We start from the raw sequence: 252,163 nt of genomic DNA, 5'->3' as shown, positions 1-252,163 counted from the left end.
CACGTCCACTAAAGTAGACGATGTATGTTCAAACTTTGAAATGTGTATGGGAGCAGCATACAAATTCTAGTCATCACATATATTATGTGATGACTATAAAATGCAAAAATATTGCTGTCAAATATTTTCACACTTGTACCTGCCAAAATCTTTATATTTGTTCACTTGGACTTTTACTTGTTAATTTATCATAACCACATAAAAACACTGGTGTGATTCATAATCTTAATAGTAAAAAAATTATTCACAGTGCCAAACAAAAATGACATTAATGATACACTCACCTAATTATAACAACCTATCACTACAACGAAGGAACAGAAAAATAAAGATTGTTCACAAAATAATATATTTTTAGTATTCCAGATGTCTGATGTTTTACTTTCTTCTGTCTTTAAGCTTTAGGAAATCATATCCTGCTTCACAAAATAAACAGTCGGACATGGAAAATTGAAACAATCTTTATTATAATACGTTTTTGCTAAGTAGTCGTAACTTTCAGTGACTGCTGTCAAATTATTTTAAAGAACAAAAATATGACAGTAATTATATAAATTTTACTTAAAATGTGGCCACTGATGTATATTGTTAACTTTATTGGTGAGATGTTTAAAATCATTTTCCCCACAAAACTGTTACTTTAAAATTTTGAAAATGGAAAACAGGTGAAATGCAAAGTATCTATCTTTTACCAGCCATGTTTTTTCTTTGGAAAGGAGGTAGATAGATCAATCCAAGTCGATGTTGAACTTGTGCTTCAACGTAGCCAGAAAGAGTAGTGTCCCAACATTCTTCAGTTTACTGTATAATAGACTTGACCCTGGACATTTCCTTTCATCTTAGCGAGACAGTTTTTATTGAAATTACTTTGGGAAGGTATTCATTAGACTTTCTAAATGGCATCACCAAAATTCCAGACCTCAACCCATTTTAGATAATTAAAGAACAGTCGACAAATCTCCAGGCAGAATTAGGCCTAGATCTTTGTTGATGGCTACAGAAAGTGTAATCACTTTAATTCAAATGAAAGGGGCTGCATGCCTAAACGTGAGAATGAATGTGATTGGGAGAAAATCCACAATTAATTCAATCTTGTGCAACTTGTTTTTGTCATTAAAACTCTCCCAACTTCTTTACTTCAGCATCATTCCATCTCGTTAAGAGCCAAATGTTAATATGATACTCAGGTTGGTGACACATGCATGCAAATCTTATTTGAAAATGGATTACGACACCACCTTTGCAACAAATCCAGCTACACTGAGCACCTCAGGACGATGGATTTCACCCAGAATTGGAAGGTGATTGCTTCACGCTGTATTTTGCTCTTTCGTGAATCAACATCTCGAAGATGTGCGGAACAACGTAAGGGCTATAAAACAGATGAATGCATGAGCCCGTGCAACAGGGAATCAGCTGCATGCTTGCGTGCCACTTGTCCTTCGTTGCGTGTTATCCTCAGACTTTCTGGGCACACGTAAGCGTAGGTGTGTGTCTGTCACCTGAAGCCTTGGAGTCAGAAAGTCTCCGTCTCCTAAAGGTTAGGCTGTAAACATGACGAGATTTATGACTTCTGCTGCCACGTGTTCATTTTTTGGCACTTGTTTCTGTTGTTCATGCCACATTTGAATGTTTGTGTGTGTGTGTGGAAGGAAAGGAGGTTGCCAAAAGAAAAAAAAAGTGTTAACAGATATATACAGCATTTTCCTAAACCTGTTTAGCAATAAAAGACAAACTATGACAAAAGATGGACAGATAGGCAGATAAATATGTGAACAGTAATAATAAGTAGTCATCCCTTTACTCACCACTTTGTGCCACTGAACATGATTGAAAGTACGTGGCGTCACTCCACAGCTGTGGCTCATCATCATGACATCTCTTTGGATGTTTAGCTGCTGACTTGTTTCCTTTAGCTATAAATTTGTGGAAACAATTCGGTGAGTTGTCTGTGGCTACACACTCATGTCTCCTACAAATTAGACAAACAGCGTAGGAAACTCTACAAAGAGTCGCACTTTAATGATAGCTGATAACAGATGTCTTCTGCTGTCTGGATCAAGTGGAAAACAACCGCTGTCATTCCTCAGACACCGTGCCAGCTTAGGGTGTGTAAGGCATCTTGTCTAGTCCTCAAGGGGAAAAAATTGTTTTCTCTTTCAGGAAAACAATTTCTCACCTTTTTACTATCTATTTTGTATTCTGCCTATATGATATTCAAATGCCATGCTAGTCTGCATTAAGATAAAGATTAGCAGGATAAATCCGATGTTATTGTGAATAAATTCAACCCTGAGCCTTCTTGCCTCCTTAAAATGTTGACGCCATGAGTCGACAAACTGGTTCACTATAAAACTCCTGCTTAATGTGGAGAGTTGCAAAAATTTTAACGCCTACCGTCCCTCCCAGTTGCGTAACAATGATTAATCATATCACATTTTGATTTATGTCAGGCATGTACGCTGACAGTCATTTATACAGCTCATCCTGCATTGGATCATATTTTTTGCTTACATTTCTGCACCGTTATATCGTATTTACAAGTACAGTGCTGCAACATGCTTTTACATACAGCAGTTTTTGTGTCAGGAAAGGGTACGCTGAATGTTTTGGTGTTCATTTGGCATTTACAATTGATTACAGGATACTTTGCAAAATATTAAAAAGAATGAATGTAACTTTTTTATGTTTGCATACCCCTTAAACCTTTTTTCACATTTTGTCATATTACCACTAATATATTTGCCCTTATTATTGGGATTTTTATTTGATTTGCGAATACACAATAGCAAATAACTATGAAATAGAAGTGACAGCTGTAAGTTTTTTCTTCCAGATGCACATATGCAAGCTCAGATTTTTCCCATTCCTCTTTGTGAGATAGCTCAAGCTCAGTTTGACTGGATTGACGGCATCTGTGAACAGCAATTTACAAATCCTGTCACAGATTCTCAATTTATTAAAGTCTGAACTTTGACTGGGTCATTCCATCACAGTAGCATTCTTTGATCTAAACATCTCTATTGCAATTCTGGTTGTTTTATGGTAACTGATTTGTCCAAATGGGAAGTTATGCCCCAGTCTTAGCTATTTAGCGACCTCTAACAAGTTTTCTGCCAGGTTTGCTTTCTATTTCTATTAAACTTTGTTTTTTTAATAATGACTTTTTTCTTGTCATTCTTCCATTTCTTTTTTGTGGATGAGAGTCAACAAGAAAGACACAATTGAAAACAACCCAGTTTGGACTTTACTACAAGGCTAGAGGATACGTGACTGGGGTGGAAGTTCACTTTCCAGCACGACAACGACCCTAAACACACTTCAAGCGATGCAATGGAATGGGTTAGTTCAAAGCAGATTTGTGTGTTTAAAGGATTAGTCCAAATGTAAGTCACATTGAGAGTCTAAAGCCAAATACTGTGCAGACTAGCATCAACACTTGAGTAGGGGACTGCACTTCTCGGATGCCACTAATCAAAGTGAATCTTTAATGACACCACTTTGATCCACACGAAACTCAAACATGAGTTACATTCCGAACTGACCGGTTTAGATTTAAATTAATCTCAAAATCCTCGTTATCAGCGCCAAGTTGTGTCCTAAAGTTACGCTAACGTCGACATTTTACTGCTCTGCCTCTGTCTGACATTAACTGTGACTCCTGAATGGCCTGTAATTACAAGTCCGGCTGTTCACAACGAGCCTTCAAAGAAACACCGTGAACTGGCAGAATGTACAGAATGTGTCTGCTGGCGACACATTGCTGAGTTATTCACTCCCATCCACTCATTCATCTGCAGAGCTGTGTGCCTCCATGTCCGTTCCTTATCAGCAACTTCCAGGTCAAATAGTTTCCTTTTACTCCTTTATGCACAGATGCAAATTGTCACTTAAGGCATGACAGAAGCATTAAGGGAGAGGGACCAGAGAACCTGTGGTCCACCTGATGACACTGAGAGGTCAGAGGTCACGAGGGAGGATGGAAAAAAGGTACTATGGGACAGGTTGCGGGGGGAAGGACCTTGAACTGGAAGTGAACTGTGATTTAACTCGTCGTCTCAGCTTTAGCTTAAACAGCTTGAAATGTGAGAATTACAGAGCACAATGCCTATTCTTTGAGTAACACTTAGCTACGTTTCTTGCATGAAGTCCACTATAGGTTCAGGATTTTTAAGCACACAACCAAACTCAGAGATCTAAGATCTGAACTCAAAGACACAGAACTAAGATGAACCAAAGGACTGGTAAAGAGGACGGGACCCCTGCTGCGCTGCTCTCAGACTGCGAGCAAGTATGTGTTCAAACAGTCTCTTTGAAGCTAAATGCGAAATGATTAAGTCCGCTTAGAAGTCTGCATGGATCTATTATGTGTGTTGCCCCAGTGCGTGCATGTACCTCTTTGAAGATGGTACTCTTATATGAAGCAGAGGAAGACCTTTACTGCCAGCACTAAGTGGAGGGTGCAGCACACTATAAAGATCCAAGATAACTATATAAGTGTGTGTATGTGACCATGGGAGCGCATAGTTCAGGCAAGACAAGACACAACTTGCAGACCTGGTAAAGCTGACGCCAGCCTCTTGTTTTTGGCTGTCTGTGTATGTCAATGACAGCCCCAGAGGCGTGTGTGTGTGTGTGTGGTTAGCCAGGGAAAGAAACGTTTTATGTTTGACGGGAACCATAAAAAACAGAAGGAGAAGGGGGGAAAAAAAAAAACAGCAACCATGAAATCATCTCAGAAACCACCTGAACCTGCCTGGTCTCAGAGAGTGTGCCCGAATTTACATGTTAGTCAGAGGAAAGACAGAGAGCTTCAAAGAGACTAGAGGATGCGTACTGACCAAATGCATTTTAATGCCCTCAACCAACCTGCGCTGTTTGACAATCCTGCAAAGTTAGGTTTGTGTATTCGTCCGTTCAGACACTTGGTTGTCACATGCACATAAAAAAGAAGTGCCTGTTTTCAGCTCAGTCTCGGGGTGTTTTGCATTTCTTTGTGGAATAAATTAACAATTTGTTGCTCTGGCAATTAGCATAAAAATGCAAGAGGATTCTTTCCAGTCAATTTAACATCAGCTTTTCTTAACCCCCTCACCTCCTCCGCGCCCCCATCCGCTTAATTTTAGGACAGGCATTGTGGAGAGGTGAAGCGCATTGAGAGGGAGGAACAGCTGTTAACAAGGGACATAGCATAAACTCCACATTTAAATGACAGAATGCATGTCGAAGAAATTACTTTAACTTTTTGTTCCCTCCTGTAGCTGATGATAATGTTGCTCCACCTGAACTATACAGGATTTTGTATTAAACCAGATGAGTTTAATAGTAGTTAATTTAGTAATAATGAAGGGATTTGTGTTGCTTCTTTTTGGTATTTTCTCCCATTCTTCAACAGTCCAGAGTGTGAGTTAATTTTTGCAGAGAAAGAGTTCAGTTCACTTTAGAGATTCTCGGTGGAACATAAATCAAGACTCATCACCAGCCAGTTCAAAAGTGTTTTTTTTTTTTTTTTTAACTCAGCCTTCAAGTCTAAAATTGATGGTTGTTTTTTTTTCTAACTTCAGCTGTACTTTCATAAATTCTGATGATAAATGAATCCAAGAGTTTTCTTATTTTTTTTAGATTTCATTTAATGAACTCTAAACATTCTCAAAGAGCTTTACTTCGAGAAATACACGTTTAAAGCTTTTAAAAAACCCTATAAGATTTTACTGCAGGTAAATTGGATACCATGCAATCGGTTGCAGCTCAAGCATTAAGAAATAGTGACAGAATTGTGCTTAAAAGCTTTCAATTGTCATCTAAAATGTGTCAACATGTCTATCAAATTTTGAGCCCTGGCAAATAATCATAAATTTTCAATAAGTAGGCTTGAAAAGTTACTGTGAGAAGTACGTGGCTGCCATTATACTGCCTACTGAAGTTTATGCAAGTAACAGCATATCCAGTTACTTAATGGGAAGAATTGCTTACTTGAATTTTTCTACATACGTTGTCACAAAATTTTGAAAACTTATTTTACTTACTTTATTTATTTTAAAATCACAACAAAATTGAGTTTTCCGTTGCTGATTATCAGCACAAACAGATGGCCCGACGCAAGACCGGTACACACACACCAACAGGTGAACCTGTTGGTTCGTCGAGGCGGCACTCATCAGACGCACCGAGTCCATTCATCAGTTCTGAAAGTGAAAAATGACGCCTGGAAGTGTACGATTATTCTCCTGGGTTTCTGGGCATCAATCAGTGGACACACCTACATTAAGCGCGGAGAAGACACAAAACCCTGAAAAATGAACACCAGTAAATTAATCTCGCCTTCTGAAAGCTGTGTGTGTGTGTGTGAAGTCAAGCAGGCGTGTGTGGGGAGAGCAGTGTAGAGATCACGGTCAGAGCAGGATTTAATCAAGGGGAAAGAGACAGTACAAGTTACCTAGAATGTGGGTTTAGAGCAACTTGTCTTCGGTGGTTGGAGTTGAACAACAGTGCAGGTTAAAGTATTAAGAAAAACTTCAAACGTTTATAGAAACTGCAGGCAATAAATGTATGACGGCACCAGTTTATCTCCTTATCTGTCTCAGTCCTCCTCTTTGTCTTCTCTTCGCTTTATTTGTTTTTTGTACAGCAAGTCGTCCAAGCTTTGAAGAAACATGGCAAAACTACGGCCAATGATGTTCTGTCTTTGAACGTGAATTTTAAAAGTTGATGTTTGCCAGTTGGCAATTGTCTTTAAGTTACTGGCAGAATTTTGATTCGTTCTTCATAGTACTTCTCTTTCTCCTCTCAGATGTGATCATATTAGAGGAAACAATAACTTAACTTAGAGGAAACAATAACTCTTTATCAGTTAGGCAACTGAGGTAATGTACAAAAGGATGTGGCGTTATTAAATAAAAACAACTGTTCAATAATAAGTCCCATGCTCACTAAGATCAACCTCATATTGTAAGCAGCTTTTGGTGAAAATGCTCTTAGAAAAGACACAGCTCTGAACCTCAAATGTGTATGTGTTTGCGTGTTGGGGTGTATGTGTGTGTGGCAGAAACTGAATGAGAGCTTTTCATCCACTCCACTTACTAATCACAGTCTCATTCTCTCCGGCCCCGCATAATTCTACCCCCCGCCTTGATAAATCTCGCTCCTCACTCCTCCTCTTCCTCTCCGTCTGAGGGCAGAGACAGCAGATGTGTTGGCAGCTTAAATGACCTCTGTGATGTATGACTTAACAAACCAAGAGCATCCATCAACACCACACCAAAGCGTGTGCTGGTGTGTTGGGGGGATAAAAGTGCCACTGCTGTTGAAATGCAGTTTGAATTCACATCCAGCCCCAAATTTGCAGAGGTTTTTAACTCTGCGCTTTTTCCTCTTTTTATATGATTGGCTGCGTCTGCTGGTACACAGGTGGATGTGCTGCATACATGAATGTGAATGAAGCGGTTCGGCAGGGTGATTGAACTGGCCTACCGCCTTCATAGACGAATAAGAAATGTGCTAAACGACCCCTGCATGTGTGTGCCGTGAGCAGAAACTTTCTCAGATTGAGAGCAAAATATGAGCAAATAAATGCGCTCCTGCAATTAACACCATGAACTTATAAGACAAAATGTTATACAGAGATTCATTTGATTTCAAACTAAATGGGAATCTCATGGTTCGATCTGAGCAACGACTGCGACAGTCGTCTATCAGCCCTTTCCTGACCGTAGGCGGACAAGCCCTCGCAGAGCCGTAATTACAGGAAGCAAAGGAGGAGCTGCTTCAGGCACATCCTGGCACAAGCATCACCTGGATGACTTCCCTCAACTCTTAAACCAGATCAATTTGTTTTAAGTCTTACAAGTTTATGGGAACGAAAAGACAAATTAGATAAACAGGAGGCACCTCTTAAAACTTGTTTTCACACCCAACGGTTGTCACAAGAAGTCTGAACAGATTCTGTTCAGACTCCTGGAAGTTTTTCAACATTTCGTCATGTTTTAATGTGATTCCTACAAAGAGTGTTGCATTCTTGCAAAGTGGAGAGAATCTGATACGTGGATGTAGAACGTGTGCAGAGCATTTGTATTCAGCCTGTCTATCTGAGTTTTGCTGTGATTACAGATGCAAGTCTTCATTCCTCTGAAAACAGAGATTGAAATGTTTGTCTTTGTAAAAAAATCCTATATGTTCTTGCTCCTTGTGGGGTTATGGGAGGAATGGTGCCTAACTCCAGTAGCCACTAGATCGGCGGTAGTTTAAACTCTGAACATGTCACTAGTTCCTACACAGGGCAACACAGAAAGAAAAGATAAGCAACTGCAATCAAAAGTGCTCGGTTACCCTAACAGGCATGTTTTCAGGTGGAACCTGGAGTGTTTGGAGAAAACCCACAGAAGCAACTGGAGAAAACTTGGAAACTTCTCCCAGTAATTCATCAGTGGAAAGCATCCGTTAAGAGCAATATTCCAGTCTTGCCACAAATCCTATTTTAGGTCTGGACTTTGACCGGGCCAATCAGAATTGACTCTGATATACCAGGCTCTAAATTTGCTGCAATTTTTGACCTTCCTGACCAACTCATTTAGATTTTCTTTTAGGATCGTCGTGTGTTTAGATCTATTTCTCCGTCAATGTTGACCAGCTTCCCTGAAGAAAAGCATCTCCACAGCTTCTACCAATGCTATATGTCTTCTGAAACATATAAGGTATTGTAAATAAAGTTAAATATCAAAGGTTATCTGACAGCAGCCCTTTTTCTACTTATTTGCTGCGTGGCAGCCTGAAAATTTTTGTTTTTGTGACCGTTGTTCTATTTCTTTCTTTCTCCATTCACAGAACTGAGCTGTGGATCTCTGCAGAGTTAGCCTGGGTCCTTTGTGTGCTTCAGTGATTAATGTCTTTATTGCATGGCCTGTCAGTTTAGGTAAAAGGCATTGTCTCAGGAGGTTTACAGTTGTGGTATTTTAGGACTGCAGAACATACCACATGTCCAAAGCTTTGAGTATTCCTTTATCAGCTAAGCCTGCTTCTAAACAACTTGACTCCTGACCTGTCAGCTGTGTTCCTTGGTCTTCATGATGCTGTTTGTCCTCTAATTTTCTCTAACGTACCTCCGAGCCGCTCAGACAGCTGAACTTTGTTTACTAATTAGCCAACTTCTGAAAGCAATCAGTTCCCCTGGACTTTTATTAAGAGCGTCGGAGGAAAAGAGAATGAATGCCTCCCATTTTGAATTCTGATTCGCTGCTATGCGTTGGTGTAGAACATAAAATGCCAACGCAATATACCGAGGTTGGGTTTCTAATGGGACAACGTGGAAACAGGGTATGACTACTTCTGCAAGGTACTGTATTGCCCTCTTTCTTTTTTTCTTTCTCAAACACGGACAGATTGGCCAAACACCTGGCCACCCTGAATATTTTTATGTCAGGTTTAGCAGATTGTCTTTTGACTCTTCTAATTCTCCTGCTAATTGTCTCAGCGGGACAGCCGATCACGGTAGCTGCAGAAAGCACCCCAAGGGACTGGGACAGTAGGGGGGGAGCAGCAAGAGGAAATAAAATACTTCACCCACCCCTCTCCCTGAGAAGTGCCAGATCTTTATTTCACTCTATTCTCTCTGTTCTTTCTGTCTCAGCGCCCACAAAGTGATTGGAAAGCTCCCAACAATCTTTTTTTGTCGACGTTCGATGGCGCGTGATAATGTGGTCATTATCATCGCCAAAAGGAACAGGTTGAGGCTTTGGACAGGGTTTCATTGGGTGCCCTTTAAGCGCACACATGCCCAGTCTCACACACACTTTCAGTGTGGGAAAAGAATGCCTCTAAAAGAGAGGGACAGCTGTTGGGCTTGCGTGTGAGGATAGCGATCAGGTTAAAGGGAGGATGGCCTACTGTAAAGTCCACCTGTGCACACAGCCGTGCCTCAGGCCGCGAAGGACAGCAGATGCCAGTCATTTTGTTAGAATAATGGACCTTGTTGAAATGACTTTAAAATATTTTTCAAAATCTCTTATTTTCAATTTTACATTTTCAGCCATGATCTGTTGCATTCTGATAGCTAGATTGAATAGATTGTAAAATCTGCCGTAAATGTTCAGAATATTATGGAAACATGCCTGCGAAGACCCAACTTACTGCGTTGTGTGCAGTACTGTGCAACTTTACACTGCTTTTAAAATCTCTAAGCCCTGGGGTGCTGTGGTGGCGCAGGGGCAAAGCATGACCCACGTTGAGGCCTTAGTCCTTGTAGCGGTGGTCGTAGGTTCGATTCCCGGCCTGGCGATGTTTGCCGCATGTCTTCCCCCTCTCTGATTACCCTGTCAAACTACTTTCAAATAAAGGCCACTAGAGCCAACAAAACCTTTAAAAAAATAAAATGTTTAAGCCCTCTTTTTTATGGATTAGGACTTTTTGTGCAAGTCCTAGTGGTTCTCTAAAATTTCACCACCTTGTCATTGTTGTTCTGTTAGGATTTTAAGATAGCGTACTGTGTAGAGTGGGCATAAACATAGAAAAATGGAAGCATGGAGTCAAGTGTTAACAGTGCCACTAAGGACGTCCCAGTGGAGGCATGAACTTCCTCTATAAATTTGCAGAAGATGGGCCCATTGTGATCACAAACAGACAGACATTGTAAGAAATAACACTCAGATAGGATGCGGTGTATAAACAGCGCTCTGCTGCACGGGTCAGCAACAGACAAATGATGGACTGGGTCTTGGGTTCGTTGGTTCTGCAGCATGGAGCAATCCATCAATATGTGTTGTGACTTTGCTGGTATTGATAAGCCGAGCACTTGTGCGGTTTTCTTTTGACAGTCCAGTAAACATGCATGTGTGCTTGATGAATATTAGGGTATAAATGTAAAGAGAGCAGCCAAGACCAGCGTGTGGTCCGACATGCTGGAGGGAGTGTCTGGCCAGATGCAGCTAGGTCCGACAAGTTCTAGAGCTGGTTTTGTGATTTTTATGGTGAACTCAAATAGGCCCAATTCTGTTCTGAAACTCTGCTAATGCTTTTTGTTTTTGAATTTGAATTAGTGGTCTTCATCTGAGCCCCATTCCTTGGCAGCAAAGGAAAAAAGTAGACATCTGTACAGTAGCATTATTGCTTCTACATAGCTGCAAACATTAAATTATATTATCATTTGTTGAACTTTTTTTTTTACCATTTTTTGATAATTGTTAAATAATATTTTTCAGATTTACTCTTGGACTCTACAACATGTAAGCTTTCTGGTCATGGGAGTGGTTTGGTACTTTAGATATACAGTAATTGACATATTCACAGTATATGAGACCAGCTGACTTCACTGATTTCCCAGGGTTTTTTGGAGCTAGATTTTAGTCAACTGTGCTCAGTTTAAGAATGGGATTTCCCATTTATTCATTCACACTCAAGAGGTGAGATGAAATCCTCAGACTAGTTGAGCTTTAGAAAAGCACAGTAAGGGTTGTGGTTTAAAAGACATTTGTTTGGTGTTAAAAGAGATGAAATTGCGGAGGTAGTGGTGGTGTCCTTCCTTCCCGCCCCCAGGGCAGGCTGGAAACGCCCCAGGGACAGGATGGGCACAGCATCTCATTTATCAGCCTCTTCTTCTGCATGGCCTCACATCCGGGAAAAAAAAAAGAAAAGTATAAGCCTAAAGGTTTTAGCGTTCTCTGACAAAGCCAGTCTACTCGGAAAAAAACACACACACACACACACACACACACACACACACACACACACACAAAGAATCATTTAAGATTTAGAAAGTGTCTTAAAACATACAGATGTACATAATGGATTTCAAAAGTTTACAGACCTCTGTGGAAACCAGGTTTTTTTTTTAATTCAAGAAAAGAATATGCACTAAAAACATCTAAACACTTTTCCACCTCTAATGTGACAAATAATCTGCATGATTCAAATGAAAAGCAAATATCACGGGAAATAATATAATAAATAACAGCGGTATATTATCTACAGTGGTCATTTAAATTTCTTCACTTTGAGTTTAAAGAATGCTGATAAAATATTACATTTTCCTTAAAGGGTATTTACTGCGATATAGCTTTATAAGTCCCAAAATCCACATCTGGTTGGTTGATCAGCTTGTGACGTCCCCCCAATCCCACCTGAGGAAAGATGAAAGCGAAACTTTTAATAAAGCTTACAACTTCTACAAGCTTAACGAATATTATGAAGGTTCATTGCTGTTTCACAAAACTCGTCCTACTTCGTTTTACTAGTAAATTGTTCATTTATTCTCAGAATTATTGTTTTGCATTCATTTTTTACTCAGTTAAATCAATTAGAAATAAACCATAAATTGTTAAACAAAACCAATTATTCCGTATAATAAATTGCATCATTGATTACATTTCATTATCGATGAAATCTCAATCTATTTCCCTTTATTGTAGACATTAATTCATGTCATTTCAAAAAATGCTTTCTTAATCCCAGAGGGAAATTAAGACGCACAATGCCGTTTTTTCTAATCTGATATCTTTTATGGAAAATTTATATACATGTCAAAACAAAATAAAATTGGCCAACTGCCATAAATATATATTTATAAACATTGTCTTCAAGCTTTATGCGCTGGACTTTTTGTCTTCAAATACCTATGATTATTTTTAAAAGCTGTTGAAGTGAACTCGCTCGCAAGAGCTGACTCTGTCGGATTGATGATGACATCGAGCCTGTTAGCGCGCAGTTTGGAGACGGCTCGCGCTGCTCTCTGATTGGCCCGGGAGTTCCCAAAGGCACTTCAAAGGCGCAAAGGATCTACAACTGGTAAAGGGAACGGAGACGAAACCTCAGACTGATTGGATCCAGTCAGGGCACACACACACACACACACACACCCACACACTCAGAGACAAACACATTGATCCCCGTCAAAGGAAGGCATCACCGCTCAGTTTATGGCTGCACTGTTAGGCGTAAGTTCGGTGTATTTGCAGAAAAAAAACTGTTTTTTTTATTTTTTATTTCTAAATCTTTTATGTAGCATTTAGTACTTGGTGTAACTTAGTGATTTTTTAAAAATATTGTTCAGTGTTAGGGAACATTTTATTCGTATCCAAATCTGACCCCCTTTCTTTGTTGATTTAAGTGTCAAAACTCACTTTAACCTGTTGCAATTAAAAATATGTCACAAAAAACTGTTTACATTTTCAGGCAGTGAAGACCATCAAACTTTAACCATAAAGGTTGTTTTGCTGTTTCCCCCCCCCCCCTCTTACTCCAGGAAGAACCAAGGCTGGGCAGCACCCCGCTGGCAATGCTGGCCGCCACCTGCAGTAGAATCGGGGACCCGACCCCTTCCTGCTCCCCTGCTGTGTCAGATGGAGTCCCGGCATTCGCCAAAGGGTTTCATCCCTGGAGAAAGACTTTCCAGGCCAACAGCAGCGCGATCGCAGTTTCCTCTGGGATCCCCAGGAATAATGGTGCAGGACTGACATCAGAGGCCTCCAGCGCCTTCTCAGTGACACTTCCAAGCTCTTCTTCAGGGAGTGATTTTTCGCTGTACCACAGCGCCGTGTCACCCTATGATTACGATGTTTCTGACTCCGCGTCCGCTCAGCGCCCGATGTTCATGCCAAAATTTCCCCCCTCGGTGGAAGGCATAGCAGGGATTTACCAGAGGATGAATCCTTACGATTCCTGGAGAAAGCCAGCTGGAGAGGTCAGCAACGGGCCTGCGGTATGGTGGGACACGGGCACCAGCTGGGTGGACTCGCAGAACTCAGCCGGGTTACAGTGCGCCTTGAGCGGCTACAGTAACGACTACAGCCCCGCCTTCAGCACCGGTGCGTCTCAGCACCTGATCCCCGGCGCGCAGCACATGTTTGACGGCTTCCGGCCACCTGCCTACACGGAGTCTACGAGCGCACGACCACCACCTCCTCCTCCTTCGACGGGGACCCCTGCTGTTCCTCTACCCAGCCCCTCCCGGTCCTCGTCGCGCAAATACGCTGGTAGAGCTACCTGCGACTGTCCAAACTGTCAGGAGGCAGAGAGCCTCGGTCAGGGGGGTTCGAGTCCACGGCGGAGGGGCGTGCACAGCTGTCACATCCCGGGCTGTGGAAAAGTTTACGGCAAAACCTCCCACCTGAAGGCGCACCTGCGCTGGCACACCGGGGAGCGGCCGTTTGTCTGCAACTGGCTCTTCTGCGGGAAACGCTTCACGCGCTCGGACGAGCTCCAGCGACACGTGCGCACGCACACCGGCGAGAAGCGCTTCGAGTGCAACATGTGCCAGAAGCGCTTCATGCGCTCCGACCATCTCAGCAAACACTTGAGGACGCACAGTTCTGAGGGCTCCGAGGGCTGCGTGGACCCGGGGCCCCAGAACGGGAGCGGCGACACCGACAGAGGCGCCTCTTGCCCGGGAGAATCACCGGGCCTGGAAAAGGGAGGCCAGCGCGATAAGCTCGAGAGACCGGCGGAAAAACAGTCACAACGAGTAGGAATTTGATGACAGCAGGGCTGAAACGGGTTTTCTGTGGACACTGAAAGACTGAACTAGCACTTTATGGTTAACTTCAGTTGTGAAGTGTGTGAACACTGTTTCCTTACCTCATCTGATCGTCGCAGCCTTAAAAGAAATGTTTTCTTCAGTTTCTTGGTCACGTTTGATACATGCGCCTAAATTATTCCACGTGCTTTTCACATTCAATAATTCTTTTGAATCATCCTGATGCATCTGACAAGTACGCACGTATTTAAGTTTATGTTCTTAAATATCTTACTTTGCAAAACTAAATTGTTATAATTTATCATTGCTTGTACCTGGTGTTAAATTAATAAAACAGGAGAAATTTGCAAGATTTATTATGTCGAACTGTTTATCGTATTATTAATATGTTCAGAATGGTATAGTCAATATAATTGAATTATGGAAAGGCACGCTTTTTATGTATTCTTAAGGCAATTTAAAGTGCATCATTGGGGAAAAAATGAAGAAAAAAGTTTAGAAAAACTTTTTAGGTATAAAATAAATCTAAGGAATAATGATATAATAATAAGACATGATAATCAAAACTGATCAAATGAATAGACGACATTTTCTAATTAGTTAAAGTAATGTTTTCAATCCAAACATTTCTGGACATCACCGTTTTTCAGTTCCAGAAGTGAACTGAAAAACTGTGGAGGTTTTTTTTTGTTTTGTTGTTTTTTTTTGTTCCAGAAGTGAGAACCATAAAAAACTCTTAATATTGCTTCGTCTTGTTTAGCTCTGGTCTTGGGAACACTGAGTAAGCAGGTTGAATGGGATCATCCCTAAGTAGCTCTAAGACGCATTTCGACACAATTTCATTAAGTACCTTACAGATTATTGACATCATCTATAATCTATCTGTGTCTTAGATATTCTGTGTCTTATTATGGCACAGAAAAAAATAGTTTTTTTCCTGTGGACACAATGAGTTAAAGACTGATGTGATTCATAATGCGACTCGTTTTGCTGGTGTTTGCCAGGAACAGTACTGTCAATGAGATTATTATTATTATTGTTTATTACCAAAAAATAATATGCCAAATTCGTGTATGTTATTTTTGTGCCAATGACACACATTTAATCGGAGATTGCAGCAGGCTGAAATCTGAGCACCTGCATTCATGCCATGCAGTTTTTAGTCCCAGCTGAGACAAATGTCACAAATTCTGGGACAATAAAAGTAATTTTATGTAGTTCTAGAATATTCGGATCTATCCACTACATGACAATTACAACAAACAGTTTCTGTGACTGTTTCTTTTCTCATTAGTTTAGGCATGTGAACAATGTAGTACTACTTCATAACTTGAGGTCAGGCAGGGTTGTGTTGCAACCTCTTCAACCCAACGAGCAATAAAACTTGTTTAGAACTGGCAATGTTACATTACCTTTTGAAAAAATAAAAAGATATCTGCTTTCTTTTTCTTTTTATAGAATTCTCCTGTAAGACAGCTGTTGTAAGTTTTTAAAATACAATTTCACTTCCAGTTTTGGACTTTAAAATAAAGAACAACATGAAATTTTAGAAATAAGAGGAAGGATGCATTTCCGTTAATGAGACGTTGCTATTCATGGGAAGTGATGTAAAACATAAATGCACAGTTTTTAGCCCATAATCACACACACACACACATACACGCACACCTCCACGCACGCATGCATACATAAAAATATTACTGGTACTTTTAGTAGCATTCTGTTGTGGACATTCAATGCAATTTTTCCACCAATAAAAAGCAAACACCTGCGCCTAAAATCAAAATTTTAAAATAGTTTTTTAGACATTTTTAAGAACCACTTGAGCCACAGCTCACAAACCACTAAACTAGATGGAGCATGTCGATATTGCATAGAAGTGGTCTTACAACGGCACCACGAGGAACCCCACATGCCATATTTTTGTTCAGATTTATAAAAGACAAAATTATCGAAAAGTAGCAGAAGTTCTCTCCCACGTTTCTGCTCTCTCTGTGTCATCAGTTGTGTAAAATGCAGAGTTGGCATCCTCTAATAGTTTCTGATACATCAGTGTTCAGATGCCATTCAAAGTCTGGATGGCAAGACATATTGTTCTCCATAATTTGAACTATGGTTACCTTGCAGATCTTGAAAAGAAATATTAATAATAATATGCCATGCAGTTTTTATTCAGATCTTTTGCTTCATAAAGACTGTAAAATGATTCCACTTGTGTCCTGCACCTCTCACAAAGAATTTGAACAAGTTAATTCAACAGACATGTTTTATTTTGAAAAACAAATAGAATTACTCATTTTTGCATTTTTCTTTTTTTTTTTTTGCAGTAATCAAACACCTACTTCAACCAAAACTTCATTGGATTTGGATGCTAACATTAAAATCAAAAGATGGTCATTATTATTATATTTTACATTCAGATATTTAAATGGTAAAGACTTACTTATATAAGGCTACGTTGTTTCATACACATACAATAACTCAAGTAATAACTAAACAAAATCTTGCACATTTTATTGTGGTAAAAACAGTCACAGACAATAACTTACAACAAATCTACCAACAAAAAGTGCTGTTTTCATGTAAAAACTCAGTACCATATTAGATGAGATTATTAATAATGCTACTTATTGCTGAAACCTTCCGCAGTTCACTTAAAAAACTACAATATCTGTCTTATTGTGCAGCACTATTATGAGTTATAAATCTCCTGATCTCCTATAACTTGATCAAAAATAAATAGTTAATAGTGTTTTAAACTTTCAGAAAAAGTAAAACAGTGCAAAAAAACTACTTGAAAAATTAGAAATTTGAGTAGGATTGAGCAAAAGCAAAAGTCTCAGGAAATCTCTACTAGTGCATAAAGTTTACATAGATTCCACTGCTGTCCTCATTGTCATCTGAGCCCATTCGTACCTTAAAGCCTCAAGTTGTCCAGAGGCTTTGGAAAATAAATCTTCAGCAAGAGCAGGAAAGTATGGCTGTGATGTAGAGCTCACGTGCTCAAGTGTCCGATATTACATCGCTATAAATAACCTTTTTGTTTTGTGATCACACATATTTTAAATATAAATCTCAGTCATTCTTGTTCCAGTGTTGGGGTGCATTTGTTACATCAGCTTTGAACGCACAAAGACGACCTCTAATGCCCAAAGTTCACAGCTCTCCTGTCCCAGAGTGCCCACAGTTTTCAGTAGTATAATGCAGCTTTCTAGTGCAAATCTATCCTGTAAAGAGCAGGTCAACACACAGAACAAAATTAATCATCCATTACATATGACTAAAAAAGGGTTAGTAAAAGCGAACAGTCATTGGTAGAACAGTTAATGCAGCTGAGGTCGATTGTGTTTTTAGAGAGGTTGTAGTACATGGAGTTGACCACATGGGGGCAGACAAAGACAGTGAGACGGTGGAGGCGGAATGTTGCCTCCTAAAACAAATATCAACTTCAAACATGTAGTGTTACATTTTAAAATCATAAATAGAAAGCCCAAACGCAACCAGAGGCACAACACACACAGACACTCTCTCTCACTCATCCATATGATAGATAAGTTGCACTGCATATCTAAGAAAAGAGGAACCTTCACAATACCTCTTTACCCTGTGGCCTCTTTATGCTGCAGAGGAAGAAGAGGTGGGCGACTTTCTTTCATCTTGATTCAAAAGATACTGGCCACTGTAGTCAAAAAGTCTCCCATGGTTTGGCTAGTTCATTTCAAAGAGTCTAATTCCATTGAGGTTTTGGGGTCAAGTTCAGCATCACCTTGTACTTCAAATACAGATTTCTTGATGTCTGGGAGTGTAGGGAGCAGAAAAGAAGTTTCTAGTCCAGTTCTTCTTTCTGTCTTTGACGCATTCCTTCAGACTTCAACATTTGTGCCCTGCTTAGAACTACCAGTGATCATCAAAAGGCATCTTGGGAACCTGTATGTGCATCTCCACGGGTTGGTCAGGCGGACAGTCCCTCCTGTAGGTCACTGTTTTCTCATTGGTTGTAGGAAAATATGAGCGATCCTGGCAGATGACAGAAACACACAGTTAGCAAAAGTCCCACATTCCAGCAAACAATCAGTGCCTTTTAGAGGTATTGGTAAACCTTAAACATTTTCATTTCGTTACGGTACAACCACAACCTTCAGTATCGTGAAATGGAAATAACAGAATAGTGTTTTTGTATTTAACTCCCTTTTATAGATGCACCATATACAGCCTGAGCATCATATTAATGTCTCTACCAGCTTTAATCATCAAGATATCGAGATTTGCTTTGACCGTTCTGTTGTACAAAACTGTTCCTGGTCAGTCAGATTGAATGAAGGTCATCTATAAACATCAGTTCTACCACAAATGGACCTCAACTGAGCCATTCCAGCATAAAGATTTACTAAAATCTGAACTTTTTAATTATATGTATTATATTGCATATAGAATACTAAGAGATAACTACCTGGTAAAAATATACAGTTGTAGTCAAATATTTCAACACACCCCATTAGAAAACAGAACCTGTTTTTTTCTCACTGATTTTAAGTCAGACTATAGCTTTCATTTTTTAGGTCTGACAGGATTGCAAAAACATACTTGGTATTTGGTAGAATAGCTTTTTAAACTGAATGGCTTGGGTCAAATACTTTGGGTATTTTTCTATAAACTTCTCACAATAGTTGGAATGTTGCCCCATTCCTCATGTCAGAAGTGGTACAGCAGAGTCAAGTTTGTAGACCGCTATGTTCACACAAATCCTTCAACAAATATAAAGATCAGGGATTTGTGATGACAATTCTAAAACTGAGTTTCTCTTAAGATGCTTTGTAATTCATTTGGCAGTATGCTTGTCCTCTTTGAAGACATATCTGTGCCCACGTTTTCACTTCCTGGCTGATGTCTTGAGATTTTGCTTTAACAATTCCACCAAATGTCATTTCTTCATGATGCTTTCTATCAGTGTTGTACTGCTCTCAAAAAGTTATGCAAAATGGAGAAAATAATGAAACCACCTTTTTAACTTCCTGTTTGAAGCTTTTGCTGTCTGAGTTTCAGAGGCTTTGTCGTATGTTTTTTTAATAACAAAAACATGAGATGTAGATTCTCTGTCTACTCAACAGCAGCCTCATTGAAGTGGACTTGAGCAACTTTCAGAATATCAATTTTCTGTACTATAAAATATCGAAGTGACTAAATCTTAACACACCATCAGTGCTGTGAATTAAACTCCCCTTGAGAGCAACTAAACATTAAAATAACAAATTGAGGTTTCAAATATTACCAAAACAAGTATATGCATTAAAGGGCCAAAGCAGAGAGTTCCATTAAACTGTTTTGCAGTTTTGTTATGAGGTATAAACATGATGATTCAAATCTCCCTTGAGCCAGGCTGAGCAATTTTAGCCCATACATCCTGACAACACATCTCTTCTGCATCTCCATATTTCTTCAAACCCTTGCTCCTCAAAGGTGCTGTATGTCAGTGTAGGGTCAAAAATCTGGGAACTTTAGATGTGGAGCAGGGAGTTGGGAGGAAATGTTAAAAACAGCTGTGCCCCACAGAGCAGACTCAAATTTCTCAGTCTTCAGCAGAGAAAAACTCGTTAACATACATTTTCTCTGGATTGAAGGACTCCCTTACGCCTCTCAGGACTCAAGAGACATAGGGCTTCCCCTCAATTAAAATCCTGCGGTGCTCATGAGATGACAGTTGAGGACTAACCTTTCCAGAGCAATGGTAGCCTAAATCTGCACCAGCGCCCCCTCGTGGCATGACTCTCCTCTGCAGCAGCAACCGTGACAGGGCCACCACCACGAGCCCACACAGCACCGTCAGGGCGCACACACACAGGAAAGTTCCCACCAACCGCCCGCTGCTGACTCGCTCTGTGGAGGGACACGCCAGCACATCAACATTCAAATGGCTTCACTGTAAAGATCTAGCACTAGCAAAAAGATGGAAATGAAATGCATTCCTCATTGGCCTATAAATGCTTACAGTATAGACATACTTACAATTTCTGAAAATGAATCTCACTGAGTTTGATCTTTTAATAGTGTACTTTTTTTCCATGATTATTTGATGAACTTTACAACCAAGAATAGTGTGCACATGGTTAAATTACTGCTGGATTTTTTCACTGATCCAAAAAGGATTGGATTAACTCCCCAACTAATACTTGGTTAAATGTCCCTTTCCAAGTTGAAGAGAAAACAAACACTTTTTGTACCCACCAACAAGTATCTGAAATCATTCTGGAATAATTCTGGATATTTTTATCCAGAATATTCCAGTTTATGATAGGTTTGAGCCTTAGTGACTTCTGGGCTGTTGCCAAACCTCCGGTCAACTTTAACACGGTGTTCAGCTGGAAAACGATCCCAAATACACACCAAAGCTAGTTTTTGAATAGAAAAAGCAAAATGCAACTCTAAGTAACAGTACTGGAATAGTTCAGACCTAACTGCTTTTCCAAATGTATGGACAATGAGAAATGGTGAGGGGTTTTTCCAAAACTTTCTTGGGGGGGCATTTATCCAAATATTAGAGGCATACATTTGAGCCTGCACATATACTTTTAAACTTGTTTGGATAAAGAAAGACCTCTGAAATTTAAACTTGTAAAGGACTAGTTGCTTTTAAAACTCATTGAAAATGAACCCCAAACCAATATGACATTCAAACTATTGAGACTTCAGACAGCATTGTGCTTTGTGGCTACATAACTTGTTTGATTCATAATATCTATAAGGTTAGAAATTCCTCATTATACTTCTGAGAAAAGCTATATTTGAAAATAGCTTCAGTTCTCAAATGCTTTACAACCTCGTTGCTCCATAACAACTACAAGTGATTAGTCCAAGAGTGATTAAATATCAACTTGTTAAATTTTCCTCTTCCTCTTCAGTGCTTTAAAAAGTTCATGCCTTTTATCCCAAAGAAGACACTATTTCTGAACCACTTTCTATTCCAGACTTTTCCATAAAACCTTTTAAATGCTTAGCTCAGCAGACCCAAAGCATCATCTACCACCACCATACTAGACAGCTGGTTCTGTGTTCTTAGCTGTGAAAGTCTAACAAATAAGGAACACAAAAGGCCTTGTATTCCACTGTTTCTGATTATCTAGAGCAGAAGTTAAAACTGAGTCTGCTAGGCAAAAGCATAATTTTTATAAGCGAGTGTGAAAAAGTATCAGAAGAATTGCATTATATTGATCTTATCCTGATAAGATGCAACATAAATATCCCAGAGCACATCTATTCATACATATGTGCATCTGGATCATACATTTTATGAAGACAAATGAATAATTTGCATTTAAATTAGTACATTTTTGTGAGCTTTCAAATAACTGAAATAAATCCTAAAGGGATACACTAAACACACCCATATACAACTAAAACCACACACACACACATGCGCGCCCACGCCCACACACACATAGTGCTCAGTCAGAGGCAGCTGTGCCAGTGGTGCTTTGCTGAACATTTAGCTGGCTGTGTGTCTGCTGGGGAGCATGTGCGGATGACGAGCTGATCGCTCCAAACAAAGAGTCCAAAGAGCGCTCTGACATTTTGTAACTGTGTTTCCATAGAGACCTGGTTCCTGCTGCACCCGGGGAGCAGTGGGTGTGAACGGGAAGAAAGTGTCCCGTCGGGCTGGGGAAAAAGAGGGGGACGGGGAGGGGGCGCACAATGAACAGTCCTGTTCCAAAAATTTGGAAGGCGGGGATGACCTGTAACACTTGGATGTGCAACATCGTGTGAGCACGCACACCGGCACAGATTAGGTGAGTGTTTGTGCATGAGAAACTAACAAAGTGAGCTGGAAACTGAAAGAAAATGTAAAATACAGCTGTAGCACTGACAGCCGGCCTGCTGACTCCAATCCACCAGGGTGTACTGAAGCAGCCGTGGTAGCAACGGAAGTGACCTCGCAGGAAAGCATGTGTGTGTGTGTTTACATTGTTCTGGTCTTTTGCTAATGTGAAGCTGAGCCTGACCGGAGTGCGAGTTGATCTGAAACCGACACTGACAGCTGTCATTTCCGAGCAAATTCAAATCTCAGACATGTTAAAGATTCAGACCAAGAACAAGCCTGAAGTCAATTTGAAAGTCTTGGTATATAAAAATGCTGCTAGTAACTTAGAAAAAGACAACAGTTGTGAAAAACTAAATAAACAATAGATTTCACTATCTTGATAATACTGGAGATACTGGTAATAGCTCCTCTTTAGCAAATGTAGCTTAACTTAGCATTCATTCATTTTAAAAATTCAGTACCTCGTGTTACATGAGGTACTAAATAAAGATAGTTGGGATACATTAAAGTGTCCCAAAGAGATATTTTAATAATCCCTTAAAGAAGATGATTTTAAGGCAAGAATGATTAATTCTTAATGGAACGAAAAACCATGCCAATGGAAATTATTGAGCTTGTTTTAATTTATCATTAATTGATTTACTGATTATTGTGACAAGCCTTTGCATGATAAATGGAGTCATGATTGGTGATGATCTTTAATTATCACCTTGGGATCATTAACATATTTTTGAATTGAATTGAATCCAAATGTAATTCAGAGTTGCAAATGGTAAATCTGAAATTATCTAGGTCACGCTGCACCAAAGCGAGCCCCAAATTATCATTCTTCCACCACCGTGCTTGGCAGCTGATGTCACACATTTGTGCTGAGATGATGCGATGTGTTTAGGCTAAACTTAGCACTCTGTGTTGAGGAGAAACATCTCTAATTTGGTGTTGTCCATGTAAAGAACTGGTGTAGAAGCAAATGGAAAACCTAAACTGTGTGGCTGGTTGTTTTCTTCTGTAAAACCTCTCAAACATCTGTACAGTTTTGGATTTCATGTCCAATCTGCAGCAGGGAGACTCCGACACGCAGCTCTTTTGTAACGTCTATTTCCATTCCACTGTTCGACTTCTGGATGAACTCGTATGGCTATCCACCTCTGGAAAGACTGGCAGCTGCCTTGAATGTTTTTCACTTGGGAGAGATATTTTTCATTGTAGAAAGATAGATTCTACATTATTTTCCAAATTGCGATAAAATCCTTCCGAGTGTGAAGGGCAGCCAGAGTTGCTCTAGTAAGACTGTGCCTAGATTGCCTCTAGGATTGCGCTGCTCATGGTGGGAGGCTCTGTGACGTTAGTTTTGATTCGTTCTCTTCATAAACCTTTGTTCGTAAATTTTTCTGTCCCGAGGCATTGTGTTTTGAAGAGCTATTCCCTCCGGATTTGGGTCATGTTGCAGGAAGGATGTTTGCTCTCGCTTTTTCTATTTTAGGGAAAGTTGGTATAACGAATAACCGTGGCAACAAGGTATTGTTGCCACAGTTACGCCTATAAAAACCTTACTTATTAAATCTGCAGCAGAACTCTTTCTTCTGTGTCCAAATAAACAATGATTGATTTTGGTTTGGTTTGGAAAATCGATACAAAGAATTATACTTTTTCTCACCAGCATTATCTTCAATTCAATTCCAGCATGATAGCTTATTCTTAGTCACAGATCTTTTTTTGTTTATGGTCCATGTATGTCCAGAAGCTTTGTGCAAATTTTGTGACTATCTTTCAATAGCTCTAGATGCACTACCGTATCTGTTGTTGTTTCTAACATCAAGAGGAAGGTCAGTTAGATAGGAAATCTTTTGAAATGTGTGCACACAAAACAATGCTGCTCTATCCAGGTCAAACCCAGAACATCGTCCCACTGAGCTGTGTGTTCAGAAAAGCCAATAAGCACAACAACACGTGAGGTGAACACTAAATAGCTTGAAGTCCATGAAGTCCTCAGAGTTTTAGGATTGTTCTGCTGACACTGTAACTTGAAACTGCAGCGCTCTAGCTTACAAAAAAAACATGTCCTAATGTGTACAGAGTAACAACTACCCAATCCACATGTATCTGAGTTTTGTCATAACTTTGCAACACAATTATTGTGTGGCACTAACTTCTTCTTTTAGCCCATCTTAGGTTATTGTAGCTATTTATAGAAATATGAGGGGAAATTATAAGTTCTTTGCTGTGCTGAGCTGCACCTTTAAATAAAACCATGGGTCCTGATCTCAACTTAAAATATGTTCATTTTTGTTAGCATGTAGGCATTAAACATTTCTTCACAATCCAAGTTTCTACTTGTTGTACCTGAAAAATCTGCTTTGGAGCCGATATGAAGAGAGCAGGTGGTGTTGCATAGCTCTGCCTCTTTTTGGGAGAGACCTTGAGAATGATGGCAGTCCACATTCTTACTAAGAGAAAGAAAAACAAACAGACAAAACAAATGACCAAGTCAATGCTAAAACTGTTTGAAAAAAAATGCTACAAGAGTTTATTTTGTGCATTTAGGATTTAAGTAGTAATTGACTAAATACCAGGAGGATTTTCGGATGACTTGGCAGGTAGGACATCTCTCACAGAAGTCTCCAGATCGTTGGGGATCAGTACACACACACTTGCCACACACACACTCTCCACAGCCACTGCAAAGCAAGCCGTCTGCAGATTGACAGCTGGTTTTGGAGGTGGGACAGCTGCAACTGTCACCTGTCCAGCCGACCTCGCACACACAATCGCCTGACACACACACACCTCGGCCTGAAATTGAAAAAAAAAGAGTCTCAATAAGAACTCAGAGGCCTTAAAGGAGGAGTGCCTCGTCTTAAAGTATTTGTGATTCAGCTGGAAATGAAATGAAATGTTTTTCAACCTTACCTCCACACAGCTGTCCCTTCTCATATGGGCAGGAGAAGTCATCCATTTCACAGTATTTCCCGTATACCGTCCCAAGCCTGCTTTGCTCACACACACATTTTCCGCACTCGCACACTCCCCTGCCGCTGCAGTTCACATTTGACCCATCTGCTTTGCAATTTCTATTTGGATCTGAGCTCGAGTCTTTCATATGTCCGTGATCTGGCCTCTGCTCTTGACTGACACCGTGGTGGCTTCCCCTGCAGGGTGACTGGTCGTTGCCATCACAATGACCTGTTGGTCCACATTTGCACTGACATTTAGAGCGGATACTGATGACAGTGGACTCATTGTAGCCCACCGGATGCACCAACATCCTCACATCTTCATCTTCACCATCATCAGTACAGGAGTGTTGGCCAACGGTGATGTTAAAGTAGACCTGCAGGAAAAAGTAACATCCCACAATTTACTATTTGCTGGCTCAACACCTTCTGAATGACGTTTAAGTGTCTGATTGCTCACTAATGAAGTTATGTATGTTTTTCAATATTCTAAAAGGCAGAAGCAATATAGAGCTTGGCAGTACTTTAAGAGAGGCATCATAAACGAAGGTCTGTGCGCCCTGTCAGTTTACTTACAAACCGCAGAACAGGAGAAGAAGCATAGATTGATCTGGGGGCTGCTGATGATTCAGAGGATACATGAAAAATGACTAAGGGTTTCTAAAGGTTGAAAGCTCACACAAACCAAATCTATAAACAACACGCAGACAGGACTGCGTCAGCAAAATGAGAAGAATAGCATGTGCAACAAATAAACTAAATTGTGAATGCTGCTTCTGCACCTAATTTTAGCATGTCTGAAAAGCAGGTGCAAACTGGCAAGCAAAAATATCTGTGCTCACTGTGGCAAGAGAGAGGCTGAAATGCAATGACAGGGGGCTTTACTTGTTAATTATTTGGAGCATTAAAAGAACAGTATATTAAAATAATAAAATATAGATTTAAAATATCCTTTAGAAAAGCAGACATTGAGCTGTGGGGTCATACCAAATAATTTCACTTTTATGGCAGCCCACTGTTTTATGTCTTGATGCTCTGAAGGAGCAGAAAAGCTGATGCAGATTATATTTTATAAGCTGCGTGTTCCACAAATAGTGTGGGCAAAAGATGTCTGCATGGGACAGATTAATGCTGCTGGATATTCTTTAGGCAATACATCAGTGCTAACACCTGCACCACTGTGCAGCCCACACTAGATACAACACAAGTGATAAAACTGTGACATATAAAAATATGACGATATGATGCTATATGCTATGATATGATGTGACACCATATTATATAGGTGTAATACAACACAATTCTGGACAACATAACAACATATAATACATAACGAGGCATTTGGGGACTTCCAACTTTAATATCTTTGTGAATAAAGTTGTTTTGTTGAATGATATATTGGATAAACATCTTAGCACTCCGATTGTGAACATGTTGAATGTTGTCTGCTGACGCTTATTTGAACGTATACACCAATTCAGTTTCACTGTAAGCCTGGAATAATTATGTAATGAAACGGAAATTCTCAAATTATTTTGTTTTTTAAAGTCTACAATCAGGTATAATGTTCAGTTAACAAATAAGCTAATATAAAAGCTGATTTGGGACAGCACAAAACTTTCCCTTGCTGATTTTGGCTGAAGACAATTCTGAATACAGGATGTTTAGCACAGTGTACAACTAATGCTTCACTGACTGGAAGTCTTTAATAAAATCCAACTACAGTAACAGTAAGACTCAGAATAATTATACTGCTGTTGACTATACATAAAGATTTGAATCTACAGTCAACCTCTCTTGATTTTTATCAACCTTCTGGTAAATGTCGGTACTTTCCATAATACAGTGTAATCCGCCCATGGATGAAAATGCTGGGCATTAATTTGTGCACAAAGGAGTAATTATGTGGCAGTGAGTAAGCACCTCAGTGTTAGACAGAGAACACCAAATCTTTTGGTGGGAACAAATCTTAGGGAGCAAGTAGAAGAACAGAAGATTTCTCAGTGGATATAAAAAAATTTTTTTTTTTTCTTCTGACAGTAGCATTCAAAACTACTGCAGCAAGAAGCTACTGTAGTAGAGTACTGAAAGGAGCTTTCTGAGTTGGAACTGGTAACCAGAGGAGTCTGTTTCTAAATAAATAAATGCTCTACCTGCCAACATTAATGCTCTCATATTGAGCAAGGTATGGGTTATGAAAAGTAAAGGTCATGGAATCACATGGGAATGTTTTCCTGTTAAATACATACTATAATCCGCTCAATTCGGATTATTTACCAAATCTCTTCTGTCGCGTAAAGCTCTCAGTGATGTGTTTGTATGTGCCAAAGTAATCCGATATGTCTCCTGCACTCTCCGGATGCCTCTTTTTAGAATTTCTTTCTTTAATTACACAATAATGGCTTGTTTTTTTGTGTTTACCGTCTGGCCTGGCTGCACCCCTGAGCAGCTCTGGTCCTTGGCGGTGGATCCGCGGGGACAAAGAGGAGAAACAGACACCCAGTACCTGCTGACTGCCTTGTCCTCCACTGACACTGACACCGCCACCTCAGACAACAGTTTCTGTGGAGAACAAAAAACAGATGAACCGGCAGCATTAGGTTAAGGTCCTAAGTTCAACAATCAAAGTTAATTTGATGATTTAAATCAAGGTTAAGATAGAAGAAACAAACTGTGAAAGCTTCCTTATTTCTTTTTATTTTTTCCTTCCTTGCTTTCCGTCTCATTAAAAGACTTCTGAGGACAAGGAGGTGGGGCTAAAAATAGCATCTTTGTGTCTGTCCGAGATTAGGACACATGGTTTCTGTAGGGATCTGATAGCTTTTATAATGGAAGCTTCTGTTCAGGCATCGCTGCTTGTGTGTGTGTGTGTGGGTGCGTGTAGGTGTGTGTGTGTGCCTGAATGCATCACAGAACACCCAGATCTGTGGATTCGACAGATTCTCGGAGCAAACAATGCCCTGCTTTGCCGCAGGCGAGCTTATAGCCCGGAGGCTACTGGCAGTTGAACCTCCTAGTCTCACACACACAAATAGACTCTCACTCACACACACGCACACCCCATCAACCATGTTTTAACCATGTTTTAACCATGTCTTCTTCTTATGTCTTTTTATTTTATTTTCTGTTTCATCTGCCCAGACAAAACCACAAACTTCTCCCTTTATCGGATTTCCCAAGTTCTGAAATGTGAATAGATGAAAAAAATACAGGCATTACAAAAGCTTTTCTAATGTGAAGCTCTTGCTCTTCTCGATGGCACTTGCATCTTCCTTTGATGAATGAAAGAAGAAAGGGATTTTTAAAGAGAAACCACAGGTGGATGATTTTACCTTGTACGCATCTACCACCAGATCTATAAGGTTCGGTGCCTGAAAGAGGCCCAACTTTCCCAGGATTGCTCCAGGCAGCAGCTTCACCAACTCCTAAAGAAGGAAACATAGCTGGATGTCATTTCTTATCCAAATCAGAAAAGGTGCTTCATTATGCATACATGCAATTTTTTCTTAAGTTTCTGTATCAAAATAAAAACAAGTAAATGGTATTGATTCATTAATTACCTCATACCACTGGTACTGCATCTTCTCCACAGCAAAGATGGGGTAGATATGGTTTTCAAGCAGCTTGTCAGACAGTAGACCTAAACTGGGATGGTCCTGTGAAGGAGATGTTTGCATGGAGTTTACCCGTGATCCTGGTGAAGCAAAGCGTAATCAAATATTCAGATTTACAGATTTGCAGATTTAAAAAAATGACGTTCCCACCATCTTTGTGCTTCCAGTGTAAACGTTGTTGTCCAGGTGACACCGGCCGTCGTGCGGAGTTACGATCCCCGCCAGCTTGCTGTCCAGGGCGAGGTGGGACGGCTGATCTGTCATCAGGAGCAAGAGGCGCTTTGCCTCTGGCCGCCAACCAACAGCACGCTGCCATAGAACAAGAAAAAGAGGTCCTATTTAGTCACACCACCAGAATTAAAGAACTCTTTGGAGGAAATCTCTGCATTGGATGTGAGATAACTCATATACATGATTGTATGGGGGCTATGACACACTGCACCACAACTTTTTTTGTTGGAAATGTGATTGCTTTATGACAAATACCACCACAAATCTACGTCAACTCTGTTTCTGGAAAGCCGTTTCAAAATTTCCCCCATTGTTAAAAACTCTTAAATCACTCCTTATCGATACAGTCACAGCAACTGATGTGGAAAACTCTGCAGGCTTCTTATTTTAAGGATTTACAAGTGCGGTCGAGGAAAGAAATGCATATTGAAGCAGTTTATTCATCTGAACTGCATTAGTTTCCTCGATGATCGGGCCTCGCTGCAATGCCAAATTTAAGCAAAAGCAGCAGAAATTCCCCCCTTTATCAGTCAGAGTGGCTCCTTCTTCATGTCTGTGAATCATCAGAGACAGTGTGAGAAAATGGGACCATGTGTGCACGTTTGTGTATTTAGGGAAACTCACTGAGTTTATAGTATGCATGATGTAATGGAGAGTCTATTTCTGAACGTGACCACCACCGAGGTGACTGAAATCTTGCCTTCTGCTGCTCCTATTCACATGATGTGACTCAAAGCCCCCCTGCAGTCGTTTTGTGAGCCTCGGTGACTGTGTGCAGTGGTGTCATTACTTAAACGGGATTCCTGCAGCAACACGCAGCGCTGAGTCAGAATGCTCCCAATTGTTCCAGCACAAATGCCACTCTCAGCGTCAGACGGGTGGCTCAATGCGTCATTCACCTGGCAGACAGCGGCCTGCAGCATGGCGTCCAGTCCTCCCTCCGGCGTGTCCACGTTCGCGGAGATGCGCTGGCGCTTCATCACTCGCGTGAACTCGCTGATGTTGCCGGTCATGCTGAGGACGTGGTGGAAACCGTGGGCTGGACGACAGCGGATGTGGTAATCACTGGCAAAAAAAAAAACAAAAACAACAAAAAAACCCCCAATGAGACAAGTTTTTATTTACAACTTTTAGGAACACAGTGTCCATCAATAAAACCTAATTAGTGAATTAAAACAGGGACATTGGATCTAACATCTATATGATTTGATTTGGTTAGTTTGAATATGATTTTGTTAAGATTATCAGTAAAACTATTCATAATTTGGAGGTTTCTTTTCTAGTAAAGTGCCTTGACATGACATTTTTAATTTGACATTTACTTGTGAACATAATAAAATATTTAATTTATTTGAACTCAATCAAAGAATTGAGTTCATTAGGAGAATTTGGCCTCTTTCACAAACACTTTATGCTTTTCCCACTGAACAAATGTACTCAAATTAAGACGTGCTTTTTCAAAATATTTCAGAGAGAGATTACGCTACTGCATTAAAAAAATATTTATCTATATTTTGAGCACCTCTAGATTTGGTGCAAGGAATTAATAGCTGGATACCTTGCATGACTCTCCTTTTATCATAAAAATATGATTGCTATGTGGGATAATGAGGTAAATTTTGAAGTGAGACATTACTATATAAGACAAATGACACATTCTCCTCTGTACCTGCACGGGTTGTCGATTTTGGAGGGATGGACACTCATGAAAGGGGAGACAGGTTTGTCGACGAATGAGCCAAAACCTAGCCAAAGGTCTGAGGTGTGTTGCGTCATCCGGAGGGACAGTGCGACGCCCACTGTCTTGAGCTGCAGGTCAGAAAAGACGAAGGAAAAGAGCGTAAGCGAATAAGGAAGGAGATATTATTGGATATTAGAGAAAAATGAAGTAGACAAGCGGAAGGAAAAGCTTGAACAGGAAGTAGAACAATATTTTTTCCCCTAGTTCCTCTTTTTTATTTTTCAGGGAATTTGTGTAAACTCAGTTTTGAAATCAAATTTTAGTGATGAATCACTTTTTTCCCACACAAGGGCAGCGATAAAACAACGACTGACAGTCAGCCAAGCCTACATGATCAAGGTTTTCCTGCATGGAGGCTGATACATCCACCAGGTAGTAGAGATCTACAGGATAGCGCTCCAGTTGTTTCACGGCGACAACAAAACTGGCCTCTGAACCTGGACACACACAGACACGCAACAAACGGTGAGAAAACCGTGAAGTGACTTCGGTTTAAATGAGACACAAAATCCCGAGTTTCAGCTTGTGCACCTGGCCGGAGGGTGATGCTGATTTCCCGTGGGGACACTTGTGTGCTGTTCAGCGTGGCATCGACCTCCACTTTGACGTCCGACCGCTCCATGAACTCAGGCCTGCAACCTCTCCTGCGAAGGTTGTCCGGCAGATCGCAGCGACGGCTCTGCTCAGCCCCGTGCAGATAGTCCTAGGTGTCAAATGTGTGAAAAGATTTTTAAAAGTTTCAGTTTTTATCCAGTATGACTATTCAATGTGTAAATATTACATTTGCTGATGGAGAACAAGCTAAGCCAAAAAGCAAAGATCTTTCAGAACAACGAACGCCTTGTTATCTCTTCTAATGAGCAGGACTGTGTTGCTGCAGAAATTTATGTTTGGGTTTCGCTAGTGGATCTAACATAATCCATGACAATGGATACATACAAAGATGGAAGACTGGACTGACAGAACCACGTCCAGTATTAGTGGGGCTAATCTGACTAAGCGGGAGTAAAAGCCGTCATAGTGAGGTGGAACAGTTTTCATTTTCTTTGTCAGTCTTTCCTCAGTTTCACTCCTCGCCCGTTCATAGTAGTAGTGGCACATGAACACACCGTTAACAGGATGTGGTTTCACTTCACCTTTGGTGTTTGCAAGGTGCGTTGGTGATGGAAAACTGAAACCACTTTCCCTATCACTTACCTTAGTTTCATTTTCTATTTTGAGCAGTTTCATTCTGTTTGTATTGATTTGAGACAGAGAGACTAGACATGAAAACCACAGACCTTGCATTATTTAAGCCCTTAAATTTCCCCTCTTGAAGTACTGCCAGTTAATATGTAATCTCTCATGTCTCCATAAAGATATAACAATTATTTAAGCTTTTGAAAAAAAAAAAAATAAGGTGAGAGACCACCTAAACACTGAGTAAAAAGGTTAATTGTTAGTTGTCTTGACTGCACAGCCCAACAGTGTCACGACTCGTAGCTTTGGAACGAGTTACTAATATTTCGTACTTGCTGACTGAGGCATGGAAATGCAGTACAGTGGCAGCACAGTTGTAAAACCTCACTGCTGTGTGTGTGTGTGTGTTCCCAGTGAGTTATTAACCTCCCATGGGTCTGATTTCAAGCGTGTGACGAGACCAACAAGATTGTGCAGGCGTGTAGTGGAGCAGCTTAATTACTGGGGGATTTCTACTAATGCAAGACAGAAAAAACCACCGGAGCGAAGCGTCTGCCAGTCTACAACAGGAGTTGAGACTCTTTCTAGCTTCATGACCATGAGCTGAACCTGAAAGCCAGACTCGCTTCTGTTTATTTTTAGCTATCACTGACCAGCTCTTTAACACCTAGACGTTTCTGACGGACTTCCTGGGACTTTCCTCTCTGGGCTAGGGTTGTAACTGCCTATGTAAACACAAATTTGGATTTACATAAAAGCCGCTAACGCTTTGTTTTTAGTGCTTGTCTGAGCGTGGCTGTGTGAGCTTGTAAGAGGTTTTGGAGGTGATGTTTGAAGGCACTCGGCCCAACAACATGCATTCAGAAGAAATTTGGCATGGGAGCGTCCAAACACACACTTGCTGACATTATACTTCTACTGTGATGTCACTGCACGTGTGTGTGTGTGTGTGGCAACTGGTGTGGCACTGGGAGGCTTTGGAATTTCTCAAAGCTGATCCAGGGGTGGGCTCTTTACAAGAAAGACAAGACAGGGAGACAGAAAAAGACAGATAGAGACAAACAGAGGGGGAGATGCGGCGATATGCGTGAGCACGGAGACTAAACACACGGACAGAGTGTGGCTCCGTCTCGGAGAAAATGTTCACACAGAGGCTGACGCGCTCACACAGGTCACACAACGCAGACCGCTTTGGGCTCAAACATACACATTATATTCTCATTTGCGAATGCCACGAAAGCTTTGGTGCGTGTCATCTGAAGGAATGCTGCTGAAAGGCTGCCACGTTCCCACTGTTTGCTTTATTTCTGTTTTGTCTGTTACGGACAAGAGCACACACACACACACTTGTGTACACATTCCCACCTCCTGGAAACACCAAGCACATTGTGGTCCACGTTGTAGGCAATCTGCGCAAGAGGTGATGCTGGGCGACCAACACGCTCTGGCTCCTGCGGATAGACGGAAACAAAAAGGAGCAGGGAAGAATGTGCGATTAGCATATGAAGGAAACGTGTGAGTCAATACTCATTAGTCATGCGGCGAAATCTGTGCAGACGTGAAGGATCTCATATCCACTCATGATGAGGGAAGAACCACTCGGCATCTCGCGCCGAGCCATTCAGCACAAATTAGCAAGTGTACAGCAGTGTGGGAACAGGTGCCGGAGTTGTTGGAGTGGTTCCCACACACTCACACAAAGTAACTTTAGACAGTAGTTTTAAGAAAACAAGAAAGAAAGGAAAAAGAAAGAAAACAGGCATGTTGGAATAGAAAGTGATGAAAGGCCCATCATTCACCTTGTCATTCCTGTAGTGGGGTTAATGATGTATTAGAGTAATTTACCGACTAAAATCCAATTTCCCAGAGCCATTTATGTTAGTTACAGAGCCGTAATGTGGGACAGAGAAAGAATGTTGGTTCCAAGCATCACTAGCAGACCCATTAACAGGCTCTGACCCAATTAGGCACTTTGACCGCAATTAAACCCCCTTCAATGATTTAACTGTTCATCCAAAATGATGGATGGCGAAGCGAAGCAGATCAGGCTTTTCCAGGCTGATACATTTCTTTAAAATCTAATCTGAAAGTTGCTTTTATTTTATTTTAACAACTATAACGACCTAAATTTCTGGCAGACTTTTGTTTGCCACCTCAAGCCGATGTGATTGTTGCAGCTGAGAGTTTGGGGATTTCCGCTCAGGTGCCCGTGAGCAGGCGAAATAAGTCTATTGAGGCCAAGCGATTTTGTCTCATAACAGTCCATTTTTTGTAACACAAATCTGACCCACCCATTTTTTTTTTTCTACGTATGTCCAGGTGTTTTTTTTTTCCTATTAGGGTGTGGATTTTGACCTGGTCAGCTCCCACAGTCAGAACTGAAATAAACTGTACTAAACTTTGACAAGACACTGTCCCTGTTCAGTTTGAGCATCCAGCAGTGTACCTGTCACCTATTTTGAAGTATTTTTGACACTTAAACCAGTACATTTAATTTATTTAGACAGACTTGGCCCACTCCACTCAGAAATGAACAGTAATTGCTGGAGTTTCTCATCCTATTTGCTGCCATTATCTTTATGTCCTCTCGCAGCTGTTTTTCTTTTCACAGAAGATTTTCTCTTATCACATCTCTGTAGAGTCATTGAAGGGGCAAAAGCTTCCATTAACTATGTTGACCATATATAGTACTTCTGCCTCTGCTTTACTCTGGTTATCTGTGTTTTTCTCCAGTATATAAAGCTTCTGATGGAACTAATGTGAACGGCATTTATGTCCTCTCTTTCTGTTCAACATAGACACAACACAGAATTGGTACTGCTGAACGTTTGTCTTTTACTGTGTCTGTTGTCTCCACTCAACACCCAGTCACCCAGTCACTCAGTCACTCAGTCAGGGCAGAAGGCTGCTGATTTTGAGTCTGACTCTGCAGGATGTTTCTTCCCTTTAAAAGGAGCTTCTTCCTTTCCACTGTCACCACATGCTTGCTCAGCAGTAAAGGAGTCCAGTGGCGACTCGGTTGGGTTTTTACTTCGATTCAACTTGATTGTGATTGCAGCAGCTTAATTTTTGCTAACTTGCACTCCTTCTTTACACATTTTAAGGGTTCTCTGTTTAATTCAGATTTTTTTTTTCTATTTCATATTTTTGCTATATTTCAGTATTAAGTTTGTATGTTCTGTTTCAGATTCCCGTGGACAACTTTTCACCAAATGACATTATTTAAGCAACTGAATCTGATTATACTGGACAATATTTAAGATCACATAGCCCTGTATGTAACTGGAAATGAACTTGACTCTGAGATTGCACTATCTGTATTGGTAAGAACTTAACTTAGGCTACCTAGAAATGAGAAATAGTGTAAAGCACCTTTAGCTTGTATCTGTTGACATACAAAATTGAATGGAATTGAATTAAAATGTGTTTAATTCACATCTTTAAGAAATGTGAACGTGTTATCACTCCCCTACAGAGATGACAGACTGCGTCCAGACTTGATGCTGTGCAGTGACTGTTTGAGACGGCAGCACTAATTGCTGTGATATTATGTAATTGGCTCTTAATGAGCCTCGACTCACCGCCGCTGGAGGCTTCTGCGCAGACGACGAACGCCACGCAGCAGAGCAGGAGGACACGCAAAGGACGGCTGCGTTGCCAGGAAGTCATCCTTCACACTCCGGGACGCCCGAGACGCGAGAGCCTGAACTGCTACTGGAGGTGGAGGTGGGGGCGGACCTGGTGACACTGAGCTCTGTGCGTCCGCCGCCGCGCCAACAATAGCCGGGACTGCCAGAGCGAGCCGCGGGACATTGTCTTTCACACACTAACCTTCTAATCCCGGAAAGGTATTCCCAAACCCCGACTCAGATGAGCTTACAAGCGCCCTCCCCCCTCGGACCACGGCAGAAAGGTGGACTGCGGCGACAGCTGCGGCTCAGGTCCCTCCATCTATTTTCCAGGTGTTGCTGTCGCGTCTGTCTCTCGGCTGCCCGGTGGAAGTCTCAGTCCGCAGCGGGGGTGCAGGAGCGGGGGCCCCCGGGGGACAAGCACAACGAAGGAGCCGCTTCGTTCAGCTCAGCCCGCGCACTCCGACGCTGCTGACTGAAAACATCACGCACTAAAATCCAGGAGAACGAGCGCGTTTTAACCACTGCACTGACTGCCGATGGCATGGCAACGCGTTTATTCCGAGAGGGGAGGGAGCAGAGAGAGAGAGAGAGGGGAGGGAGAGATAGGCGATAAAGTGGTTTCTACGAGGAGTTGTGATGTGGTGCATTCCAGAGTGAACCGTGGCCTTGGACTGAACGGTGGTGTTTATGCTACTTCTTAGGGGAGCCATTTAGCAGCACTGAGAGCTCCTGTGTTGGAGGTAGAGCCTAAAGCCTGGTGGGTGGATGAATGATGGAGGATGTAGCCAGAGCTCTTGCAGTGGGGTTCACAACCTGGAGTTCCAGGCAGAAGAGGTGGGGGTCTGTGTCTATTGTGCGGGGATTCCAATGATTCCAACCTCTCCTCTTCAGCTCAGCTCCAGCCAAATACTCGCTGAAACAACACAGCATTTGGAGGCAGAGCAAAACAGACAAGAGGACAATAGCTTGTCCGCCTCGTGGTATTATCGTGCTCCACTCTTTTATAAGTATGCCCAACAAAACAGGCACAGCCAGCCCTAGACATAAGCAAGCTAATCATTACCTTAGCCACCCTGTCCCAAAACCAGTAGGGGTCTTCCGAGAGCACAAGAAATGACTCAGGAGTCAGGTCTACAAATGTACATTTTCACAAAAGTGATACAATAAGCGATTGTGTGTTTATATTTAAAATGTCATGCATGCAAGCAGGATGTAAAGACTTTTTTTTTTCTGAGTAAAACATTTGCAAGGCGTCTGGTTCCAGACCACAATCTCCACTGGAAACATATATTCACCACCAAGGGAAATTTGTCCTGTTGTTGTATTTTCTTGTTTTTCCTGCAATTCTTGTTATTGTCTGGGAGTCACAACTCACCAGTTGTCTAAATAACTGGGGAAAAGCACAAAACTTTAAATACCACAGTATTTGTTCATAACTCATGCAGTCTGGAAGAGTTGGGCATTGTTTTAGACATGGAAAGCCCTAATGACAAATTTAAGCAACAATTTTTCAAAACTGAGGTCTTAAAAAATAGCAAAGACTAGGAAAAGTTGTTCACATGTTTTGAAGTAAAACATTGTACAAATTAAAGTTGGGAAAATAAACAGGAACAGCCCACTGAAGTCAGAACTGAAGATGGAAAAGGGTTGTTTCTCACCAACCCCAATCTCCAAATTCAATATGGCCGACAGCAGCAGTGGCAAACCCTGAGTTTGCTCTTATGGGAGTTTGTATCTCGTTCATGTGGCTGACAACCTGTCCAGGAAGTACCTCTGCTCTTTCCACATGACCCCTGGAAATAGAAACGAGACCCTCCCAATAATACAAGCACAAGTGTCTATACACAATTGTCCCTAAGTGTGTAGATGCTTTTACTATCGGGTTGTAAAATGCTATTAGCTTGTATGGCTAATTGCAAATATTATGTCCATTGAGTACAAATAAAGGCAAAGATTAGAACATAGTTACTGTAAGTTGTGTCTGATGGTGTTCACACATCTATTTTTTTTTATTTCATTCTATACTGGTGAATTCTTGAAATATTCTATACTGCCGAACAACTTTGAATAGTATCTCTTAGAAGCAAATATCAGTGGGCTTGATCTCCTCTGTTTTTTGGCTATTTGGGATCATTTCTCTTGGGTAGAGCTACTTAATTTGCTTCACATTTACCCCTCAGCCTTTATCTACCATGTTTGACCCCATCTGCCCCTCAGGAGTCTGGAGCAGAGCCTAATACGCCTCTCCTCTCAATTATTCATTTGGCAAATGAGGATTACTTGGTTGGGGGAGAGCTGAACACCTCCCAGTCCACGGTCCTACCAATCACTCTCAATTATGATAATGAAGAAAACACACAGCACACTGTTTTCCGAGTGTGTGAAAGATCCCTGTGAAATCCACAGACTGTCTTTATCCGGATTCCAGACCAGGTTTTGTCCTCTTCTGGATGACGGGAGAGGCAGGGGGTGGAGGGGGTGGAGGGCTCTGGAGGGCAAAATATGGATGCATTCTCTGCTGTGCAAACTTGATAATGGACTCTAGTGTAAACAGATCCCTACCTCTGTCAATGCTGGTCAGTATCAGCATCCTAATGACAGCCGATGTAAACCTGACACAAAACACTCCTCCATTGTAATCACTCCTCTCCCCCTCGTCCTCACCTCTTTTCACTCTGCCCTCCTTGTGTTTGTCTTAGCTGTTGGCCTGACTTTCCATCACGCTGGTCTGGTTTCATCGCTTTCCAACCACACATTCAAATATACACCCATACAAAAATATACATGTGCACCACAGTAGTTCTTACCCACTTTTCAACCAAACACCTGCCCGATTTTCCTGCTCTCCCTCCCCCAAACCTCTCCTCAAAGTTCCCTCCTCTCAGTGGTTTTCAAGAGTCTCAACCTCTCTTTGGATTCTCATTCTTTGGCTAAACTGATGTGGGGACAAAGCAGGGGTCAGAGGTGAAACATGACCTTAATGGGGATTCCCAAACACAGATGCAATCTAGGAGCTGCAAGCACACACAGTGACTTTAACATTTAACAATTGTTTTGTATAAATATAATTTTAAAGACGGGCATTTTCACTGTGATTCCGTTACAGACGCAGCAATCTTAGTTTCCCTGCTGTGGCAAATGTCAATATGTGTTATAAAGTACCGGTAGTTTGAAATCCCCTTTGAAAATCAAAATATCATCTCCCTCCCACTCTTTACCACGAAGCCTATTTTTTTCAGTCTAGGTTTGTGTCACCTGAGGGGGAGAACCTCAAATGGCATTCTTCTGCATGTCAGAGATTTCCGTCGGTGGAAACCGAACGCAGAACTGAAATCTTTAAACGTAACAAGTCAGCCCCATTAGCTCATCTGAGCCTTTTTTTTTTTTTTTTTTTTTTTTACTGAGTCCACCGTTTTTCTTAACATGAGTGAATAATTACATAAGCTTGATCTTGGATACTTAACTCATTTCAACATATCCAACAGGATTCAATCCTTTTTTCCTACTTTGAATCAAAGCCAATATGACGTGCTTTTAATGTCAACAAAGGTTGTTTGTTATCCAGTCAATGCAGATAGATTAGGATAAAGAAGTGTGCTTTATATCGTTACTTTGTGTCATTTATCAACATTTTGTCATTTCCATCATTGTGGAGATTGGAGAATTTGGAAAATGGTTGAATTTGCCATTTCATTTCTTCTGTCGACTAACATCAAGAAAAGCCAAAAACAGATGTCTCCTCATTTCATGCATTTAAATACACAATGTACATGCTCTCAAATAGATATGTGCCATAGCTATGTATGTAGGTAGATACCAACCAAATCAAATCCTAAAAATAGGTTGTAGCTGCAACTTTGATTTAGTTTCATGCGGCAAAGTTTCCAGTAGAAATTCAGACTTCATACACGTTCCTGCCAAGTTTCAGATAGGAGGCTTAGAAAATCAGATTGATCTGATAAATGATTTCCAGCACCCAAGCCAAAAGTGCCTATTTAATAATCACATAATGAATGTGGTATGCACTTATAGTTCATTTCAATTTCACTTCAGTTTATATATTCATAGCCAATTCACAACAAATATGGTCTCAAGGCACTTCATACAAACTATCTTTTTAATTCTACCGTACGTACAATCTAACGGATGTCAAGCATTATAGTAAGCGCAGTTAATTATTCAAAGTAGTTTCAATAGTTTCCATCTAAGTAAATTCTTGATTTTAAAACAAAATGTGCTTATAAGCTGCAAAATTTTAAGTTTCATCATTTGTTTTCAATAGTAAAATGTTTGATGGGGAAGTTAACAAAATGCAAGTTGAGGTGCCCGTATTTTTCTAAATGAAAGCAACTTATGTGCAACCATTTGGCAATTTGCTGAAGTCATTACATTGCTGCAATAACTCAGTGTCCTTGTATTTGCCTGCGTGGCTTGCTGCCCTGCAGTACCTGCTGCTTTCCTCAAAACACAATTGCTTTGTTTCTATGTTTTGGTTTGAAGAATATTTTTAGTTCATTCTTCACTCGTCATGTGGTGCCCTCGTCATCACTATGTCCGTTTTGGGATCATGCAGATGCAACAATTTCCATATAAAATTTATAATATCTGCTGACCCTTCCTTTTGGATGCTGCATCTGCAAAACATAAACACGATTCGAACAAATGTTCTCACTGAAACATGATGCATTATAAACAACATCTCAGAGAGTATACACAATACCCTTTACGTTAACTGACATGTCTAGTAAAGATGTAGAAATATACACCTAAACTGAGCTGATCATATACAAAAAAATGATGTCAAAAGTGTGTTTGTTGCACTGAGAAGTAGAATCAAGTTGAAAATGTCCCACAGTTGTAAATTGTGTATTGAAATTTCCGATAAACGTCAGTTCAAAAAGTATTAATACAAGCTGACGCTCTGATAAAGAACAGAAAATACAAAAATAAAAAAATCCCCCTGTGAACTCAGCGGTAGCGTTTGCATGAGAATTTATTTTTACTTGAACTATTGAAAGCAACCCCAACCACAGTGACTTGTGACTGCTGTTTTAGCGACAATAGATAAAACCAGTTCCTGTCCCTTTTTTTTCACTTTCATCAATAGTTTATGGCATGTTGATTTTTTTGACAGCAACATGAGGTTTCAATTACAAGAATTCGAACATACGACGAGTCGCCAGGGAATTAACCTACTATTATTGTCAGCTGAAGTCTAAAAATAAACTGAAACACAACTGAGTCAACTTCTCTTCCTCATTTTTTAATGTTATTAGCAAATCACTATTGAATATGAATTACCCTAACAGAGATTTGATTTGAAGTTCAATTTTGTAATTCCACAAGGTCACAATTTTTAAAAAAAAACTTCTTTTTTTTTGACAAAGCCAGGAATGCTTGTCGTTTCAACATCAAAAATTTCCTTTGAGGTCTGATGCCTGAAATCACACACTTAAGAAAACATTGTTTTGCTGTTTCCTGGACATAACCTAGGAAACCCCGCGGTTCAGACAATGACAACGTTGCAGTTAAGATGACCATCCGTGGCAGTGTGGTGGAAAGAAATATGCACAGCAGTTTAAACACACCTACCCTTATCCCAACCACCAGCATGACTGCCAGCACATAAGTTACCCTCTAAGACCACAGTGAGCCATGTTTTTTTATCTCTTTCCCTCATAAAATGTAGCTCCAGTCATCAGTAACACAGAATCTCCAGACTGAACGCTATGAGGATTTTTATTGTTAGGTGTCACATGCATTTTATTATAACCTTTTACATTGATTATACATAGAAATGTCATATAGTCTCGAGACAAATATTGCTTACATAGTATTGTGCAATTGGTTTTGTCCTTTTCCTATGAGAATACAAAAAATATTTCACTAACTAAATAAATACTTTCATTCCTATCCTACACCAAAGAGGGCAATGGCTTGAGGCCAGACACACCTTTAAAGGCTTTGTTGCTAAGTCACTGTTCGCTAAATTACATTTCAGCCAACTTAAATAACACCTAAATCAGATAAATATGATAGAGATTAGAAGCGTTACAGGAGTTTCGTTGTGTATAATTTGGTCTGCAAGGTGACACGGTTGTTTTCATTATTCTTAGACTTAGACTTAGACTGACTTTATTATCATTTTGCATGCACAGGGTGTATACAGAACGAAATTTCGTTGCATACGGCTCAGGACAGTGTTTTGAGGTTCCAATGTTGTGAGGTTACTCCAGAATAAAATAAAATACAGTATAAAATATGAATATAAATATGAATATAAAATATAAAGTGCAGGACTGACAGTAAAATGGAAGTTACTTAGCTATGTATATGTGCAAGGTATGAAGTGGAGACCAGTTTTTGAGTGCAGTCCAGTTAAGAGTTCAGTAGTCTGATGGCAAGTGGGAAAAAGCTGTTTCAGAACCTGGTGGACCTGCACCGGATGCTGCGGAACCTCTTTCCAGAGGGCAGCAAGGAGAACAGTCCATGGTGGGGGTGTGAGGGGTCACTAACGATGTTTCGGCCTCGGGACACGCAGAGCATGAGTGTGTTTTCTCCTGGTACTATGACTTCCTCATCATGCTGTATGCATCAAATATAGCTTTAATGAGAAATTTAACTTTGCAATTTGACAGCTTGAAATTGGCCCCTGGCTCTTTAAGAAGCTCCTATTTTGTCAGCGCATCATCACAACAATGCCTTTCCCTGATGTCGTTTTCTTAGGACTGGGAAGCAGTTTATATGATGAGCTCAGCAGATGCACAGTTCCACCAGATGTTTGCTAATTGCTGCTGCCACTAGTCTGGAGGAGCTGTATGAGGAAGGTGATTGGGAGGGGAGCTCTGTGAGGAGGAAGCTCGGCTTAGAGACTGCAGCTAAAAGGAGGAGTTGCGTGTGTTATGTTCGAGTAAGCGTCTAGGCACCTCCCACTGGAGATCAAAGGATTTCTCAAAAATGCATGAAAGAATCAAAACAACAGTCCAGGTATGATTTTGATGAAGGAATAACATTATAGCATTACATAAAGCTCATAAAAGTCAATGTGAACCCTCCTGTTATGGTGCAGGTCAAATTGATCCTTTTTAAAGTTTACATTTTTTTAAAAAATAGTTGGTAGTATTTTTTTTGCATGAAACTTTTTCTATTTGTCTTAATATGTGCACTCTACATATTAATTGAAAATGGCTCATTTTACACATTTGCAACCCCCCCTTGTGTCAACATTTTACATAGATACTGTTCGGGTCAATTTGACCCAGCAGTCAAGTTAAAGGGTAAAGAAGACAAAAAAAAAAAAGTCCAATTCTACATGTTTCCTTTCAGCTATGAACCATATTTCAACACACACACCCCAACACACACACCACACGCCTACACGCCTGCACACATGTACACACACAAGCCCACTTTCTCACTATTCTCTTGACTTCACTAGAAAACTGTGAGAAAGCAGGTGTTCATACAACGTTTGACGTTCCTGTGGACAAACTCCACCCACACTGAGTGGACACTCTGCAAAAGTGGGGGAAAACATAAATACTCTCTGCATGACTCACTTGTCTTGATTTTAATCAGCGAATCAATTTGACCCTGAACAGTATGTGTGTCTCAAGGTCAATTATAAAGATCACCCCTTAAAAAAAAATGTAAAATGTAATATAAAAGTTTTTTGTTTTTTACAAAAGATCAATTTCAAGGAAATTATAGATTTTTTGTTTGTAGGTTTTTTTAGTGGGAAAAAATGAGTAAATGAGTAACTTGTCGTTATTGATCCTTTATATGTGAAAAATAAATAAACATCATTGCACAAATATTGATTGAAATGGTTAGCATTGGAGTTAGCAATCATATAGAAAAATGTTTTGGAGGAATTTTTTGGTTTCTGACACTATTGCATGATTAAACACTCCTCAGGTCAAATTGACCCAGGAACCTTATTGCTGTACATCAGGAACAAACATAACAGGAGGGTTAAATAACTCCCCCATGTACCCTTTAAAAATATCCCTTTAAACAACTTCAAATTGTTTTTTTTTTTTTTAGTGAGTAACGTAGGAGCATCTGCCACTGACTGCTCCTGTTATCTTTTGAAATGACCTAATTGTTTGCCCTTGGCAAACATAGTGAAAGTGAAAGCGGAAAGCTGTGATATATATCTGTTGTCCTCATTGTTCTGTTTTCCCCCCCTGGAGATGGAGAGTCCCTGATTTTCTCTTTTTTTTCCTTCTGTCCTCCTTCATCCGCTGTGCACTGTATCGTATTGCTGTTATTCTGTGTAGGGCATCAGAGCAGATGCCTGGCTCAACTCCAAGCTTCACTTTGAGAAAGAAAAGGAGAGTAAAGGAGTGAGGTCACCAGTCTGAAGGACTCTTTAGTCATCGTGTCTATGTATACCCAGGGGAATAACACAGCCTGGATTCCAGGGCTGCGGCAGGGGAAGGTAGAAATGATGTGCTATCCTGCGGTTGTGTGTGCCGTGCAGACCACACTGAAACACCATAACTCAAAGGTTCCTCTGAATTTCTTTCCAGGTTATATTTCCCTGATGCAACTGTGTACTCGTACAGTCCCTGAGCTGACCATGTAGTCATAGGGAAACTGGACCCTTTTTCTAGGTAATACCCCAGCTGAGTCATTGAAGTAGATCATCAGCTAGAAAGGTAGCAGGTGACTTTTGGCACAAAGAACTATTAGACAAGTACAAAATTAAGGAAACTTTCAATTTTTGATTGAAACTGAAACGAAAGAATGACCATTCAAAGGCTTCTCGTCCCTTATGCTTCTCCTTGTTAAAATCACAAATGCAAAGTAATATTTAAATGAAAAGGGGAAGAAAAGTGAAATACATTTATAACACTTTCAATTAATAGAAGTATGGAAAGTGTATTAATCTACCATATATCAATATTTTTACCACTTTTTGATGTAAATACTGCTATTTTTGAGGTAAGTTTCTACCTGTTTTGCTCACAGAGATTCAAATATCTGCCATTTTTTTCTTAGCGAAAAAGCTCTTGCTAGCAGTTGTAAATATCTTCCAAGGCACTTAGGCTTAGATTCACATGGATGTGTCGAATGCTCTACTTTTGCTTTCCATAACCTACAAATCTTAAAGAATTTGTGCAAAAAAACACTTTGAGCACAAAACAAAAAGCTGCTGCTGTTATTTAAATGGAATAGAGTTAAGCATAGAAGATTGTTAACCAAACTGTACAGAAATGTTGCGTAAAAGAGAAGATTGCATCCCTTGAATAGCAGAGAAGATGAAAAGAAAGTTGGAGATTAAGGGAAAATTCCAACAAATTATCATTTTCTGCATCACTCTTCTGCAGGTTCCCTCCCTCCTTCTTGGTAAGAAATAAGAGATAAGACCTGTGGTCACTGACCGGTACCAAGGACACTCAGTACTGTAAACAATGAGCAGAAAATTTGGAAAGATAAGAAAAGTCATGCAGTGCTTAAAAGGAGCAAGGCAAAGATAAACAGGCTGAAACATTGTTATACTGTACACTGATGAAGATATTTAAGAGCCTGACTTGATAGCTGAAAAATATCAGTCTGAACATAGGTTTGTGATTCAGATGTATGCTCCAAAATCATACATAGAAAAAAATAAATAAAAATAAAACAAGATACCACTTTGTGATCAAGAAATGGCATTTGGCTCCTTTTCATGGTAACTTTATTGATTTATTTGATCCAAGATATTCAAAACAGCTTTCCGTTTTTCATCCAAACCTAAAGTCTGTTACCGATACTCTCATTGGAAAGGTTGGTAGTTTTACTTTATACTTTGAAACATAAATTATGCTCTGCAGGATGCGGTGCAAACAAATGGGGGCAAAAATGGGCCTCAGAAAACTGGCCTGGTCAGTTTTTGAGTAGAAATGGATTCCTGGAAAAGGTGAGTTTTCACAAACAGAAACTAAATCTAAGCTTACGAGGGAAAACGCTGAGTAAATGATTTACTTATTTACTGAAACAGCAGCCAGTGGCAGAAGTCCCACAGAAATGATACAATAATATAATACTGAATGGTTGGATGGTCTAGTTGATACTTTATTTTTTTGTCGAGGGATGATAAGAAAAACATAGCAAATCATACATTATATTATATTATATTATATTACATTACATTATGTTCCCTAAATGTATGAAAGGCTGATTAAATACGTAAGAATACACACAATATTTTTAAGAAATAGTCATACAGTTGTGGAAAAAAGGAAAGTTTCAAATAATTGAAAATACATGACTGAAATAAATGGAGAAACTCGTATGGAAAGGCTGGAAGTTCACCTCGTGATGCAACAGCTTGTGAAACTACATTAGCAGCAGTAACGTTCATCGGTTGCTTTCTGTAGGTCTTTATGAACCTCTCATGTTGTGGTGGAATGTTAGCCCACTCTTCTTTCCAGAGTTGCTTCATCCCATTGATGATTTTCAGACAGTCATCTCTGCAAAGTTCTCTTGAAATCCAACTCTAGCATTTCAATCAGGCTGAGGTCTAGACTGAGTTGCTGGAATCGGCAACTTCAAAACCAGCACGCTGTCATATCCTTTGTTTAATATGGGTGGTTACTCTGGCTAACCACCCATATAAAACCACCCCAGATTTGTGTGTGTGTATTGTTCACACACACACACAAATCTGACCTGTCACACACATTTAACTGCCTTGAATGAGACCCCTCAAATGCCCGCAACCCACAGCCTCTTATGTTGCGCTGTTGGAGTGCTTCGTTCAAAGGAAGTGTTGTCTGAAGGCCTGCCTGTCATAGTATTCCTTAAGCAAACAACACAATGTTCATTTACAAACTAAGACAACATTTTAATATACTTTGAGACCAGTTAGCTTCCAATATTTTTAATGTGTTTAACTCTGAATGTGACTTAAATTTTTTATTCAATAGAGTGCTTGCACATTTTAAACCATGAATATGAAATAGTTTCAGTCAGATGCTTCTGATTAGCCTATCAGGCCCTCATGACGTCTCCTTCTCCAAAAGGCGCCAGCTCCTGAGTTCACGTGTGTGTGAAACTCACACAAAGAGAAACAGAGCAAAACAGCCAACAAAAACTTTACCTCTTTGGTACAGAGCAAGCCTGATCAACTCATCAGACCTGGTTAAAAATGAATGCTTTGCTTGCATCGTACACTTTGCTGTATTCATCTAATTTTTGTTAAAAGCTCTTTTTTGTGTTTTCTCCTCACCTTCAATATTGCCAGAATCCCTCAGTGACTTTTTTTGAGTGTTTTTGTCTTCATCTGCCACTCAATCCACATTAGAGTAACCAGATTACGTCCAACAAACATTACTGGAAACAGCAGGCTTTCCAATATGGCTGACCTTTTCTGTTAAAATAACAGCAGACATGTTGAGATCCATCAATCCATCCATCCATCCATCCATCCATCCTGCACCTACTTATTTTTATAGGGTTGTGTTTTATAAGTCCTTATTTCCTCCAATCCCCCATGAAAGAAGGGGATGAATTTTTTTTTTGTTTAAAAAAAAGTTGTGATTTTCTTGTTTTATTTAAAAAAAATTACATTTTAGAAAATAAAAAAAATGATATTAGAGAAAAAGAAACAAACAAATAGATTCATCATTAGGAATAATTTTATATTACTATGTGTCCAGCAACTATAAAAACTTCCCCACTGGCCTCTGAGCTGCTGTAAAACTGCAACTTTGTTTGATTTTGGTTCCAACTTGCAGTGAAACCGGGAACACAAGGCTTCTGTTCTTGCGCAAACACATCAGAGGAAGACCAAAAAAAACAAAAAAAACTTTGATCTATCCTTCTAAAAACAATGAAGAAAAAATGTGGGGAACGAATTCAGTTCCTTTGTTTTCATTTTTCTTTTTTAAATCTATGACTCATAATTTTGTAAGCCATCAAGGTGGTGTGAATCAAAAGGTGAATCTTATGACTGGAAGCGCTGGGATTGAGAAGGGAGTGTGATGCTTCTTGTATGTGATCGAATAACAAACCTGCTTTGAGTTGCATTTCCCAGTTGCCTGACTTCGCTGAATCCCAGTGAAAGTGAGTTGCTCTAAGAATTTCAGAGGGAGTGTTGTTCAATAAACAGAGTGGTAGGCCTGCAGTGTCAGTATGAAACTCGGCCTTTGATGCTGCATGGCTGGACCTGAGGAAATCATCTTCTGTATGTGTCTGTTGACACAGCCTCTCTCAGAATCACAGACACACATGCACACCCCCACACACCCCTACACACACACAGCTGTTATGGTAGACTTTGGACTCAGGTCTTCTGAGAAAACAGGTAGTTTCCTTCCTGGGTGAAGCAGTTTTCAGTCATTCAGTGACCCGCTCTTGTGGTAGGTACTCAGCCCGGAGGTTGGGGTGGAGAATGGAAACATCAAAGTCAACTATTCACCCTTATAATGGACATGCAGAATCTCAGGTTGACCAAAAAGAGCTTCCTCTCAACTTTCTATGCCCCATAAAAATGAAAAAAAAAAACCCCAAAAAAACCCTGGACTTAATTTTCAGCTTTAGCATTCAAAACTAAAAAAGGATTTTAAAGTTTGTACAGAGCGCTTGCCTGTATGCATAAATCAGTACAAAAAAAAAGAAATAAAAAGAAAAACAGAGAAATTCCTGATGCACTGAAATGAACATTTTGATGTGTGTCAGTCCTGCAGAAAGTCTAACAAGAGATACTTATAACTAATCATATTTTTGAGTTCAAATGTCTTAAATTTGAGGAGTTACTGCTTTTCTGTTTCACATTTAATATAACGCTTTGTTTTGACGTAAAGACATGAGCGATCGCCGTAAAGTTTCCAGAGTTCTTCTAATCCAGAGACCAGCAGAAAGAGCTTAACGCATTTTGGCTTGAACGTGAAGATTTTTCCAACTGGTGTGCTTAAATAGAATAGAAATAATTTCACTGAACAGGAACATTAACACGATAATCATTTAAACGTAGCTACGATGAAATTGTACTTTTAATGACTGATTGTTTTAAACAAATTGTCATACACATTTTGTTCCAGGATCTCAATTAAACTGCTAAAAGCCAGGTTGTAAATGCTACTAGATGACTCATCAAAGTGCTTCCTGAAGCATGGCGTCATGGTCTCTGAATTCTTCATTCAAAAAGGGAAGCAAGAATAAATGTACAAGAAAAGTACATGTTTCAACTGCGGTTTATCTTTCAGAAAACTTTGTGGGCAAACTATTACTATGTAGTAATTCAGTTCAAGTGAACTGAACCTAGAACTAGTGCTTATCTCTGGAGGGTTAGCGCCACATCTTTCCTTGTAAATGGGAACATGTGGGTTTGTTGAATAAAAAAAACCCCCACAATACTTTGTCCTATATTTATTAGTCTAACACAAACAATGACGTAATAAAATGTCACAGGCAATGTTTATATTTACGTTTCCTGATAATTTGGCTTCTTAATTTGTGTGAAATTTCCACTGAAAAGTCCAGTTTGTCTTAGTAGACAAAGTCACAGTGAACTGTGTAACAGCGCCGTCTAGTGGTGGCGTTCTGCAAAACATCACCTGAAGTGTGAGAACAGTGAGAGCAATTTAGATTTTTCCTGCTTGCGTCTATTTCATGTTTTTGAGAGTTTTCTCAGTTTCGACAGGTTCACCAGAAAATCCGGTAGCTCTTTTCTTATTTCTGCTGAGTAGAAGTAAATTTGTTCAACTTTATTTGTGGGTGTTGAAGGTGTTCCAAAGCTTCGCCGCACACCCCATCTTTTACTGACTAAACTAAATGTGCCTCAGGTGTCTAGAATAGTAATTGTGTGTATAATATAGAGGGCAGTCCAATTTGCTGCTCTTAGTCACTCATCAGTGGAAGCCAAGTGGAAGACAGGCAGCCTGAGGTTTCAGGGTACAGCCTCCTTCCAAAGGGGGAACGAGGAGGAAGATCCAATTTCACTGTGGCTGAAGAAAAAAAAAGAGGTCACCAACTCTGCAGTGGGACTCTCACTTACTCCTCAGGCATACTGTACTTGCATATGTGCATCTTTTGCTTTTTAATGCATGCATGCAGTGTGTGCGGTCCCCGCTGTGAAGTGTTTAATAGTTTATAAGAGCGTTGTTTACTTGGCAGGGCTCCTGCCTGCACAGCAGTTACTGCTCAAATGCTGAGAGACACAAGTTAGGAATAACAGGAAATAGATCCAGAGAATAGTTTTGCCACCGGTCGACTCAAAGGCCGACATTAGAAGAGCTTTTTTTCTTTATCTTTTAGTTTGGAAGAGATATGTGAAAAGAAAATCTTGCTGTGTTTATCAGATATACGTATTTCTGTGATCTGCTTAGAAAACAGAACTTTGTCATAGTTGATTATATTCATAGTAAATAACATCGCAGTCATTTGTCAACTTTGCCAGAAATCTTTGAAACCAGACGTTTACATAAATTACCTTTTGTCTTGCTGCTTGACATTAAATTAAACAAAATATTTTCTGTTTTCGAAAAAAAAAAATCATGAATATTAGTTCTATTACTAAATATGTGACATGATGTTTTAGTTTTTTTTTTTTTTAAAGTAGTTTACATACTTTCAAACCTGATGTAAGTGAATTAGGTTTGTAGGCCATGTTGCTTCAAATCCCTTTTTAAACTCTGTCCACATTTGTTTTTGTGTTTTTTTACTGAACCAAGATCAGAACGTCACAAAGGCATCTCCAAAACATTGACATTGTCGTCATTAAGTCACTTGATAGGTTAGTTGATGATATAATTATGATTCATTTCCATTTGGAACACCCATTTCTGCCCAATTTTTAATTTTCCAGTTGATATATCGAGTGGTTGCATCAATATTTCCACATAATGTTCTTTCCTCTTAATTTCATCTATTCGGACAACCCACGGCATGATGCTGCCACCTCCGCACTCTACAGTTGAAATGACTTTGCTAGTCATTGTGACCAAACATCTTCATTTTAGTTTAGTTCACAGGACATGTTTTTAGATCTTTGTCCATGAGTGGGCGCTACCTTTTTTTAATATAAAGCTTTAGATTAGTGGCTTCTTCTTTGCTGACTGGTCCACAATTCTCCTCCTGGTATCCTGATTTTACACTTGGTAACTTTAGAGGTTTCCATGATGTCACTAAAAGAAGCATTGTGTGTGGATCTTCTGAAACTGGAGAAAGAAATGAAAAATGGATCTCAAAATTGTCTTTTTTCTAGAGATAAATGTGTTAATTTGGTAGCTAGAAAGGATAAATAATTTATTAATCCTAACTGACCTAAGCAGTTCAGTCTTTTATACGATCTATGCAAATATCCGGATTCATCTCTATAAGTTCGCACTCCAAAAAGAGCCTCTATCTTTAATATCTTCAAAATGATCTCCCTGAGAGATGAGATATTTTTGTGAAGAGCTTCAGTCTGCCAGCCTCCCGGTGTGGACATGCAGGACGAGGTGGGAGACGTGGCCTCGCTGCACCCTGGGTGGATGGATGTTTGCGTATGTTCTCCGTAGTGATGGATAATGCACGAATGACTGCTGCGAAATTCAGACGCGATGATGTAACTGTGACAAAACAATCACCTCCCTGACAGGTGCGCGTGGTCACTTGAGGACAAGAAACACAGAAACAAAGAGTTGATGATGAAAATGATGCAAACGGGATGTTTGAAATACCCAGGAGATGCAGCATGAACTGCAACATAAATAAATAGTGAAGTCACACTACATGCACAAATCACTTAGTAGGAGATTATATCTGCATAAAACTCTCAACCTTGTGCAGCAATGGCTGGTAGTTTGCAACCAAGTGACAGCTGATGAGACTTTCTAGCTGCTATTTCTGGCTATATTATGTTTCTCTGTGCAGCTGGAGGGAATCTTTCTGTGTAAATAATGTCTCCATGGGTCATGTTGGAGGAAACACTTCCCAAGTTGTTTGTGGATTTCCACAACACTCCCAAGACGACTGATTACAAGAAACAGAGCAAAACAACACGGACCTGTAAACACGTAGAACATTTCAATTTTATTAAAGAATTATCACCCATGTTTCTGAGTACTATTTACCACTTTGTAAATAGTACAAAGCCATTCATTAAAGCTAAGCTCTCAATTTATTTCCATAGACAGACATGTTTCACTTTGATTTCTGTGAGAAAACAACTTCAGACGTTCTAGTAATGCTGGGAGTGCAGCATTTCACTCAGCTCATGAGATGAGACGAGATGACGCGGCTGGGAACGCAGAAGAAGACAAAGCGAGAATCAAGCAATATTTCTTGTGAAACCTTTGGCAAATTTTTTGGATTCTCACAAGTGTTACATATCAAAAGCTGTGCATAAAACAAACCATAGTAAATATGAAACCTTGAATTACAGGCAAATTTTGATCTTTCAATTGGTTAGCCACTTGCTGCATTGTCACGGTGCTAACATGTTGTACGTAGTTTTTCTGTCTGTCTACTAAAGTATTCATTGTTTTCCAACTAACTCTAAATCAGGGATGTCAAACTCCAGTCCTCAAGGGCTGGTGATGCAAACGGCCCAGTCCTGCAACTCTGCTGCACCACACCTGAATAGAATAATTAGGTCATTAAGGCTCTGGAGAACTGATCTACACAAGAAGGAGGTAATTAAGCCATTTCATTCCGGTGTTTTGTACCTGTGGCACATTTAAAAACTGCAGGACAGCGGCCCTTGAGGACTGGAGTTTGAGACCCCTGCTTGAAAGGGAGAATTTACAGCAAAATCACTTTGTACTTTTCCTTTTATCTATTCCATCTTTGCCTGTAGCACATTGTACCTCCAGCTGTATAATATTTTTTTTCATCTTACAGTCAAACCTGGAGAAATATGAAAAGAGACAATAATGATAAAATACAAGTCTACTTTAAAGACAGCCTTTTATAATCATGCTTTACATTCTCATGATTCATAAGCGATTCAAAGCATCCTCCTGTTGACTTTTAATGCTTCCGCACCTCAACTTATTAGCCAGGAACACTGCTCTTCAGGACAGAACACCTACAAAGTGTAGCTGCATCATTATTCTCCACCTTTGACTCGTCTGACTGCTAACAAGCACCATTTCTCTCTGACTCATGAGCTAATTAGCAAGAGTTGGTGATGAAAGACGCAGTCAGGAACTGCTGGAATTGACCCAGCGGTCAGTCGGCGCTGCGACCACCCACAGATATATAAATACATTTGCTGCTGTAATCCTGTGGGATCTAAGCCTTTTGATGCACGCCTGACATTTGAATGAAAGAAAAAAAATCTCTTCTTTCATTTTCTCCTTTAAAGCGCTCCAATTTTCAGCACTGTTTAAAAGCAACTTCATAAAAATCCCCAAAGTGCTAAGTAGTGCTCTCCTTTTATTGCTTGATATAAAGCAAATAACCTCATATATTTTTGACCAAATCCCTCATATTCATCCAATTAATGTAGAAGTTTTATACTGGGTACTTCCTACCGACTAACATGTAGGCCACTGCTTAAGATAGGCCCTTAAATTCTTGTCAGACTTCGACTCATCCATCTCATCTGTCCTGGTTTTCCTGGTGTAATGTGAGCAATGCAGCATCTTTGGTGATGCAGCAGAAGAAACTTTATACTGTTGAAATGTCTGAATATGGTCCCCAAAGACTAATCCACAGCAGCTGAATGAGGAGAAAGAAACAGAGTTGGGAATATTCACAATGCTTTCTGAGCTTCTGTAAATAAACCCCTTTATTTCCAAAATGTTTGGGTTATAAATATATCTTCCAAAAAGAAAGGAAATCCATAGAACTGCAGTAATAAACAGGCAGGTAAATAGAAGGTGTAATGTCTAAAGAAGGTCTGTGTTTTGATTCTTTTTTTGTATTTCTAAATTGAGGTTATCTTACCCATAATTACCTCCTGCTGAAAAACAGAGTGCCTGTGGGATGCCTTTCATGCTCTTTTTTCACTGACTGAGAAACGGTTTCTTTTGGGGAGACTGGGGATGAAGCCAGTACCCATGTGTAGAAATGGTTGACGTAGGTGTTGTTTCCATCCCAAGTCCAAGTGCATAACTCATCTCATGTCCTGGCACTAACGACGTCTCCTTCAGGTGGAAGAACTGCACGTTCTAATGCCCCACCTCAGTGTTTCTGCACCAGCACACAGACATGTCAGGCGGAATGAGAAACTGCTTTGCTTGCACCCTGTAACAGGAAATGACTGCTATACCCAATGCTTTGTGACAAAGTGTGACAGGTGATTTAAAACTTGTGGCACACCATGGACTAAGTGAAGGGTTTCTAAAGACCAACGGTCTGCCCACATTTTCACTTAGAGACACAAAAACTCACTAATTAGAGACTTTACAGAGACAGTGGCTTCACCTTTTCGCAGGAAAGACTCAGTCCTTCGACCCGCCTCACCACTAAGGCATTAATTAAGGGATTCCTGAGCGTGATCTTTGAATGACACCATCCCGTTGCCTGGAAGTGCTGTCAGCAGCTGACAGAGCTGCAGAGATGCATGGACTCTGCCTTCAGAGAGGAGGTGAAAGGATAGCAGGGCTGAGGCACGATGACAGCTGGTGTATGTTGGAACACAGAGAAGGCAGTCTGCAATGGGAAAATGCATTTTTCATATGAAACATTTGCATTTCATTTCATGTTTGTTGAGCTCAGAGCGAATAGTCTGGACAGACTCTTCCACCTGAACTGAGCATCTGTGCAGCTCCTCTAGAGCCGCTTTTCTACTGCTCTGATTAAAGGGCTAGTTTTATGTACTTTCCGATTTATAGCACAATCAAGTAACTATCTTTCCATTAGTTGTTTTTTTAAAAAAGTACATGCTTGTATAAATCAAACATATTTTTAAAAATATTTTTAGGCGACTTTGTTTAAGCTAGCACAACATAAGCAGAGCTGCAGCTTCAAATTGAAGAACGTTGTCTCACACAGTAATCATGGTGGTGGCAGCATCATGCTATAGATCTGTTTAGCTGCCAGTAGTGCTAGCTAGTGCATTGCACAAGGTGAGTACAAAAACTAAGAAGGGCTGTTTCCAACTTCTCCAACTTCGTCTCAAAAAAACTGAAAAAAAAGTAAGAAGTTGTTTATATTTTCTCTCTTCTCTGTCCAGGATCCGGAGGACGTAACGCCTTACAAAGGTTCCACAGGAGGCCGTGTTGGTCTTCAGGTTTAATGGTAAAATGTATTTTATCAGTTGCATGGCATTGTTTAATTTTGTTCTATTCATATTTAATTAATATGTTCAGTTTTTGAATATTTAGCATGTGGCCGACCCCTGAAACTCAGTCCTTCTGGAGCAGAGATGAGTGAAGACTGCCTGTTTGCCTGTTGATGGTGACTGTGGCTGACAGCTGCTGATGGAAGGCTGGACATGCCTTCCTTGTTCCTCAGGGATGTGGCATGAGGGGGTAAATGAAGTACTTTGTGTTTTCACCAACCTCGGCCTAAGTTGCCACCTGCTTTTCAGAGGAACCTATCCACCACAGGCCGCCTTGTCCCATCTAATTAAATTGATGATTTATGTTCCAAAGCCATCCTTTGCCAGGATTCTGCCAGGATCCATACTGTATCAAAGTTGTAAATCTGTGGACAGACTTTACAAACAGTCCAAAAATTCTCCAGACTTTGCATCTTTAGATTTAAGACTCCTGTCAAAACTTCTCGTCTATTTTTGGGCTCGTTTTTTTTTTTTTAATGTCGCAAAGAAGCAAGATTCTCATTTTTTACGTTGTACTGCAGAATGAGGTGGTGATTTTCACACATGATTTTACACCTGCTTTTTTGCATCTCGTGGAAACTCCAGGCAAATACTGCATGTTTACAAAGCATCATAGAAACACGGTGTGAAGATGAAACAAAACTGAATAAAAGGTAGCTCTTCCTTTTGAGCCCCTGAGAAGGAATTGAATTTAGGACCGGGCGATTTTGCAAGAGCCCACAAAGCAGACATGTATTGATTGATTGCGTAACCTTTTTTTCTCATCTCCTGCTTCTCTTTCTTCTCTTCAGCCTCTTATTCTTCCTCATCATTGTCCTCAGTAGTTCACTCATTCATTCAAAAGGGTCTTTTCTTTGCTTGGTGCCGGCACTAAGTGTCATGTTCAAGTTAAATTCAAGTTTCTTGTACGTTTTGATGAAAAAGTGCAAGGCGACATAAGTTCTGATCAGTTGTGCCTGTTTGCTGCGTGATTATTGCTGAATGTGCATTCTGTGTGCTGACAGCTGGAGCGCCTGACTGCATCCACTCGAGCCATCTGGTGCTGGACAGAAAAAAGGTGTTCATCCATGATATGGAGTTTATGCCATCAGGACATTCAAATTATTATTTGATCATTTGGTCTCCAGACACACACATTTGACCAGTGCCATGCTCATTATGAGCCTGCAGTCGTGCATGTCTGTATAAATTGTGACTCACATGAAAAGTGTATAGAAGATGACATCGCTGAGGGGCATATATCGGCCTCTGGAGATATCGTCAGCCCCGGCATCTTCTGATATCTCTTCTTTCAACTCACTTAGCTGATTAGGAGCTTATAAAGCTTATCTATTTCAACTCTGCTGCTGCTGCTGCTGCTTTGGGCCAACACGAAAGATCAGATTGAAGAGGCAGAGCTGGTTCTGGGAACGATGAGAGCATCAGACCTGGCAGGGTCACAGTGTCTCTGAAGAAAGCATCCGGCTTTCTTGCTGAACCTGCTCATAAAGCTTCTTCCTCTCATAAGTATTTAAAACCAATTCCCAAAGACGAATTGGTCAACTCATTTTTGTTTCTTGTTTCTTTTTTATTTTTTGTCATTTATTTGTTTTACTAAATAAATGTTGGGAATTTCTGCAAAATGAAGTGTTTAAAATGACTAATCCTTGTTTTACAATCTACAAAAATGCCATTTAAATGCCTAAGACTGTTCTGACCAATGGGACGTCCCACTGTCGGACCAAGTAATCCAGAAATCCTCACATAGGGGGATACTCCTAATCTGTGTAGGTCAGATTACAATCTGACACAGAAAATAGTTTCAGAGTAGCAGAAAGAGTAATCTGAATCTCATCTAGTACAATTTTCCTCTTATGTATTTGCAGTGTTTTCATCTCTAATCCTTGTGTATGAACAACGTTTAATAATTCCATCTTTTTAGGCACAATTTCCTCACAAATCTTTGTCTTAATAGCTCAGGGTTATTAGAACAACTTCGCAGAAAGTTCACAGGAACATAATGTCCCTACATTTTTCTCACATGATCCATGCGATTGTAATGTAACCCAAGAACTGCAGGCGTCTCCGCTTCTCTCCGCTGCTGACTGGGCAGAGTGGCGGCCGAGGCAGATGTGACTGCAGCAGGAGGGAGGATGTTGTTCCTTCATCAAAACTCAGCCAAGTTGGCAGCGTCGAAAGAACACTGCATTCTGCATTAAAAGTAAAGAGTTACTTTTAAATTTATATCCTATAGAGTAGTTTTTGTCCTCAACAATATTATTTTTAGATTTATAAAAGCATTAGAAATACAGTGCCTGATTTGGGAGCGTTTTGTATAAATTGATGCATAATTTGAAGGGTTTTCTTTCCTGTACCTACTCCATGTGGGGCATGACTTTGAGTCATCTATTATAAAACGTATGTGTGTCTTTTTTCAGTACCTGTTAACTACTTTAACAATGAACTTTAACCTTCAGAAGTTTTGCCAGCCAACTAAATTTACTCCAAGAGAGAATTGACGACTCAGAAAAGAATCCAGAACAAAATCAGGACTCACAATCACTCAGTTAAATTCACTTTCACTTGTTCTTATTCTCTCCATAAGAGAATTATGAGCTAAATAGCCAGTGTTGATCAAAACTCTGAAACCTGTTGGCAGGTTTCTGATCTGTTTTACTTCTTTGTGACAACTTGTTGTAAATAATAAAACCATTAATTTTGCTCTCTACAGATTTCAGAAGGAGAATATCCAACCATGGGGTTGATTCCTTAACTTTAAGCACACTTTGGCTTTGCATTAGGACCAAGATTCAAAATTCACCAATAGTATACCTCAAAGTGGCTTAAGGTTAAGGTTTTGGAGTGGCCTAGTCAAAGTAGTGACTTAAATCAAGTTGAAATGACATGTGTCATAAGCCGATATTAATTTTCAAAAACCTTCCACTGCGGCTGAATTAAAATTATTTCGCAAACAGGAGTGTGCCATAATATCAACACAACTCATGGAAAAGACTCTTTGCCAGTTCATGCAAATCTTAGAAGATCGTTGTTGCTGTCAGTGATTGCATAATCATTTAAAAAGACTGGAGCCAAATTACTCATACAGTACATATGTCACAGTGTTGGCTTTCTCTTTCTAATAAAATAAATCATTATTTAATAACTGCATTTTGTATTTACTGCATTTACTTTCTTTTGAAGTTGAAACGTGAGGATCAGAAATGTTTAAGTATGAAAAAGAAAAGAAAAAGATGACGAAGGAGAAGAAATATAAAATGTAACAAATAGTCATGCATAGTTACAAAGTTTTTCCTGTAACTGTGTTCAAAAGAGCAAGAGTGTTCCCTCCATCGTATTATAAACAGCCAAGCATTACTTCTACATGCTATCATCTGAAATTTCTCTTTCTCTGCAAAACAGTCAATTTTGTTTACATCAAAGCTTCTCCTTTTGTCAGAAAAGTGCTTTCGCAAACACTAATCTGCTTTGAAAATCAGTGCTGAGGTCAATTGGAATTTATTTTTGCTAGTGCTGTCAAGGGTTGTGTATTATATTTCTCCAAAGAAAAACAAAATATGAAATACGGCTCTGAAATCATTCACTTCCTTTATTTAACTAAATACAACCCCAAACAAACAAGGACATCTGGATGTGCATGAAAGGCAAAATGGCTAAGAGAAACATTGGGATATTTATGACTTCATAACCAGATGAAGATCTGAATGAGCTCATGGATTAGGTCACCCACGCAAAAAGATTAACACTGACGGCCTCAACACAACAGCCCATAACAGGAAATACAGCTAAGATCAGGATCTATTACTTTTTACAACAAATCACAGATGAGAGGGTAGAGATGGAACAATGAGTGGATTGATGGAAGCAAAGAGAAAACTCTAGAGATTCTGCAAGTCTGCAATTGATTCGAAGCTGCACGTCACAGGCGGCATCTTATTCCAGCCAGCAGCAAGTTACTGTGGGAGCTGCTGCAATAAATCAAACTCTTGACAAACAAGACAGAATGTTTATGCCAAATTTAGGACGTCACAAAAGGATTTATTTTAATTTATGATTGATTTGTATTCCTTAGGCAACCATGGGAACATCTGCACACAGGAACTCCAACAAAAGACACCTAATCAACTTAGACATGAGCTCCTAATCATTTAGTTAAAATGACTAGTCATTTTAAAATGACTAGTCAAAACTTGTTTTGGTTTTTTTTTAAATGTTTTTTCTTTTTACATCATAATCTGTCTTTAAGATTTTTGTGGATTATAGGGAACTCAGTCCCACAACCATTTCCTTAAAATGTTCCATAAGACTAAATCATATTTAAACAACCTCTGTGTTACTTTTCTTCAAAGGAAAACAAAAGAACTTGCGTAAACTGCTGAGCTGTGCACAAGCCACCTTAAAGTGTACTCCAATCTGAAGCTTATTCACCAGTGATATAACGTGTTTTATGTTTTGCTATGCTCTTTTATATTCACCTTAGGTAACTCCTGCAGCACTAAAATAAACATATAAAAAAAACAAGACAGACAACATGACAACACTTTTCATTTGAAAGATTTAACTGAAAAGTTTAAGTGTTTTAACAAAGAACTCCACTGTTTTAATTCCCTTCTGCATGGGGAAACTTTCCATCTTTCCTCATCTTAAAAATCAACGCTGCTTAGTTAATCCCCTGCAGTAGTTTACCAGTAGTTTCTGAAAGCTGAATACACCTGATTATATACCTGATTTGGACTCCTTGTTATCCCTCTGTGCTTATCTAAGAAATGCAGGCACCCCATTTGTGTTTGGTTATGGAGAGACAGGATGCACAGTGCTGATACAGGGTGGTGCAGTGGTCACTTTCCTCAGCAGACTATAACTCACCGTGATCATAAAAGATCAGTGTGAGTCGATCTTTTGTTGTTCCACTGTTTGTTGTCCTACAGTGAAAAACATGCATTTTTTTACACACAAATCTAAAATCTAGCTCAACTCAGAAGCAATATTCTTACAATAAAGTAAGACTATATTATGATAGCTTTTTCCTGTGTGTTATCAATGTGTTATCATTGATTGGTTTGCACACTCCCTTGAACACACACAATCAGTTGCTTTATTCACAAGTTTCACGGTTTATTACCAGGGTCTGAACTTTGAGGAAAAGAAGATGTGCTTATTGCGAGTTTAAATTAACATAAAAATGTTAAATGAAATAAGGGAATATTTGGACTTTTATGAAACATGTGAGGAGCTATAGTATGTTCAAACCAATTCATCAAGAGAAAATAAAAAAATATGCTTCTAAACAAAACCCTACAAACATAAATTTCCTGAAATATAAAAATATTGACTAACTACGAGTTAAATGTGATCATACCTTTTCAGTGAACAGAAAATTCTGTTTTAAACCACAAAATCACGTCACTTGTTCATGACACGACAATAAAGTTTCAAAACTTATTTAACTTGAATAGTTTCTCGGTGAAGTTTCCAAAAAGAATATGAAAAAAATAAAATAAAATTATTGGTTTGGTTCTCAATGAGCCAGAGACTGAGATCTTTTAAATCTTGTTTGCGGTCCTGCTTTGTGTTCACCTGTGAAAACAGAAATAGTCCATGTCTCGTGTGTCGATGTCCGTGCGCGCGCGCGTTCTTGTGCGCGCGTGCTTGCGGCGGCTCTTTGGTACCTTGGACAGCGCTCGGCGCCACAGACACATCTGTGAAAAGGGAGGGGGGCGCTTCCACCGACCGTCTGGTATTTGCGCGCACATTTTACTCAGAGGATGTCTCTTCTTTTTTTGAATAGTTTTTGAGAGTTCAACCACTTCTCCTTCACAAGTTCCTTTTATGACTTTTCGGACCGATATTAGCGGCTAAGCCCTCGCCTTCCCGCTGGATACGCAACGAGCGGAGCCACGCCGCCTTTGGAACGCCGAGAAGCGGGATCCCCTCTCGCCGTGAGCTCGCCTCCTCCCGTCGGAGCTGGAGAGATGCCCGGGGGAGGATGTGCTCCAGCCGCAAGATCCTGTGGAGTCTGCTCCTGCTCTCCTTGGTGGAAGTGGGCCTGGGTGTGGCGAGCATCGTCTTGGGAGCGGTGGGCATCATTTGGGTGCGTGGGGAGCACCCGCCTCAGCAGGGCGACGCGTCGCCGGTGTGGAGTGGACTCTGTGTACGTGAACTGCTGCCTTCACTTTTTTCTGTTGTTTACTTCCAGAGTGGATAAGTGCACGCGCCCGCGGGAAGCGTGAAGGGTTGAGAGTTCCAACTATTTGCCTTTCTAGAAAAAGACATATTAACATAACATTTTTTTTGCTCAAATTTGAAAGCAAATTTAAAAATGTGGCATCTAACTGTTTAAACAGAAAGGCTTTTAATAGCTCACTGGCTTTATTGTAAATATTATAGATGCTGCCTGGATGTGGTTAAATGCTAAAACTTTAAACTTGCAAACACTAAAATGAAACAGAAAGAAGCAGAAAATAATGATAAACTTATATAAATAAAAAAAGAATTAATTATGTAACATGTAATATGTATGTAATAATGCTGTTCTTAGCGTTATTTTAAAAAGAAGGAGAAAGAAATGTATATGCTATTTGACCATACTGTCAAAGATGCACTCCCTCAACCATTTAGCCTCCTTCTCTGAAGCTAAAGATTGGTTTTATTAATTCATGCTTGACTTGGTCCTCAACGCTTCAGAGGGTCAAAGCTTTTACAGCCAATCATGCTCCCAGGCTTCTGGGAACGTCTCCTCTTGTTACTCGCATTACCCTCAGCATCACTGCTTTGATGCCACTGCTGGTCTGTAAAAAGTTTCATTTCAGACAAACTCCCAGAAGTTTACAGACAGACAGTTTACAGACGACACTGCTCCAGCTAAGGAAACATCGCCTATCTATCAATTGCTAAGCCTGACAGTTAAAATGAGTGTGTTTGTTTTATCAGGACAACTCAGGCTGGAGATTCTAATAGTCTACTAAGGCATAACTTGTTGTTATGAATCAGAAAAGTAAGAAGAAAAATATAACTAATGATTGAATGCTTGCAGGCAGGGTCGTCAGTGTGCATACCTCTGCAACACTTTGCATGATGGACATGTTGTGCAATGTGACACATGTGTTCAAGAGCTACCGCTATCTGGTGAGTCAGTCATCCTGGAGATTGATTGATTGATTGATTTGACTGAAAAAAATGGTTGATTAGCCAGGATTTTAGGGGATGATTCTTGCTGAAACCCCATCATTCTCCACCTGAACAGGCCTCCCTGTGTATAAAATCCTTAAAATAAATGGTTGTTATGGAGACTGGATTGCCCAAAGATGTCACTCTTTGCTGTACCTCTCTAACGGTGAGCCTTTGGAGATTTTCTTTACCCCCTTTTACCATCATTTCCCTCATTGTGCATGGTCGCAGGATAAACTTGGAGTCCCATCAAGCTTTGTTTGGCAAAGTTCCATGAGTTTCTAATTACTGCGCTGACCGTAGCTTTTGGTGAGCAGACACTTTCTTTTAATTGTTTTCCAGCTAATGTAGATCCGCGCACATTTGCTTTATTTGAAGGTTGGTGTTTCCTTTTGTTCTTGTTGTACCCATTTTGGAGAGCAGGCCAAAATGTCAAGTCATATCTATTCTCCAGGACAACAGGAGAATACTGATTACAAAATTAGTATCCTTAGACATTGTTGACAAAGTTAAGTTGCAGAGATGAATCTGTTGAATTCATTTGATAGAAATAGTTTAAAATGCCAGATGGTGTGGCACCATTTGATTAGTGGATGTGTATTTTCCTTATAAAATAGTTGTTCTCCTTTTACAGACTGGCTTTACATATTATGGAATTGTAACACTCCATCCATACAGTTATTGTTGTCCATTTAAGGCCTCAAGGTTCTGGAGCGAAACACAGAGACATCCATCTCCTTGGCAACACTCCCCAGCTCATTGTATGGTTTAGATGTTCCCTAGGCAGAAGGAATCCAATGGGATAAACTCTTCCTGCACATTTTTGGGACTGAAAATGAAGGGTGGACTTTACTTTGGAAAACCTCCCAAGGGAGGCCCCTATGAGGGATGCTGAACAGATACCAAAACCACCTCAGCTTACTTCCACCTGGATGATGATCCAACTTCACCTCTATTCATCTGCTTGTATCCAAGATCTTGCTCTTTTGGCCGTAGATGGGACAGTGAATAAAGAGCTTAGCTTTATTGCTCTGCTGTTTTTTTCATTACAATAACTCGGAGCAGGGCTCAACTTACTGCAGGCAAATCGCTAATCTTTGTATCCATCTCCTGCACTATCCTGCCACCGCTTGAGAGAAAGACACTAAGATACTTGACCTCTTCAACATCCACTCACCAGGCTCCTGCTGGGGGGCTTTCCATCAGGTCTCTAAATGTTTCCATTCTTTGAAGAGCAAACTAAATCCGAAAATATTCCTCAGAAGAATACCAGTTTTGCAATGTACAGACCCCAGATCTATAGGAGGAAATTTCATGTATTTATTTCTATCTTTGCAAAGATACTTGCGAAACAAAGGAATAGTCAGGCTACTTTGGAGAAATACAGCATGTGAGAAACTCATAAAGTGACTTGGGATTATTACAAAAAGTTGCATGACACACACAGAAAGAGCCTAATAAAGAAAAATAATAATAAGATTGCTTTGTAGATATTCTTTTGCAAAACAGTAAATTCCAGAGGAAGTAAAAGAAGAGGGTGTGACTATCGGAAATATTGAAGTTTAATGACAAATCTTCAGAGTTAGCTGAAAGTAGGGCAATTCTTTTGAGTTTGCATATTTTCAATAAAATCTTTTAAACAGGGACTCCAACCGAACTTGATACAGAAAATAATAGTTGACAAAGGAGAGAGCTCACATATTCTCACTACTCCTTCCAGCAAAACAAATACAGCACACAGCTTGCTGAGCTGTCTCTTTGTGAGCTTGTTCTGCCAGCATAATGCACCCTGCAGTTTACTCTAAATTTCTTACATCCAAGACAAATGTGGCTTTCTGCCACGGCACATTGTTTTAGGAGAAACAAAATACATGCGAGTAAAGAGAGGGATCTCCTTTCCTGTTTCCAGGATTTGGGGGAAAGGAGTAAAAACCACAAAATGTCACAAAGAGTAATTTTACACATGCAGAGCTTGATACAAGTTTTAGTGGTGTTAATTAAGATTTTGCTTCTTCTTCCCCCCCCCCAGTTTCTGCTCTGTGGGATGTGCGGAGTGCTGTGTGCTTGGAAGAGGACAGGTCTTATTGTAAGTGCTGTAAAGTTGTCCCACAAAGACCCATTAACTTCTTTTTCTTTTTTTCCTGCCCTCTAGATTGTGACCTAAATATGACAAAAGCTTTTTCTTGTTCCAACACAAGACAAACCTCATCAAAAGGCCACGCAAGCTGTAGGTTATGCACAATGTGCATGTGCAGCAGAAACCAGTCAGTTTGAGTAGCTCTTCTTCAAAACTTATTTCAAAACCCACAGTTATTATTTGTGGAATGCCGCTGATTTAATTTGCACAACAGGCCACGTGGATGTGTGATTTCTGAAGGGAATTCCTGGCGTCAACCAGGTTTGACCCCTGAGACCTCAATGTCAGATGAAATCCCGTCCAGTAAAATAAACACTGGGATCTCTGGCAATTCTGACTCGCACACACTGAATTGTTCGGATCCCCAACATGTCAATTAATTTCTCATTCTGATGGACAGCTCCTGAAAATAGCCCGCTGAACATGTGCCAGGGATGCACATGTTTCTTTTTACTCCATTCCTCTGGGAACAGACAACCCTCTTCCTTCAATGTTGAAAAACTTGTCATATGAATCTGAAAAACTCACAAATCCGGACAAGACATGCACTCAGAAGGTTTTCAGTTGGTTTAAGATGGAGGCCTTTTGAAGCTCTGTGGGGAAGGATTTATAGATTCATTGCACTCATAAAATAGTTCTCTTAATTTTAAGTTGCATCTCCCTCTTCATAATTAGATAAGGCTCATATATATTAATATATGCATTCAATAAATTTAAAAGTTATTGAAAAGCTAAATTAAGTAACTAAATTCACTGACATATTGATAAAATACACACAAACTGATGCTGTCAAGTCATTATTTCTGTTAATTATGATAGAATAATAAGAACAATAATTAAAAACAAAACATTTTTAGCACAGAAGTCTGGGTGCTAAATGAAAAGTATATTTGATACCAACTTAACGGTTGTTATCTACAAAAATGTGTGTTTAATTTGACAAACAAAGCTCATCAAAACAAATTTTAAAATTTATTGAATTTATTTTGTATATACCTGTATTTAAAGCACACAGAATGTTACCAAAGAGACTTTAAAAAACACACACAGAGAGTGTTCTGATATCTGAGGAAATCAGAGGAGGCAAGCAGTCACCTCTCTTCTCTTCCTGTCACTCTTTCAACCTTTTTTTTTTTACAGCCAGTGTGTCTCCAAGTCCTTGTGCTCCTCTTTGACTCCGTCTCCTGCAGGCAATGCAATAATGATGGATCAATGTCAGTCCGATCTGCTGTAACTGAGACATCCCCTGTCTGTCCTGAGCTTTTGTCTTTCTCTTCATATCTCTCCTGTTCCTCGCTCCAATATGTCTTTCTGCCTCCCCTATTATGTCACACCGTTGCTGTCAATTCAGTGTCCCCGCTCCCTCTGTCTTCCCCTTTTCATCTTCCTCCATTACTCCCTCCCTCCCTTTCCCTGCCTGTGGGGTGATGATTGCATTAGCTCGGTTTGGCTCCGGACCCCTGCCAGCCGATTTCCACACTTCTCCGGGTAATGACTGAAATCCGAGATGCCCTTTTGCATGCTGTTAAAGGCACTAACGGCATCTGTACCGGGAGCAATGAGACAATACCTGCAGTGCAGAAGCAAAACACAAACACACACACACGCACACATGCATTCTAAATCAATGGAAAGTATGATTGCATGAGTGTGTTGTTCTGAAAGCGGAGTAATGGAGATGCAATCATTTCCCAGTTGGAGTCTTTTGGGAAAATATTAATCTCAAATGGGATTGAAGTTTTGCTTTGGCCTATCAAAGTTCAAACTGGGTTCTTCCGTATGAAGTGATTGATATGACAATACTCAAAATGAAATCCAACCAACAAACATCAAGCCCCCTCATCCACAAACACAGCTAGCAAGTGATGTAAGCATATTCACAAGCTATGAAATATGTCTGCAAGATACAATCTGCTGTGATAGAAATCCAATTTTCCAATGAGAAATGGCAATTATTTTGTCTGATTTGCATCACTCATCACCATAGCCATTGTCTAATATGGGAAAATAATTCAGATCAAAGCTCCTTTAGTGATCGTACTGCTCATATGATATCAATTAATTGACATGAAAATGAATCATTATGTGTCTCTGCATTTTCCAGATGATCCTCTTCTCAGCATGCTGCATCTGCGGCTTGATCGCCGGGATTCTCAACTTCCAGTTTGTTCGGGCGCTGAACAAACGGCCAAACTCATTGCAGTCGATCCACCTGGCTGCCATGACACTGGCTTGTCTGGGTAAATAAACAGAAACCACAAGACACAACATGCCATGATGCAATGGAAGGCAACTGGCAAAGAGTTGTTAAAGTCTGCAACAATAGACGTGTGCATGACGGTAAACTGGTGGGGGGTATCGCACAAGAAAATGAAGTGCCCTCATTTATTGGAATCTGTGGTTCCAATAAATGAACCACTGATTCATATATATATTTATAAATCAACCATACACATTTAAACCCCCTAGCATCATAGCTTGCATTGTGTACAGCACTCAAAGACACACCGAAGTCTCTTAGAAAAAAACGGTTGAAGCTGTCAGACGAGTGGATTTGCTGAAACTTCGGAGCAAGTTGTTTATTTCCTCCTTTCGTCCATGGAGAGAAAATGACTGAAGAAGTGAGGAGGAGAAGGAAGAAGGGAAAAGAAAGAAGGCCAAATTAAATGTGACGACTTATTTCAAGCTGCAGCCCTCCCAGATAATCCATTCTGCAGAGGTCTTCAGGGAGAAAAGCAGCGGCATCACAGAGACCCCTCTGTGATTTACAAAGTTGTGTAAATGGATTTAAGTGAAGTCATCTGTTTATTGCAGTAACCTTAATGTCAACTGCTATTTTTAACAAATTTATGTTGTGGTGATTGTAGAGCACTTTAGGAAATAACTGTTGGCTGTCAAAACATTGTGGAATCCCCTGTTTCTAAGAAGTCAAATGCGTATATTTTTTCTATAGCATTTCACAAGAGTGGAGCCCTAAACGTTTCCAGAGTCCTCGGTGTTCTCTGATGCACTCTTTTCTTCAGATGTCTATCAACATCTCACATCTTGACTTGGTCATATTTGTCCACTCTACCATGCAAACACTCTCAAATCTCTCAGATTGTGAGGACATCTCCTATCCACAGCACGCCTTGTGTGACCCCAGAGATTTCATTGTGGCTTTTGTGCACTCTTCTCCTGACTGGTACCTTTCTAAATGTATTAGTTTAAGATTGTGCAATCAATCAATCAAGTTTATTTGTATGTGACATTTCAGCAACAAGGCAGTTCAAAGTGTTTTACATCATAATCCAGGTAGAGGGTTATCTGAAGACCTTCTACCTGCAGATATTGAATATCTGGATGTCATTAGCAAAATTATAAAAGAAGAGTCCATAGCATCAGAGGATGTGAGAATATAGTTGATAAAAATGAGTGGACCAGAACACCATGGTACAGGTGGCATCAAAATACTCAAAGTGTAATGACCTTTAAATTGTGTCATAAAAATAGCCCCACAGCATCATTGATCCTCTACTGTAATAATAAGTATATAATTATACTTATACTTATATCAGACCCACTTATAGTGTTTCGAGACAAAAAGTCTAAAAAAGCTTTTGTAGACTGTAACATTAAGTTAAAGTCCACAAATTTCCCTGGCATCTGTCTACTTGTGTCGTCTTAACTAGACTAGCTCTGCATCTTAAATTCTGACTAACACTCTGCATCCTGAGCAAATATGGAAAGTGTCTTCACACTTGCAAGTCCAGGAAATCACATGCCCACTCTGAACCTAGGATTAACTTTAAAAAAGACACAGTGGTGCATTGTCGCAGACATTTTTCACCTCATTATGTGTGACTTCCATACAATGTATTGTTGAATATATTCTCATTTCTTATTTTCCTTCAAGAGGAAAAGTAAAAATACAGGGGTTATCAGAGCTTGAAGAAATGTTCTACTGGGAATTGTGAATTTATTCTAGAACCATCCTGTCTTTTCCAGGGATCTCAACCTGTACCTTATCCACATGGCTTACCTGTCGACTGGCCAGCTCTGAGCAGCAGAGGATGTTCATGGAGAGGGAGCACTCGCTGCACCATTCTCATGAGATGACCGAGAAGGTAAGACTAGACTACTGAAGGAAGACAAACATAATGCCTTTAAAGGGTAAGACAAAACATCTTTGGGATAAGTGTCAAATTTGCCTATGTATGTCCTTTTCAGGAGGTCCTTGACAACTCCAGCAATGGCATTCCTCAGGTCTCCTACAACGGACACACTTCAGCGTCACCTTGACGATTTCACACACACCAAAACAAAGACGGTTACTGCAATATTATCTGTGGGACAGAAGGTTCAGCTTGCGGCTCACTCAACATATCCCACTGTTCTGTCCTGAATGCACAAAGCGGACCAGGACTCTCACCTTGGTAACCTTTACTACTGTCAGAGAGAGAAACGGAGCATTAGGACAGCTGTCGTGCTTCTGAATTATTATGTAGACACTGGTTCAAAAATCCTCAGCTCAAACCAAAACAAGGATGCTGAACTTTTGTTTGGATGACAGCTCAGGTGAACATCTTTGTGACCTCTCTCTTAACGTTAATGAGCAGGCAGGGTGGATTTTTCCCTTGAAACAATGAGCACAAAGTTAGCATGTGGCTGATCTATATGTATCGAAGAGCTATTGCAATTTCAGTTTCACTGTCTTAACTCAATCTCTCTGTCTAGTAACTAGTTTAATGAATGCAGTCTGAGATAGTCAACAGTAAACTGTATTTTTGTCTGATGATGGAATGCTTTGACATGATAACACAGCAACTGTACTGTACTATATAACAATGCTTGTATAATAAATTGTTATTTTTATAATGCTTCTTATAAAGTTACATTAAATAAAGTATGGCTAGCCTATGATGAAGGATGGCTTTGATCATTTTCATTGTTATTTATTATTGCAGCAGTGTTGGAATGACTAATCCAGTTGTTTTGACTATGTAGATTTTTTCTTTTTGCATTTTTGGTTTTTGCCTTTTAAAACTTTTATGGATGCAGTTTTTGCCTACTTTTTTTTCTTTTGTTTGAGTCATAAACACTGACCTTAACTGAGAAGAGTCAGGCCTGCAGTGCATTGCATTTTCTTGTGGATTCTTTAGAAACCTGCTGATGACTTTGTTTCTGACCAGTTCCTGAAAACCTTTAGGTTGGATGAGGATGTGTTGTTGTCTCACAGACATCTGGATATCTTTTGGATATTGTTTTCCTCCTTTATTGTACTTAGTAAGGCAAATGCCTTTAGTAAGGTATTTGTTTTATTTTATACATTGAATTCAATTTTTGAATGTAACAAAGAGAAAATCTGTATATGCTCAAATTACTTAACAAGGGTATCTAGTTTCTGGAGTTACTATGTTGATTTTACAGAGTCGGCTCGTAGCACAAAAGCAGTGCAGAAACCTAAACTACTCTGCATTTTCTGTGACCGACAGCTTATAAGCACTGTGGGAATATTTCAACTGGATAAATTGTTGCTGCCAATGACGTCTAAGTTGGCATCTGATTTACAGCTTCACATTGGTGCTTAGTTAAATGGTTATTTGAAACTTCATTGAGTCTGGACTGTATTTGATCATCTGTAGTTCAATAACTAGACTAATAATACTTTAACTGAATTATGGAACTGATCAGACTTTGTTTAAAATAAAGTTGGACTTGATGAAAACTTTAATATATCAGTGAAAACACAAACGAGAACCTTTCTGACGCCTTTTAGAAATTTGGACCAACGTAGAGTTAGATATAAATGGAAACCAGGATAGAGTGTAGTATTCTAGACTTGTTACTGATTCTTCAAAATGCAGTTGGGGGTTGAAAAACAACTATTCTATTTTAAAAACAAAGGATTAAGGTACTTTTTCAATAAGAAGTTTTCAATAAAATCATGTCTCACTCTTGTAAACCCAGTACTGTTTCATCTATGAAGCTAAATAAATTCCCACACATGTAACTGTTGATATCTTGGAAGATTCTGAATCTTTCCATATTTTATCATGCTGCAATCAACTTTAAAGTATATTTTTGGGAAGGAATAGTGACTATTCATAAAAAACAGTTTTCAACTTTTGAGGGGCGAAAATTTAAAAAATCTGAAAAGTGTGGAAAGCATTTATCTTCCCTTGTCCTTCCCCCAGAGGTGTCTCCAAATGAAACCCGGTGCATACAGTTGAGTGAATGATTACAAAATTCTGAAATGTGAAAAAGTTAAAAGCTCACAAATGGTTTCTTAAACAGTGTCACAGCAAATAATGTAAGTATTTATTTTTTATGAAAATTGCTGTAACTACCAAAGACCCAGTTGAAAAAGTAACCTTCCTGCATGTCTGGCTTTGGCACGGTTCGTGCCTTCCACAGCAGATATAAACTCAACAAATAAAGTAAATTTGGTTTACAGCTGCTGTAAAACCTGCCTTGAGGAAATGCTTCACAAAGCAAGATGGGAAACAGCAGCACACACACACACACCACTTCAACCTGTTGTGAAGACATTCAATTGCTCTAATAACATCATGCTGCTCAGTACTTAATTATGAATCTTTGAAGGTGTGTGTCAAGAGGTGTGTGTGTGTGTGTGTGTGTGTGTGGTTGTGTGTGCACAGCTGCTTGTGTTAACCGCTTCCTCCAGAAGCTGCTGGGGCCTCTCGCTGTTTCGGAAATCACGTCACCATTCGTCACTGTGACAACAGACAGGAGCTGGGCCCCTGACAGCACCAGATCTGCAGTCAGTATGTGTGACAAAGAGAGAGAAACGCTGAATCATGCGACCTCCTGCGGTGCTGCCCTGTCAGAAAACCGTAACACTAGATCTGTGTGCGCCCAAGTGTCAGGATATTTTTCAACCCATGAGTCTGCATGGGTCTCAATGTAAGTAAGCATGCAAGGGTGCACTAGTTGCACTATCTGACACCCCAGGTCACCCTAATGATCTTATTGTGAAGGTGATATGGAATCAATGAGCATTCAATCTGCTAGCACAAGTTGAGGATTACATAATGAAGGGCATGGTGTAGCTGCAACTAAATGAACAATGATACTTTTGGGTTGGTAGCCTGTTTAGTTTCTTTAGATGTTGCTACAAAATAATCCATTGGACCTTATAAATGGCTTCATTTACAAAACTGATTAAAAATAAAAAATAAAAAAACATGTTAATGCCTTATTGCATCAGAAGTGAGGTGTTTTCCAAGCTTCAAATTGAGCCGATTGCATCGCAAGATTTATTTATTTTTTGCAAATTTTTCCAACTATATCCTTAGACAGAATCCTAACTTTGTAAATTTATGGTGTGCATATGAGTTAATACTTTGTAGAACCACCTTTTGATGCAAATCTTTTGGGGTATGTCCTTGCTCAGCACTAGCAACACCTAGGCTCACTTGTTTGTATTTGTGTCAGTTTCTAACACGATTAAATATGTTGCTATTCTTTCCAAAATAACAAATGTTTTTGATTTATCTTGAATGCATTTCAGTTGTATCAGATAGAAAAGCTGGTTGCCATCAAATGTCAGACCTGTTTTACTGTACAAAAAGGTTGCATGATTGATTTTATTAAATCAAGACTGGATCTGGCATCAAACAAGATCTGGATCAGGCCACTTCACTGGAATGGGAGCCAGTGTTTGTATTTAGCCATTTGGATTATGTGAAAGTTTTAATAATCATGTTTCATTTCCCTTCGACTTTAAAATTATCTGCTACTTTCCTAGTCTATAACATAAAAATCCCAATTAAATACTTTGAAATTGTTGCCATGCAGAAAATCCTCAGGGCGAGAATACTTTTGCATGGCACTGAACAGTTCTGCTGCTTTATTTTATTCCAAAGTTACTGTATTAGATTAACTGGGGCAACATGTAGCTATTTCCATATGTTAGTTGAAAGCTTGAGAAGAAATACAAAAATAAATTAAATCAATAGCAGATGACAGTCATTCAAGAGACCAGATTTGTGCATTTATTAAATGTATTGTTTTGTGTTGACATGCATGTTTGACTGATCGATTTATTGTCATCTATGACAATAAATGTTTGATTTACTTCCTCTTTTGATTTCCCGTTATCCAAAGCTGTCATTCCACATCCTGGCCAACAGGGGGAAACCGCAAATTAAATAACTATTTTATTGACGAAACATTCTTAGCGGAAGTTCGTACTTGTTTGTCTTCCGGTTTACAAGAGGCATGGCGAACTTGGACCATGCCGAAGACGACCGAAACCACGTGAAAATGCCCGGCGAACTACCCGCTGCCGGCTCGCCGGTCAACCCGAATCATGGGTCCCGTGCGCCGGGTGGAACTGCGGGCACCATCCCCTCATTCGCCGCCGCCTCGGAGCTGCTGTCTGCTCCGTACTCCTGCCTGGTGCTGAACACGCACCGCAGGCACGTAGCGCTGCCTCCCGTCTATCTGAACAAGAAAAGGACGGGGATACAGGAGGAGCTGGACGCCGAGCTGCTCAAGTTTTCCCAGAGGTAGGATGGTTTCTGCGGGTTTCTGCTGCCTGTGGATTTTGTTCATTTTATTTATTTATTCTTGGGTGAATATCAGACCGGAGGTTCGCTGTCAAAGTTGGGGAAGGAATTTTCAGGGATGCAAATGAAGGAAAGTAAAGCACATTTTTATGTATAAAAACTTGAGATCGTTCATCCAGATGGATATTTATAGGCATTTATATCTGAAATAGTTTGATTTGATTAGGAAGTTCCCATTTTCTAATATTACATGACGTAAAAAATTTTTGTCACATCTTGTTTTTCAGAAGTTTTGGATATAAAAATATCTTACAAAGACGTTTTCTTTCTCAGATCTTTATTTGCACGACTAGACTTTTGTGCAAGTTCACAATGAAGGAAGGCCAATAAAGAGTTGGTTTTTCAGAGTTCTGTATAATTCAAGAACACGAAAGGAAAGTTGAGTGGAAGGAAAATGTGCAATAGGAAACGGTTTACAAGCAACAGAGCGTCACATTTTCTCAGACCGACTTTTTATTAGCTGTGAGTCACTTCCATCGATATTATATGACATATTCTGTACATAATAAATCTATAGATTAGTTTCCTATGACGTTGTAAATAGATGAGCTGGACCTGATGCTATTGCATCTTAGCATAAAGTGCTGTCCTTGAGTATGATGTAATTTTCTTAAATGTATCAGAGTTGAATATGTGGTATAGCGCAGCAAACTGTTCATATTCTGCTCGATGATTAAACTCTATTAGCGTCACGAACACAGTTTGTCATCACACATATCTCTTCCAGTCTCCATGGAGTTCCTTTAGCATATGACAACATCCGGATCGTGACCCAACATGGAGACATTTACGACGACAGCGGCTACATCCACATGAACATTGAGGCCAACTTTATTGTGTTCCAGCCCAAAAAAGGACAGAAACTCTTGGTAAGGCAGATGCTATTTTCAGAGAACCTTTTATTCAGCTAACAATGTCTTTTTGCATTTTTACATAACGCAGTGTGTCGTAGTTTTGAGAAATTGAACTAACCGGCTTTAAGTTGGTAAATAGCACCAGCGACATGTTGGAAAAACAACAGTTTGTTTACCTCTAACTGATATTAAAAGCACTTCGTTCCAACAGGAACACGATTGCTTTGCCTATGTCTCTCTAAATAATGTCTAGCTAATATGCACCAAGTTTAACTAAATGGTTCACTAACTCCATGACAATTAATATTTTCTCTGCCTTCGCAGGGAAAGGTGAATAAACTTGGAGTAAGTCACGTGGGCTGCCTCGTACATGGCTGCTTCAATGCCAGCATCCCCAAACCAAATCTAGTCTCCGTGGAAACCTGGAGGGACAGCGGGCCGAGGATCGGGACGGAGCTGGAGTTCAAGGTGACGACGCTGGATGCCGACACCGCAGGGGTGCTGCTGATCAGGGGACAGCTGGACAGAACCAGGTATGGGAGGGAGTGTCTGCGCCGATCGGGTTTTAACCTGAGTTGATGTTCATGGCGCAGTTCTGACCCTGGAACGACGCAACGTTCAAATTTATTTATATATATATATATATACAGTATATATATATATATATATATATATATATATATATATATATATATATATACAGTATTTATATATTATATATATAAACATGTAGTAAATGTAAATGTTACTTTCACTGAAAATTAGAGGATATGTGTTACTAATGTTGACCTTTTTAGTTATAAAATATCCGGTCACTCTTTACTGAAAAAGTAAAAAGAATAAATAAATTCTGCAAGAAATGTAATACTGAAAATAAATGTTAGTTATTGCGTATGGAAGGTTTATATGGGCTTAATATTTTCTCACCTTATTTTTTGGAATTTATCGTAGTAATAAAATTGACACTAAAAGTACTTAAGAGTTTGTTTTATTTTCTTTGAATCAATAAATCTAAGCAGTGTTTATGCTGGGTCTTACATGCATTCTTAAATATGCCATATTTTGCAAATATGCCTTAGACTGCGTGTATGCCATTTCACTACAAATGTTTTGAACGTTTCATACCCGTATGAGAGCTATAGTACAAAAACAGCAAACTCGCAACCATAGTGTCTGTATTTGTTGTTTTTGGTGCCAATCCCTATTGTATGTATGTGATCAAATAAGAAAAATATAGCTACATCCTTTAAAACATTTTTAAGAAATAATGTTTATCAAGTAATATTTAGCAAACTATTCTGCGGTTTAACTGCGGTATCTGGCCTGTAGTGCAGCAGCACGGCCATGGTGAAAAGTAGAAAATCCTGCGATGGAAACACTCAAGTAAAAGTTATTCTGCAGGTTTGGCCCTCCATTGTGTTGTTACACTCTTGTGACTGATATGTTTTCATTTTTGTGCATCACAGGGTGCAGGAGCTGATGGCTATGAGCGAGAACTTGGAGTCAAACGTTCCTGCTGGCCAGGAAGAGCTGCAGGAAGCAGAGCCGGCCCCGGAGCCGACCCACGACGGCACGCCCAAGAAGAAAAAGAAAAAGAAGAAGGAGAAGGAAAGAATCAAAGAGGAGGAGACAGAGGAACAGATAACAAAGACACCACCCGGTCTGAACGGATCCACGGAGCAGACAAACAGTTCGGACACTCCAGAGAAGAAAAAGAAAAAGGAGAAACACATGAAAGAAGAGGAGGAGCAGATGGAGGTTTCAGCCATTGAGAACCATCGTGGCTTCGGTGACAAACTGAGCAAGAAAAGGAAGCTTGAAAGTTTAACAGATGCACAATCAGGGGACGATGTAACCCAAAAAAAATCCAAGAAGAAGAAGAAAAAGAGTGACATTTAGTAGTAAATTGCAGACTCCAGAGGTGACTTTAACATGAACTCTATTTTTAAACGTTTAAATTAAGTCCTGCAGAAAAAAAAAGATCAATGGTGTCTCTTCTCAGTGGTTTGTAGTTCCACTACATTGCCTGATGGTGGAGCAAAACCACCACAGATGAACACACTGGCAGGCAACAATCGGGGTGAAAACTTCTCAATTCTGACATGAAAGTCAACTCATTTTCCTCCTGTGCCTTTTTAAGACTTCTTCCTTACAGACAGACTGCTTTGACGAAAGCTCCACTAAAAATGAGTGCTTTTAAGGATCATGCTTACAATCCATGCAGCACAGTCACAGTGAAGCCAGAGAATGCTTTTCTCTAGAGCGTGTTTTTATCTTGAGAGAGAACTGCAGAAATTTAAAATAAATATCTGATTCTCATACCACATGTCTCCTGTATTCTTGCTTTTAGCCGGATTATGGATAGGTTTGGGTTAAAATGAAATAATTTCCAGTCATGTCTGTTTTGATCTGGCACCTCAAATTTAGAAACCTACATTTATGCATAAATACTTCTTTTCCTGTGTTTTTGTAGCTTAAGCTGCTTTTTTTTTTTTTTTTGCTAAGCTGCCGGTGTTGGTTGATGAAGCGTCGACAGAAAGATCCCTGTGTTTTCTTTACCCTGCCTCCACACACTCGGATCTCCCTGCCTTTCAGTGGGAAGCCTAATTAGCTGTGAGGTGCTAAGAGTTAGGGAGCTTATCGGAAGCTGCCTAAAAGAGGAAAGATAAGGAGCTTCAAATAAGTCGGCTCATCTTCTCTTATCACACGTGACGGTAGATTTCTGTGAAGAACTTCAGGTTGGAGGTTTTCATTAACATTTAGGTCTATTTTTTAATTCCAGAGATGAGAGATTAGATATATTTGCATGAAATAATCTAAAGTTGTAAGTTTTTTTTTCCTTCTGTCTTGCTGCTTTGCAAAATCACATTTTATAAGGTACCGATGAACAGGTTGTGTGTTTATATATTGACATTTTATGGAAAATATACAAGGTGGGGCGAACTCTTCCCAGGTTCCCCCCAGTCAAAATATCTTCCCATTTAAACATTTAGTGCATGATAGCCAGCTAATGTTTTAACCTGATGATTGCACCTGTAAAAACTTTCTGTACCCCCTGAATTTTCTCACATTAAAGCCACGAGATTTATTGTTTGTTGCTGGGATTTTATATGATGGAAGGAAATAAAGTGGTACATAATTGTGACGTGGAAGGCAAATGATACGTAGGTTGCAACATTTTCGTTTCAAATACAACTCTGAAAAGTGTTTCTCCGGTGATATTTGGTGTGTGAGAAATTTATTCTCACACACCAATTTTTTTATAACTTGCAACGTGTTCAGATGTAGGTCCGGACTTTGACTGGGCCATTCAAACACAAGAATGTGTTTTAATCTCTGTTTAACATTGATCTACTGGAGGACGAGTCTCCACCCTAGTTTTGGGTCGATTTGCAGTATCGAACAAGTTTTCCTTCATCTGCCTAACAATCTTTTCTGAGCTGCAAAAGTATTGGGATGTCAACCTCACATGCAGTCACTGGTAGGTGTATTGCTGTATCCATCGCGCATGGACATTCAATTTTTACAATAAGAAGTATTTAAAGTGTTTTCTGCATTTACTCAGACCAAAAGCTACAAGATTATCATTAACCACACTGTTTTGTTCTTGTCGTGTTTTTTACTTCAGTCACTGTTTGTGAGGGGTGGAGGAGTTGTAGAAGTAGTCAGATTTTCTGTTTCTGGAGTCATCCAGATGACATTTTCCACTGCCTGCAACTTGACACGGAACTGAGTACCTGCCTTTTCCTTTCCCTCAGAGTCATCTCTCAGAAGACTGGGAATAATTAAAGACATAAGATCTGTGTGTCATGGGAAATACACTATCGTTCTTACGCAGTTTTTTTCTCTCTCTCTCAGCGCTTCAAATAGTAGCAGGTGACTTTCTCTGCAGGAACCAAAGCAAATGTGGTAAGAAACTGACATTCCCTAAAACTCCCATCATCCCTGGTTTGACCCTCACCTCTGAATCTAAAGTCCATTTTAATAGATTGAGGTTAAATTTAAGAGTAGTAAAGTTTATCACCTGCACACACTAAAATTATGGTTTTATAAGATATTTCTAATGCTGCAAAATGTCAAAAACGGTTAAATCCCTAAGGGGTAAAACAGAAGTTTTGGGAAATCCTGAACGGTTGTTATTTGTTTTGTAAAGGTTCCCAAGAGAAAGCCTTTACTCTGAAACGTCTGCATGCCACAAGATTTCTACAGCTATGCACTTTGAAGATGTGAGAACAAATTTCGGGATGTTTGGCCAGAATACACATGACTACGTTCTGTGAGCACGACCCAGCATTTAAGCCCCAAAACATAAAAACTGTCAAACTGTCAAGCAAGGTGACAGAGCTCTGATGGCATGGGATCGTTTTTCCACCGCAGAACCAGGGTACGTTACAGTCTTTGAGTCAATCAGAAATTCATCAGTATACCACGGTGACATGGAAGTTAAATTCGAGGGTCTGACAGCTGAGGATTGGGTCATGGAAATGGATATTGATCGAGAGCAGAATGACTAAAGTGGAAAGAATTAAAGCACTGTAGTTACCTAAAGTCAAGAGCGCTACCCGATGAAACTGATGGGAAGAAGAGAGGGCCAAAACATCTGCCGGAATAATCTGAAAGAATGGAGAGATCACAGAAAAGACAATCTTTCACTAAAGTTGGCTGACAAGTCCCTGGTTATGTTTGTTTTTTTCTTCGATTTTCCCGCAGACTGCGTCTGCACTTTGGTTAAGTTTGTTGTTTAATTCATTAAAACACAAATAATTCACATTATGTGCTCTTTAGTAAAACCTTTTTAAAGAGGGTGTGTTTTCCCAATACTCAGTCTTTTCTTTTTACCGTCTAAGTCGGTAAGAAGCAGTGTTAAACATGCACTACTTTTACAAAACAAAGTAGAAAGGAACATGTTGATGTTTTGATCTCAGACATTTACCTTCACTAAATAAAATATGTACAGTGTCCAAAGTCTATGGGTCAAATGTCTCATGTTGTTTTGGAATAGAAAATGTGTTTTAATCCTGTTCCTAGCAACAAGAATACAGACCTCTGTCAAAACCCTTGTGGTATTTATCAAAGTGTAATGTTGGGAAGAAGTTTTTGAGGATAAGAAATGATCACTACATATTTGTGGCCCTACTTAAAACAAAATATACATGAAAGCAAAGACACATGGCTAATGAAAGACAACGCAAAACCGTGCATTATACCTGACATTCTCCATTTAAGAAGATATAATTTTGTCATTGAACATATCCTAGAAATTACAAAAAGTGTCCGTCTGTATTTGTATTTATTAGTCAAAGTCCAGACCTAAGTCTAATTGTGGCAAGATCTGAAAACTGCTGTTCACAGATGCTCTCAGTCCAGTTCTGTTGAGCTAAAGTTATTTTGTAAAGAAACATTTCAAGAGTTTCAATTCATATCCATCCATGTGTCATTTACTTCCACTTTAGAGCTATGCAAATTTTTTTTATTGTTCTATAACACAAAATCCAAATATGAAATGTTAAAGTTTGTGGCTGTAATGTCAGAAACATGAAAAGTTAGTGCTGAATGAGTCATTTTGTAAGGGAATTAAAGCGTTGTTGGGCTTTATTTCTTATTTTCTGCCTTATTTTGAGCAGCTAATCTGGCTAGCGGAAAGTAGATGATCAGCTAATCAGGTTCTGTCTATTAAAACATCAACACACTCTCTCAGCAGTCACCTAATAGCAGTGTGTTTGCCAAAAGTTTACATTCACTTGAGCCAGACCTTTTTCATGCTGTCCTCTTTTTATTGCTTCCCAACCAGTCCAGACCATGAGTTAATAGGAATGTACTTGTTGAGTTTGGCACCAATTTAACTGCTTCAGCAAAGGCTGGAAATGAGCACAAATCAAAAGTTAATGAAGATTTATTACCATCTGAAAAAGACATCAGTTACAAGTCATAAAGCTGTTTTAAGGGAGACTTATTGAGGGAGTGGTGTATGTTCCAGTTAAGGCCCTTTGATGATTCATAGATCATCTGATTGTCAGAAACTGTTATCGGTGTGTCCTGACTGCCTTCACACCGGGCAAAACAAAATAAAATTTCAACCTATAGACCTTAACGAATGTCTTTTTTAATTTTTTTTTTTTTATTGGAACATTAAAGTGATCTTTAACTCTAATTTGTCCCTTCATAACCTCCCTCTGGTGTTATCACTCATTCATCCAACCAGAACTTGCAGCCTGCACCCTTTCTTGCACCTGTACCTCCTCCCTCATTGCTCTCCCATTCATCTTGTCGTCCCTCCTATCACTCCCTCATGCTCACTGGCCGCCCTCTCTCCTGTCCTGCTTTCTCTCTCCCTCTTTGTCTCCTCCTCCCGCTTGTCTCCCTGATTTATAGGAGGCAGTGTGCAGTTCACACACATTCCACGTCTGACACCCAATTCGCCCCGCCACTCCCCCGCCCCTCTCTCATAGCTGTGCGTGGCCATTTATCTTTGTGATTCTCTGATGAAGAGAAGAAGAAGAAGAAGAAGAAGAAGAAGGAGGAGGAGGAGGGTCAGAGAAATGAGACGATAGCAGTAGTGTTTGGTTGAGCCCCGATAGGAGCAGTATCTGGTGTGTGTCTGTGTGTGAGCTGTAGTGTGTGTGTGTGTCTTGGTTGGCTGTGGGTCTCTATCTCCTGTGTCAAAGTTTCCAGGCCTGGCGGCAGCTTCTACATGAAGGGGTCGGTGGAGTCTTTATGGAGAACAAACGACGGCCTGACGCAATTCTCCTGGTCCAGGACTCACACGTTCAACAGCCCACGGCACACATTTACTGGCTCACTAGCTTATTCACTCATGCAGACACATCCACAACCCGCAGTCTACAAATCCCCAACCTTACACACCCGTGATGGCCAAGCCTAATTAGTTATGTGGTCGGTGCGCCGCTCTGTCCCAGAGCCCCAAATGGCAGCAGGTCATAAAACCTTAAGTGTTTCACCAGTCAGAGTGGTGCAACCGTTGCCACATTCACTCTCAACATGACTCGGGTAGAGCTCTTTTCTGTCAGAGTCCGTCCTTTGAAGATCGACAGTCAGCTGTGAAATCCTCAGAAAGGTTCTGCTTTGCATTTCTGCTTTTTTTTCATTAAAGGTGGGCAGACACACAGAGCCACAGAGACCATTGTCTGTAAATGCAGCTTTATGTTTGGTTTAATGGGTGGATAGCATTTAACAGTCCCGCTCCTGCGAGTCCTAGCAAAAAAAACAAAACAGATCTTGTATTATCCAGGGAACAACTTGAGTTACTTCATTTCAGTGTTTCATATCCCTTCAACTTCACTTTTTGTCATGTTGCAACCCACGAACTCCAGCAGACTGCATTTGGGATTTCATTTTTAGACAAGACAAAGTGGCGCAAAATTGTTAAGCGGATGGAAAATGAAACAAATATGTCTCGACTTTCCTTTTTCTTTTTTTGGGGGGGGAGGGGGGGTTGCAAATAAAAATTTGAAAGGTGTTCAAATCCGTGCTGTTTCTGTGAGTCGTTAGGGGTTAGTGTCTGTCAGATTTACACATCTAGATACTGGTGGTGCAAAATATCTCAAGTTCAGATTTCAAGTCAGTTTTCAAATTTTCCCACAAAATCTTGGACATTTCAGGGCTGAACGTGTGCTTACGGCTGTGATGATGAACCTCCGTTGCAGTCTCGGATTTTCTGCAGCCACCAATAGATTCCAGGGTTGCTAACCGTCACGTCACACTAGTCGTTCTCTCATCCAAGTCACCTGAGTTGTCAATCTCTGGACGTAGCAGGTGGCCTCGTCTTGGTAGGTTATGCCATGTGCTTAATAATTGGATGATTTAACAGTAGTGCCTTGTTAGGTGCTTAAACTCTAGGATTTTGCTTAATAATAACCCTGATTTAAACGTCTCCACAACTTTAAACCCTCCGTTGGTCTTCATGATGCTGTTCACCTTCACAAATGTTCTCTAACAAATTGCAACTGTAGAGTACTAATGTTAAATTACACAGAAGTGGCTTTTATTTACTTTAGGATTATTTTCACTAAATTTTATTTAGCAAAAACTCCAGCAAAGCAGTGTGTCAACAATAAGTCGACTAAGGTGGCAGAAGAAGAAAAAAGATGGAAAGATGGTGGAAGAAAGATGTTTTTGGGGGACAGTGAAGGATCTGATAATAATATTTAGTACCAACTCACATAAACATATTTCTGGATTTTCAACCATAATGTGCCGTTGCTGCGCTCTATCTGTTTCCTAGTGGTTTCCATGGCAACCCCACAACATTAGTCAACGACTAGTGACATGGAGTCTTTTCAGCAGAATATGCAGCTGAGTGGTGATCTAAACCGAGAGGAGATGATGGGAAAGAAAAGACTAGTGAACAGAAAAATGAGTACGGGAAAAAGATGCGGAAGAAAATAAATGACGGTGTAACAAGTGACTTTAAATCAAATGAGGATCTAAACTCATTAAAATGCTTAAAGAGCTGCACACATATCCGGGAGTGTAAAAACTAAAGGAAAAAAACTAATATCTAACTCCAAAAGAAACCTAGAAATAATCACAACACAAATAAATCAAAATACAAAAAAAGAGTATGAATCATAATAGAGGCAACCAATAATATAAAACAACAGGTAAATAAATAAATAAATAAAATAAGACAAGAAGAACTGCAGGTGACAAATTAAGTCAAATTGTGTTTTTCAAAAGACAAAGTACACCTTAAAATTAGAAGTAAGTATAAAGTTTGCAGGAGCACTGAATGTAAGAGTACATTCTTTTTATTATGTCTGTCTGTGAGATTGTTTTGCTGTGCCTGCCCTGCCTGGCCAGGCGTGTTAGATTAATAAACCTCACTATAATGAGGAGGTAGACTGTCTAGACTGCGTTCAAAATAAACTAGAACTCCTACACCCAAACAATGTGGAAATATGCCAAAGAAAAGACAGAGTTTTTTTAAAAAAAAACAGAAACATTCATCCTTTTAATCTTAATTATTTGTATCTTATTAACATCAACAGAGAAAAAGCCTAATGATTAAAGTGTTAATCTAAGGAGCATGCTTAATGACTGGAGGATAACTGCATTGATTTATTCTGGAACAACAACCTAATGTAAAAATATATATTTTTTTGTCACTCCCTAAACCGTTTGCCTTTAAATTAAGTGCAAAGCAGAAAGAATGCAGAGCAAATATGAGGTTAGAGGGGTTAAAAAGAAGAACACACACATTTTGTCATCAGACCTGCTGCTACAGCCTCCCAAAACCACAGGAAAATAAATAAGCCAAAAGGGAGGAATGAAAACTTCTGGGACTGGAAAAAGTTAGCTCACATCCAGTCACGTAACTTTGCAGAACAATACCCGGGACGCAGTTGAATATTTTACTCTAATATTTTCTGAAGACCTTGTCAAACCACAGGGCAGAGCTAAAGGTGCAGGAGAAAGATGAAAGGAAATGTGGGTGGCCAGTTCTGCCGCTGATGATGTGTAACCTACATTAGAGCTGAAATCTGGAAAAGAACTTATTAAGCAATAGACATGAAAATGAAATAAGCGCCCTAAGTCACTGAATGATTCACTGACTTTGCAGAAATCCCACTTTGATTTACTACAAGCCACAAGCAGTAAAATTTAAAATGAACAGGAAAAACTCAGATCTGTCTTCAGTGAATTTAACACTGCTTTCACTGAGGGCAAAAGTGAGCTCTCGTAACAAGTTGACTCCATCACATTATATTTAGAGTCTAGTCCAAAATAAAAAAATAAATATGTTATATTTTTCTTACATGGCCAAAACTGAGGTACAGTATTAATTATCAACCCAATCCAAAGGGGTTTCACCCATCTCTGGATTTGCATAAAAGTATCCATCCAATCTGCTGGTAACTGGAAACTTGCACAACTATTTTAGCTGCTGTTACATGATAAATCTGTTCATACCAATGTGCAGATTCAGTTATTAATATGTCCGGTCTTTTTACCCTTTCTCTGTGGGTCAGTTGGCTGATTGTTTACTTGAGTGGTTGGTTGGTTTTCGTGTCATTATGTCGTTTTTAACGAGTGAATTTCAAGATCTTGAGTGCAAACAAAAAAGTTTAAAAGAACAAATCTGAATAGATTTTGTAAAACACATAAAAATGATTAATAAAATCACCCAATCAGATATTTTCTATGCAAATTTCTGGCAAATGTATTGCTGTGCAGAGTATTGTACATCCTTGCTCCATAGGTTGACTCCTTAAAGCTAAATATCAGCACAGGATCAGATAGATGAGTCTGATTTGCAAAAGCATTTTGGTTTGTTTTTGATGAACTCTTGAATATCCTATCAGGCCTCGTTCTGTTATTTACATAAGAGATGTAATTAATACTGTTAAAATGGAAACAAGTTCATTTCATATCACAGCAGGCCTCAAAAGGACCAATACTCCTTGTCAACAGTCATTTACAGCTCCTTTAACCTGAGATGTTTCAGCCATTTTAGATTAACTGGAAGCAATAAACTCAGCTGCCAGTCTCCGATGTGAAAAGAAAATAAATAAATCCCCTCTGTCCTTGCTGTATGGTACTCTCTAAAGCTTTATAAACAGATAAAAAATAACCACCTTTCTAACTGTTATCGCCACATCACATAAACAACGAAATTTGCTCGGAAAACTTCACACCCACACGCAAACATAAAGTGCACATTTATTTAACATGGATCTGGTGCTTTGGTTCGTCAAGCTGTAAAAAACGTCAGAAATCCCACTGAGAAGGTAAACATTCTGCTGTTTATGCAAGAACTGTTAATGCTTCTTCTTTATGCGCTCCATATTTCAGAGCTTGTTTGTTTTTAAGTGCTACCAGTGTCATGTTGAGCAAAGAAAATCCCTGTCCATGTGGAAAACATGTGGTATCTAAGTTATATCTCTGCAAAGGGAAAAATAACCATAAAAAATAACAGACTGTCACTTAGATACTTATGCGCAGAATAAAAGGACCAAAACACAGTAAAACGTGATGAAGGCGTGCTCATATTGCCTTTATCGCCGTCATAAGTCTCCAGCCGAATTCAGAGACTGACGGAGAATGTAACTCCCTGCAAATATTGAATTTTTCACTTTGGAAGTAAAGATAGTAAGTAGAGGTGGAAGAAACACAGTTTTTTGGGGAGGGTTTTTTCCTTCAAAACAAACCCGGGGATTACTCAGACCAAAGGAAGGCCAGAGGTGGGTGTAAAGTGGGTGGGGGCGTCTGCTTAGAGTCAACGAAAAAGGTGCTGACACCATTATGGTTGGGTAAAGGAGCCACGTGGTGACATTTCAAGTGACACTGGGCTGAAAGAAATGTTTATTTAAAAAATGGAGAACCGAAGGCATGCAGCGGTTTTGCGAACGGGTGGGTGTATCTGTGCATGTGGTGGGGCGGGAGAATCTCAAAGAGGGGGTTAAGAAGATATATGATGTGGTATTGGAGTGTGTCCAAGTCATGAGTCCTATGTTTCACATGGCCACCCAGCTGTGTAAACATCCAATAACAGGCCACTGGCAAAAGAGTCCCACCAATCAGAGAAAGAGAGAGAGAGAGAGACAGAGAAATGTAGCATTGGACAAGAGGGACCATGAGTCAGCTTTGGGGTCCAGAAAAAGCAAGAAGGATAGAGGAGTAATTCAGAGTGACACAATGAAGGAGAAGCAGACAGGTCAGGAGTTAAACACATCTTCTCCACTCCCTTTGTCCAACTTTGACTCCGTTCTCTTTAGATTCCAGATCTAAGTCAGCCTTAATGTTACGAAAGGGTCGCCAACTTGTTTCTAAGTTCAAATGTAAGTACTGTGCAAGTGTAAACACTTGCAAATAACTGTGTACTTACAGTACCAAGTGTGGTCTTGTGTTCCTAATTTGAAGGTGTGGAGAACGTGCAGAGAGCAAGTAATCAAAATGAGATGAGGAAAAGTTTGGAAGCATGGCGAGAGAAGCAGAGAGAGAGAGAGATTAGGATTCGGGATCAAGCACAAGGAAAAAAGGAAGAAGCAACCAGAGGGGAGCGTCTCCAGTGTGATTTACGTTGGAGGTGGTCGACACAATTTGGCAGTACTCTGACAGGAAACTGAGCGTAGAGCCAGAGGAGGAGTAGAGCGAGACAGATTTACATTGTGAGAACAGCTCTGGCTGCTCTGCAGCAGCTCATCGGACACGCACTGCTCTCTGGTGATCTCTATATTCAAAACCTTCAGTTTCTTCTGGGCAAATCGAGTGCACTTTATGTAACAAGCATTTAGGATTTTTGTTGGGGGTTTTTTTCTGCCTCAGTTGTGTGTTAAGATTTAGATTCCCTAAATACCACAAAATACCTTATTTTGTAGGCTGAAAACTCATGTTTGCCGGATGCTAGTTGTTTTTTGGGGGTTTTTTTTGTTTTGTTCTGTTTTTGTTTTTCAAACTGAGCTCAAGCTTTTGTGTTCACATTGTTTTCCTCTGATATCGCTGAAATACAATCCTTTACCACCAGTTGCCTAGATGGTAAATGCACTCCAATCCTGTGTGTAATTTAATCTCATTTTACATCCAGCTGTCCTATAAAACCCTCTGCTGTTTGTTGGATAACATAAGCGAACCAACAGCGTCAAGTTGAGCAAGAAACACATGAAACAGGTCAGGGATGACATTTTTCATTTTTCTCCCACTTCACAATTTTGCCCTACATTGTGCTAGTCGCTTACATTAAATCACTAAAAAAAAAAAACTAAAATACACAGTAGATTGTGGCTGTAATGTGATAAAATATGAAAACATTCAAGCCCAAGAAGAAAGAACACTTTGTTTTGCAAGGCGCTGTGCAGCCTTTAAAAAAATTACAAATTAATATCGAGACTGTTTTACCTGTGTTGTCAGCATATTTGGATGGTTTCCTCAACTTATTGTAAAAACATAAGATAATGAATTCCATGAATTAAAACCTCTTAAGGGCATTCTATTTATAATGAATTTGTACATATCGCATGCACAGGGTTTTCTTTCAACACTGTCACAAGACAACCATCATTAATTTTAATCTGTACTGCCAGTAAGTAGTAAGAGAGCAGCGCAGGAAATGAACCATTCTGAGTGTCTGTGTTTAGGTATGTCCTGACTAAAACTGGGATAAACCCCGGTAGGTATGTGGGTGTGTGTGTGTGTGTGTGTGTCCCTGTGTCTCTGTTTGCATGCCTCTTTTGGAGTTTTACTCCCTATTTAAGACCAATATTTGCTAAGCAGCCCCAGGGTGAGATTACCTCATATTCTACGGGCCAGCTGTGCTTTCACAGCGTCTCCACAACAACCGACGGAATGTCCCGTCATGAGTATCTGTCTGCCAGGAAAATACACAAAACGAAAGTGAGACGAAGGTATAAAGTCAGAGCGACGTGGAGGAGATGCGCGTTCAAAATCAAAAGAAACGGGAAATCATAAAATGATGCAGACTCGCGTTCTTTTTTTAATTATTTTTCTGTATGTGGATATCTGCTGTGTGTAAGTGGAGAACTGTCACAACGTTACACCACATTTCAGTGCAATATTTTGGTTCCGGTTGGCAGTAAAATGAAGAAGAAAAAAAGCTGGTTGCTCGGTTACAGTTGAAGAAAACAAGTGCAGTTCCTGATCAGCCATCTTATTTGTTGTTTATTAATAAAGTGCAAAGTGTGTTTTCTGTCTCCATGGAGTAAAACACACCGTGAAATCATCAACAAAAGGGCAACAAAAGTTTTTAACTGTAACATTAGGTTGAGGTTTGCCAAATAACTAAATGGTTGTTTTCTCACACAAACATCGATCTTATCTTACAAATCAGCACATATTCCCCTGTTTTTGAGCACCTGCGATATCAAGGTGATGTGATGCTGCACATCACCTTGAACACATCGTCCTCTCTGTGAAACAAGGTGGCGGCTTCATCATGCTGTGGGATTATTTGCTTCAGAACGAAGCTGATCAGAGTCGATAGGACGATGGATGGAGACTACAAACAAACCGGATGAAAACGAGTTGGTAGGTAAAATGTGGCAAACTGAAAAAAGTTTAAGCGGTATGACTCTTTTGTGAGACCCATCCCCAAAATCATACTGAAAAGCAGTTGGCCATTCATGAATCAGCAACTAGAGTTTTGTAGCTTCTAATAGCCATCTCCCTGATTAGGAAACATTGAATTGAAAGAAACGTAACAATGATCCCTACTCAAAAAATAGTCACTTTAAACATGTGGACAATTTGTCTGTACTTGAACATGTAAAACACAGCAAGTGGAAAGTAAATAAACTCATTGCCCAAACTGATTGTTTGAGTGTGAAAAAATTAAGACAAAGAGGAATTTCTTTGCCGTATTGAAGCTCCCAGTGATTCTCTCAGCAGTTCCTGCAGTGTGGACTCTTTCTTGCCATGGGAACGGACAGCTATTTGCTTTGATTTGCAACAGAAAAGCTTTTGACTGTCAGAGAATGTTCTGTTTGGTCTTCTCCTGGCCAGTTTAAGTGTTAAAAGTGTCATTATTTAGCAGCCGAGGCCCAGAGAAGAGAGCAAACAAGAGTCTGTGACCTTCTGTCAAGAGCCTCCGTTCTTCAGAAGCTCATTTAGTGCCTCTGGGGTGGGGAGAACAACGCATCAATTGGGGGAACCCTCCAGCTTTCCTCTAAAAGGCCTTACTAAGAGGAGAAATACAGTCCATTGAAAAGCAGAGGTGGCATGAAAGATGTGGCGCTGTGAAGAGGTGTGGGTGACTTATTAAAACCGCAGGAAAAAGGTACTTGGACTTCAGCCAAAGAGGATCTAACCTCGTGGAGAGCTGACAGGATATGTAGAAACTTGGATGCACTTGTCGTGGTTTGGTGATCGCTTGGAGTCTGATTTTTTTTCCCCCTTTTAACTGAACAGGAGACAAACAAAAGAGACATCCCTTTCGCTCTGCCAGCTGCATGCAGACTTGATCATGGACATTCACGACTCCGTGTTAATAAACTTTGTCAGTGACATCAACCTGATCGGGTTCACCCAGAAGTGCGCTTTAGGATCAGAGGAGGTGGACATCTCGCCGTACTGTCCGAACAACCAGACGCGGCTGAGCGGCTCTTCCTGCAGCAGTTCTCCGCCTGGCGAAGGGCGCACGGAGCTTACGGCGAGCTTTTCACCGAGGTGCTGCAGCCGCGGGCACAGCAGGTCCAAACGGAGGAGGATCATCACCGGAGTCCAGCGGCAGGCGGCCAACGTGCGGGAGAGAAAGCGGATGTTCAGCCTGAACGAGGCGTTTGATGAGCTGAGGAGAAAAGTTCCCACCTTCGCGTACGAGAAGAGGCTGTCTCGGATCGAAACGCTGCGTCTGGCTATTGTCTACATCTCCTTCATGATGGACCTGCTGGAGAACACCTGAGACAGAGTTATGTGTTTTTCCCCCTCCGTATAGACTAAATATAAGTTGCTACTGGAAAAAAAAGGAATAAACAGCTGCACAGTTAAGTAATAGGAAACGTATGTGTTTTTCTTTTGCGATAAGCGCTTAATTCTTATTATTAGATAACCATAATTGGATTTGGGGTTGTTCATTATCTACACCATCACCAACCACAGCACTCAGTGTGTGAGTGTTGTATCAGGCCTGAAAGGGGATTTAGTCACTCGTGTTTTACTTGACCCTTCAGTTATTCGCTTAATGAATCGAGCAATTGAAAGGAAATAACAGAAGCAGTGAAAAATTCGGTTTTATTTGAGTACTGTCTTTCAATATAATCTGGAAGGAATGGTTGATTTAATTGGTTGTATTTTTTATTGATAGTTATAAATGAAGGCAAATTAATTTATAACTCACAAGATTACCATGGACGTCCAAGAATCTACACCAAAGAATGTACTTTTATTATTATTATTATTATTATTATTATTATTATTATTATTATTATTATTATTTACTGATTAAGCCTCAGATATGTGGACTCCATAGGATAAATTAATGGCGAGCCATATTAAGTTGTGAATATTAAAATAAAACTTTAGTATTACGTTTAAACCCATATTTGTTAATTTGTTTAAAACCGAAACCATTCGAAAAGGTCTAAAAGCATTTTACATTATTTTAAACTCTGTAAAACTTTGGAGAAAACTTTGAAATACCAGTTAAAAGTCCTGCACTCATGAGAGCCCCCTGCTGGCCTGGAGTCACTACGCATGGTCTCCACGATTAATCCTTGCAGTGTCGCCATTGGCTACGAAGCAGGGTCAACTTTGATTGATTTTCTGTCCATCACAGGGCAACAAAGAGACACATAACCACGCAAACACAGAGTAATGTAGAGAAACACCACTCAACCTACAGTAAATCAACCTATAATCGTCATGTTTTTCTTTTCCTTTTCCTTTTATTACTTTTGGGAGAAAGCCGGAGTACCCAAAGAGAACCGTGCACCATCCTCTCTCTTCCCACCTCCCACCCTCCAAAATGATGTTCCTTACAAAATTCTACCTTTTTGTTTGTTCCTTGAAAAAAAAAACAAGCAAACAAACTCCCCTCCTTTGCTTACAATGAGATGAACAGCTCAATGTTTGCTTGTGAAAACTCCTGATCAGAACTTCAAAAGGGTTGACGCTAAAAATCGTAATGCGTGTTTCAGCACCTTGGAGAGTTACGCAACCAGACGTCTCACCTGGCCTCTGCAGAGCAGGTGAGCTACTGACGTTTTTTTTGTTTTTTACTGACGATGTGGTGATTAATTTGACGATTTGGTTTGTAAAGGGAAAAGATTCATATTTTTTAACCCAATCAAGAGTTAAGCAGCAAGTCTAATCGCAAAGGCCTCAATCGGAGCCTGTCTCTGTCAATTTACACCCCCGAGACCAAGATGATCACCCAGCTTCACGCAGTGAATCTCGGATTTGGCTTTCAAATCTTTTGCATTTTCAAGATTATTTACTGATAAGATTCACAAACAACTACCCCCCCCCCCCCCCCCCCCCCCCTCCGCCCCCCATCCAGCCAGCAAAAGAAAAAGTAACTGCTGCGTCTTTATTCATTCTATTTTTTTTTTATTATTATTATTATTTTATCCATAAATAACATTGTTCTATTAGTAGAGACTTTTGCTCACTGGTCAAGTACGTTCACGACCGCTCTTGTCCTCCCTCCCATTCCACCTTTACCACATATTTGCGTTTCGCTCCAGTCCCATATACGCGCCCCGCTGCGCGCAGCGTTCCGCCCCTAAGAGCACCCTTGGACAGGACGGATCTTCCTTTAAACCTGAGCTGCTGTGCCGCGATTCCCTGCGGGGAAGTCGGGCCCATTTAAGTGCATACCTCAACGCGGGGCAGCTGACGGAAAAATAAACACGTCGGTCTGCTTATAGGAGCAAAGACCTCCTGCTGGGACAACCTCCTGTGTTTCAGTGGCCTGATGTTTTTTAACCACCGCTGTTCCCTTCTGAGGCGTCTAAACCTGGCAGCTCACCGAGACTTTTGTCTGTTTTCTGTTTGTTTTGAATGGGAAAGAAGAAAAGGGGATGACACTTTCAACGTCAGGATCTCTGGATCTCTATTTGGAAAATAGAAGCTCTGAGAGAGTCCGTATTGCCATGAATGAAGTGAAAACTCACATTTGTGTTAACTTAAAGAAAACCAAAACACAATGACTAATGAAGAATATTTTAGTTCATTTACATCTGTAAATTTATTAAATGCACAATGTGTAAACCAATAAGTAAAAACAGAATTCTTTATATATTAAAATTATTTGTAAATATTTTAGTTATTCATTTCATAATTAGACTTTTATAATAATAATATGATAGCCAATAATAGGTCATTATTATTATTATTATTATTATTATTATTTCTTTTAGTATGCTATTTCAGTATCACTACGTCTTGTGAACCAGACCGTGCACCTGAATTGCAGACCAATCACCTTGTTTAAAGAAGTTAGCCCCGCCCACTGACTTTACAGGGTGAAGCGAAAAGAAATTAATTCAGAATGTGCTACAAAGCGGGGATACGAAATAAGTAAATAAATACGGATTATTTACACATTCTTCTAAGATGCAGCCAGTAAATATTATAGTTAAATATTTCTACATTTCATTATGTACAATTTAGACAATGCTGAAATTTAGATAATTAAATAAATATCAAATGAATTTATTTCCTTTTGTTATTTAGAATTTATTTAGTAAGCTAATTGTTTTGAACTGGGGCACTTTTGCTCCTAAATGTCATTTCAAAATATTTTGACATGATCAACAACTTCATTCATTAGAATTTAAAAAGTGAAATATGTAGTCTTATCACACTAATATACTTTAAGTCTTTATTTCTGGTTAATTTTGATAATTGCAGCTTGAAGCTTATTAAAACACATAACACAATTCAGTTTATAACAAAACCAGAATACTACATAAGGCCAAGAAAGCAAACAGATTTTGTTATAAGGTAAAGGTCTGTTTTCAAGTAAATTACTGGAAAGCTTAGTGGAAGGAAAATGTGTCCAAAGGCGATAGGGACAACTGCAGCCTTGAAACGAATGTGAATCCAAGTCCATTAAAGAGATTCGGGAAGATTCACAGGGCATACGCTGCAATGGGAACTTCTATAGCATTTCATGCTTCCCTTTGTATGGAGATACAGATTTCCTTTTCCAGCAGCAATTGCCAGCAATGTGCTCACAAAAGTGTACGTGCTTTTAATGACAATGGTACCAGTGTGCTTCATTACAGCAAAATGGCCTCTCCTAAACCCCGTAAAGAATCTGTGGGATATGGCGAAGAGGAAGATGAGAGAAGCCAGACCCAACAACGCAGACCTGCTAAAGGCCGCTGCTAAAGCAACCTGTGGATGAAAAATGAACAATATGGATGGGTGGGGGCCTTCTAACTCAAAGGAATTCCACTTATTTTGTTAGCTTTGTGCAACACTGAAAGAAAAAAAGACGAAGATCTCCACATAGCTAGTGTTTGCAAAAGATGCATGCTTTAATAACGTTGCCCCACCACATCCTCCCACTTCTGTGTGGAGAAGCTTTCGTGTTTTAAGGAGTTTTCCCTAAGTCTCCTTGTCCCGCAGTATTATATTACACCCCTCCTCTCCCAATCAGAGAGTCCTCCCCAAAATCCTCCTGCCCTCTCCTCGCTATAAGAGCCTGGGGTCGTCCCGGCCTGGCAGATACCTCTCCCTCTTTGTGGCGCACCACATTTCATAATTCAGATCTAAAACCATTGCAGGCCAAACGCCTTAATATAGCTGTCCTGTTTGTTGATATTTGTGACAGTTACTTGGGTCAGGGGTCAAAACTGTACCATATCCGAAAAAGGAATAATACTAAAAAAAAAAAATAAAAAAAAGTCCGTCTGAAAAGACGATGCGGGAAGACGACTCCTCCCCGATGGACAGCGCTGGGAACAGCGAGGAGGAGAGTGACCGTCAGTTGCCACGGAGAGGGGCAAGAAAGCGGCGGGCAGCGCGCCGGAGCACGGACGAGGAGGAGGATGAGGAGGGAGGCGTAGAGAGCTCCATCCGTGGCAAGAAAAAGTGCAGGAAGATCTGCGACGACGGAGGAAGCGGCGGCAGCGAGGCCAGTAGCAGCAGCCCCGCGCGCTCCTTCGACGACCTGCAGACGCAGCGTGTGATGGCCAACATCCGCGAGCGACAACGGACGCAGTCGTTGAACGAAGCGTTCACGTCGTTACGTAAAATTATCCCCACCCTCCCGTCTGACAAGCTCAGCAAGATCCAGACGCTGAAGCTGGCGGCCCGCTATATTGACTTTCTGTGCCAGGTTCTCCAGAGTGACGAGCTGGACGCGCGAGGGACCAATTGCAGCTACGTGGCGCACGAGCGCTTGAGCTACGCATTCTCAGTTTGGAGGATGGGGGGCGCATGGTCCTTGTCGACCACTTCCCACTAACTGGACCTGGGATGTCTGTGATGAGGCATCAGGGTAAGCTGGGACACTTTAGCATTCCACACTGCTGGGTCACAATGTGTCAAATGGAACCTGGGCTTATTTCCAGTCCGATGTCTGTATGGCACCTACTTAAACACTTATGGGGTTGCATAACGTCGAAGTCTGCGAAACGGCCAACTGGCAGCTAGTGCTGAAGCCTCATTTGAACAGCAAAATACGATGTTACGTGCATTTTATTGAAAACCAGTTAAAATAAATGTATATTGACCTGCAAAAAGGCTTTAGAGACTTATTGCTAATTAACTATATACAAATCTTACATAATGTCATCTGTTCAATTTATTTGAATGCATCTCATACCAGGTTTTATAGTTTAATGACTACTGAAAATCTTGGATCAGTTAGTGCAAAGCATTGCCCTTCCAATAATGTTTTGCAAAGACCTCATTGCAAATGTCCATTTGCTGACATGGATTATCAGTGCAATAAGTGCAAGTCACTTTTTTAAAAAAGACAATGCAGAGCTTTTCTCAGTCAAAAAAATCCCTAAATTTTATCCCTAAAGCATTCCATATCAGTGCAGGTAAAAAGTATTTTTACCTGCAACAAAATCTTTAGGAATACGTCACTCACCAGGTTTCTTTCTTTAAAGACTGAACAGAAACCACCTTTGGCTTAAAATCTCAAGATGTCATCCACGTACCATGTAAAATCAATGTTTGATTACAGATATTTTGTTTTCCTGATACACAATTTATATTTCTTTCTTTTACAGACTGAAGAACGAGTGACTCAGGCCGGAGACAGCCAAGGCCCAGGATCTGTTGCTTTGCTTCAGGCCTCTGAGGAAAGCAGCCCCTTTTACTTTTCCCTTTGTGTGGATTGTAATGTTTGCAAGGGGAGCACTTGGACTGCCAGGACGGATATGAAGAAAGAGAGAGACCACTGCGACTATGAATGTTGTAAAAACAAAACAAGCCCCTGACGAACTGCTCTGTTTTGAAACATGAGAGAGAAAAAAAATGACTCCACATTCCGTGACAGTTTTTTAAGAAAAAAAAAGAAGTATTTTGTATTTATTTTTGTACGCAGGTATGAAATTTCTTTTATCCCCTTTCTCCAATAAAGCTTATTTATTTTCAGGTTATCAAACAGTGTTGAATGGATAACCCATTTTCACCCCTGTTGTAAATATTTGATGATACGTCAAATAAAGATAATAATAGGCAATCTTTCATCTCTTTTGGCTGTTTTGTTAGTTCGTTCAAGCGTTTGTGAGCCTAAATAAACTGAACAATGGCAGGGCTTCCACTTCAAGGTCTTCTGGAATGATTTTAAGGTTTATGTCAACATTATTTTCATTGGTTGTTGATGAAACCCAAGGGAACTAAAGCAGAGTGGAGGGGGCAAAAGAAAACATCTCACACTGCTGGCATATTCAGCAGTGATTTCATGAGCTCGGGGATCTGGGAAAGCCATAATTATCTAGTGGTCTGTTTGAACGTGGGGAATTCAGAACCATGGAAGGCATACATGATATTCCCAGATGTCCTCCAAGCCAGCATTGGGGGAGGTAGCTGCAGGTGCTACAGCAGCTAGCTCTCAAGATTTTTGCCCCCCCCCAAAAAAACATGCTCTGGTTAATAAAGCAAATTGAAAATGTCTTTGTAAATGTATTCATGAGCAATTTCCACTAAAATAAACTAGAATTTAACAGCATATAAAGAATCGGGTAGAATCTTTAACAGTTTGCAGAGGTGTTATGAAATCTTTGTAATCCTTCATGGAATTTTATAAAATTTTGTTGAACTAAGACAAACTACAGCACAAAATGGGGTAAATGTAATGATTCTCATAAAAAAACTAAACAAAGCAAAATCATCTGCTCATGTAGCAAGTATATGAAACTGTAAGATATATACAGTATATATATACATCCAACAAGAAAAGGTTTTAAAAAGTACATATTGTATTTAGGTTGTATTTACAGTTTTGGATCCTTTGACTTTTCCCCAAAAGAATCCTCAAGGTAGTTACTTCACATAAAAACTTCAAGTAGGATTAGGCAAGAGGGCTACAGTAACTCTGATGTGAATGCTGTGAAAATCTACTTCTCTACATGGTTGTTAGGAGATGATTATCGAAGCGTTATTGTGTTTTTGCGCCACAGCTTGCGTGCAGAAGGTAAAGCCATCAGCTCTGACCCTGAAGCCCCCGCTGACCGATAGGGGGGAATCGATTCCCACCCTTAGATTACCGTGGCTGTGTTATCTTAAACTTGAGGCTGTTGCTCTGACACAGAGGAATGTCACCTCTAAGGCTTCCAAACACGCACACAAACACATACAGGTTATAAACACAAAGAGGGAGATTTCTCACGCCTATGAAATGGGGAAATACATTCCACGCCGAGAAGGAGAGACAGCAAAAAGAGGGGGTCCGGCAACCCGGCTCCTGCCCTCTTTGATGTTTGAAAGTAATGGCTTGACCGCTTGTTATCAGTGTGAAGGCATCTGGCTCTCCAGTTTTAAGTGTGCTATGATTTATATACTCTTTGATGACTGACACAAACTCACGCACACTCTCTCCCACTCATTAATCACTGCTTTATATCGCCTCACGTTTGGATTTGCAGTCCCTAAACTGATTCAAACCAAAGGCACAGGCCTCTGTGTGTGACACACTGGCCGAAAGATAAATTACACTCTAAAAACAGGCCTGGGTTCAAGTGTGTTTGGCTGTTTAAACACTCCAGCAGAAGTCTACCTGTCTCTCTTTGCTTTTACCAGCGCCGTTTCTCTCCAGTGTCTCTGTGAAGGTCCCCATTATGGAACAACAAGCCCTGGTTTACATTAACCCTCAACACCACAAAACGACCAAGGGGGGAAGGAAGTCAGATTGAGACGGACAGAGGGAGAAACAGAGTTGATTTGGAAGTCTGGTTTCCATTAGAGCTAATTATCTGTGTTTCATCTCAACCTAAAGAGTTAGCGTGTGCATATACATGAACATGTTTATGTGTGTACTGCATATAGTTTTCACGTACAGCTGAAGCAGAGGTACTCGTGTACCCAGCCAGTCTTTGGGGCACATTGCTTAACTCCTCTATTAATATGAGTAGCTGTGGAATAAATCGGTGAAAAATGGTTGGAAGAGCACAGAATGTCTTTGCTTCAGAGCCAGACGTTCAGATTCATTACTGATCATTTCCACAGTCTTTATCTTGAAATTTTGTATGAACGTTTTTGAATAACGACGTTTATTTTTACATTTACTTGTCTCATGTAATGTGATTTGGAACAGTGCCCTGCAAAGGTGTACATACCAGTGATAACTGTGGAGGAGCCAGAGAGATCCACTGTTCAGATGGGATGTGCAATCAGCAAATCTGACCTTCATAGAGCAGGAAGAAGAAAGCCATAAAAAGCCAGGTTTACCGATTGCCAGAAATTGCAGATGTGAAAGACAGTGCCCCTGATAGATGTGACCAAAGCTGAACCATTTCCTTTCAAACCACTATTTGTGGAAAAAAAAATAACCCTGGACATACCATCTGAACAGTGACACAGTGGTGGCAGCATCACAATGTGGTAGCAGTCAGAACTGCATTTGGATTAGGGAAACTTTGCAAATAACCCAAAGTAAATTGTAGTGTTCCTATGACCCTTATGAACCAAGACATGTCAATGGATATTCATAGACACTTTCACACTAGTCCCATTCAATAAATAAGAATATTATTGAGAAGTTAATTTATTTCAGAAACTTTATCACTAAGTGAAACATAGTGATAGATAATTACAGACAAACTGGTGTTTTAAAGCCTCTATTTCTGTTAATTATGGTAATTTTCTGCTAGCAGTTAATGAAAACATGACATTTAAAACCAATACAAAATTTGTTTTTTTAATACAGAAACATAGCCTCAATGAAAAGTATGTTTAAAATGTTCAAAGCATACTTTTCATCTGACAAATGAGCCTCATTGGAATGAATATTCTAATTGATTGAATATGACTAGAGTTAAAGTCAGAATTACTGATAGTCTGGGGTTATAGTGATTTAGTAGTGTTGTTGCAAAAGCATGAGTGGGAGTGAGGAAAAAACAACTTGGCTGCTGAAATTATTATTGAGCAAAACTACCATGGGGCTAGAGGTTCATACCACCCAAGTGTGATGATGGATTGAGGATTTTCATAACTGTCAAAAGCAGCAAAGGGAAAAAAAATACTAAGAATACCTCTACTTCTTTCTGTGAAGAATAGCAGCATCCAGGTTAAAGGACCTGATTAAAGGACAAGTGGGAAGTGTCACTCTAGAAAAGCACATTTTACAACTCACTATCCAGGGAAAGGTCTGTGTTAAAACAATGCCAGAATGGAAAGACTATAGCAATGATATTACTCAAGCAACTGTCATCCAACAAGGGTCATAAAATCATTTCTAAAGAATTTAAAGTTATTTTGCTGCGAGAATGCTTAGACATAAGTGTAAAACATTAAAGACAATTACCAAGCTTGAAGCTTTCCAGTCTTCACAAGAAAATATCAATACAAGGTCCTCAAAGATACTGGAATGAAGGACAGAGTTCAATCTGACTCTACAGAACTCAATCAGCAGGTTAAATGGCAGGCTGCTTGTTGGTGCTAATAGCACCCATCAGTCTTGACACTAGATATGACTGGCATGGAAGGTATTCATGACACAACATCATAAGTATGCAACTCTGCATCACCATTGGAAACAACAAAACCTCAGTGTCCTTTCGACAGGTTGGATGAAACTACATCTTGCAGTGCTCGGTGAAAACAAAATGCTGTGCCTGGCAGAAACAGATGGTCTCCACTATCTGTCAAGCACGTTGGGGAAGGGATAGTTTTGGGCTTGTTTTGCATATACAGTACTGGATCTTGTGGTTATAAAGTTGACCATAAAATCCTCTATCAACCACAGAACTATGAAATCAAATATCAGGCCATCAATCCTGACTTTTCTTGCTGTGTCTTTGTGACACAGCAATAAGTCCACACCAGAATGACTGGCAGGAAGTAAGGCTTGACCAAGTCAAAGTCCAGATCTCAATCTAACTAAAACACTGCTGTGGAAATTGTCTCCAAAAGGCGCGGCAGTCTGAACCATCAAGTAAAGCATCAAGTTGTTGTTGCTGCAAGCTACTAAAAATGGGGCGTACTTTCTTTTTCCTAACTCTAAGTAAATTATTTCTAAATTGCCTAAATCGCCAATCAACACAATTGTCAAACAAGCTGTGCCAGAGACTGATCTGTGGTAATAATTCATCAATTAATTTTCTTTGCGTGAGGTTTAAAATTTAGCTTTTTTGTTTTTTTTGTAATTAACAATTCCATTTTTTTTTTCTCAGTGTAACTTGTCTAAATTTGTTTTTGCAACCTATTTGTAATTAAGACCAAAATGCATCTAAAAACGGTCAGAATGAATAATGGGGCTATTGCCGACAGAGGAAGTGAGGGTAACCTCCCAGTTGGCCCAGCTGTCTATCAACCGGAGGAGTAGCAGCTCACACACATACCCTAAGGTCGGTGCCAACAGCACCCATCAGTCTTGACCTGTGACCTTTCAAACTCCCCTGCATGGAATGAAGTGACCCCCAGCTGGACCACAAGCCTTTATGCTCACTCCCAGAAAATTCACACTCAGTCTGCTGAAACTCAACAATCCACAGGCAAAGCGTCAGGAGAACAGACAAAACTGGCAAAGACGATGGAAAGGACCGGGCCAGCGAAGCGATGAGAAAAAGAAGAGAATCTAAGAAAGATGGGAACAAACTCATAAGAATCCTTTGAGCTTCTCCTGCCCACGGCTGTTTATCTTGCAGATTGAGTTAAACAGAAGACCTTTATGACTCTCCACATACCAGACAATATCGCAGCAGCCTCGCTTTACAAACATAAACATGGAGCGCTCTATCAAAGACCAGCACGGCTCAATCAAACACATGGGCTCTTTCTCCTAACTTAATTTACTGCTCCCCTCACAAAGTGCCCTTATTGAATTTAAGCTTTCAGAACGTTTAATTTTGGGACCTTTTAGGAGGTCTGTTGATTAAGGTTAAAGAGGTTTTTCTGTGTTTATCTTGTAAAACCACAGTGGCTTCTTATCATGGACAGATCTACAGACTATTGCTATGAAAAAGACCTCAGGTCACACACAGAATGACATCTGAGAGAGGACATTGTTCGCCTCAACGTAGGCTGTAGGATAGGGTGAGGAATGTGTGGGGAAATTCATGCTTCCTCGTGTGAAAGATTGCTAAGAGCAGCTTTGATTCGTCCGATACAGGTTCACACACACACACACGTACAGTTGCATCATTCTGGGATTATATAAGTGTTTTCGAGCCTCTCTCTGTTGAAAGCAATAAGAAGAGCGCAGCCGTAGTTTATTGGCGTTCCGGGGGCCCCTGTCATGCGTGAGTATGCACGAACACACACATCAGGGCGGAGAGAGGGACGTCTTGGCAGCAGAGAGACTCCAGCCTCGGTGTTGGTCCAAGGGGAGCTGAGCTGGAAGAGAAAATAGACATTAAAAATGTACAGTCTTCACTCTGGTGTTAAATGTGGGGTGGTCTCTTTCTCTCTCTCTTTCTCTCTCTCTCCTTTTCCGTCTCCACCTTCTTTCCCTCTATCTCCTTGCTCCCTCTCTCTTTACTTTGAGGTGGTCTTTCTACCTCTCCCTTGATCCAGCGTTCCCATCTTAAATCAACCCCCTTTCTCTGTCTTCTCTCATTTTATCACATAATCTTCCAAGCTCACTTCCTTCTCTGCTTCAAACTCCATTTTTTTTCCCCCTTTCTTTAGCTTTTCCAAAATGCTCTTTGTGTCTTTTACGTACCTTGCGCCGCTCTTGAAAAGTTTGTGCAAGCACACATAACAGGGGGAAAACCACAGCGAGACAAAGAGAACGATGTCGGGACTGTAAGAAAACAAAGTCTTGCTGATGCGGTGGTAATTGCCAGGCAGCATTTTTCTAGCCAGTTGTGCTCTGAATCAGTGTGTGGGTGTTTTCTTTCTTTCTTTTTTTCTTGGTTTTCTTTTTGACTTTGCAAAAGGTTTAATATTAGAACATGATATGTGCTGCTCTGGCTGGTGTTTTTCTGTCTGCGTGGCTCTCTAAAGGTGTTGGTTGTGTGATTTTATAGGGCCGGTGTTTGGTGTCATTTGAACCTTTCGTGTGTTTTTTCAGCTCTTGTAAAACTGGCCTAAATGCCCCATAATTCTCCTCTCCCTCTGGGTGCCTGGTTAAGATTAGTGCCAACTTCCCAAGTTTCTCATACAAACATGCACACACACTTGCACACATGTAAACAGTGATTTGAGCCGTTGTCTTGGCATTCTTACAGCAAATGTAAAGTAGAACTACCTTGTAAAAAAAAAAAAAAAAAAAGGCAAAAGGTCCTGGAACCAAAAGAACATATTGTAAAAAAAAAAAAAAAAAAAAAAAAAAAAAAAAAAAGATGAGTGGTAGAAACAGGAAACTCTTTCAAAACCAAAGTTCAGACAGAGCCTGGATTATGAACTTTTGTTGATAACAGAGTAAATGGTCCTTTTGGTCTTTGGTTCCAAGCACACATCATTCATTTTGCGTAATAAAAAGAAACTCGACTCCTTACAATATTTATACATCCATGCAAAAGTATCTAGAACTTTTTGACAATTTGACACTTTACAACAGAAAACCTTTTTTTATAGGTTTTAAGGTTAGAGAAAATTAGAATACTGGCAAATATTGATATACTGTAGACATAGAAAATTGAGTGGAAGAAAAAAAAACAATTTATTTGGAAATAAATAGCTTTGAGTCTGCAGGAAGACTATAGAAGCACAGAATCCACATTGCATGAAGACCAGTATGATGTGTCCACAGTCAGTGATGATTTGGGGTGTCATGTTATCTGCTAGTCCTTGTCCACTGTATTTTCTGAAGTCCACATACAACACAGCCATCTACCAGGAACATTTGCTTCCTTCAATCTTTGATGATCTGAGCAGATGAGACATACATATTGCAATCCTGTTATTATTTAACAGGAAAGTTTATTCTTCCTCTGTGGGCCCATAAACCTACTCTATGCCACTAAAGCTACAGGAGCACCCCTAGCGGCTGGACATGGAATAGCGCAGAAAACCTGACATAAAACTATAGGATTCATTAAGCAGGAAAAATAATGTTAGGGTGCCTATTTTCTCTCTTTGTACATTTTCGGTGTTTTAATTTGCTTCTAACTTAACTTGTTTTCCACTCTTCTAGATTTTGTTGATAGGCTTCATGGACATACTGATTTCATTTTCCAGCAGGACTTGGCACTTCTCCACACTGCCGAAGGTACCAAAAATCTGCTTGATGCAGTGATGCCAAGGAAGGCCCAACAAAGTATTAAGTATAGAAATATATAGTCAAATTTTCTGAAGCACTGAATTATGGGTTTTGTCTGTAAGCTATGATACTTAAAATTACAAAACATAAAGGCTTGGGAATGTGTGCGCTAATGGATGAATGTAGTATGGCAGTGGTTCCCAAAGTGTGGGGCGCACCCCCTAGGGGGGGCACAGTGCCATTGCAGGGGAGCCGCAGAAGCGGTATGGATGAATGAAAAAAAAAATCAGTTACACAAAAGTGTTTCACTGTAAAGATGGTTTGTAGTTTGTTTTGTTGCAACCTGAAGTGTGAAATTAACTTCAGTGGAGTTTGAAAACAAAATATGTTTATGTCTGGTTTAACCGTAGGTGTGCCCAGTTGCTTTTTTTTTTCTTTTTTGGGGGGGATTTTATTGTAATAGGGGGCCCAAAAAATCTTTGGGAACCATTGTGATATGGGGTCCTCAGGACTTGGTAAAGTGCTATACAAGTACAGAGTATTTACAATGCTTTTCCAGCTAGTATTTAAACCTTCAAATGTTTATAAGGCTTTTTTTTATTTATTTAAAGTTCACACATGCATTCCGACTTCTTCAGAACCCAGATTGTATGTCTGCAAGTGTTTGTTTCTTTCTAAACAGCCTCCAGGAGTGATGGCATAGTAAAAAAGGCAGGCGCCAGGATTACATCAAGCCAAGAGAGTGTGCAGTGTGTGTTCTTGTTATAAAGGGGGAGAAAGAGAGAGAGAGAGAGAGAGAGAGAGAGAGCGAGAGAAAACATGCATCCAAGAGAGTTATAAATAGTGGATCATCTGGAGTACATTAGAGGTACAGTTTTTTAAGTGAACAGGTCCGCTACCTGCAGCCACAGAAACCTCAGAACAGACACCACAGAGCCCCAAGCTGGACACACACACATGCACATGCTCACCCCCACACACACTCCCACCCCCACACACACGCAGACACAAAGCAATGTTCAAGAAATAAAGCATTACAAATCAAAGCAAAGCAAAGCACAAAACATATGTGGACTAAAATCAGAGGAGGGAAGCTTTACTCAACATCAAAACTTCAGAACTTCATGGTTCACTTTGAAAAGATGGGAAAGCATAATGACTGAGCCAGATTCTTCCTGAACCCACATACATGATCCACACCTGCACAAATTAATGCATGAACCCCCTTTCTTTCCTCAGAAAAGTAGAAGTGCATAAATTATGTCATTCAACTTTTATGACACAGAGAACGCATGAAAGGATCCTTTAAAAGTCTCTGGCATTATTATTTTCATCTATAATGCCCCTCATGTATAGTTATTTAGTTGTTTATTTACTGTCAATACATGTTTTCAGAAATCTTTACATCCAGCTCTGTTCATTTTTCCCCCCCCCCAACATCCTGCTTTTCTTACCTACCATAACCTTTGCACAAATCCAAGGTCCCTAAAATCATGAATTGCGGCAGGAAGTGGACCCTCTCCTCCTCCCCCCTTGTAGCAGATTACACTCACACACAGTGAAACCTGAGCTACAGGAAGTGGGCCTGCGCTGCATCATGTCAGGAGACACAAATTATTCACTGTTTCATTTTTCTCTTCCAATACATTTTCTTCCTCCCTTGTCCTTTTTCCTTCATTTATTGTTTGGATTTCAAGCCCTTAAGAGAGGAATGATTGGGAGAGATAGAATGCTTCTCTACCTGCGTTATCTCAAAAAATGAGCTGCATTTAAGCTTTAAGAAAATGAAATGAAACGAGCAGTCGCTGTGGTTGAACAGGCCCCCAAATTCCGGGAAATATTCGCTCCCAGAAGACCTGAGGTATTCCTGCTCTCAGTATCCATGCAACACATCCATGGAATTTCCCAAACGGACATAAAGCAGGTTTATTTGAGGTATTTTTGCCATATCTCTGAATGGTTGAGTCATTTTAATGAACAGATAATGATGTAATGGGTTCCGAGAAAAGAGTTGCTTTGAGTTAGAGTTAGACAAAAAATAGGACAGAACTATTAAATTTTATTTTTATTTTTTTTTCAACAAAGTCCTGTTTATGGATGCATGCGCTGTTTGCAAAGGAGGAATGCAATAAACGACAAGATTTTTGGTTTGTGATGCATCCATGAAATTTGCAGCTCTGTTTCTTAATATAAATTGTGACTTCTGTTAATAAAACAAATATATGAGATCAACCCCTTCAGTTATTTGGACAGTGATTTCCTCAAATGTAGATTAGTGATAGCAACATCTCCTGATACAGCTCAGTAGAGCAAAGCAGTGAACAGAGTACAATCTTACAGGTGAAGCTTCCATGTGAACTTCAGACATTTTCAAGACAAAATCCCATTTGCCCACTAAATTACATCTTTTTTTTTTACCTTTGCGTCTGAATCTTATAATACAAGTTGGGATTTATGTATGAGACCTTAGTGCACCCCTGTGATGCAATTTTTCAAGTCTTGTATCTGTGCTCGTGTTTTTTTGGTGATGTAACTGCAGATGGTATCCAACAGCTTCGGTCTGCCAGACAGTGTTTACTGGGTGATTCAGGATACATCTTCCGTGCCCAAGCAAAATTCCTGATCAAATTCCCAACTAAATGTTGGACTTGCTAAACAACAAATCCCATAAAGATCTACTTTAAAAAGATTTTAACAAAGCCAAGTTGCTTGGGAGTAAAATACAAAGGGAATACTCAAGAACTAAGCACATTTATTAGCTGTTGTTGAAAATAAGGTGCACCATTCTAGTTCAGAGGATAAAAAATGTTGTAACTACATATCCAGACTCTAAATGGGAATATGTTTTTTTTAATGTGAAACTGTACAACTCACCTGTAAATGAAGTTTAAAAAAAAGTATTGTTTTTCCAGTAAGTGTTGTTCTCTTGTGTCTAGTTCATGTACAATTTTGGTTTTTATCTCTTTGAAACACGCATATAACATTCCCAGATCGCTAGATTGAAGATTGATAATTAGAACATAGCTTCCAAAACATACTTAAGTAGTTTCCACTTCACTTTACTCTAAAGACATTATGCTCAATGTCAAACATAGTGGTGACAGCATCATACAGAGAAAGGAAAGTTTATTATTTCTATGGTATATTTCAGAACAAGTTACGGCAAGTAAAAATTTCACTATATAGTGTCAGAACAACAACTTGTTTGGACTCTAATTGCACCCTTTCATTTAGATTTTCTAAATTAAAACCTATTGCTCAGTTTCTACATTTGGAATGATTCCTGCACGACATGTTCCCTCCCTCTTGGAAGCAACACCCTCAGGCCCTTCCAAGTACTTTCCAGCAATGCAACCACAATAAATCTGGTTTACAAATATCATTTCTTTGAGCTATTCATCAACCTCTGTATATGAAACACAACCTACTAGAAAAAAAAATAGGATGTACTGTTTAGCCATTTATTTACTGAACCCATTTACGCAGTATGTTGTTTCAGCTTTGTGCTTGTGTGGCAGGCACTGACAAAAGGCTACATTGGAAATAAGAACTGATTCGTAAAAGATTACAAATTTATGTTTTTACAAATATTTAAATCCACAGTTCTTTGTGCTTACAGATAGTTTGATCCAGAATATCTCACATGCACCATAAAAAAAAAACTGTATGCCTTTATATTTTCCACAGCTGGAGATTATGTGTCAGAAAGTGTCCTCACTTTCAATCCAGCCAGGAATGAGTGACTGTGAGGATTCAGCCCAGGTCAAATGGGTGAGGCGCTGTGTTAAACAAGGTTTGAAAGAGTAGTGACCAAGCACACTTTTTCCCTGGGGCAAGTGGTCAGAAGAAAACTAGGGGCTCTCGCACACAAGCACACTCTCATCCTCATGCACACATTCTCAAAATACACAATAGATTTCTGGAAAAAAAAAAAAAAACATCTTCCTTGATCACACCCGTGGGCTACTTGGCTCCCTCGCCCAACCTAGTGACCCTTGTAACTGTGGTGATTAAATATTAGGAGCCCTCATCTGCAAACATTTAGCCAGTGCCACCCCTAATCTGCCTTGTGTCACCATCATGTCACAGAAGACTCAACAGGAACACACGCAGCCAAGAAACTGGGCATCCATATGGCGCTAACTAATGTACAAATATAAAGACACAAGAAATTTTGCATGATAGAAAATGTCAATCAGAACCTGACACGTGAGGCACGTCTTTTAAACAAAAAGGCTTCTGCGAATTTCCATCTGTGTGCTAATATCAGCTTGTTGTAATGATAGATTGTCAGATGTACACACTTTGATATTTGGTTAAATATTCTGCAGCACTTCAGATCTAACGGAAAGCCCACTTGGCGTTGTGCTGCTGCAAAAATGCACTATGCTAAGTTCTCAGTATTGTTTTTTTTGTTAAGGAGTTGTCACTCCTTTTAGGTGTCCAACCCCAACCCCAAAATCTTTGGAGCTATATCATCCATTTCCTTGGTCATTAAATTAACCATTGGCCGTCACCTTCCACCTCCTGACCTCTGAACTATGACACACCGGTTCTCTTCCTCCAGGCCCAACTGTTGCCTCAGGTCACTTATAGTCTCCTAAAGCAGAGCAACAGATGATGTCACTTATTGAAAATATTCACATCTCCTAAAATTAAAAATGGACTTAAACATGTTGAGCTGTTCACATCTACTGGCAAATGTGGTGCTTGATGGTGAGTTCTGCACAAGAAAATGCATTTAGGCAGGTCAAATAGAAACCAGTGAATTCTTGCATGGAACATTGTTACAACTCAACTCAGTGCTGCACAACTGCTCCTCACTCAACTGCTGCATATTAAAATAGTTTAAAGTTTAGGAAAACAAAACAACCTTTTGGATTTTTGTTCAGAGAGGTTCTTCTGTCATCTAGAACAACAAAGAGACGTTCAGAAATAGAAAATACACTGAATTAACTACTTTTTAATCTGCAGGTTGAGTAACGAACTGGCAAGGTAAAAGTAGTTTGACTTGCTCATCAGTGGATCAAATAAGTACATTTTCTGCATTTACAACTGTGTATGCAAGTAGTTCAAAGTCTAAACTTACATTTTTAATAAAACAAATTACTTTTTTAAAATACAGTTTGCTTTATTACGTTGAGTTTTGTGGTTGGAGTTTAGGAAAATATTGTTGCTGTTAAAAAAAAGACTGTTGCTGCATTGAAATATGTGCCGACTATGTGCTGTTTGTGGACACTGTCCCCGAGTGGTTAAAATACAGCACTGCACGTTTGGAGGGATGAGTTTCACTAGGACTTGTTTTCAGAACTGCCACAAAAACTAATTATTGAAAACTTTTGAAAATGTTTAGGAGTGTTAAATATTGGGCTGATGTATTTTTCTTTTCGTTTTTATTGATGCTGTTTCAAAAGCAAGTCTGACATAAAGCATCTATAAGCTCTCAGACAGATTAATCAGAGAGTTTATTTTCTTTTCTTTGTTCCAGCATTCTGAAAAGTCCAAATACTTGATCTAGATTTACAGAAACAAAAGCCACAACCAGCTCATCACATGCCTTTCCCCTCATAAATCATAAAACGTGGGAGTAAAGTCTACTCTTTATATCTTGGTTGTGTGTCTTATGTGAATGAGAGTTTGATTCTGTTAGGATAAAGTGAAGTAATGCAAGATCCAAGAAACATGAGAGATGAGCGACTCTTTCATTTGTGTGAATCTGGACATTGAACGAATGGACAGCTTTTTGTGTGCACTGCGCTCTATTGTCCATGCAGGAGGCAGAGGGCTTATATTTCTTCAGTTGCTGCAGTGTGGCTTGGCTCAGACTCTGTCAGCTATAAAACAGGTACAAATGCCAAAAACAACATTATTTATCTCTGTTGCAGCTATCAATATTTTTCAAAGGTCCTTTTCTTCACCTCTTTACGTCAAGTTTCTGTTCATTCTTGTACGAGAGGCAGTTTAAAGTGTAGCTCAGCTTCAAGAAGGCCCTCCAGGACAATAGATTATGTATTAAGATCAGGTTTGTGTTGCATTCCCTGGTGAACCAAATAATCCAACTGGAAATTTTTAGTTTGTTCTGTCAGAAGAATTATAGGAGATTTAAAGCTTTTTGTCAGTTTTGTTAAATTGTATATAAAGAGAAAAATTTGCTTTGTTTTCAGGGTTTAGTTGAATCTAAAATACTTTGGTAAAGTGGCTGAAAAACAAATCCAGAACCTCACTTCTATATCACCGTGCTGACATATGATGTTTGATGCTATGTTTGATTTTAGGTGGGATCTGCAGATCCTGTCTTTGTTGTTTTATTTCTAGAGCTAGTCCATAATCTGATGGATTTTTTGGTGCAAAAATACAAATCTATAAAAATAGGTCTTAATAGTGGCTTTCCTGTTTTAGAAATGTATCTATGTAAATAAGTAATGACAGGGGGGGCGGGGGGGGTTGGCTACTTTGGGAAAAAAAATACATTAAAAACTGCAATTGGCTAAAGTTCCAGTGAGTCCAAAACCAAATTCTGCTCGGTTTGTAAGACCATTGCCGGCTCTGAAAGCCGTCTGGTTTATAGTATTTATTATCAATTAACCTGAAGTTCCACCATAATAATTTTTAAACAAACACAAAACAATCTTTTTTTCAGAGTGCATAAATTATAGTTTATGAGTAATGAGAAAATCATTCTTTGGGAAGTTGGCCTCATTGGATTAATGAGCCCTTCTCTATGTATTTTAAGAAAAAAAACACAACCAAAAAAACAAACAAACATAAAAACACTTATGACAATGACTTTTTACACCTAAGTCTGGGTCAAAAGTTGTTTATTTTAAAAGGTGCATTTTTGAAGTGATACAAGACAACATTTATATTATATTTACATTTCATTGTAAAATGGGCGCAGTAACAATAGGTATTTACTTTGTTCATCTTTTAATCAAAAATATACCAGTTTGAGAATTACTAGATGGTGAAATTACTTCAACATACACTATTGCAATAATGTTTTCTTCTTGTTATATGAACATTGTATACATAAACAAATTATGATGCACTAAAATTAGAGCAAAACAAATTCCTACACAAAGTAGGTGCATGTAAGCAAATATATAAGCCTTAAAAAGATAACTGCGTATGAGTCAGAGGGCCGAGCGCAAATCTTAGTACAAATCCCTTAGATTGTTTTAGTTATTGTTTGACTCTATGCGTACAGAACTTGCCAAACAGTATATAGATTTGAATTATTCCTACAATGAAACAATGTATTTCTGTTATCAAGTCTAACTTCATAAGTAGTGTTGTTTTCTATTTAGGTCAGTCATGATTAGCGATGCTTTCTGCGTCATCGTCTTCTAGCCAATGGCGCAGCGACGTCCTGAGACGACGCTCCAAAGACGTAAACCTTGCCAACATGGCGACGCTCCGAAGAGAGTACAGAGGTTTGGAGTAACGACCGCTTTCTAGCTGCGAAAAATAACCTCAACGCCGGCTAATACGATGTGGTGGGGTTAGCCGGAGCCACGACGCGCACAGCTTTTTTAAAGAACATGTTTGCAGAGGTAAGGTGGCGCCGGTGAAACTAGGGCGTGTGTCGTTACGGTAGTTTGTTTTTAAGCGGTGTATATGGCTGGTTAGCTCGGAGCGGCTAGCGCCTCGGCGTCAGTCCCCCCGCAGGTAAACACAGAGCCCGGACAGACATAGAGAGGACGGCACGCTGGGCTTCCAGGGAGGCTGTCAGCTATAAGTGGTTGTCAACCACGGATTACACAAATAACACTGCGATAATACAAAAGGCTTAAGATATCCGTCCTGTCAACACTGCGCTGGAATTAGATGGACACAGGCATTGTCGGTAATATGCGTTTAGATTATGTTTAAGGTCCTTCTTCAGCAAATGTCTACGTTTCTGCAGCTGACACAGGTGAGCTAGGCGTTAGCAGTGTTGCAGTTCTTGGGAAGCTAATAAGAAAGTCAGTTTGTTGCTGAACAAACTATAATACATATGTAGTCGGGAAATAATTGTTGTTCGTTTATCTTGGGGGGGAATGCTTGCATCATTGGAATCCATTAAAATGTATTTATTAGTCATAAACAAATGGCCTAAAACAGAGAATGTCTTGAAATGTTTCAAGTGACTTGAGTGAGTTGTTGTTCAGTAAGTGTCGAGATTTTCTGCCTGACGTGTAATTACATGTGTTTTGCTGCAATTCTCACATGATCCGCACACGTTCTTTATCAGGGAGATACCAGGAAAAACAAAACACTCAGGTTATGGCATGTGCAGATATTCAAACCAATTCAGTCCTTTCTGTATCTGTATGAATAAGTTAGGTGTTAAACTTTTATCTCCAAGGCTTAGATGTTGCAGACATAGTTTTGTCAGTGGCTTTTTACAGCTGGCTAAACCTCATTAAGCCGTCTTAATCAAAAGCTTGCTCGACATTGAGGCCAGTTTGCTGTCACATCAGGCCTACTTTTCAAATGGCAGGCCTGCTTTTCTCCTAATTTAAGGTTGGGTAGCCTGCTAGACAAGCTGGACACTTCCAAGGAGGAAAAGGCCTGATCAGACCTGTTTTTATGTATTCACAAGAGTGGCTGTGCCATGCAGAAGTTAAATGTGGGTGATGTGTTTAGGCAAGGGTGAGATTTTCACGGTATAAGCTTAAGAAGTAAATAATCAGACATTTAGATTTAAATGTGTAACATAATCAAAATTTTTTAGTTGCTTTTTTTCTTGTTTGTTGTAGCTTGCCAAATAAACTTTTTAAAAAGCACAATAAGACATAGTAAGTTTAATGTCAGTAATATGCGTTTTGGTTTCCCATCCATCCACAATTTTTTGCAACTGAAAATCTATTTCAGATAACCCAAATTGTCTCTCTTATAAGTCAGCGAAAAAACAGTAGCCTTCTTTCAGCCAGCTGACCGGCAGCAACAAGTGGTAGAGAAATAGCTCTTTGCTCTACGTTTACTTTATGTGGCCTGTCATTAGATAGACTTTAAACTACAGCAGCAAGATGATGGAAACTTTTTACAATTTTGAGACATTAACTTTTAAAAATGTAATGCCTCTTACCATATGCCAAAATAAAACTTGTCACTTGGCAAGGACATGTCAGATAAGTGCTTACAATTTGTGTCATTATGCAATTATTTTTATCTAACACATAAAAGCTATAATTTCCCGACAGCTGCTGTAACTAATTCATTATTGCAGTTATAATAAAATTATTTGTAATATTTATTTGAACAAAGCAAAAATGTAGAATTAACAACCATTACTTTTTGTAATAATTTGCAAATAAATGTTCTTGTTGTGCAGACTGCCATCGATTTTTGAAAAACATCACGGGAACCAGATAGAACAAAATGGACATGAAATATAGTTCAGAAAATATCTCGCTTTCTGTCTGTAATGCATTTACAAGTATTGGTTAAAAAAAAAGTCCTTTCTATATAAGGAAAGAAAATGTGCATTTCTCTTATTTAATATACATTAAATAATTTAATGTACATACACACTCATAAAAGTGTACAAGCCACTTTTATGAGGTATATACAATTAATTTGTAATTGTTGATGTTTCTCAGCTCAAGTTAAGAAAAGATTGTGGATTAAGTATGGGGAATCTACCAGTTTTTATCGCTGAAATAAAAGCTTAACTGAAAATGTGTTGCTTAGACTGACACTAAAGCTTTGATGTAGACCTTAATAAGCTGTCACATCTGACTCATTGACAGCTTCCACCTAAACCACTAAAACCACATAACTTATAACATTTAAAGCGTTGTGAAACTTTATCAAAAATCCTAACAAAATATTTTGCATTAGTGTACTGATGGTCTGAAAGTTCTCATTTTGAGGCCCCGCGGCAAACAATGGGGTCACATAATTTATTTAAGATGTGTGTTGGTGCCACAGTGTTGTGTTTGAAGAGTTTAATGATGCTGTGAGCTTTATGAGTTTGTCTCTCCTCTGTGGTCTCTTAAAGACCCCAAACTGCCTGCTGAGGCACATAATAATTATAAAAAAACATAAATAACACCATCTTCTCTATATTTATTTATTTACATTATACCTTGGCCTAACATATTATTCCCTTACAGAAGTGCGTAACCGGTATATCTATCATTCTTGTCTTTAGAATCTCCTCCCTCATGCTGAAAGCTGTGCCGTGGGATTTCTTTTGGTCCAGACAGTTGTCAGTCTGTAACTGATGTTGTTCATTACATTGATTTATTGAGCTGCAGAACAAGAACCTGCTCCAACTAGTTTGTTTATGTGTTTTTATTTATTTAGTACATTTTCTTTCAGCTGCCTCCTGCTACTGATTGTCAACCAGACAAATGTTTGAATTCTTTTATGGCCATCCTTGCAGGTTGCTCATTTAGTTTTTAAAACCAAGTTCAGTGATATGTTTCAATGGCTAATGCGAATTGTTATTTTTTTTTACCTTCAAAAGAACCCATGCTTTTTAATTTTAAGTTAGAGCTGGATAGGAACATCTATTTGTTGTACTAGTTGTTAGCATGTCATGTTCTTGGACTGTATTCAATAATTTCACTTTCAAAGCCGCACGCATCTGTCTACCTGGATAAATTTTTGGAGTAAAGCCAGTCTGAGTCCTGCTTTTCCTGAGGCTCTGTCATTTCTATTCTTATTCAGCGACTTAGTTGTGAAACATTTGAGGATCTGAAGATACATCTTTTGATGCACCTTCTGTTCGAGTGTGTGAGAACATTGTCTGCAATTGAGTGCTGAAGTTTATCCGTAGGTCTACCTCTGTTATAGCTTCTTAAAGCTGATTACAACTTCAACTGTTCTTGAAAGTCTTCTACTGCTTTTAGGAGTGTGGTGATTATTCTAGAACCCTGTTTGTGATTTAAGACACAAATGTTGGACATGAAACACTAGCTCCTTCAGTCTCTGCTTTGACTTATCGCAAAGGTGTTGTATTGGGTTGAGGTCAGGACTTTGTGCAAAGTTAGAAGCATTAAGTTGCCCTTAATGTTTTGCTATGGTGACATATTGAATTCCTTTTTCTGCACCTAGTAGGGTGAGTCCAACTCCTTAAAAACTGACCTACACCATAATCCTCTCTGCATCAAACTTTGCACATGACATAATAGTCAGTTAAGTGCCAAATCTCGACTCATCCAATTGATTACCAGACATGCTTAATTACCCCAGTGCAGACAACTCCACCTCACTAGTGCACTGGCAACATGCTTTCCACCACTGAATCCTACACTTCAGTGATGTAAGGCTTGAATGGAGACCCATACTTGGCCATTGATGCCCATTTTATGAAGCTCTGATTGGAGCATCATGGGATGCAATTTCAAACTGGTTACCATAAAAACATTGCTCTATTCACATCCAGTTAGGTAGAATCCATATCGAAATTCAGTTCATATAATTCAAATACAATTGGACCATATCACAGGATTCAAATGTAAACCATAAAAATGCCTATGAGGATAAAAACATGGCTCCGGTCGCCTCAAGAGAAGCAATTCTGTGGGAGATGAAAGTGGCATTCAGTGATGAATCACAGATCTACTTTTGGCGAGGAGAGGAGATGAGTTGGGGACTTTTTTTTGGCGCAGGATGAATAACACACGCAAAAAACTGGTTGAAGGAAACATTTCCAAACTCACTGATGAAGATGGGTGTTTCTTCTCCAGTAATAGCAGTCGTTGCATCAGTTGCATTTGCGTGAGTGTTGAAATAATTTTAAAAGAATAGTATGTAATTATAAAAAAATAAGTACATTTTCAGGGGTCAAATCGATTTTGCCAAAGATTAGAGTTTGTTCTACAGAAAAGATGCTTCACCTAAATGACAAGACCAGTAAACAGTCTGGACATCGACCTGTTTAAAGATTTGTGGTGGAAATTGAATAGACACTACTAGTCTATGGCAATATTCTGTGTTGCGTAGCAGATATGTCAACAGCTACATGAGAGAATTGGAACCTGACTGACAAAGATTATTGTTAAATGTTTGGAAAGTTCAAGGTATTGTTAAAAAAACATCTTTAAGAGAAAACGCGTACTGATATTATGTCATACATTTATTAGTTCTATACTTTTTCCTTTAATTTATTTTAAAAATACGTCACATTTTTCCAGTGTATTATATAATGAGCTGTTAAGCATGTCTAGAGTTTCATATATTTTGCCTGATGCTATACTGTTTTGTTTTTTTTCTGGTCACTTTCAGATGATGAAATACCCTGCTGGAGATTATTAGCTGGCCTGTACAGAAAAAAAGACTTTTAAAGCTGAATAACTTAGTTAGATTTTATCAAAGCTGTTGCAAGTAAAAGTATTACAGCCCCACAGTTTAGTCATAAATGTGTTGTTCCTTTGCAATATGAGGAAATCATCTACTGTTCATGTTCAACTAAGTTTTTCACGTTGCAGATTGACAAGACATTTACAGCTAAATGGAACATTTTCAAAAAGAGTTAAACATTTAAAAAGTTATCAGTTATTTGTAAAACAATTTTCAGTTTTCGTGTCAGCAGGATCGTAAAACTGTCTTGTTTTCTTTTAGAAATACACCATCATTTGGTGATTCTTTCTTTTTTTTTTCTTTTGAGACTATGACATGTTGTGAGGGTCATTTTTGGGTCACACCAACATAAGTGTGACAGTCACCCTGTCACACTTCGTCCTCTTGAGCACTACCTGAAGCTTTTCCACAGGCAGAGTTTGGTGACCTAAGACAACCTTTAACCCAATCACTGGTCAGAGTTACAGCTATTTGTAGACTCACACGAGTCGCATAAATAGAAATCCGCCATAAAATAGACAGTCTTTTACGTGTATCTATTTATGTACAAATATAAATGGATGAATATAAATATATTATATAAATATATAAGTAATCCTATCAAGTAGTCCTGAGATAGTAATTAGAGCATTGGAATTCCAATAATTAGTTAATTTAAATTGTTAAATTACCACATGGTATTCATTTGCAAATGGCTGTTTTGCTTTATTCTTTTTAAATTTGTAGTTATAGAAAATTACAATATTCATGACATTATGATATAAGTTAATGTAATTTTGATTTAATTATATAATGAGAATTTTTTGCAGTTATTATGAGAAACTTTGTTCATACTGCATATCTACTGCCTGTCTCCAATGAAATATTCTGTCGCTTTTGTGTGTGTGTGTGTGTGTGTGTGTGTGTGTGCGTGTTTTTAAACATGGGTTGCGTTAGGATTTTGCCTGATATTGTGTTTTGTGTGTGTGTGTGTATCCTGATGGGCCCTGGGTGTTAATCTCTGGAACAGGTGCTTCATGTTTAAAACCTTGTGTAAGCTTTAATGACTCAGGAGTGTCAGCTACCATCTCTGCCGTCAGAGTCCACCCTCCTCCCTCAGTCTCGTCTCTCAACACTACTGACGTTTCAGTGTTGATCAAAGCCACAGAGCTGATTTCTATTTGATTTTATAATTTTAAAAAAAAGTGCAGAGGAAAACATGGCCAACATGTACTCAGTGTCAAGTCAATCATTTTAAATAGCACCTTTAGTTGCAATTTGAACAGAAAGTCTTTTGGGGGTTGTCTCTATCACTTTTGCACATTTATGCCTCTTCTTTATTTTTTCTAAATAATTCAAGCACAGTCAGATATGATGGAGAGCATTTGTAAATATCAATTATCAAGCTGTGCCACAAAAATTGTATCAGTTATGTCGGGAATTTGACTGGGCCATTCCAACACATGAATCTGCTTTGATTTCACACATTCTATTATTATTTTTGTAAAACAATGCTCACATCCATATACAGAAGGAGGAAAACAGATGCTACTTTGTTGGAGAAACCCCCTAAAAATCTGGCAAACATCACCATATTTGGTCTAAGCATTTCTTTGGAATGTTGTTCACAGATAATTTGCTAGCGCTAGCTGGCTTCCTCGTGTTCTGAAAACCTTCTTATTAAGGTTTTGTTAGCTTCCCACAACGCTGTGGCTCTATCTGCAAAGAATCAGTCGTCAGCTTTGCTGTTTCAGGTTAATGTGGCCAACATTTGATTTAAAGGTCTTTTTATGAAAAGGAACAGCAGATAATTGTGCTTGACTTTTTTGAATAACATTTTTCTGTATTATTTGAAGCAGACTCTCTGAATTTGGCTTCTGATTGGCTATTCAGAAAAATCCATATGATCATGTATTTAAATAAGAGAAGAGTGCCACACCAACCTCCCTCCAAGATGACTTATATTACAACTACAGTATTTCCTTTTTGTAGGTACTCATTGACATTGTTGGAGGACAAAACCTACCTTGTCATATCAGTGTGATATATGGATTGGTTGTGGATTGTTTTCTTTATCAGCATCCCCAAAAGTTGTGTCACTCTGTGTTCATTCTTGTCAAGTTTGTTGAAAATATGCCAAAATGTTGGGCTGCTGATGGTTGTTGGAACATTATAAAGTCGTGTGAATATACGAACTAGTCAGCATCTGTCACATCTGATGATAAAGCAGCATCTTTCTGCTTCCTGCATCAATTCCGGTTTTTGCTCAAACATTCTAATACTTGAAGATTAAAACAATCGGTCCTGTTATCTGTAGTATAAATATTATGTAGAAAGAAGCACAGAATGTAGTTGACACAGGAACAATCAGTGGCGTATCGCTGTGCTGTTTTATTTAGTCTAATTATAATAAATGACGATGAACAATAATCATTCTCAGTGGATTCCTGTTAGATTTGTAGCGATAAAGGACAGAGTTGAAGAGCTTGCTTTTAGTACCACTTCCTGTTGGCTTATGTGTCGGTTTACAAAAAATTTCAGATTAAGATACTGAACTTTGAAAATATAGATCAGTACAGAAAGTGCTGCTAAACATCTACTAAACATTCATCTCACATAATACTCTGTTACAACATATCATTGTACGGTGCTCGGTCCTCTCCACCTTCTCTTTGTTGTGGCCCATACGTGTACTGCTGCACCTCCCCATGTGTTCATACGGCAGTAATAGATTTCTCTCCGGTCTGACTTGGAGAAAATCAATGCTGTTCTTCTCCTCTTAAAACTTTATGGCAGAAAGCCCTTTGGGTGGAAGTGTTTACAGCTGTTTTTTTTCCCACTTTGCCGCTACCCCTGTTGGTGATCATAAGCACTTGTTTATCTATTTCTGTGTCCTTCTCAAATGGTTGTTTACTTGCTCTTAAACTAATATTATAGCTAGCATCAAAATATTTTTCTTTGCTACAAAATAACGCAAGATATTGAAAAGAGGTTCATAGTATTTAGATGAGGCCTTTGAATGTAGAGATGTGACTTTTTTGCCCAAATAAATTGCACACATAGACATAGTTGACTCTAATTTTATGGCTATTGCCTATTCAATCACTTTGACCAATGGATCCATAAAGAACAATTATGTAAAAGTGAAGTCTGAATCAATGGTTGCTTTTTCTTTCATAGACTGCTGAAGCCCTTAATGCTACATATCTCATGTCTGAAAGGCCTTTTGTTTTATAAAGGGACTTGGCATCCAGCTGAAATGTGGATTTCAGGCTTGCTTAACCTCCTTGACCACTCCCAGAAGGGAAGTATTATTGTGGATGTGCTGCTTGGACAAGAGAGAAATATTTTTATTTTATACTTGTAGTTTTCCCTTTCCATTGAGGTTCATCTTACAAGTTCATTTGTTTTTTTTCTAAATGGCGCCAACAGTGTGGCTAACAATGTGGGGTAGCTTGCTCATGTCTTCATTTCAGGACCCTGCGCTCTGTTTAAGATGATCAAAGTTTGTTGCAAGTTATAAATGCTTCAAATACTTGTTACTTGAGACATAATTGTAATGTTTTTGGTCAGTCTTATTTCTCTTCCCAGCTTTGTTCTTTGTGACTTTGACTTGTGATGCAGCCAGTAGTCTTAATGAGTTTAAACACAAAGTTTTGACTCATCTCATTTTTATTCCAGTCTTTTTGTACAAAACAAAAGAAATTTATGTCCAAAATTGTTGAATTTCCAGTAAAATATCTTGACTTGGGTGCTGTGGTGGTGCTGGGACAAAGCACGATCCACGTATTGAGTCCTTAGTCCTCGTGGCAGTGGCAGGTTTGATTCCGGGCCTGGCAACATTTACTGATGTCTTCCCCCTCTCTGATTTTCCTGTTTCCTGTCAAACTACTTTCAAATAAAGGCCACCTTAGCCAACAAAACCTCTAATAAAAAAAACAAATATCTTGACATCCAGCAGCACTCTCTTCTGTTAATTTATGTTGTGAAATTTATTATATGCTTAGTAAATACATTCCAATCCAGATCACCCTGTTTTTAAAGAATGTAGTATTCCTTCAGGATGGAGATATGTTCAGCCATAGTGCATAGCAGCAATTTATCTGGCCCGTGGTTCTAAATGTGACACAGTTGGCAGCTTATATTATGTGTGTCATTCGACGGGCCATAGCTGACTTCCAGAACAATGGGTCAGTGGCCTGAGGAAGCTGCGTGTACTCCTGTAGGGTCCATCAGCCTAGCTTCTTATCTAGAAAATGTAGGTCAGATGAAGATCATCGCCACTGATCGTCATGTTGGGCAGTGACTTCACACTCAGACAGAGAGAGAAAGTCTCTGCAGGTTAAAATTTTACAGGTATTTTACGTTCCGGCGAGTCAACGCGAGTCCAAGCAAGTGTCCGTCCTTTAGGTCACAGGATAAAGGATATATAACAATATCCTGTGATCACGTGTTTCCCAAGGTTAGCTTAACAAAAAAAAAGCAGCTATGTTTACTGGTGTCAAAGTTTTGTTTCATGTGCTAGGTACTCCAACAATCCCAAGGAGTGATATCCTTGAGCAAGTGGAAAAGATATTGGTTAAAAACCAGAACTTTGTTTCCTGGAATGACAATAACAGGAAAACCATTGGAAGTCACACACCTAATCACATGTTGTTGTTTTTTTGTTGTTGTTGTTGTTTTGTTTTTTTGTCTGCTGCTCCCTAACAGTACAAACAATACAAATTCTCATACACAGTAAATAGAAATATAAACTTTTTATCACCTTTTTCTTGATAAGTTTAAATATTTGTTGAGGTGTTCAGAAAGTGTCTGCAGCTTACTTTGATTCCAATCAAACAAGAGAGGACTTGTCTGCTCGAAAACCGTCTCGTTTTAATAAACAGAACAAGGTCAGCGATCATATCATCCAGGAGACAGATTGAAATATGTTGACATCACATGTTTTGAGATTTTCCACTAAATTAGAAAAGATGGAAATCAATTCTAAACATTACATAGCATTTGTGTGAAACAAATACTATGCCTAAGAAAGTATGCATGAATGAGTCATCAGTTATTGAAGGAAATTGAGTAAAAGTCACATTTTCCTTCCACAGAAAAAACAACTTAAGCAATTATGTTGGGTCATATGATTGTTGAAGATATAACTTCAAAACTCTTCCTCTATAAGCACAATACTTCAAAACAATGTTTGGTGTCAGTCAATTCCTTCAGCGAGTCATGATTGGTTTGAATGTTCACTATTTTATATGAAGCTGTGAAGACTGGATTAAACAGGGGTGTCCAGAATGTGATTGGAAACAGCCTGATTTAGTTTCTTGCCTATTTAAGCACAAGCAAGTGGAACGTATTAATATTTTTTGTTCCTTTCTGTCTTCTAGGCCAGTCTGTCCATCTGGGGATGGGGGGGTCTTGGAGTTGTGCTGTTCTTTGTAACCTTTGGACCTTTTGCCATATTCTACCTGGCCTTCTATATATTTTGCTTCATTGGAGGGTGAGTTACGTGACCTGAATTCTGCTTTTAAACTTGGCAGAAAGTCTCCCTAACATGTTTTTCTTTGTTTTTGTTTTTCTTGCCTTTGTTGATTTCTGTTTTTCAGTGGCTTTGCAGTCACTTTGCTTTATGGAAAGATAAACTCAGAGAAACACCTGGAAAAATGCGAACACTCTTATTTGCCACCCACACAAATTGGTATACCCAAGGTAAGAACATACCATAAACACACCCGAAAGCATATTTTAACCTCTCCTGAACAAACACATCAATCACTCATTAATCAAATTGTTTTGCTGATAAGGCAAGGCTGGCCACTTACTTCCTCTCACCTCTCTCGTTTTGGCTTGCTGACTCTTTCAGACACTGGATGACATGAAACTGGAGGTAAAGCCAATAAAGATTGACAGGAGACTGACTGGATCCAGTTTCATTGATGAGCCACTACAACAGGTGTGTTGTATTCTTTCTTTGTAATTCCAGCACCACATCCTGTTAATTTGGCACCTGTGTTTGTTTTGTTTCCTCTTTATGCTTTTTCGCGATAACGATAATGAAATCCATAACTGTGAGAGCGACAATAGACTGAGGAGTCGTACGGACGGATGATAAACGCCACAGGGCGTTGTTGGGGAAAGCTTTCACACCGTTGTTTAAATCAAATCTGAACTTGTTTAAAGGCCTCGGGAGAAGGGGCGTGGCCATCAAACAATGTCAAAGAAAAAATGATCTTTATTGTTATTTGTCTTTCAGTAATATTTAAGCTAGTATTCTGAAGCCGTGAGGTCAACACTTGGCCTTTTCCATCTTTGTGCTTTGAAAGGAGTGTTGAATTTAACTAAGAACTGGACTAAGTGAGCACACCCTTACAAATACTGAACCACGAACAGGCGGGGGGTCCATTGTCTCGTCTTGATGAGCAAAGTGAGCAGTTTGTTTAAAAAACCTAAGCAGGAAATGTTGCCTATCTAACTTCAAAATAAGAGTCTCAAACACGCACAAGAGGATTTCAGGATGAAATCACACTGCTTCTTATTTGTGACATAACAATCTCTTACGCTTTACCAGACGAAGTCTAATAAAAGTATATGTGTAAAACTAATGATAAGAACAACAAACTAAATTAGTTGAATTCATAACTAATAGTGATGCAGCTGCAGCCTGATGAGATAGCTTACATTAGATGAGCATTCATTTGATTTTGGGGACAAAAAGGTTTACATGAATATGCAAACTGCAGAAAGATCCAAAGTTGGGATTTAACTCAGGATGTTCTTGCTTTTTTTTAAATCATTGTTAGCATCTTATTCAGTATATTAGGAAAAGAGCTGATCCTATTAAAACATGATGAAAAGGGGAAGTGGAGCATTCAGTTTTGTTTCACTAAAGCAATTAGTAACATGTGCCTCCAGCAAAAAGTAGTGACCGTTGCACTGCTGACGCATTTTCAGTCTGCTGGTGATTACCTTTGTAAATATAGCAGTGCAGATGGGAAAACTGAACTAAGCAGTTTCTGTTTGGTCATTTTCTCACTTTTCGTTTTTGTATACTGTCGTGTGGTTGTAATACTTGGATTTTGGAAACAAAATTACAGCATGTTGTCCTCAGTCTGTCTCTGACAAGTGCAGACACAGCAGTTAGTGATGGTCAGATGACAATGACTGGACTATCAATGTATCGCTGGGCCCTCCTCCTCCTCGCCCCTGGGAATGCATGCCTGGCAATTTCAGCTGCATGTGAACCTTGAGTTAAATGCAGCCAACTGCATGCATGTAAATGCAGTTATCTATTTTGTGTTGCTTGCTTTTTTTTTTTATAAAGCGCACTTTCTGTGAGAAATCCCACCCTCTCTGTGCTTCAAAGAGTTGTTAAGTTGGCCATAATTACCAAGTTGTCTAGTCAATCTGCTTAATACCTTTTTAGTTTATGTAAGAGTCTTCTAAAGATAGCATAAACAGAATTAATATATAAATGAATGGTATTGGTATCTGTGTGCACCTCTTGAATCCTCCATTTTTTATTTATTTTTTGTATGTTTTGTAGGTGATCCAGTTTGCGCTGAGAGACTATATCCAGTACTGGTATTACACTCTGAGTGAAGATGAGTCCTTTTTGCTGGAGATCAGACAAACTCTACAGAATGCCCTCATCCAGTTCTCCACGCGGTATATGGCGCACGTTTGCTGTCTTTCTTAAGGCTGTATTTAAAAATGGTATTTAACATACCTGTGTGTTTTGTATCTGAAGGTCCAAAGAGGTGGACTGGCAGCCTTACTTCACCACCCGCCTGGTGGACGACTTCGCCACCCATTTACGTGTCTTTAGAAAAGCCCAGGATCGCCTCGCCGACAGAGAGGACAAGCAGAGTACGGACACACAATCATACCGACTTCCTGTTTTACTCATTTACTGTGTCTACAGTGGCCTGCCAAATGTATTCACACCCTTTTAACCTTTCCCTTTTTCAAAACTTTATACATAATTGGGAAGTAGAAAGAAAATGGGCTTTTATTTCTCAATAAATACAAATCTGAAAAGTGTTTCTTCTATTTGATGCAAGTGATCGTCAGTTTTTAAGTGAAGCTACAGATTCTCGATTTGATTTTGTTATGGACTTTGACTAGATCATTCTAATGCACCAATGCAATACATATGCAAGGCACTGTTAATATAAGAAGAATCCAAGAGGTGAATTTAGTGGTTAGTAATAAGAGGAACCTCTTCACAGGAGACATAACGGATGAGCTGGTTGACTCATTTTTTGAGGCTGAAGTGGAGATGGAAAGAAAAATTTGTAGAGACGTAGTTTGCACATCCCACCGCGATGAAGAAGGTAAGCGAACTTAAGCCAAACTCTCTCTGAAGGAGTTTTGTCACTGATTATGAATCAATTTCAGGGTTTAATGGCTTTATTTAACATTTTGTGTGTGTGTGTGTGTGTACGTTTTCAGGTTTTCTTCGAGACTTGTGTGAGTTGCTTCTGTATTTGTTACTACCTCCTGGAGATTTCCACAACAAAAGCATGAGATACTTCCTGAGGGTGAGTTTACACGTGGATGTTATCTAGTCTTAAATGCAAATTGAAGAGAAGAAAGGCAAAATTGTAGTCACAGATCGAATCAGCAACTTGTGCTGGTCATGCTGAATAAGGTGTGATTCTACAATGTCTGTGCGGTGGCATTTTTGTAGTGTCATTTCCTGATTATTCAAGAAAATCCTCTCTTATTTAGGAGGTGCTAGCATACGGAGTGCTACTTCCTCTGATCAATCAACTGAGTGACCCGGACTATATTAACCAGTTTGTCATCTGGATGGTGAGCACACAAACCAAGACACAATCTGAAAACCAGTTTAATTTAGTGCTTCAATCGGAATAAATCCCTTGATGTAAAATTTCTGCTTCTAGATTCGGGACTCAAGCTGCAACTATGAAGCCTTCATGAACATCTTGAAGTTGACAGACAAGCCGGCCGAGCTGGAAGCTGTTAAAGACAAGGTGCTGGAGGAGCTGCTGTATCTCCGCTCACTGGACACAGCTGGAGATGGTGGGTTCTCAAGAGACTCCTGATTAACTCGTTACACCAATTAAGCGAACAAATGAATAAAAATAATGTTGGCTAAGTTACATCGGTTGCTTGGTTCTTCTGTTTCTTCCTCTTTAGACATCAATGTGATCAAAAACCAGATTAACAGTCTTCTGTTTGTGAAGAAGGTGTGTGAGACCAGGATCCAGAGACTACAGTCCGGAAAGGTGGGAAACTGCATCACAGATTCATCTACATCCAGTACTTTGCAAAAGTGTTCACACCCCTTAAATATTTGCGCATATTTTCACATTACAACTGCAAACATCAGTGGAAAGTATGTAATTCTGAAGTGGGAGAAAAATTAACATCCATTAGTCATGCTTTCAACAAATCTGGCTATGATAGAAGTCAGAAGATGTCAGAATTTGCAGCTTGCCACAAGCTTTGCCTGGAACACAGCAAGCCTGTAGTAGAAGCTGCTTCAATCAAAGTAGACCAAAGTTGAACTTTTTACTCAAAACTACCACTACACTTCATCCTAAAGTTAGGGATGGGAATTTATTGTATTGTTTACCATTTATCGTGATAAATTTCTTGTCATGAAAAGAATTTTTATTTATGGTTGTCACCATAAATTCCAAGTAATGTTTGTATTTTTGGAGTTGTCAGTTTTACCATTTTCTCCACTGTTTGTTCAATGAAAACATCAATAAATATAAGTACATTTCATAATATGAGTATATGCAGCCAATGTGTGCAGGTTAGTGGTGCAAGTCACACTTATTCATTTGACTGGTGTCTCAATGAGGATATTACAAATGGGAATGTTTTTCAAGAGTAGTACCGTATTTTTCGGAATATAAGCCGCTACTTTTTTCCCACGCTTTGAACCATGCGGCTTGTGGTCCGGTTCAGCTTTTCTGTGGATTTCTGTGGATTTTCTTTAACTTAGCAGGAAGTGAATCGTTGGAAGTCAAAATTAGGAATCACAAAAGAAAGCGCTAGTTTTCATTTAGAACAAGCGCATGCTAGCAGCAGGCACGACGGAGAAATGTTTTCAAACTCATACCCCCTCATCATGGAAACAACAGGAAGAAGTTTATATGATGCAGTTTTTAAGTTGAAGGCTATCGATTTGGTAGCACAGATCGATAGCCGCTGCACGTAAGCTCGGCACGAACGAATCCATGGTTCGGCGTTGGAGAGGCCGAATCAACGGCGTCCTTAATAGCAGATTTATTAAGGACGCAGCCTTCTGTGGAAAACTGAGAGCGGCGGAGATATCAGCGGTTTATAGCCCGGTGCAGTTTATATATGTACTTTTCCAGTTTGTGGGTGCAGCTTATAGTGAGGTGCTCTCTATAGTCCGGAAAATACGGTATTTATGTTTGCGAGGCTACACAACAGAAATAGTTCTTATTGTCACCTTTATCGTTATCACAATAACACCAAAAATATTGTGATAAAACTTTAAGTCCAAGTCGCCCAGCCCTAACCTGAACACATACTATACCCAGAGTGAAACACGGGGAGGCAGGTTCATGTTATAGTGATGTTTTTCTTCAGCTAAATACAAGGCAATCTGCTGAAAAAACAGCATTTTTATTCTACTTCATAGTAACACACTACTTTGTGTCTATCAAATTAAGTTTCTGTAAAATTCATTAAGGTTTGTGGTTGTAATGTGACAATGTGAATAACTTAAGAGTATGAAATAACGTTTTGCTGTTGTATTTTGGTCTCTATGTACTGTAGTGTGCGTCATCAGTTTTGCTCATCCTGTCTCTCTCTCATGTAGGAGGTCGATGCCTTGAAGCTGGCAGCCAGTTTTGGCAAGCTGTGCGTTATCCCACTGGATCACATCCTCGTCCACAACATAGCGCTGCAGTTCTTCATGGGTAACTGCATCACTCGGTCGCTAATGTTCACTGTGGTTAATCCAGAACACTTCTGATAATCATCCTTATAATCCTTGATTTATCCCAGTTTTTAATGTCGTAAGTCCAGCCTGCTCCCTCCTGACCTCACCACAGACGTTAAGAGCTTACACCGCTTACAGATCAGATTACGATCACATGTCCATGTGTGCAGGGAGTCGAGCCAAGTCTCATTAGATCTCGTTTGGAGCAGAGCCACAGACCAAAACACGGCAGCTTAAATGTGTTGCTGTGGTACTCATGTTCAGGCACTATTGTAATTGAAGATCAATCGCAGAACCGCGCCATTCAGACAAAGCTATACCCGTCCTTTCACGCAGACTTCATGCAGGCAGCGGGGGCTCAGGCGGAGCTGTTCTTTTGGCTCACTGTGGAGGGATACAGGGTGACGGCTCAGCAGCAGCTGGAGGCGATGCAGAGCTGGCAGAAAGATGGCAAGAAGCAGCCGGGGGCCACCAAGGGCCTGCTGAAGGCGGCTGCACTGGGGGTCTATGAGCAGTACCTTTCTGACAAGGTAGGAAGTACATGCATATTTCATGCATGTTTTTGCCACGTCAAGCATTTTCTATGGGCTTCATCTAAAAAATAGAAAGAGGAACACATTTTGAACTCATTGTTCTGATTTTAATAAAACATAATGTGCTCCAACAGGCGTCTCCCAGGGTACAGGTGGACAAGGAGTTGGTAACAAATCTGGGAGAGAAGCTGCAGAAAGAAGACCCCACGCCTGAAATATTTGATGAAGTTCAGAGAAAAGTACTGAAGTGTTGCATCTTATTTCCACAGGCTGGCTTTTACAACCGTCTTCCACCTGCTAACATTTTGTCGACCACGCCACAGGTCTATGAAATGATGCTACGTGATGAGCGCTTCTACCCGTCCTTCAAGCAGAGTCCCCTGTACGTCCGCATGCTGGCAGAGCTGGACATGCTGAAAGAGCCAAGTTACAGAGGATCTGATGATGGTGATGGAGAGTCCTTCAACGGCTCGCCTACAGGAAGCCTAAACCTGGTAAGAAGCATGATTCCCCTTCTGTTTGGGTTTCATTTTAATTGGTAATGTTAGAGGTTAAATAAATTTTGAATTAGATAGTCCAAAAATGAAAAAAATTAAGGAAAAATATTTGACTCTGTGCTTTTGTTTTATCCATGTGATTTTTCAGTTATTCATTCATAGTTGAGATACATCAATAAGGTTGTAATTATTAACAAAAAACAAATGTTAATATCCTTTTCAATGGAATATTCTGTGACAAACAAAGTGAACTGATCTGACAGCTGAGAAGGGAAATCACACTTTTATTGTACACAATAAGGTTGTCCACATTTAGTCTTAAATTCGTGTATCTAAAATTAAGGGATTAAAATGTCTTCAATTAACTTAATGCAATTTGGCCTTTAATATGTTAATCACAGGTCTTAAATTTTGTCTTAACAGGAGTATTTAATCTCATATTCTATGTAATATGTTTTGCGGCACTTTTCTGTTAGGCTAAAGTTTGAGTCACACTCCGATATTTTCATTGCGTTTTTGTCTGAGACTCTAGACAGTTGAAGTAACTCAATGCTAACATACTCTTGGTAGCTAGCCAGCTTTTTTTGCATCTATCCTGGGTAAGTGCAACTAGCACATTTTTGATTTAGGCTTTAAATTTAATTCATAATGGTCGTTGGAAGTCTTAAATTTGAGTTGATGAAACTTGCAGGAAACTCTATTGTATGCATCATCGCCCATTAAAAAGAGTGACAACCAAATCCAGATGTTTAATTTATTTAAGAATCACTCAATAGATGTGCTCTATTTTATTGCTGTAGTTGATAGAGATGAACATGGAGTTTTGTTTTTGTTGGTTTGTTGCTCTGGTAGTTTATAATGACTTGTGTATGATTTCAGTCACTGGATGACCTCAACAACTCCTGCCATGATGAATTCCTGCAGCTACATGCCTTCATATCTGACACGGGTATGTCCGCTAACTTCTCGTAATGCAGCTTTGTTGTTCTTGGAGTTGATGTTACTTTGTAGCAGTTTTGGAAATATGCATTTTCGACGATTGAGGAATAAAACTTGCGTGTGGATGTTTTCAGATGCATCTTATCTTTCATGCAGAATGATGTGTGACTGTCCAGTTGAACCCTCTAAGCTCCTTCTAGTTTCTTCCTGCATTTTCTCTAAACATTTCACCTCCAAGTTCTGTTCTTCTCCATGTTTATCTCACTTTATGCTGTGCCAGTATTCTTTATTTCTCTCATTCCATTACCTTCAATGGTTTTTTTTTTGTTCTTCCCCTTTTTCCTTCCTTCTCTCTCCATTACTTTTTCTCCACACATTTTTCTCTTCTTTCTTTCGCCTGCTTTCCTCTCCCACTTTTTACACCTTTTTTTTGCCCACTACTTTCTCTTCCTTTCATCAACCCTGCCTTCATCTTCCAACTCCTCTTATTTGGGATGTTTTCCCGGACGGAGTAGCTGATTCTTTTCTTCCTGGCTTCTGGGGTGCCGCAGGGGTTTGCAACGATCATGGTAAGACCTACGCACTTTACGCCATCACCGTGATAAGACGCAACCCAGACGGCAGCGAGGACTCCTGGAAGACATACCGCCGCTACTCAGACTTCCATGACTTCCATATGAGAATAACAGAGCAGGTGATTAAAATGGATCACTGCAGTGTTTCAAATGTTCAACTGCAACCTTTAAACTTTTTATTTTCTTTACACAAATGTGGTGACTGGTGTTTTAGTTTGAGAACCTGACGTCGATCCTCAAGCTTCCAGGAAAGAAAACCTTCAACAATATGGACAGAGACTTCTTGGAGAAGAGAAAAAAAGACCTCAATGCTTATCTTCAGGTAATTATTAGGGGTCCTGTGCCGCTTGGAAAAGTCTGGAAATAGAGGATCATATTTTCCAGATGTGTCTAAGTATGAAAAAAAAAATAAGAGTATGAAAAAGTGTTTCTTATTCCTCATTTTAAATTTTTGTTCATACTATTTCCTTTCCTTTTTTGTTCCAGGCCTCAGGTTCTTTCTTCTGTTCTACATCTGTCCTTTCCTTCCCTCTATCCTTCCCTCCTTGTATCGTACTTCCCTCATACCTCAATTTGTTCCTCATGTTCTTCCCTCCATTTTTTTCTTCTTGTGACCTCCCTTCTTTCCATATCTACTTCCTACTCATCCAACCAAATTTAGAAAAATTTGACACTTTTATTTTAAAAATATATAGGAACTCTGAATTGCGGACTATGTCAGTACTCTTTAGTTTCTATTTATATTGTCGTGTGTAAAGGGGTGTTTCTGTGTGTGTGTTTCAGTTACTGCTAAACGCAGAGCTGGTGAAGGCCTGTCCAACTTTGATTCCCTACGTCTATGACTTCCTAGAAAACAAGGCCTACAGCAAGGGCAAAGGAGAGTTTGCACGAAAGGTCTCTAGAATTTTTCACATGAAAATGATTTCTTCTGTGTTATTTAATCTCAAAAACATTGTGCATTGTCTGGCTCTCTAACACTAAATGTAAGGGTTGTGTTTTTGGTGATTCGTCTTCAGATAGACACATTTGTGAATCCTTTGCGGAGCTCCATGAGGAACATGTCCAATGCAGTGAAATCCCTGCCAGACAGCCTGGCTGAGGGAATGAATAAAGTCTCTGACAACATGGGCCGCATGTCAGAAAGACTTGGTCAGGACATCAAACAGAACATATTTAAGGTCAGTAAGACGCTTATTAAGTAAAATATATCATCTGTTCTTATTTTTTAAGTTTCCAAAGGTGTTAAATTTGTTTTAAAAAAGGAAGGAATATAAGCAAAAGGGAGTGATTTCTAAGACAGTAGTTAACTTCCTTTTCCTGTGGTGAGCCTAGTCTGCCTGTATTTTACCACTAGTGACAAAAACTATCCTTCAAAACCCTGGAAAACTGGCAACTTTTGGGTATGTTTTGACTCCTGCTCCTGTTCTGACCAGTATTGTTACTGTGAAGTGTGCTTATTTTCTCTCCAAAAGTCTATTGCTAGAATGACTCTATGTTACTCGTACCTAACTGCCTTATCTGTAATCTAGCTGTAAAAAACATTATTTTGAGGACAACACCACTGAAACTCTGTAATTCCGTCCACTGTTGGTTTTCTCACAATGTCACTTAGTTTTCTAACCTTAGCCTTTTTTTTCTTTTTAAAGGTGCCTCCACTTCTTCCAAAATCTGACATCGACCCAGAACACTGTCGAGTCTCTGCTCAGCTGGACGACAATGTGAGTCTACAGCTGCTCCGTTTCTATTTGACCCTGGGTTTTTTTTGTGTTTTTTTTTTTTAAAGATTTCAGTTAAAACAGTAAGAGCTTTCCCTCGCCTGTCCAGGTGGACGATAACATCCCTCTGCGAGTCATGCTGCTCCTAATGGACGAGGTGTTTGATCTCAAAGAGAAAAACCAGTGGCTGCGCAGGAACATTAAGAACCTGCTGCAGCAGCTCATCAGAGCCACTTACGGCGACACGATCAACAGGTCAGAGATTCGCCCAACCTTCAAAGAAATTATAAGACATAATCAACTCCCTAAAGAGTCCAATTGTAACACCTTTTCTTTTGTTTGTGAAGGAAAATTGTGGATCATGTCGACTATATGACCTCTCCAGAACAGGTGGCGGAATATGTGAAAAAGTTCAGGTAGCCATTTTATTCCTGATTTGTCCGATTTTCTTTAAGAGGAATTTTGGGTAACTGAGTGTTTCCCTACCTGCTCAGGGATTCCTACTGGCCTAATGGGATTCTAGCCGAGACCCCACCGCGCCGGGACAAGTGCATCCGCATGAGGACGCGAGTCGCTGCCAAGACCAGCCTGCTTGGCATCATGCCAGGTGAACACTACAAATCAATTTTCACACTCTTCTGATTTCCTCTTCACATATAGTACCTTGTAAAAAAAATATATATATATATTAACACCCTAGTGTCAAGCCTCTACCGTCTACCTTTGGGTCTCAGCCCACCGCTGACGACCACAGCGTATCTCTCTTTTTGCCCTCAGACGAGCTGAAGCACATCATCGGAGCGGACACCACCAGGAAGGGCATCCTCCGCGTCTTCGACATGTTTCAGTACCAGCCCATGAACCGGCGCCTAGTCTACGTGTTCCTGGAGGGCTTCCTGGAGACCATGTTCCCCCAGTACAAATTCCCCGAGCTGTTCGTCAAGCTGCACTCCCGTTCGCCGCGCATTCAAAGATACAGCCAGAAACTCCAGTGCTCCACGCTGAAGAGGTGACAGGAAAGCACGGGCGGCGTTGGGACACGGGCCGGCGACAGACGCGCAGAGACTCCAGAGCCGGAAGTGAGGGTGTGTGTGCGTGAGTGAGTGAGTGTGTGGTGAGGAAGGGAGGTGTTACGCGTGTGATCGCTATACTTCACCTGCCCTCACACACTCCTATCGTGGGGGGAAAACACTCCTGATCGTTTCCGCTGACACGGAAACCGATGAATGAGCAGCTCTGAAAGACACGTTCTAACACAAATTATATCATTTGCACCAAGAGGCTGAACATGACAGTCTTCTCTTTTAGTTTCTATATCTTTTTCTTGGTTTTTGGGTTTTTGTTTTTTCGGACTTTTTACTTTTGTTAAGCTTTACGTTAGCCAGCCAATGCTGCTTTCTTGTGGTTTAGACGAGCAGATTATAAAATACTGCGATGTTTTTAGACTACAGGACTTAATAGTGCAGACCCACACCTTGCCTTACTTTCCTGCTTCAGTCCTCTTATGTTGTGGAGCCACAGAGCTGTAATCATGCATACCACCACGCAGTCGACACATGAGCTGCAGAAGCACATATTCTTGTTTCCACTCCAGCCAAGCAAATGTCAGAAGCACTGGGTTAAACGGGCGCAGTCCTGCAAATGTGAGCGAACAAGAAAGAGTCGGAACGTTTTGCTCGCTTTTTTTTTTTCCCCCCTGCCATTAGTTTTCCTTCTCTCCACGGATGGGCCACATCCCCTTTAATGCAACTGTCATAGCCTGTGACAACCAAAGCTCATGCTGTTTGTTTGTGTGTGTGTGTGTGTGTGTGTGTGTGTGTGTGTGCTCGCTTCTTACTGCTGATCATGCAAAGAAAGAAACCTTTAACAAGCTAAAAGGTGAGGGGAATATATGTTCCGGTCGGCGTAGGTTTCTGCGTAAGTGTGTGTGTGTTGAGCTGAAAGACGCACCGTCTTCAGTCAGAAACTGTGCCAGTGTGAGCGAGTGAACCAGCCTTAAATCCATAAATATATATATATACACACACAGTGTATACTGACCAAGAGATGCACGGCAGAGGGAGCTCTCCGTCACGTGATAGGACTTTATGAGAAAATCAAAAGGAGAGACGGAGATATTATCACTTTTCTTCTGAGAGAAAAAAAAAAAATCTTTTGATTTGGTGCAATATATTTTTGTGTAATGCATGTGCATTTTGATTCACGGTGTACTGAAAATGGTCATTCGTAATCTTTTTATTAGGAGAAATCATCAAGACGTCGTCTTAACCCCGACAACTTAACATTCCGTTGTTGTAAAATGTTTATTTTACAGACTTGTTTTATAAGTCTGAGGTTTTTGTTTTGTTTTTTTAAGTGTGCAGAATATGTCCACATATCCCATGCTCGCTATCACAGAGTATCTGCCGTGGGTATCGATAAAGTTAGTAATCAGTGATCGATCAGCTCCTGCACTACAGCTAGTTCAGAGGTGGTCTCGAACTGCTTCTTTTTAACCTCCTAAATGGTGTTTCATGCGTACAAGACTGTCATGCTGAGCGCAGAGATCTTCTGACCCGACTGCCTCCACTGCCTGTTTTGTGTGAAGCCCCTCCCGCCAACCCGCTAAAATCAGGTCCAGCAAAATCACAGAAGAGACTGTGGCCAATAGAATCATTGCTAATTAGCACTCACTGTAGCAACTGTGGAAGACCGGGCAAGCCCCAGTGGACTCTGATTGGCTGGAGCAAGAAGGATGTGAGGCGTTTCTTCAAGGGAGGGGGATGTCACCTTTAGCTTTCTGCTCAACTCTCCATGCAGGAAGTGTTTTTTTTTTTTAACCCACAGCATATATGAATCTATGATACAGAAAATGAGTGCATATCTGTGTACATTATGTGTTAATAGTGTGCCTAAATGTACTGTCAACTCTATTTTCATATTTTTCTTTATCCAAGAAGAAAAGAAAAAAATCCATCGGAACGTCATGATCATTTTACGTGACTCAAAAGCGCTTTGGGATTTTAGGGAGTGTTTTGGCATCGTACTCAAAAACTTCTCTTGGTGAGCGCTTGTGCTCAGATCAGTATAACACTAATAAGAGGTAACTCAGACTAAAGGAGCCATATTTCCTTTTGTCTTCAGTGTGTTTACTTTCATTTGTAAAATGCTGCGGACGCTGTGCATCGGGTGTGTCGCATAGTTCTTTATGAAACATAAGAAATCCCATGTTGAATTAAAAGTAGTGCTTTATGGGGTATCTGAACATTTAATTAACGGATCATCTGGGGGGAAAAAAGCATTGAATCTTATCACCAATGCTTTCTTTGGAGTAGTTTGAGCAGTTAAATGCCCACCCTCAGGAGAGACTCAGATTCCCTGCATTATACTATAAGGAGTATGCTTTCAGATTTTAATAATAAATACATTAATAGCTGATTTAGTCTTATTTTGCTGTCCAGTTGGTGGCGCAATAAGAACAAACGGCAAACGTTCTCCCAACAGATTAGCTTTTTCTTCCCATATTAGGAACATGTCGATGTTAAATGTCCTGGTCTCAAATGAATCAGTATCTACTAATCAGTGATGCCACAATGCACAACATGTTTGGGGGTCAAAAAGTACCACATGTCACTGCAAAAACATTATACAATCAGTGAAGATTGGGAGTGGGTGTATTATGATGCGGGGCAAGTAATTGAAGGAAGGATGAATGCAGAATCGCAAGCATTTTTGATCTGGAGTAATGGAGATGGCCGTTTCCGTAAGGCCGTTAAGCCAAACAGCCAAGAAAACAAGGTTCCAAGAAAAATGAAATGCAACCAAAAAATTTATATCCAGTGTGGAAGAAATTAGCAATGAAACTAATCCACATGATTAGTTTTTTCATACTGAAGATGTTTTAGAGAGTTCATCACCAACAGAGGCTTTCATATCAAGCTTTAAACACATTTTAATAAGCATTTAAAAGCACTTGTTCTCTTACATTTCATTTCGTTAGACAATTTATGGACAGCTGTGGTTTGATTTCTTTGCATGGACTGAATGGATTTTTACCAACATCTATTGCGAATCCTGTCAATATTGCCTTTGGAAATACAGCTATTTAGAGAATATTTTATGTCTAATGCTGTATTTATGTCAGTTTTAGTACAGTAAACTCTGCATTTACTTCTTGTGTCACCAACTGAGATTCAAAACTGCATTCTCTCGATAGAGGACAAGACCAATCATTGTTCTGGCAGTATCTTGTCTTGCTCTATTTGTTGTCGAGATGACCACACAGCTATCATCACAGCTGTATGTCGAATGCAAAGCTCCCGTACAGTGACTATTTACATAGCCAAAAAATATATATATAAATCAATGATGGAAGACATTCCAGTCAGCAATCTGCTTCAAGTGTCTCTCTGCTGTTGCTCGGGACCAGGCCCTTCATGACCACATGTGAGTTTTGTCCCGTTAAAATGTGCAGCTCGTCATTCACGTGGTCTTCCTATGCGACTTTCCAACCGGATCGGTGATGATGACTGCTCCCCAAGCAGCCAGACCTGTCAGGGCGACAGTAGAACATTTGAGGCTTTCAGATTGTATCGGGTAAAAACAAGGCGTAAGCGACGTTAAGACTTACTTGCAGCGAATGTGAGCTGTGCCACCGTCCCCATGGAGGTAGGAGCTCCCTGCTTCATCACCCTCCTAGCTGCGTTGAACACATACGCCGCAGACAGAATCAGACCCCCTCCTGAGACGGCCCTGCAGCCCCAGCAGTCCTTAAAAGCCTGGAGGGACTTCGACGGAGCGGCGGTGGCCTCGGGAGCATTTGACATTGTAAGTGCAGGGCAGCTTGTTCGCTAATGCTGACGGCTAAAGGCGATTAGAACCAAACTGATGCATCTGAAATAAGATCGGCTTCTAGTTCCGGCTCAATTAGAACGCCACAATTAAGGATTCAATTTGTTAAGTTTGCAGGAAGTCTTCTCAGCATGGAAAGGTCGAGTCTTCTTCTTCTTCTTGTTTTTTTTTTATGGCGGTTGGCAAACAACTTTTAGGTGCATTACCGCCACCTTCTAGACTGGAGTATGGATCAGATGTAAAGTCACTATAATCTTCCCATAATACCTGTTCTCCTTAGAAAATTAAAAATACTATTAAAAACTACGTCCCCCGATGATCTTTGAAGCAAACTTCTAATATCTAATTTATTTTTATTCCTATTTAAATTTCTAATTAACTCCTCCCTTTCTCGATCATACTTACTACATTCTAAAAAAAAATGTTGTATTGTTTCTAATTTCCCACAATAACTACAGAAACCTGTATCATGTTTATTAATTATTTTAAGAGTACTGTTTAAACCTGTATGTCCAAACCTTAATCTAGATATAATATCTTCTTCTTTTTTATTCCTGCTACATTTCCTAAATTCTCCAACTTTTCTTTGGATGCTATAATAAAATCTGGCATTGCTTCCTTTATCCCACTGTTCCTGCCATTTATCCTTAATATACATTTTACTAATATTTTTTACCTCATTTTTACTCTTTTTAATATTTAAATCAACAATACACTTTTTTGCTGCATTCTTAGCAAAACTATCTGCCAGCTCATTCCCTATTACTCCAATGTGAGCAGGAACCCAAACTAATTTGACCAGAGATCCATAACTTTTAATCCTAAACATTAAATGATTAATATCAACTATCATATCTTGCCTTGATTCTGAATTTTGTTCTACAATACTTACTAATGCACTACTTGAATCTGAACAGATTACAACCGCTCTCTCTCTTGTTTCCTCAACCCATTCTAGAGCCATTAAAATAGCCATTAGTTCACCTGTGTATACTGTCAATTTGTCTGTTATTCTTTTATTTCTCATAATATCTAATTCCGGAATTATAAAAGCTATTCCTATATTATTATTTGACATTTTAGAAGCATCTGTATATATTTGTATATATTCCGCATATTCATTTCCAATATAATTTTCCACCTCTTTCTTTTCTAATTGTGAAAGGTCGAGTCGGTCAATTGTTTCCGGGATAATAAGGGGTTGTATTTTGCTTCCGCTCTAGTTATTTTCAAAATAAAAGCATTATTTAACTACCCGTGTAGATGTTTTTATGTAGAAAAGGGCTGTGTTAATCCAAAACGTTTGGGGAACCCCCCGCTATTTTGAGCTTAATTGAAAGATAAGGTCTCAGCAAAAGGATTTGGATTACTTTTCTTAAAGATGCTTAAATTAAAAAAAAAAAAAAAAATATATATATATATATATATATATATATATATATATATATGTATCAAATTATTCAGCAATTATTCAGCATTTTCAACATTTTCCTCTATTTACGCCATTGTTTAGTTTGTATTAATAAACACCTGAGTGAAGTTGCCCCCCCACCTTCTTCAATCAGACAAAATTGGTGTCAAGCGTTGTGCTATGTTTGTGCAGCAAAAATTGTTTGTGCTGCTTTGGCTTTGAAGATATTAATGAAAGGTTAAAGGTCAAAGATCAACCAGCCCCCCTACTTTAGTGAAATCAGACAAAATTGGTGTCAAACGTTTTGCACAAACCAGCACAAAGGTATTTGAGTTAATTGACAACCATTTCGTCTGATTTGAGGAAGGTGGGGGGGGGGGGCTGGTTGACCTTTGATGACCTCTAGAAACATTTCTTTATATCTTTAAAATGATAGAAGCACAAACGTTGCTGCACAAACCAGAAAGTAAGCTTGAAACTTTTGTAAAACATGAATTTATTTTATACATTTCTTAAAGTTCAACCGAAGACTATTTCGTTTTGTTTGTTTTCAAAAGAACATTTTAACGCCAAATCTGAGAGTTTAAATCACTTTTAGATAACTTTTATTTTAAAGTGGCTTAAAAATAAAAAGAAACATGAAAACATAAAGCAAAATCTTAGTCAAGGTAAAAAAAAAAAAAACACAAAAATTGGCATTCAGAATAAGCCAAGCTCTCTTTAGCAAACAAAAGTAATGTTGACTCAGCTGTGCTGACTTTGGACTACTGAACCCGAAGAAGCGCACGACGTTCATTTCTGTAGAACAAGGGAAAATGCTGGCTGTCGTTCTGCTCCTCTTTTGTCTCGGTGAGACTGAGTCCGCTGGGGACTCTTACATGGCTGCTGTGTACGAGCACAGAGTCATCCTGAACCCGAACCCTAGGGTCCCCGTGACCCGTCGCGAAGCCCTGATCCACATGCAGAAGAACCTGGACATCTACGAAGAGCAGGCTGCTAAAGCTGCACAGCAGGTAGGCTGCTGGACTGGGAAGGCTGAAGTAGATGCCCCTGATTATAGCTGTTGAATAAAGTCAACTGCTTGAAGAAAAAGAAAAATGGCATTATCAATGTTATCAATCATTGGCAAAATCATTCTTGTTGACCACTTCAACTTTTTATCACCTTCCGTTCAGACATTTCAATTTATTTTACTGAGATTTATGCGATAGAGACCAACACAAAGTAGTAAAAAAGTGTAAAGTGGAAGAATATCAAACTAATCAATCAATCAATCAAATTTTATTTGTATAGCACATTTCAGCAGCAAGGCATTTCAAAGTGCTTTCACTAAAAATATATATATCAGCAAATTAATATCTGAAAACCGTGATTTAATTTCATTATAAACTGTTCAATGAAGTCATCAGAAGAATAACATTTTGGAGAAATTTCAAGCTGATTTAGATTCTAAAACATTATGCCAGGCTTTGGATATCTTTCTCGCATCGGAAGGAAGGAAAGACGGAAGTAGCGAAAGAAAGAGAAGATCAGTGTTCAGACTGAATTCCATTAATATTTAGGTGAAAGAAGGAGAGTTGATGCAATCCACTTCCTTTACTCGATCCATTTTTTAAAAAGGATAAACTCATTGTTCTTTAGTTCACAAGTTGTTTCTTTCTCTGCTCTCTCAGGGAGTCCAGATACTTGTGTTTCCAGAAGATGGTATTCACGGTTTTAACTTCACCCGTTCATCCATTTCCGGATACTTGGAAACCATTCCTGACCCTCAGGAGGAGAGCTGGAACCCCTGCACCGAGCCTGACAAATACAACAACACTGAGGTTAAAAAATAGATATTTGTCTGACTCTTTTATAATTTTGACACTTTTATGGTTATGTGTTTACACCAATAACTTTACTTGGACCAAAGGGGCATTTATATCAAGTTTATGAGTTTCTTCTAGGTACTCCAGCGACTGAGCTGCATGGCCCGTCGCAACAACCTCTACCTGGTGGCAAACATGCCTGATCTGCAACCCTGTCCCTTGAAGACAGCCCCGTCCACATGCCCCCCTGATGGACACTGGCAGTTCAACACCAATGTGGCTTTCAAGTACTGGGCAAACCTTGAATACAAAAATGATCAAGTACACAAATGCATTGTGGAAGTTAATGCAAACTTATCATTATTCCCTTCCACACAGTTCTGATGGTCTGCTGGTGGCACGTTACCATAAATATAACCTCTTTTTTGAAGAATCCTTTGACACGCCTCCAAAGCTTGAACTCATCACATTTGATACACCCTTTGCTGGAAAGTTTGGTCTCATCATCTGCTTTGACATCCTGTTCCACGATCCCACAGTAGCCCTGGTGAAAATGGTAGGAAACTTCATCCACACAGACCTGTCCAACTGAGCCAACTCTCTCTTTACTTGTCCTTTTGTTTCTTTTCCAGGGTGTGCGTCAGCTGATTTTCCCCACAGCGTGGATGAATGAGCTCCCCCTTTTGGACTCGATCCAATTTCACAGGGCCCTCAGTCTTGGGGCCAATGTTACGGTTCTGTCTTCAAACCTTCGTAAAGACCAGCTCAGAATGACAGGGAGTGGTATCTACACCCCATTTTCTGCTACCTTCCACCACGCCGTGAAGGGAGACCCAGAGGAGGGCCGACTGCTTGTGGCCACAGTCCCGGTCTTGGGTCCAGTTGGGATGAACGATGTGAATGAATCAATGTCACCTGTGCCTGCAGAGTCTGATTACTGCCACACAGATCGCTGTGCTGATTCCCCTTCACCTGCTTCCTCTGACCCCACCTTCATAGGAACCATGATGCATGACCCATTTAAATTTGTCCTCATAAAGGAGGCAGAAGGCAATCTCACAGTGTGTGATGGTAAATTCTGCTGCCACCTTCAGTACAAGTGGACGGCACATGACGAAAGGAAGGAACTGTATGCATTGGGAGCATTTGCAGGAACGCACACCGTTGATGGACGATACGCCTTGCAGGTAGGCATTAGAATATCACCACAATCTTGCATGTATAGCGTAGAATCACAACACAGACACCCACACACGCCCCCACACACACACGCCCACACACAAAGTCTGGGATATTTGACTTTTGGTGAAATAAGTAGAAATCTTATTAACTTTATGCTTCAACATTATATTATTTAAGCAAAAGCAAGGAATGGTGATTTCCTCATCTCAACTTATTCAATAAAATTTCTACATCTGCATATGGGTACCTATGTCACAACAAAAATGTTTCTCAATAAGTTGGTGGCCATAATTTCTTAATGTGATGTACCAAGAGTTTAGTAGCATTCATCAACCAGTTCCAAAGGGCACTATTCACAAAGGTCGTCCGTGTGATGTGCCCAATGGACATACACCTGTCTGCCTTTCTGTGATTCTTCCAGTATCTCTGTTACAACTTGCTGATTACACTCGGTGACACTCTCATCTCAGTGCCCACTTATATCTGAGAGCATTCTGTTTGAAGCCTTGCATTGGCAAGGTACCGGTACTCTTGATCCGTTTTCCGGTGCCGTCTTGGTCTCATGATGTCTTAATGTGAATAGCATGATGGAGAAAACTGGTTAAACACAAATTCAGATAGAACCAGGAAAGTTATTGCTCAATTTGTGGATCTGTTGTAAATTTTATTGTGACTGATCATTTTGAAGATTATGTCTTATGGCTAATGAAAACCCAATTTTCATCTTCCTGAACATTTGAATATGGTCAGTATGAAATTATTTTTAATGCAGCAGCACAGGCCTACTGTTCATGTATATTGCACAGTACTGTATATACCCAGTACTTGGTCATGGCTCTGTCGGCATGGAGTCCATCTCCACATGGCTCTGCCGAGGTGTTATGGAAGCACAGGTTGCTTTGATGGCAGACTTTAGTTTGTCTACGTTTCTTGCTGATTCTCATCTTCATAATACTCCATAGATTCTCTGTGGGGTTTAGGGTCACGTGAGCTTGCTGGGCAATCAAGCACAATCATACCATGGTTATTAAAGTAGATATTGGTAATTTAGGCGGTGTGGACAGGTGCAAAGTCCTGCTGGAAAATTACACCAGAATCTAGAGAGAGAAGTGACTTTGAACTTGATAAAGAACAGTGGATCGGCACCATCAGATGGCATGGCTCTTCAAATTGTTATTACTGTAAAAATTGATATTAGACCTTAGGCAACACAGATCTTGTTCCTTTTGGACATTGATATTCAAATGGAATGTTAAATTTACTTTACTTTCCAACTGAAGACTTTGTACCACAGAATGACAATCCAGTATTTATTCTTATTAGTACAGGTAAGACACATTTAACGTTGACTCTAGTTTAGGTGTGGCTTAACACAAGAACTGTGTTAACATAACCCTCCCAAAGGCCACACTTATCCTTGTTGTTTGACCACCTTCTCAACCACAGTTTTCCTTCCACTCAACATTCTATTGATACTCTTGGATTCAACAATCTGTCCACTTCCTCATGGAAGTTTTGGGTAACTGAAACTGAGTGGCTGTGAATCAAAATTGTGGGTTTAATTTCACTGTTGAAAACAATAATCAAGATTAACAAATCTATACTTTGGAAATACAGTATGTCACTCTGCGTAAAATTAACCCATCAAATACGAGTTACATTTATCGAGTTAAATTGCTAAATAAACAATTTCACTGAAGTCCAGCTGCATTTACCTCTCTTCCATACAGGTATGTGCAGTAGTCCGCTGTGCAGGACTGGAGGCCAGCTCATGTGGGCAGAAAGTGGAGGAGGCGGAGTCTAAGATGGACTTCCTGTTGGAGGCAACTTTCCAGACAGATTACGTGTACCCTTCAGTTCTGGTGAGCCGCATGGCGCTGGAGCAACCTGATAAGCTGGAGAAAGCAACAGGTGGGAGATTGGCCATGAAACACTCCAACCTGAGCAGAGGCCTGATCACTGCCTGTCTGTACGGACGAATGTACCAGCTGGATAATGAATGATCTGCTGTGGAATACCAGAGAGATACGTCTATTGAGTTCTGATTGAGATTATGGATGACAGACCTCACATCTTGTGATGTACAAACTAAATAAAACAAATCTTTTTATTCATCTGTTACTTAATTCATTTTACAAACAATACACCGAACAGCATCCAACCTGTCTGAACTTTGCATATTTCTCAAAAGGCAATATTTAGTCATGTCTTTATATCTCTCTCTCACACACACACCCCAACATGCATCCACACACTGTCTCCAGTACAGAATACAAACATGAAGCAGTTACATCATTGCAGGATTCAAGGGTTCGTTCAGCTCGTCGGTCAACAGACGTTCTGAATCGTGTGTACAGTAACGAGGTCCGACATCCACCTGGTGTCAGAATCAGCTCAAAGATTTAGTCTAGACTTAAAAATAAATATGAAAAAAAAAAAAATCAATACCAATGTCATCCTCCTGGGAAAGGTGGCTGCCCAACGCAGCATTATTAATGTTCATGAGTAACGGTCGTTAGTGTCTACCATGATACCTCAAAGAACCAAGTTAAAAAAAACAAACAAACTGAAGTACAGTCAGCTGGTCCCATAAGGTTCTCCCTCCATTCCCTCTGAGCTTCGCTTGATGCTCATTTGGAGGAACAACCTTTCAAAAGGGTTAAAAATCCACATACAGTACAGGCTTAACTCATTAAAAAAGGAAATAGTGGTGTTAAGTTTTAAAAGATACTGGTCATCTTACTGACCATACAGTGCTTTCATAGAAGTGTAGTGTTTATGCTCCAGCCCCGCATTGGTATGCACCTCAGGGAACAAAAGTACAGAGCCTTGCAAAAGTATTCATACCACTTGAGCTTTTTCACGTTTTGTCATCTTACAGCGACAGACTTCTAAGCAATGCAAATGACGATTTTATGCAATTTAGCGACAAAAGGTAGTGAATAATTATAAAGTAGAAGGAAGCGCAGAAAGCATTTGACGTCAGCTACATTTATAGAATCATAGTGGAGAGGTTGAACACAAGGTTAGGTTATAAACAGTTACTCCAGTTTCTGCAGGGAGGTGAACTCCACAGTTGAGATCAATATTTAACATGTTGGCAAAACATTATAGAAAACAAAGCTGTGGAAAGCGTGAATGGACTGGATGTAGGGTTTAGCACATAGCAGGAAAATGCCCCTAAACACAGTCAGAGCTGCCATTTAATGTTTTAGATCAAAGTGGATTTATTTTGAAGTTTAGATTCAAGTCAAACTGAAACTCTGTAGCAAGACTTCTAAGAATGATCTTCACAGACGCTCTCCATCCAATCTGATAGAGGTTGCATTATTTCACATAAAATCCCAATAAAATAAACTGAAGTTTGTTGCTGTAACGCAGGGGTCACCAACACGGTGCCCGCGGGCCCCCGGTCGCCCGAGTGGACCTTGTCAGTCGCCCGCAGAGCAAGTTCTAAAAATAGCCATTGTCATTAGGGAGCACTGCCAACGAAATTATTTAATTTAATGTTTTTACATTGAATTAATAACATTTGTTTATATTAGAATTTTTTTTTAAAGCAAATTACAAAAAAATGTTAAAATTAATTGCTTTATGCATAATTTTTTCTCCTATGGTTAAAGTTCAGAACTGCGCAGACGCCTGCAGGATTTTATCGGAGGGCAGTCGTTTGGATCCCAGCAGAGATTTTTACAGCGTCGGTTCTGGCGGGTCGTCGGTTTCTGAGCTTCTTTGATGTTTCCCGAACTGGAGAGCAGATGGTCACCTGTCGGCTGACATCTGCTGCTCTTCCTGAGCGTCGAGCTAAGAAAAAACAATTTAATCTAGTGGAAACGTTCCCCAAAAGAGTAGAAATTAAGCAAACATTGTTGCTTCACCTTCTCCTCCTTTGGACGTCTGACACCACCTGAACCTGGGAATCAACATCCTCCTCTTTCCGTGGATCTCACGGGTCGGCTTCGGTTCCATGTCTTTATTATTTAGCATCGTTTGTGTAAAACGAAAAAAAGGGTGCGCTGCTTTAGTGGTTTAGGTTTGTGCGACGCCACATGATGAGCGTTGGAGAGGTGGTGGTGCTCTTGCAGGTCAGGTGCAGTGATACTTTTGTACGTACCTTCCAATCTGTCAGACAGTTTTTTTTCCGACATCTGCTGGTGTCAGCCAGCTGGTGACCTGTCAGCTTTTAAGTTTGTGAAACCACAAAAAAAGCTAATAAACCGGCGACTCGCCAGAACTGCAAACTATAAAAAGTTCAGGTGGGATCTTAGAACTATGGGAGATTCAAACTCCACTCATCATTTTTAGCTCACAGAAAAAGCAAACTGACCAATCAGATTTAAGCTTTCGCGTGCCCTTTGACCCCCACAGACTCACAATGATGTGCGCTATATACAAGATGTTTTGGCACAAAATAACTTTTTCTTCTCTCCACAATTTTGTTAATAGTAAAGAGGGTTGGATAATAAAAAAAATACAATAACGTTTCTTTTTTTTATTTAAAGGAAAATCTGTACAGCTGCACCAATCCAGACTCTTCAGTCACTTGTGGGCAATTTAGAATCACACAGAAAATCTCCAAAAGGGAATCAAACTGAAAACTCTGAACTAAGAATTTCTGATCACATAACAGCAATTAACCATAGCTGCATGGTAAATTATTACTGCTAACTATTGTCAGTAGTCCCTAACATTAATATGATCAGGCAGCATGCAATCATATGTATGTGCCTATATACTCTAATGATAATGGCTGAGCCAAGAAAATTTATGTCTGTATCAAACAAGTAGCCCTTCGTGTTACTCTGTACCAGTGAAGTAGCTCCCAGTCTCAAAAAGGTTGGTGACCCCTGCTGTAACGTGACAAGGTCTGAAAAACATCAATGGGTAGGAATGCAATTGCAAGGCACTATATGTGGTTTGTATAAAAGGCTATTTTTAAAATTATTTAAAGGAAGCTTACCCCAAAAATCACCTGCTCTACTTTCCCCATCTTTCAGTCAGTTATCTATTAAGGCTCCTGAGTGGTTGGCTAGCCTGCCAGGATCGTGAGGCCGTCTCCAAAAGTCCTCAGTAGGTCTCAGAGTCCGAGTCGTTCAGTTCGTCGTCCGCGGAAACGGAGGACAGCGGCCTCTCTGGCCTGCAGTATGAGGCGTGGTCGGGTCTCAGAGACGGTGGAGTATCGAACGCAACTCCTTTGGAGATGTGGTTTGAGGTCGGGTGGTGGTTGATCACCGTCTGGGTGAGAGACAAAGCGGGAATGGCGGCGATCGTCACCATGGGGGAGGTGGGCATCATCGAGTTGAGGATGAGGGCCAAGCAGTCGGCTACGTCGCGATTCGGAGCGCAGGCCAAAGCTGGGGTGTAACCTGGGAACATAGCGGGAGAAAGAATATTTAACACATTGCTGTTGTAGTTGGTGAAATCACCGAGATGGATGCTGACCGTTCTCATCCACCGCCAAAACGCTGGCTCCTTTTCCCAGCAGCTCCTGGACCACCACCGTTAGCCCCATCCTGGCTGCTACGTGCAGCGGCCTGTAAGAAGAAGACGGTTCAAATGTGTCCAGTTGGAGCTCAGCCGTGTCCAGCTTTTGCAAACTACATACGTCTGGAGAGCAGCATTGGTGCAGTTGATCAAGTTCCTGTCGCTGATTTTCTCGAGGATCAACAATGCACTAGTTTCATGACCCTGAGAAGAACAGAAAACAACAAAGCGCTTGTCAAAACTGATCACATCTGCAAAACAACCGAAAAGTCTCTACTGGAGTTAGATACAGCTCCCTCTTTAAGATTTAGCACGGAACCTGACTGAGTTTAGCATCTTTAAGTCAACACAGATGTGCAGCTGCAGTAACGCATGCAATCCTTCAAAAATATGCAGCGCAAACTACAAGCAGCTGTTCATGTTCCTTCTCTTGTTTTTCAGTAGCTCTACTTGTGTGCAGGAAAAATAAATAAATCACCACCGCTAGATGGAAGCCTGAAACTGGTTCAAATAGAGGCTTTCAACCATCCTCTAACTAAATAAAATGTGTCGAGAGCTGCAAAAATCTTCATTCGCTTTTAAATAAGAAAGGTACCTACTGTATCAAATGCATTTTGTTTGTTTTCTGGTTGAATTAAAGATCCATTTTCAGGTGTTAAAACAACAACAAAAAAAAGAATCAAACATGTTCCTTCATGGAATTTGTTATATTCACGGAACGCAAGAAAAATAAAAGTCTGCATTTTGCAGGCTAGCCATAAAAACAAGAAAATGACTTTTAAGGCAAAGGCTCTTACTTTGCTACAAGCAAGATGCAGAGCAGTGTTCCTGGCTACATCCTGCAGGGACAAATCTGTTTTCCCACTGCTCACCAGAACCTCTGCAAAACACGAAAAAGGGATTATTACACGTGACCCCAACATTTCCAACATCACAGATTGGAGATAAAAACAGTACAAATGAACCAAAGAGGACAGTTTCAAATTATTTTTATTTGAAATGACTTATTATGGATATTAATAATGTCTTGTGATAGTACTCTAAATGGCAGGAAGTAAATTGAAATATAACAAAATTTGAGTTTTTTGAGAATTTTCTCAAACATACCCGATACACCTGATTGGTCTGAAAACAAAACAAATTTAACAAAAAAAAAAATCTTCCTATTTAAATAACTGATGTATAAAATATAAAACCACCTTTACTTCAATTACACCGATCAGTAACTCACCGAGTCATTAGGAATAATAAGTATTCATTACATTGAACAAATTGGTAAATGAGCTTTCTGCTCAAATAAAATGCTTAAACACAATTTAAATATTCACTTGACTTTCTGTAAGGGGTAGTGGCTCCTAAATGTATATTACAGCATTATAACAACACTGTGCAAATAAAATATCAAACACTTTCCAAAACTTGAATACACCTCGTTGAAACTCAAGCCTTTTCAACGATTTCAAGCACCCGTACAATCAGTGAGCGCGCTCACCCACAGCGTTGGTCTGTCCGTTCAGAGCTGCCATCATCAGCGGTGTTTTGTGTGCGAGCGTGTCGACAGCGTTAGCCTTAGCTCCGTGGCTCAGGAGAAGAGAAATGCACTCCACGTGATCAGAAAACGCAGCAGCATGGAGGGGGGTTCTGCAATACCAGAGGTTCATATTAAAGTTCGAGTTCAATCTAAATTAATAATAAAAGGTGCACTTTCCATCATTTCCTACCTTCCCTTGGAGTCCGTGGTGTTGACGATGTTTGCACCCAGGCAGTCGATTAGCATCTCGGCCACGCCCTCGTTATCGTTCATTCTGAAACAGGAAAAGTGTCATACCTTTAGACATCACCTCCATACACACACATCAGCATTTAGGAGGACAAAAAGTCTTACACAGCACAGTGCAGCGGGCTGAAGGAGTTTCCCTTGATCTTCCTGAACGCCTCATGATCTAACAAAACCTCCACACATGCATCGTAACCTGCAAGACAGTAGGAACGGCAGAACATAAATGCTCTGTGGGAAGTTCACGCAGAACAGAGACCCAGGCATGTTGAATTCCTGTACCGTTATAGCAGGCCCAGTGTAACGGCGTGTAGCCCTGGTTGTCTGTGAGGTGAGTGAGGGAGGGGGGCGTGGTCTGCAGGAGAGTTCCCAGGACTCCCACGTGGCCACAAGCTGAAGCCAGGTGCAGCGGGGTGCGGCCCCGGATGTCCTTCACACACACGCTGGCCCCTCGCTGGAGGAGGCCCTCCACACACTCATCCTGGCCTGTGGCAGCCTGTGAAACATGGGGGGAAAAAAAGGCAAAATCTTCCATTATATTACAGATATAACACTTAATACAGCTGAATAGTCAATGAGACGAGAACCGAGGCAAAAAAAATAAATTGTTACCAAGAACGGGTTTTTTTGCAATTGTTTTAGTTCACTTGAAATAAGACTAAACTCACAAGTAACTTTTCAACAACAAAAAAAAACAAACATATGAGCTTGTTTTAAGTCAATAATTCTGTAATATTGATGAAAAAGTACTGGTTCCACTAGCAGATTATTTCACTTATAAGACAATTTTCCCACGGTGAAGGTGAAATAAGCCGCCAGTGCAACTTGCACGTTTTCCTCAGGATTAAGGAATTATTGACTTAAAACAAGTTCATATTTCTTCCTGAAAAGTTACTTATAAGTAAGTTTTGTCTCATTTCAAGTGTGCCAAGATATTCAAACTACAAATTAGAACAAAAATACTTGGTAACATTTTGTGCTTTTGCAGTGAAAAATAAAATTTAAAAAAATCCATATTGAGGGGTTTAGAAGATGATTGTTAAAATTTTAAACATTTTTATGAATATATTATTTATTTTTGGTTCAACAAACAGGTTTAAACTTTAATAAAGAAAAGTGCACAGCTGTAAAGTGGAAGAAAAAGTTGAAATTTCTGCTAGTATGAATAAATTTGCAACAGCCCCATCAGACATAAAGTTAACTGTTTGGACACATAATAAAGACCGCAACAAAGCTACACAAAAAAACCCATTTTGTAACAGACGTGAAATCTTTCTGCCATCTACCTCTGTCTATTAAAGCACCGTACAATTAGAGTCACAGCATTAGTTTGATCGTCTCACCCCGCGGTGCAGGGCTGTCCGACCCCAACGGTCCTGGGTTTCTACACAGGCTCCTTGATTGAGCAGAGAGTACACACACTCTGTGTGTCCGTTCAGCACTGCCAACATCAGGGGAGTCCTGTGGGGAAATAATCCGTAACTCACTCGTTTATTCTCATCTCCAGACCACATCTGTGGACAAATCAGTCTTAAAAAAATAAATAAATAAAAATCCAGCCAAAGTCATTTGTTCTCTCTGTGGACACACTCACTGTTTGTTGTTGTCTTGTGCATCCACATTGATGTGTTGATTGTTGCTACTCAGAAGCAGGTGCAGGCACTCTGGGTGGCCATTCATAGCTGCAGACAGAAACAGGCAAGTTTTATTTATTTTTCTGCAAAGAAAAACAACTTTAAAAGCTAGAAAAATATAACCACTTCATTTGATGTAAAGATTAATGATGTTACCTGTAGCATGTAAGGCTGTCTTCTTATATATATAGTCGCGGGTCATGGGGGAGGCTCCGTGATGGAGCAGCAGGGACACGCATTCCTGGTGGCCCCTGGAGCAGGCTAAACTTAGCGGGGTGCGTCCGTCCGGGCTGCGCACGTCCATGTCCAGCAGGGATACCAGGAGAACGTCCAACGCCCCGCAGTGTCCGTGGTAAGCCTGATTAAATGAAAAGTAAACACCGACAGATCCAGTTGGCTTTGGCGCACGAAAAAGGCAACTGAAATCCTGGATGCTTAAAGTCAGAAAAAAGCCTCTCTTAAATCTTCAAACTAACCGCCAGATGGAGTGGACTTAGGGGGGCCTGACTATCTGAGTCCCTCAGGATGTCGGTTCCTGAGGTCTCCATTAACTGAAACACACACACACAAAAAGAAAACGATTTACGTATCAAAGAAGTGACGTGTCATTGGCTCAATAAGCCAGTGAGCTCTCTTCTTACCACATCAAGTGGTCTCACACTTGCGATCTAAAGGAAATAAAAATAAAAACAATTATAAATATGCACCTGATCTTGAAAATACTTGCACTGACTGCGGGATCTGTGCTCACCAGTTCCAGACAGAGTGTGCGGCCGTAGGCAGAGGCGTAGTGCACTGCGTTGTAACCCTGTCTGTCCTTCACGCCTGGATCTGCATCGTTCCTCAACAGGTACTCCACACATCTAGGAAAGCCCAAACAGTGTGTTTTTATTTTTATTTTTTGATTAAAATACTTTGAAGTATATGCGAATGGGTCGCAATAAACACAAAGACAAACTTACTTTCCCTCCGTGTCGGCAGCCGCCGCGTAGTGCAAAGGGCTGCAGCTGTTCTGATCCAGATCGTTAACACTGGCCCCAGAGCCCACCAGAGCAAACACACACTGGTAGTTACAGTTGGCCGATGAGTAGTGTAGCGGAGCCCTGCGAGGGTTGGAAAAATTTAAAATCAACACCAGTTACAACCAGTGACAGCTTTGCAATATAGATATTGTTTCTCTAGAAATGATAATGATGCTTAAATTTAGGACTGAAACAATTAATCGAATTAATCGGGATGAAAAAATCTTCAACTAATTTAGTAATGGATTAATCAGTGACTGGAGTTGTTTTTTCATATACAATGCATAGTTTGCTAGAAACATTCAAGCGTTCACTAAAGGAATGCTTGATTGTTCCATTTTAGACAAAAAAATGTTTATCGTGTTATCATTTGTTTATTTTCATCTTTTAATGCATTTCTAAAACTGTACAAAAAGGCTTAAATAAAAAATATGTAGAATATGCCAATATTTTTTATCAGATTGTCAGAATAATCAATGACTAAAATAATCATTAGTTGCAGCCCTACTTGAATTTACCTGCCAAAGTTGTCCTTCCTGTTGAAGTCAGCTCCTGTGTTCAACAGCAGGTTCAGACACTCCAGGTTTCTGTTTGAAAAGACGATGATTAAAACTGACAGCAGTGAACAAATGACTCCCAACGCACCAAATTCAAAGACATACAATTTTAATGCACACAAAAAAAATACATGAACAGGGAAAAAAAACCCAAAACACAGTAAGCAGGAATACTCACCCTCCGGCTGCAGCCGCATGCAGACAGGTCCTACCAAAGTCATCGGGGGTGTCTATGACAAATCCTGTACAAAATATGCAGTTGGCATCAATTTGGATGTCAAGCAGGTGATTCCGCTGGCAGGAGACGGTGTGAGCGAGACTTGTACCTGAGGACAGCAGCTTCCTGCAGCAATCGGAGAAGCCGCTGAGAGCTGCCAGGTGTAGCGGTAACATCCCGTGAATGCCTCTCCTGAAATAAGAAAAAACAAGTTCTTGCAGGCAAATGTCGCATGTCTAAAACAAAAATCTAATTGTGGGGAAGCACACAGATGGCTAAATGTCAGCATAACTGACTTGGCAGTGCTGGCTCCATCTTTGATGAGCGACGTGATGATGAGCTCATGGCCGTAGCGGGCTGCGATGTGAAGGGCAGTGTTCCTGCTTCTGTCTTCACAGTCGATCTCAGCTCCTACGAACACACCAACAGAAAAGACTCAGATATGCACAAATTACAAACCCCCCCCCCAAAAACTAATATCCAGATAAATTTTAATCTTTAAACAAAACAAAGCTCACTCACCATTTTGAATGAGGGCCTGGGAGCAGGAGAAGCGCCCATGTGTAGCTGCCATGTGTAGAGGAGTCTTACCATCCTTACTCTGGACAGACGAGATGTTTACAAGAACTAAGTTACTGTGACTAGTTCTTTGAACAAATATGAAGAAAACTGGATGTCTGGTAGACAACAAACACACACACACACACACACACACCCAAACACAAGGAATGCCTGGGCAGCTTTCTGCCTCGGGCAGCCATTCCTCCCCTCCAACTTGCCATATGGCCGTGCATCTTGAGGCTGTTGAAACACTGGTATCAGTTTCCATCACTGCTACCAGAGTGTTAAGCAAACTGTCATTTCAGCTCTCTGCTCAACACTGAGCAGAACAGACATCATCAGCTCAGTGCCTTGCAAAAATAGGAAAACATTCTCATTTGGTCACATTACAGCAACAAACTTCAAGGGATTTTATTGGGATTTTCAGTGACAGACCAACACAAGGCAGCACATTATTCTGAAATGGATGGTTAAGGGTTTGCAACATTTGCACATGTAGGGTCAGAGATTCTTTGCGCAAAAGCCTAAACTCAGTCAGATTGGACAGAGAGTTGATATGGATAGTAATATTTAGGTCTTGCCACAGATTCTCAGTTGGCTTGACCATTTTTCCTTATGAATATGCTTCAATACAAAGCATGCCCTGGCTGTATGTTTAGCGTCACTGTCATTGTGCACAGTCAGTTGTTCTACGACACAAAGCAGAAACTACACAGAACGCTGCATTTTGCTTGCATGCAAACACAGCTTACTGCATGCAAGCCACACAGCTCAGTTTAGCTTACCTTCTGGGGTGTAGGACTATTAAAAAATAAAATAAATAAAAAGCATATTTTGTAACAATTTTGCTCTACTTTGTGTTGGTCAATCACACAGATGAAAAAAATATATATTTAAGTTTGTAATTGTAAGGTGACAAAATGCACACAAGGCACTTTAAGAGCTGAAGACGCTCTTAAGAAGATACATTTGTACTTAACAGCTCACCCAAACAATATTTGCATAAACCTGCTTCAGATAAATAAGCGTAAACACAGCGTCCCGGTCAAACGTGTGTGTTTAAGCATTTGTAAGAAAGTGCATCTAAATATCGACAAACCTTCAAGTTGATGCATGCTCCGTGGGCCAGCAGCAGCTCCTGGCACAGCGCACCTTGGCGTGAAGACGAAGCGAAGTGAAGTGCAGAAAAGCCTCTCTCGTTTACCTGGAGTAATGTAGCGAAATAATTAAGGGAAACGAGCCGAACGACCCAGCAGCTTCTCTCGGAGTCGTTCGCACTCACTTGATTTACGCTCGCTCCTTCCTCGATGAGCTCGCCAACCACCACGTCCTGTCCGTTGTAGCAGGCCAAATGGAGCGGTGTGTTGCCATAGGCATTAACCTCGTTCACCTAAGCAGAGAACAATCTTGTTTAAAAAACAAAACAACAATACTATTTTAAAGCGCATGTAGTGTAAATCCTTTTCAATTTCACTAATCTGAGTAAGAAACTAACTTTACATAAGGGTTTATGCAGGTTTCACCAACTAAAATGTAAGGATTTTTAAGACTATTATAAAACCTAGAAATGCACAAAAGAAAATTGCATATTTTATATATCAGTGGTATTAAGGTTTTTTTTTTTTTGCACAGAATGCATGTGGCATCGTATTAGTTGGGAACAGAAGTGAGCCAATGGTGAAGACAAATGTCGTACAGCCAACTGCCGATAAATTTACACTTACCCACGATAGATGCAAAAAAGCTAGCTAACTAGCTAGCAAGGGTATATTAGCGGCTAGTTAGTGGTAGCCTAACGTCTGCGTGCGACTCAAAACATTTGCTGACGAGAAAACTCTGCGTGAAAAATTACACAGAATACAGGGGAACAAAATTTAAGACCTGTGATTAATGTATTTAAGGCCAACTTAGATTTCCTAATGGATTTAAGACATTTTAAGGTTTTAATCTTAGATACATGAATTTATAACTTTAAATATGCGCAGACAACTTGTGAATGAATGAACGACATGCAATCATGTGCACTGACATGGACACCCAGGCTCAGCAGGTAGTGCACTGTGCTGCTCATGCCACTGGAGGCGGCTGCATGAAGCGGCGTGTAAGCTTTCTTGTCCTTACAGTCGACCTCAGCTCCACTGGCCACCAGCAACTTAACAACCTCCAGGTGACCTGATAAAGACAATTAGGGCACAGATGAATTGAATAAACAAAAGTCATCTGTTTGTAAATGGACCAGATCATTTTTCTATAGTCTCACCCATGTAGGCTGCCCAGTGGATGGCTCTCCTGTCCTTCTTGTCAAACGCATTAATGTTGGCTCCTCTGGAGAGCAGCAGGTTCACCATCTAACAAAATTTTTTTTTTTTTTTTCAATTTAAAAAATGTTCATGTGCAGGCCCCATTTTAGGAAAGAGAAGAAGTGTTGTGCATTGCAATTCAAACAGTTTGTATATAGTGGTTCTTTAAAGCAAATATGAATCCTTTTTTCATCGGATCAATGTGTTTGTTTCTAACGAATTAAGACAAGTAGGAAGGGAAAAATATGACAATATAGTCATGGACTGCATTCTTAAAGATTTGTCAATCAGCAGCTTGATAGGCAAACACGTTTATTTGATGCTCTGGTACAGCTGGGTGTAAGAGCAGAAAGCTTTAGTTCTTTTCACAAAAAGAGATCCAGAAATGTAATTTCAAGATGAATTATGCAGAAAGGAAGCCATATAATCAACTACAAAGGTCGTCCCAGATGGACTGAAAGACAGTAAACCCTTGTTCTGTGGTCATATGAGTCCACATGTCCATTAGTCTGTATGAGAAAAAACTGTCATGTGGTCTTCTTGCAGAACTGCCACAGTTAGAAAGAGTTTAATTTAAAAGGAAGGTTGATATAAAGCAGCAATATCTTGTGATTCACCCAACTGGTTTTATTGTTTTTGACATACAGTAAAGTCAGTGAGTCAGAAGGAACCCGATTATTTGAGTGTCTGTCAAAAAGAGGTTCAAACAACTTAATTATTTGTTACATTTCAGAAACAAATGCAGAAAAAGAAAAAGGCTTTTGCATTCTCATCCATCTGCATCAAAGTTACCAACCTCTACATGGCCACTGAAGGCAGCGTGGTGCAGCGCAGTGCGTCCTGCACGGTCCGATACATTGACGTTGCTCAGCAGTGGCACCAGAGCTTCGGCACAGCGGACCGCCTTGTTGCTGGCTGCTACGTGAAGCGGCGTCTGCCAGTTCTTGTCCCGAGCGTTTACGTCTGCGCTGTGCTTCAGCAGCACCGTCACCGCATCCTGCACACAATGGGAGTCACAGGTCAGGGCTGGGCAGACTGAGGGTCCGCTGGGTAACACTCTAAGAAAATGTTTGGAGGTGGCCGTGTCACACTTTGAAAATTCTTTGCTATTTTTAGCGGCCTTTCATGCTTAGAATAGGACAAAGAAAGTGAAAGAATACGAGAGGGATACGTTAGTGTGGGAACTCTGCCCAGGACCAAGAACAATGAGTAGAGAAATTCTTATGGTTTCTCAGTAAGCTTATGTCTAAATAGCTAGATTGAATTTAACAGCTAGTGAAAGTATCTTATATCAGTAGGGAGATGGTCACTTAAAAATGACCATCTCCCTATGGTCTCAGGTTTCTCAGGTTTTGTGGGGTTCTTCTCCATGAAAAAGTAAATTAACCACAATTCAGATGTCACTGCTTGTCACAAAATTACGTTTAACCAAAACATACATGAGAAAGTGTGTTTGTGTAACATGTTACCTCGCTACAAGAAGCCACAGCTCGGTGTAGAGGAGTCAACCACTTGTTATCTTTGGCATTAACCCTGGCTCCTTAAATAAGAGAACAGATTAAAGTCAAGAAAAAAAGAAACAAAATATTTTACTAGCCTCACGTTTATGTTCATTTAATTAGAAAAACAAAATGACTTCAGAGAAATTGAGTCTACAAACACAGCTCACATGGCTTCTAGGCAGAGAGAGCCAGCGGTACCTGGAAGGCAAAGCTTCTCAGATGATTCTTTTTGGCACAGCTTGAGGGTTAAAATAGGTCTAAAGCTGCACCTGTTACTGGCTTTTCATATCATTGAGAAACACTCCACACACACACACACACACACACACACCAACGCTAACGCAATCACTCTATCCCTGCTCCTGTGATACGCAGCCGCACCTCGTTATGTCCGACACATATCATGTGATTGATAACTACTAGCAGGAAATGTCATCTGTAGCGATGGGACAGCTGGTGATGACCGTGAATAAGAAAACAGGGTGAAACTTATGTGAATGAATGAGATTAAAATTCTTTAGGAAGCTGGGAAAAAAAATGACTAATTCAATTTGATAAACTACAGCTTTATGGTAATTTTTTTTTACTTATCTAGCTTTTCAATTCAATCATTAGCATTTTACTCATTGAAGTGTGTCTTGTAAAGACAAACTCAGCATTTCCTTTAAGAACTGATTTTAGTTACTTTCACCAAAACAAGCAAACTAACTTAACTTTCCACTATACAGAATTCAGCAAATATGTGGACAATGATCTGATTAAATCAAACTAACAATTACCCTCTATACCGACAAATAAAGGGCAATTTGTGGAGAGACATCACCCACAATGAGACACAGTGGTGGCAGCATCATGTTGTAGAAATAATTTCTCTTAACAGAGACAGTGAAGATGTTTTAGAGAGGATAGCAGTGCTAAAAAGAGGCAAACCTGTCAGAGGCTACAAAACAACCTGAGTGGGGAGGAGGATCACCTTTCAGCAGAACAATGGACAAAAGTCAGAGCTACAATTAATTATTTAGATCAAAGTCCAAACCTAAATCCAACTGAGAAATACTGCCAAGACTTCATAATTGGTGTTTACAGAGGATCTACATCAAATCTCGTTTATTTTGAACTGTTTCACAAAGAAGAATTGGCAAAAATGTTAATATTGATGAGTTAAACAAATCAACCCAAAAAAATACATGAAAATTCGTGGTTTGTGAAAATACTTAAGAGGCATAAATACTCTTAAGCTTTTGTGCCTAGGAGTATGAAGAGACAGAAATCGTCACAAAGTGCATCAGAATGGCTACTGAAAGCACCAGGAGCTGAGACAACTGAAGAAAGACGGATACCAAACCTAAAACAATAACATCAATTATTTCATTGGCAGCTGAGAAGTTTAACATTCCTGTGACGTTTACCTGAAAGGATGAGCAGCTCAATAATCTCAGCGTCTCCGAGGTATGCTGCAGCGTGAAGAGGGGTTCGCTTCTCGTTGTCCTGGGGAGACGTTATGAGAAGCGATAAGTACCGAAAGCACAACAGCACATCCTGATTTTTCATATAAACATAGGTCACACATCTGAAATCTATAGACCTTACACTGTTACAGACCACAGGAAACACGAGCCTGGAGCCACCAGGAGAAAAAATATCCTCATCTTCACTTATATTCTTTACTGCGCTCTATCAAATCCCACTCACAGCTTGCTGCATCATCATCACCCTCTCTCGCTCTCCATCTCTCTTTTTCGATGCAGAGTAATCAGCAAAGTGGGGCTATAAACAAAGGTCACGTGACTGTGAGAGGTCTGGGCCGGTGCTGCTGACTCTGGAGCGTTTGGTGTGATGACACCAGCAATATATACCCACAGATGGACAGATGTACACTGTGCAGGAACAATGAATGGAAAACAATGGGGTATAAACTGAGAAACTGGAAAGGGAAGAGTAAAACCACAGGAAAGGTTAAGGTCATGTCCTTGTGTCCTGCAGGTCTGAGACCTCCATGACATGCGACAATGATGAAAGCGCAATTCTGAAATGCTCTTTAGAAAGTGGAGCTGATTAGTATTTAAAAAGTCTGATGGGCGTAAGGAGAAAGATTTCGACTTGCCTGAACGTTGACATCCTCTTTCTTAAAGATAAGAGAGCGAACTTCGTCTGGGTCCACGTTAAAGATGGCTCTCAGCAGAGATGGCTTCGGAGACAGAAAACGGAAACCTTTCATTTGAAACGCAGACATTTTATACCCCTTGGTCACATTTCTGAGAGTTAAGTAAGGGACAGTTGACACTCAGAGAGTATAATTTCAGTCTTGGACAAAGCCGTAGGCCACACCGGGCTGCAGATCACCTCTTTATGACAGCTGCAGGATGCAGCGTGTGAAAAAAAAACAATCTTTCTAAAACTTTAGAGTTGTTTGAGGCCATGTGAGGAATAAAGCTGCACTCTCTTGCCTTGTAAAACCAGAAGAGCAAATTATTATGTAAATACAATGCAAAACGTATGTTTAATATGTAAAAAAACAAAACATATGACAGCCACACAGAATTTAGACAGGTCGTACAAACTAGAAGAAGAGGAAGTTGAAAGTGTACAAACAGGGTAACTATCATTTACTCATATTAGTTTACGGAGCTCACTTTGAAGCACTGGCATGATTCCAGCAGCATGCTGCTGCTTCGTAAACAGCGTTTCCCTGCAGTCATGAGAAACCTTCGAGAGATCCTAAAGTAAACTCAACGCAAAGACTCATTTCATTTACAAAGTTTTTATCTTAAAGACTGTAGTATAAATTCAGGGACGTTATTTTTAAAAACTCCAGTCAAAAATAAACTCAAACAACGGATTCACAATGGAAGGATGGAAGAATCTGCTTTGACATTTTCCAACATTATTAAAAATAAATTATTGAGCCTATATTTACAGTAAAATTTGGTCCTGAAAGACATATACATTCTTTCACTTCCACGCATTTGTAGAAAACCATTTACTACTCCCATTTCACCTCACGCTGTTGGTTCATGACATAAAGTCCCCCCCCCCCAAAAAAAATGCATGAAAGCTTAACGATGCAATTTGACCAAATGTGAACATTTCAACAGAGGTGAATAGTTTTGCAAGTATGACAATTATTTTTATTGAAATAATCAACTAATTTATTTGCTTACTGGAGTATACGGACTCAAAAAAATCCATTTTCTGAAATGGATTTCAGGAAATGGAAATCCATTTTCTGAAATGGATTTCAGGAAATGGAAATCCATTTTCAAGAAAAAGCACAAAACTAGATAGCCTATTACATAAATATCTCAGCAGAATGCAAGGCAGCGAGTTTGTGGGAAAGTGGTGATTCGTTTACAGTAATGCTAAAACCTTTTTGACATTTAAAACATGGTTGCTGGTGAAGGTGAAGAGCTGGCTTTACAGAAAGAGAGAGGCAAGTCCCTCAGATCAATTCAGAGGAGAAAGACTGAACTTAATTTAAGACTGAGCACCCAATCAGCACACTGACTGGGTACTGACAACCCAGTCAGAGCACTAATTAAGCCAAAAATTTACAAATTACATGCATATTTAAGATTAATAAAACCTTATAGTTTTAGTTTTACCTGGTTCAAAGTCTCTAAAATAAATCTATTGAGCACTTCTTGCTATCCCATTATGGCAAAATAGGTAAGTCCACAAAACAATCACTGTATTTATGTAAAGTCAAGCAGAAAAGGATGAGCTTTTCACATGTTGATCTTAGAAGTATTTTTTAGCTACAGTGCATCCTTTGCTACAAATGATCAGGCATACTAGGGAAATGCTAAGTTGTTCCATTTCAAGAAATAAAATAGTGATATTCTTATTGAAAAAACTTATAGAATTATTTGCATCTTTTAATGTATATTTTAATATAATATCATAAAAAAAACTTTAAAAACTCTGCAGAATATACCGTTTTATGCATTTAATCACCAGAATATTTGATAAATTAATTGAAAACTAAAGAAGTAATTACTTGCAGTCTAAGATGTAACTACTTTAAAACTGTTTTGAATTGTTTAAACTTTGATCCAGCACTGTAAATCTAACACTAGCCTGTGAAACATCAAGGCTCACTAATATTTGTACTATTTACAGGTCTTTTATTTACAGAGATGATTACTATAGATGTTTCAAATTGTATTGAATACAGTTAGATACGCACAAGCACGCATTGCCTACAAACCTAAACATCCAGCCATGTCAGCACAACGTAAAGAGGCTCTTCTTACTTTCAGCAATAGCCTTGTCCTTTATACACAGAGAAAGAGGACTACAAAGACCAGGCGATCCCGATTAGCTATAGAAAACCAATGTTGCTCTCATGGGCCAGGAATATACTTGTGCTATTTTTGTATTGGATGACAGGTGCTGGCAGTCCATTGTAGTTTTCTGCAACAAGGCATACAAGTATTGAAGTTTTAAATTCAATACTTTAAATCAGTGAATTTAAAAGATTCACTGATCTGCCTATAAAACTGCAGACGCATCTCTAATGCTGTGAAATGTGCACCTGCAAAAAATAAATAAATAAATAAATTGGCAAACTAAATAAAACTGAGCATTCTCACCTTATCGTCCTGCGCGACAGCCCTTCCAGGGACTTGATGAGACGCTTTGGGCCGAGGAGGTGGGGATGAAGGAGAGGGCTCGTCCTCCTCCACCTCCTCCAGCACCACAATACACACACGGCTCGCCCGTTCTGACCGCATCAGGAACAGCCGCTCACACACTCACTCACACGCACACATAAATACACGGTGTTCCTTCTTACATATGTGCGCAGTCCCATAGCACAAAGATCAATGATAAATGCCATAAAAAGTACTTTCCACATAAACAAACACGGCGCATCTTCATGTGTCAATCCAGCACAAAATCCAGCTCTGTCCTCTATCTGTCAGTGTCGCTTTGCAGCCCGTCTCCTCTCCTCTCCTCTCTCTCTCTAACCAACACTCACTCTGTCTGTGAGCAGCGGTTGAGGAGACGGCAGGGAATTCCTCTGCGTAATGGTGGCGGTAGGAGGCATGAATGCGGCAGAATGAGTCTGGGCTGCCTAGCAGCACGCAGGAAGCTCCGTATCCTCAGTGCTGAGGCGCAACCAGGAACACACACGGACCCAGCGATTAGCTCGTACAGGGCAGCAGCACCCGGTGTGCGAGTGGGAATGCATCGCTTGGTTCAGTCAGACTGCTGAAGCCAGCTCTTTCATAAGAGAGGGGAGGGGAGTGAAACAGTCAGAGAAAATAAAAGGACAGAGGGAACGTGAGGAAGACAATCGCAGGCAGGTGCTCTGCAGAACACAAAGAAATGTAAAGACAACTGGAGCGGAGGACAGTAAGGGGCGAAACCTGTTTTCTACTATTTTTTTATGCCACAACAGAAATTTCAATGTAGTTTTGAGGAAACTGAGGAAAAAACAAAAAGTATTGCATAATTAGGAAATAATAATGCTTTCAAGTCATTTTACAAATAAAACTCTGAAAAGTATGGCATTCAGCTCTCTTTCTTTTGATTTGCCTCAATAAAGTCCACTGCAACCAATTGCCTTCATTAGTCACCTAATGAGTACACACCTGCATGTAATGTCATCAACATAAATCCAGCTTTTCTATGAAGGCCTAAGTGGGATTTTTTAGAGAACATTAGTGGGGAAAAAAGGCAGTTATTGGGTGAAGGATCGCCTGTCCATCACAGAACAACTTAAAGCCACTCAAGATAAACAACCACACACAAACTCATAATTAAGGGCAATTTGGAGAAACTAATTAACCCAACAGTCATGATTTGGGATTGAGGGAGGAAGCTAAGATTGCTATATATGAACGCATGTTTATGTGTCACAATGGCCTAGTCAAAGTCCATTACTGATAAATTGTGTCAATACTTCAAAATAGTTCACAGGCAGTATCAATCCAATCTGACCTTTTCGTAAAGTAGCAAAACAAAAGAAAAATTCTCTTTTGACGTGCAAAGCTGGTAGAGGCATCATCCCAAAACACTGCTCTGCAAGGAGGCAAACAAACACACAACACACTTTTCAGATTTCCACTTGTGAAATATTTAGCACCCCTTTGAGTTGGTCTATTATATAAAGTCCCATTAAAATACACTGAGGTTTGCAGTTATAATATGACAATGATCTAGGGGTATGAAAATTTGTTAACATTTACAATGCAACAATACTTTTTGTATTAAACAAGTTTTCATTTCTAAATTAAGCAACCGATATGTGTATTTTTTTTGTGTGTGTGTCCTGAGTTTTATGGATGGTCAAGCCTTTACAACCAGAAAACATGACTCATCTGACCCTTGTTTTATGGATTTAGTGACAATTCAGCGTGGATCAAATGCTCGTTATTGTACAATAAACTCAGATATGACATCTTTTCATACCTTAGCTGGAAACGCTTAAGGCATTTAGAAAGCTGTAACTTGAATTGAAATGATTGAATTTATGAACAACAATGCATACCAGTAGGAGCTCATGTTCTTCATGTATGTGTGGTTTGGCATCCTGTTTGGTGTATCAGTGGCACAGCTTCAAAAGTCCCCATCTCATTATAAAACTGGAACAAACAGGCTTCGCCAGGGAATGTGAGGGTGGTTAACAAGACCAGTCTGTGTGTGCATGACTGTGTGTGTGTGTATTCCAGTCTTTTCATTCAGACCAGCTCCTAAAAGGGGCAATCTTGCCAGGCCGCACAACCCCATTAACTCAGAGGGAGGAACTGCGCAAGCAGGGGCAAATGAAAGAGCGAGGTGGATTGGAGTGTTTTTTTGTTTTTTTTGCAGGCCTAAACTCTAACAGCCTCCCCATTTAGAAACCCTCATTTAAAAAAATAAAAAATAAATCTTCAAACTGAGAGTATAGATTCATATAAAAACTGCACCGAGCATTTTATCAGACGACACAAATGCAGTCAACTCACTAACAACTTCACGTGGAGCTTTACGTGACTGAGAGCGTGTGTAACAGAGAGTTTGATGGATACCACTGACCTCAGCTCTGACACTGCCACAGGATGCCGTACTACGTGTGTGCGTGTGTGTGTGTGTAATGCAATTGCAGAGCAGAAACACAAAAGGCAGCACGTGTCGGGCGGCGTGTGCTTGTCTGTGCTGGTGCGCATATTCTCCCAAACAAAAGCAACACAGCTGCTGGCAAACAGACAATCAAACTCTATCCCACTAACCAGCACCTCCACTCATTTAAAAAGGACCTTCTAATGTCAGCAGCATTATTTGAGAGAGCCATAGAGAAACAATGCAAATACTGTGTTTTGGCAGAGCTTATAAGCAAACCACCAACGTTTACTCCACATTCACTCTAAGCAGGACTTCTTTTTTTTTTTTTTTGGTTGCACTGATTAGAAGAGCAAATTAAGGTCCCAATTAGATATGATGAAGCTCGTTATTATCCAACTCAAGGTTTTTACCCACAATTCCAAACTCTATAATTAGTGGGAATACGTTACTAACTTATTGCATATAAAACATTGTTTTTCAGGTATTAACGGCACAAAAAGAGCATTAAAATGCCAGATTATATCTCAACACTTTCATTTATTTCTTTAACTCTGTGGATACACTTGTTTTAAACCAACACTCCTGAGACTGTGATTCCTTGTTTCCATTCATGCTAGGCTTCATGTCTGAATGCAACATTTTGTTATGTTCCTACTGTAATTTTATTTTTTTTTAAACTCGTGTGAATATAGCAAAACATACTCCACAATTAAAAAGACAAACAAACCTAATCAGTAAAAGCACGCTATACAAATTCATGTTAGGTACAAATAATTTATCTGGTCAGGATTCATGTTGCAGATGAAGGAACCGCATACCTACTGTCATCTGCTAAGTGGTAAATGTCTTCTTATTAAACGTCAACAACTTGTTCTCTCATTCAGACGTTGATGTTTTTAATAATAGGATGCCCTCTAGAGGCCAAAAAAAAAGTCTACATTTTTCTAAAAGTCACCAACATCTCTCGTCCAGCTCCTCTGTGTAACTATTTTGGTCCCCATTTCTCTGTCAACAAGCACGAGAACAATGAAGAATAGAAAGTGGGACCTAATCACAGTCTTCCGCTCGTTGCGTGCTTCTCGATGGCTCAGGACACTGAACACAGAACGATTGGCACAAGCAGAAATACACCAAAAAGCAGGGATCAATGTGGTATTTATTAGTGATTCACCAATCAATCAGACCGTGATTAGAATAGGTTTGTATTTTCCCAGTCGTCGTCTGGACAAAGGCTGAAATTTCGATACTTTTATTGCAGACTTTTAAATGCAACAAAGTGAAGATGTTTTTTCTGTCCATAAACATATTAAGAACAATTTTCTTTTTAACTTTGTTCCAGATTTATTTATTTTTAAATCTGACAAAGGTTAAAAAAAAATATGCAAAAACAAAACCAACAAAAAAAAACAAACAAAACAAATAAACAGGAAATTACACATCTTATCTTTTTCCAAAATTCAAAGCAATACAAGGAAAAAGCTCATTAACTTCAATCAAGTGTTAACCATCAACATATTAACTGTAAGTCGTGCATGTAATGGTACTTAAACACCATACTGGAAAAACGAAGGTTTTCAATTTGAAAATGTTGCATTTTGACTGTAGCTGATAAAACCAAACAGAAGATTAATATGTATCAAAAAATTAAAAAATAGGCATTAAAAAAAATCTATGAATAAGTAGCTATGATATTTGTAATGTGGATAAAAACACATTTTAAATTACATAAAATATATTTTTGAAAGTACCAAAGAATCGCTTTCAACATAAACAGAAATGTTTTAAAGGATTTATTTTATGACTTATTAGAATAAGTATCTTTCATGGCTTACAGGCCTTACTCTATCATTTTTTTATTATAAAGTTTAAGCTTAATTCTTCTTTTAATTGCTCTGGATTTTTTTTCTGATTACATTAAAGAATTTAAAAATAATTAGAAAATGTGGAGGAATGAAAATCTTCCTTAAAAGGGACTGACAAGAACTAAAAAAAAAAAAAAAAAATATACAGCCCTTTGTAAAACTTTGAAACCACCCATGGTGGTACAGCATATTGTGCAACATGTGCTAAAAACAATTTGGCAAATGAACAAGTGGGTGAAAATAGTAGTATTATGACTAAAATAGGCCTATAAAAACTATTTAAAAAATAAGCGGAAAACCAATCAATAACAGCTCCGACAGGGGACACGAGGTGAATAATTTATAACTTCATTAAATGCTGTGTCTTTATCTAATCACTCTTTTGGAATCACCTTGTCAGAGATACTGAATAATTTTATTCAATATCAGCATTTTATTCAGATTATTTTATGTCTCCTAATCTAGGAGAATGGAACACAATCTGTTGAAATGCATCCCTACAGTACCCTTCATCCTGCAAGGTAACTATGCAAACTTCTTCATAAATCTAGACTATTATTTCAGTCATGCAAAGGCAAGCATTGGCTACATTTATGCACTCAGCCCTTCTTATTTTTTAAAATAAATTAAGAAGTTTTAAGTGAGCTATAACACAAAATGTGTATCGAGTCAGCTCAAATTACCATAACTCCATCACTAAATTACTAAACTTAACAGTCTTATTATATTAAGGGAATAAAGAGAAATCCACCACGTCATCTCTTCATGAGCTAGGGAACCGTTACTTTGTAAGCAGCTGCTGACCCCATGGATTGTGCCTCAAGTGTCATGCAGCTGTAGGTTTTGGATCAACTTCACCTACTATTTCAGTCCGACAGCCTTTCTCATCAGCAGCAACAGGTCACCAACTGGCCACTTAGCTGCCCGGAGAAAAACCAAGACAGCTGACAAAGCAAACTCCTGGGAGGGCAAACAAAGGAACCGCTTTGAATCGAGTTCATTAGCCTCACTAACTCGGCGCTAATATCTCAAGAAACGCGTAACATAACAGGTATGTACTGTACATGCGTTTCAAAATGACAGGGTTGGCCAGGTAGGTCACCTCTTGGTCACATCCATCCAGCTATGTTCAGAGGTGCATCGGCACCCCAAACAACAAAAATAGATACTGCAAGCAAGCAAAAAGATAAAATAACCCTCGATGTGCAACAACGTCCATTGAAAGAGAGGCTAATTTAAGGCAACAGGTGACATGATGTTAGCATGCGTCTGAAGAGGACTGCTATTCCGCTGTTAACTTTTACCGCTAGCTATTCTGCTAACATGTCAGATATTAAAAGTTAATGATAGAAGCGGCGCAACATTAGCTTAGCCCCTGGACGTTCATCTTTAAAGATACATTTTCCTGCCACTACAAACTAAAGAAAATGTGTTCCTTTGATCAAATTAAACTAGGATAAAAAAAAATAAAATAAAGTTGAGATATTGGACGTGAACAACACTGTGTAAAAATAAACTACTGTTTATCAGTTCCAGATGACTTCGCGTTAGCTAACCAGGTGTTAGCTTACCTGGTCTTGGATCTTTAACACAGCCATGTTTCCCAGAATGAAAATGTAAGAAAAAGGAGAGGCAGTAACTAAAGCCCGGGAGTTACTGTAGATTGACTTCCCTTGAGGGAGGGAACTGATAGAGAAGAGACGCCGGAGCGGAGTAGCTAACCCCCCCTTCCTGTCAGGAATAAACTCGCCACATTTTTTATGGGAGACAAATGACTGAACGCAGCCGAGAGCTGAAACGTTACGTACCAGTCTGCACAGCGAGCCGCCGTCAGCCTGCACCATGAGACTGAAGGGGATTCATTCAACACTGTATAACAATTTTTTTTTATTATACATCTTTAACAGAAATGGTTTTTGTTGTCACCCATAACTGACTCAGTGTTTCTATGTAACCCACCACCCTCCACAAAGACTCGCGGATTAAAAAATAAATAAAAAAAACTTTGTCCACACGTCAACTAAAGCAAGTAAAATTAAGAAAAAGTTACTTTTGTATTTTTTTTCTGATCCATTCTAAACCTTTGACCGAATTTGCTGGGGCGTCCACACCTGGAAAGAAGGGCAACCAGGGCCGGCCAAAGCCTCCAGGGGGCCCTAAGTGAAATGTGGTTTTGGGGCCCTCTAGTTCTGCTAACAATGTGGACTGGCTGCAATCAGCAGTCCGATCATTAGATGATTCACACACCTGCTATAAATTTATTCCATCTCTGGCAGTGCTGTTTTCATCATATACATGCAAAATAGAATACATTTATTGGCCAACTGATTTATCGACCAGTTGATTTCTGGGAGCCGATTTCCTTAATTTCGGGGAATTGTGATTGGCCGATACTTACACGTGAAGCCCATCTTATCCCCTAATCTTATCTTCGTCAGCAAAGGTTTAAAAATCAGTCTTCTTCCTCTTATGCTCTACAGTGAGAAGTTTGACTGACAGACCAGCCCACCAGGTCAGGTCTGGCATTCAGCCATACTAAAGTTGGCCAACAAAAAAAAAAATCAGCTCCTCTGAGGGGGCCCCATAGTGGCCCTGGGGCCCTAAGCGGCTGCTTAGTTTGCTTATGCCTTGGACCGGCCCTGATGGCAACTATTCGAAATGTTTTCTATTAGAGAATGACTTTTACCGTTACATAACCCAATAACCACTTAGTTTAATAGTTAGCAACACTTGAAGCTGGTCATTAACTATATCCTACAGAATTGGCATTTTTTAACACAGTTGTATGTCTCAACCAAAAACTGATTGTCAAAGCAATTCTATCATCAAGGGTGTACTCAGTTTTCCACACTACATGACAGTATGAAATTCTAAGAATCTATGTAACAAATATAAATGATATATATGACATTTATTTGAATGAATACTGCTGAACAAGCATTACAGTTGGGTATAGGTTCTGTCACTAGAGCACAACATATGAGAACAATGCTGCTAAAGGACAACAATCACAGAAGATTTGATTCCTGGAGAATTTCAGCCATGTTTGACAGGGTTCTTACAGGTTTCAGTAGGATAAGCTTAAGACCTTTTAAAGACGATCATGAATTAAATCTAAGACCAACATGACATATTACCAGAAACATTCAAATTAACATTTTAACAAAAGAAAGCTTTTTTGTTATCAATTTAAAGATTTATGTTTATTCACTGAAAATTATCAATTTAGCTCTCCATTAAATCAAAGCAGCTATCTTAACCTAAGTAATCTTCTCAACAAAACACTTATCTACATATACAACCTTATAATACTTAAGCCCTTTAGCACCAATTTCAGTTTTAAGGGTTTTCAGTTAGACAAGATTTTCAAATTTTAGACTTTTCAAAGCCCTGCGTGAATCCAGGTGTGATCATATTGTAGACTTTGTATTTAGTCTTTGATTTATGAAAAGTCTTATGCTGCTGAAAGCGAGACTGGCTTGAAAACTGCTTACCACATGTCCCACAAACGTTCTTGGTGTTGTGGTTCTGCAGGTGTTGGTGTAGACTTTCACTGAGCATCAAACGTTTCCCACAAACCCCACAAATACAGATTTTGTCCCCTGCGTGTTTCCGCACGTGCGTCTTTAGCTTGTGGAAGTAATAGAAGATTTCTCCACATGCCTTACAGTAATACGACCCATCACGGTTCTGAGTGGCAGATAACTCTGTTGTCGCTGTACTCAGATTTAGGTCTGCTAAATGACTTTTTGCATGCTTTTTGCTTGGTGGACTAAAGTCAACTGAACTTGAGGATGCTGATTTGGTCGGGATAGATTCCTTGGTATTGCTGCAGGATTTGCCCTTTGTTACAACACCGGTTTCATTTGGTTGCTGCATTTTGCCAGCTGAATCCAGTACTTTACCAAAGCCATTATTCTGACGACTTTCCACGACAATAACTTCCCTTCCATCTTGGATACGAGTGTTCAGGGAGATGTTCATGCCACGGTCTTGATTTAGGTATAGACAGTGTTGCTGTGGTTGACTGCTACCAGAATGTTGGGGATCCACCACATTTAGAAGTTGGCCTGAGAAAATTGAGGATAAAAAAAAAAGTTTTACATGGACTGTTCATGTAGCTGTACCATTGACATAACATGACTTGTAGTTTGATACCTGCTGCTTTTTCTTTCATTTGAAGCAGAGGTGAAGTTGTTTCCTGCTGCTGTTCCATGCTGCTGAGCTCTTCCTCATCTTCCTCGGAGTCTTCGAGGCCCGAAGATTCTTCTTCAAACATGACAGTGTAAGGCAGACGATGATTCCCTGGAGAGAACAGCATTGCTGTATTATTATTTCAACAAAAACATGGTAGGATTTTTGGCTTAGTGCCTAATAAGACAAATTTAAGCTTCCAGAAAGCAAAAATAAAGGGGAACAAATACACACTATGACAGAAACCTAGAAATCAGGCTGCTGCACCTTTGAACAATGCGAATATTCAAAATTCAATTTGTAAAATCTTTCATTATTCATTATATTCAAAATAAAGATATTGTTGTTCAAATAAATTCAAATACTAAAAACTGTCCTATTCATAGTAAGGAGAGCAACTTGTTTAATAATCTTTTTTTTTCCTTTTTGACAAGACAAAAAAAGAATTAGAATAAATAATAAAAATAATATTACCAATTTTTCTATTAGTTGGAACAATTTCAAACCCCATTTAAATGAAATACATTCTAGAAAATTTTAAGATTTGTCTGGTAAAGTCTTAAGATTTTACCAGTAAGATATGAGATCACCAACTGTGGGTCATTTTATGCACTACCTAAATCTTAAAGAATTTATGAAAATTTACTGTTTGGGTACATCAGTAGAAAAGAAAAAAAAAAAAAAAAATCAAAGTTAGAAAATAATCCATCAGTTATTGCTACATCTGACAACCACAATGGAATAGATGCCTCTGGACCATAAAAAAACAACAAAAAAACCCCAGTAATTAAGCACGCAAAAAAAAAAAAAAATTAAGACATTGGTGGTCCTTTATGACATATGAAACATACATACTGACCTGACCCTTGTTTTGTCTGCAGAACAGTATAACCTGGAAGAAAAAGAGAACACTCATCTTTAAGTGAATGAAAACATTATCAAACATTACACATATAGCATTATGCATGGTTAGTTCCTAACTGATGCAAAAGTAAAAACACATCTAAAAGTAAACCTGCCATGTTGTTTTGATAGGTGGACTTTAAAGATGCATCTCCGATTAAGGACCTTCTCGCAGCACGGACAGTGCCAGTGACTTCTTTCCTGAACTTTGTCAGAACACATACATGGGATCACAAATCTTTCTGCAAACAGAGAAAAACAAATTTGCTAATTAGGGGCAAACACTTAGTTTAAAAAAAAACACCAAATGGATCGTTCCACAGTCAGCTAATGAGCCATTAATTAAATCATTTATTGCCTAAAAAAAAGCATGCGAGTTGCTCCATAAAAAGCTAATGTTTTCAAAATTATATGGAAATGATGCTTGATGTGAATAATATTAATGCACAGTAAAAGTATGAGTTTTTCATTATGCTGCCTTAAGTAGCCATCAGACAATAAGTACTACATAAAATGTTTCAAGGACATTGGAAAAATTATGGTATGAAATTTTATTCAACAAAGTTCTCAAACGTAATGTTTAAACCTACCAATGTCATCCTGAATAAAATGGACAGCTATATCATAATGTCTTTTCATCAGGTGGTGCTTTGAGGCAGGCACTTGCTTGAAACAGAAGAAACAGTTCTCCATGGTTGAAAACCTGAGAAGGCGCTCTTTGGAGATGAAGACAGTCTGTTGCCCTGGGAGGCGAAAAAAGATTTGATTGGCTCAAAGAAAGGATGAGTGCCACAAAGACATTTCTGATGCTTGAGACATTGAGTGGAATAAGCAATTCATATTTAGGGTACACCAAAAATGAATCAAAGCTATGCTTTGTAATAAAGTATTAGAAAGGTGTTAAGCGTTTGTTTACGGAGAAGAAAGTTACTTTATGATCAGCAACAATTTATGGCAAAATAAACATAATTCTCACCAACAGTGGCACTAAAGGTAGATGTTTGGGTCTTGCTGTTAACTCCCGAGTCTGGAGCAGATGGGCCAGAAGGAGAATTTTCTTCTTTAACAGCAGGAGCGTTACTGCAGTCAGTGACAAGCTTTGCAGCAACCTCTGTAGTTGTAGTGTTGGTTACATGACAACCTGCACAGAAGAGATGAGAAGAAAAAAAAAAACTGATGAAGAGCGCACCTCGATGTACAGTACAGACCAAAAGTTTGGACACACCTTCTAATTCAATGGGTTTTCTTTATTTTCATGACTATTTATAAGGCAAGAAATCCCACTTATTAACCTGACAGGGCAGGTTGACCTATGAAGTGAAAACCATTTCAGGTGACTACCTCTTGAAGCTCATCAAGAAAATGCAGAGTGTGTGCAAAGCAGGAATCACAGCAAAAGGTTGCTATTTTGAAGAAACAATATAAGGGTGTTTTCAGTTGTTTTACACTTTTGTGTTTAGTGCACATTTCCACATGTGTTATTCATAGTTTTGATGCCTTCAGTGTGAATCTACAATGTCAATAGTCATGAAAATAAAGGAAACTCATTGAATTAAAAGGTGTGTCCAAACTTTTGGTCTGTACTGTATGTTCTGGAGCAGAAGGTGTGACTCTCTTTTCCATTAGTCACAATTAATTAACCTTTCAGGATTTGTTTTGGTGAGAGAAAACCAAAGTGTCTACATGAACAACATGAAACTTAACACAGAAAGGTTTTAAACAGCTGCTTATATTATATCTGAAGATACCATTTTATTTTGCTATTGAATCTGCATATGTCTTAGAAAAAACCCCACAAAAGTGAGTAAATAGTTTAGGTCTTGACTGGGATGTGTGTATGGGCTGCAGCGATTAATTGGAATAATTGTAATGTAAAAAGTCAGTTTGCTTAAAGAACACATGCTGAGCAGTAATTAAGTCAAAACTGCACAAAAATGTTATATTTAAAATTTTTCTGTAGACATGTGCTACCCAGAACTCCTTAAGTTGTCTAGTTTTAGTTTCACCCAATTGCATTTCTGTAAAAAATAAAACAAAATAGAGAAAAATCTCCTATTAGCACCTTTTGTTATTCAGTTATTAACAGGTTAATCCAAAAAAGGTAAACAGATAAGCCCAACAGTAGGCTAAGCTTTTCACATGATGATCTTAGAAGTATTTTTTTGGCTGCAGATGCTTCATTTGGTAAAAATGATTACGTGTTTACTAAAGGAACGTGTTATTGCATTGAAGGCAACATTTTTTTTAATTCCATTTAAAAGGTTAATTGAATTTTTTTTATTTCCATTTTTTAAAGCTTTTCCAATATTGAACACACATATGTATATAAAAAAAACAGCTTACACTGTGGTCAGGCCCAGGGATGGAGATGGGGAACTAGAAAATTCCTGAAGAAATGTAACCGGGGCCTGCCAGAGTGTGCGGGTCGGTTCGGACACAGCGTTCTGATGCATCAATGCTAAGCTAAGCTAAAAAAATTACAAAGTAGCATGTGGAGAATCACAAGAATGTTGACTGAATGTTAGTCACTGCTCTCCCTATGCATTGTTATGGGCAGGCCCCAATGAGTGCACCATCCCCAGCAAACTCAAGCTCTGTTGCAGTCTGTCTGTATTTTACAGTCTCCATCTTGTGGACTGTGGAATGTCTGTAAAAGATTCCACTCATGTTTTGCAGAGTTGCGTCTTGCCTTCAGCCATTTGCTCCTGTTTTCTCAGCAATACCTGCAGTGGGCCAATTTCTACTTTATTTGGATGAAGCTAAGACAGAACCTTGTCATGACTGATTTAGCACGGTGGTGCAGGTTTAGTGAATGAAAGAGGTGAGCTCATTTCAAGTGAAGACATTTAATGTTGCTTGCACCAGGATTTCTATTTTGAAAAATCCCAGATATCAATTACTAACAACCCATCAACTGTGCTTAGTGTTTTATATTTACACGTATTTTATAGCAAAAACCCGTCACTAAAGAGGATTAGCGCGCCACTAACATGTAAACAAGTGGGTCAAGGCGGAAATCGCACCCAAAATTCACACAAAGCCTCATGGGGGCTGGGAATAAGATGGATAGTCTGTTTGAAACTGGGTGCTTGTGATTAATTAAACAGGCAGACACAATAAACCATAGTTTCTGTTGAATTCATTAATCATGAGAATCAAACCAATACGGCATGGACTGACCTTGTTTCTTTGGCAACTTTTTCTTCAGGATAATCTCCAACAGAGACGAGTGGCGCTTGTTTTCCTCCTTCAGCCGGGTGACCTCTTGCTCGTACACTTCTATAGTTTTGTCGATGACATCAAGGATTTCGGATGTAGCAGTTCGCAGTCGCGCAGCCACAAACAACTTTAGCTCCTCCAGTTGGCTCATTTTCACCCACAATAACTTAGTTTTACCCACTTAAGACCTTTCGGACACACGAGAAATGCTACTCCAGTCAAAGAACATTTCCGCTCTCCGCATTCAAACAGCCGGTTTAATCTGCGGATTACATGACCAGTTTAAAATGTCGCCCCCTCTCGCACCGGAGTGTGTTGGACGCAAACACGAGAAGGCAATATTCAAGAGCATATTAAGAATTTTCAGAACCATAAGTTTAAAAAAAAATGCAGGTGACGTTCAAAAAACGTTAGATATGCCAGTTTACTAAAAAAAACACCCAACATTAAGTTACATTTTGTGGTCCACAATACCAGGACTACTAAAGTTGGCCAAATGCTCTCCAGAAATTGTCAAAAGACAATTTTTTTATACTTCAAGTGTATTTTAGGGTAGAAGGAAAAAAAAATGCAATCTCAACCACTTATAGGGAACTGTAGCTTTAGTCAGCCAACCACACGTCCAGGACATGGGCAGCAACTCTTGCAATTCTTTGGTTCAACTGAGTTTATTTGATCCAAACAGAGTTCTCAAGATTTACTCTTTTCTAAAACTGGCAGTGGCAATAGAGCATAATAAAATTTATTGAAAAATGTTGAGCAGTGATGGAAACTGTCCGTTTGGAACTTTCTGGTGATCCCAAGAGAAGATTCACTCCTCAAAGGCGTTGCTACTAGCTTCAGTCAACTTAGTCAGTGGTCTCTGGAAAGAACAATTCATTAAAGTTCATGTACTCTTAATACACATTACAAATTGTAATGCAGTACATTACTGTGTACAATTTAGCCACGCAATGGCGGTAAATCACCGTGGCCAGCATATATTTTAAAGAGTCTTTTTTTGGTTCCAGTCAGGTAGCTGCCAGTTTACTGTTAGCTTAATGAAGAGCACATAATGTTGTAGGAGGACTATATTGTGGGTCTCTGTGAGGGTTTTACACAGACCAGGTCACAGAGACGTTGAATGGATTCCAAAAAATATTCTTAATTTATTACAAAAAGTCCAAAAATAGTTCAAAAATGATGAATTGGGCCCAAAACTGAGGTCAACATAACAAACTACAACTCAGGTAGTAACACAAAGAACTCAAGCACAAAACTGACCTAACAAACTGGACATGAGGGGAACTTAAATAGTGGCTGATCAGACCACTACTAACACACAAGGGGGTAATTAAACACACAAGAACTTAACAAATACTGGTCAATACATTACTAAATCTTTAAATTAAACAAATATTAGAACTGAACTAACTTCCAAAAAGAAGAAACATTAAAGAAATGGTCAAATTAAACTAAAGAAGACCAAATTTCCCCTTCGCCTGGCAAACAAATGGAATGACCCACTGAGGTTTTCCAGCCTTATAAAGACAGCAATTAGTTGGAGCTCTTCTGTGTGATTCCAGCAGCATCTCCAAAGGAAACTGGTAACTCAAAAGAAAAAGAAATTAATTTGTTGCATTTAACAAAAAAAAAAATAAAGAACTGACAGATAAAGTTAACTAAATGTGTGCACTGCAAATAGTTAACTAAAGAGTCAGGCTAATGAAAATAATTTTAAAGATAAAATTCTAAACTATTCACTAATCAATATGTAAAATAATGTTAAGGATGAATAGAAAACGATTACCATTCAGATCTCTGTGGGACAGTAGGGACAGCTGTCACAGTCTCATATTCAGGAGTTGGACTTGGCCCCTTAAATCTAGTAAAATGAATGCTCTTTCTTGTTCCAACCCAGAGTGAATTTGGTGTAGTAAACTTGTCTGGTCTTTAATTAGTCCTCCAGTCAGTGTAACTGAGCAACGTTAGTTGTTCAACGTTAGTGCCTGACCTTACAAAAGCCATGATAAAAGAATAAATACTAAATGTGTTCATAGACTGACTTCTCAGGGTTGAAGTTGTTGTGGCTGCAAAAAGTAGGCTAACAGCATATCAGGACAGCCTGTGCTTTAAAAATAGTATGTTACTAAAGTCCATGTGCAAAGGCACAACCCCAATACTTTGTGTTGTTGCTGTATCTTTTATTTTGACATTGTCCTACTCAATTATTCTGCCTACTTATTAATTTAGTATGTATGCTTGTCTGTTTGCTGCATGCTTGTAGGCATTTCTTACACAAATGCCTACATACATGCAGCAGTTGGTCTTTGAGCATTACATGTAAAACTGTCCAGGTGTTTATGTTCTGTATATTTATCCTTCCCCAGTCTTTCTATCATTCAGTTAACAACAAATATATTAAAGAAAGGTAGAGACGGTGCTCGTAAAATATGAAAACCCTGATCAACTTTTGGCAAGTGAAAAACAAACCTTTTTGATAAAGGTATATAACTTTATTTAAAAAAGAACAATCTGCAATTCAATTGTCAACATTTGAAATGTCATAAAATATTTGTTCCTCATTTTAATTTGCAAAGCAGGTCATAATGAATAGGAGAAAACTTAGAAACAGTTAATGAAAATAAGAAGCTGGAATAAGCTGTCATTTTTTTGCATCTCTAAATATATTTTCAATCAAAAAGCTTTGACCTGAGCAAGCCTGAAAGCAGATAGACCCTTTATATTAATCACAATAATCTCAGAAAACTGTCATCTGGAGACAACCTACATGAGGTAATAAGGCATTAAATGACTTTATTGGAAATGTTGAGCAAAACCGAGAGTAAAATTCTCCAAGTACAATCAAATAATGCAATTTCAGTGCTTTTGGGGTGTCCAAGTCGTCGTCCGGTGGTCTACGTTGTGCATTGGGAGGAAGAGGGGTTACACTGGTATCCATACTCACAGCAGTGCTTCCCATCCGCACAGCACACGCCCTGAAAATTATTCACAGAGTTAAAACAAAAGTAGTCACAAAGGTTTTACAATCAAGCAATATTCATCCCATATTTCTGGACAGAACAGATAGAGTTTCTGTATCCCAAATTACTTTTTACTTTATCCTTTTGCTTGTACCATTCCAACTTCTATTGTGAAGCACATAACTGTTATGTGTTAAAGTATGTGCCAATGATTCCCAAACAACAGAACAGTTGTGCAAGTCATACCAGTGGGTAAGGACAGCAGTTCCACTTGTCTTTGGGTCCCTTGCAGCAACTTGAGCCACCTGGGCAGTAAAATTTGTCATCACAGCGAATGACTCCCTGATTGAAGGAGTTAGCACTGGCTTCTGTCAGAGCTGTCAGTGCTGTCTGCAAAATTAAGATAGAAAAAATTAGATAAAAACTAAACATGCAAGCTGACTATTCTTCTGTATCTGTTTAAATGTATTTTTAATATTCATTTTTGCCAATCTTTTTGTTTTTTGGTAAAGGTGCTATCCATTTGTGGCCGCTAAGGGGAGCAGAAATATAATCGGAAAGAAAAACTGCCATACTGTGGTATACCTCCTTCTTAGTGCTTTTGTTCTCAGACACTGAAAGAAGAGAAGCTGGGACTGAAGTCAGAGATTTTTTGTAGGTGAACAGATCCTCCAGTCTTTCTCTAACACATTGAGTGTAAGTGTGGTCACAGTCGTAACCGTATGGACAACAGTGGAAGCCGTCCAGGCAACATTTTGCCTACAAGACAAAAACGTCTTTGAAATTAGTTATTAGAAATTGTAGAAATTAGTTAAAGAACAGCAAAACATGTTTTCAAGAACTGGATTGAAAAAACAAAAGGAATTTCTCCCAGAAAGTGATTAATTGCTCATCAGTTTGCAGGTCTACTTACAGGAGATAAGGGGCAGCAGAACCAGCCACTCTTTGGGTGTTTGCAGCAAGTCGTGCCATCAGGACATGCGGTGTAGCTGTCACAGTAAACGCCTGAACTTTTTAATTGTTCTGGGGAATTGTTTTGTTTGACCTCCTCAAAAGGGGTCAAAGAGAGATCCGGGGTGCTCGACACCTCTGCAGCCACTTTCCTCACAATCGGTATGGTGATCCATGGTTGGTATTGCTTCACACACATCTGAGTGGCAAGGTCACAGAGATAACCTGAGGGACAGCAGTGGGCTAGGTCACTGCAGCAGACAGCCTTCACCCAGACAAATGCAAGGAGGGAGAATCAGTGACACAAGTATTTTAAAGCCTACTACATCACCACACCAGTGACTTAAACGTGTCAGTGTTTCAAAGAATGTGACGTACCTTTGGATACGGACAGCAGTTATATCCACCAGCAGTTTGGCAACAGGTTTCCATATCAGAGCAGGAGCTCCCATCAGGACATCTGATGGAGCAAGATGCAAAGCCCCACAGAAACACTCCTACACACAGCCACACAGTCATCCTCAACATCTAATGGAGAGAGAAAGTCAGTGTTAATTTTTCTAGTATGAGCAGCTGCAGTTTTTAGAAATTTGATTGTTTATTTCAACAGGATAACACTGCAGTTCACAGCACCTGTCTGACAAAGGCTTCCTCCAGGACCATAAGTTTTGTTTTTTGGACCACCCTCCATGTTTCCCTGATCTAAATCCTATTGAAATATTGGGGATGGGTGGGAAGTAAGGTTTACAAAATGGGGATCAGTTCTAGATGACTGATGTCTCTTAAGGAACAGCATATGAAGCAATATTCCCACCAGCGTAAGCCCAGGCACTTTCATCAAGCTAATTTTTAAATATGACCGATATGAATTGTTACTCTGCTTCTTTCTTGTTCCTGTTTCTTCTTTTTGTATTTTGATTAACTTATGTCACAAATATGACCCAACGACACAAAAGCCAAGACCTTCTGAGTCATTTCATGTTCATGGCTTTCGTTGCTAGCATTAAAAGAGACTGAATCATTTTCCCACGACCAGCAGAAACCTTCTGAAGCCAACACAGAAGTGGTTCTGCTGGCATTTAGTTTGTGGTGTTCAGTTCAGTATGACTCAACTGGTTTAAGTTATTCCGCATTCCTAAACAGGTCAATGATCATTGTAAATCCTGTTTTAAGCCATATTACAAAATTATGAAACATGACTCACTCAGAAATGTGGGTCATGTCTCATCACCAAATATAGAAGAACTGAGCATTTAAGCAGTCACCATAAATCTTTAGTGGGGTTAAGGTCGGGGCTTTGAAAAACAAGCTTCCCAGAGTGTTGTGGATCAGTTTTCTGTTGTAACATCCAACTGTGTCCGAGGTTCAAACATTAATCCGAACTGCACCAAGTTACCACCATCAGATGGAAAATAATTCCAAAAATTAGTCATTGTCTACAGTGTAAAAGAAACTGCAGAAAAACAGCTGTCTTAGTCTACTTTGAAGCCAGACTTAAATTACTATAAACTAAGAGGATGTGAGACAAGATAGAAACACCTGCCTGAAAGTAAACAACTTCTAGCTTCACTTCACACTCCACATCGACAAGTCAACTGTATCAGGAGAAATGTTTCATGGTCAAATGAGACAACGTTCAAACACTGTACCAAGAATTAAGCAGCCATCACCATGCTTAATAATTTTATGTGTGTTTGGGAAAATAATCCCAAACACACAAGAAGAAAACCAGCATTGAAACAGATAAAGCAGGCTGACAGGAAGCTTCTGAAGTGGTCCTGACTTCATGCCACTTATTCTAGGAATACAGTTTACAGCCATTAAAGTCAAGTTTGTGGCAACCAATTCAAATTATATACCAAGATGATATATCCAGGCAGAATTGCGCCACACGCTTGCCGATGTTGACAAAATGCTTGCAGTCAAAGTGAAACTTGCTAAGAGACATTTAGCCAAATATAAACCAGATGGGTGTTTGTGTACATTTGAACCTGTATGTACACACACACCCGATTCTTGCTGTTTAAAAGTTAGTAGCATTGCATGTCGTGTTTCAGGTCAAGCTGATCAAAAACACAATGCTTCATATAAATCAATAAAAGTCAGAACAGAATATTCAGGCCAATGACGTTTTTAAGTAAAGCTTTCACTGTAGCTGTAAATTATGGTTAATAAAACAGCTACATGTAAAAAAATAATTCAATGAGACTTATTGAAGTATTACCTTCCGCCAAAGAAGTGATTGAAAAGCTTCCTGTCACAAGGTTCCCACTTCCCTTAAATGGTATGCCACTCTCGCTCTTCATAGCAGAAAGTAGACCCTCCCTCTGTGCATAGTCAAGATGTGCAGAGGGAGCTGCGCGTTTTTGGCTTTACAGTGGAGGTGGGTGTTGTAATCACTATACAAGGCTACAGGCGCACGTGCAATTTTTGAGTCATAAGACCAGTCCAAAAAGTCTAAGTCTTTCCACTACATGAAGCATGTAGAAACATGCCAAAGACACTCTAGAGTTTTAGACTTTTATTTTAAAGATTACAGACATTTATTCCCTGGATTTTAACAGTTTACAAACCTATATGCAAATGAATCCAAAGCTTAAAATTTTCATATTACAGCATTTATCTAAAAGCTGTATTTCCAAATTTCCATGTCAGAAATGGTTATATAATTAAAAGATTTTGATCAAGTTTTGAACCCCTATGTGTAAACTGTTAAAGAGTCAAGCTCCTTCATTTGCTACTTTATCATTTTATGTTGTCAGTGCAATACAATTACCTCCTTGAGAAACACACTTCACTTTGCTTTTGCACTGAGCACCCAGCAGAAGTGGTTTGAAGACAACTAGAAAGATGTTCTCGAGGGGCCTAGCGAAAGCCAAGACTTCAATCTAAGAGAATTTATAGCAGGACTTGAAAAGGGCTTCTGACAACCGATCACAGCGCAACCTGACAGAGCTTGAGCAGGTTCACGAGAAGAATGGCGTGAAATTGCAGTGCTCAGATGTGCACACCTGACTGAAACCTCTCTACATAGACTCAATGCTATGACTGCTGTCAAAGATGCATTTAATAAACACTGACTTGAAGGTGGTGAATATTTATGCAGTCACTTATTTTATGCTAAATTGAGTAATTTAACTTTCATTGTTTTACAGAAATCAGTTTTCATTTTGACAGGAAGGGCTTTGTTTTGGTAAATATTTTGGTCAAAGACTAATTTTGTTGAACAGAACTGATTTCTCAAACCAACAACAAAAAAAAGGTAAAACATTGAAGGGGGTGAATACTTTTTGTAGGCACTATAAACTATAAAATATGTTGTCTTGTTTTCCACTTAGAGCCACGTTCATCTGAACGAACGTTCATCTGGCTCACCGTTCAGCCTCCTGTGCATTGAGGGTGTGATTCAAAGCTTGAGCAAAGCTCATATCTGACTGAAGGCTTATATCCATGAGTAATTCATATCCTCAGAATACTACAACAATGGAGAAAGTCACACAAATTCTTTATTGTTCCTTGTTGCTAAACATTCCCCTGAAGTAACATAAAGGCAGGAAGATTATATATGACAGTCATAATAATCAGTACAAAACCTAAGTGAGACAGTGAGACACAATGAGATTTTATTGGGAATGTTTACTTATCATTAGAGAAAAAGTGGCCAAGTAAAAATGAATAATGTGATTTGAGTACTTTTGGTGTGTTCCTGTGGTCATCATCTTATGTCTTCCGCATGTGGTGGAGAAGGAGGCTCCATAATTTTACGCTGACCATCAGAACAGCAAAAACCCTGAAATTAGATTCAGCATTAGAGATAAATAAGGACAAATCTTTTACAGTCAACACATTAATTTCTACATATTTGGTAAAGAAAGACTTTCAATTTTCGCAATTGGCTTTTGCTATTACTTGTCCCACCACATCTGGAAATGTGCAGTATGACAGGGCTAAATGTCAAAATTCAATTATTCCTAAACAACTGAACAGAACAATGAACCGTACCCGTTAGTTAGGACAGCAGTTCCACTGGGCTTTGAGTCCCTTACAGCAACGTGAACCATTTGGGCAGTAAAACTGTTCATCACAGCGAATAACTCCCTGCTCACTGGCTTCTCTTTGAGCTGCAAATATTGTCTGTAAAAATAAGGACAACTTCATCATTATTTCATTTTGTCTCCTAGCTACATATTTTAGCATCAGTATGTTTCATGCACAACACATTAATTCGTTAGTTTCAAAAATGTTAATCCTTCAAGCACTTAAAAATGTGTTTTTGTTTTACAAAATGCAGCATATCAACATGATAAGGAAGGCCTATACACATTTTGACCACTAGGGGGAGCAGTAACAAGGAGATGAAAGGAAAAAGAGAATGGTTAAAAATCACAATGCTACCACTATGTTTCACCATGGGGATGATGTGTTACATCAGAGTTTTTGGTTGTAACATCATAACATGTGATGAAATTAAAGGCTCGTGAATACTTGTGCAACGGATCATGGGTGAAAACAGAGTCATAGATTTTACCTCCTGCTCGTTGTTTTGGTCTTCAGATGCTGCAAGGAAAGAGGCAGGGACTGAAGCCAGAGCTTGTTTGTAGTTGAACGGATACTCCAAGCCTTGCCTGATGCAGTGAGTGTAAGTGAAATCACAGTCATAACCGTACGGACAACAGTGGTAGCCGTCCAGGCAACATCTTCCCTGCAAGACAACAGATGCAGTGATATTCAAAAACGGTAGCCTTCTTGCAAAGTTGCAAAACAGATCCATAGGTGGTGAAAGAAAATACAGTAGGTAAAATTTGCATTCAGCATTTGTTTTTTTTACCCTTTACTCCATTTGTGAGCTAATCTGCTTTGATATGTTTCTAAGTGAGGAGTACGGTACTCAAGTTGCTCAGCTGTGAATTTTATGCCGATGGCTTCATTAGAAATATTTAAACTTGTGCAAACATTGACGTGCTGAATGCTTATCTTCACTATATTTTCTATCAATTCCTTTATGACAAGAGACACCTTTCAGCTCACAGATCTACTCACAGGAGAGTATGGACAGCAGAACCAGGCACCCTTCGGATGTCTACAGCAAGTCGTACCATCAGGACAATAATAAAGGTTGTCACAGTAGACAACTGAGCTCTTTATCTGGTCAGGGACGTTGTTGTCTTCAACCTCCTCTAAGGGGGTCAGAGACAGATCAGGTGTGCTTGGAACCTCTGGAGCCACTTTCTTCACCATCGGTATCCTGATCCATGGCTGGTATTGCTTCACACACATCTGCGTGGCAAGGTCACAGCGATATCCATAGGGACAGCAGTGGGCCTTGTCAGCACAGCACACAGCCTGTAGAAAAGTCAAAAACACTCAATAAGAATAACTGCCACCAGGTGTTTAAAGGTCATGACGGTTGAAGGCATGTGGCTTACTTTTGGATATGGACAGCAGCCATATCCACGAGCTGTCAGGCAGCATGTCGACAAATCAGCACAGGAAGTTCCATCGGGACATTTGATGTTGCAAAAAGCAGAGCCCCAGAGAAAGACTCCGACACACAGCCACAAAGCGGTGCTCAACATCTGGTGGAAAAAGGGTGAGAGTTGTTTTTGTTTTATTTTTGTGCCATAATCTTTGCATTCCAACTTTTGCCCACGGGTCAAGACAAAGTAACTGGATAGTTTATAATACATTGCATCAGAGTAAAACAAAAAGAAAAAAAAAAGTTGATTTTAGGATATTTGTAATTTCTTACCTTCTGCACACGAAGTGATACAACAGCTTCTTGTCACAAGGTTGGTACATTGCTCTTTATATACAACACTGGACACTCCCCTTGATACAAAGATACAAAGCCAGACAAGCCTTTCTTTAGGTTTGTTGATTAATTATTTCCAGGGTTGAAAACACTTCCACAAAAACCTACCTCGAGGAGCATGACATACATTATGAGGTGGTATTATTGACCTTTGGTACATCACACTGTTTCCCAGTCACAAGACTCAAACAATAGTGATTCAAAACATGATGACAAACTGTAATAAACCTGGATTTGTACATCCACTGTGAACTTATCTTGCATCACCCTAAGCCTGTGCAATAGTTTCAACTAGAGTCTGGTTTGCTTTTAAAGCAGTTCAACCTTAATGTTTTAGTCTCGTCTCATGCACAGATTTCTCTAGGGCTACATAATTTACTTTAAGGTATAAATTCCCCAAAGTCTTAATAGCTAGTCTGTTTTATTTTTAAGTGCAAGGGGTTTCATCTCTAGCAAATTTGAAGCACTCTTGAATCTCTTTTATTGCATTTTGTTTTTGAAGACTCTTTACATTCATGTCACAGCACAATGACGCAATTTCTACATGACTGTTGGGTAAATTATCTCCAAACTGTTCTTAGGTACGAGTATGTGCTTTGTTGTTTGTCCTGCGTATTTCCGTGTTGCCCTCTGAAGGAACAACTCCTCGTCTATATAGTAACTTTGTGCCCCAATTCAATTTCCCTAGGCTTGCTTCTGACTTCATTTATGGTTCATGAATGACCTGATACAAGGAATGCAACATTTTAGCTCATATAGAGAATTTGTCTGTACGAAGTGGTTCTTAATTCACTTCACTTCTCGTGAAGATCTACCAAATTGCTGAATGGACTTTGCTCAGCAATCATCATAAGACCACAGTTATCCATGTTCCACATTTTCCTACCAAATGCTTTTCATCCCCTCAAATTTCTATGAATATGCTGTTTTTCACAAGCTGTCTAAAAGAGTTATATTTTTTTCCCATTATCTGCAAGCCGTAATTACACAAATTGCAATAAAGACCTGAAATATTTCAAAAGTGTAAAAAATCTACATGCCCTTTCTGAATGACTGATGTATTATTGATTTTGTCTAAGTTTTTAGCTCTACTTGTACACATAAAACATCTAGGAGTTAATCTTAAGTGAAACTTAAGATTGCAATGTCAAATATGTTACACAATCACACCCACACAAAAAAAGTATCACTTGTGTTACACTTGAAGTTCCAACCAGATAAAGCCAAAAAAAAAAAAAAAAAGTTAAAACAACACTTTTTATTCGTTGAATTCTTGTAGTTTATACATATACACTGCAATGTAACATCTTGCTGAACAAAACAAGAATCTCTTGAGTTCACTATTACCTGCGTGGCTAACATCCTATAACAGATCCAACTTCAATATGAGGCTGGCAAGACATCAGGATCTACATGCATGACACAGGCACCGGCAGAACAGCCTTGTGTAGTGGTGGAAGATGTGAGGTATGAAGTGGGGGAGGGGGGGGGGGGGGGGGGGGGGGGGAAGCATACAGACTTAAGAGCCAAATGCATGGGAAAGAAACACAATAAAAATTTAAATCATCTCAATCCTCAAAATCTACAAAAAAAAAACCAACAAAAAAAAACCTTGCTGGAGAGAAAAAAAGATGTACCGGTAGTTCCCTCATCTCGACTCCAAATACAGAAGGACCTCAACATTACATCTTATGTCCACTTTTTTTTCCAATCCTGATGACTGCAGCTGGGTGAAAAACGTTTTCCACAATCAAAGGCAAAATGACACCGGTGAAGTGTGAGGAAAACAGGAGCACTGTAATGACACGGCTTTTAGTCAAGCTCTGAGTCCGACTGAGATTTTGCCTTCTTTTTCTTTTTTCTGCCGTGTTTTTTGTGCTTCTTTTTCCTCTTCTTCTTGGATTTTACCTAGAGCCAGAAATATATTTTGTTCAACAAATAATTTCACGTATATACAGCACACTACATGAATTAAAATGCCAATGTATAAAATAATAGCAAGACGACATTCGTTTTTTTGGGGGGGAGGATAGTAACTAAAATTGCTTACAGTGAATTTTACAGTGAATTTCTCCCTCTCCTCGCTACTTCTCTTTTTCTTCTTGGGTTCAGCCTATAAAAGTAACAAATGTTAATCAATGTTTGACCACAAAACCTCCTAAAATATTATTGCCAGTAACGTTTAACAATTTACAGTGAGGGGAACTTTAGCAGTTTGGCCATAGAGGAACCTCTAAACCACGAAAAAGATGTCTGAATGCTTATACATGTTTTGAAATAATAATAATAAAATACTATTTACATTTTACTGAATTCTGCACGTAGAACTGAGTCAGTCAGTTCCTGCAATAATATAATAAATGCAACAATAAATAGTACCTCATCCCAATCTGAGTTAACAGTCGATTCTGATGAGGAGTCTTTGTGACTTCTCTCTGCCTTCCTTTTCCTTTTACGCTCCTTTTCATCCTGATGGAGGCAAGATTTACTATCATTTTTGCAGTGTTTCATTGACTTTAAATCTTCTATAGCTTTATGGTTCAGGCAAATTACCTTGTCTTTCTCTCCATCTTCCCTGATTCGTTTCCTTTTCTTAAGAAAGAAATAAAACAGTTTTAAGATTTTTTATTTCTTTTTTACCTAAGCGCCTTAAAAAGGGCAGAATGAATCATTCTAAAAAGAAAAACCTTGATTTCAGCATCCGAATCGTCATCCGAGATGTCCGATGGTCTCTTGGCTGAAGATCGCTTGCGTTTCCGTTTTTTCTTTATGCTTTTCTTTTCATCCTGTGTTAATACATACAATTTCGTTTCAAAAAAGTTATTCAATTTGTGTTCAGTGGTCACAAAATGGCCGACCAACTGGTTTGCAGGGTTGAAACTGGGACAAAATTGAAATCCTAGACTAGATTAATGATTACTAGCATTAACCTCATCTACATCTACAGCTCAAAAAAAGCTGTAGCTCTTATTAGACTAGATTAATGGTAGTCAGCTTTATTTCCAATCAACTTTTGAAGAAACTGCTTCTTAATCTGTCAAACACATATTGAATTTACATAATAAAAAAATCGACACTTTCAATTATTGACGTTATTAAAATCCAATCTGACCAGGGTACCTGCTTATAAACAATGCTAATGTGAGCTGTGTTATATGTATTTATACTGGCTAAACAGACAAGTAAAACGTTGCAATTATAATCCCAGGGAGCAGATTAGGATTAGACTTTAAGTTGAATAGTTCAATTATACGTCTGTTTTTGCTAAACATCTCAGGCATGACTTACCTCGTCTTCGGACTCTGAAGAAGAGCTGCTGGAGGAATCAGAACTCGATGAGGAGGAAGATGAAGAATGCTTGAGCAAAACACATTAAAAGCAGGGTTCATGAGATTTGAGCCAATACAATTGACTGTAGTTAAGTGGATTAAGTCAGATTTTTTAAATCCAGAAACCGCGTATTTATGTGTGTGTGTGTGTGTGTGTGTGGGAGGGAAGAGGATTAGAGCGGTAAAGTTGCCAACCAAAATACTGGAAGTCTCTCCTCACCCTGCTAGACTTCTTCTTCTCCTTCTTCTTTTTCTGGATGCGTGTGCAAAAGCAAAGAAGAGCTTGGTTGAGTAAGCGTGATTCAATGGGATCATCAGCCAAACATCTGATTACACACCTCTTTTTTGTCTTTCTTGTCCTCGCTATCCATCGACTTTTTGTCCCGTTCTTTGTCCCCAAGCCTTTTTTCTCGGTTTTTAGCCAGTTCTTTCCTCCATCTCTGCAAAGAACATTACAAAGGTTAACGACAGACATGATTCATGCAGATCAAGGAACATTATTGCAACTTTAAAGTTATCCATTTATTAACAAGAGAAACAAGTAAAATATTTGGTCGTGATCATTTGAAACCAGTGGATTGATGTGTCTAAACCACTGACTGCTCCTGCACACGTAGGCCTGTGGATAGGCCTCCACTGGGAGGTTACTGCAACATTACCTCATTCATTTTGTCTTCAAAGTCAGCCAGGGCCCGAGATCCCTTTTTCTTCTTCTCCAGCTGCTCCTTTAGCTCTTCCCTGTTCAACACAAGATGAATAAGTTTCAGAATGCAACAACCTTAAATTTTCAAAATAATGCATTCATTTTGTGGAAAAAAAGATGCAAGTGCCTTTTCATTTTTAACAGCCACATGAAATCATGACATGCAATGATTTTTAAGCACCGAGTTCACTTCAAACCAGACATAGGCATTAACTTTGTGCAAACGTTACATTCATGTAATGGATAACACTTAAGAAATGCTCTGTATTGACTCATATTAGAAGAATTACTATCTAGGTTCATTTACTTATGAGTTTATTTTAAAGGTTATGTTTTCATATTATTATTCTGTTTGATGTTTACTTGATTTATCTCTTTTGTAGTACATTATTAACTGTTTTTAGGATGTTTTTGCCTGGAATCTAGAAACGTTAACACAATCTTGTGTTATCAGCTTCCTTGAAACTGATTGGTTACGGTCAGCCTCGTGCCCTTGTAAGGCCATGTCCACAGAAGGTTCCAGAACATCCTGTAGTAAAGGTCGTTGGTCAATTCTTTGTGTGACTGTGTGAAAAAGCCCAACCTCCTTTTTTGTAATCATAATAAAAAGCAGTTGGGGACAAAGAGCCGGCGGAGTTGATCACAGACAGTGTTTGACTCTCCGCGTCTGGCTCTGCTCCCCTCTTCTGCAGAAAAGTAATTTGTGTCTCTGGTTGATTCTTTGCAGGTTAGGAACTAAAATAGACCTAACAACTCTAGTTTCAAGTCTTTTATAGGGGGGTCATGTCATGAGATGATTTTTGCAGGAGAGTAGTTTTCTGCTGACAGGCAGCAAAATCATTTTACACCTCCTGTCTTTTATTGCCATTTATGCTTGCAGAAGGAAAGCTTGGGACATCTCACATTTTAGATGGACTCATAAAGGACCTAGATAACTGTGCTTGTGGTTTTAATTCACTCAATTTACAATTACAAAAGAATCCATAAACAAAGCGGTCACATGTAGCTTTTAAAATAATAATACTAATAAAAAACCTTTATTTCCTCTTCTCTCTGGCAGCACTGATATAATACTGTAGCCTATAATGCTGAGACAAAATAATGACTCAACAGTTTTCTTCAAGTACACCACAATAGCAATTTCAACAACAATATTGTTTGGACTTCTTGTATGTTTGCTATTATATCCAGAGTGTCGGTAATTCACAGTGTGTGAATTACACACCCCGTACACACTGCAAGGTCTGTACGGTCTCATGTAAGCAAACATATTTGTTTCATCTTGTTTCCTGTTGCCAACTAACCATGTTGGTCGAGGTCTGCTTAAGTAATCCTGTATAGTTGGTCCGGAGTTCTGGACAGGCCCCTTGGCTCGAGCAGCTGCAATGGGGTTTATGTATGCCTGAAACATGACAGAAGACCATTGTTATAATGTTGTAAAGACACTATAATATTAAGAAAATAACTCTGGATGGATATCAAAAGCATTACTGAAAGAAAGAACCACGATGCCATAAATTCAACAAAACTGCTGTCCTCTAAGTAGAACACAACTGGGCAAAAACGTCTTTTGGACGAGCAACTTTAGACTGTTTGTGTTTTCATATAAAAATAAAATTACCTTAAATGAACAAATGGAAAAACAGATTTTTAGCTAACAATCTGTATGCAGTTGAAAACTTAAATAAGGTGTCCTTATTTATTTTCCCGTTGGAACCAACGAAGTATTTTTGAATACGAATTGTTACATTTTTTTAAAGTATAAATAGGATACAAAAGACAGCGGAGTAATTATCTTTCTTTTCTAGTCAAAAGTGAAACTTGATCATTCTAAAATGAAAAAAAAAATTAAATAAAATAAAAAAACATTAAATATTTCTAGATGTGACTGTTTAAAGATGTAATGGAAAAACATGAACCGCATGAACAAATAATTTAGGTTTTCTTTTTAAACCAGGGTAGCTATTTATGCTCCGACGGCGTCGTTCAAATGCACAAAATAAATAAAAAGTCCACAAATCGGCTTTACACTAATATCTAACACAATTAGAGCAATATTAATATTATAAACAAAATCGGCAAGAAAAACACATCAGAAGACTTATAAAGGTTTAAGCTGGAATGTGACAGCTTGGCATATTTACATATATGCCAAGCTGTCTGTTTACGCACTGCACAAATGAAGAGCTAAAGTTAGCATTTTAGCATGAAGCTATTCATTTCAATAACACAATGCCTTATGTTAGATAAATAGACAATATGTTTAATCAACTGCACTCCCCTTTTACATTTAGCCCTTGACGTGTTTATATTTAGCTTGACATATTCACTGAAAAAAAAAATGCTTCGTTGCCACCAATGCTAATGCTAATACTGTTTTTCACCTGAGACGTTTGACAAATGATTTTGAGCAAATTATTTTTTACGTTTATTTAAGCTAACTTGAGTTACACTCACCACTCGATTGTCTCTTTTGCCCATATCCAGCCAAGGATGAGAAAAAACATTAGTTACTTTACTAGCATTGGATTAACCACTGCATAGAATGAAGCTAACGGCTACATGTACTCTTCTTCGACTGTACGGTAATCACATTAATCAGTGTCGAGGCAATACTGCCGCCTTCTGGGGGTTATAGGTTTTTCTTTACAAACTTTATTTTACATGTGCAACAAATGACAAATTATACTTTATAATTATACAACAGTATTACTAAATTTAGCCTTTACTGGGGCAAAGTTGCTGCCCCCAGGCTAGCAGGCAGTCCCCCAAGAGACTTAAACCTCCAGTAATAATAATAATAATACTATTATTATTATTATTATTATTATTATTATTATTATTACTACTAATAATAATAATAATAATAATAATAATAGCCTATACTAAACACAGTATACAACTAAAAAGTAATAATGAAAAGGCTATTATGGTGATTTATTGAACCACATTCATAGACAAATCCAACAAACATTTGCAAAATTCTGCATTTTATTCAGCTGGTGCAACACCTTATTATGACACCAATGCATTCATACATTATGCCAATCTGACTGATATAATGTATTTATGTATTCCATATTCCTTGTTTTGAAACTGTTAAACTGCTTTTAAACATGAACAATTGACATGAGATTTAAATGTGTTACATGATTAGAATGATTGCATGAACTTTGATGACCAAAACTGTCATTAGTTCAATTATAAAACACTATTTCTAAAGTAATTATAGCTTTATAATGATGCAGCTTTATTATGGAGCACTTAACATCAGAAATCTTGCTATCAAATAGAAAATGAACACAGTGTTTAGTTAAGCAGATCTGTTATGCTTGCCTTTCAGCAAATACATGTTGCTGGTAATAACAGTCTATTTCAAACAGAAACGACTACAGTAACATAATGGATAAATAGTATTAACAGTAGACTATAATCAAAAACACCATTATGAGACAGCTTGATAGGAAACCTGAAAACCTGAAGAAATCGTTATGTGGTCACGTAGTAAGCCAAGAGATGTGCAAACTGTGCCCAAGAGGTTTGGACATCCAGAAAAATCCTGAGAGTCGAAAAATGTGTGTGTTTGTGTGTGCTAGTAGCACTACCTGTTAGAAAAAACATAAACCAACCAGTGTTAAATTGTTACTGTTCTGCAAGAACTACAAAATACAAAAATACAGCTCTGCATAAGTTGCCTTTTCCTTGATCATTTACAAAAACAAACAAAAAAACCCCCATAATAAAACAAAAAAAAACAAAAAAAAAAACGGAATTGCAATAAAACGGCACATTAATGTAAAAGCAAAAACTGTAAATAAAAAGGTGTTTATCATCTGATCATTAACACTACTGTAAGATTCATATTCATGATCAGTCCACAGCAAAGGAGATCCATTGATTCAACCCCACAATTTCAAGAAACAAATTGCTCTCATCATACAACTTTCCACAGACCTTCGCCTACTCTACTTACATCTAGCCAGTTTTCTGACATATCTATGTGCTTTATCAACTGCTTCTGTTGTTGCACCTAGCTAAATACACTGTACAGTACCAATACCTAGTTTCTACACATTCCTTGCACAAACTCCGAGCAGAGTTGGTGCACTTGGTGTAAGAATACCGTATGCCCAGCTTATTAAGAAAAACTCTAAAAAGAAATACATAAAATCCAGTAAAAAGCATATAAGACTTGTCAATAAAATTAAAATTAAATACAGAATATTTTTCGATAACACTTTGCCAAATGGTTCATAATGAATAGTGCTGGTGGGTCTTTATCCACAGAAAGCAAGCCTGTGCATTACACTATCATTTAGATTGTAAATAAGTGAAATTTATAATGATAAAATCCCATAGTGGCGGAGAAAGAGTCATTCAAAAGTCTTAAAGTAAGTGGCAGGATCAGTTTTCATTGTCTCAGCACCGTTATGATCAGCCCATTGAGTTCTTGAAGAGCGCAGCAACCATTAGAATCCCGCTACTGGTTTGTCTGCAGTTACTCTAGGTGTCCACAAGATGGCAGCAATATTAAAGTTAACATTAGAATGACGAGGAACATGGCAGTGAAAGGCTGGCTTGTGATTCCTTGTGACTTTATAGGTACATGAGCATGCTTGGTTTGAGTATTTGCAAGTGCACTCCCATTGTTCATCCTCTTATGGCACACTTCCACAGTGAGCATGAAGGCAGGTAAGATCCACGCTGTCCTCTTTGGACCCTGTCTGGCCCTCCAGACAGGTGGACAGTCTGAAAAGTCTAAACACTGGTTAAAAAGAAGCTTCAGTCTCTAAATCTAGTCCGGCATCTCGACTAGTAGTCGATATAAGATGCAGGCCTGTATTTGCATTGTTAGATAACATTTCACAACCTAAAAGCAGCAATTAAGATCCATTGGTTCTCGGGAGGGCAGCTTTTGTGCATGGTTCAAGGGCATGATCTGCTTTCATGCCTTCTTGCTATCTTGTTTTTTTTTTTATGATTACTTTCAGGAGTGTTGTACATCGATTATAAAAAGTATTTCCCTCCCATCATTCCATTATATTTTACATTTATATGACACGTAAAACTGCAGTTAATTAAGCTTTTTGACATACAGACACACTGGCTCTCAAAACCCCTGATAAAATGTTGTTTTGTAATGTAAAATGTGAAATTTATCTTGCATAAGTCAAGTGAAAACATCAGCGGAAGAAGGGTAAAAAATAAAAAAAAAAAGCTGCAACGATCTTGTTGCATAAATGTCCTCAGCCTTAAACTGAAGGTTTGTGAAAGCATGTTTAGGTTCAATTTAAGCCGTTTTAATATTTTTCAGCATCATGGTGAATCCAAGGATACATTCAAAGAATAATAATAAAAGAAGATTTCTGTCTTCTGTTCTTTCAATGTTCTTTTAAGGATTTAGCAAGCTAAAAAGGGCAGATACTGTCAAGTTAATTTGTGGGATACTGATACACTCCTACCAAAGAAGACTGGCTGATGAAAGTTAATCAAAGGGTGCATCAATAAAGTTAGATTAGTTTAAGAGTTTGAGCGACTTATCCATTGGATTGCACAGAATAAATGCCATGTTTTTGAATGATTTAACATGGTTTCCCATTTTACATCACAAAAATACCAATTTCTAACAAGGACATGTACATGTCAAAATCTCTGCATAGAATGACCCTAAATAAGGTTGTACATCTGATTGAAGCCATCGCTGTTGGCTGTGGGAATCAGGCTCACGTACCGGCATCTACAAAGGAGCTTCTGCAAACTAAAGAACCTTCGCTGTCTTATTGGAAATTAAAAGTAAGGTAAAGATAAAAGAGGACAGCAAAGATGTCAACGTTTTGGGATGCTAACTTATGCATACCCAGATGCTGGAAACACTATTTTGAAATAACTTTTTTTTAACAGAATGCTTAGGATTTGTTAGGATCAAAAAGGAATTAAATACAACTCCAGAAGAAACCTTACAACCCAAGGCAATAGGAGGATCTTCAAGCGGTCTAAAACTAGCCAGCTAAAAAAAATAAAATAAAACAATGCTGGAGTCCAAATCAAATGTATTATGACAGAATGAAGGTGCTGCACAAAGATTCAGTCTGTTAGCATAAAAGGCTAATGTTTATGCAAGGGGCATCTTAAAGACCGTCTTCCACTGGTAAGTGTCAAAAAGCTTAATTAATTGTTTTCGGTTGCTAAACACCCAGAAATACAAAATGGGTACAAAAATACTTCTTATAGTCACTGTTTGGGATAGTTGCAGGTGTAAGGAGGACTATCAGGCTGTCCTCTCCTCAATAGTGGGTTTGTTGCTGGGGATTGAATGGGTAGCGTACAGACTCCTGCTGTTACTGTCCACGCTTTGAAAGTAGGGGTGAGTCAACGCAGAGAAGGCAGATATCCTCCTGGAGGGGTTGAAGGTGAGAAATTGCTACAGAGGTTGGAGAAAATTTGTTTTAAAAAAGTAAAAACAAAAAAAAGACAAGAAGGAATAGTTAGTAGTCAGAAACATTCTTAGGATTTGAAGAGAAATTAATTTTACCTACCATTAACAGGCCTCGTCCGTCCTCATCCATGTCTGGCACCAAGTCTTCTATTGGTTTTGGGGGTCGGGGTGTGAAGGCACTCTGTGGTAAGGCCACTTCTTGAGGCCAGTCATCTGGTGAAGGTACTCCAACAACACTGTCAAACGATAAAGATTATGAGTAATAAGCTTTTTTTTTTTTTTTGCATTTGTGTCAATAACAGACTTTTATGCACAATCCATTGTCCTGAGAAGGTTTTTGTTGTCTTATTTTGAAGTAAATTATACTCAAACTTACTCAAAGATCTTTCCCAGCTGATCTACATCAGAGTTTCCTCGAAAAAGGGGTCTAGGAAGGGAATAAAAAGAACAAGTCAGTTTCGCTGCCATCTGTATGACATTGCAACCAATTCTCTGCAGATACGAGCCTCAGAGTCCAAACTTCTGCTGTAGGTGAACAGAACTCATATACAAGTTTTTGACTCAAGGCAATAGGAATGTGAGAGGCTGATGTGAACGTTTGAAGTCCACATGTTGTCAGAATTGTGGAGCAGCATTGGTAAGACCACTAAAGACAGGAAGGAGGGAACCAGGATGAAAAGAGGGAGGGGAGCAGTAGCAGGACTGCTGGTGGTTCCTGTGGCTTTGGGCAGTCTTCGGATACCCGTGGGCGGTCACGGCTCGGGCCTGGCACTCGCACAAATTCCAGTAGTCATCATCAGCACAAGCCGACCAGTCGCCTCGCAGGATAGAAAAAGCCTGTTTAGCTCCTACATGCGTCAGCTTTGGCTCCCTGCTTCATCAATGTGAGTAGGCAATTGGGACTGAAACGCTTATGGAAGAAAGTTGGATTATTGTAATGCCGAAAGAGCCATGGAAATGAGACTTTCCTGTTCAAGTTTCTCTGAAAGGGAAGGAGGGAGAAGGGCTTCAATGAACCTATTCACCTCAAATCTCAAGGCATAGCGGGGGAAATCGGACATTTCTGAATTACTGAAGTGCAGAAAAAATGTCAAAGTAAAAAACTTTCACTACGCAACGATAAGTCTCCACAAAAACCCAGATTAATATGCACACAGCATTTTTGAAAATATTTACACAGAAGGAACATTTTCACAAATTTTCATTTAACAGCTACAAATCTGTTTAGTTTAATAAAACATTATGATAAAAAAATGCAAAGTGGGGCATGACCGTGAAGTGGAATGAAAATCTTTTGCAAATGAAAACAGCCTGCAACCGCCAACAGGTTTTCTTCCAATTCCAGAATTCCACGGGTTTTCAGCTCCATCCATCTTTCCAACATCTCCGACCAACGTCTCTCTCTCTGCTTTCGAAAGTAGCGTAGCGCGATGCTGCCGCCACCATGTCCTATCAAGGGAGGTGTGTTGAAGATGGTGTGCAAATTTTAGTTTTCTTCCAGAGACATTGTTTTTCCCCACTGGTCAAAAACTAAGATTTTTGTTGGAACAAACCTCCTTCCATTAATTTGCTTAGTCTCCTGTGTGCTTTATGTCAAAATGCATACAGCACTTTATATAGTCTTTTTCTTACAACAATGGATTTATTTTTGATTGAAAATAGATTTGTGCACAACTAGTAGTTGCTCTACGGATAAAAACACGTCTTGCCCAGTTTCCATAATCTTTTCATTTTTGAAGAGCAGGTTGAACAGATCTCTTTGAGATGTTGAGTCCTAAGTATTCGTTTAGAATACTTCAAGAACCGGATCCAAACTTCCTTCCATTTCTTGTTCAGATTCTTTTTGATCATTATTATTCTCCAACAAACCTCTGAGGCCGTTCCAGAAGTACTGTTGATATACTAAGATGAAAGCTAACTGTAGAACATTTGCTAATTAGGTAAATAAAGTTCATGGATTATGAATATTTTTGCAAGGTGCTGGTCATGTATTTTGCATTTTGGCCTGAGTACTGTTCAAGTGCACCTCACTTGAGCAAAGTCAGCAGTAACCTGCCAGCCACCTTGTACTTTCCTGTGTTTTCCCACTTGCAGGAAGCTTTGCATAGCTGAACACCCACACTTTCCTACACAATCAAAGCCCGAGATATTTTTCACCCAAGACTGTACAATGAAAGCAGCCTCTAAGCTCTAGCTTAGAAGTTAAAATCTGGCATGAGATTTAATTTTAATTATGTGATTTTAAAGGTAGGCCTTTTTTTTTTAAATCAACAAATGTTTTTTTGCTGCTGAACCACTGCAAGGACAAAATGCCCCACATGAAGTCTTTTGAATAAAGCTTTTGATACGCATTTTAAGATCAGACCAAACCAGTTTCTGACAGTTGCAAAAAAAAAAAGAAATCACCTACAGCAAGTTATCATGCCAAAACAAGTAGGGCTGATAATTCCAAGAGGTCCATTTTTAAACCTAGAGCGCTTTGTTGGTTTGCGGTGGAGGATAAGTGGGAATAGCTCACCTAAGTTTGACCACTGGCATGTGCAGAGTCAAAAGTTTGACGCAACTGTGCATCTACACATTTTCAATAAAATACAGATACACAGATTACGAAAATGCTAAGTCAAGCAATGGGACTAGAGTCCTCTCAAATGTTTGCAAAGTGCACCTCACATTCGCATACAAATGCATGAGTAAGTCGAAGGGCGACACGAGGTTGGGACAGGCAGCTGAGTCACGCTTCCTTTAGTGCCATTTCGGCACTGTCCCACATTCCACTGAGGCAACCTCTGGAATGTGTGCACATGTTTGCACGTAAGAGCGTCAATCTGTCTGAGGGCGAAATAGACAGAAATGCATTTTATTTATTTATTTATTTTTTATTATTTTTTAGAGAAAATGCATATTCTGCTTTGACTGCATGGACCAGCAAGTGCTGCGCAAGCTTTGGTTGATTCCTTCTTGTCAATCTGTGTGGACGTGCACATGACTGTGCTCTGCAGAGGATTTATCAATCGAGTCTCAAGCTGTGAGAAAGTCAACAAGGATGTAGGGCCTCTCCCAGACCATTAACACACCACGTTCAGGCTTTACGATTTGTGGAATGTCAACAAGCAGACGTTCTCTCCCTTATTCTCTTGAAATATGAGTCAGAAACCATCCTTGCCATGCAGATGCAGACTTGTATAATATTTACTTAAATTTCCACACATTGTATTCTTATGATGGTATGTAGTTGTTTACTTATTTTTTTTTCCACAAAGGCATGTTTGGATGTTTGGAAAGAAGATAAAAGAAAATAGCAATGTGGAAAATTTTAAGATATTGAGTCCTTGTAAAGGTTTGGGCTTTTCTGTAACATGAGATAACGAAGAACACGAATGCTCTAAACCTAGACTGCAACCCATGCAAAATTTAAACAAAACATGGAATTTATAAAATGTAGCTCCAGATACATTTGACTTATAACCTTTAAACACAGTTTGGGTGCAAGCTAATATGAGTTGCTGTGTTTCCTCATCTTTGTCTTTTCTGCACGTTCCCCTAAATCTTCCCTTTGCTTTCTTTCATCCCTTCTTCCAGGTGTCCTTTAATCTCCGACAGGTGTCCTTTTAAAAAGCCATATTTATCACTAAAAGAGAGTTGTATTTGCGTTTATGGTCATCAAAGGACTCTGCCTCACCTTCCAGCTCAAAGAAAAACTGGTCAGGTGCCAAAATATGGAGACGCCCACATTTACAAATACACAGCAAAGCTTTTAACAGCTTTCTCTGTCAAACTGACAGACAAAAGGAAACCCTAGCCTAGATGACACACAGAGTCTACTACCTGCTGTCAAGGAGGAATTTCCAACAGATTCAGACAATGTCTGTTTGTTTCTAAGAGAGCTCCATATAGAAAAGGACATTTTTAAAGAAACAGTAAAAGACGTTTGTATATGCTTTATGGATTGCAGCAGATATTTGAAGTGCTACTTGGAAGGGGAAATTATTCTTGCCTTGGTTCAACAGGAAAAATTATCCAGTGAACATAATTTCTGCACAATACTGCACTGAACAGTTGGATTTACTTTGGTGCTGTGCAGAGTGATGAACTGATACAGTTTTGAAAGGTTTTGAGATGACAGTAAGATCTTATCCCTTATCCAGCATTTTTCAATGCCTTAATTTGGTATGTACGCTGCTAAACAGAAGACACAATTTGTGTCATTTGCAATTTCATTTAAAAGACTTTTAAGGAGCCAATAATAATTTGTCGTGACGCCAACTTAAAATGTCTGACAGAAACATCTGCTTTGCAGTCTGTCATTTATCTCCGTTGCACACTCTGTGGGTAATGTCACCAAAACCGCAAGTTAATAGGGGTGTTGTCAAAACATTATTGTTTCGAGTCACCAGATTTCTCATACTAATATACAGATATTAGCAAGTGTGTGAACATTTTATAGATTACACGTAGAATTTATAATAAAGATCAAACTCTCACTTCTAATTCTCAAATGTAAAACAGTGCCAAGCTACAGACAATTCAATCCAAATAGGAGTTTATTTAAGTATGTCAGCAAATCTAAGTGGAATTTCTATTTAAGTGAATACACATTTATCCTCATCACAATGGCATACTGGGAACCATTTGGATATGACAAAGCTTTCTGGGGGTCTACCTTTACATATAAAGTGGTTCTCTTATGTTTGTTCACTTTCTTGGTGTTAGAAATACAAAAAAAAAATTATAAAAGAAAATAGAAAACAAATCTAAGTGGAATTTCTATTTAAGTGAATACACATTTATCCTCATCACAATGGCATACTGGGAACCATTTGGATATGACAAAGCTTTCTGGGGGTCTACCTTTACATATAAAGTGGTTCTCTTATGTTTGTTCACTTTCTTGGTGTTAGAAATACAAAAAAAAAAATTATAAAAGAAAATAGAAAACAAATGAAGAAGAGAGTGGGTGCAGTTTGGCTGGCAAATAGTTTTACTCCTCGGCTCTTAAGGTAAATTTGCAAAGCTGGAAAAAAGTATGATTTGAAAGGGAAAACAAAATGTTTTAACCCTGTGTGACCTTTTGAGCTCATGAACTTTCACATGCTTGCATGATGGGGTGAGAGGACGGTTGGGGAAGGAAGCAGGGCTGCTCCTCCTGGCAATAAGCCCTGCCCCAGAACGACAGTTCTTATCTGCTATTGCACACACACACACACACACACACCCACACACACACACACACACACACATACACCCACACACTCCCACCCACAAGTATAGACCAACAAACTCATTTTATTTTGGATTACACACTTTTCTTTACATAGGCTTGCACAGAACAGTTTTTATTCTATGATTATGTTATAAATATAAACATTTTCTTTCCAACATGAAAAAAGTCCATGTGTATTTTTCCTAATGTAAAAACAAAATCCGTTATTAGTGTGCTCCCCCAGTGTGAAGTTCGTTAAACCACAAACTGAAATACCTAGACCAAGAACCAGAATCTTGACTTGCATGCTTCAACCACAACAGCCAGCCTGTGTTACTGTAATGGTTTGATAAGCCAACTGAAATGTGATTGCCTATTGCTCAAAAACATCTGTCAGGTGTCATTTGAGGGGATGATAAGTGGTTTAGTAAATTCCCAAAATGACTCAATGTGTAAACTGTGTGAAAACTTTGTTTGGACCATCTAAAGCTAAAAATCAAAAGTGAACGAAGCCTGTAGAGATTTCAAACTTTCTTCACTTCCTACTTTTGGGTTAAATGGCTTGGACTCGACATAATACAAGGTGGACATTTAAGTTCCCTTTCAATACTGATACATATTTTGAAAAAAAAAAAAATAGATATATACAGTATATATATATATAAAACTTTAAAAATTGTTAATGATTATCAATAAATCTTTGATTCTACAGACTTAACAACTATATATAGTGCTGGGACGTCCAAGCCTAACCAGTGAGATAGTGGAAAGAATTCCCAAACATCCTAGTTTACACAAATTTAAAATGTGAACCCTTCTCATGACCTCTGAGTTAGGAATGCTACAACTAGCCCATCAGTATTAAATCTATTCTTAAAGAAATGTGTAAGACAAGTAGTGTGTTGATAATTTGCCTTATGAGTGAGAGTTTATTATAAGTAAAAGACATTCAAATTAATTTCAAACTGAAAGGAAACAGACAACCACCAATGCGTGAAGGCAAACATCAAGTAATCACGTGTCAGTGCTATTAAGGGAAACTCTGGGTCTTCTGGGTTCAGAAGAGGTACTTTCCAAAAGCAGGGGAATGAACACACATAAACACTGTGCAGTTAGTGACTGTAAAGATAACTTAAACTATGATTAAAACATTAGCTTTAGTAATGCTATGATTCACTAGCCTTTTAAAATGCAGCCTATGTTGTCCAAGGGATTGCTTATAATTGGAGTCTACATTCATAAAGCTCCATAAACTGTTTTGGGGATTTTAAAAAAATCTTAAATGGCTGAAAATTATTTGAAACTTTTTACCAAATGAAGCAAAAAATAAAAAACAAAAAATTGTGGCAAATTGCAACCAAAGCAGAGTACAACATCTCTCTGAGCAATTTCCAATCCTGCAGGTCATCACATCCTCATGACTGCCCAGCAAGCCTTCATGTCAGTTTTAACACAACGGGTCTTTGCACAAGCTAATCCACAACTATAGTGCCGACCACATTCATGACGACTTTGGAGGAAGGTTATTTTTGTCAAGCAAATTATTTGTGTTGGCTGAGAAATGGTTTGACCACTACACTACAGATAGACGAAGCCTACCACTGCTTCTCAAGGCTCCACAATGTCACACACTCCTAGGAGGTTCCCACGGTTAGTAATTGAGGAAAAGGCCCACTGGATCACAGGACCTCCCTCTACAATACATTGCAGTGGTTATGTGGTGTGTTTCCACATTTTTCCCCTCCTAAAGTGTGGTTAATTCCCAGAAAAAATTAGAAAAAGCAACATATCTGTTATGGTAGGAAGTAAATGTCTTTTTCCCAGCCTCACACCAAAAACAACACACAGATGGCACCTAATGCCTGCTAGGAAGACTTAGTGACTCCAAGATGTAACTATTTACTGTATTCTGTAACTTTATTGAATTTTTTTTAAATTTTTGTTACAATCCTGCTCATTGTGGGTGGTGACAAGATGAATAAGGGTCCTCATCTAGTCTTGTGACCAGTGGTTGAAAGAAATAGGCTTTTGTGTCATTTTGTATTTATATCCCAGAGAAATAGAACATTTTTACGAACTCTAACAAATGCAATTTTTACATGTATTTACTCTTTACTTTTCGAGTTTTTTGAATTCATTTTAAAAGCAATACAAGATTAAACAATAATTGTGCCACCAGCAGCTTTATTGAACAATTATTCTGTAACAGAGGATTTTTTTCCTCTTCTGAATAAATGAATTTAAGTCAAAGGTTAAAGTTTTTTCTAATTGTTTTAGTGAGACTAAAGCTACACTCACACAGCAGGTCTTCATGCTCAATTCAAATTTTTGGTAAAAATAAAAAATGTTTGTGTGGTCGTTCATACTACTAATGAAATGATACTGCATTCAGACTTCTGTGTGAATGGTTTACAACCACAAAGCAACCCGCATTCTTGCAGAAGAAGAAGAACGTTGGAGTCACACAGCAGCGAATTGTTTATGGAAGTAATAATGGATGCTGCCATTTATGGATCGATTTTATTCAGCAAGGACAGCCGACAATGTCACGAGATTACAACAAGACTAAAGGAAGGCTAGTCAAAAAAGAAAGCACAGCTGTTAGCAATGGGAACCAGGAGTGGTAGGATTGTGATGTGATGCTCTACAGTGACACAGACTTCTTTCATAAGTTCAGAATTATCAGAATGATAATTTTCAGCCATTGTTTCCGTCTGTATTTGACCCAACACATTCTCACTCCCAACTCGTCATATATTGACGAGTTAGGACAATTTCTGACCATGCGTCACATATTGACGCGAAGGGTACCCCCTTCGCGTCAAAAGTTGACGACTTGGGCAGGGTCCTTCAGCGTCACATGTTGACGATTTGGGCAGGTCACATGTTTTACGTGGATTTTTGACGCGAAGGGTTCTCGTAACCGCTGCCGAACCTTCAAAACCCAACGATTTGGTTAGGTTTAGGGCAAAAATTACGGTAAGGCATAGTGTAAAACACCTCGCGTCACATATTGACGCGAAAGGGGTACCCTGCGCGTCAACATGTGACGAGGACGGACCGTCCCATGCGTCAATATATGACGAGTTGGGAGTGAGAATGGGTTGTTTGACCATGACTAGCTTCTGCTTGTGCAGAATTATGGCATGTCCTATGGTGACGACATAAAAGTAGGACAAAATAATTTTACTGAGACTCCAGTTGCTTTCCAAACTATTGGATATGTATCCAATTTAGTACCACCTATAGAAAGCAGCACAAATTGTGTTTTTTTTTGAAGGGGGACAGGAAGGAAGGAGGAAAATTTTGGCTTTGGTCTGTTTAGACTATCACGAAAAAGTCAAATATGGCTTCAATATGGGGAAAAAAAAAATCTGATTTGCGTTGCATTTGCTTGTTGTCCGAACATGGTCCACACAACTACTTTAAAAGGTAACATAACATATTAGGTCCTCAACACTGTAATTACTGCTCAACCTCATTAAGTAATAAATAGAGACAATCAGTCTACAGTGTTCACCTACTGTATGTCACAAAGGGAAAACACAGGAGGAGACGTGGGAGGACAGCCACTCTGCTCCCAGACATTGGATTTCTGTTCAAACCATCCTGTTTTTATAAATTTTAGTTTTAGTTTATTTTTGTACTTACCTATTTTTCTTTGTTGCACATCAGTGGAACTTGATGAAGTTAAGAAAATGTTGTGCTTAGACATTTAACACGTTTTACAGAAAGTATTCCCATGTCGATGGGTCCCACGGTATTCTGGGACCTGTAGATCTAAGGGGGCAGGTTGCGCACTGAAAACCAGTATGGGCACTTGACCAAGTTTCCAAGGAGCATGTGATTATATTGGAATAAAACTGGTTGGATTCACACAGTCTTAAAGTATTTTAAAAAACAAGCTGAATATAGCAGCTACCAATGCAGTGTAATTTGGTACTGATACAAAAAATCACTGTTTGGTGCCTTCACTCCCACTCTTGAGTTTTTTTCCTTCTTGTAATTTTAATTTCTGCTCATCCTCTCATGAGCCTATCAGAGATATCAACACTACATACACTGGGCGGATTAAACAGACATTTCTAAATTGTGAGGCTTGTTGGCCATGTTTGCTTCTGTGCACACCTCACCTCCTCCTGAACATTTCAGCGAAGATGCAGCCAACGCTCCACAGGTCCACCGGTGTAGCGTAACTGGACTGGAGCAGCACTTCAGGAGCTCTGTACCACAGCGTCACCACCTGCACCGCAAACAGCAGAAAAAACTACTGAGCCTTCATTGTAAGAGCACAAAGAGTTGAACGCTGATCGACTGCCAGCAGCATTAGGTAAATGTCATCGTCGATGCGGGCTCACACACATACACACAGAGGTAGCACACTTAAAAGCTTTTGCCTCCATCTTGGCCTTATGCAACACATGAAATCATATCTGGCAGGACATGCATCCAGCTCTGATTTACAAGCCTCTGTTTTTTTTTTATTTTTCACAGCAGCCAACCAGCTACACACAATGCTTTAAGCTGATTTATAAACAGACAAAAATCACATGCAGACAGAATGTATGTATTCTTGATGTGATAGACGCAGTAGAAAACATGCAAAAACAAACAAAAAAAAAAAGCTCTTCCTGTTTTTCACCATACCTCCTGAACGCACCTGAAGTCTAACGGCAGCCATTTTGTGTCACTTCACACTAAGCGTGGTTTCCAAATTTGTCCCTGAAACTCCTGGGACCTCTCAGAGTGATTGTGTGTGCAGCCTCTGCCTCTGTTAACAGCTACAGTAGGGAAAGCCTCCAGACAAAACTCAGTGACCCCTGGTAAGAGAGTGGACTGGTTCCAGGTGCTTTCCTAAACTCTGTAGTGTTTCTTTCCAACAGCATTTGGCTGCAGTTTCCCTCTTCAAGGACTGGAGAGTGCTTATCAGGATGTTAAGCTCTGAGGCAAATGCTTGTAAGAAAAAAGTGTGCAGTGTCACCCGGATACTTTTAACCTGACTGGTTTTGTTCATCCGTGACGAAACTCTAGACTGTTTTAGATCAGCACACACGCTTAAATTCTTTTGAATATATATCATGAGGTAACAACAGTTTTAAATATCCTATCTCAAAACACACTGCATTGATTTCTTTTTCATAATCAATTTATGAAACCAGTAAATACATCGTGTTACATCGAACCAACATCGTGTTGGTTCTCAACACAATGTTTTTACCGACAGCAGAAAAGTTCTCCTTTCCTGCTATCTGATCTTTGAAAGATCTAAGGTAAAGGTCCAATCCAAGTACTCAAGAGCTATAATCCTGCAACCTTTAGATGCATCTCTTCTCCAACACACCTCAAATGAACTGCCAGTTACCAGGACTCTACAGTGCTGAATAACTGCTGGTGACGGGATTCGACTATTTTATTCAGGTGTGTTTGAGCATTGATGCATCTAAAATTTCCAAATTGGTACATTGGGCATTCTTGGACAAAGGCATTCACATTGGGAGAGGTGGGTGTTACACACTGCTTTAAAATGCATTATTGTGTATGTTTTTCCCAGGGGCAAAAAGGGGTTTTTCGACGTCAAGCAACGCAAAAAACACAGCGAGCTACAAAACATGCTGTTTTAAGTTGAAAATTGCTCTGAACGTCTTGCATCTCAAGTGGTCAATAAAGTTCAAACTCACATTCTTTATACCCAAATTCTCTCAAGATATCTGGTGCTCGAAGAAATAACTAAATCATTTGGCTGCACATGGTACTGAAGTACCACTACAGTAACACAGCTCTGAACAGCCAACAAGTCCGTGGCAGTGGTGTAATGGTCAGCTTTTGAAAGTGTGAGGTAGCTTTGTGGTTATAGAGTGTCATAGCGATGACAATCTGTTTATAAAACCGGCTGGCAATGAGATTGAAGGTAAAAACATAATGTACTCAGTTGGTGGAGACAAGCTATTCTCTACCACCAAATAGCTTGGCGACTCAGAACTATATTCTGACAGAGGTTAATGTTTGGGTCATGTTGAAGCACCCCAAGATATGAGGGACAAATAGACTTCAGTCATCAGGATTGTTTTCACCAGTTATGCTTGAAAATAAATGGAAACCCAAACAATCATAACATCGTGGACCTGTGACAAATGGCAAAGAGCTAGAGGGGTTGCCAGGGTAGCACTGGCCATCTCTGGATCCTGATTAGACACCACTAGTGGAATTTTAGTAAAAAAGTTTCTTTTTAATTGTTTGTATGACTTTGGGGGGGAAAAAAATCCACTTTACGATTTGCAGCTGTGGTTAAGATTCATGTGAAGCTCATGGTACTTTCACGCTGCAGGAACTTAGGGAGGGTTAGAGATAACGATGGAGCGCTCCTCTATTTTCAAGGTTCCGAAGGTCTTTGTCAACATCCTAATGAAGAGTTACAATGCTGCCAATCCGAGCCAGAAATGTTGGTTCCCAGACTCCTTGTGAGAAACCTCATTGATAAGACTAGTTTAAGAAGGTACTGACTTTCTGTCTAAGAACAGAAAGACTGAACAGACATCTTGGTGTTTTCGTTCCTGCAAGAATTAATACAATTATGTTTGAGCAAAAATCACAGATCTCTGTTTGGTAACTAACAGTGACGGTTCAGAGGGGGGAACTCTTCTTTCCTTTCGATTTTTTTTTTTTTTCATTTTAAGAAATCCCAGGTGCCATCTAAGCTGATTGACAGGTCATTGCATCCAACCATGATGTCTGTCCACGATGGGGGTTGTCAGAGTTTTTTTGGCCTTTTTAAGGCCAAAAACTATAATACTCAAAAAGAAAAAAAGAAAAAGAAAAAAAACCTTGGAGGACAACGGGTGGTTTATGACTTGTTTGCTTGGTAAATTTATGTTGTTTATAATTTGCAAAAACATTGAGAACATAATAACAAATATTTACAAACAACTTAAATGTAAACAAAAGTTAATTTAATCTTTTTTAGAATATCTTTTCAGCTCTAGTGGCCTTTATCTCCCCAAGTACTCTGACAGGAAGGGGGGGAAAGACATGTGGCAAAGGAACCTAAGACGGGAGGTCTGCAGCTTCTATTTTTCTCCATGCGATGACCCAGTTATCTGATACCACAAGTTCAAAAAGTGTCCAAAAATATTTTATGAAACCTGCTCGTCATCGCACCCGAAATTAGACAAACAAACATCTCCACCACACCCTCCAACAATGTCCTAATCTCTTAATTAATGGGAGGATCTAAAAGTTACCAAACCAATCACAACTTTTGGAAATATTATATATTTTTTGTACAGATTTAGGTTCCAATATTTTTACTGCTTAACGGAAAACTTAAATTGATAGAACTTATGATTTATAACACACACATCCCTGCTTTTGTATTGTCTTTTTTTATCCATCATAGCATGTGCGCCTAACTTTCATCTGGTTTTTACTAAAAACAAATAATTGATGTATGTGCAAGCCATTAAGTGATGATTTTTGCTTTGGTACAATAACCTAAGATAAAAAGAAATGGTAAGATTTTTGGCTTGTGACCTCCCAACTCTAATTACTGCTGGAGAAGGGAAAACTGGCTGATCTATTACTGCCACCTTGTTTGAGATGCAGTACAGCAAAGAAAAGTTTCTTCTTTCTTAGCTTGTAGGGGTTTTGTCCTTGATGGACAGATGGCTGGTGTTCATTGCAGTCAGTTTTTACTTAACTAAAATAAGCTTTCCACTTTCCAATTTGTCTTTAATGTTATCATCTGTGTTTTCTTTTCTTTTAAAAAATATCAATAGCTTTTTCATCTTCCCAGAAACTGTTTAGTTATTACTTTGATGGGAAAGCAAATTCAAAAACTAACATGTCGTCTGGCATGACAGTTTAGAAACTGTTTCTAAACATAGGAGACTACAAATAGGTTTTAAATATCTATATTAAATTTAAGTCTGCCACATATATGTCATGTGAAGCAGGACTGTTTTTCTTTGGAATATCAGATTTGTGCAAATCAAAATGATCCAAAAATTGTTCAAAAAAGTAAGTGTTTAACATTTGCAATGCAGTGATGCGGAACACTGCGTGCTGACGAGTCCAATGGTCAACAGAGATCCAACAGAGTAAAAAAATAAAAAATAAAAAAATTCAGTCACAGTTTTTTAAAAACTGAATGACACTATTAATAGAGCCAGAGGGTGCATTTTGCAGATGGTGATACTTTCATCTCTGCTTCCTGCTTCACTGGAAACGGAGCGGAAGTTGAGGCTAGTTGGCTGAGATGCAGCGTGGGGGGTAGGCCATGTGACCAGAAACAAGACACGAGTCTAGAATGAAGACACTGATAGCAGGGGTCACTGATGAATCTTTAAACAATGAAACCTCAAAGAAAAGCATGAATGAAGTTAAACCACAGTTCAAGCTACACAGTCTCATTTACATATTATCTTTTACCGTTTATCTCCAGTTGGTTCCTTTGTTTGTTTTCTCATAGGATCTAACTTGTTGTATCAGTGGGTTATTGCAGATAATGAGACAATTCCCAGCTAAAACATGGCAGCATGTTACTGTGGTAAGAAGAGAGGGTGGGCATTTTAAAAATAAGTTTCTTCCTGCAAACTCTTGCAGCTGCAGCTCAAATGCACACGACTCGAGCACATTGCATTAATTTCACACCCAGCAGAGTCAAAAGACAGCTCTGATATGAGCACACACAAAGCCTTCTAGGAAGAACCACAGACCTAGAGCTCAGAGTATATCCGCCTCACAGTTATTCGAAAACACAGCCACAAGTGCAGATTAAGGCATATATATAACCCATGCACGGGAGGCTACGGAAAGTAAATGCAAAAAGATTTAATCCAGCGTCAGATTACAACTCATCTGCTTCTCTTGAAGCAAAAAATTTTCCATTAACTACCTCAAATTTACCATAGCAGCTGGGTTTAGCTTCCCTAATAAGCTGTTCATGCTGAACCCAATGCCCCATTTGTTTCAGCTAGAGTTTTAGATAATAAAACTTCTAAAATCAAACAATCACTGTGTTTGCTGCAAGAAGGAACATTGTTTCCATAATAGAATGCAACCATAATGATGTGCAACTCCTGAACAGCTTAAAAGTTTTTTTTTTACATGCATGTTTATAAATATTTGTGTATGCAAAGTAGCCCATTTAAGACAAGTTTAGACAGAAGCAACTTTACCACTATGTTGCATCACCTCAGCTCTCAGAGGAACTGAGATGATCAGCAGCTGTGGTTTCTAAAGCAAAATGTGTTCCCATTCATGCTTTTAGCCCTTTAGGGGCTAGTTATGAATTGTTTTGGAGGGCCACATATCAGAAAATTGAATTCTATAAATTTGCTCACGCAGATGTCTGAGAGATATTCAGACTTAATAAATGAAAGCAAACCCCTCAAAAGATGTTTATTGATTCGTTTTCCCCAAATTTGGAGGATTGAGCTATCCTCAATCTTCCAAATGCATCTACTCCTGTAACTGTTCCTGTAAAACTCCCTTTGAGTCTGTAAAACACATACTGTGAGACCAAAATGCATAAAGAGCCAGCACCGAACAGCTGGTGAGCTTATAATATCCATGAATGGATTATGATCACACAGAGAGCTTCATACTCTCTGTAGGGTGCCAGAATCTTAAGTCTGTCCAAATAGGTATCTCAAACTATTATTCTCACAAGAGGTGCATAATCTGAGTCATAGCCTAAACAAACAGCTTAACAACTGTTTTCACTGAGATGATTATAACAACACATCTGTGGTACAGTGAAAAGGACATTCCCCAACTGCAATGTTCCCTTTTCTGCGTGTGTCCGTTCCCCTCCTCTTCTTCCGACCACGCTTGCATTCCTACTTCCTTAGTCTCCCTTTCTCACCCTTCTTGTTCTCTGTTCTGCTTCACATATCCCTTCGTTGCCCACTCCCGTTTTCCCTCCCTTGTATTGGCTGCATGAAAGCGGATACAGGCTCCTGCATACAGCATGCTCTAGATGAGTCATAGACAGAGAGAGCGGCGGCCTTAAAAAAGGAAAAGTTAAAGTGTTTTGCATTTGAGGCTGCTGCTTTGCATTCTGTAGTCTCCCTTTTTGTCTGTCAGACGTCCCTGCTCCCTTTGGCATGGTAACTGAAAGCTAAAGAGAGGTCAAATGAAGGCAAGTGAGAAAAATAAAAAAGCAGCAAAGAGGTTAGACTGAGAGAAAGAGTGTGTGAGGGCTGACTCCAGATTAAAAGGACAACATTCTGTGAATTCCTTTCTGCTGAGAGCATCCTCCCGCTCACCACCAGGACGATCTTCCACAGCCTGCACTGCTGTTCTCTCATTCCCGCACCCCATGACAGAGGAAATGGCTTCTCCTGCCCCACAGGACCTCCAGACCTCCAGGGCCAGACCTCCAAGTTTGCCTGCTTTGCAACATCCGGGATTTTGCTACAAGAGCCCCGTGCAAGCACAATGGGCTGGTATGACAATAGGACGCATGAGTGTGAGTGAGCAGGGGCGTTTGGCTGGTGTTATGTGTGAGGGCTTGCACGTGACTTGGAGAGCACCTGCTTTTTGCCTGGATGAATGTGTTTCGTTGCCAAGTGGTATCTGGAAGTGTATGAAAGTTATTTGCACCATGTGTTTGAAGATTAACGTTAGCACATAACAATCTGCACTTCCTTTTTTTTTTCTTTAATAAAGTCTGACCTTTTTTTAAAAAATTCATTTTGCAATGTATTTTCTACACTCCCTTGGATCAAGGATTGTAGCAACAACTCAAGTACTCCTCAATTTCTTTTGGATTTGTCAAGACTTTTGATCTGCATGCAGAAAGACCAAAGGAAGAAAATAAATTGCATAACTTTTGAAGACTCTTTTGTGAGGTCAGTCCTGCTCAGATTAGGATCAGTAGAAGTTGAAAAGTGGCAAAGATTTAATGACCAAATTAACAAGTAAGTCCTAAAAAAAGCTTTTTCATTTAAAAAAAAAAAAACTTTTACAAAAAGACTGAGAAATGTGACATGTTTTAATTAGTTATGTTAAGGCCTGAGGCTCAAGTTCTAAATAAGAAACAAAGTGGACTGTACTGTCCTGGTCCAAGGTCAGAATCTGTCTCACATATCTCTATTTTTTCAATGGAGTGGCAGGTAAAGATAAGAAATAATGTTCCCACTGGAATAAAATACTATTTTATCTTACAATTCTTGACATATATAGTTGCTGAAAAGGTAATAAAAATGTTTTTATTTGAATTAAGCAAAAAATAAAACAGTAGAAAATGTGGGATTAAATCATTGCTACCAAAATATTTTCAGCTGTTGAAAATGATGAAGGCCACATACTTTGACCCCCATGACATTATCCCCCCTCAAAGCTCAGATCTATTGAGAAGGACCCTTTAAGTGACCTGATGTGATTAGGATGACTGAAGCTTAGGGCCACAGCGCTGAGGTTGGTGGAGTTTGGCAGGGGGCCCATGTTTACATTCCCCCTGAGGAAACCAAGGATGAAAAAACACCACTGGACACAGACCCACACACGCACACACTCAGAAAGTGTTTTATACGTCCTAGACGTTAAAATGACCAATGCACATCATGATCAGTTTCAATCCCTACCTAAAAGGAAAGCCAAGTTCAGGAAACGTGATCCTTTCCTTATCCCCTCAGCTGGTTTATGACAACATTCCTGAAAGCGATCCATCACTAATTAAACCCTTCCTCTCTGAATCTCAGAAGGATACAAAGCATGAATGCGGGCATTACATAGAGAGGGAAAGCGGATGTCCTAATAATAAGTATAAAACCGAATTCAGAGCACGGCAGAACAGAGGCTGTGATGTTGTGTCTCCAGAGAGGCCCGAAGCTCCAGCAGTCAGCCATGCTGTAAACACCATTATTTCATCCCCTCGCTCACTTTCCTCACTTACTTTTACTTGTTCTGTACAAAAAAAAGAACAAAAAAAAACAATCAAAAGCTCTAATAATGTCGCCTCCCCAGGCCAGGAAAAAGACTGACAATATAAGATGGAGGCTGGGTGGTGGAGGGGATAGATGGAGACCAGGGGGTGCTGGGGGGAGCACGAGAAGGAAAAGTGCAAGAGCAGCACACAGACTGTATACAGTAAAACAGGAAAAAAAAAAAGGGGGAGCACTGCAACTGTTGCCAAAGTATGCACAGCTTACAGGAATGCAGCACGGGGCCCTCAGCGAATGAAACAAAGACAGCACAGTAAGTGGCTCTCTCTCCCCGGTGCTACCACATCCGCACATCATTAGCTGGAAAATTCCTGATATATGCTGTAATTTTTTCTCTTTTTCTCCTCCTATTCCCCTTTCTGATGCTGGTACAGACTGGGCTGTAACATCCAGGTGACCGTGTGCACACGCAGCGCATGCACACCAATGCAGCGCCCCGACTGTCTTGGAGGACGGCCCAGACACCGCGACCAATGAATACATTATAGGGAATTGTAAAAATGATATGTGCATGAGGGTGTGCTGCTGAACAGAAGTGTAACATAACTCACTACATGTGTTTCTGCAAAGTTAAAAAAAGAGAGAGAGAGAGCCGTCAGTCCCTTTTAAGAGTATTGACACCTCTGAACTTTTTCCCGTTACCACCACAAATATTGCATTTTATTAGCCTTTAAAGAGACCGACTAACTAAGTGGTGCACAGTTATGAAGTGGAGAGAAAATGCTTTTCTTTACAACTAAAATTCAGAAATGTGTGGTGAGAATTTTTAGTAAGCTCGTCTGAGTGAATATGAATCATTTCCTCTAGCTGCAGCTACAGCTTTAAGCCTTTTGTGTCTTTTATGTCTCCACCAGCTTTGCACACCTAGAGACAGTGATCTATGGCAGTCCTCACAAAATAACTCAAGCTCAGTCACACTGGCCTTTGACTGGGTCCTTCTAACACTTGAGTAACATTCAATCACAATGTATTTATAAAGCAATAATGATATTAATAATTAATATAAAGCAAAATGTGTTTTCAAAAGTAAACTGTGAGGTGAAATCCTCCCCCCAGTCTGAAGTCTCTTAACAGCTTTTAGCTGCAAAACTGTTCCCACAGCATGATACAGCCACCACCATGTTTTCTAGAGCAGATGGTCTAGTTGGTATGAGACGTAATGCAAAAATTCAAAAAAGCACCTGCTCTGGTTGTCTTGTAATAGCGGTTTTCCTCTTGCCACTCTTCCAGTGAAGCCAGATCTGTAAGCTGCAAATATTTGACCCTTCAGTAGATGCTCCCACCTGACCAAGGAATCTCTTCAGCTGCTCAAATCACACATCTTAGCTGCCTGTCCTCTAAGTTTACTTTGACAGCAATGACTGATGTAGGTTTGCAGTTGAGCCATACTTTTTGCATTATTTAATTATGGACCAAACAGCTCTGTGTGAGACTCAGATATGGTTTAGTTACTAACTAAACCACTCAAGCATCTCCCTACGCTGGTTTGAAATTAAATCAGACCCAGTTGGACCATTAACTATGTAATCCTGAAGACAACTGGCTGCATTGGATTTTACTTAGAGACATCAGAGAAAAGGTGCGTGACTACAAATGTGTACTGGACTCTATGGATTTTTATTTATAAAGTAAATTGTGAAAATTACATAAAACAAAAAAATGAAGAAAATAAATAAATAAAAACCCAAAAAACTTCAAAGCGTTTGGAAATACTTTCGCAAAGCACAGTATGTCTGATCATATGTACGTGAACTTTGCGCATGTTTGCTAATGTCAAGCTGAGGCCACTCTCTTTGCTCCAGTCGACTGCAGTCAAAGCACTGAGGATTGACTTTTCCTTTTTTCCCATATGGAGCCGTTTGAGGAGATATCTAAACATTCCCAGAGTGAGCTGCACGTGCTCTTCTGCGTGCAGTGCAAGGGTTTTCCCCACCTCCATCTCCCTGCTGCTGCCTGCTTTCCTGTCTTTCTCTCTGCCCTGAGCATCAGGACAACTATCCAGCTTATCCAGGCTCACCATTGCAGACTTGATTTGCTTTCATCTGTCAGAACCGCCGATCGCTAAAGGGGCGATAGATAAATGTATTGCAAAAGCGATGAGCTGTAAAAACATCCTAGACAAAACAATGCTCCTAATCAGCATAACTTTTAGGATGAACTTAACGCTGGACAGGTGAGAACACATCAATCTGCACTGCTGTAATGAGCCGACAGTCTGCGACTGCAAAGCCAAACAAGTAAATGTTGTATGTAAGAGCAAAAATAACAATCTATACTGCACAGAGTGGCTGCACAGTGGCGCAGTTGGTAGCACTGTTGCCTTGCCGCAAGAAGGTCCTGGGTTCGATTCCCGGCCGGTGTCTTTCTGCATGGAGTTTGCATGTTCTCCCTGTGCATGCGTGGGTTCTCTCCGGGTACTCCGGCTTCCTCCCACAGTCCAAAAACATGACTGTTAGGTTAATTGGTCTATCTAAATTCTCCCTAGGTGTGTGTTTGTGTGTGAATGGTTGTTTGTCCTGTATGTCTTTGTGTTGCCCTGCGACAGACTGGCGACCTGTCCAGGGTGTACCCCGCCTCCCGCCCGGAACGTAGCTGGAGATAGGCACCGGCACCCCTCCCGACCCCATTAGGGACAAGGGTGCACAGAAAATGGATGGATGGATGGATGGACTGCACAGAGTGAGACTGCCTCTCTTGGGTTGTAAAAGCCTGTCTGCTGTTTAAGCGCAGGCAGGAAATCTGGTTTCAATTTGTTTAATGTCGTCTGAGATATGGGTGTCTTATTCTGGTAAGAGCAGTGGGAGGGCTGTGAGCAGAAGGAACCAAAGGGGGGGGAAGCTTTGGGAAAATACCTTTAATCAGGTAACAATTTCACTCCTCTACATAAGACTCAGACAACTAAAGTTTACAGGAAATCAGCAGTGGGACAGTGCAGATCTGAGCGATGCTTACAAATACAGTGATAATTAATGGTTCATTTGATCACATTTAAGTCGGCCTCATTTTAGTCAAAGCTCAAAAAGCTTTAGCTTGAAGAGTGTTGAAATTCCCTTTGGCTTTTGAGTCACATAGGACTTTAGATGAGTAAAGAAGAAAGACAAAAAAGAAAACTTTCTGAGTTTATCTAGCCTGGAAACATAACCCCTTCATTCTTTTTACTGTGAATACATAAATAACATAAATAAGAGTCTGACGAAAATAGCCAACACACAAAATTGATGGCATTCCCCTTGAGATTTCCCAAATCTAATTTGACAAGCGACCACATGCGCATGACGTGCACGGGAGTGCAAACTAATGAGATTCATGGGACCTTCCACTTCATATCACAATAATTTCAAGTGTTCAAATTGTGTGGATGGACCACCCATGGGTAACATAATGGAGTTTATCTTTTGAACACAGCACCTCACCTGACCTCTAATCCTGTGTCACCTTAAGATCCGAGGATGTTTCCTTTCCTAACTGAACGTCTTCTAACAGGAAGAGCTTTCCTAAATGGACCACAGCTTCTTTTTATTAACTTCCTTATAAAATGTATCGATTATTTTTCTGCTCACTGATACAAGTGAAAATGGTGACTTTGTTATATACAGCAGACCTACTTTGCTTACATTACCATTATATTCCCCTTTTTTAATTAAGTGTGCACTGTCTGTATGGTTTTTGCTTACTTTTCAAGAAGTATGGAGATTGGTTGTGGGATTCTGACACACAAAGATGCTTTGATTTAAACTGGGACTTTAACATATTTGATCAGTCATGAAATTATTATGTTGTAAAATATAAACATAAGGACATCAGTTGCTTTCTGTCGTCTCTGTCATCTACTGCAGTGGGGCTTCATTCAAAAAGCTAGAAATATTTTTGCCATTCAAAGCATTAATTCCTTGCACTTGGAATATAATAGTAAAAATATTCTGAACAGATCTTTTTGACATTAACATTACAGGCTATTAAATTTGCAGCATATTTGGTAAAGCTTAACCTAAGACATTCAATTGTAGCTTCTGCTTGATATTTAGACTTATTGTTCTGCTGGCGGGTAAATCTTTACCCTCATCTCAAGCATTTTGTAGGCTCTACATTTCCTCCAGGGTTTAAGTTTGATCAGTCCATATTCTTATTAATTATGGCTAGTGGAAGAAAATACCTTTCTCATAGCCTACCACAGGTATGAAACATGTTGGCTATGTGATGGTGCATTCAGGGTGATGTCTGCACATTGTTTTGCATGTGGACTAAGACCTTTACTATCTTTAGCAAGTTACAAATGAAGGTTCCTGTGTCATTATTCCCACAATGTCTTTTCTTTACTTACCACTTTGCTATAAAAGGTCACATTTGTGGAAAGCACAGCTAATAATAGCCCCTGTCAACAGATTATCCCAGCTGAGCAGTGGATCTATGGAGCTCCTCTAGAATGATCATGGCCTAATGGGTTTCTCTGAATAATGCTCTCTTTGTCATTTTCATAAGGTATTCACACCTTGGCATGTTGAAAGCCTATTTTTGCTTTAAACTTGTCCAAAACTTTAATTTAATGTGTATCAAAATAGAGGGAGGCGGGGGGAGAAAACTCTGATACAGCTAAAAAAATCTGAATGATTTATAAAATACTTTAAAAACTGTACATAATTTTCTTTATTTCAATTCACAGTAGTGCTCTACTTTGCATTTATATACATAAAAAACTAGAAAAAAGAAGCTTTGTGATTTTAACTTTAAAAATTTTAAGGGGTTTGAGTACTTTAGGCATCACAAAAATAATATGGAAACTGAGTAAGAAAAAATCTTGCAAATTTGCTACAAAATAATCAATCAGGTTTTCTACACAGACAAGGATCCTTCTGTAACTAGCATTGCAGAATGTACGTTACAAATATATTTACAAATATATTTATAGGAATATTGTTCGATCTAACACATAATTTTCTGATGTAGTTGTTATGACTGTTTAACAATTTTGAGAGAGATAAGTTAATCAAACTCACGTGCAACGTAATTAAGTGAGCAAGGATTTTACTGGACAGCTTTAGAGGTACAAATTTAGTTGGAGGTGAGCCAAAAGATCCAAAACAGTCATACTGTGGCCAATGACATAACAACCGTTAGACGATTGGATAGTCATCGTTTAGGTAATGCTTTGATCAAATGCGCAAAGATGAAACTGATTTTCTTATGCCAACTGTAAAAAAATTTAAACGTTGCAAATTTTTAAGGGAAACTGAATATCAGTGCTCCAATAAGAAATAAATCAAACCACTGCAACACACCAGCATCAGTTAACTCATCCAGTTCTTTTCTCTGCCCGTCATTCAGAGCCATACAAAGAGCCTGTAGCCAGCATAGGGTCACAAAAAAACCAGCAACAAAACAACAATCCCACAGGGACTGTCGGGGCAGCCTAATCTGGACCTCATACCAGCCAATGGGTGGTCTTCCTTTCCTTTCCTCTCCCCATCGGGGGGGGGAAAAACACGACATGATCGGTGACTGATGCAGGAGGAGCCATAGGTCACCCGAAGCTATGGCAGTACCAAAACTCCACTCCGACATTTTTAATACATACATGCAAACGCTGACCACACACTTTGTCAATTACATCTCAACAAACAGGCATGTGGCTGGGTGAGAAAGCTACTGCATTGCAAAAAGAGAAGTGTTGGTATCTCATCAGCAGAAAGCACAACGGCGCTACTTTCAGTTAGCGACACTGGAAAAAAAAACATTAAAAGAGCGGGTGAGGGACTCTTTGACATCTTCATGCAAATGATTCCTTCAGCCATCTTGTCATTCTAAAAGCCCTAAATGAATCACTTTGAAAGTGAGAAAATCGCCCAGTTCGCTTAAGCAACAGCAGTTCTCCAAAGCCCATCTGTCTACCAGTAACGGTGGCTTTAGGTGACTAAATAAGTAACTGCTGGTCTGTTGGGCAAAGGGGAAGATCCTCTTAAACTCTGTGTGTATTTGTGTACATACGCACAGCGCGCAGTGTAGATTAGGTGCTTTTATTAGCAAAAGGAAACAAAGAACGGGTGAATGGAGATTTGTGTGTGAGTGTGTGTGTCCGGTTGACAGGGGGATTCCAGACGCAGGAACATTCATCTGGAACCAAAGATCCCATGCTCACATTGCAGTGCTCTGCGAATGCACACACACACTCACACACACACTCACACGCATGCGCACACGCATCCATCTCATTTTTGTGGCCCAATCTGTAAAACCGAGGAAGGAAATGAGTATGTGAATGAGTATGAAAGCACATTTAAAAGTGCAATGTGGTGTTTGAGAGTAGTTTTAGGGACTCGGTATCTTGTTACTTTGACCTGATGGTGAATTCCCGGGGAGGTGTTTAACCAGCAGCAAAAAGTGTCCCCGTCTAGTCATAGAAAAAAACAATGAAGACTTAACCCTTTGGTGAAACCACAGGTACAATGATTATTGTGTAACACATATGTAAATTCAATGGTAAACGATGTGCTCCCGTGAATCTTAGCTGTGAATCATCAAGCATGGTGACAAATTACAGAAATACCTGACAAAATACTTAACTCAATCAAAAAAACCCTTCATAATTCAGAGAAATTTCGATTTGCATAATTGACTGGAGTCATTACTATAACAATTTTTTTTAAAGACACTGTCTCTTTAAAACGATTCTAATATTTTGAAAACTTGTCAAATCAGCAAGTTTTATCTTCATAAAATTAAAACTTAAAGTGAAATATTTTTTCTAAATGACATTAAATGCTGATTTAACTGTTAAAAATGCATATACACCCTTTTAGGTTTTTATGAAAAAATGGGCCATCCATCCATCCATCCATCCATCCATCCATCCATCCATCCATCCATCCATCCATCCCCTTTGTACGGAGACACAGGACAAACACACACACACACACACACACACACACACACACACACACACACACACACACACACGCACCCCTACAGGCTATCTCGAGACATCAATGAACCTATCAGAAACGTTTTGGACTGTGGAATAAAGTTTGCCTCTGTGTTGAAACTCTGTGGCCACTTTTTTTAAACACCCAACAAGAAGTGAGAAAAGTAACTACTGCAGATATAAATTGGCAGGTTTCCCTTCCATACTCACATACATAGGACTTCAGCTGCTCAACATTTGGCAAAAGGCCTTCTTTCCTGCTATAATCGGGCAAGCACTTTTATTTTCTGGAAGCTTTGGACGTTTCAGTGTATTGTCCTGGCATTATTTATTGGTACCCCAAGGATCAATGTGCACCTAACCTTAAAATAAATCAATCTTTTATTGCTGTAGCATAATCTTGGTGTTGAGTTAGTCATGTGTTTTGGACCACTAACCCGTTGAAAGACCTAACGATGCTTCATTTTCAATTCATCAGTAGTTTCCAGTGGAGTTTGATTGAAAAGCTCCTGTTATACAAAGCAGGATGCCATGCGCAGTAACAGTTTACAGGGAATTTGTTAAAGAAAGAGGCCCACAGCATCACAGATCTTCCACCATGCTTAACACTGGATATGACATGCTTTTCGTAATAATTTATTTGTTACTCAACCACCTGGAGTGCTTGTTGCTTAAAAAAAAATCAATCTAGCCTCTTCTTAAAAATCCAGTAGAGTTTAACAAACTCACAATAAGATTGATTGCCCCTGGTAACACTCTTAAATAGCCGGTTGATGAGTAGGTAGTGTGTAATAGTTGTTGTGAGAGACTCGATGACCTCAAGATGCCAACCTTTTCTGCAGACATGTGAGCTGTTAAGATTCTTTTTTAGTAATATTTATTTAAAAAATATATTTTTAGGGGTACCAGATATTTCTGGATAAAGTCCAATAATGTACTTTCCTACATCATTCAGTCAATATGTGAATATGCTACTACAATAAAATTTATCTTCTGACTTTTTACAAATCTTTAACAGGGCGACTACAAATATGTCCAGGACTTTCTGTCAATTCTGTCAAGTTGACATGGAGTGCCTGACACCTTTTAAAAGAGGAGAGATGACAAAGTGTTTCAATGCACTGGAACAGATGGGAGTGCTAAGAATAAGTGTAAAAATTAACAATTATGGAATAAATTCTATATAATACATTTTATATGTTATATAAAATGCATTGAAACTTTTCTTTAAAATGTGAGAACTTAAAGGGGTATAAATACTTTTGCAAGATGCTGAATGTAAATTGTTTGACATGTTGAACTAAAAAAAACCTGGATAATCTAGATATGTTCAACTTTGTATGAAGAGTTGTAGTAAGGTCCAGAAGATTTGTATTGTTTGTTGATGTTAGACATAAAATTAGTGACACTATTTTCTTTGTTTGTTTGTTTGTTTTTTTCAGGTAAGGAGCTTCTGTGGCTGCCCACGTTCATCTTCAAAGTCACATCTCTCTTCCTTCAAAGTTCTTCCAATGACTCTTTTCAGAGTCCCTTTCTATATTATCAGGTCATCAGAGCCTCGAGTGCAACAGTTAGACATCAAAGGCCCGACAGTGGGAAGGGAGGGGTGTTTGTCTCTCCTCGTCTGTCCCATCCCTCTTTGCAACAGCCACCGAGGGACTGCTGAAGCAGGCCACAGAGGGAGGGAGGAGTGGTGCCTCACTCTCACTTTACACAGAGAAACCCAATCATTTGGCGGAGCTCTTACAAGCTATTCTCTGATGCCCTGGAAGTGCCAACCTTAACACATTAGACATTTTCTAATTCACATGTGGAGGGGTTCAAGGGAGTGCGTCTTTGTCAGTCAAAAGATGTTGCTCGAAAGGGTACCCTCTTTGTCAAGTGTTACGACTAATAATGTGAAAGCAAATATTAAAGTAAATATTTATTATTTTAAAACTTGAGATCAATTTCATGTTTCCTTTCAATCAAAAAGTGACTGCAGATTGACAGAGCCTAGAGGGTAGCAACTTCTACATCCTTGAGCATTCCTATTTTAAAGTCCTAACCAGAGAAACCACACAGTTGTTAGTCATGGAATGCTTGGTTTGATAACATTTCTGTTCAGACAGCCAAAGAAACTTACCACTGATGTGAGCGCCATCTGGAAGCTGTAGATGCGGGCTAGACCAAAGTCTGCCAGTTTGATCTGACCTCCACTGGTCACCAGAATATTCTGGGGTTTCAGGTCACGGTGAACCACTCGGTTCGAGTGCAGGAAGTCCAGCCCCTGAAGCAGCTGGTACATCATATCCTGGGAGTCAACGAAATGACAAGAGAAAGTGGCAGGATTATGGATATTACAAAGACACTTAAAAAAGGAGGTAATTGAAAACAAAAATACATTTAATAAAACATTTAAAAGGACACTTAGATAGCTTTTTACTCTGGCTTTCTCTGAGTTTTATGTGCATGGCAGCCATATTGGATTTGAAGTCATGGTTAGTGGAAAATAAACCTTTCCCACTGGAATTGTTGCATCTTTCTATAAAAGATGAAGTGCCAAAGGCTCCAAATGTTTTCTTTTTTTTGTGACCCCCCAATATGGTGTTACTTAGAAAAGTTAGTATGTACTAGACTGGTAATTATAAGTTTTAGAACCACTATACTAGTCTATGTTTAAGGTTCACAGCACACACCAGATGTTTGGTGTTAGATAATTGTTTACATGTGCAGGTTTGAGTGATTCAGTGTGAGCTGTTCAATTTGAATGCTAGCAACAGGTATCTTCAAAAACCCTCTGAAACAATGTGGTTTCTGCTGTGCAGCAAAGTATTCAACAATAAAAAGGCCTGATAGACAACAACTTAACGGCTGAACTTCAAAATAAAAGCTAAGACAGTCTGGGAGTGAGAGAGTTAACATGAAGAGGCCCGTGTCTTTTCTCATCGACTGTGGCAGATGTTTGATAACTGACACACACACATACACCAGCGTCAGAAAGAGGCCCCTGCTTTGTGCAAGCACAGATCTCTGTTACTAAGCAGCTGTCCTTCTTTAGTTAATTGGTGCTTGCTTTCTTTATATGCCCAAAATCTGACCTCAAACGGCTGCAGCATAGGCACCACATTTATGACGAACTTTCAAAGTCAATTGTTGTGAAAACGAATGAACAGTGTCGAAACTAGCTCAGACTTGTCCTGACCGAAATACTCTCAAACAGGTCCAACACCTATAAACAAATAAGTTATTGCAGGTAGTTTTGACAAAGAAAAACCAAAGAGTTCAACTGATCTCTTGCTCTCTCACAGTCTCTGTAATCTGCTTTTCTTCAAGAAACACATTCTTGTTACAGATGTACACCCCGTAAACCACCTCAAAGCTCCACACCGAGACCCCACAAGTGACATGGACCTGAGCCCACAACTCTATTCAGTAGCCCACCAGCTGGCGTGTGAGTCAAAGGAAAGGGGTCTGCGCACTCAAGCAAAAATGATCAGCAAATGGTACTGGGCTGGCTGCTGTTTTGGTCACACTACGCAACTCTGGATGTGATTATTGTCGTGCTGCTATACACAAACAAACAGAAAAATGCCATATCTGTGCTATCGTATGGGTGTTTTTGTGGGGAGAAGGAGGCTCACTGGTCTGTGTGCTAGCATGTGCGTATGTGTGACCAAGAACAGGATGCAAAAACAGACCTTCCTTTCTGCATCTCCATCCAGCCATGACCCACAGAGAAGGCCAGCAGACAGACAGGGCCATAGAACGGAGGCAGGCAGTTGGTCACTTTGTGTGCATGAGTGTTTGTGTGCATGTATCATGGGGGGCTGACACAATAGCATTCCCCCACCCATCAGTTCCTCTCTCCTTTAAATAGTCATTTCACCGTGCTTCCTTTCAACAGCATTTCCTCGTAAACACTAATTATCTCATGAGTGTGACTCTTAAATGTTAACAATCCAAGTTTTCCTGCCCTTCTTTAAAGAATCACTTACAGTGCCTTGTAGAAGTATTTCTATCCTTTCAGCTTTTCCACATTGTCCCATTACAAACTTCTATGCATTTTATTTGCATTTTTTGTATTGCGATAGCCAAACAAAGTTGTGCATAATGAACTGCAACAATGACCCTAGTCAAAAGTTTTGTAGCCTCCCAGGATTTCTCCTTCCATCTTCCTGTGACCGGCCTCGCTGTCCCTGCTGAAGAACCTCCACATTATGATGATGCCCCCACCCTGTCTTTCAGTGGGGATGGTGTGTTCACAATGAGACTAAGTGTTAATTTGCAATCATGTATAGCAATCTTAATGTAGGTTAAAAATATGTTTGGTTGTGTTCTCTTCATGGCTTGTGCTAAACTGCAAATGGCCTTCTTTGACTCAGCGATTGTTTTCTTTTGGACAATCTTCCATAAAGGACAGATCTGTGAATTGCACAACTATTACATATCCAGAGGACAGATTCTTTCATGAGATAAGGATTTCTGTGGCTGCCTCTAAATTATCACATGACTTTTGAATGTTTTTCTACATAATGTTCTCCTGTCAAGCTTTAGATGGACGACCAAGTGGTGGTACATTTGGAGTCTTGTGAGATGTTCAAATCTTTTAAAAGGTTTTAGAGTTTGGTTTGCTTTAAACTTTTTCCCAACTTTCTCCCCGACCTGTCTTGTGTGTTCCTTTGTTGTTCATTTATGTCCTCTAAAAAAACTCAGATGCCATCAGAGCTGTAGTTGTACTCACAATAAAATGCACAGGAGTGGACTGAATTTACTAATTATGTGACCTTAAAAGGCAGTTGGTTGCATTTTTAATAGGTATCAGAACAGAAAGTATTGAGCACAAATTAATTCAACGCTTCACAGATTTTTCATTGTAAGCATTTTGCCTACTTTGTGTGGTTTGTCATGTAAAATCCCAACAAAACATAACGTAGCTGTCATTGTATAATATTGGTTACATGCTATGTTATTGATATTATATCTAACAGCATGGTTAAAGGTAGAAAAATATTTGCTACATCTGATGTGGATTTTTGTCTAAGGCCGTAAACATCACTAATGGGAAATAAAAATAGGAGCATTGTTAGACACTGAATAAATAAAAGGAGGAAAAGCATTTAAAAAAAAAAAAGTCACCCCACTGCAAGAATCAGTCAAAACATGGCTTTCGGAGGTCCCCTCCTTTTCTGATGCAAATGTACCAGAGGCAGCCATATTGTTTATTGTAGTTTGGCACAATATAGGACATCTGCCGGTTAACGTTAGTGTAATTCCCTGCCCATGCTTCATTAACCTCCCCCTTCTCGGGCCCACACAGTGTAGTTGTAGAAGCTTGGATGATGGCAGCCGAGGAGGGTGGGCGAGACCCAAGCGCCGGCCCGGCTGAGGAGAGCCGAGCATGGGGCAACCCGGCTGCTTGATGTCCTTCCAGCTCATTTGATTCCTGGAGGAGGGCCTCTTTCATCAATGACCATGTGGTGGGTCTTGAGTCTGAGTGGGTGGTGGAGGATGGGGGTGCTGAAGTGGACAAGCTGGGCCGATGTGGGGGTGTCTCTTGCGGAGGATGGATGGATGGTTTTGAGGAAAAGTGTGGCTGTTCTTTTTAGTTTAGGGCCTTTGGCTCAACACGTTTCTTCTTGGTTGAGTGAAAACATGTTCACATATTCAACACTGACACACAAATAGGAACTAATAGGATGACCGGGTTAACAATATGTTGTCAGATGGTATAGCCAAGTGCAACTAAAGTCGCTTGGGAGGGGGTATAGGGTAATGGGGTCACTTTCAGGTCAGTGTGCAGTGTCCACTCTCCTAGAAATAACAGGACTGTGTCTATGATGTGCCGACACTTCTTGTCCTTTTGTCTTCCTAAGGGTCCAGATAAACAGATGCTGGGAGAAAGCACAAGGAGGTGGGTGCCTAATGAGTCTTCATGCTGCAAAGACAAGTTGTCTAACCGCTCCTCGGCGCTTAAAAATCTTCCTTGAACTTCACCCAAAATAAAATAGTATATGCATGAATTTAAACATGACGATGTGTAACTTTACAAAATGGAAAACTACAGTGTGTCATGCAGCTAGGGACTGCAATGATAGGGTTAAGAAAAAAGGCAGGATTTAATCTTTTTTTATTTGCCTTCCTTCCTTGTGCCATCTTCCTTCCCTTTTTGTGTTGATTGTATTGTGAAGATTAGATTTTGGTCTTGGAACAAAAGAATCAACTTTTGTCCCTTAAAGGTGCTTTACCCTTTTTACCACTGACTTGACTGTGACAGAACAACTGTAAGCACTTTAGTGTACAGTCCAAAATTTGCTTCTGCATAGATCAGTAAGTGTGAAAGATAACTGTAGATAAAACTAACATTGTTGTGCCTCTTGGATCCAGAAATTCCCAAGTGGTAAAATAAGATGCTACAGGCATAAAACTGCATTCAAGAAACAACTTAGTGTGCTTGAATAGTCATACACAGAGCAACCATACAGACCTAAACCAATCTGCATCTTTTCTAAATGAATGCTGTTGTAACATCTCAGGACGGGGTACAGGTTTGTTGCTAATTTCACCTTCATTATATGAGCTATAGTTCCTGAAGACAGCATTGATTATATGACTGTGTCTTCAAAGGTCCATTTCTGCATTATTGCACTTCAACGCAAAGGTTATACACTAAGGGTATACTGTACATTACCTGAGAGACGGCAAGTTAAAAACGTCCACGTTGTTCGAGTTAAACCCACATAGTTAAATATATTTTACTGGCATATATTGATGAATGTTAGTGCTCAGTTCATAATTGAAACAAACAAATTTCTTTACACAGTTTTCACATTTTTGCAGAAAGGCTTCGCTGCAGAACATTACCCTCAGCATGATGCCAACACCGTCTCGTTTTACCATAGTAATCATATGTTCAAGGTGATGTGCAATATTAATTTTCTATGCAAGCAAATTGTGTTTTGCAAGTAGTCATATATCTCCTACATACAGTAGCTTATTACGAAATGAAAATAGGAGTACTTTTTGTTGTGTTTTTTCAAACAATGATAATCTTCCTATACTTTTTCCATCATGGCAAGATTTCTGGGATGCATGATTGACATTTGTTCTGTGAACAGACTCTCATCCGAGTTGTGGATCTCTGCAGCTCCTCCAGAGTTACCCCAGGTTTTCAATTGTGCCATATTATTTCCAGCTTCAGTTGATTGACTGAACAATGCTAATGAAGAGCTTCTAAATTTTTAATAATGTTGTATAACTTAACCATGCTGTAAACATCTCCACATCTTCATCCCTGGGCTACCTGGTGTGATCCTTCGTCTCTGTTATGCTGTTTTTTCAGTAATGTTGTTTAACAAATTCATAAGGCCCCCACTGAACAGTGGCATTTATATTGAGGCCAAGTTACATTGAATGCCATTGTGATCACATAAATTAACAATAAACTGATTCATTCAAAGAGACTTCGTATGAACAATCGGGATCAAATTCGGTTATAGCCTCCGGCGTAAGCCACCTGAATCATCTGCACTTAAACAACATTTCTCCCTGACAAAAAACATTCACACATAAACCCGACCCTCAGGTTACAGTCGGCGGTTGCTATGCTGCTAGAACGCCTCCAATTTAAATTTGACACTCCAAACTTCCCACGCCTCTTCATTCAAACATAAATAATATTAATTTCCAATATTGTTTGGGGCACATCTGCAGACCTCAGGGGGAGAAACCTGATAAACAAATGTTTAACAGGGAGAAAGGGGATTTTTGCTATAGAGGTCTAAATAAAAGAAGACAGTAATTGAGAAAACAAGATGGAGGCTAACTCACTTCCGACCTTTCAGGAACTTGTAAGTGGAAACCTCTTAAGTATGTTTTTTTTAATTTTTTTACAAAGGACAAAGATTTCCTGTTAGGTTCAATAAAACTGACTGTTGATAAAAACATTATTCTGACTGATCTATTTGGTAATCTTTTTTTTTTTTTTAGTACAAAAGTAACTGTTTTTTAATTGTTCTGTCTCCATCTGTAAGAAAGTTGGCAGGCAGGGTCAAAATAGAGACTGAAGGGAGCCTCTAATTTGGAGTCCATCTGCCACATGTGCTACCCTTCCAAACGCAATGGTTCTTCTGATGTTAGAGGAAGTCCTTCATGTCTGCTGTTACTTTGGTCAAGAAAAATTCTCAGAACCAAAGAGACATAGCTGTGTTCAACCAGAGCTGCAGCCGCAGGGGATTAGCCCAAAGCTGCTTTTATACTTCAAACAGAAACAGCGTAGTACTTTAAATTGGGTATCAACATAACTGCACTCTTCGCTAATGTTCAAACAGGTGTACGCCCAAATGTCACGAGGTTCTACTAGATGATGGTTTACCTTAATGGTCTCAGGTGGTACGCCGGGGTCAGGAGCCTTCTCCAGGTATGTGGTTAGATCCTGATCCACATGCTCAAACACCAGCGTGAGCTTGGTTTCTCTGTCAGTCCGAGAGACCGTGCAGACGTCGAACAACCTAAACCAAGAGAACAAGGGGATAATAATCACTGACAGTCACTGCTATAAGGACGGCCACAGTATTGAAAAAAGAAGGTAAATGCAGCATATCAGCTTATCTTATTAAAAAGAAAACATTTTTCCTCTACCGTTATTTACTTGCAGGCTTTCTACCTTTCTTAATTCAACATTTTCACCATGAAAGCTAGATTATTGTGAAACCACATATTTAAATATATCGTAGAAAGCAATCTTTTTTCCTTAACTATCCAAAATAAGTCAATCTTTACCTGTTTTTGGTTAGGATTACTAAAATAAGTTTTATTTTTTAAATATTCAAATATTTAAACACGTTCTTATTAAGAAATTTGCGTAATTTACATAATGACCACTGGGAATACCAAATTCAAGAGTTTAGATCAACGAACAACATTTTAATAATTAGAACAGGTACCGTAATAGCATCTGGAATTAAAATTTTCATCCATTTTTTCTATATTCAATAAAGTATATAGTAGAGTAGAGAGGAGTAGTAGTAGTAGTAGTAGTAGTAGTAGTAGTAGTAGTAGTAGAGAGGAGGCAGCATCATGTTATAAGTGTTTTGCTGCAGGAGGGAACGGTACTTTTAGCCAAATATAGGACATCATTAGGAAATAATCTTGTGATGAAATGTATTCTCAATAAAATATCAGCACAGTAATCAGTATTTAATCATCAAACCTACAAAGATCAAAGACTGAAAGGAAGATGGATGGACAACAAGAACAGACAGCTAAACTGATGAACAAATAGAGAGATACTGACAGGCTTTGTTCAACTATTAATCATTAAAGCATCCCTCAGATTAAATATTAGTCTTGTTATTCATTTTTTAAAAATTAATCTTAAAAATTAATCCTCCTAATCAAAGAACAATCTTACTGAATAAATAAAAAAATAAAGAGATTTTGGTACATCTATCAAGTTAATTACATGTATTAAATGATTATGTTTATTATTATTCCCACTAAGTTCTTATTTTCCAATTACAAATAAAAAAAAAAAATTGATATCACTTAAAGATTTATGATTGGGAGTGAACGCTGAGATTATAAGGTTTCTGATTTCTCTCTGGAGTTTGCATTTAGAAATTAACAGAATTATCATTTGAAGTCAGAATTAATCATTATTATTATTATCATTATAAAAATTTTTATGGACTCTTAAAGTTGTTCTCAATTTCTAAAGTACAAAAAAAAAATCATTCGATTTAAGGGAAACTTTGACGAGTATTTACAGGGACTCAAGCAAACAGCTTTAATGGTAACAGCATAATGAGGTTATAAAAACATATATTTAGAGTATCGGGATTTTCTACAGAATTAGAGGTTAATCTGACAAGATCTGAAGTCATGATGAAAGTTTAGTGAAAGTAGATATGACTAAATAGTCAGACCTGGGATGGATGGAATAAATTCAAGAGGTTAGAGCAACAAACAACATTTTAGTAATTAGAACAGGTAATAGCATCTGGAATTAAAATTTTCATCCATTTTTTCTATATTCAATAAAACCTGGAAAAAAACTTTCAAAGTACTCCAGACAACCAAGGACTATATGAGTCACTGTAATTACAAATTCTTTCAGATATTGAGTACAGAAACAACTCTGCTGCTTCTGCAAACCAATAGTTCAACCACACCTGCAATAAAATAATAGAAAACTTTATAAGATGTTATGGTTTATGCTTTATGTAAACAAATAAGCCTGGAAGTGAGGAAGATATGCAAAACTCGCCCAAGGAATCGAGTCTTGGACTACGGTGCCAAGGACCAGTTGATCACGCCACTGCCAACACAGTGAGTTTTTCCTCAAAATATGAGATTAATGAGACAGTAGTATCTCACTGCAATAATAAACTCACTGGAATTTTGTATGTAATGGAGCTAACCCGAGAATTCAAAGTCATGTGACTGGACAAAACAGTTAACGACTGGTCGACATTAATCTTTTAAAGATCTATTTGAATCTTGACTTTCTGTTGTATATTTCACTGATTCTGATAATGATGCAGTGATTTTGCAAACATATTAACTGTCCAACCTTAAAGATCGGTGTTAGAGGCTGGATATGTTTTTACTACACATCCAGCCTAAGCCAAGAATCCCGATTATGTCGGCAGACCTGCCAAAGCCAGCTTTGATGAGAAGCTGGAAAAAAAAAAACGCTACCCAGTATGTTCAACTCAAAGGGTTGGGGACTATAAACAGCATTCCTCACCCAGCGCTATGACAACTCTTCAAACTCTGAGTAGTCTAGAAAAGCATTTCTGTAGCTACAGCAGAACTGGAAACTTGCACCACAAAAATACGGAGGATGTAAAACCGAATGAAGGATTCACATCTGACATCTTGTAGCTTATAGTTTCACTAAATATTGATAAAGTCATCTTTCTTTTCTGCACAATAGCATTGAAAGTACTTCTGCATTGACTATACGTACTCTTTATCACCCCATACATCCACTACTTGTTGCTTCTCAGTTCATCTAAAGTTACTGCTGCCATCAACTGTGTACTTTTTCTTTAAGATAGGAAATACCGTTAGGTCAGTGTATCCATCTTTTTAATGTCTGATCTGTCTTTTAAAATCCCCATTCAGTCCCAGCAGAGGTCTGCTCACACTGAGATGAGTTTTGCTGGAGGTTTCATCATTTTAAGAGAGCGATATTCCTTTTCACTGTCACCGTATGCTTAACCAGGATAGCAAGAGGCTGCAAAGGCAGAGACTAAGGTAACTTTTTTACCAGCTGGCATAAAGTGAATCTAGCTGCAGTGCATTATGACTAGGATCAAATCTGAATGCATGTACAGGTAACTGAAGATAAATTTAGGTTGCATATGACTAGATTGCACTGATCTGACATAGTGATGCATAGATAAATGTAATAAAAAAAACACACCAGTTTAATTAAATATGTTACTAATTTGAAATCATTTTGAGCTGGGTCATTGTAAGTGTGTCATAGTATTATTAGTATTGTCTGATTCACCAAAAGCAGAAAAAGCAAGTCAGATATTAAAGACAACCAGAAATTAGTATAAGTTAATAAAAGCAACTCTTTACCTAATATAAACTGTAATTTTACTGTTTGAATTTATTAGATGCATTTGCGACATCTCAGAAATGTACTAAATTCTATTCGTTTTTCAATCTGACTTGGTAACTAAAAGGAATCTGACACAAAATCCTTCATCATCTAACAAGGAAACATATGGGTCCCATAATCAGAGCACGGGGACCAATGGAATCCAAGAAAAAGATATGATTTGTTCTAGGTATTAGTGCTGAATATGATGTCATTCTGAAAGGCACACTCCTTCTGTAGCGCTGGGGTTAAACGCCCCTCACAGCTTGGTCGTTGGAATACAATGGAAGCTCTCAGCAGACTCTGAACATATGGAATAAATAATGGACCTCATTACAAACATCCAGCGTTTGCCTGGACTCCCACACATGCCCCACAACGCATTTTTCCAGATCTGAACTGCAGGACAATCTTGACAGGTTAGGTCACGAGAACTTCTGAGAAGCTTTTAAAAATCTTTTATGGACATACAAAATGTAAAATGCATAATAGAGCATACAAACGACGAAACATGCTGTTGCTTAATCTGACTGATTTACTACAAAAACGTTGCTTGGTGTGTCTGTTGACCCAATAGGACAAAAGCCTCCATGGTATTAGTAAAATAAAAGCCTACAATTATCCTCCAATGTTTACGGATACACTCGAGATTTACTGTTGGAGGCACAAGGCCACCAGCCATGCCTCTGAAACATTCATTTAGAACTTCCTCTTCAATCCCACGACACTTAATATTCCACAATAAAACAAGCACAAGGTCAGACCTTGGCCTGTGCCAGTGTATGACGCAGTATCTGACTACTGCCATGAGAACGAATAAGACTGAAAGCAAATGACATCTGTTTGGAGAGCAGACAAAAACTAAGACATCAATTGCTCTTATGCCTCTCCAATAATCGTAACTATTTCAATTAGAGTCAGGTTCGCAGAGTTAGAGCTCAGCTCCTTTATATACTGCTGCTGCTTTTTCAAGGAAAGGTTACAAAAGTAACATGAATGGAGTCTGTATGCATAAAGAAGTCAGTTGCCATTTCACCCCTTGGAACTTCCTTTCTATTTATGCAAATAAACAAAGTTGTATTCATGTGAATAACTATTGTACCCTGGGTTATTTCACGTTGTTGTTTAGTATTTTGTACAAATTACTGGGATGTGTGGAGTTATATAGAATTTTGAAACTATTGGCATCTCTCCAGTTTGTCGGCTTTACATTTAGAGTGCACCATCTTTTCGATGACTTTACAAAACGATATATTTGCAGAGCCTTAAAGGTTATTTCCAAATGAGAAAACTTGGAAAAACATAGTGGAGGTTTTTCAGTGGCATCATGCAGGTGTTTGAGGTGTGGGCCAACAAACAGGTTTTCAAAACTAGTTAAGATGCAAATGGGGTTCTAACAGCCAATTTACAAAGGTGTGATGTTGGGTGTCACATGACATGGAAATTTGCCCCTTGAATAGAAAACATTCAGTCTTCAGCTGACGTCAAGTTACACAGTCAGTATTTGCAAAATAGATTGACTGTCAAGTGAAAAAAGTATGTTCTTTTCAGAGTAGACCTTTCAGAACAGTTGCAGATTAGAAGGCGCATCATAGTGTAAGGTTTACTCTGATACCCCAATTGCCTTCAGAAGTCACATAATCAGTAAAAGAGAGTCTACTTACAGTATGCATAATTTTATCTGAATAAAATTACAACCGGTTGAACCTTGACACAATCTGTTGTATGAAGGTAGAACGTGAGGTTGGCAGCATCATACTTTGGAGACACTTTTCTTTAACAGGCACAGAAATGCTGATCAGAGCTGGCAGAAAAGAGGAGAAAGGTTCAGAAAGAACATCTGTAAAGGTTTGCAAAAGACTTGAAACTGGGCTGTAGGTTCACCTTCCATCAGGTCAGCTACCCTAAACATAAACCCAGGGCAAAGGTCACACTAGACTTTTTTTTTACTGTCATTTTGATTGATGGGGTCAAAAAAAATCCTGTCTTAACCTATTTTTTAAACTTATTAATTTTTCTAAGTTATAATAATGACATATTCAATAGTAATTAGTTTTCATCCAATTTAATGTTCAATCCGAACAAGCTGAAAAGAGATTCCTTGTCACGCCATCACACTTCAAGAAGATGAATACATAAAATGTTTTCTCCACAGTGACAAAAAAACAACATTTACTGTGGTCCCAGTAACTATAAACAATCAAATTAAGTTATTTTACTCAAAATATAAACAGTTCACCTGCTGGGGCCTAAGCGCACGGTCTTATAACGTCTTCCTTGTCCACACTGACCTGAATTGCGCACCAGCTTGTGAATATAATCAAATGTCTCAAGGAGGATTTCTGCAGAGGCTACTCTCATAAGGTCTTGGACTTTTGCCTTGGACAGACGACTACTCATGGGGGTTTTGATGTTGTTCTGGAGGCTGAATCTTCGCTCTGCTGACACACCTGAGACTGGAATTACAATCACCACTTCAAAGTTTTAAAATCAGGGAACATTTCTTTAATTGAAGTGATCGGAAGGCGGCAAGACCTTCTGAATGAGCGGTTCCTTGATCCCACAAGAACTCGCTTCAGCATGTGCTACTTCTGCACCAGTGGTTCAGCTGCATCGGTCTGTGATGCAGCTGAACCACTGGTGCAGTGGACACGGTCCGAAGCCTCTTTGGCCATAACTCTTCAATGCGCTGTCAGCTTCCAGATACCAAGACGCATTGAGTATGGTGTCCAGGTCAGAGATGAGACTCGCATGGGAATCTATTTCAATTGCGTTGGTTACCTAAACTCTGTGCATAAAGTTAAAAATGTCTTTCTTGTCTGTACCAAGTGGTCAGGGGTGTGAATTGTAATCTGTCAAAAATGACAGATAGCCTTCAGATTTTTTTGTCATGGATTAAAAAAAAAAAAAAACAACGGTTAAAGATGGAAATCATTCGGTTAACGAAACACCTGAACCAAACATATTCACATCTTTGAGTGATTCAAAGTCAAACCTAAACACACCTTGAATATGTGGCAAGACTTGCAAACCCATATTATCATCTTCACAAGTGTCTTAGTAAAGAAGATTAGCCAATAGTTTCACAATATATGAATAAAGCTGGTAGAAACCTACTGCAAATGCATGCCACACTTTTCAGATTTGCATTCACAAAATGCTTAGAGAACCACGTATTGTTTTCCTTTCACTTTTGGATAATGTGTGGCTTTGATTTGATTTCTCACATACAATTATTCCAAAAATATTAATAGTATAGTATAATAGATAGTGTTTGTGATAAAAAAAAAAACGGTATGAATGCATCTGAACGGTGATGCACATGTATGTTACTATTTAACTCGCTGTTTTTTGCATCGAAAAATGACAAAGTTGGACTTCTCCTTTATTATATTCGGTGCAGACATCCCTCAAAGGTCATATGAGACCATCAAAAAGGAAGTAGCGTTTGTCTAGTGTTCACATGCAAACTTTCCTCCCCCATATCGCCAGACCTTCGACCCCTATTAAAACAACATGCAAACAAATAAACAGTTAGACCGGTACCCACCTCCGCCCCCCCTCACTCACCTGACAACATTGGGGTGCTCAAAGGCCTCCAACTGCCTCAGTACCGCCACCTCCCGGATGGTTGAGAGAGGCATGCCTTCTTCCCCCGTCTGGACACGAACTCTTTTTAGGGCTACAAAGCGTCCCCCGTTCTTCAAATCCCTTGCCTTGTACACTTTCCCGTATGCACCCTCTCCAATCTCGGCCACAGGCTCGTATTGAGTACCAATACTTTCTTTGTCCATTTTTGCTGTGTTTTTTTTTTTTTTTCCTCCCTTGTCTCTTGTTGAAAATGTTACGGGGAATCCCGGCGAGGGTGACGAGCTTTCTTCACAAAGGCATACTCACAGAATATAGTTGGCACATGCAATGCCTAGACGACAGAGACACACAGATGGAGGAAGAGACCATCTCTGTCACATTTGGTGAAATCAAGCTCCAGGTGGGCTTTAACAGGACTGTCATCATGTTTTTATTCGGACTATCAGGAAAAGAAAGCGACCCTCCGCTGCGTTTCCCAGCTTCCACTCCTCCTCCTCCTCCTGTTACGCATTACAACTCCTGTCCTCCTACTAACAGAAAATAATAATAATAATAATAATAATTTAAAAAATCTAAATAAGCCACCCTTAGCTCACACACTGAAGTAGTTTTGCGTTAAATAAACTGTCTCGAGTACTTATCAATTAACGCCGCGTGCAGCGTTGCAGAACTTCTGTTCACGTGAGTTCACTTGCCGTCTTAAAACAAATTAAAAACATGGAAAACACAGGAAAAGAGACCGAATGCAGGACACAGGAATGTTTAGCGTTAAAAAACGGACAAAAACATAACTGTTTAATGTCCGTTCGTGAAAGTTTCTGTTTGAGGAGAAGCCAAACTGTGAGCACGTGCTGCATTGTTTTAACTTCCTACAGCAAAAGTCCATTTAAAACGCATCAAAACTCACTTTTATAGCTCCAAACCACTTTAAATGCATAAAACAGTGTGTCTGCTTAGTTTTAATCATATTTCCATTAGCTTCCCTTGCTTCCTCGAATTTTTTCTAATTTATCTGTGCGCGCACCCTAGTATAACCCTAATAAAATGGCCCATATTATAACAGATTTGTAAACATGCATTTGCTACTTTGGGATGTTATTGTTAGTGAAGTGTGCATTTTTAGCATCAGACAGCCATTCATTGAAGAAATTTTGCAGGAATATCCGCGACTATTATTATTATTATTATTCTTTACCTTATTTATGGCAGTCAGTAAAATGTAGTGACGTCGGCATGCCCAGTGAAATGCTGAGGAGGCATTCGAGTCTCGCATAAAACTGCTCCATCAAACGCATCCCTGTCCACTTTCCTCCATGCGGGGGCCACACAGGTAGTTGACGTCGCTGGCTCTAACCCCCCATTCCTTGGACTGCACCAGCCCCAGCAGAGGACTCTCAAACAAGCGAGGGGAGGGCTGGACGAGAAAAAAAAAAAAAAAAAAAAACTTGCGCATAGACACTCTTTGCAGCTTGAGTAGAAGGAGGTGTGGAGGGGAAAAGGGGTGTGTAGGATTGCTTGGTGGGTGTTTGGTGAACGTGGTGGTGGTGGTGCGCGCGGGGGGCGGGGGGTCATAGGACAAAGGCAAACGCGTGATACAGCCCTCCAAAACCACGCTCCTCTCTTGGATTCGCTTCTTTTCTTGTCTTGCACATATCCGCGGATGGGCCCATGCAACTGCGGCCCCGCACGCCCGTGTGAGCTACGTCTTTGGCTGGCTTTCCCACGCCGGCTGAATGTGGCCTGACCCCCTTCAGAGAGGTTTGACACGGAGCGGGGACATTTCCGCATTCCTCCGCGACTACAAAGGCACACCGCCTCCTTTTTGCTCTCCCTCGGCCTCCTCAGTGCTTTGCCATTCACAGTGGCCCCCTTCCCTGGGTTTTGTCCCCCTCCCGTGTCAAAACCGGGAGCACCGCAGGGAGCAGAGGATGGGGAGGGGGCAGAGGAGGTGCATTGGAACCACCGGCCACACTATCTATCTGCCTCAAAGCGCTGATGAACTCCTTTTTTTTATGATTATTATTCAAGGCAACAATGCGCCAGCGGGAATGCAATGTGACAAGCTCGCCCTAAGATGGTCCTGTGGGGTCAGGTTCAAGGCCCGGTAGTTTGATCTGTGGCAGGAGGGGGGAACAACAATTCTGCTCGGGTGGTCGTGATGCATGACTCCTACACTGATAAAACAAACTGTTAGAGTTTAACCAATAAATTAGTGAAACCGTTTATTTAAAATTTGTGAGGAAAAATGTTTGAAAATTTATAAATTAAGATTGTTCAGTAAATAAGTTCCAGGCAGTTTTTAAGATGTAAACACTGGGAAACATTTCTTTATTATTATTATTATTATTATTATTATTATTATTATTATTATTATTATTATTAGTATTATTATTATTATCTCAGAGTAATTAATTTATTCTAATGTATATGATTAAAATTGTTCTCTTGACATTATTTTTAAATGACTAACTTTTCTGGACAAAGTATATGCCTCCATTTATAAATAATTAATTTGTTGTTCAAATTTATTCTCAGTTTGTATGCAGGATAAGATTATTTTTGTTGTTGTTGTTGTTGCAAAATTATCAACAGAGTTGAATTTCTAAACAAATAATTTCATCAGTAAGATGAATAAAATAATTTTTTACATGCTGGTTATAAACTAAGGCAGGAAGAAGCTTATTTTGGAATATATTCCATTTGACTTTCTAACCTGCCTGGATGCATATGGAAGCCCTTCTTGGACTATGCTGAAGAACACATGTCCACCATCCTGCCTTGAGCATTTATTAACTCTTAGACTTGGACTTTAAAATAATGAAAATATATAAGACATATAATATATATTTTGTGTTGTGTTTTGTTCTTAAAAAATAAAATTAATAAATACATAGAAAAGAGAAAAAAGAAACTGAGACAGTCACAGTATTTTAATGAGTTGAAATTTCTCTGTAAAAAAATAAAATAATCAAACAATCTTTAAATTTTCAGTTTTGTAATTTTTTTTTTTAAATCTTGTAATTATCCTTTAAATTATCCCCCAACAATTGAGAAAAGAATTGTTTAATATGAAAGGTAACCAGACATTGTCCAAACTCATTAAACAACTGAACGCATCCAGTCAGTTTATTTGTGGAATATAATTTATTGAAAAAAATATCTAATAACTGAACAATTAATTATCATAACTAGCAACTTGCATTTTTTCACTAAATCATCATGTTGTTAAACGTAGTGAGTAAACAATAAAATACAGTTCTTTGGGGCAGGACACAGCCAGATACCATCACTGTAAACCCAGCAGCTGCAAACTGGCATGTGTAATAATTACATGTAACTATTTACAAATACGTTGTCTTTAATCATCTGCCTTAAAATAAATAAAAAGTTACAAATTCAGATTTGATCAATGCCAAATATACCTTATCATAATAGATACAATATCTTAGATGCAGACAGTCTAGTTTTATGGATTAAAGGATCCAAAAAATTACAATCAACTTCTGTTCTTGGTCCTCCTTCACAAGAGAATCATGACCACTTTCACAATCATCGGGTTTGCCTTTTGAAAAGAAAGAAACCAAAAAGAGAACTGGTTTTGATTATGACACAAATGTTACAGAAACCTGCTAAAAGTCAACAAGGAAAATGAAAACCTTTTCCTTGTTGACGACAGCTAAGATGTCCTGTTCATCAGTGACCCTGGCTTCAGGTTTGACGATACTTAAAGGCAGGTGCAAATTTAAATTCTTGCTCCAGTACAGAAACTCTCTGGACTTTTAGTGAGTTAATGAATTCAATTAAAATAGAACCCGCTTAGAGATCAAAACCTCACCTGTCCTTGCTGAACCCTATGCATGACAAATGATCGCAATTGACATCTTCATTTAAATTCTAACCAGAATGTTATGGGATTTGTAAGGAATAAGCGAGAAAGCTAAATTTAAATAGAAATAAATTTAATAGCTAATATCTCAAATAATTTTTATAGTATTTGCCCCTCCACAAGCACAGCCTATCAGGCAAACTTACACAAGGGAAGAAAACAAAATACCGTTTTCATTTCAACATTTATCAACAATAAAGAGTGTTCATCTTTACTCTAAGGATCAATGTCTAATTATGCTAATAATTTGATCAAAATCTTTTTGCTATTGCTATACGCCTTTGTTCTAGTATATGATAATTTTGTATATGAGTTTGTGCAACTCATTCTGACTCAATTTAACAATTTTAATAGAGTTTTTAAATCGCATGTCTTGTTTCTGTGTTAAATAAAATAATCTGAGTCATTAATGCATATATATTTATTATATTTGATGGTTACTCAAAAATAGTTTTATTGAAACCTTTACTTTATTACCAACAAAAATACGTCCACATTGAAAAAGTAATCTAAAAACACAAATAAATATGATCAGCTTCATAATCGGAAGCACATTTTTATATAGAATATCTGTTTCTAATTAATATTTTAAGTAGGTTGTATTGATTATTCTCTTTCATTTTAGTTGATATTCCGTTAGTTTTAGAAAATGTCCTTGTGAATAATAATGAAATATGAGGTAATGGTATTTTTGAAAACTTTAATTAATTAATAGGGCATTTTTATTTTATTTTATTTTTTTCACTTAGGTAAAGACTCAATTTGATAGGATTATTATATGATATTTTTTGCTGTATACAATTTAAAGTTGTCTGGGAAGTTCTTGACAAACCTTTTACTCTCCTTTCTCTCTTTCTGGACACGGTTTAGACGTGACAAGGCTTGATGTCGGATTATCCCAATAAAAGGCCAATTACAGGCGTGTAACCAAGCCCCATTATTGTAGCTTCATTGGAAGGCATGCATTAGAGAAGCACAGCAGATCAGAAGAAGGTTGTTTCCCCGCCCCAACTCTATGATTTTCATACAAACTCATCTTTTATGTCGTTTGCAGAGTCCACTTATTTCTATTGAAAATGTAAAACAAAGAGGATAATGACATGTGGCAAACTCTCATGCCCAACTTTTTTGGGCTACCTTCCCCCACTAAAATTGAAAAATTTCCATCACAAAAGACTAAATATAGACAATCCGATGGAGACCAATTACTGTAAAATGGGGCATTTACATTTTTTCATTATTATTGTTCATGTGAAATCAGCTCTGAAAGCCATCACTCAGACTGCATATATTACCAAGCATACATCTGATCTGGCAGTCGAACAAACCAATTAGATGTGTGGAGCAGTGGTGAGAGACCTCAGACATTTACACACACACACCCCCCACCCCACACACACACGCACACACACACACACACACACACACACATTGTGAAAGAGAGTGAAACTGTTTTGTATAAACCCTCACAGCAGTGATCAGTTATTCAGTAACTGGTTTTCTCATGTTTACCTTGATGGGACTCATGTAGGGAATTCTTTTTTTTTTTTTTTTTTTTTCCAAGAAAATATACAGGAACAGGGTGGTCCAAATTGAGAACATCCTGCACTGGGAATTGCATAGTTGGAATATAACTTTATGTGTAATCTTGCAAATTTCTTTGAAGTGCAAAGTAGCTTCCTGTCCATTAATTTTCCACAAACAGTACACAAGCTTTGCATTCAAGTAAGAGTCGTACTACTTCAGCATATTTCACACAAGCAAAGGTAAATTATAGCCATCTGAGGAATTACTCAAGTAAGCATTAACCAGCATTCTGTAGAAAGGGTACTCAAGTACAGAGTAACTGATTAATACTTAATCATAACATCTGTTTGAAAATTTTAAAATGTTGTAATTATTCAGACAATAAATTGTTTTGTGCAATTTATGTTACTTTAACGACTAAAATGAGAAACAAAAGTAAACTAAACAACATCATCACAAACTAACAATTTCAGAAAAAAGAAGCACTTTTTCCACAGACATTTTACTCTGGTAAGAGTAGCAATACCTCACAATAACATTACTCAAGTAAAAGTAAAGGTATTGTGTAATAAAGTATTTCTAAAAGAGCCACCTCTGAAGATAACACAATTAGTCTTCCTTCATCATGGTATAATGTTTATGGCCTTCTTTTCTCTATTCATAGATTTGGAAAGAACTATTAACATAATTCTGTCATCATGATCTGAGCATGGTGAAAACAGAAAACCAGTTCATCTGGATTTTAAAGCAGAAGCCGTTGCTCAAAGATGGTTGATGAGGAATTATTTGTATGATGGCTTCTTAAAACACGTTGGGTTGATTTTTTCATCTTTAAAGTGCAAAACACCTGCACAGGGGGAAAGAAAACAAGGGGATAAGTAATTAAAAGCTCAAGTTAGTACTATGGAGCTATAGTTTTGTTGCAGTGTTAGATTTTAGACTAGCTCTAACTTCGAAATGTTCTAAAATGCAACCCACATGCACAAAAAAAATATTTTATTACTATAACATTATTAATAAGAATTGCATACAATACCAGCTTCTTAAATATTCTCTGACACCAATCACTTTATGGAGAATTCGGATAAATGTAAATTCATTTGTGAGAGTTTGTCTGAAGGAAAAAAAAAAGGCTTTTCATCTCCAAAATATTTTAAGAATTCTGATTGTTAAATTTCTTCTATGCATTTCATAGTAGCAAAAATAAGTGGGTCTGGAGCCATTACTATCTATAATAACGCTTCAAGAATACTTGTATAGTTTTGACTTGTACACAATTTAATTTCTGCAAGTGGGATTCTTAAATTACTTTTGAACTGAACTGAATTGTGCATTCACAGATGTAACCACTTTTCTATTCTAACCAAAATTGTTGAAAACCGTCTTCAGGTGATGCGAAAATGTCTAGATCAGGGGTGTCAAACCCCAGTCCTCAAGGACCGGTGTCCTGCAGTGTTTAGATGTGCCACAGGCACAAAACACTGGAATGAAATGGTGTAATTACCTGCTTCTTGTGTAGATCAGTTCTCCAGAGCCTTGCTAATGTCCTAATTATTCTATTCAGGTGTGGTGCCACAGAGGCACATCTAAAAGCTGCAGGGCAGAGGCCCTCCAGGACTGGAGTTTGAAACCTGTGGTCTAGATAATCAATGACTTTATTATCAGCAGCCCTGTTTAGTATTTCTGTTTCTAGTCACTTTGCATCACATTTTGTTTTGTGATCAACTAGGTTCCCACTGGTTCTGGCTCAACATGTCACGCTAAGCTTAGATTCACCATTTTTGTAATAATTTGTGCCACACAATTTGTTCTTTAATGTTACTTGCTTCATTATAAGCCACATGGCCACTGTTTCCTTTACTACTGAAGACAGGAGTGATGATCATTTTACCCCTTCTGCAATTTGTACCTAATCGAACTGTTGGCTGCTGGACATTTTCCTGTGTCAATTTGTACTCGCATTATGACTATCAGTAAGATGCTAATGTTAAAGAGATAACATTGTTATGAGTCTGAGCACAATAATAAATGAGAACAGTAAGTGATTTTCTTCATCCAGTGGTGTCTAATGTTTTAATTTCTTTGAATTGCAATGCTGAAAGGATTGTTTAATATTCAACAACAGTTAGTTTAACTTAAAATGACTGGTTTAATTGGACTAAACTATAAAAAGTAACTACATGGCTACACATGTGAACTACATTAGATAAACACTTTCAGAGTGTAAGTGGAATGACATGCAAGTTGCAGCATGGCCCAAAAGGTTTGGTACCTTCGTCAAAGCATAGTTGGAATACCATTTGATGGGGACACACCTTTCAATCTCTATGCAACAGTATTAAGACAATCTGTTCTTCTGCTAAAATGATTAGTAAGTTGATTAAATACCAACTGAATGATTGCCACCATCTTTATCCTGGACAGGTCTACCTGTTCTGCTTCAGTCAGTATTACCTCTAGAGTGAAAGGTGATCCTTTTCCAGGGTTTAATAACTGAATTACCCTTCATTATACCTATTATTATAATAATTATCTCTGATATAGCTTTGGCTTAGTTGTTTAAAACCTTTTAATTTGAAGAATATTATTTTTTTCTTTCACATACTCTTGATAGAGGTTGCAGTGAAGCAATATCTGTAATTTATTCCGTTGAAAGCCATGTTGGGTGCCACTTGCATCACAGTATTAATTTCTTGTTCAGCATGTGGAGGTAGGTAAAGCTTCATCGGCGCAGACAGACCGTCTGCATAGCGCAGTAAGAAAGTGAATTGAATACTGAATATTTGCTCTGGTACTTGCATTGGACTTCTGTATGTTACTTCGTCAAATACACAGTAGATAGATGGCTCTTCAGACTTCACAATTTTTGGACGAAACCGATAGCTTTGGTAGCTTTGGTTAGCTGGGGAACAAATTGTGGATGTTACTTTGCCAAATGTGTAATAAGACAATATCGAATATTGAAAGCCAAAAGATTTTCCAAAAGTCGACAAATTTAAAGACCAGTGCTTCAGCTGAGCACTGCAAAACATAGAGCAGATCGCCGAATGACAGGAAGCAAAAAGAGTCTCACTTCCACCATTAACAACACTGTAAAAAAAAAAAGCCTGAAAACACAAATTGCTGGGGGAATACCAGACTTGTTAAATCAACAAAATGAAGTTGTACAAGTAAAAACAAGCAGCCAACTTAAAAAAAAACTGTTTATGTAAAATTTAATAATAAGGTGGGTTAATTTGCCAGTGTCAACATGTTTTTTGTACATGTAGAATAATCAGCTTTAATCTCGTTCTCACGGCCAATTGGATAAGAATGCAAGAAGTTTCTTGTGGTTCAATGCAGTTCTCACTTTGCACATGTGCATCACTGGTGTCTGTGTGTATCTGTATGACTGTGCTCATGCACATGGCAGCTGCTGACCAGCCTGGCCAAGAGAGAATTACAGCTCTCCCATGGGGGGATGATAGAGGCCAACAAGGGACAGGTGACTCCCAGTCTGTCCCAGATCTGCTTACTCCCACTGCCCACACACAGCAAAGGATCTACATGGATTCAGAAGGAGACATTGACTGTGGGGCCGATCCACAGCATCCAACCTAAATAGAGGGGGACGTCCATGCTCCGAGGCATTGGGTAGTGATAATAAGCAGATGTCTTGAGGCAAACAGCTGTCACACCTACAGGGAAAACCGATAGGATGTGTGATATCGGATGCCTTTTCAAGTTTCCGATCCAATTGTCTGGACTCACAGGCATCACTTGAGCTTATGGTAATCCATGTTTTTAAATATCAAGCATCACAATCATAATGTCCTGACAGTTACTCAAAGACTATGTTTTTGTATCTCTCGCTTGATCTTTCTTTTTTTTTATCCCTCAGGATGAAGCGCAGAGTGTGCCACAAGCCCCTTCTCTCTTCTGCTTCGTCCTGTTCTTCTCCCCACCACCGGCCCCCCAGACACAGGCCTCTTTCTGTTGGGGCATCCCCATGGCAACCAAGCCACTAACTTGAGGAGGCGACATAAAACCTGCTCTTTTAGGGGACACAGGAACACCTGCCACCTCGGGCAACGGGGAGGGCCGGACTGGACGCGCAGCCACGTGCGGACGCAGTCACATACAAATGCATGCAGTCACATATTCAGTCATGAACAGAGAGTCAGTGTGACATTCAAATGAGACCAAACATCTGCTCCTCTTCAGAAGCTAATTTATCTCCTTCAGGAAGACTGGGATTGGTGTGTTATTTCCTCACCTGTTTTTTTTTTTTAACAAATAAAATGCTAACAAGAAAATGTTGAATTGATGTTAGGTAAAATGGTCAGTTTTAAATTTTATTAGAGTTAATATAAAATAATTTTTAGTGTCCAGTAAATGATGTTTTGTCCATCTCAAGAAGTTAAATGTTTTTTTTGTGGCCTTTCACTCTTCTTATTTTAAAAACAAACAAACAAACAAACAAAAACCAGATAGTGGTTAAAAGAACAGTAATCAGAATAATTTGTTTTGTAAATTGCTAGCTTTACTTTTGCTGTAATTCTGTAAATGCAACTCATCCCAGTTAGGTCTGTCACTTTAACAAATACAAAGATGAGTTTAAGAAAAAATAAATAAATAAAGCATCAACAGTAAAAACGATTCTGATCACTTGATCGAAAACTTTTTTTGCTGAAAATTGCACTCATGGCAATTTTAAAGCTGGAAAATGGGAAAGAAAAAAAAAAGATTCCAGAACTAATATGGACAATATGGATGCAAAGAATGCTTGTAACATACTGTACCTGGCCAGCCAGGTGAACTCTCATTGCATTTTATCATCTACGGGCTGAGATGATGAAGTACATATAGATGGAAGCATTGGAGTGACTGAGGAGATAGAGGAAAATGCAAATCAATATTTAACAATAATATTGCAAGAGACTGTTTTTATATAATTATTCTATAGAACTACTATCAACTTGACTGAATATGAGGAGAATTTCTGTTTCGATCAACAAAAATGTTGCCAAAAAATTATTTATGTGGCAAGACCATCCTTTAGAAGCCCAATCCCACTAATATAATATTTTTATAATTAAACAATCAAGTTTAATTGTAAAGCATATTTCAGCAACAAGTCTTTTTAAAGTGATTTACATCATAAAAACAAGAATAAGAAGTCATACAAACAACATTCAGTCAACAATCATGAAACCAGTGACAAATATTACATTTTGACTAGTCGACTGTGAACGACATATGGTGTTTTTAACTCTAAAATAGAATTGTAACGTATGATGAACAGTCAGCACACTGAAAAAAATTGATTTAGAGATAGTGTAGTAGCTTACCTGTGTTTCTCTCCTAGGTGAAATCATTTAGATGTTTCTGTTGCTATGAACTTTTTCTTTAACACAGGAAGTATTCCTGGAACAGTGCTTAAGTGTTTTTGTTTGTCACCTCTAATCCTCAATCTCCTAGAACTGAATCTGGTTCTGCTGGAGGTTTCTTTGTTCCTTCCCACTGTCACCACAAACTTTTTCAGTGTGAGGGATTGCTGCAAAGTTAACCACTCAATGTAATCAACATTCCACTGCCAGCATATATGATCTGTCATACAGGATGGATTGTTGCAAAGTTGATGGCTTGATGTATTTGGTTGGGCATCCAGTTTCCAGTTTTTTTTTAAAGAGTGAAAGTTAATCAAAAGTTCTAGTCTCAGAAACCAAAACACACAAAACTAAATTTATGTCTTAAAACCAAAGCTGTAATCGAGAGCTGTTAACATAACCTGACCAAAGACTTTAACAGCTAAACAAACCAGCAGAAGTGAAACAAATAATTAAAACAAACTAAACATGGGTCACAATCCAGCTACAAACAAACTCCAGGAGAACATTCAAGGTGCACAAAATTCCACAGCAAGTCAAAGCTACTAAAACAATCAAAAACACAGAGCAAAGAGGCAAACTGCTCCAACAAAGAAACAACCCCATCTTCTTAGGAAGTTGAGGTTTAGGGAGGCCTCTTCAGGGATTGGTGGAGCCACCACGTGATGATCCAATCAGATCTGTTGTAGGCCTCAGGCAGGAAGTGACACAGGAGGAGTCTAAACTGACTTGAAATGACTCCTTATAAATAGACAAAAATTTTATTGAATATAATACATATACTTAAACCTAGTTGGGGAAAGCCTTGTTGTTTGTAAATTCAATTATTTTGTCTTGCAAGTAGTGCTCGCATTTTGCATATCTCTGGCTAAATCTAAGTAAACAGCTGGAATACAACGTGTTTGTTAATTTCTACATGCATACAAAAACAGTACCGTACTTTGAGGCCGTTTAACAGAAAGTGAAAATGACCGTCATGCCTGTAGTGACATCCCACCTCTGAGCAAAGAGTGTTGGCGTAAAAATACTAAGCCCATATGCATTAGTAACACAAACCTGCTTCAGAGAGTCATAGTATCTGTGAACACTCAACCAATTACAAACAAGAAGGATGGAGTAATCATTCCCAGGTCAAGGAATCAAAAGCATCTGACTATATACGAGCTACAGATGCCAATAAAACAAACTGCGGTTTCTTTTCAAGGGCCAATTAAAGTCCTCTTGCGCTAAGATAAAGCAACTCGGATTTCTTATCGACAGCTGTTGTAAAAAAAAATCCAACGTGATACAGGTTTACATTACTGACAGTGTTCATTGTCCTCTTCCTGTTGCACATATTAAACCCAACATATAAGGTTGCCAAAATAGAAGGTTGCTATGCTGTTAGCCACATTGCACTGGTGCATGTAATACATTGAGCATATCTAGATTTATGGCTTGCACATTAAGACCAATTGGCTTGCCATTGTTTTAAACCGGTACTCTTACAGCTAAATAATTGTGTCCTGCACACTAATCAATAAAACAATATTCATTTTACACTCACAATATCACTTTTGATATTGATTTGATAAAACTTTTCACTATACTTCTATTTGTGGCACCTAACATGCAAGCCACAAAACTTCTACATGTAAAATCTCGAGCTTCTTATTTTGTAATATTATTCTTTATAATAAACAAGTTGATATGATTTGGCCAAGGGAAAATCTTGAAAGCTGATTTACACAGTAACCTCTCCATTCAACCTGACCAAGCTTGAACTGTTTTTCAGAGATGAATGAACAAAACTTTCAGTCTCTATTTGTACAAAGCTGCAGCTGTAATTGCCAGCACAAACAACATTTCTGACTCAGGGGGGCTGAATACAAAAGATGTGGGCACCGTTTGTGTTTTTGTAAACACGATTTAGTCATGTGTCAATTTCCTTCCACTTCACAACCATGTTTTACGTTTATCTATCAGGTATAAATATGAGGTATGTGAAGAACGGTTATTAATATGTTTGCCACATACTGTAGATTATTTCGCACCAGTTAAAATCAACTTAATTTAGCTGTAAAACAAATTCAGAATGTACCAATTTGCTTGATGATTTTGACAGCTTCTTCCTCACCAGGAAAAATGTTTGGTGCTTTGCCTGCACATTCTCTGAATCACCAGCAGACGCTATCTGTTCCCCCCTGCACCTCTTTAACTGTTATCAGACAGGCTTGAAATAATCCTTCCGATGCCCTCATTCATCACCGATCCATCTCTTCAGAAAAAGACAAAACAAATCTGTCAAATGTTATTTATTTTCTCCCGGCTTGTTTTCCGGTGCCTGCAGTTAATTTTCTGTGGAATGTAAGGAGCAGCTGTCACTTTAGCACATGAATGGAGCCAGTTTAGCGGCCCAGAGGCATCAGAGTGGATCAACGGCAGAGCGAGGACAGCTGGGCCCAGGGGGACAATAGCACTCTTAGTTAATCATTAATACTCTTAATGAACAGCAGCCAGGCACCAGAGGTTCACTCCTCAGTCTCTCCAGAATATTCAGCCCTCAACAGGAAGACGCAGGAAGCCTCAGCTTGCTGCCTGACCCCAAGCTGACAACTGTTGACTGGAGCTTTTATTGGGTCTGCTGGAGCTTTAAATTGCTGTCTGTTTGATGACATCTCACCCATCAGACTTGGAAAAAAGAATAACTTTGGCTCACTTTATTTGAATGCCACAATGCAGTTCCTTTTGATACTTGCTAAAAGTATCCCACACAGTTTAAGCAGAATGAAAATTGATGGAAAACATAAAGAATTGATCTTCTCTGAAGTGAAAAGATGGTCACATAGTTTTGTTGTTTTTTTGGTCACATTTAAATGTTTCTGACCATCAAATACAGAAATTCATTAAATGTTCTACAGATTCAACAGATAAAGCAATTATTTTAAAAAAGGTGAATTCAATTAGAGATGGGTTTTTTTTAAAGTGTGTACTTGATTATGGTGATGTTGTTCATATGTGTCCTTTAAACAGCTGTCAGTTGTAGCAACGTCACCCACCACTTCTGATCTGATCTGTAGTCTAAAGCTGGTGTGTCTTCCTGTATATCAGGCGATATAGACACTGGATGACTCTGATCTACAAGTCTCTTATTGGCCTGCCTCCTAATTATTTATGCATGCATTTGGAAAACAGGCAGCAGTTATGCCTTATGCTGTAAGGACAATTTGCATCTCTATGTTCCTCATGTGCAATTAGAAAAGAAAGAAAGAGAGTTTTTAGCTCATCCGTCCCCTCTGGTTGAAATGCCTTGGGAGCTGAATTAAAATTGCTTCACTGAATGTTTATTTTATATATAAAATTTTAAAAACTAACAACAAATATTCTGTGAAAAGTATTATACTAACATTAGTACTGCCCTTCATTGTCAAATTGTTGGCGTTTATATATTTCTGATGTCTATTTTTGTTATTCCTGTTTACATGTCTTGTGAATCATGATTGAGTTGCTGCCTTTCTTGGCCAGGTGACCCCAGTGATAGAGGTCCTAATCTTAATGGGTTTTTATCTGGTAGAAAACTAAACTAAAATAAAAATGTTATTGTCAAAGTTAGAATTGTTTCTAGATTTTGATTATAATTTCAATTGACATGTGTGGACTGTTCTCACCTTTGATCTTTTATATTTTTTATTCATTTTTGTTATTATATATATATATTTTGAATACCATGTTTTTCTGGCAAATATATTTCACTTGTTTTTGGCACCAAAACAAAGCATCCAAATGCTGCAGCATTGCATTTGGTTCAGATTAGTCATTTGGTCCTTTTCTGTACAGCTCACATTAAGTCATGCAATACTTGCATATGAACCGCACAGATATGTGCTGCACTCCTCTCCTTGTGCCTGTTCTCCGTTCCTCTCAGTGGAATAGCAGAAGAGGTGTTTGTATGTTCATCTGTATGCAACTGGAGGGCTGGGGGGGCTGACCCTGACCAAAGTGGTACTCATTTGTCACTGCTTTAAAGAAATACAGACCTAACCATGCAGTTTCCCATCACTATATCAGAATGTCAAGATCTTCAGACCACATTTTAGCACACATGCAGTTCTTTAGAAAGACGTCTTGACATGCAAACCTTCCCAGCTAGGGTTCCATCTTAAAACTCATTTTTTAGAGGTTCCTGACACTATAATGGATGTAAAGTTCACTGTGGGTCCTTCAGCTCTTTATATTAATACATTTTAAGCAGAACAAAAGGCAGAACTATTGCCTGGAGTAAATGGTAGAGCTTTTTCTGCAAGTTGGCAAAATAATGGCACAGCACAGCTGAAAGGTTTCAACTCAAAATAATAGAAATGTAGTCGGAATAAAATTATGAACCACCCAAAAAAGGATTTATAGATTAATCTATGGTAATTGCCATAAGGTACTAATCGCATCAGTCCTTTTATACTAAAAATCACATTCATTCATTGAGACACATATTCCAAGATTGTGGGCAAAGTGGAATTTTGGAGGAGCAAGAATTAAACACAAACCTCTCCTAAATTCAAGAGACTATTTTTCATATCCGGGCAACAGATGCTTTGTCTGAGTTGGCCCGAACTGTATTTGTGTTTGTTTGTGTTTTTTTTTTCAATTAAACCCATCTTATGACATCTTAATTTTTTCCTAAAAATCAAAAGCAGGATTTAGGAATGACATCACACCTGAATCTTTATGTCACAACAACCCAAGACCCAGAAGGATCTGCTAATTGTTGATACATAGAATTAGCTAAAAAGCTAACCACACAGCAGAACATTTTTTTTATATTCCATGTATTCAAAAATGAATGCAACATGTTCTTGAGTTAAGTTTAAGATGCTTCAGATGATTTAATAAGTTACTAACTGTCAGAAGTGCAAATTAACAGTTTATTTCTGCAGTCTCATAAAGTTTAATACACACGGCAGCCATTTTGGATTTTGAAGTATGGACTGCTTTTCAACACAAAATTTAGACTTATAGAGGTTTGAATAATATTATTAAACCCACTTTCTAATCAAACCAGGGCAAAACATGCCTGCCTGGACATCCACAGAGTTCAAGGGTCAGGATTTATTTTCACCCATTTTAAATTTACTCCTCACGGTTTATTGTTTTCTGTGGATAATTTGCCTTTCTTGGCTTTCTGTGCGTCACTTAAGCTTATAACAGGCTAACAGCATGACTTGGGTTTTTTCTTAGGTCTTAAATCTTCCAGAACTTGCCAAAAAAAAGAGAGGAGGATGCATCTAAGTGATTGATCGTTTTCAATGGATTAAAAGATTTTGTTTTTTCCCTTTTTTGCTTTTTGCTTTGTGTTAAGTGCTGCAGTTAACAAGCGGATACCACAGAATCTGGATGAAATTGATTTCTTGACAGTCAAGTTTCTTGACATCACACAGTCAAGTAATACCAGTCTAAAATATCCATAAATATCCATTATCGCATAAACGTATGCATTCTGATGAGGTTTTTATGTCAGATTAAAAGTACCTTTTTAACCTACCAACAGGCATTGAACATACTTTATACAAAGCCAATATTTCTGTCTAAAAATGTTGCAATAATCTACTCTTAAATGTTGTGTTCTAAGCATAAATGAACATTTCAATAATATTCTAATTTAGTTGCACACATATGTATTTTGATGACAGGGGTATGCACAGTAATTGCTGGGAATAACCCCTTAGTCATATTTGTGGTTGAATGATCAGTGAACGGAAACTTGACAGCAGGTCACGGTCATGCAGAGTCTGTTTAAACCAGGGTTTCTGCAACTGTAAGGCTTCCTTTTCTCGTCGTTTAAAAAGATCGGGTGAGGTTTAAGTGTTTTGCTTGTCATTACCGCAGTTATTGCTGAAATATTTCAAGGAGGGTCCAGGCCTAAATATATTGAACCTTGTAAGACTTGAAAACGTGTGTTCAGATATGTTCTCCATCCCATCTGAATGGGCAGGAGTGACTGTTCGAAGAAGAAAAGACAAAATTGAAAGATCAAAATAGCTAACCATATGATTGTGATGCATCAAAAAGTTTAAGCAGAATGAATACTTTTGTGAGGCAATGCAAGTACACTGCTGTAATTTTTAAACAAAGACACTATGACCTTATAAATCTTCTGTACTGCTTTACAGAGTATAGAGGAAACCACTCTTATGCATTTGTTTGGTTTATGTGTCGTCTTAGTAGTGTTTCATGCCTGCAAATATGTGCTGGAGTGACGTAGCAAGGCTTAAAGTATTGCTCTGTCTTCTTCTTGAGGTTGCTCTTAAGAAGCTGGTCAGTTTTTTTACCTTACTGCAGACATGATGTGATTCTGAGCTCTGGGCCGCAGTACGAGTTGAAACCACAAAGCTCAGGTCTGAGTAAAGCCAGAACTGACTTTCACGCTGGGATCATGATCTGTCCTGAAGGCCAACAGTTTTCTGCAGCAGAGAACATAGAGGAGGCTGTGTCCACTCAGCTCTGTATGCATGCACATGTACATGCACAAACCCACACACACAAACACTAGTCACCTTTTTCAAATGGATGAATCTGGCTATATGAATGTGTGCATGTGTGTTTTTGAATCGAATCCTGCTGGAGTTTTAATCAAAGAGTTGCAGCTTAAATGGAATAAGCGTGCACTTTCATTTCTCTAGTTTAGTAAATATAAATGCTCCACTGCACAGACATACTGCTCAGTCATGTCTGGAGCGAACACTAAACTTTTTCATATTCACTACCTTCCTGCATGATAGTACAACTCAAAAAAAGAAAAAGAAAAATCCATCCAGAGTTATAATCTCTGATTTTCCATATGCCTAAAGCCTTAAGAGCAGGAAACAGGATTATATGGGTGTAAACTATGCAAACACAACTGTTGAGGAAAGGCTTTATCAGTGCTACACCTGTCATTGACAAATTTTGTCACGTGCATTAGGTCAATGTGGATTGAGGCTGGTAAGAGATCAAGATAAGGTGTAAGCTTAATTATTTTCACAGCTCTGCCTTTGAATTAAGAATAGCAATGACTCAAGCGATGTTGTTGAATAAGCATAACCCACGCTGACCAGATATAACAGATATGCACTGAGCTTTACAATGTTTGGATGCAATTTTGAACATTCAAAGTTAAGCGCTAAACTGGAAGAGGATCTGGGTTGCAGGCAGCAGGATTCAACGTCGGCTTGTTTCCTGCCATTGACTGCTGGTCACATGTTGCGTGGGCGCAAGATAGTGTAATGAGCTAAAGGCGTGAGGTTTGTGCACATACACACTAAGGGGAAAAACTATCAACACAGTGCATGACAACAGTCTGAACACACGTCGTTCTGACTGGCTGCTACTGGGGGACGGAAAGATGTTCTTTAAGATTCATCTGATTCATTCATTCTGGGGAAAACAGTCAGTTCTTGTAGAAAAGTTGACACAGGCAACAAAAAGTCAGGTCCCGGGTGATAAAAGGGTTCAATGGTGCAGCAGTAAAAAAGAAAAAAAAAAAAAAAGAAAAAATGGTTGCTCACATGAGAATATAAGGAAAAGTTGTTTGGATACACCCACACAGTCTAACACTCAGTTTTTCCTGCTCACATAAATCAAAGTGAAGAAGACTTTGTTGTGTTGCTACTGACAGTCAACTAAATCAGAAAGTGTCCACCCTCTGCCTTCATACACAACACCCTGCTAAAGTGTCCTTGCACAAGGAATGTTTTCACATTTTCGAAGTTAGAGGCATGAAATTCACCGTATGTTGGAATTTTTGACAAAGAAACACAAAGCAGTGCATAGTTTTCAAAAGGAGAGAGAAAAATCTTTGTGACCTACAAAAATCTGAAAGGTGTGGAATGCATGTGAATTCAGCTGCCGGGTATCTGAAAGCTGCAATTACAACTTTGGGATGTGTTCCTACCAAATCTAGCGGAAACTTGGGCAATTTTGTACGGAAAAATAATTTTACCTCAATCAGACTAGTGAAAGAGCATCTGTGAACAAATTTTCTCTTGGATGTAGGTCTGGGCTTCGACTGTACTATTCTTTCTCAGGAATATGCTTTGATCTAAATCAAGCAGCTCCAGTCTGTGACCGCCAGCATCATGCAACTTAGATATGTTTCTGCTTTAAGATATCTAGTAATTAACCCTTTAAAGGTGCGTTGGACCAGTGTTGTGTCTAAAAGTTGCAGAACAGCAGTCCTCCAGAACTAGTTGTTCCTTTTTAGCTCTGGTCATGTTTTTCGGACCAGCTGGAAGATAAACTTCCTCTCAATCTAAATTCTTCTGCATCCTGCCTTTTTTTTTGTTTTTTTAGCTCAAACTACTAACTCTGACCAGCTTCCCTGTCTCTGCTGAAGAAAAGCTTTCCCACTGCCACCATCATGTATCACTATGGGGAAGGCATTTTCAGGTGCAGAGTCAGCGTTCTGCCTCACACTGTTTTGAGCTGTAGGTCGAAAAGTTCCAATTCCATCCCTTCTGACCAGAGCGCCCTCTTAAACATGGCCTCTGTGTCTTTAAAAAGGACACAGAAGCCATGTGTCCTTTTTGCCATGCGTCACAAGGGATTTCTTGTGACTTTTCTTCACCGGTGGCTTTCTGCTTACCATAAAATCGAGATTTGCGGAGCGACTAATTGTTGTCTTGCTGACGGATTTTTCCTCCTGTGATATCACAATGGGCCTACTGGCTATTTCCTTGATTAAAGCAATCTTAACTCAGCCTTGATGATGTAGCATGGACATTTCTTCAATAATTTAATGGATATGAATCATTTGGCAAGGCATTGAGTAATATATTAGATTATAAACATATATATGTACGGTGGCTACTTCCACACTTCTGCATCCTCTCTGATGAAACTGCTGGGGCCTCTAACATTACAACACAGCTATATTTATCTGTTTTTTTTTTTACCGCAATGAAAGGAGAAAATAATATGTATGAGAGCTTGCAGTGACACCCCATGGGGCCCCACTGTAACGACTGCTCCAGACACAAGCTCATTCAGACACTCGTATGCCAATAGCATGGCCTTGATGTGGGCTGGTGTGCTGTGTCTGCTCTCAGTGTCAGCAGCTGGAGGCCAAGGTTGCTAAAAGAGAGGAGAAATGAAAGAGAAGGCAACGGAAGGAGGAAGCATGCACAAACACTAAGATTAAGAAGTGAGGAGAACAGATGAGAAGTTTCATGGGAGAGTAAATAAGTAACAAGGCACCATAAGTGAAGATGAAGTGCAGTTTATCAGTGATTTCGAAAGGAGATTTAGAGTTAGGGTGAAATATTTGAGGCGGAAGCTGATTGGCTAAAGATCACTTTAGATCCAAGAACCTTCTGACCGTTGCAAAAGTGACTGTCTTTGCTTTAAAAATAGTGACTGGATGATTTTAGACCGATACATAAGATCATTTTAGACAGAAAAGCATCTGCAGAGCTTCAGTCACTGATCAGACAAGAAAGTTTCCCCCTTGTGTCGGCAGATATGTGCACCTGACTGTCAAATAAAGTAATGCTGGTTATTTCCTTAACATTTTCACTTTGTATTTTTTAAATGGTTGGTCTAGCTGATCATTCTTCAGTTTAGAGTCTTTTCAACAGCTTAGAATAGAAGGAGAAACATCCTGACCCAGTCATTAGGTAAGAACTATGTGCGTTTCTCAATATCCCTTCATTTTATGCTGAAATGTTCCGTGTTTACTAACAATATACACAACTGACTGACTTGTGTGCTCTTTTGTAGCTATTAGTAACGGGAGCAAGTGGACTGCGAGGTGGAAATACTTAATTGTTTTTCTGTTTTTACAAATCACAACCTGCTTTTGTATCTCGCTGCCCTGAATCATGTACAGCCACTTGTAACTGCATGTGCAGCTGCAAGTCTTTTATGTTTCCATCTGCTTTGAGCATGCAAAAGTTTAGATATTTTTTTCTTTGCAAAATGGGAAGTAACTGTAAACATCAATTACATAGTCTTGCACTGCATCTACTTGAGCGTCTGTAGCAAAATTATCTTTTTAGCTGGAGTATCTCAGCTTAAGGATCAAAACAACAAAACTTGATAAATCCTGTCTGCCCTGATGATCATAAGACAGTTTAATAGACAGTTCTTTGAGAGGTGATAATGAAATTGGTTTCCTCAATAATACATTTTTCAGTTAAAAAATTATGAAACTGGAAAGTCTTTCCAACGTATGTATGAAAAACCATTGACATTCACTCTTTAGAAGGGTCAAAATAAAAGTAGCAAAAAACTCTCAAGATAAAGCCGACCAAAACTGAGCAGCTACAACACAAAGTGGGATTTAAGTATTTAAATTGTGAAGGTCTCTTAGCTAGAACACATGACTGAATAACTGATGTGTTGACCCCACCTACAGGCAAAACAGAGCCATGCAGTCTCTGGTGACTAAAAAAAAAGAGACACACATAGAGGTTTCAGTTTGTTAGAAGGGAAAACATGAAAAACATCTGACTTTCATTCAATTGAAGTATAAAAAACTTCAAAACCAGAAATTATGTTTGGGCTTAAGGTTGGATAAAAGCTGCCAACACAATGCTTTCCCTTTAAGGAATGTTGGAACTGTTTAAATATATGCATATATCTCTCAAGCTTCTAATTTTGCTTATTTTCCTCTGGAATTAAGCATCCCAGAAATGAGGGCCTGAGAATACACAAATCACTGATTTCCCTAATGTTACCATCATCAAATCAGGGACTTATTTATGTAGTTTACAATGACCCAATTCATTCACTGTGCTGTTCAGTCCCGAGCTAACCACATCATCCAAGCAAAAAACCTTCTGCAGCAATAACCAGGGGACATATCACAGATCAAGAGCAAAATGCACCTTTCTTTGAAAGCAAACATTGTGAAGAGAACTCAGAGAACATTTTCTTCTAACTTTAGACTCAGTGTTCTCCCCAGTGTTTTCCTAGAGGGTGAAAGTCTCGGGAAAATAGTTGATAGGTATTTATTAATTTTAGACTCTAAAATTTTTGCAGAATTTTCTGACTTTCAGCTCTAATCTTTCTAGACTTCCAGCATGATTCCTGACTGAATAGCTGACTGCTGATCACTGAGCAACAATGCCACATGACGTTAGAAGTAAAAAGCGTTGTTTCGCAGCCCCGGGCATCGAAGCAGCAGACAGCTGGTGTGCTAAAGTGT

The 252,163-nt window shown here is 39.2% G+C and overlaps 15 protein-coding genes across 22 annotated transcripts; 7 read left to right on the top strand and 8 right to left on the bottom strand.

The window, feature by feature from the left end:
* The first annotated feature begins 11,838 nt into the window (after positions 1–11,838).
* Positions 11,839–14,814, top strand: sp8a (sp8 transcription factor a). Its single transcript, XM_028037247.1, has 2 exons — positions 11,839–12,920; positions 13,229–14,814. Exons 1-2 carry the CDS (start codon positions 12,903–12,905, stop codon positions 14,456–14,458), a joined length of 1,248 nt encoding a protein of 415 aa, XP_027893048.1. The 5' UTR covers positions 11,839–12,902; the 3' UTR covers positions 14,459–14,814.
* A 1,939-nt stretch (positions 14,815–16,753) lies between these two features.
* itgb8 (integrin, beta 8) lies at positions 16,754–37,605 on the bottom strand. 2 transcript variants are annotated; one of them, XM_028036962.1, is made up of 15 exons: positions 35,572–37,603; positions 33,356–33,441; positions 31,343–31,514; positions 31,142–31,248; positions 30,740–30,879; positions 29,970–30,135; positions 28,990–29,148; positions 28,786–28,881; positions 28,558–28,650; positions 27,647–27,787; positions 25,182–25,602; positions 24,842–25,064; positions 24,615–24,718; positions 20,169–20,332; positions 16,754–18,475 (listed from the first exon to the last, which is right to left on the bottom strand). In XM_028036962.1, the coding sequence occupies exons 1-15, from the start codon at positions 35,657–35,659 to the stop codon at positions 18,353–18,355; spliced, it is 2,283 nt and encodes a 760-aa protein (XP_027892763.1). In that variant the 5' UTR covers positions 35,660–37,603; the 3' UTR covers positions 16,754–18,352. The 2 variants fall into 2 exon arrangements, with proteins under 2 accessions (XP_027892763.1, XP_027892764.1); XM_028036963.1 differs by lacking the exons at positions 16,754–18,475; positions 20,169–20,332 and having other exon boundaries at positions 24,615–24,714; positions 35,572–37,605.
* Positions 37,606–60,088: 22,483 nt separating this feature from the next.
* On the top strand, positions 60,089–69,029 carry tmem196 (transmembrane protein 196). The gene is made up of 5 exons (XM_028035294.1): positions 60,089–60,974; positions 64,020–64,076; positions 66,232–66,367; positions 68,115–68,233; positions 68,337–69,029. The coding sequence occupies exons 1-5, from the start codon at positions 60,810–60,812 to the stop codon at positions 68,406–68,408; spliced, it is 549 nt and encodes a 182-aa protein (XP_027891095.1). The 5' UTR covers positions 60,089–60,809; the 3' UTR covers positions 68,409–69,029.
* Positions 69,030–72,325: 3,296 nt separating this feature from the next.
* polr1f (RNA polymerase I subunit F) lies at positions 72,326–75,876 on the top strand. The gene is made up of 4 exons (XM_028037063.1): positions 72,326–72,640; positions 73,428–73,569; positions 73,879–74,087; positions 75,021–75,876. The coding sequence occupies exons 1-4, from the start codon at positions 72,351–72,353 to the stop codon at positions 75,451–75,453; spliced, it is 1,074 nt and encodes a 357-aa protein (XP_027892864.1). The 5' UTR covers positions 72,326–72,350; the 3' UTR covers positions 75,454–75,876.
* A 12,613-nt stretch (positions 75,877–88,489) lies between these two features.
* LOC114156194 (fer3-like protein) lies at positions 88,490–88,927 on the top strand. The gene has a single exon (XM_028036476.1). It carries the CDS (start codon positions 88,490–88,492, stop codon positions 88,925–88,927), a length of 438 nt encoding a protein of 145 aa, XP_027892277.1.
* A 3,245-nt stretch (positions 88,928–92,172) lies between these two features.
* twist1a (twist family bHLH transcription factor 1a) lies at positions 92,173–94,679 on the top strand. The gene is made up of 2 exons (XM_028035169.1): positions 92,173–93,475; positions 94,218–94,679. The coding sequence occupies exon 1, from the start codon at positions 92,897–92,899 to the stop codon at positions 93,440–93,442; it is 546 nt and encodes a 181-aa protein (XP_027890970.1). The 5' UTR covers positions 92,173–92,896; the 3' UTR covers positions 93,443–93,475; positions 94,218–94,679.
* Positions 94,680–109,169: 14,490 nt separating this feature from the next.
* Positions 109,170–132,377, top strand: snx13 (sorting nexin 13). Its single transcript, XM_028035197.1, has 25 exons — positions 109,170–109,347; positions 119,452–119,564; positions 119,671–119,773; positions 119,928–120,017; positions 121,608–121,729; positions 121,812–121,930; positions 122,293–122,397; positions 122,516–122,604; positions 122,795–122,878; positions 122,971–123,109; positions 123,227–123,315; positions 124,890–124,989; positions 125,349–125,542; positions 125,680–125,784; positions 125,869–126,039; positions 126,922–126,991; positions 127,533–127,675; positions 127,771–127,878; positions 128,340–128,450; positions 128,573–128,734; positions 129,203–129,274; positions 129,381–129,526; positions 129,619–129,687; positions 129,766–129,878; positions 130,049–132,377. The coding sequence occupies exons 1-25, from the start codon at positions 109,336–109,338 to the stop codon at positions 130,282–130,284; spliced, it is 2,865 nt and encodes a 954-aa protein (XP_027890998.1). The 5' UTR covers positions 109,170–109,335; the 3' UTR covers positions 130,285–132,377.
* Positions 132,378–133,184: 807 nt separating this feature from the next.
* LOC114155353 (distal membrane-arm assembly complex protein 1) lies at positions 133,185–134,237 on the bottom strand. The gene is made up of 2 exons (XM_028035199.1): positions 133,881–134,237; positions 133,185–133,800 (listed from the first exon to the last, which is right to left on the bottom strand). Exons 1-2 carry the CDS (start codon positions 134,074–134,076, stop codon positions 133,733–133,735), a joined length of 264 nt encoding a protein of 87 aa, XP_027891000.1. The 5' UTR covers positions 134,077–134,237; the 3' UTR covers positions 133,185–133,732.
* A 1,977-nt stretch (positions 134,238–136,214) lies between these two features.
* On the top strand, positions 136,215–141,031 carry btd (biotinidase). The gene is made up of 6 exons (XM_028035198.1): positions 136,215–136,525; positions 137,186–137,335; positions 137,459–137,607; positions 137,699–137,876; positions 137,953–138,507; positions 140,233–141,031. The coding sequence occupies exons 1-6, from the start codon at positions 136,328–136,330 to the stop codon at positions 140,503–140,505; spliced, it is 1,503 nt and encodes a 500-aa protein (XP_027890999.1). The 5' UTR covers positions 136,215–136,327; the 3' UTR covers positions 140,506–141,031.
* Positions 141,032–143,352: 2,321 nt separating this feature from the next.
* Positions 143,353–164,252, bottom strand: ankrd28a (ankyrin repeat domain 28a). Of its 4 annotated transcripts, none has more exons than XM_028035193.1 (29): positions 164,040–164,252; positions 155,661–155,744; positions 154,966–155,044; positions 153,524–153,594; positions 152,851–153,051; positions 152,015–152,102; positions 151,784–151,926; positions 151,037–151,144; positions 150,854–150,958; positions 149,716–149,794; positions 149,490–149,604; positions 149,303–149,385; positions 149,155–149,218; positions 148,938–149,006; positions 148,360–148,500; positions 148,149–148,260; positions 148,039–148,065; positions 147,874–147,948; positions 147,554–147,755; positions 147,358–147,445; positions 147,107–147,224; positions 146,046–146,259; positions 145,872–145,959; positions 145,708–145,791; positions 145,479–145,627; positions 144,784–144,866; positions 144,108–144,190; positions 143,945–144,036; positions 143,353–143,868 (listed from the first exon to the last, which is right to left on the bottom strand). In XM_028035193.1, the coding sequence occupies exons 1-29, from the start codon at positions 164,064–164,066 to the stop codon at positions 143,570–143,572; spliced, it is 3,171 nt and encodes a 1,056-aa protein (XP_027890994.1). In that variant the 5' UTR covers positions 164,067–164,252; the 3' UTR covers positions 143,353–143,569. The 4 variants fall into 4 exon arrangements, with proteins under 4 accessions (XP_027890994.1, XP_027890993.1, XP_027890996.1 ...); XM_028035196.1 differs by lacking the exon at positions 164,040–164,252 and adding an exon at positions 158,149–158,289 and having other exon boundaries at positions 143,570–143,868; XM_028035192.1 differs by having other exon boundaries at positions 149,155–149,385.
* Positions 164,253–165,161: 909 nt separating this feature from the next.
* On the bottom strand, positions 165,162–173,114 carry LOC114156152 (chorion transcription factor Cf2-like). Of its 2 annotated transcripts, none has more exons than XM_028036416.1 (7): positions 170,746–173,114; positions 168,542–168,706; positions 168,156–168,308; positions 167,682–167,807; positions 167,522–167,554; positions 166,627–166,773; positions 165,162–166,538 (listed from the first exon to the last, which is right to left on the bottom strand). In XM_028036416.1, the coding sequence occupies exons 1-7, from the start codon at positions 170,933–170,935 to the stop codon at positions 165,835–165,837; spliced, it is 1,518 nt and encodes a 505-aa protein (XP_027892217.1). In that variant the 5' UTR covers positions 170,936–173,114; the 3' UTR covers positions 165,162–165,834. The 2 variants fall into 2 exon arrangements, with proteins under 2 accessions (XP_027892217.1, XP_027892218.1); XM_028036417.1 differs by having other exon boundaries at positions 167,682–167,771.
* A 441-nt stretch (positions 173,115–173,555) lies between these two features.
* LOC114156153 (granulins-like) lies at positions 173,556–177,087 on the bottom strand. 2 transcript variants are annotated; one of them, XM_028036418.1, is made up of 6 exons: positions 176,923–177,087; positions 175,077–175,226; positions 174,661–174,963; positions 174,333–174,506; positions 173,994–174,137; positions 173,556–173,762 (listed from the first exon to the last, which is right to left on the bottom strand). In XM_028036418.1, exons 2-6 carry the CDS (start codon positions 175,224–175,226, stop codon positions 173,682–173,684), a joined length of 852 nt encoding a protein of 283 aa, XP_027892219.1. In that variant the 5' UTR covers positions 176,923–177,087; the 3' UTR covers positions 173,556–173,681. The 2 variants fall into 2 exon arrangements, with proteins under 2 accessions (XP_027892219.1, XP_027892221.1); XM_028036420.1 differs by lacking the exon at positions 176,923–177,087 and adding an exon at positions 176,242–176,261.
* A 1,099-nt stretch (positions 177,088–178,186) lies between these two features.
* Positions 178,187–180,578, bottom strand: LOC114156155 (granulins-like). Its single transcript, XM_028036422.1, has 6 exons — positions 180,448–180,578; positions 180,125–180,274; positions 179,739–180,041; positions 179,227–179,400; positions 178,701–178,832; positions 178,187–178,488 (listed from the first exon to the last, which is right to left on the bottom strand). Exons 2-5 carry the CDS (start codon positions 180,272–180,274, stop codon positions 178,704–178,706), a joined length of 756 nt encoding a protein of 251 aa, XP_027892223.1. The 5' UTR covers positions 180,448–180,578; the 3' UTR covers positions 178,187–178,488; positions 178,701–178,703.
* Positions 180,579–181,748: 1,170 nt separating this feature from the next.
* fam133b (family with sequence similarity 133 member B) lies at positions 181,749–187,146 on the bottom strand. Its single transcript, XM_028036421.1, has 11 exons — positions 187,000–187,146; positions 185,847–185,944; positions 184,499–184,577; positions 184,178–184,279; positions 184,060–184,092; positions 183,799–183,867; positions 183,198–183,296; positions 183,064–183,102; positions 182,890–182,979; positions 182,561–182,623; positions 181,749–182,418 (listed from the first exon to the last, which is right to left on the bottom strand). Exons 1-11 carry the CDS (start codon positions 187,021–187,023, stop codon positions 182,323–182,325), a joined length of 792 nt encoding a protein of 263 aa, XP_027892222.1. The 5' UTR covers positions 187,024–187,146; the 3' UTR covers positions 181,749–182,322.
* A 312-nt stretch (positions 187,147–187,458) lies between these two features.
* On the bottom strand, positions 187,459–231,666 carry cdk6 (cyclin dependent kinase 6). 2 transcript variants are annotated; one of them, XM_028036637.1, is made up of 8 exons: positions 231,422–231,666; positions 230,206–230,557; positions 223,393–223,528; positions 217,165–217,332; positions 200,312–200,421; positions 191,355–191,405; positions 191,079–191,214; positions 187,459–190,963 (listed from the first exon to the last, which is right to left on the bottom strand). In XM_028036637.1, exons 2-8 carry the CDS (start codon positions 230,427–230,429, stop codon positions 190,811–190,813), a joined length of 978 nt encoding a protein of 325 aa, XP_027892438.1. In that variant the 5' UTR covers positions 230,430–230,557; positions 231,422–231,666; the 3' UTR covers positions 187,459–190,810. The 2 variants fall into 2 exon arrangements, with proteins under 2 accessions (XP_027892438.1, XP_027892439.1); XM_028036638.1 differs by lacking the exon at positions 231,422–231,666 and having other exon boundaries at positions 230,206–231,401.
* Between the last annotated feature and the right edge of the window lie 20,497 nt (positions 231,667–252,163).

This window comes from Xiphophorus couchianus, chromosome 13 (genome assembly GCF_001444195.1).
Source record: "Xiphophorus couchianus chromosome 13, X_couchianus-1.0, whole genome shotgun sequence".
In the NCBI taxonomy this organism is placed as follows: domain Eukaryota; kingdom Metazoa; phylum Chordata; class Actinopteri; order Cyprinodontiformes; family Poeciliidae; genus Xiphophorus; species Xiphophorus couchianus.
Note: the sequence above shows the minus strand (reverse complement) of the source record. Positions and strands in the feature narration are given on the sequence as shown.

Coding starts and splice junctions, on each gene's coding strand:
- itgb8 (XM_028036962.1), bottom strand. CDS start 35,659: ATGACTTCCTGGCAACGCAGCCGTCCTTTGCGTGTCCTCCTGCTCTGC. Junction 33,442..35,571: donor CGCAGAAGCCTCCAGCGGCG/GTGAGTCGAGGC, acceptor GTCTATCCGCAG/GAGCCAGAGCGTGTTGGTCG. Junction 24,719..24,841: donor GTCATCCGAAAATCCTCCTG/GTATTTAGTCAA, acceptor TCTTTCTCTTAG/TAAGAATGTGGACTGCCATC.
- tmem196 (XM_028035294.1), top strand. CDS start 60,810: ATGTGCTCCAGCCGCAAGATCCTGTGGAGTCTGCTCCTGCTCTCCTTG. Junction 64,077..66,231: donor GGAAGAGGACAGGTCTTATT/GTAAGTGCTGTA, acceptor TGCATTTTCCAG/ATGATCCTCTTCTCAGCATG. Junction 68,234..68,336: donor CTCATGAGATGACCGAGAAG/GTAAGACTAGAC, acceptor TGTCCTTTTCAG/GAGGTCCTTGACAACTCCAG.
- polr1f (XM_028037063.1), top strand. CDS start 72,351: ATGGCGAACTTGGACCATGCCGAAGACGACCGAAACCACGTGAAAATG. Junction 73,570..73,878: donor AAAAAGGACAGAAACTCTTG/GTAAGGCAGATG, acceptor CTGCCTTCGCAG/GGAAAGGTGAATAAACTTGG. Junction 74,088..75,020: donor GGACAGCTGGACAGAACCAG/GTATGGGAGGGA, acceptor TGTGCATCACAG/GGTGCAGGAGCTGATGGCTA.
- LOC114156194 (XM_028036476.1), top strand. CDS start 88,490: ATGGACATTCACGACTCCGTGTTAATAAACTTTGTCAGTGACATCAAC.
- twist1a (XM_028035169.1), top strand. CDS start 92,897: ATGCGGGAAGACGACTCCTCCCCGATGGACAGCGCTGGGAACAGCGAG.
- snx13 (XM_028035197.1), top strand. Junction 121,931..122,292: donor CGACAGAGAGGACAAGCAGA/GTACGGACACAC, acceptor ACCTCTTCACAG/GAGACATAACGGATGAGCTG. Junction 122,398..122,515: donor ATCCCACCGCGATGAAGAAG/GTAAGCGAACTT, acceptor GTACGTTTTCAG/GTTTTCTTCGAGACTTGTGT.
- LOC114155353 (XM_028035199.1), bottom strand. CDS start 134,076: ATGTCAAATGCTCCCGAGGCCACCGCCGCTCCGTCGAAGTCCCTCCAG. Junction 133,801..133,880: donor ACAGCTCACATTCGCTGCAA/GTAAGTCTTAAC, acceptor TCGCCCTGACAG/GTCTGGCTGCTTGGGGAGCA.
- btd (XM_028035198.1), top strand. CDS start 136,328: ATGCTGGCTGTCGTTCTGCTCCTCTTTTGTCTCGGTGAGACTGAGTCC. Junction 136,526..137,185: donor CTGCTAAAGCTGCACAGCAG/GTAGGCTGCTGG, acceptor CTGCTCTCTCAG/GGAGTCCAGATACTTGTGTT. Junction 137,877..137,952: donor CAGTAGCCCTGGTGAAAATG/GTAGGAAACTTC, acceptor TTTCTTTTCCAG/GGTGTGCGTCAGCTGATTTT.
- ankrd28a (XM_028035195.1), bottom strand. CDS start 158,289: ATGCGGTCAGAACGGGCGAGCCGTGTGTGTATTGTGGTGCTGGAGGAG. Junction 148,501..148,937: donor AGGAAGGACAACTTTGGCAG/GTAAATTCAAGT, acceptor CAACCCTCGCAG/GGCTCCGCTACACTACTCAT. Junction 148,066..148,148: donor GCACACTCTGTCTGGAACTG/GTGAGCACAGAT, acceptor TATTTCCTTTAG/ATCGCAAGTGTGAGACCACT.
- LOC114156152 (XM_028036416.1), bottom strand. CDS start 170,935: ATGAGCCAACTGGAGGAGCTAAAGTTGTTTGTGGCTGCGCGACTGCGA. Junction 168,309..168,541: donor TACCTTTAGTGCCACTGTTG/GTGAGAATTATG, acceptor TTCGCCTCCCAG/GGCAACAGACTGTCTTCATC. Junction 167,808..168,155: donor TTTTATTCAGGATGACATTG/GTAGGTTTAAAC, acceptor CTCTGTTTGCAG/AAAGATTTGTGATCCCATGT.
- LOC114156153 (XM_028036418.1), bottom strand. CDS start 175,226: ATGTTGAGGATGACTGTGTGGCTGTGTGTAGGAGTGTTTCTGTGGGGC. Junction 174,507..174,660: donor TCTGCTGCCCCTTATCTCCT/GTAAGTAGACCT, acceptor TTTGTCTTGTAG/GCAAAATGTTGCCTGGACGG. Junction 173,763..173,993: donor ACTGCTGTCCTTACCCACTG/GTATGACTTGCA, acceptor AATAATTTTCAG/GGCGTGTGCTGTGCGGATGG.
- LOC114156155 (XM_028036422.1), bottom strand. CDS start 180,274: ATGTTGAGCACCGCTTTGTGGCTGTGTGTCGGAGTCTTTCTCTGGGGC. Junction 180,042..180,124: donor GCTGCTGTCCATATCCAAAA/GTAAGCCACATG, acceptor ACTTTTCTACAG/GCTGTGTGCTGTGCTGACAA. Junction 178,833..179,226: donor ACCAAAACAACGAGCAGGAG/GTAAAATCTATG, acceptor TTATTTTTACAG/ACAATATTTGCAGCTCAAAG.
- fam133b (XM_028036421.1), bottom strand. CDS start 187,023: ATGGGCAAAAGAGACAATCGAGTG. Junction 185,945..186,999: donor GCAAAAGAGACAATCGAGTG/GTGAGTGTAACT, acceptor GTCATGTTTCAG/GCATACATAAACCCCATTGC. Junction 182,624..182,889: donor TTAACTCAGATTGGGATGAG/GTACTATTTATT, acceptor TTACTTTTATAG/GCTGAACCCAAGAAGAAAAA.
- cdk6 (XM_028036637.1), bottom strand. CDS start 230,429: ATGGACAAAGAAAGTATTGGTACTCAATACGAGCCTGTGGCCGAGATT. Junction 200,422..217,164: donor AGATGGCGCTCACATCAGTG/GTAAGTTTCTTT, acceptor TTTGCGGTGCAG/GTGGTGACGCTGTGGTACAG. Junction 190,964..191,078: donor ACGGACGAGGCCTGTTAATG/GTAGGTAAAATT, acceptor CAACCTCTGTAG/CAATTTCTCACCTTCAACCC.